The sequence below is a fragment of the Camelina sativa genome, chromosome 20 (genome assembly GCF_030686135.1).
Source record: "Camelina sativa cultivar CO46 ecotype springtype chromosome 20, ASM3068613v1".
In the NCBI taxonomy this organism is placed as follows: domain Eukaryota; kingdom Viridiplantae; phylum Streptophyta; class Magnoliopsida; order Brassicales; family Brassicaceae; genus Camelina; species Camelina sativa.
In genome coordinates, this window is record NC_141899.1 from 33,965,670 (window position 1) to 34,246,644 (window position 280,975).

The 280,975-nt window shown below is 37.1% G+C and overlaps 27 protein-coding genes, 2 long non-coding RNA genes, 3 other non-coding genes and 6 pseudogenes across 76 annotated transcripts; 17 read left to right on the forward strand and 21 right to left on the reverse strand.

The window, feature by feature from the left end:
• Positions 1–8,605: 8,605 nt before the first annotated feature.
• LOC104773146 (protein VARIATION IN COMPOUND TRIGGERED ROOT growth response) lies at positions 8,606–13,047 on the reverse strand. 2 transcript variants are annotated; one of them, XM_087506183.1, is made up of 6 exons: positions 12,277–13,047; positions 11,974–12,158; positions 11,045–11,531; positions 10,577–10,909; positions 10,061–10,462; positions 8,606–9,852 (listed from the first exon to the last, which is right to left on the reverse strand). In XM_087506183.1, exons 2-6 carry the CDS (start codon positions 11,991–11,993, stop codon positions 8,641–8,643), a joined length of 2,454 nt encoding a protein of 817 aa, XP_087362309.1. In that variant the 5' UTR covers positions 11,994–12,158; positions 12,277–13,047; the 3' UTR covers positions 8,606–8,640. The 2 variants fall into 2 exon arrangements, with proteins under 2 accessions (XP_087362309.1, XP_010496021.2); XM_010497719.3 differs by having other exon boundaries at positions 11,045–12,158; positions 12,277–13,043.
• Positions 13,048–13,755: 708 nt separating this feature from the next.
• LOC104773145 (protein VARIATION IN COMPOUND TRIGGERED ROOT growth response) lies at positions 13,756–19,000 on the reverse strand. Of its 4 annotated transcripts, none has more exons than XR_015593753.1 (7): positions 18,367–19,000; positions 17,169–18,288; positions 16,727–17,035; positions 16,191–16,604; positions 14,802–15,965; positions 14,117–14,710; positions 13,756–14,022 (listed from the first exon to the last, which is right to left on the reverse strand). XR_015593753.1 is itself a non-coding variant. In XM_087506184.1 (5 exons), exons 1-5 carry the CDS (start codon positions 18,825–18,827, stop codon positions 14,787–14,789), a joined length of 3,483 nt encoding a protein of 1,160 aa, XP_087362310.1. In that variant the 5' UTR covers positions 18,828–18,994; the 3' UTR covers positions 14,701–14,786. The 4 variants fall into 4 exon arrangements, 1 of the variants encoding a protein (XP_087362310.1); XR_015593754.1 differs by having other exon boundaries at positions 14,802–15,914; positions 18,367–18,994; XR_015593755.1 differs by having other exon boundaries at positions 14,802–15,957; positions 18,367–18,994.
• A 2,809-nt stretch (positions 19,001–21,809) lies between these two features.
• Positions 21,810–21,916, reverse strand: LOC147919821 (small nucleolar RNA R71). Its single transcript, XR_015594299.1, has one exon. It is a non-coding gene; the product is annotated as a small nucleolar RNA R71 (small nucleolar RNA).
• Positions 21,917–28,852: 6,936 nt separating this feature from the next.
• LOC147919822 (protein VARIATION IN COMPOUND TRIGGERED ROOT growth response pseudogene) lies at positions 28,853–29,962 on the reverse strand (annotated as a pseudogene).
• An 11,436-nt stretch (positions 29,963–41,398) lies between these two features.
• Positions 41,399–46,209, reverse strand: LOC147919823 (protein VARIATION IN COMPOUND TRIGGERED ROOT growth response-like). Its single transcript, XM_087506186.1, has 2 exons — positions 45,580–46,209; positions 41,399–45,474 (listed from the first exon to the last, which is right to left on the reverse strand). Exons 1-2 carry the CDS (start codon positions 46,038–46,040, stop codon positions 45,201–45,203), a joined length of 735 nt encoding a protein of 244 aa, XP_087362312.1. The 5' UTR covers positions 46,041–46,209; the 3' UTR covers positions 41,399–45,200.
• Positions 46,210–46,460: 251 nt separating this feature from the next.
• LOC147919824 (uncharacterized) lies at positions 46,461–47,926 on the forward strand. The gene is made up of 3 exons (XM_087506185.1): positions 46,461–46,598; positions 46,744–47,043; positions 47,125–47,926. Exons 1-3 carry the CDS (start codon positions 46,560–46,562, stop codon positions 47,797–47,799), a joined length of 1,014 nt encoding a protein of 337 aa, XP_087362311.1. The 5' UTR covers positions 46,461–46,559; the 3' UTR covers positions 47,800–47,926.
• Positions 47,927–48,016: 90 nt separating this feature from the next.
• On the forward strand, positions 48,017–49,196 carry LOC109125493 (uncharacterized). The gene is made up of 2 exons (XM_087504118.1): positions 48,017–48,567; positions 48,725–49,196. Exons 1-2 carry the CDS (start codon positions 48,017–48,019, stop codon positions 49,194–49,196), a joined length of 1,023 nt encoding a protein of 340 aa, XP_087360244.1.
• A 2,278-nt stretch (positions 49,197–51,474) lies between these two features.
• Positions 51,475–55,523, reverse strand: LOC104771892 (DNA replication licensing factor MCM3). The gene is made up of 15 exons (XM_087506188.1): positions 55,326–55,523; positions 55,114–55,214; positions 54,722–54,930; positions 54,491–54,621; positions 54,161–54,399; positions 53,844–54,080; positions 53,587–53,741; positions 53,256–53,464; positions 53,013–53,172; positions 52,722–52,918; positions 52,576–52,635; positions 52,397–52,486; positions 52,102–52,304; positions 51,792–52,011; positions 51,475–51,699 (listed from the first exon to the last, which is right to left on the reverse strand). Exons 1-15 carry the CDS (start codon positions 55,386–55,388, stop codon positions 51,643–51,645), a joined length of 2,331 nt encoding a protein of 776 aa, XP_087362314.1. The 5' UTR covers positions 55,389–55,523; the 3' UTR covers positions 51,475–51,642.
• A 343-nt stretch (positions 55,524–55,866) lies between these two features.
• On the reverse strand, positions 55,867–58,800 carry LOC104724753 (3-oxoacyl-[acyl-carrier-protein] synthase I, chloroplastic). Its single transcript, XM_019242443.2, has 7 exons — positions 58,056–58,800; positions 57,471–57,902; positions 56,994–57,167; positions 56,763–56,876; positions 56,553–56,654; positions 56,331–56,397; positions 55,867–56,244 (listed from the first exon to the last, which is right to left on the reverse strand). The coding sequence occupies exons 1-7, from the start codon at positions 58,515–58,517 to the stop codon at positions 56,177–56,179; spliced, it is 1,419 nt and encodes a 472-aa protein (XP_019097988.2). The 5' UTR covers positions 58,518–58,800; the 3' UTR covers positions 55,867–56,176.
• Positions 58,801–68,271: 9,471 nt separating this feature from the next.
• On the reverse strand, positions 68,272–68,757 carry LOC104771893 (uncharacterized). The gene has a single exon (XM_010496498.2). It carries the CDS (start codon positions 68,640–68,642, stop codon positions 68,418–68,420), a length of 225 nt encoding a protein of 74 aa, XP_010494800.1. The 5' UTR covers positions 68,643–68,757; the 3' UTR covers positions 68,272–68,417.
• A 2,026-nt stretch (positions 68,758–70,783) lies between these two features.
• Positions 70,784–72,173, forward strand: LOC104771894 (uncharacterized). The gene is made up of 5 exons (XM_010496499.3): positions 70,784–71,164; positions 71,249–71,359; positions 71,465–71,638; positions 71,709–71,817; positions 71,892–72,173. The coding sequence occupies exons 1-4, from the start codon at positions 71,087–71,089 to the stop codon at positions 71,814–71,816; spliced, it is 471 nt and encodes a 156-aa protein (XP_010494801.2). The 5' UTR covers positions 70,784–71,086; the 3' UTR covers position 71,817; positions 71,892–72,173.
• Positions 72,174–78,472: 6,299 nt separating this feature from the next.
• On the forward strand, positions 78,473–78,575 carry LOC147919825 (U6 spliceosomal RNA). The gene has a single exon (XR_015594183.1). It is a non-coding gene; the product is annotated as a U6 spliceosomal RNA (small nuclear RNA).
• A 1,056-nt stretch (positions 78,576–79,631) lies between these two features.
• LOC104771895 (uncharacterized) lies at positions 79,632–80,511 on the reverse strand. The gene is made up of 2 exons (XM_010496500.3): positions 80,172–80,511; positions 79,632–79,969 (listed from the first exon to the last, which is right to left on the reverse strand). The coding sequence occupies exons 1-2, from the start codon at positions 80,355–80,357 to the stop codon at positions 79,769–79,771; spliced, it is 387 nt and encodes a 128-aa protein (XP_010494802.1). The 5' UTR covers positions 80,358–80,511; the 3' UTR covers positions 79,632–79,768.
• Positions 80,512–87,435: 6,924 nt separating this feature from the next.
• Positions 87,436–87,515, forward strand: TRNAL-UAG (transfer RNA leucine (anticodon UAG)). The gene has a single exon. It is a non-coding gene; the product is annotated as a tRNA-Leu (tRNA).
• Positions 87,516–87,761: 246 nt separating this feature from the next.
• On the reverse strand, positions 87,762–90,734 carry LOC147919826 (uncharacterized; annotated as a pseudogene).
• Positions 90,735–90,754: 20 nt separating this feature from the next.
• LOC147919827 (uncharacterized) lies at positions 90,755–91,996 on the reverse strand (annotated as a pseudogene).
• A 6-nt stretch (positions 91,997–92,002) lies between these two features.
• Positions 92,003–93,462, reverse strand: LOC147919828 (uncharacterized). Its single transcript, XM_087504119.1, has 2 exons — positions 92,070–93,462; positions 92,003–92,028 (listed from the first exon to the last, which is right to left on the reverse strand). The coding sequence occupies exons 1-2, from the start codon at positions 93,460–93,462 to the stop codon at positions 92,003–92,005; spliced, it is 1,419 nt and encodes a 472-aa protein (XP_087360245.1).
• A 1,646-nt stretch (positions 93,463–95,108) lies between these two features.
• On the forward strand, positions 95,109–99,093 carry LOC104772899 (LRR receptor-like serine/threonine-protein kinase FLS2). Its single transcript, XM_010497455.2, has 2 exons — positions 95,109–98,434; positions 98,537–99,093. The coding sequence occupies exons 1-2, from the start codon at positions 95,284–95,286 to the stop codon at positions 98,905–98,907; spliced, it is 3,522 nt and encodes a 1,173-aa protein (XP_010495757.2). The 5' UTR covers positions 95,109–95,283; the 3' UTR covers positions 98,908–99,093.
• A 16,786-nt stretch (positions 99,094–115,879) lies between these two features.
• LOC104772900 (protein REDUCED WALL ACETYLATION 1-like) lies at positions 115,880–120,119 on the reverse strand. 3 transcript variants are annotated; one of them, XM_087505057.1, is made up of 17 exons: positions 119,634–119,938; positions 119,446–119,510; positions 118,944–119,035; positions 118,713–118,850; positions 118,558–118,614; positions 118,410–118,482; positions 118,161–118,319; positions 117,905–118,054; positions 117,576–117,831; positions 117,350–117,465; positions 117,175–117,261; positions 116,996–117,084; positions 116,826–116,888; positions 116,678–116,734; positions 116,501–116,597; positions 116,255–116,415; positions 115,880–116,175 (listed from the first exon to the last, which is right to left on the reverse strand). In XM_087505057.1, exons 2-16 carry the CDS (start codon positions 119,476–119,478, stop codon positions 116,260–116,262), a joined length of 1,623 nt encoding a protein of 540 aa, XP_087361183.1. In that variant the 5' UTR covers positions 119,479–119,510; positions 119,634–119,938; the 3' UTR covers positions 115,880–116,175; positions 116,255–116,259. The 3 variants fall into 3 exon arrangements, with proteins under 3 accessions (XP_087361183.1, XP_087361184.1, XP_087361182.1); XM_087505058.1 differs by having other exon boundaries at positions 119,446–119,530; positions 119,634–119,929; XM_087505056.1 differs by having other exon boundaries at positions 119,446–120,119.
• A 1,191-nt stretch (positions 120,120–121,310) lies between these two features.
• LOC147919829 (uncharacterized) lies at positions 121,311–122,054 on the reverse strand. Its single transcript, XM_087504120.1, has 3 exons — positions 122,009–122,054; positions 121,758–121,942; positions 121,311–121,668 (listed from the first exon to the last, which is right to left on the reverse strand). Exons 1-3 carry the CDS (start codon positions 122,052–122,054, stop codon positions 121,504–121,506), a joined length of 396 nt encoding a protein of 131 aa, XP_087360246.1. The 3' UTR covers positions 121,311–121,503.
• A 1,271-nt stretch (positions 122,055–123,325) lies between these two features.
• LOC147919830 (WRKY transcription factor 8) lies at positions 123,326–125,858 on the reverse strand. The gene is made up of 3 exons (XM_087503542.1): positions 125,088–125,858; positions 124,155–124,295; positions 123,326–123,866 (listed from the first exon to the last, which is right to left on the reverse strand). Exons 1-3 carry the CDS (start codon positions 125,552–125,554, stop codon positions 123,491–123,493), a joined length of 984 nt encoding a protein of 327 aa, XP_087359668.1. The 5' UTR covers positions 125,555–125,858; the 3' UTR covers positions 123,326–123,490.
• A 2,405-nt stretch (positions 125,859–128,263) lies between these two features.
• Positions 128,264–130,247, reverse strand: LOC104771898 (two-pore potassium channel 2-like). Its single transcript, XM_010496502.3, has 2 exons — positions 129,183–130,247; positions 128,264–128,793 (listed from the first exon to the last, which is right to left on the reverse strand). Exons 1-2 carry the CDS (start codon positions 130,016–130,018, stop codon positions 128,646–128,648), a joined length of 984 nt encoding a protein of 327 aa, XP_010494804.2. The 5' UTR covers positions 130,019–130,247; the 3' UTR covers positions 128,264–128,645.
• Positions 130,248–147,135: 16,888 nt separating this feature from the next.
• Positions 147,136–149,212, reverse strand: LOC104771899 (two-pore potassium channel 2-like). Its single transcript, XM_010496503.3, has 2 exons — positions 147,874–149,212; positions 147,136–147,657 (listed from the first exon to the last, which is right to left on the reverse strand). The coding sequence occupies exons 1-2, from the start codon at positions 149,013–149,015 to the stop codon at positions 147,483–147,485; spliced, it is 1,317 nt and encodes a 438-aa protein (XP_010494805.2). The 5' UTR covers positions 149,016–149,212; the 3' UTR covers positions 147,136–147,482.
• A 1,713-nt stretch (positions 149,213–150,925) lies between these two features.
• Positions 150,926–155,550, reverse strand: LOC104772903 (uncharacterized). 2 transcript variants are annotated; one of them, XM_087506243.1, is made up of 14 exons: positions 155,169–155,550; positions 154,755–154,798; positions 154,575–154,665; positions 154,409–154,496; positions 153,977–154,275; positions 153,658–153,801; positions 153,347–153,538; positions 153,072–153,261; positions 152,581–152,996; positions 152,411–152,494; positions 152,235–152,332; positions 151,929–152,042; positions 151,500–151,829; positions 150,926–151,414 (listed from the first exon to the last, which is right to left on the reverse strand). In XM_087506243.1, exons 1-14 carry the CDS (start codon positions 155,389–155,391, stop codon positions 151,166–151,168), a joined length of 2,562 nt encoding a protein of 853 aa, XP_087362369.1. In that variant the 5' UTR covers positions 155,392–155,550; the 3' UTR covers positions 150,926–151,165. The 2 variants fall into 2 exon arrangements, with proteins under 2 accessions (XP_087362369.1, XP_087362368.1); XM_087506242.1 differs by having other exon boundaries at positions 152,235–152,494.
• A 234-nt stretch (positions 155,551–155,784) lies between these two features.
• On the reverse strand, positions 155,785–159,541 carry LOC104771900 (uncharacterized; annotated as a pseudogene). Its single transcript, XR_015592343.1, has 10 exons — positions 159,343–159,541; positions 159,014–159,057; positions 158,787–158,919; positions 158,478–158,544; positions 158,278–158,392; positions 158,112–158,193; positions 157,144–157,957; positions 156,848–156,955; positions 156,362–156,763; positions 155,785–156,213 (listed from the first exon to the last, which is right to left on the reverse strand). The product of XR_015592343.1 is annotated as an uncharacterized LOC104771900 (transcript).
• Positions 159,542–159,847: 306 nt separating this feature from the next.
• LOC104771901 (carboxyl-terminal-processing peptidase 1, chloroplastic) lies at positions 159,848–162,759 on the forward strand. Of its 6 annotated transcripts, none has more exons than XR_015593240.1 (12): positions 159,848–160,363; positions 160,445–160,564; positions 160,661–160,798; positions 160,886–160,990; positions 161,083–161,251; positions 161,351–161,427; positions 161,531–161,575; positions 161,719–161,818; positions 161,896–161,938; positions 162,027–162,089; positions 162,189–162,318; positions 162,416–162,759. XR_015593240.1 is itself a non-coding variant. In XM_087505558.1 (12 exons), the coding sequence occupies exons 1-12, from the start codon at positions 159,914–159,916 to the stop codon at positions 162,469–162,471; spliced, it is 1,476 nt and encodes a 491-aa protein (XP_087361684.1). In that variant the 5' UTR covers positions 159,872–159,913; the 3' UTR covers positions 162,472–162,759. The 6 variants fall into 6 exon arrangements, 1 of the variants encoding a protein (XP_087361684.1); XR_015593238.1 differs by having other exon boundaries at positions 159,871–160,363; positions 161,719–161,802; XM_087505558.1 differs by having other exon boundaries at positions 159,872–160,363; positions 161,719–161,802; positions 162,031–162,089.
• Positions 162,760–169,131: 6,372 nt separating this feature from the next.
• On the reverse strand, positions 169,132–169,814 carry LOC147919831 (uncharacterized). The gene is made up of 2 exons (XR_015592504.1): positions 169,532–169,814; positions 169,132–169,327 (listed from the first exon to the last, which is right to left on the reverse strand). It is a non-coding gene; the product is annotated as an uncharacterized LOC147919831 (long non-coding RNA).
• A 6,238-nt stretch (positions 169,815–176,052) lies between these two features.
• LOC147919832 (vesicle-fusing ATPase-like) lies at positions 176,053–179,078 on the forward strand. 7 transcript variants are annotated; one of them, XM_087505672.1, is made up of 10 exons: positions 176,169–176,412; positions 176,489–176,528; positions 176,649–176,973; positions 177,040–177,162; positions 177,313–177,378; positions 177,645–177,777; positions 177,863–177,933; positions 178,155–178,273; positions 178,527–178,592; positions 178,693–179,078. In XM_087505672.1, exons 4-10 carry the CDS (start codon positions 177,102–177,104, stop codon positions 178,831–178,833), a joined length of 657 nt encoding a protein of 218 aa, XP_087361798.1. In that variant the 5' UTR covers positions 176,169–176,412; positions 176,489–176,528; positions 176,649–176,973; positions 177,040–177,101; the 3' UTR covers positions 178,834–179,078. The 7 variants fall into 7 exon arrangements, with proteins under 7 accessions (XP_087361799.1, XP_087361795.1, XP_087361796.1 ...); XM_087505674.1 differs by having other exon boundaries at positions 176,180–176,412; positions 177,040–177,180; XM_087505673.1 differs by having other exon boundaries at positions 176,053–176,528; positions 176,655–176,973; positions 177,040–177,180.
• A 12,438-nt stretch (positions 179,079–191,516) lies between these two features.
• LOC104772905 (mavicyanin pseudogene) lies at positions 191,517–192,165 on the reverse strand (annotated as a pseudogene).
• Positions 192,166–193,973: 1,808 nt separating this feature from the next.
• LOC104771902 (pre-mRNA-processing factor 39-2) lies at positions 193,974–198,684 on the forward strand. 6 transcript variants are annotated; one of them, XM_087504227.1, is made up of 13 exons: positions 193,974–194,079; positions 194,119–194,182; positions 194,289–194,389; positions 194,517–194,763; positions 194,954–195,121; positions 195,239–195,605; positions 195,695–195,838; positions 195,943–196,095; positions 196,179–196,298; positions 196,461–196,541; positions 196,651–196,800; positions 196,912–198,351; positions 198,441–198,684. In XM_087504227.1, the coding sequence occupies exons 6-13, from the start codon at positions 195,318–195,320 to the stop codon at positions 198,504–198,506; spliced, it is 2,442 nt and encodes an 813-aa protein (XP_087360353.1). In that variant the 5' UTR covers positions 193,974–194,079; positions 194,119–194,182; positions 194,289–194,389; positions 194,517–194,763; positions 194,954–195,121; positions 195,239–195,317; the 3' UTR covers positions 198,507–198,684. The 6 variants fall into 6 exon arrangements, with proteins under 6 accessions (XP_087360353.1, XP_087360351.1, XP_010494812.2 ...); XM_087504225.1 differs by having other exon boundaries at positions 194,517–194,746; XM_087504228.1 differs by having other exon boundaries at positions 194,012–194,079; positions 194,517–194,742.
• Positions 198,685–199,093: 409 nt separating this feature from the next.
• On the forward strand, positions 199,094–203,137 carry LOC109124821 (uncharacterized). 18 transcript variants are annotated; one of them, XR_015592358.1, is made up of 11 exons: positions 199,094–199,261; positions 199,887–200,145; positions 200,258–200,379; positions 200,478–200,559; positions 200,651–201,142; positions 201,241–201,578; positions 201,739–201,883; positions 202,010–202,056; positions 202,422–202,494; positions 202,603–202,667; positions 203,062–203,137. XR_015592358.1 is itself a non-coding variant. In XM_087504230.1 (9 exons), exons 2-8 carry the CDS (start codon positions 199,977–199,979, stop codon positions 202,508–202,510), a joined length of 1,437 nt encoding a protein of 478 aa, XP_087360356.1. In that variant the 5' UTR covers positions 199,094–199,261; positions 199,887–199,976; the 3' UTR covers positions 202,511–202,537; positions 202,603–202,904. The 18 variants fall into 18 exon arrangements, 9 of the variants coding, with proteins under 9 accessions (XP_087360356.1, XP_010494818.2, XP_087360357.1 ...); XR_015592350.1 differs by lacking the exon at positions 202,010–202,056 and having other exon boundaries at positions 202,422–202,510; XR_015592355.1 differs by lacking the exon at positions 203,062–203,137 and having other exon boundaries at positions 202,422–202,537; positions 202,603–202,904.
• A 229-nt stretch (positions 203,138–203,366) lies between these two features.
• Positions 203,367–206,633, forward strand: LOC104771905 (uncharacterized). 2 transcript variants are annotated; one of them, XM_010496522.3, is made up of 10 exons: positions 203,367–203,891; positions 204,053–204,192; positions 204,297–204,431; positions 204,522–204,632; positions 204,716–204,976; positions 205,082–205,281; positions 205,361–205,625; positions 205,714–205,824; positions 205,908–206,099; positions 206,219–206,633. In XM_010496522.3, exons 1-10 carry the CDS (start codon positions 203,699–203,701, stop codon positions 206,564–206,566), a joined length of 1,956 nt encoding a protein of 651 aa, XP_010494824.1. In that variant the 5' UTR covers positions 203,367–203,698; the 3' UTR covers positions 206,567–206,633. The 2 variants fall into 2 exon arrangements, 1 of the variants encoding a protein (XP_010494824.1); XR_015592349.1 differs by having other exon boundaries at positions 203,464–203,891; positions 204,716–204,981.
• Positions 206,634–206,821: 188 nt separating this feature from the next.
• Positions 206,822–208,157, forward strand: LOC104771906 (large ribosomal subunit protein eL32z). The gene is made up of 4 exons (XM_010496523.3): positions 206,822–206,959; positions 207,070–207,176; positions 207,630–207,811; positions 207,911–208,157. Exons 2-4 carry the CDS (start codon positions 207,087–207,089, stop codon positions 208,038–208,040), a joined length of 402 nt encoding a protein of 133 aa, XP_010494825.1. The 5' UTR covers positions 206,822–206,959; positions 207,070–207,086; the 3' UTR covers positions 208,041–208,157.
• A 10-nt stretch (positions 208,158–208,167) lies between these two features.
• LOC104771907 (pentatricopeptide repeat-containing protein At5g46460, mitochondrial) lies at positions 208,168–212,451 on the forward strand. 2 transcript variants are annotated; one of them, XM_087505205.1, is made up of 5 exons: positions 208,262–210,665; positions 210,774–210,927; positions 211,336–211,453; positions 211,555–211,881; positions 212,312–212,451. In XM_087505205.1, the coding sequence occupies exon 1, from the start codon at positions 208,364–208,366 to the stop codon at positions 210,470–210,472; it is 2,109 nt and encodes a 702-aa protein (XP_087361331.1). In that variant the 5' UTR covers positions 208,262–208,363; the 3' UTR covers positions 210,473–210,665; positions 210,774–210,927; positions 211,336–211,453; positions 211,555–211,881; positions 212,312–212,451. The 2 variants fall into 2 exon arrangements, with proteins under 2 accessions (XP_010494826.1, XP_087361331.1); XM_010496524.3 differs by lacking the exon at positions 212,312–212,451 and having other exon boundaries at positions 208,168–210,665; positions 211,555–212,048.
• A 7,999-nt stretch (positions 212,452–220,450) lies between these two features.
• LOC147919833 (protein VARIATION IN COMPOUND TRIGGERED ROOT growth response-like) lies at positions 220,451–220,927 on the forward strand. Its single transcript, XM_087504122.1, has one exon. It carries the CDS (start codon positions 220,451–220,453, stop codon positions 220,925–220,927), a length of 477 nt encoding a protein of 158 aa, XP_087360248.1.
• Positions 220,928–222,919: 1,992 nt separating this feature from the next.
• On the forward strand, positions 222,920–224,187 carry LOC147919834 (uncharacterized; annotated as a pseudogene). Its single transcript, XR_015592067.1, has 2 exons — positions 222,920–223,051; positions 223,535–224,187. The product of XR_015592067.1 is annotated as an uncharacterized LOC147919834 (transcript).
• A 14-nt stretch (positions 224,188–224,201) lies between these two features.
• LOC104789301 (altered inheritance of mitochondria protein 32-like) lies at positions 224,202–230,145 on the forward strand. Its single transcript, XM_087503373.1, has 5 exons — positions 224,202–224,342; positions 224,919–225,004; positions 225,106–225,411; positions 225,629–225,718; positions 225,821–230,145. Exons 2-5 carry the CDS (start codon positions 224,991–224,993, stop codon positions 226,080–226,082), a joined length of 672 nt encoding a protein of 223 aa, XP_087359499.1. The 5' UTR covers positions 224,202–224,342; positions 224,919–224,990; the 3' UTR covers positions 226,083–230,145.
• A 48,372-nt stretch (positions 230,146–278,517) lies between these two features.
• Positions 278,518–280,722, forward strand: LOC147919835 (uncharacterized). Its single transcript, XR_015592057.1, has 2 exons — positions 278,518–278,982; positions 279,070–280,722. It is a non-coding gene; the product is annotated as an uncharacterized LOC147919835 (long non-coding RNA).
• The last annotated feature ends 253 nt before the right edge of the window (positions 280,723–280,975 follow it).

The window sequence follows — 280,975 nt, forward strand, 5'->3', positions numbered from 1 at the left end:
TCTGGTGATTTGAACGCTAGGTTACCTAGTGCTTCGATTAAAAAGAGCTATTCTCACCGTCATTAAATGTCGAGTTTCTTTTGGAATGTTCGTGGTCTGAACAAATCTTCAAAACATTCCATTATCCGCAGTTGGGTAAATAACAGTTCTATGCAATTTGGATGTCTTCTGGAGACAAGAGTCCAGGAAAGAAGAGCATCGCCTATTATTTCATCTATTTTTCGTGGTTGGTCGTCTTTAACTAACTATAGTTTCCATCGACTAGGTCGTATCTGGGTGGTTTGGAGGGAGAATGTGCGACTCACCCCTGTTTTCACGAGCAGTCAGATGATAATTTGCTCAGTCTTGTTACCAGGGCATGCGGAGGAGTTTTTTTGCTCATTTGTTTATGCCTTTAATACAATGGAAGAACAACGGGAGTTGTGGGAAGATGTTTGTAGTCACTATGACTCTCCTATGTTTCATGATCGTCCATGGCTGCTTTGTGGAGACTTTAATGAAATTTTGGATGGCTGTGAGCATTCAAATTTTGATAGTACGCATCTTAATTATCAAGGAATGAGGGAGTTTCAGGATGTGGTACAATATTGTTCATTAGCTGATCTTGGTTATCATGGTCCCTGTTTCACTTGGTGTAGTAAACGAGACGATGGTCTTGTCTGTAAGAAGCTTGATCGGGTTCTTGTTAATGACTCTTGGTATCGTGTTTTCCCACGTTCCTACAGTGTTTTTGAGGCCGGAGGTTGTTCTGATCATTCTCATGGTCGGATCAATCTGGAAGCGGCTGATTCAAGAGGGAAGCGGCCATTCAAATTTGTAAATGTGCTTACGTCGCTGCCTCAGTTCTCATCGGTAGTTGCGGAGTATTGGGACACCACAATGCCTCTTTTTTCCTCAACATCAGCTTTGCATCGTTTATCCAAAAAGCTTAAAGGCCTCAAGCCTGCTCTACGACTGGTTAGTAAAGAACGCTTAGGCAATTTGTCTACTCGTACTCGTGAGGCTCATGAGACTCTTTGTACGAAACAAGAAGCCACTCTGTCTGATCCGACTTCCCAAGCGATTGCGGATGAGACACAAGCTTATGCTCTTTGGCAGCATTTATCTGAACTGGAGTCTGGAGGAGGGTTACTTAAAACAAAAGTCAAAGCTCCACTGGCTCACTGTTGGTGACATGAATAATTCCTACTTTCACAGAGCGGTTCAACAACGATATCAGGTTAATACTATTTGGGAGCTCATTGGTCCGACTGGTGAGGTCTTGCGAACTCCATCTGATATCAAAGATGAGGTGGAGCGGTTCTTTAAAGAATTCCTCGGACATAGGCCAGATGATTTTGTAGGTATGTCAAAAGAGGCACTGGCGGAGTTGTTGCAGTTTCGTTGCGCCTCTACTGATCAGACCATGCTCACGAAGGTGGTAACAGAGGAAGAAATCACAAAGGTATTATTTGCTATGCCTGCTAATAAATCGCCTGGTCTCGATGGGTTTACCAGTGAGTTTTTCAAGGCATCTTGGTCTATTGTTGGTAAAGATTTCATTGCCGCAGTTCAATCTTTTTTCCTCAAAGGCTTCCTCCCACGTGGGTTAAATACGACGATCTTGGCTTTAATACCAAAGAAGCAGGATCTGGGAGAGATGAAAGATTACAGGCCTATTTCATGTTGCAATGTTCTGTATAAGGTGATTTCTAAGATCCTTGCTAATCGGCTCAAATGCTTACTTCCACATTTCATTGCTCAGAACCAGTCTGCCTTTGTTAAAGAGAGATTGTTGATGGAAAATGTTCTTTTAGCGACTGAATTGGTCAAAGATTATCATAAAGACTCTGTCTCACCTCGTTGCTCAATGAAGATTGATATTTCGAAGGCCTTTGATTCTGTCCAATGGGATTTCTTGCTCAACACGCTTGCAGCACTTAACTTTCCGGCTCAATTCATCCATTGGATCAAATTGTGTATCACAACAGCCACCTTTTCGGTTCAAGTCAATGGGGAGCTGGCAGGTTTCTTCAATAGTTCTCTCAGTTTGAGGCAGGGATGTGCGCTTTCACCATATCTGTTTGTTATCTGTATGAATGTATTGTCCCACATGATTGAAAAAGCCGCTGTTGATCACCAAATTGGCTATCATCCCAACTGTCAAGAAATTGGTTTAACGCATCTATGTTTCGCTGATGATCTTATGGTTTTTGTTGATGGAGAACGACAGTCTTTGAGGGCATTATTGATCTATTTCAGGCTTTTGCTACTCGTTCGAGACTCCGAATTAGTCTTGAGAAGTCCACCTTATATCTTGCTGGTGTCTCGGATGAGACTCGTACACATCTTGCTACTAGCTTCCCCTTTGCCCTAGGAGCTCTACCGGTTCATTATTTGGGCTTAGCTCTGCTCACCAAACAAATGACAGTTTCAGATTATGGTCCACTGCTTGAGCAAATCCGATCACAGATGAACTCTTGGACCACACAAGCACTATCTTACGCTGGTCGTTTAGCTCTCATCAATTCCGTCATCATGAGTATCTCTAATTTTTGGATCTATGCTTACCGTCTTCCCTCTGGTTGTATCAAAGCCATTGAGAAAATGTGTGCTGCCTTTTTTATGGTCTGGTCCAGATCTTAACCCAAATAAGGCTAAGATTGCTTGGATAGATGTGTGTAAGCCAAAACAGGAAGGAGGTTTGGGTATAAAATCACTCTTGGAATCCAATAAGGTCAGCTGCCTACTGCTCTGGCGGATTGCCTCGCATCAAACATCATTGTGGGTTTCTTGGATATGGCGGTACTTGATTCGAACAGGGTCACTGTGGTCTGTTCGAGAACAGTCCATTGCAGGTTCTTGGATGTGGAAGAAATTGTTAAAGTATCGGACGAAATCGTTGTACAGAGTTGATGTCTGCAATGGTCACTTAACTTCGTTTTGGTATGACACTTGCTCGCCATTGGGACGCCTAATAGATGTCATTGGAGATCGTGGAGTCATAGACTTGGGCATTTCGCTTCAAGCAACAGTGGGAGAGGTCTTGCAGACACATCAGCCACGGCGGCATCGTACTGCTTGCCTTAATGCGCTTGAGGCCGACATTCAGGCACTTCGAGATCGCCCTGAAACAGCGAAAGCAGACATCCCTCTTTGGAGGTCTTTTGGCGACACTTTCTACAAAAAATTCACTACAAAGCACACTTGGCAGAACATTCGCCGGCCACATGTGAGAGTCGCTTGGCACAAGGGAGTCTGGTTCTCCTACTCTACTGAGAAATATTCCTTTATGTTGTGGCTTGCATTACACAACCGCTTGTCCACAAGTGACAGAATCAAGCAATGGAATTCAGGCCAACAAGTGACCTGCAGTTTATGCAACTCTGCAGAGGAGTCATGAAACCATCTTTTCTTCTCGTGTCCATTCGCAGCCGGTGTGTGGAGGAAACTAGTTCAGCCTCTCCTCGTCATGCACTACTCTGCTGATTGGAATAACCTGATCGCTCTGCTCACAAGTCCATCCCTCTCTCGTCTCCAACTTTTCCTGTTCCGCTATCTCTTTCAGTCAGCCTTATGCCATCTCTGGCGAGAATGCAATGCTCGTAGACATGGTGAGTGCCACACTCCGCAAGCTCTACTCGTTAAGTACATTGACAAGAATATCCGTAATCGCCTCACCTCGATCGCACCACAAGGAGATCAAAGCTATGCTGATGGCTTGCGGCTTTGGTTCTCTACTCATCCGCTTCCTCAGGGATAACTCTATCTAATACAAGATAAAACGATTTATTCCAGGCCAAAAGATCTACGTCACAGAAGTCGCCTCAGACAGTGAAGAAGATGACAACGGATAAGATAGACGTCGCCTCTCTTTTGGAGACAGGGGGAATAATTAATAAGTGTGTAAGTTGAATAAGTAATAAGTGTGTGATATATGATAGTGAAGTATATGTTTGTAAAATAAAGTAGAGAGTTGAAAAAATGGAGGGTTGTAAAATAAAGCTTAAGGAATATTCTATGTAATATTCCCTAAGAAGTGTACTATAAATACCAAGGCTTGGTGAAGAGTTTCAAACAAGCTAGAGTGACTGAGTTTGAGTAAGAGTCTTAAGAGTTCTTGTAATCCCTTTGAGTGTTTCAATAATAAAGTTTATCCCCTTGTATAAAGAACTTTCTTATATCCTTACATAATCTTTGTCCATAATACTTCCTAAACACTTAGCATTGATCCTAAAAATCTCCTAAGTGGTTGTACCACTATGTGTGTGTAATTTTGGTATAAGAGCCATGGCAGTCTAAACTCTAGCTCTTCTCTTTTAGAAAGGTAATACACCATGACTTTGTCTTCTACCATGCTAGTATGAAAGTATGCTCTGTGGTTGCCATATTGATGGATCCTCCACATCAGAAATCTAACTATACTTAGAAAAACGGTATGGAGAAGAATTTCTATGAGGTTGTAATGCTCGAAGTACCTTGAGGCTTTTGATGTTACAAAAGTGTTGCCTCGGTTTGCGTAGCTAAGAACCTCTTGATTGATTTCTCTATATTCGTAGTACGTAAAAGAAAACAGGGAGACAACTTATGGATTGTTATTACTTCAATGGCTAGAAGAGAGTTATAGTATTCTGTCTTGGTTTCTGGTTCTATCATATATTATGGAAAGTTCTTCTTCTTTGTCTAAAACTCCCTCTTTTCGACGATCAACTTCTAAAAAGGTTGATTACTTATATGAAGTAGAGTATGTGAGTGATGATAGCAAAGTTCCTATTACCCAACTCCCATTACTTAATCCTTACAAAGCTTTCACCAAACCAAATTCCACTTTTCCAAAAGTCATTCGACAAGTGTCTGTCCCTAACAAACATAATGCAAAGGAGCTTGTTCTAGCCTCTCCGTTAGAACAACATCTCATCCCGGCGACAGAAACAGAACAGATGATTCCTCTCAGAATCAATGAAGGCATGATGATACATCATTGGCGAACCCAAGGATATACCCATCTTCACTATGGAGCGATACGTTTGGCGCTAACACTTCATGGCAGAAAAGGCTTACCAGTTGTAGCACGGGTAGCTCTCCTTGACACCCGATACAAGAAATACCAGCACGCTTGCATTGCAACTATCCAGACAACACTAAACACTGGCACGGTTTTTGTCACCCTCTTCCCAAATTTCAACGTGGCATTAGAAGACCCTCAAATATATCAGAACATGCAAATCCAGCTGCAAATCACAGGCGCTCCACAAATTGGAAACACGTATGCAGCAACACTTCACCATCAAATGGCGTATAGAGTCCAAAATCATGCAATGGACTTAAGTCTCCCCAGAGACACTGAAGATGCACTACTCATACAATTAGAGTCACAACATAGCCCGTCGTGCATCCATTTTCCTAGACAGATTCCTAGAGATGAGCTTGTCAAGTTACTTCCAGAATCATGGGTTACCAATTACGAAAAACTCCATGACCGGAGCACCCCAATACAATCGGTGGACTCTTCTATTCATAGGAGAAAAGATGGAGCACCCCAAGGTGGATAGAAGAGTCCACCGGAGCACCCCAAAGAATGATTTGAGTCTGGAGACCCACAAGTTGGCCTTCTCGGAGAACCAAGTGGCAAGAATTTTGAATACTATGTATTGTATTCTGGTGGCTCAACTCCCACAACACCTGACAGAGAAGAGGTACAACTAAGTTACATGTTCGGACCCCCATCCCAGCAGGATTCACCATTTCCATCCAAGGAGTTTGAAGAAAACAATATAAAGCACTCATGGAAAATCCGGAATCCAAATGTTAAGAATCCAGATGGTTCAGTGAAGCAGATCAATGCCGCAGAAGCAACGTTGAACTGGCAGTCAGAGAACGCCACAACCCAAAACTATCTCTTAAGCCAAATTGACAAAAAGGTAACCATCATGGACCTTTCCATTAAATAACTCACCAAAAAGATAACATCTCTCCACCAAGAACTTCTCCACCTTGCAACTACTGTCTCCATGAACTCTCCCCTCATGTCCCAAAAAGAGTCTGAGCTAAAGTCCCTTAAAGCTCAATTACACTCCTTACAAAACCAACCCAAAAATCAACCACCAACTCCATATGACCTTTTCACACCATATCCCATCTACACACCACCTTACACAGCCCAAACACAACCTTTATCTTTTCCCCAAGACCCAAGTATATTTGGAGCATCCTCCTTCTTACCAACAAAAGTTGCTTATGAACAATAGTCTACCAAAAAGAAAAAGCCAACAGAAAAAAGACGAGGCAAGGAAGCCATACTTGAACCACCCAAACCTTTGAACGAGACATCAAAATCTCAAGACCAACCCGAAGCCAGCAAAATGCAATTCATGGTGGAGCACGCTAATCCAATCACTGTTTTTCTCGAGAAGGTCGCAAAACAAGAAAAAAAGACTTTCTCAAGAAAGTAAGATGAATAAGGCACCAACAACATTAAAAGATGAGAATGATGAGGTCATGATCCCACATTTTATGATGGCTTCACCTGCTGTGGTTGAAGAAGACATAGAGAGTGAAGGTGGAGACGTATATGAAGAAACTCAAGAAACTGGACGATATCAGACAGAAGGAAATCCGCGGTTTAGTGCAGAACCACATAAGGGTTTCTCTTTTGATGATGTTCCCCCTTCAAAATGGCGTGACAAAGTATATGAGATGCATGCATGGCTAACAGAACAACAACTCAACCCAGGAGCTACTTTGCCTACATTGATTGATAAATTGGTGGCCAAATTCCAAGGACGTCTCAGGCAATGGTGGATAAGCCTAGGTCAATATCGACAATTACAAATCCGACAATCTCCAACAATCGATGCTTTGGTGGGACACATCCATAATGAATTTCTCGGGACATGGGATCACTATACTATCCAGGCAAGAGAAGAATATCTTAGCATGAGATGATGTTCCTTCAAGAGGAAGGATCTTGAAAGACATTATGAGCGGATGTCAAAGAGATTTTATGCCCTAAATGGGATAGATGACGTCAACCTCAAACAGGCGTAACTGAATTCACTTCCAGAACCACTTGGAAATGAAACGTCAAGGGTATTGTCTCTCAAGAATATGCCTCTCAACCAAGCTTCACTCGGAGAAATATATCAAATTTCTCTGGCAGCCCTTGAAAAGCTATGCAACCACCAGAAGTTTTTCAAACAGCTTCAAGAACAAGGAAAGCTTCTACGAAAAGCATGTGATCGGCCGGAACTCAGTATCAAATGCAGAGACAAGAAATGCCATTGTTCTACAAGTCATGGAAAAGAAAAGGGCTATAGAAGCAAGTGGTAGAAGAAATATCCAAAGTTATCTTCTAGAAAGAAATGGAAATTCTTCAGGAAGAAAACTCAAAGAGGTTTCAAAAAATCAGACAGATGTTACATCTGCAAGAAGAAGGGACATTATGCGAAACAGTGTCCTAACAAGAAAAAAAGAGACAACCTCCTTGGCTACTTAGCACAAGTTGAAGATATTGACGACTCGGATATTGAATCCATCTTTTCCCTTGATGATGAACCAACTGATGATACAGTTCTTGCGATGGGTATGGAGTTTGAAGATGAATCTTCAGAAGAGGATACTGGAGATGAAAGCGATAAAGACGACCAATTCATGTTGTTTGACCTCTACACATTCGATTTCTGCAAAGTAGAGCAATCACATCAAGAAGAATTGGTGTATCTAACCCAACTATCTCCAAATGCCAAGATCTACATCTTCCCAAACAAGTATGATAAACCAATACCGGTCATTGCCTATTTTGACACTGGAGCTGCCTCATCCATCATCAAACCAGATCTCCTCCCAGCCTCACATTGGAATCCATGTTCAGTCGCTTTCAAAGCAGCCAACGGCCAAATATTCTATATCTCTCTTATCAGCAAGCCAATTTACATCCAACTTTTCCCCGGATACATGATTAAATCCAAAGTATATGGTTCGGAACTCCCTGGAAAGGACTTTATACTTGGATTTGCTATCCTTCATAGTCTTCGGAGAGTTTCGTGGCACCCGAAAGGTCTCAAGCACAAAAATCAGCTGCTACCTTGGACAACGGTGTCTCATCTATACCCTATGGAGATACTTAATCCCCTAAAAGACAAAATTGCAAAGACGTCTTGCGCCACCTCTCATTCGGAGCTTCTCACAAAATGCTCATCTCCTTTGTGGAAGAATCCAGATTTCTTCATATCTTTACTCTTCAAGAAGAATGAAGATATCAACCCAACTAAAGCAAGTCACCCAGGAATGAACCCAGATCACTATAATCTTGCACTCGAAGAGATTGACCAACTCCAGAAAGAAGACCTCATTGAGAAGACCACTTCACCTTGGACATGTGAAGCATTCTACGTCAACAAACGGGCTGAACAGGTGCGAGGAAAACTGCTCTGCAGTGGTCGGACATGCTGTCTTAAAACTCCCGGTCTGGAAAAGTCCATTCTCATCAACAAAGTATTATCTTGAGCATTTTTCATCTTTCATCTTAACAAAGATAAAGCTTTTGTGAACATGTTACTGCAAAACATAGCAAACCTAGCTCATTTGGCATGAACATAATTTTTTGTCTTAATGTACAAGATGAAGCTGCAACAAAACACATTTCACATTTCATTACAATATCTAACTTGACCAATGGTAAGCCCAGCTTATAATATAAACACAAAGAGAATAAAAAAAGAAACTGAACAGCATGGTATGAAACCACCGATTAAAGCGTAACCCACTCTTTAGAAGGTCGAAAGTTCGAAACTGCACAAGTCTTTCTTCAGCTTCAGAAACATGTGGAAGAGTAGTGTCTGGATTACCAAGTCGGTTCTCCGGTGATGAACAATCATCTAACAGCTGTACACCCCAGCCTTTTATACGGATATTTTTACCTTTAGTTTGCCTAATCCGGATAGCCACATGATCGTAGTTCCCTTGAGGTAGAGCATTATCTTCCTTTAAAGGGATACAATAGTCCAATATAGTTAAGTCGTCTACCTTCCTATCCGGGTAATAAACAGGAACTACAAAATCACTTCTGTCACAATCAAGGCTGTTCCCAAATCTGTCTTTGAACTCAGACTTTACCATGATATGTACTCGCTCCCGAATATTAGTTGTCAATACGCCAACTCTAATTCTGATCATGAAGAAGGGTTGGGAGAGAGGGACGTGAAGTAGAGGAATGGTCAGAGAGGAGCTTCCACTAGTACGGTGCTTGAAATATGATGGCACTTCTTGTTCTACCGCTGAAAATCTCATGGAGTTGAAAGTAAATGATTGTTGGTGAAGGACAGTTACTGGATCCAAGATGAAGCAGCCCATTAAATTGAGTTCAACTTTGGGGACACAATTATGAGGAAGAAGACAAGAGGAGGCTTCCATCATCTCCACCATCCCACTTGGATAGCCACTTAAATCAACTCTAGTCAATGCCTCACAATCTGAAAAGTTAGCTTTCTTAAGTTGTTTCATGTTAGAAATGTTCATGGATACAGATTTTAGCATGCTGCAATATCCCATTCTTAGCTCAGTGAGTTTAGTGAATTTCTCGATCCACCAAGAAACCTCTTCAATCCCTGTGTCTACTAGATCGAGCCTTGAGATGTTGGTTGAGATATCAGGAAAGCTCCTCAACCGTGAGCATAAATTGAAACAAAGGTATTCGAGAGATTCGAGGTTGATTCCTGTGGGGAGAGTCTCCAGATCTGTGCAGTTTGTGATGGTCAATCTCTTCAGTTGATTGAGATTCTGAAATGAGCAAGGAAGCTCCACCAAACTTGGGATATCGCTGAGACTCAAATACTTCAAAGTGGGAGACAGCATCGACAGAAAGGGCGTAAGCGGCTGAACCAAATCAACAATTAAGTTTTTAGAGATTGTTATACGTCAAATATATATTTCAGAAATGTTAAAAGAGAAATACCCTAAAATAGCACTAAACCAAGTTTTACGAGACAATTATAGCACACATTTCATAAATTTCCAAAAATAACACTATTTAACACATTAAAATAGCACTATTTAACAAAAATAGAACGACATATGTACATACCTTCACTCCTTCCCATTGTTTCCCATCACTCGATATATTAAGCTCTGAAAGATTCTCGAGATGTAAATTAGAAGGGAACTCTTCAATGTTTGTATCTAACAGAGAGAGAGCTGAGATGTTGGTTGAGAATTCGGGAAAAGTCCTCAACTTTGAGCATCCATCGAAATTGATGTAATCGAGAGATTTAAGGTTGAAGCCGGTTGGAATAATTTCCAGACTAGTGCACGATCTCATGAATAATTCCAACAGTTTATTGAGATTACGTATAGAGGAAGTAAGCTCCACCAAACTCTCGCAATCCTCAAGATTAAGTGTCTCAAGATTTGTAGCCATGGAAAGATCTGGAATTTCTTTCAGGTCTGATGATCCTGACAGATCCATTTCTTTTAGATATGCAAGCGACTGTACGTAACAACAATTAAACACAGAGCTCAGAAGATATTAACAAAAAAACTAAAATAACAAGCATTGTGATCATTCTGATAAATAACAAAAGAAATTACTCTCGAAACTTACCACAACTCCTTCCCACAGCTTATGTAGTTTGCTCTCCTGCATTTTGAGCTTGATAAGGTTTTCGGGACGAAAACTAGAAGGCATGCATCTCATTGGAAAATTGGGCCAGCACAATAGTTTGAGTTTAGGGGGCAAATAGTCGAAACTTTCAGGTAAGTGCAATTCCATCCGCCCATTAATTTCTAAGAAACGGAGATTAGGCATCCCTTTGAAGGCACTCTCATGTACATCCAACTTTTTGTTCTCAGAAAGATGAAACTCACTTGTATCCAGTTGTGATATACCTAAACCATTTTCATCCAGTTGTGATATACCTAAAACCTTTTCAGTACCCTGAAAAATATGCATATGATATTAATGAGAAAGAGACAAACCCATACAATTCATCGTTTATGATCAGATGGCATTCTAGTCTTATTGAGTAATGAAACGAGCACTTTATAAATAAATAAATAAAATAAAACTTACAGTGCCTGCATTGAGTACATGACATATATCTTTTGAATCCACCAAAAATTCTCGTTTCCCAGGCTCGGACTGTATGCGCACAATATTTCTACCCATATCTTGTAGCAAGCGTTGCATCTCCACTTTACCCCTTCTAACATGAACGAGGGACTTCTCAACTAGATGTTTCAGCCCAATATTAACATCTAAGTTACTATCTGCGAGCAACAACTTGATGTCTGTGACGTCCACATCATTGAAAAGACATGTGATATGACGAAATATAGCTTTATCCTTTTCGCTATCTAACCCATCATAGCTGAATCTCAGTGTCTTCTCAATTTTACCATCTAGATTACTTTGAAGCCTTGGCAACATATCCATCCAGTAATCCTTATCCCTCCCTCGCAAATACGAACCCAAAACATTTAGACCCAAAGGAAGTTTACCCGCTTGTCTTGCAACTTTAACTACAAGCTTCCCAAAACCTTCAGGTGGAGAGTCTTTCCTGAAAGCAGATTGACAAAACATCTGATGAGCGTGACCTTCAGATGGGAGATGAACCTCATAAATCTGGTCAATCCGATGGGCCATCAAAAGATGTTTATCATTTGTTGCTACAATGATTCTACTCCCACTTCCAAACCATTCTGTTTTGCCCGCCAAAACATCTAAGACGACGAGATCATCCAAATCATCAATAACTATAAGAACTTTTTTTTGTTTGAGCCTCTCTCCCACTGCACCTAGATGATCTATCTTAACGTCCTTTTTCTCCAAAATTACAGATAGGAAGTTTCTTTGTAAATGCAACTTCATGTTCCAATCATCTGGATTGGCCCTACCATAATTTTCCATACACCTAGACACGAAAGCCCTATCTATGAAAATGCTACCTTGGAACCGACTAGAAATCCGGTTAAACAGAGCTCTTGCGATAGTAGTCTTACCAATCCCGGAGGAACCCCATATACCAACCATCTTCACTTTCATAGATTCTAGTTCCAACAATCCACTCATCTTTTCCATGTGATCTCCAATGCCAACAAGGTCTTCAGAATCCTCCCATGTAGTTGGAAGCAGTTTACCCGAAACATCATTGGCTATTACTTCAATCATTTTTGCTTCGTTATCCCTAATAAGGTGAAAAGTAACCATTTTATTTCAACATGTATCAAATCGTATTTCAACATGTGTCTAATTTAAGCACATTAATGAATTAGCAACGAATCGAATAATCATAAAAATAATACCATCTCGCAGAATCAAATCCAAGCCTACTAGCTACATCAGCCAACGCTTCCTTCCATTGATTTCCCACTTTCTCTGTATGTCTCTTGCAAGTCTTTTTAAAGATCCTTCCAAATTCACCGGTCTGATACCTCACATGGGAAGGATCCAAACCGTAGAAAACTGGTATGACGATTTTATCTTTGCAGTTCACAATCTCCAGCAGCTCGTTAAGACACCAGCTTGAAGAAGCGTAGTTTTTGGAGAAAACTACCACAGCGATCCTCGAATTCTTTATTGCTTGTACAAGCTCTGGCGAGAGAGATTTGCTTCGCTCGATCTCATTGTCTTTAAAAGCAGTGATCAGTTTGCGGTCGAGCTCCTTGAGAAAGTGGCTACGAAAAGTAACGCGGACGTCTTCCCCTCTGAAGCTCAAGAAAACATCATATAACCAATTGCGAGGAGCAGATGAAGATGCCATAGAGAGAGAATGGGAGGAGGAAACTAAGAGCCAAGATTTTGGAGATTGATAATATAAGATCTAAGTAGTGAGACGTTTATATAAGACATTAACATTGCATCTGAGTAGCAATATCACTATTGGTTCTCGGACATTTCTCTTGCTAGCTTGACTTAATCACTGCCACACAAGTCTAATCTTTTACACTAGTACGTCTGCTTTAAAGACTGACGGCCGAAGGTTCTCAGACTTTTCAGACGCAACTTGACTGATGTTTCCAATTTGATGTCTCAGAACAAATGTGTCATAGCCTCTTAAATCTTAAGTCTTATCCTTTCTGGGTCTTTGTTTCCAAAATAACATTTATTGGCTGGTGGAGTCATTCAATCTTCATTCCTTCTTAAGACTTTTCAAAGATTTCTTAAGCTTAGCAACTTGCTCGTGAGTAATTGAGGAATTACTATACAGCAAAGAAAGACACGGTCTCACTTTATAATCGTATTTAAGATTTTTCCATATCGAACAAAGAACATGTTTCCCTTGCTCATGGCCTTAACATTTCTCTGAGAAGCTACAGTCTGAAGCAGAAACATCTATGATCCTAACTACGTAAAATTTATTCAGTAATTCAATTTTTTTGACCATCCTATTGATTCTAGAATCAGGGCTGACAGAGAAACGTGTGCAACAAGCTAACATCACAGATTTTGTTGAATTACTCTGTATACCAAAGCCGATTTCTATCCATCTTTGTGGAATTTTAGCAGATTATAAATTTAACTTTAGAAATCAGATTTTAGAATCCATCATGATTCATGGACAACACAATCACGGTTTGGAAAAAGAAAGTTCCAGAGACCAAAAGGAAAAACATGAATCTTTTAGACTAGAGAGTTCAAGGTCGTGATAAAGCAAACGTAAGGTTAAAACATTGGGAATAAGGGCTTTAGGGATGATCACAAATGTCTTTTTACCATTGGGTTAAGAGGATAGCCAATAAATAACACTGGATAATGGAAGTATTTCATTCTTGGGACATGCCTTGCTAAACTGTTCTGCTGTGTATCATTCCACAATTTTGTAATCAGATGCGTTTCTTAAGCATTCATCATCCCTTCATAAATGCAGAACTTATAACTTGGAATGTATGAATAAAAAAAATGATAGATTGGTTTCCAAGAGTTCTCTTCTCCTACTACACTATTTTAGAACTCTAATATCATAATGATGATGATGATGGATTTCTTCATGATCAAATTATGTGAACTTTGCCATCGCTGATCATCACTTTGTTATCATCTTACAGTTTCTGCATATATAATCCACAATAGAGTACTAAGTTATGAAGAAATTGAATAAAAAGCAAAAGAATGAGAAAGCTTTTTCATTAATTTGTGATTTACCTCTAGGAGAGCCATAATCTCATCTGCAGAGTAACGAGAAGCGCCAACTCCATTGTTGTTGACAAACAGTCTCTATATCTGCAATAGAAATGTCGTCAAGCCTGTGTGTCCTCATGTGCTGCCCAAACACTCGTTCAAATACTTCAATTATTGCTGCAGAGATTGTGACACTGAATTGCTCTACTGGAAATTCATCCTTCCAGTTCAGGTACAGAGTATAATGCAGCAGATTTGAGAATTGCAATCAAATTGATCACAAAAAAAAAAAAATGGTGTGATATATGTTATGTTATATTCAGTTTCAGCCTCATGAAATCACCCACTGAAAACCAACTCTTTATCGGTGGCAAAAATTATTGAAAATATTCCTAATTAAGATGCTCCACCTATGCTATGTGGAACTATAATAAGATACTGAAGAGTGTCTCGCTGCATGTCCTCCTTTGATCTTATTGTTCCATTATAACCGGCGAAGCAAATCATTGTAGCATTCACGATTTGTGTTCAGTTCATTCTAAATGCTTACACGCATTCACTTCCTGCTTCTCAGTAAGTTCTTGAAAAGGCGTATACCCCATATTGTCTTCAATTCGTCTACACAAACATGTAGAGAAGAGTAATCCAGTTGTCAATTATACAAAAAGAATTCAGAGATGAATAGTCCTTATGTTCAATTAATGCTTACCCTCATTCGCTTCGCGCTTCTCTCTGTCTCTACATTGTTATCTCCAGACTCTTCAATGTGTTCAGTCTCATTAACAAGTGCTTGAAGAGGTGTATACTCCATATCGCCTTCTTCGGCTTCAGAAACATGTGGAAGAGTACTATTTAGATTACCAAGTCGGTTCTCCGGTGCTGAACAGTCCTCTAAGAGTCGTATACCCCATTCTTTTAATTCAAACGTAGATCTCCAACCTCCACTACCTATATGAATATTCATAACGACGTGATCGTAGTAGTTCCCTTGAGCTAGAGGAGCATTACCTTCGTTTAGAGGGATACGACAGTCCAATATAATTAACAATTGACTACCCTTTTGAGTTTTCGTGAAAAGTGTATAAATATGGAAATCAGAGCCAACGTGAAAGCTCTTCCCTAATCTGTCTTTGAACTCACACTTCACGTCCATCTTTTTTCCATGCTTAACATTATTTACCACTGCGCCAACTCTAAACCTGAAGAAGGGTTGGGAGAGAGGGACGTGAAGTAGAGGAATGGTCAGAGAGGAGACTCCAGTAGTACGGTGAGTGAAATATGATGGCACTTGTTCTTCCCCTGGGAATAAGATGTAGTTGAAAAGAATTGATTGTTGGTGGTGAAGGACAGTTTCTGGATCCAAGTTGAAGCAGCCCCTGAAATCTACTCTAGGAAGAGAAGAGGAGGCCTCCTCAGAAACTGCATCACTTGGATAGCCACTCAAATCAACTCTAGCCAAGTCCCCACAATCTTTAAATTCAAGTATCTTGAGATGTTTCAGTTTCGAAATGCGTATGGATACACATTTTAGCCTTCTGCAACCTTTCATATTTAGCGTAGTGAGATTAGAGAATTTCTCCATCCACCAAGGAACCTCTTCAATCCCTGTTCTCTCAAGATCGAGACACAAGATGTTGGTTGAGATGTCAGGAAAGCTCTTCAACCGTGAGCATCCATTGAAATTTAGTGTCTCGAGAGATTGGAGGTTGATTCCTGTGGGGAGAGTCTCCAGATTCCTACAGTTTGCGAGGTCCAAGAACTCCAGTTGATTAAGATTCTGAAATGAGGAAGGAAGCTCCACCAAACTTGGGATATTCCTGAGCTGCAAGCACGTCAAAGTGGGAGACAACTTCGCCAGTAAGGCCCTAAGTTGCTTAACCAAATTAACAATTTTGAGATGTTAAACAAAATCACCGATAATACTTTTTACTTTTACATTACTAGTATTATGAACTTTAACAAACAAACAAAAAAACTAGTACATTATGAAGTTTCATATTATTTTTGAGTAATCTTCTCTGCAATCGATTTTAAGTTTTGAACTTTCGATTCACCTAAAGCCTAATCAATAGAGAAAACGTTAAGTTTAGAACTATACCTTCGCTCCTTCCCATTGCTTTCCATCACTATCTTTTTTTGATATGCAAAGATTATCAAGATTCTCGAGATGTATATTATTAGCAGGGAGCTCTTCAATGTTTGTTCCATTCATGTAGAGATCAGAGATGTTGGTTGAGAATTCGGGAAAAGTCCTCAACTCCGAGCAATAGTTAAAGTTGAGGAGGTCGAGAGATTTGAGGTTGAATCCAGTTGGAAGAGTTTTCAGACTTTTGCAGAACTCCATGTTCAGTTTCAACAGTTTATTGAGATTACGTATTGAGGAAGGAAGCTCCACCAAACTCTTGCAAGACATAAGATTAAGTGTCACGAGATTAGTAGCCATGGTAAGGTCTGGAATTTCTTTCAGGTTGACTGATCCATCCAGATCCATTTCCTTTAGATTTGTAAGTGACTGTATTCAACAACAATTAAAAACACAAAGGTCAGTATAAATAACACACGTTGTTGTCATCCAAACGCTATGACCTGCCTCGTTAATAATAACGTAAGAAATATATTATTCTCAAAACTTACCACAGGCACAACTCCTTCCCACAGCTTACATAGCTTGCTATTCGGCATTTTGATCTTGACAAGGTGTTCAGGACGGAAATGAGAAGGCATACATCTCATTGGAAATTCCGACCAGCACAATAGTTTTAGAGTAGGGGGCAAATAGTTAAAACTTTCAGGCAAGTATAGTCTGTCGTCTTCTCTCAAGATATTGGTATCAATTTTTAAGAAACGAAGTTTTCGCAGCCCTTTGAAGGCTCTCTCATGTACAAGCAACTGATCATCAATCTTACTTGTATCCAATGATATACCTAATACATTTCGAGTATCCTGAAAAAGAAAATATTATAATGAGAAAGTGAAACAAAACCATACAATAATTCATAGTTTATCAAATGGCATTCATCTTAACCTCATATACTGAGTTATGAAAGGACCATAAAAAAAGAAAAAAAGAACTTACAATGCCTTCACTGAGTACATCACAAATATCATCTGGATCAACCAGAAATTCTCGTTTTCCAGGCTTGTCAAGAGACTGTGTGCGAACAATTTTTCTGCCCATTTCTTGTAGCAAACGGTGCATCTCCACATGACCCCATCTGACATGAATGATGGACTTATCAATCAGGTTTTTCAGCCCAACAGTAACACCAAATTTACTATCTGCGAGCAACGACTCGATGGTTGTGACTTCCATATGATTGAAAAGACATGCGATATGACGAAATATCGCTTGATCTTCTGCGCTACCTAACCCATCATAGCTGATTCTTAGTATTTTCTCAATCTTATCATCTAAACCATTCTCAAGCCTTGGCAGCATATCCATCCAGTAATCCTTATCCCTCCCCCTCAGATACGAACCCAAAACGTTTAGACCCAAAGGAAGGCTACCGACATGTTTTACAACTTGAACTACAAGCTTCCCAAAACCTTCAGGTGGAGAGGCTTTCCTGAAAGCAGAGTGACATAACATGGCAAGAGCGTGCTCTTCATTTGGGAGACTAACTTCATAAATATGACCAATCCCATGAGCCTTTAATAAAGACCTATTATCTGTAACCACAATGATTCTACTCCCACTTCCAAACCATTGAGTTTGACCCACCAATGTATCTAGTACCATTAGATCATCCAAATCATCAATGATGATAAGAACTTTTTGGTGTTGTAGCCTCTCTCCTAGTACACCTAGATGATCTATCTTTATCTCATGCATCCTCAGAACTTCAGAGAGGAAACTCTTTTGTAAATGTAACTTCATGTTGTGGTCGTCCGGATTGGCTTTACTATAAATTTCTCTACTCTTATATACAAAAGATCTATCTATGTATTTGCTAACTTGGAAATTCCGAGAAAGTTGGTTAAACAGAGCTCTTGCGATAGTAGTCTTACCAATCCCGGAGGAACCCCATATACCAACCATCTTCACTTTCTCAGATTCCAGTTCCAACAATTCACTCATATTTGCAATATGATCCTCGATACCAACAAAATTTTCAAAATCATTGGATGAAGTTAAAAGCAGTTTACGCAAAACATCATTGGCTATTTCTTCAATCATTTTTGCTTCGTCATCCCTAAATATAAGGTGAAAAAAGATAATGTAACAAATATAAAACTATACCAATATATTAATGAATTATAAGAAATCATACCATCTCACAGAATCAAATCCAAGCATATTAGCTACATCAGTCAACGCTTTCTTCCATTGATTTTTCACTTCCTCTGTTTGTCTCTTGCAAGTCTTTTCGAAGATCTTTCCAAAGTCACCGATTTGATGCCTCACTTGGGAAGGATCCAAACAGTAGAAAACTGGTATGATTATTTTATCTTTGCAGTTCACAATCTCCAGCAGTTCGTTAAGACACCAGCTTGAAGAAGCGTAGTTTTTGGAGAAAAAGACCACAGCGATCCTCGAATTCTTGATGGCTTGTAAAAGATCGGGCCAGAGAGAGTGACCTCTCTCGATCTCATTGTCTCTGAAAGCAGTGATCAGTTTCCGATCGAGCTCCTTGAGAAAGTGGCTACGGAAAGTTACTCGGACGTCTTCCCCTCTGAAGCTCAAGAAAACATCATATAGCCAATTATTTCGAGAAGAAGATGAAGATGCCATAGATAGAGTGAGTGAGAGCAGAAAACTAAGAATAAAAGACTTTGGAGTTTGAGACTGTAAGAAGGAAAGCAGAGAAGTAGCAAGGTCGTCTAACTTGGTGAATTAACATAGAGTAGTGAGCAGCTAATTTGACTTAATCACAGCCACACAATTATAAATGATTTTTCTTTTTTCAAAAATCTAGATATTCACCTACACCGCAAGGCAATTTTTTCATAAAAATACAATCTTATTTGTTTTGTAGATTAATTATATTAATAATTAATATTTAATTTGTATTTTTTAAATGTATAACCTTACAAATATATATATATATATATATATTATTTAGTGGAGAAAATATTTTGTTTGAGATTTATTATTTTTATATTATAGGAACTATAACATACAATTAAATAAGTAATAATTTATAGAAGAAAAATATTGTGTGTTTATAGAATTAATTCTTATTGTTTTGTGAAATTGGAAACTTAATATAATAAAATTAATTATAAACTTAATAATTAAATGTTAAAGGGAGTTATTGCTATTGTTTTGAAAATTTTTTTTACGAGGGAAATTTTGTTTTCCAAAATCAAAACTTAATATTAATTAATCAAATGAAAAACAAATTAATAATTAATATCAATGACATGCTTGTAAATAAATTCTAACTTTATGATTTATTTGCTAAATATCTTCAAAAATGTATATATAGATAATTTATCGAAGAAAACACGTTGGGTTATTTTCCATTCGAGGTCTTCGCTTAGTCAGTTTTACTATTAATTGTTTCTCAGAATTTTCAGAGGCAACTTGACGATAGTTTCCAATTTGATGTCTTAATCATCGCTGCACTAGTGAATAGTGATGCTCCAAATCCTGTAACTGTTGTTACTCATGTGTCTTTCTTGTTATGCTCTCTGTCACAAATGAATGTGGCCATCAAACTAAAATAAGATAGTTTACCTGAAAAAGTCTCTCCAGCTGGGGAGAAATTGTAGGCTCTCTGCATGCCCTTGATCAAAGGCCGAGCAAAGCAGAGGTGTCTTAAGAAATGGACCAATTTGGATCGTTTTGGAGCATAAATCTCGAAAAATCAATTTGGACTCGGATCAAAATAAGGGCATCAATCGTCACCACTTAGGAGCATCGGTCGACACCCTCTTCAGACGATGAAGAATCACAAATTTGGAAATTTTACAAAGTTGCCCAAAGTTTTCCATATTTGCAACACAAGTCCCTGACGTGTTTTAGGACATATAAATAGTATTTTTAGGTTTTACAAACCCTTAAGTTTTATTCTAGCAAGTTTTTATTTTCCTGCAACCCTGAGAGATTTTTGAGAGCTATTGGAGAGAGAGATCTGCTTAGTAGAGAAAAATTTCTTGAACTCCCTTTTACTCTTTTAATATTTGTTGCTTATTATTCAGAATTATGTTTTGTTCTTCATTGATCATGTCTGAGTAGATCTCTTGTTAGGTTCAGGGTTTTTCATAGGGTTTTTATGATTTATTAGATCTGTTTATTTAGGATTCATTATCTTTCTAGATCTTCATCATAGGTTGTTCTTCACATTAATTCTTGATTGATCACCTAGAATTAATAACTTAGGAAAATAAATTGATATGAGAATATAATTGATTTTCCTGATAAAAACTTTTGATGAGCAAAATTATTTCTTGCAAACAGATTTGATTTAATAATTTTGTGAACAATCTATAGCTGTTTTCAAAGCTGATTTTAAACCTTGAATTTTACAAAAAGATTTGGATTTTCTGGTTTTAAATCTAGATAATATTTGCAGTGAGAACTGATTTATTTTACAAAAATGTTTAGAGTTCTAGATCTGTTCTTAATTGCCTGAAACCTAATTAATTGACTGATTTAATATTTCATAATTTCCTGAGAAACTCCCTAGGGCTAGCTTTTTGATCTTCTGAATTTACAACAGCTTTTATTTAATATTTTTCATTGTTTATTTTAATTCAATTTAATCTGTTTAGCATAATTGAAAAACTCTATAATTTATTGTGTAGACTTGAGTCCTTGTGGAATTCGAGAGTATCTCTAGGGTAAATTTGAGCATATCAAATTTTGGCGCCGTTGCCGGGGACTCTTTGATCTACCATTAGATTTGAGTTTTTGATTTTGTCTAAATTTTTATTTTTATTTGAAACTTACACGCTTTTGTTTTTCTTTTCTCTTGTATGTTTCAGGTGTATGCCTAATAAGCCTAACACAAGGAGCAACAAGACTGGTCCAATTCTGAAACTTTCAAACCAAGAGTTGGGAAAACTTGAGCGTGAGAACAGAAAAGCAGCCAAATCTTTGAAGATGGTTAACCCAATCATTCTGATGCGTGATGAGGCTGGTGCTTTGAGGGATCAAGAGGGCCACTTGCGCAATGAGCAGGGCCAAAAGCTTGATGCAGAAGGAAACGTGATTGCTGAACCTGTTGTCAACGAGCAGGCTGTCGTTAACCAGCAAGCTGGTGTCGTTGATGATCCAAATCTTGGTGTCGATCGACACCAACCAGGTGGCATCGATCGACACCCACCTGCAGCGGACGTACGTGGAGCTGCCAACCACATCCAGAATCCAGTTCGAAGACAGGATCAAAACCGGGACTTGATCAGGACCATTGCTGACTACAACCGGGCTGATCTTGTGTATGAGAACCGGTCTGCTATTATTCCTCCCCCATTCCAGAGGAATGATTTTGAGTTGAAACCAGCTTACTTTCAACTAGTTGGGCAGAGACCTTTCTCAAACCTGCCCCATGAGAAGCTTTTGGACCACATTGAGCACTTTGAGGATCTTGTGACCAGTATCAAGGCTAATGGAGTGACTGAAGACTTCATCTACTGCAAGCTCTTCCCAAACTCACTTGCAGGAGAAGCATCTCACTGGTTAAAACAGTTAGCAGCTGGATCTTTGACATCTTGGCAACAAATTAAGGTGGCCTTCCTTAACTATTTCTATGATGATGCAATGTCAGATGAGCTGAGAGTCAAGATCTCTTCATTCTAGCAAGGACAAGATGAAGCTTTCAAGGCAGCTTGGGTGAGATTCAAAGCTTATCAAAGGGACTGTCCACACCATGGTTTTTCAAAGGTACAACTGTTGAGTATCTTCTTTAGAGGGTGTGACTGGAAGTATCAGTTAGCTTTGGATGCTGCAAGTCATGGGAACTTCAAGACAAGATTTCCAGAAGATGCTGAAGTTTTGATTGAGAATTTGGCTTCTAGCAATAGCACTAAAAGAGCTGATGCTGAATGAAAGAGACTGCATGGAGAGTTCGATTCAAACCAGCTAGCTTCTGTTAATGCTAAGCTGGATTCAATGCACAATCTTCTTATGGGAAAGAAGTCAGTCCAATTTGCTGCTGAAGTTGAGCCATTTGAGCCAGAGCCAGAGAATACAGAGAAGAATGTCAATTATGTGTATGGAGATGGGTATCAGGGACAGAGATTCGGTAATCAGCAAGGCAACAGACCTTACAATGGTGACCAGAAGCAGCAACAGAACAATGGCTATACAAGAACCTATGGGAACTCATCTTATCAGTCTCTTCCTCCTAAGAATTCTTCAGAGAGTAGAATGGAAGCCATGCTTGAGCAGCTTTTGCAAGGACAGGAGCAATTGACAGTGACATTCAATGGGAAGATTGACAATGTCTACACTGAGCTAAATGGAAAGATTGATGCATTGAATGTTCATGTTAAGAAGCTGGAGATTCAAGTTGCACAGACTGCTAGGTCTGTTAAAAGGCAAGAGGGTTATCTTCCAGCAAGAACTGAGTCAAACCCCAGACATGCTTGCAATGCCATATCAGTGAGAGATGAAGATGATGGTGAAATTGTTTCTGCAGAAAAAGAAGAGAAATCGACAAATCTCTCGGTTTCAGATGATGGTGTCGATCGACACCACCTGGGTGTCGATCGACACTCATATCGGACTGAACCAGAAACTGCAAAATCTTCGATTCCAGCTGCTGAGAGAGTGTACAAACCAAATGTGCCTTTTCCTAAGCCTAGGAGGTCTAAGAAGGAGCTTGAGGAAGCTAGATGCAAGGCTATGATGGACAAGGTGATGATTGAGATGCCATTGATTGATGCAGTGAAGCTTTCACCACCACTTAAGCGCTATGTCAAGAGAATGGTATCAAACGGTTTGAGCCCTGAGGAAGGAGCACTGCTTACTAAGGATGTCAGTGCAATTCTGTTAAACCAGCCTTCACAGAGGAAGAAAGAGAGGAAGCAGGAGGTGGTTGTCTCTAAGGAAGTGAGTGCAATCATTCAATGTAGGACTGAAGAGAAGTTACCTGATCCTGGAAGCTTTGTACTTGATTGCTCTATCTCCACAGGAAGGTTTGCACACTCACTTTGTGACCTTGGTTCTAGTATCAACTTGATGCCACATTTTGTTGCTGTGAGACTTAGGATGACGGAATTCAAGCCAACTCAGATTTCTCTTATCCTAGCTGATCGATCCCGAAGATTTCCTGAAGGTGTTTTAGAGGATATTCCAGTTAAGGTTGGACACTTCATGATTCCCACTGACTTTGTGGTGCTGAAGTATGATACATAGCCTAAAGATCCTCTCATCTTGGGAAGATCTTTCTTGGCTACAGCTGGTGCAGTCATAGATGTGCAGAAGGGACACATAGTACTGAATGTGGATGGTTTGAGTATGAACTTTGAGATGGATAAGCTGAGGAGAGCTCCTACTATTGATGGAAAGACTTCTTCTGTTGAGAAGGTTGCTGCAACACGAGCAACAGGCTCAGTGTCGATCAAAACTACCACTGTGTCGATCGACACCCCTCCACGACCGAGACAGAACAGCTCCAAGACTGATGCTCCAAGTAAGAAAGCTGTTGCAAAACAGAAAATCTCCCACTCCACACTCCAGAGTCCTCAGGTAAGGCAAAGATACACATCTTCTGCACCTAATCCTCCTCAAATCACTAACAAGAACTTCAAAGGTACAAAAACTGTTTTGCAGTTAACCAAGCCACGAGATTATCGTAGAGTGCTTGCTTCTTCTGTTAATGATTTTGCAGGGCTTAAAAGAAACTCTCCCATCCCTAAATCCCACCCTGGTCCTGTTCCTCGCATACTTGGCAAGCCTCATGCACCTAAAGCTTATACACCACCTTGGATGAAGAGGTCATTCACTCAGAGGCATTCACTGCCACGTTCTGATCCACCGTATGCTTGAGCTTCAGCAAAGTCAAGATAATGACTGAAAACAAGCGCTTAGTGGGAGGCAACCCACTCATAGGTTTTTCTTTTCTATCTTGAGTCATTTTATTCTTGCTTTGAGTCAGTTTGAATTAGTTTTGAGTTATGAACTTCTATCTATCATGTTGCGTTTAATCTTGTGTTTGAGTGATTATTAGCAGTGCTAACATCCAAGGATTGAGAGAGACACAAATTTAACTGCAACTAACTATGGATTTCTGGGCAGACTCTCTGCAGACGCAAAGAGTGTCGATCGATGCCACTACTGGTGTCGGTCGACACCACCATCACAGATGAGTAAATCCGATTTTTGTTCATACTTTCAATACTCAATTCATTTTTATTTTATTTTTCTTTTCCCAATCTTAGGCTTGATAACACTGGGGACAATGTTGTTTAAGTCTGGGGGAGGTTATCTACTAACTATGTTTTTGTTTTTGAGTTTCAGTTGTGTCAGTCAAAACCATAAAGTTTGAGTCAAATTTTTCAAAAATTTTCTTTTTGTCTTTGGGAATTATGATCTTGACTAATGATTTCTCTTATTTGGCTAACACTCTAATGATTATTTGTTTATGCTTGATCTCAGAACTGAAGCTTAGAAAGACTATGAGCCTTATCAACAATCCTGAAAGCCCTTATTCAATGGATATCTGATTGATCTAACGTTGTCTCAACCTTTATCAGGATTTTAACCGGACTTAATCTCTTACTTTGGGGTTGGAAATCAGTGGACTAGACTTCTTCTTCGGGTCATACAAGGCAATGCAATTTTTCAAAGTATGTCTCCCCTCTCTCTCTTCCCTTCAGTACTTTAGAAAAAAAAAGTTCAGAAAAAAAAAAAGAGGAGAATAAAAGATGAGATGATTTTGATCAGTTTAGAGAGGTAGGTAAATTACATGTGACCTCATTATTCTACTCTTGAGTCAAATGATCACACAAAGCTTGGAAGCGAGGGATAGGTAAATTACCGATGACCCTGGTATTCACTTACACCTTTGATTTAAAAAAAAAGGAAGAAAAAAATTTGGAAGTAAGAAAAGGGAGAGGAACGTAAGAAGAATGTTTTGGCCTGAAGAGAGTCCATATGCCACTGATCAATACACCCAAGGTAAGAATTCACCTTATTTGTGCTTTAATATTGACTAATGAGATGACAATGGAGATTTCAGAGACTCCAAAGGATTGTGGGATTTGAGTAAGAAATGTTGATGCTTATCATGGTTAAGTATAAGAAGTAAGTTCTTGAGTCAGGTAAATGAAGAGTGCAAATAAGAATCATCATGCAGTTGAGTGAGTTCCCTGTTTTCAAACTTCTTTCACATGTCTAAGCTTATGTTTTGCTTGAGGGCAAGCAAAGACTAAGTCTGGGGGAGTTGATATATCATGGTTTTTGTGGTTTTTAACCATGATATAAGGAGTCTTTTAGAGTCTTTTGATGTGTTTTCTATGATGTTTTGGAGTCTTTGCAGGTTTTCTAGGATTTTAGCATGGATGGAGCGAAATGGAGCAATTTGGATCGTTTTAGAGCATAAATCTTGAAGAATCAATTAGGACTCGGATCAAAACAAGGGCATCGATCGACACCACTTAGGAGCATCGGTCGACACCCTCTTCAGACGATGAAGAATCACAAATTTGGAAATTTTACAAAGTTGCCCAAAGTTTTCTATATTTGCAACACAAGTCCCTGACGTGTTTTAGGACATATAAATAGTATTTTTAGGTTTTACAAACCCTTAAGTTTTATTCTAGCAAGTTTTTATTTTCCTGCAACCCTGAGAGATTTTTGAGAGCTATTGAAGAGAGAGATATGCTTTGTAGAGAAGAATTTCTTGAACTCCCTTTTATTCTTTTAATATCTATTGCTTATTATTCAGAATTATGTTTTGTTCTTCATTGATCATGTTTGAGTAGATCTCTTGTTAGGTACAGGGTTTTTCATAGGGTTTTATGGTTTATTAGATCTGTTTATTTAGGATTCATTATCTTTCTAGATCTTCATCATAGGTTGTTCTTCACATTAATTCTTGATTGATCACCTAGAATTAATAACTTAGGAAAATAAATTGATATGAGAATATAATTGATTTTCCTGATAAAACTTTTTGATGAGCAAAATTATTTCTTGCAGAGAGATTTGATTTAATAATTTTGTGAACAATCTAAACCTGTTTTCAAAACTGATTTTAAACCTTGAATTTTACAAAGAGATTTGGATTTTCTGGTTTTAAATCTAGATAATATTTGCAGTGGGAACTGATTTATTTTACAAAAGTGTTTAAAGTTCTAGATCTGTTCTTAATTGCTTGAATCCTAATTAATTGACTGATTTAATATTTCATAATTTCCTGAGAAATTCCCTAGGTCTAGCTTTTTGATCTTCTGAATTTACAACAGCTTTTATTTAATATTTTGCATTGTTTAATTTAATTCAATTTAATCTGTTTAGCATAATTGAAAAACTCTATAATTTATTATGTTGACTTGAGTCCTTGTGGAATTTGACCCTTAAGTACTGCAGTGACCTCTTAATGTGAGATAGTAGCTCTAGGGTAAATTTGAGCATATCAGTGATCCTTCACGTAATCTGTATAATAAATAAATCATGGATTTTAAAAACTTATATAGTTGAATTTTGATTAGTTAAATTATTTTAAGTGATTTTATATAAATTTCAAGTTGAATAACATAGAATTTTAAAGAATTTTTTAAAATCATCAATTGAATAACAAGTGATTTTAAGAATACTTTAAAATCTTCTGAAATACCAATTTAATACCCCCTGTAACCCCACTACAAAATCAAATTTGACCCCCACAAAATCTATACTATTAATTGGGGAGTATAAAACTGAGATTATAAAAAAATAAAATCATATCATATATCCATGTTACCAAACAGATCCAATTGCTTATATAATTAAAAATAAAAAACACACACAAAATATGGTAAACAATAACTTATTGTCAAATCTAATATTTATGGAAACAATAATTACGAAATTAAATGGTAAACAATAACTGATTGTCAAATCTAATATTTATGGAAACAATAATTACGAAATTAATTATAAAAAAATTATCTGATATTTTTGGAAATGGTAATTATGAAATTAAATGGTAAACAATAACTGATTGTCGAAATCTAATATTTATGAAAACAATAATTACGAAATTAATTATAAATGGTTTAAAATAATTACTATAAAAGCAAAATAATTAAATTTGGAATTGTATATATAACATAAACATATCTATTTTGGTTCTACATTTTGAGATATTTATAGAAATCTAATTTAATATTTGAATATTTGAATATTTTTTAAATGTTAAATAATACTAACTACAAGGATAATTAATCCCTATAATTACTTAAACTATTTAATGCATTTAAATGAAACTATCCAATTACAAACACCTAATTTTAAAAATTCAAATTTATAAAAGGTAAATTTGTAACCATCAAAATCGGGCAATTAAATTTAAACATATATATGTAAACATATTTAATTTAGTTATATATTTTGAGATATTTACGGAAACAATATATTTAGGAAACTCTTGCTAATCTAATCACTATATAAGAGGTATCAAACTCTTCCATTTCATTCATTCACAAAAATGTTTTTCAGCATGAAAATTTTGAGTTTTTGATTCAAAACTTTTATTTTTTACATTGTTTTTAAGTGATTCAGATTTGGAACTCTTCAGAAACATGTGAAACATAAAAGTCAAGATTGTAAAACACTAAAACTTTTAAAATAATAATGCTGGTGAAATGATCAAAATTTCTAATCGATTTTCTCTTATCATTCTTTTTTATTTTATTTTTGTTTTTTATATGTTAGTACACATATACATTAACTATAATAGTGTATTGTTTTTCTGCTCTATGATTATATTGTTACACGTTGTCTATTAAAGTGAATTGAAAGGAAGGATTTTGAAGCATTTCTTACTTTAGAACGGAGTAAACCTATTAGGGAAAAGTCTACAAAGCAATAGACGGAGAAGCTTCACTTATGTGTTTTGCAGGACGGGTTTTCTACGGGTACAAAACCATTACAAAGTAGGCTTAACGAGATAGATTTGTCCAGCTAAATAATCTAGGTCATCCGATTTGAGAAGTTTTAATCCTTTTGGCGGATTTTATCTGGTTTGATAATTCACGAGACGAGATGGGACGGGTTTTTTTTGTTAGTTTTGGTTAAGGACGAGTTTTCTTTTAGTTCTGGCCTGGAACGGATTTTCTGTTAGTTTTGGTATGGACGAGACGAATTGATAGTCCACACGAAGAGAAGGGACGGGTTTAAACTTTAAATATATCACATTTCTCTTACTATTCTTTTAATGTGTCATTAATGATAATAAAAAAACAAATTAGATCATTTTTTCCCTATCCTGAATTAAAAACAAATCGACGAGTTCAGATTATGAATGTTAATAATATTCACAAAAAAATACGTTTACAACATAATCTAACACTTACATAATATATTGTAAACTTGATCGCAAACTTAATTTGAGTAATCAATCTCGTACGTATGTGCGGGTCCGAACCTAGTATTATTTTGAGAGATAACCACATAATTCGACTTTCAAAACTATAATTCCGACTTCACTTAATAGTTTACCACAAAATATATGTCAAATGGTTTCTTTAATTTTTGAATGAAAAACTATGTAACACTGGCCACAAACAAACAATAGTTACACACTTATAAGATATGAATAAGTCTATATAAAAAAACATTTGGATGGTAGCCTACAATGGTTCCCTGTTTTCCTTACAAAATTTCTATGTATTTTCTATAAGAAAAAATTGACCCCTATAAACATTGGTTCTGCCACTGATACCGGTCCGCATATTGCCTTCTTCGGCTTCAGACACATGTGGAAGACTAGTGTTGGGATTACCAAGTCGGTTATCCACTGATGAACAGTCCTCTAAGAGTCGTATACCCCATCCTTTGAATTCGAAATAGCCACTTATATGAATCTTCATATCCACGTGATCGTAGTAGTTACCTTTGTCTAGAGGGATACGACAGTCAAATATTAACAGATCAGTGGTACCCTTCCGAGTATCAAAGAATCTATATGGCTGACCAGAAGAATTAACGCTGTTCCCAAATATGCTTTTGAAGCAACTATCTACCTGGATGGATACTCGTTCTCCATCAAACGCAGTTACCACCGCACAAACCCTAAATCTGAAGAATGGTTGAGAGAGGTGTGTGGGAAGTAGAGGGATATTGGGGAGAGAGGTGGAGGAGGTTCCAGTCGTACGGTGAGTGAAATATGATGGCACTTCCTCCCCAGGCAATACCATGGACTTGAAAATAGTTGATTGTTGGTCAAGGACAGTTTCTGGATCCAAGTTGAAGCAGTCCCAGAAATTGAGATTAACTTTGGGGACACACGTACGAGGAAGAGAAGAGGAGGCCTCCTCCTGGGAGACTGTGCCACTTGGAAAGCCACTCAATTCAACGCTAGTCAACGTCCCACAATCTGAAAAGTTAGCTTCCTCAAGATGTTTCAGTTTAGAAATGGGTAAGGATACACATTTTAGCCTGCTGCAACGATTCATATTAAGCGTAGTGAGTTTAGAGAACTTCTCGATCTGCCAAGGAACCTCTTCAATCCCTGTTTCGTCTAGATGGAGCCTTAAGATGTTGGTTGAGATATCAGGAAAGCTCCTCAACCGTGAGCATCCACTGAATTCAAGGTTATCAAGAGATGCGAGGTTTATTCCAACCGTGGGCAGAGTCTCCAGATTTCTGCAGTTTCGTATGGTCAACATCTTAAGATGATTGAGATTCTTAAATGAGCAAGGAAGCTCCACCAAACTTGGGATATTCCAGAGCCACAACTTCGTCAAAGTGGGAGACAGCATCGCCAGGAAGGGCTTGAACCAAATAAACAATTTTTTAGAGATATGTTCAACAAAATCACCAATTATAGTATTATACTTTTTTACTTTTTACGGCTTAATTTTAGAAAATAGACCCTTAGAATTATAAAAGAATAACTAGATTTTAACCCGCGATATACCGCGGGACAATATTTTTGTAACTAAAAAAAAAAAATTTAAGTTGTATTTGTTTTTTTTGTTTAGTGTTTAACATGTGGTATATCGTAGGACAATTGTATTTTACATAATTGTAACTCAATATCTTATATAATAAGAGAAGGTTTTTCTCAACTTCTGCTTAGAACATGACACATGGCTTATTATATGACTGACACATGTCTTCTCTTAGTTTTAAAGGCCATTGTTTTTAAGTTTTCATATTAGGCTTGATAAAATAAGACCAATTACAAGCCCAACAAATATAATTGACAGTCCTTACACCCATCAGGAGTATACGAACCAAACGATGTCGAATTCACCTGTACTCACCTTCTCACAACCATTGTTCCCAGCAGCTACCACCTCCGATGTACCTTCACAGATCTCATAATCATTAAGTTTCTTTGGTTTAATTCTCCTACTCCACCTCCAAATTCTAAATCATTTCCGGTTTAATGTCTGTGTCAAGATCCCAAACACCTATTTGAAGTTCCAAACAGTATGTAACATTAATCCTGTCCAAAATCGTTTTCAAATTGTTTGGAATCAAATTTAAATTTTTTTAAAAAGGGGTTTAGATCTGCACTACCAATTAGAATCATATTAACCATTATTATGATTACATTATTTGTATTACTTATTACAATCTTTAAGGTAATTAAAGACAGTATGTAACATTAATCTTGTCCAAAATCGTTTTCAAATTGTTTGGAATTGATGTCAAAAAAAAAAAAAATTGTTTGGATAAGAGAAGGTTTTTCTCAACTTCTGCTTAGAACATGACACCTGACTTATTATATGACTGACACATGTCTTCTCTTAGTTTTAAAGGCCATTGTTTTTAAGTTTTCATATTAGGCTTGACAAAATAAGACCAATTACAAGCCCAACAAATATAATTGACAGCCCTTACACCCATCAGGAGTATACGAACCAAACGATGTCGAATTCACCTGTACTCACCTTCTCACAACCATTGTTCCCAGCAGCTACCACCTCCGATGTACCTTCACAGATCTCATAATCATTGAGTTTCTTTGGTTTAATTCTCCTACCTACTCCACCTCCAAATTCTAAATCATTTCCGGTTTAATGTCTGTGTCAAGATCCCGAACACCTATTTGAAGTTCCGAACAGTATGTAACATTAATCCTGTCCAAAATCGTTTTCAAATTGTTTGGAATCAAATTTAAATTTTTTTAAAAAGGGGTTTAGATCTGCACTACCAATTAGAATCATATTAACCATTATTATGATTACATTATTTGTATTACTTATTACAATCTTTAAGGTAATTAAAGACAGTATGTAACATTAATCTTGTCCAAAATCGTTTTTCAAATTGTTTGGAATTGATGTCAAAAAAAAAAATTTGTTTGGAATCAAATTCAAATTTTTTTTAAAAGGGGTTTAGATCTGCACTACCAATTAGAATCATATGAGCCATTATTATGATTACGTTATTAGTATTACTCATTACAATCTTTAAGGTAATTAAAGAATTCCATTGAAGTATATCCTTCATTTTCATCTTTACGTTTACCACCAAATTATAATGTAATGAAACTAATACCAAACACCTATGATTTCATGGTCATTAACATTTCATTCCAATCTCTGATTACTCTCCCTCAACCATTGCATTAAGTTTTCTTTTTAAATAACAACCTTTGACGACACTAACCTTCTCTCTCTTACAGCATGGGTAAAACTAAAACAATACCGCCCTACTCTACCCTTTCTTCAACCTCCAACGAAACACACAACACTGGTATCAATAGGATTGTTGTTCGGGTCATCCATATTTGGGAAGTTCGAGACTTTCGAAGAAACAATATCTTATTTATTGTTCCTGATGAAAATGTCTCCTTCCTGATGAAAATGTATATTATCTCTATTATTGTTCCTCTTGACCCTTGATTTACCTCCATTTTAACATATTCATTTCGCCTTTGTTTTAGGATTGTGCTATACAAGCTTCAGTCCTTCCTAATCGTGTGCCTAAGTTTCAAGATCAATTGGTTAAAGGCCAATTGTACATCATCAACGATTTGATGTTGTCGCATCCTCCAACCGTTATCGTCGCAACAAACATAAGTGGAGAATTGTTTTCACAGAGAAAACGTCTTTGGAGACTGTTAAAAAACAACAATGCTCTATTGGTTTTGATTATTTTAGGTTCTCTACTTTTTCAGACTTGCTTAGACAAGGGTGAGGAGCTTCCAGGTAACAACCTATTTTGCACTGTTCGTATTTCTGGTATCGTAGCTTCCACTTTGTTCTTTAGTATATGATTTATATCTACATTTACCCACTCACCAGATGTTGTTGGCAAAATATCCTCATCTCGAACATCTGAAAACAAAAATCAAAACCACCCTTCGAAGACAACTTTCAATTTAACACTGACTTGCATTTTAGAAAGGTTAGCTTACATTTATATCAAAATATCAGTTTCAATGTTTAGTCACAAATTTATATTCCAATCTCTTATTTCTCTTCATCTAAAATTCTATATTGTCCCATAAATTTTAAACGGCCAAATTCTGGTACTATAATGGCTGACTGGCTGGTTTCTTAATATGTATATTTCATGTGTCTGTATTCTTACTCAAAATATTGTTATGATTCGAGGAAAGTTCTAATGTCTCTAAAGCATTTTTTCTTTACATCACGTAAATGATTTGCTTATTGCACAATTTATTTTTAAATCCCATTATCGCCTTTAAAATCCCAATAAATTAGCTTACATTTATATCAAAAAATCAAATTCAATGTATAGTCATAAATTTATATTCCAATCTCTTATTTCTCTTTATATAAAATTCTAAATTATCCTAATTTTAAACGGCCAAATTCTGCTACTATAATGGTTGACTGGCTGGTTCCTTAATATGTATATTTCATGTGATTTTATTCTATTTCGTACTCAAATTATTGTTATGATTCGAGGAAAGTTCTAATGTCTCTGAAGCATTTTTCCTTTAGATCACGTAAATGATTTTCTCATTGCACAATTCATTTTTAAATGAAAATGGAGGATTTAAGATCTCAGACAAGGAACTGAAGTTTATGCAAAAACGTAAAATAGTAGTCTGGACTGGTGGTTAGGTGGAGGAGAAAACCTTTACGGAATGACCAAACAATCAAATAAAAAATTTAGTTACTCTTATTTTCTCCTTTAAGCTTTTTTCCTATTGCCATATTGAGTAAGCTATAATAACATTTTCTGTTTTATCTCAACGAGTTTAAAAGGTTAATTACGGTATGGAGACATCATGAGCCTACGTGCATGTACACTACGACGTATCCATAAAGTCAAAACAATGTAACTTAGCCTAAGATATATATCACACAACGGTATAATTTTGTTAGAAAATGATTTTTTTGAGTTTAAAATTTAATTATACATTCTTTTATTTATATATTATTCTAACTTGGATATTTGTTAAAATTACTATGGATAGGGAGACCTAAAGCTTAAAATAGATGATCAGATCTCTATTATATATATGTCAAAGGAAGACATTAGAGAAACAATGTTAGACGAGGTGATTTATAATTGATTTTAGTTAACTTGTGATATGGGACTTAAATTTCAACTTTCACTTATGTCTTTACGTAACAACTAAATAAAGATGATGAGGATTTGCCTTAAACAATGTCAAAATGAATAAAATCACCAAAATGTAATCTTTATTTTATTTTGTTTTTGTTTTTGTTTTTGGTTTAATCACCAAAATGTAATCTTTTTTGCAGCTTTCTCCGAGTATGAAAGAAATAGAGAAACTTGAATTTTCATATTTGTTAAGCCCCGGAATACACGAGAAGGTGAGATGTCAGATCAGTCGCAAAACACGCTCTCCTAATCACGTTCTTCACCAGCCACCAAATTCCATTCTTCACGATTCACAAACCCAAGGAAAAACCGTCATCCATAGCCGATCTAACGGCCCCAATAAGTTATGAGGATTTACACCCTTCATGAATGGAATCGAGCAATCCGACGATCCAGAAGCTCCGTCCACTACTCGGCTTTGCCTCCTTAAACCATAAGGAGATCTATGAGGTTCTACAAAAAGAAGAGAAAACTAAAGAAATAACCACCAAAGCTATGATACACTCGCACTTAGGTGAGAAATATAACCAGACTTAGCCGGAGACAAAAAGCCGACGATAAGTTTCGTCGGAAAATGATAACGAAAGGTTTCTCTCTCTGAAAGATTTGAGAGAGAAAAGAGAGAGAAAGCATTCCAAAGAGGGGTGTAGTTTAATTACTTAAGATACATGTAAATCACTTTTATCAATAAAAAAAACCAATTAAGAAAGATGAAAATCTAACAGTAAAAAAAATTGCCAATAGAACAAATATGAAGATAAGCCCGTGCGTAGCACGGGACAATTCCTAGTAATTAATTATATCTAACATTTTGATATTAATGAACTTAACAAAATAATGTGATGATTTACCCGTGTTATATTACCAAGTTAATATATATTTTTAATTATTTAAATATTCACCTAAATCCGTCCCGTTATATCATCTCGTCATGTGATTTTATAAAATTTTAGAACAGAAGTGGAAACTTCCATGGATGTTTCTAAAAAAAAGTATTTTGAAAAGTTATTAAAAGCTTACGATTATATTTTTAAAGTTTGTGATTCCATCTTTAAAGTTTAATGTCACAAATAAATAAAAACATGAAATTATGTATTGATTACTTATATAAAAACTCAAACTAATTTTATAATTTAGAAATTTTGCATACTAATCGTTTTAGTTTTCTAGTTTTTTTTTTTAAAACTATAATCTATATATAATAGCAAACCCACTTTTTTGTGTCAACTTTTAATCTAACGGATGAGATTAGTTCCAGTTTTAATCCAACAGTTTAAAATTATTAATTGTGTCTTTTCGTCGCACCCCCATCTTTCAAAAGTCACACCTCTTAGTCTTTGCATCTCTTTGTTGTACCTCCTGGTTTCAAAAATCACATCCATTAATTTTTACACCTTTTAAATCACACCTCTTAGTCTTTGCATTTCTTTGTTGTACCTCTTGGTTTCAAAAATCACATCCATTAATTTTTACACCTTTTAAATCACACCTCTTAGTCTTTGCATTTCTTTGTTGTACCTATTGGTTTAAAAAATCACATCCATTAATTTTTACACCTTTTAAATCACACCTCCTTAGTCTGTGCATCTCTTTGTTGTACCTCCTGATTTCAAAAATCACATCCATTAATTTTTACACATTTTAATTTCACACCTCTATGTGTTACACCTTTTTGTTGTACCTCTATGTTTCACATCTATTAATTTTTACACCTTTACATTTCACACCTCTATGTCTTACACCTCTTTGTTATTATATATAAACTTTTCTAGACTACATAAACAAGTTTCGAAAAATTGTTTCTGAGTACTAAAGAATTGTACTATTGAAGTATTTTTTAAACTTTCAAGCATCAATCTCTAATTCAAGGTAATTTAATATTTTTGCTGCGAATGACCTGTAGTGTTTCTCGGTTAGATTATTATTACTGTTAGTCGACACTATTAAGTTCATACATTAATCTTAGTTTTGTTAACTTTTAGTCTCTTCATAATTTTTAGCCTTTCCGGTTTTCATGTTTTTGCATGGCTAATGTTATTAAGTACGTGTGCCATATTTTTTGCATGGCTAATGTTTTTGATTCTCAATGTGCAGATTTTATTTTTTGACTTTCTTGAAAAACCAAAACCAAGATACGAGAGGCATGATGATATGCAGTGATGTTAGAGCTACGGATAAGCCAATTTTTTTTAACAAACATGGTATAATTATAATTTTATATATGTTCTTATTTTAACCTATTTATTTTTCTAACAAACATGGTATAAATGTTAATTTTTTTTTCCATTAGATGTTCATGATCCAGGTTAGTTTACATTTTTTGTAAATAAAGTTTTTAAAAATTTTAGTTGAATTATAATTTATTATACTTTCTGGGTATCAAACATTTTGATAATATATAGAAATATTACAAATGAGCATGGAAATAGAGAGTGCCGAAGAAAAAGCCAGACATACTTGTGACAACACAAAATCAAATTCTAGAAAGCGTAAGCACGACCAAATGACAAGTCAAGTTAGAAAGAAAAGATCTACTAAAGGTAACTTATTTAGTCTTTGATGACTTTCTAATCTGTATATACAATTTTTTAAAAACATAATGTATAACAGTCACTTTTAGAGTGATCTGGAATCTGCCAAAAAAAAAGAAAATGCAAGAAATTTATAAAATTAGTGTTTAACCTAAAGAAGAGAACATCAAAAGGTGAGATATTATTATCACCTGTTTCACCACATCGACTTCGTTTTCGCTGTCGTTTATTGAAGATCATGATGGTACCGATTCATAGACATAAGTGGGAAATCAAATAGAGGGGGATGCAGCCTGGATGGAGAGCAGCCGACACGGTGGAATGGGATGGATTGGGAGAGACCAACATAAAATCCTCTGTTCTATATTTTATTAATTTTCTGAACTTTTGTAGTTTAATTGAATTGCTTTGATTGAATAGCTGATGAGTGTACAAGTTTTTGTCTATATACATTCTAGGTCTGTTACGTCTTGATTTTTTTCTTTTCCAAAGAGGAATATGTGATTTGAAGCAAATATTACAAATCCATGTATCAAATGTGTTAGTAGGAAATAAGGTAATCAAGATTAACACATTAAAAGGGAGGAAAGAAGGGGGTCTTTTGAGGGAAAACGTGAGACCAACATGCATGTAACTGTGGAAAGCATTATAGCCAAATATATATCTCTAAAAGTTGTAGTTGAAGAATGTGAGTTACTCTATACTAACCAATTAGGTTTGATTGGTTGGTCATATAAAACTCGGTTTTGTACATATCTAAAAGTGAGAGAAAAAAATATCCACAAGCATAAGTGAAATTTTATATATGGTTAAAAGTAATGTTCATAGTAAATCATTTGTATACAAACTCCACTTGCTTACAGCATCGGAATATTGATTGTGATTTGTGAATCAGTAATCTATGGAAAGAGAAATCGCGTATCAAAGTGAAGGGGAAACGAAACTCAATCCAGCCATCTACTCCGATCCCAATCTTCGACAAGTGGCATTTAGTATTTTCTCGATATAGTAAATAAACCAAGAGAGAAGCAGCCTCGTATGTATTTCGATTGATAATGATCAACAACAAAGACAATTTCTAATAGCGAATTAAGAAAGGATACCAATATATAGCACCATATGGTCGGAGACAAACATAAGTGAAATTTTGTATATGGTTAAAAGTAATGTTCATAGTAAATCAAGCTCTAAAAAAGGCTCACTTTTGTGTGTGACAACATAAAATATAATAACATTGAAATGAATATTTGGTTATTTAATTAGCAGAAAGCAATATCAAGAAGTGAAAATGATCAAATTGATTGAGAAAAGAAAGAATTTAGGATGAATTACAAATGTTAAATTTCAATTTAGGATTTTACCTCCCCGTGCGGCAACGCACGGGTCGCTTTCCTAGTTAGAATAATGACAAAGGCAACACACTAACACTAACTTCAAGCATTCGACCAAATATTAACCATTTTGGAGTTATTGGATTACAAATTTGATTAGTTTAGTTAATTAGCCCGTTAATTAGGATTTATAAATGAAATATGAAAAAGTCCATTGCGTATGTCGGCATTTCTACATCACGAACACGAAGCTTCGTTTCTCGATGGAATCTTTCCATAGCTTTTCTCGTCTTCTTATCTCTCTCTTCAGAAAATAAATTGATAAATTTTCAAGTATTTATTTACTTTGTAATTGCTGTGTTTTCTTACCCGGCTCGATTTTAATTCGTCAGCCTTGTAATCGCTGATACGAAAAAAAAGACAAAGTTGTTGAATTGAATAAACTACCAGGGTGGAGAATATACAGTCGTCTCTTAGAGACTTTAGTTTGGTAATTAGACTCAACTCAAGTAATAATGCTGCCATGTAAGGAAAAATATAAAATTGTAAGAAGAAGAGAAAATAATATTAAATGATCCAAATATAGTGAATTTTCTTTGGTTTATGTTCTTTTAGGTCGATGGTAAAAGGAGTCAATTCAAAGTATAAACAAAAGACTTTGAAGTGTTAAGTATACATTAAAGAGTATAGTTATCTCCTTTTTAGTTGGTAAAGTAAAGATGCTCCATATAAAGGTTATGTGAGCATTGTAAGCATAATCTTAAATACTGCTAAAACAATGTACATGGCATGATTTCATGAATGTTATATTAATAGTTTTTTTTCATTTGGCTTTGTTTGATTTACATATTATCATTGTTTCTGGTTACAAAATTCTAAGTACTAATATAACATAGACGCATAAGATACAAAGAAAGAATAATAACACACGTATCACCGTATGACGACGTCTTGGTTGGCTTGAATTGTCTAATTGCATAAATCAACAGATAATTTCCAATGGGTTTTTATTCTTTTATCCTTCTCGGGTTATCAGCTTTCCAAACGATTAAGATATTCCTATCACTGCAACATCAATCTTTATACCTGTGAAAATATATGTTTTAAAAAGAATAATCATACTATATACTCATCTTACCAAATGGCTATGTTGTCTTGTAGGATAATCACATCTCTAGGAATGCATCATTGCTATATTTGATGAATTAAGGAGAACGGAGGGAATGAGGCGTAAGTGCTTGATGAGGTGAAAAGGTGAGACCGAAAAGAGATATTTATAGAGAAATTAGGTGTCTACGGTTAACGTGGAGTCAATTTGGAAAAATCTTGGGGAGCAAGTGGAATATTAAGATATGAAAACCAAAAATGGATTCTTAGCTCAATCACAATGAATGTGTCAATAGATAAAGGAAAGATTACGATTATTGTGAATTAATAGTAATAAAGATTACAATAAAGTTGTTACCAAAAAAAATGACTACAATAAAGATTATTGTCGATTTACCATATTTAAGTTTTTACTTTTTGTGCAACTTTTTAGGGATTAAAATTGTAAATAAAATTTTAAATAAGCAAAACTATAAGGGTAGAACCCAAAATGTACTTCAAAAATGTATATATAGATATACAACTAATTATTTTGTTAAATTACATGAAATAAGTCATTTAATAGTTAAATTACATGAAAATAGACTCCTTTTTTTTTCTTTGGTAGTTTGCTTATTAGAGTTAGCAACAATGGTTTTTTTACTTACTAATTTATTTTATGAAAGTGTTTAGAACTATGTACATACCTTCGTTCCTCTACATTGTTTCCCATCAGTCTCTTCTTGTGATATACAAAATGTAGCGAGATTCTCAAGATGTGGATCAGAAGGGAATTCTTCAATGTTTGTTCCCTCTAGATCGAGAACTGAGATGTTGGTTGAGAATTCGGGAAAGAAAAGTCCTCAACTCAGAGCAATCTTCGAAGTTGAGGTAGTCGAGAGACTTGAGGTTGAAACCGGTCGGGAGAATTTCCAGACTTTTGCACCATCTCATATCCAATTTCAACAGTTTATTCAGATTCCGTATAGAGGAAGGAAGCTCCACCAAACTCTTGCAATACCCAAGACTAAGTGTTTTGAGATTAGTAGCCATCGAAAGATTTGGAATTTCTTCCAGGTTTGATGATCCCGTCATATCCATTTTCTTTAGAGATGTAAGTGACTGTATACAACAAAAATTAAATACAGAGCTTAGAAGAAATTACACATTACTCAACTGCATGTCTAAAAAATACTGATATAAGTACTGTATTATTTTCATACCTCATTAATAATAACATAAAAAAATTATGATCAAAATACTTACCACAACTCCTTCCCACAGCTTATGTAGCTTGCTATTCGGCATTTCGAGCTTGACAAGGTTATCAGGACGGAAATTAGAAGGCATACATCTCATTGGAAAATTGGGCCAACACAATAGTTTGAGTGTAGGGGGCAAATAGTCGAAACTTTCAGGTAAGTGCACTCTGCCTTTTCGCAATATTTTGCCTTGATTAAGACAGCTCTTCCAAACAATTTCTAAGAAACGGAGATTAGGCATCCCTTTGAAGGCACTCTCATGCACATGCAACTCATCGATCTCACTTATATCCAATGATATACCTAAAACCTTTTGAGTACCCTGGAAAATATAAGAGACAAATCCATACAATTCATCGTTTATGATTAGATGGCATTCCCTTAATTAACCTCATATATATTGAGTTAGGAAAGGAGCACAAATAATAAAAAGAACTTACAGTGCCTGCATTGAGTACATCGCATATATCTTTTGAATCCACCAAAAATTCCCGTTTTCCAGGCTCGTCAATGGATTGGCTCTACTATAATTTTCCATACACTTACAATGCGCGGACAATCCATTGACGAGCCTGGAAAACGGGAATTTATGATAGGAAGTTTCTTTGTAAATGCAACTTCATGTTGCAGTCATCTGGATTGGCTCTACTATAATTTTCCATACACTTAGATACGAAAGCCCTATCTATGAAAATGCTACCTTGGAACCAACGAGAAATTCGGTTAAACAGAGCTCTTGTGATGGTAGTCTTACCAATACCCGAGGAACCCAATATACCAACCATTCTCACTTCTTGAGAGTTTAGTTGCAACAATATCATCATCTCTTTTATATGACCTCCAATGCCAACTGTTCTTTGTTACTGTTTTAACAGCTTCTTGTCTCTTATCTTAAACTTTCTTAACATTCATTATATACCTTACAACATATTTATAGTTAGGTTAAGCTTTTAACCTATAGTTTCATTAGCTAACAACTACCCATTAACATATGGGCTTGACTAACCAAAACAGGCCCAACACCTTAACCCTTCTTACAATCGTGACTTCTCTCCTTCTCTTCTTCTTACAAACACCGCTCTTCTTCTTCAATTTCTCTGTTGATACCAATTTGTGGATTAATCAAAGATTGATCTCCAACACTCCCTCTTAATTCTTTCGATTAATCCTCAAATTCGGCAGTAGGTTTTTTTTTTTTTTCCTTCTTTCTCCTTTTCTGTTTTCCTCTGATTGCTCCCATTGATTTTATGTGCCACAACAATACCCTTTTTCAGAACATCTGCATAGCTCATCGGTTGGTTTCCTTGCTCCCTCGTCGACTGACTCTTCACCATCTTTTCAGGTTTGATCTGACTCTCCACTTTCTCGGATATGGCTCTTGGCTTGACTCCTCTTTTATTCTCATCAATCTTAACTAAAGGTTGATGATTCTCCTTGTTCTGCAGAATCTCTTGCGAGTGATTCAAGCCATCAATCTCCTCCCTCCCAGATAAGTTTTCTTTCTTCCTCATTGTTTCATTTCTCAACTGTACTGCTGTCTCTTTTAATTTCGTCATTTTACTTGTACATGCTCCAGTCTCATCTACCTTTTGTTTTTCTTTGATTTTGATTACCTGAATCTTCTCCTTTGTGTGAAGGTTTGCTTCCTCTTGAGGCTCTTGTGTGTGTTCTCTCTCAAGAGCTCCTCTTTGGCTTGGATTTTGCACTACTCCAAGCTTGGATCAGAGATACTCAAACCGTTTTGTCTCGAGAGGCCTGGTAAGAATGTCTGCCGTCTGTTCTTCCCCACTGCAATGTCTTAAACTGATTATTCCATCTCTGTTTGCTTCTCAAACAACATGGTACTTTATTTGAATGTGTTTGGTTCTCTTGTGGTGTACAGGATTCTTCCCAATGGCAATTGATGATGTGTTATTGCAGTAGATCGGAACTGCTTTGGTGGTGTCGACTCTCATTTCTCCCAGCAGTCTCTTCAACCAAACCGCATGATTTGTGGCCTAACACAACGCCATATACTCTGCTTCTGCTGTAGATTGTGCAATGGTGTCTTGCTTTTGTGTCTGCCAAGTAAACACAGCACTTCCCAAGGTAAAACACAAACCCGTAGTACTGCGCATATCTTCTTTGCAACCTCCCAAATCAGAATCAGAGAATCCAATCAACTCTACTTGACTGGTCTCATGAAAAGTCAATCCATAATCTATAGTGCCTTGAATATATCTTAACACCTGTTTTGCTTCTTGTAGGTTTTGTTCAGTAGGCTGAGACAAACTCGTAGACAGGTAAGATGCAGCAAAAGCAAGATCAGGGCGAGTTGCTGCAAGATACAATAGTCCTCCGATCATGCTTCGATATAGTCTTGCATTTGGAAGAAGCTCACTTTCACCTTGATCCTTTCCATTTGGCTTTAGAGGTGTGCTCACAGGGTTGCAGCTTCTCATTCCAAATTTTTCTAACAACTGTTGAGCATACTTCCGTTGACTTAGAAACACTCCCTCTTCAGTGTAAGTAATCTCAAACCCAAGAAAGTACTTGAGTTTTCCCAGGTCAGTCATTTCAAACGTTTTCTTCAGATTCTCCTTGAACTGTTTGATCATTTTCTCATTGCTCCCTGTAATGATAAGATCATCAACATACAAACTGATGATCATAATTTCACCTTCGCATTCTAGTGTGTACATTGCTGCATCACAGTCACTTCTCTTGCATCCTTGTGACATAAAGTAAGAGTCAATCTTACTATACCATGCTCTAGGTGCCTGTTTTAATCCATATAAGGCCTTCTTTAGCTTGTAAACTATGTTCTCTGCTCCCTCAATCTCAAACCCTAATGGTTGTTCAACATAAACTTCTTCTGTGATTTCCCCATTCAAGAATGCTGACTTTACATCCATTTGGTGCAGGTTCCACTTATGTTGGGCGGCTAAAGCAATTATAGTTCTGATTGTGTCGTGTCTGGATACTGGAGCAAACGTTTCACCATAATCCTCTCCATAGGTTTGTGTAAACCCTCTTGCCACCAGTCTTGCTTTTAGCTTTTGAATCTCGCCACATTCGTTTGTTTTCACCTTATATATCCATTTGACTGAGATCACTTTCTTGCCTTCAGGCTTCCTTACAAGCTCCCATGTCTCATTCTTGTTGATGATGTAGATTTCATCATCCATAGCAATCCTCCATTCCTTGCTATTTATAGCTTCTTCAAATGTAGAAGGTTCCTCCCATGTAAGGTAACATGCTTCCGCAACATGATTCAAGTCTTCCCCTTGTTCCTCTGTATCATGATACACATCATCTAGTCTTCTGACTTTGTGAACGACACGAAAAGAGCTCCCACGCTCAGTTTCTCCTCCACTTAATTGAAAAGGTATGGGACTTATACCTTGTCTTTCATCTCCGATATTCGTTCTAGTTTATGGACTAGTTTCATTTCTTCTTGGTATTTCCACATCCGTTTTCTGAGATGGGCTAGCCTTGTTTGGAGAGTTCTCATTTCTCTCTACTTCTTCTTCTTGAGTTTGCCAATTCCAACTCTTGTGTTCTTCAAACACTACATCTCTTGAAACTTATATCCTTTTTGTACTTAGGACATACACTCTATAACCCTTACTTATGGTGCTATATCCCATAAACACTGCCTTCTCTGATCTGTCATCCAGTTTTCTTTTTCTAGGTGCAGGTATCCACACATGATAAACACAGCCAAAAACCTTAAGATGACCAACAGAGGGTTTGTGACCACTCCAGGCCTCAAGCGGTGTTTTCTGGTTTAAAGCCTTGGTGGGGAGTCTGTTTTGAAGGTAAGTTGCTGTAAATATAGCTTCAGCCCAGAACACATCTGGCATTCCTTTGTCTTTTAACATGCTTCTTGCCATGCCCAACAGAGTCCTGTTTCTTCTTCAGCAACTCCATTTTGTTGTGGTGAGTAGGCCACAGTGAACTGCCTTTCTATGCCATTTGCCTCTAAGTAACTTGAAAATTGCTCTGACTTGAATTCACTTCCTCTATCTGACCTGATTTTCTTTATTCTTTTGCCAGTTTGAGTTTCCACCATACTCTTGAACTTCTTGAAGGTTGCAAATGTATCTGACTTCAGCCTCAGAAAGTACACCCATAACATATGTGAGAAATCATCTGTAAAGGTAAGTATATACACACTTCCATTACAAGATGGAGTTTGCATTGGTCCACATATGTCTGTGTGAATTAAATCTAGCACTTCTCTGCTCTTATTTTCTGAGATCCTAGGAAATTCTTCTCTGCATTGTTTCCCTTTCACACATGCTTCACATACTTCCTAAATTACTTTGAAGTTTGGTAGGCCTTTGACCATCTGATTTGCCTGCAGGTTTTGTAAGTTGTGGAAACCAGAATGTCCGAGTCTTTTATGCCAAAGTTCAGACAAATTCTCCTTAGTGGCCACCCTTACACTCTCCTCAGCTAACTGCATTCGTAACAAGTAAGCATTTTTTATCCTCTCTACTTCTGCAATCTTTTCCCTTCCTTGATTGTATATTGTACATTTGTTGTCTTCAAACACGACTTTATAACCATTTCTTGTCATCTGTGGAACACTTAGAAGATTTTTGTCTATCTCAGGGACAAGTAGAACATCCTTAATAGCTCTTACTCCCTTCTTTGTCATCACTTCTATGTCTCCCTTCCCTGTAGTCATTATTCTTTCTCCATTTCCAATCCTGATAGGAACTTGAACCGCTTTGTCTATTTTTGTAAATAGTCTTTCTTCCTTGGTCATATGGTTTGTGGCACCACTGTCTATTAACCAGATTTCATCACTGTTTGTATGAGCCATCACTTGTGTTGCGCTAAACAAACCAGTCCCCTCTTCTAGTTCTGGTTGTTTTAGCCTTTTTTTTACATTCTCTTACTATGTGACCATATTCTCCGCATGCAAAACAACTCTTCCTTGGTCTAAATTGCTTGTTAAAGAACTGGGATTCATAGTTTTGAGAAAGGTAGCACTCACCTTCATTGTGGTTGTTCTTCTTACAGATCTTGCACTGTCTTCTCACGCTCTTCATTTGCATTGACATTTGTTCCATGAAACTTGCAGGATTACGTTCATCGGAATCAACCGAGCTCTGATACCATGTTCTTTGTTATTGTTTTAACAGCCTCTTGTCTCTTATCTTAAACTTTCTTAACATTCATTATACACCTTACAACATATTTATAGTTAGGTTAAGCTTTTAACCTATAGTTTCATTAGCTAATAACTACCCATTAGCATATGGACTTGACTAACCAAAACAGGCCCAACACCTTAACCCTTCTTCTTCTTCTTCTTCTTCTTACAATCGTGACTTCTCTCCTTCTCTTCTTCTTACAAACACATCGACGCTCTTCTTCTTCAATTTCTCTGTTGATACCAATTTGTGGATTAATCAAAGATTGATCTCCAACACCAACAAGGTCCTCAGAATCCTCCCATGTAGTTGAAAGCAGTTTACGCAAAACATCATTGGCTATTTCTTCAATCATTTTTGCTTCGTCATCCCTAATAAGGTGAAAGATAACAATTTTATTTCAGGATGTATCCAATTATATTTCAATATGTATCTAATTAAGCACATAATAATGAATTATAAAAAAAAAATCATACCATTTCGTAGAATGAAATCCAAGCATACTAGCAACATCAGTCAACGCTTTCTTCCATAGATTTTTCACTTCCTCTGTATGTCTCTCGCAAGTTTTCTCAAAGGCCTCTCCAAATTCACCGATTTGATGCCTCACATGGGAAGGATCCAAACAGTAGAAAACTGGTATGACTATTTTATCTTTGCAGTTCACAATCTCCAACAGCTCGTTAAGACACCAGCTTGAAGAAGCGTAGTTTTTGGAGAAAAGGACCACAGCGATCCTTGAATTATTGATGGCTTGTAAAAGATCGGGCCAGAGAGAGTGACTTCTCTCCATCTCATTGTCTTTGAAAGCAGTGATCAGTTTGCGATCGAGCTCTTTGAGAAAGTGGCTACGGAAAGCAAAGCGGACGTCTTCCCCTCTGAAGCTTAAGAAAACATCATATAGCCAAGTATTACGAGAAGAAGATGAAGAAGCCATAGAGACAGGGAGTAAGAGGAGGAGGAAACTAATAACAAAGACTTTGGAGTTTGAGACTGTAAGAAGGAAATTAGAGGAGAAGTAGTGAGGCGTCACGCTTTTCTTGGTGATTTATATAAAGAGTAAAGATATCGCAGAGTGGTGAATAGCAATTTCACCATTGTTTCTCGGACATTTCTCTTGCCAACATGACTTTTAGGGCTTGACTGGTTCTCCCGCTAGCTCCCGCAAACGCTGCGTTTGCGTTTGCGGGCGGTTGCTAGCGGTTGGGGCCAATCACACAAAACGCTCCCAATTGCTTTCAGTTGCTTCCAATCGCTCCCAACCATTGAATTCCAAAAGCTAGTTCCCGCAAGCGTTTGCGGTTGCGGGCGATTGCGGTTGGAATATTTTTTAATAAAAAAAAAAAAAAAGAAAAAAAAAAAAACCAACGATAAATTTTTTTCTATCTTCTATATATGTTTATCACCTTCTCAACCCTAACCAAGCCGTAACCCTAGTCTCTCAAACCTCCAAGTTATGGCGTCAACCCAAGGTGATGAAAATCAAGATGGAAACGTAAGTATTGAATCTCTTTTATCATTCATTATATGTTATATATGTGTAACTCTTTCTATTTTTTTCATAGCATCATCTTTTTCATTCTATATATTGTTTTGAGTTTGGTGATTGAATATATGTCTCAACTTGTTTTCTCGAATAGAAAATTACCTGGTCAGACGAGATGACTCAATTGTTGTTAGATTTGATAACGCTAGAGAAACAAGCTGGAAATTCCAGAGGCAAAAGTTTGAGTGAGAAAGGAAAAGAAAACGTTCTTACAGAATTTAGAAAGGAATTTCCACTAAACTTGAAATGGAACAAAATTAAGAATAGACTTGATACTTTAAAGAGGCAATATGAACTGTATCGTAAAATCACGTTTGGAGCAACTGGACTCGGAGTTAATCCAAGGACAGGAAGTCTTGATGCCCCTGATCATTGGTGGAAAGATAAAATTAAGGTATGTAACCACATATTTGTGTAATTATTAATTTCTTGTTTTGTATTTTCATTGATTGGAATTTTGTTTTTGGTTTATAAGGCTTATCCTGAAGCTTCGAGACTCCGGTCGCACCCACTGCGGTTTATACCGCTTCTTCATGTGGTCTTCCGAGATGAAACGGTTGTGGTGGAGGAGTCATGGCAACCAAGACGTGGTGTAAATCGTCATGCTCCATTAGTTGACGTAAGTGAGACTGAACGTACAAACGAAGAAGACGAGAGAGAAGATATGATGCGTGAGAACGAACCTCATCATATGGAAACAGAAGACCCAGATTGGATGTCACAAATTCCGAGGGAAAACTCTGCAAATCCAAATTCCGAGGCGGAACCATCATTTGCATCCAAAGAGACATCTTCTACGCACACTCAGGAGAAAAGAAGTCGAAACCGAAAGCGTAAACAAAATCCAGTAGACTCGACGCTCGACCGTATTGCTACTACTATGGAAGACCGAAATGATATTCTGGAGCAAATGACAAATGCAAAGTCAAAATCTCAGTCAACAAATTCAACTGAAGAACGAATGGCTCTTGTTGTGAAACATGTGAGGGCAGTACCGGATCTGGTTCCGATGTCGGAGCTTTATTGGGCATCTCTTGATCTTATTGCAACAAATGATGTTGTGCGCGGTTTATTTCTTGCTCTCCCAGATGACGAGAAACTACCTTTTCTAAAGAGACAAACCAAGGAGTCTCGTAATGATTTTGCTTGATGATTAGCTTTGGTTTTGTTGAGTTAATCTTTCATGGAATTTTTATTTCTTGTTTGCATTTTGTTTACGACATTGAGGATTGTCTTTGGTTTTGATTTGACTTCAGTTTTTGTTGGCCTTTACAATATAATATTTTCTATTCATTTATTATGCATGCGGATGCTTTTTAAGAGTCAAAATGTAACAAGAATTTAATTTGTTACAGGAAGGAAGTGACATGGAGTTGAACACAGTCAGAGAAATAATAGAAGCAGATGACCAAGTTATTGAAGCAGTAATCTGCATTGATCATCTTCGCTCTTTTCAAAGAGAACAGTTGAGAACGGATCCTGAACGTGGACAACGTATAATGCAGCAGCTAATGTATGAAAGTGATACACAATGCCTCCATGTTTTGCGTATGAGACAAAGAGTGTTTTTTAAGCTCTTAGATACGCTAAAAAAGTATGGTCTTAAAGATTCTCATCGGGTAAGATCTGAGGTTGCATTAGGAATGTCGCTGAAGATTTTGGGACATAACCCATCACAAAGGAGCATAGCAGCAGATTTTCAAGTTGCACAATGGACCGTGACAACAAAATTTAATGATGTTGTTAATGCCCTTTGTTGCTTGCATTCAGACATTGTATCATGGAAAAGAGAAGAACTTGTCGATATACCACCACGAATCATGCATGATAGGAGGTATTTTCCATATTTTCAAGATTGTATTGGAGCTATAGACGGTACTCATGTACCTGTTCGTGTTGGTGGCGATAAAAAGATCACGTACTGGAATCATCATAACTACACATCAATGAACATTTTGGCAGTGTGTGATTTCAATATGAGATTTATATACACACGTATTGGAGTCCCGGGACGTGCACACGACTCCAAGATATTGACATATTGTGCACGTCATGATAATTTTCCCATTCCCAAGCTCGGAGAAGTATTTTCTAGTGGATTCTGGCTATCCTAATCGAAGAGGGTTTTTAGCTCCTTATCGAGGTGAAGCGTACCATCCAAATCATTTTGCTGGGCGTAGACCAGGCACTGTACGCGAGACATTTAACAAGAGACATTCTTCGCTTCGATCAGTGATTGAAAGAACATTTGGAGTGTGGAAGGGAAAATGGTCTATTTTAGAAGGTCGTGTTCGTTATGATGTGCAAATGCAGGAGAAGATTGTTGCTGCAACTATGGCATTGCATAATTTTATTCGAGATTCTAATATAGAGGACGACGACTTCAATGCTGCAGAAGAAACGGAGAACTATGATGCTGATCGGGAAGGAGACATGTCTCCATCTCATGATGATAATGTAGTCGATCGAAATTATGATCCAACGGCTGATCAATATATGTCAACAGTAAGAGACGACATAGCACGAGAGATATGGGATGCTCGTTAAAGATGCTCTTCATTGGCAATGAACGCATCATCTAAAGATGTTTCTGAAGTTTTCTGTACTAGCTAGTTATATTTAAAATTTAATAATTGTGAGAGTGTAAGGATTCTCATTTTTGTATGATTTTACTCTCCAGGTTTTTCAAATTTCATTCATTGATCCTGGTTGTTTTTTTTATTGTTAAGTAAAGTCTCTCTAAAGTCGAGATTACGTTGGGTTAATTATCAAATGATTGTGATCTCAACGACATGAAACTTTCTCACATATTATAGCACCAACCATCACTATGGATACAGCGGGAAATATGATTACGGACACGGCGGGAATAATATGATTACCCGCCAAAAAGATATCAAAGAGATAACATTGAGAATAAAATATTCATTTGCTAAATAAATTAGATACAGAATCTTTTCTTTTTACCTAAGAAACTAGTATAAAAGTGCAGTTCATCTCAACCCTAATATATAATATCTTCTTCTTCGTACAAGTCTTCATCGTTAGAGAACACAAGAAAAAGGTCCTTTTCTTTAATTGTTGATTTCTTTTTTTATTATACGGTACGGTAGATGTGGTTATATTTTTTCTATTGATCATATCGATTTAGCTTTGACCATGTTTTTATATATATGTAGGTGATAATCATGGCTTCGCAAGATGATTGTTTGGCTTCGACTCAGAGATTTATGTGGTCGAATGAGGCAACGTGTGCTCTACTTCAACGGGTAATCCTAGAGAAACAAGAAGAAAAAAATCCCACAAAAATATTTCTAAGTGATTTTCAAAAGGAAAATATTCTTAAGAATATTAAGGAGCAATTTGGAGCTGATTTGACTTGGAGCCAAGTCAAAAATCGATTGGATTCATCGAAGATATATTATCATAGTTATAAAAATAATCCAGAAGATCCACGGTATCAAGCACATGTTTTGCCATTTGTCACATTACTTGATGCAATATTTGGTGATAGACCAAATGCATAAAATAATAAACATTTCACAATGAATTTTATTTGTTTTTCTAAATAATTCTTATATTTTTTTTTGATTTTTAATTATTAATCAAGTTAAAATTTTTTTTTGATATTTTAAAACATTTTTATATTATATATCACATTTATTATGTTCTAACCGCTATTGCACCCGCTGGTCAACCAGTCGTAAACCTCTCGCAAACGCACCAATTTTAAAACGCTAAACCAGTCGTTCAAAACGCTTAATAACACTTGAAACCGCAATCGCCCGCTTCCGCAATCTCCCGCAACCGCAGCGTTTGAACCAGTCAAGCCCTTAGTAGCCCTGGGCATTCGGGTTCCCGAACCTGATCGGGTTCGGGTTTTCGGGTTTTCGGGTTTAGACATATAGAACCCGTTCGGGTTTTCTATACTTTCGGGTTCGGGTTCGGGTTCGGGTAATACCTGTTCGGGTTCGGGTTATTCGGGTATACCCGAACTCAATCGAACCATGAAAAAAAAAAAAAAAAAAACTAAATTTTATTTTTTTATAAATTTTAGAAAACTTGTATATATATAAATATTTAACATTTCTTTTTGAGACAGAGAAACTGAAGTGGCAAAATGGTTAATGATGTACCTGTAAATGTTCAAGGTTGTGGGTTCAAATCCCCTAAAATACATATTTTTACATTTAATTCGGATTAGTTCGGGTGGGCTTTCGGGTTCGAATAATACCCGAACCCGATCGGGTATCCGAACCTTAGAGGTATTGAACCCGATCGGGTTTTATACAATACCTGAACCCGATCGGGTTTTATACAATACCTGAACCCGAACCGAACCATCCACTTCGGGTCGGGTTCGGGTTTCGGGTCCGGGTAATATGCCCAGGGCTAACTTTTAGTGATTGACATAAAGTCATTTATATCTTCACTTTATAGCCTAAATTTAAGGACTTAATCACAGACACACAAGTATCACTTTATAGCTTAATTTGGGGATCTAAAATTTTCGAGTGGAGACATACTGAATCAGTTCAGTTCACACAAGTCACAACGATCGAATTCAGGATTATTCAAACGAAGAACATGTTTCCCCTTGATCCTTGCCTAAACATTTCTGAGGAGCTCTGGTCTGAATCAGAGACATGCATACGTAATCATTAATAACAAACATAGTCGTTATAGTCTTGATGTAGATTACATATGTAGAATTTGGCACAAACAGCTAAAGAAATTAAAGGATAGACAATAACATTAGATGATGGAAGTATTTTATTCTTGGGTTGTGCTTTGCTCAACAGTTCTGCTGTGTATCCTTCCACCATTTTGTAATCAGATGATGTGAACTTCATAAATGCAGAACTTATAACTTAAAATGTATGAATACACATTTTTGCAAAATGATAGTTTGGTTTCCAAGAGTTTTCTTCTCCTAATACACTATTTTTGAATTCTAATATCATAATGATAATGATGATGGATTTCTTCATGATCAAATGATGTGAACTTTGCCATCGCTGATCATCACTTTGTTATCATCTTGCAGTTTCTGCATATAATCCACAAAAGAGTATTAAGTTATGAAGATATTGTATAAAAAGCAAAATAACGAGAAAGCTTTTTTATTGATTTGTGATTTACCTCTAGGAGAGCCATAATCTCATCTGCAGAGTAACGAGAAGCGCCAACTCCATTGTTGTTGACAACAGTCTCTATATCTGCAATAGAAATGTCATCAAGCCTGTGTGTCCTCATGTGCTGCCCAAACACTCGTTCAAACACTTCAATCCTTGCTGCAGAGACCGTGCCACTGAACTGCTCTACTGGAGGTTCATCCACTTCCATTGGATCTGCAGTTTCACTAGATGGACCAGCAAAAAGAAATAAAACAATGTATAAGGGTTGAGAAATCTGTGATATGAGTTTCCAGGGAGGAGATCAAATTAGTTACCTGTCGACATTTGCAGCATCATTCTCTGCTCCATCTTCATTATTACTGCGTTGATTGCCTCTACGGCCACTTGGTGTTCTTTCTTGTTCTGTTTGTTCCCTTTGACGTTCTTCTTGCTCGCGTTCATCCATCTCTGTTAATTCTTGATGATATATTGCAAAGTTCATAAGCTTCAAGGCAGCCTCTGCATCAACTTTAGTAACCTTTCAAAATAAAGTGATTACTTTAGAGTGAATCTAAAGAGAACATATTCACGACCAGGGGAATAAACAGAAGATTTGAGTTAGTTTGTTACCTCTCTGCTCAACTTCATTTTGGCATGTGCGGTGGCAAGACGGATTATTGTCTCCAGAGTTCTGGCTGTTATCGGAAGAGTACCTCCAGTCTGCAGAAATGTAGATGGTTGTGTCAAATACAGGTTCCCAAGACAAAGACAAAACACTCAATGTAAGGTAATGTTATGAAATGAATTACCTTGGTATCGGAACCTGCATTTCTGAGATCTGCATATGCTTCTGCAATACGTTCTGATGCCTGCAAATTTAATAACAAATGAGAGATTTTAGTGGAAAAGATAATCAGATACGTAAAAATTTATATATTTGAGTTCAATATCTTACTTCATCAGTGAGCTTTGGCGTAATACGGTGCTTGGCATAATGAATGTACTTCTTCAAGAACTTAATCGTAAGGGTTTTGTCATATGTTTGGCCTCTTTTCCTCTTCCCATGTAGAGTTTGGTTATACTTAACAAATATTTCACTCTCACCATCGTCCTCTCTTGTGTATGGCAAGCTCCCATCTGGCCCTGCCTCACCTATGATCACTCAATAAGACATATATGTTTCAAAACGCGGGTTGTGAAATACTGAAATGTTTGGTAAACGATAGAAGCATGATTTGTAGGCTACCTCTATCGTTTTTGTAACGATGCATACGCAAGACATGTTCTGATATCAGGCGGTCAACACCAGCATCCATTTGATCCAACACAATAAACAGTAGATCAAAACGAGAAAGCAGCGAGTCTGGAAGTCCAATGTTCTTTGTTGGAGTCAGTGATCTGTCGTACTGCAGAGTAAGAGTAGGATATTAGAACAAGGGATACTAGTCAGTAGAGTCAACAGATTAAGACATGTTCTGTGCGGACTTACAGTTCCATATATGGGATTTGCAGCTGCAACCACACTGCATCTAGCATTCAGTGATGCATGGATACCGGCTTTTGCAATGGTTACAGTCTGTTGCTCCATCACTTCGTGTATAGCAACTCGGTCCTGATCGTTCATCTTATCAAACTCGTCAATACATACAATACCTTTATCAGCGAGGACCATTGCACCAGCTTCTAGTCTTCGCTCCCCTGATGAAAATGAGAAGTGAGAAGTTAATTTTTATGAGAAATAGCACTATGAACTTTTCCAAATTTTGATTTTAGTTTTTGAAACAAAAAAAAAGGTCAAAACGCATCTGTGTGCTTTTTACCTGTTTCTTGGTCAGAAGTCACAGCAGCAGTTAACCCAACACCAGAAGAACCACGACCTGTGGTTGATATAGCCAATGGTGCAATATTCATTATCGCTCTCAGAAGCTGAGATTTAGCAACAGATGGATCACCCACCATCATCATATTGATGTCTCTAAAAGCACCAAAAGAAAATTTTAAGTGAAGAAAGAAAAAATCAGTTAGACAAAAGTATCCAATGGACGGAAGCTGAAATCAGTTTTCAAGAAAGACTTACCCTCTCAAGTGGGTTCCATTCTTGAGGTTCTTTTCAACACCGCCAAGCATCAGTAAAACTACTGCTTTCTTTATCCAAGTGTGCCCATAAATAGAAGGTGCTAAGGAACGAGCCAGGAGATCAAATGCATCATCTCTGCCTGCAATCTTTTTAATGTACTGTAGGTCTCGCGGTTGGTATATTGGTGCATTTGCTTCTTTGTTGAGCAGAGCGATATTATTGGCTATGAGGATAGTCCTACACAGCAGAAAGAGCTTGGTCAACGTTATCAAGGTGAAAATAACATTTTAAACTTAGGGATGTGTGAGAAAACGCACCTAAAGACTCCATTTACACTACCCTTGCTTTTCCCTGGAAGAGCTTTGTAAATGCCGAAAATAGCCACTCGATCTCCTGGCTTGCATGAGTCAACAAGGTCATCCTCAGCTATGACATCCACACTTCGTGGGAGCTGACCAGGAGCAGCATTTTCAGGAACTTCTTGAATTGACAAGGTCTGATGATCTTTGTATTTGCACAGCCCATACTCAGTCACCAATAAGTTTCCCTTATCATCCTGAAAACACAAACTCTGTATTCAGTAACAGGCAAATCTTCCAGATATAAAGATAGATTAACACAACAACAAAAAAGAAACATGTAATTACCCTTGTGGGATAGACAGACCCAGTGGGTAAACCCGCATGAGATGTTATGTCTCGATATTCTCGATTGGTAAATTCACCGGTTGATGGACAAAAGTGTACGCTTTTAACAACCTTTGGCCTCACAAGAGAGCCTGAAGAGAAAGAAAAAAACATGTGTCAGAGATTTTTGAACTCGAAGATAAACAAGAAAACAGCATGAAAAAGGCAGAGGAAAAGAGTGAAAATGCATACATTTGGTGACAATGCCCTCAACACAGACTAAAGATCCGATAAACTCAGAGAGAAGCTCTCTAGGAGTGACAACACGAGAGACGAAAACACCTTCAAATCCAACAAGGACTTGCTCTCCTTCCTTCAAGTATTTAGGGTCAATACCTCGTGTAGCTTCAGTAGCTGCCTCACAAAATGACTGCATGTACTCATTTGGATTCCTCAGTATCCTATCCCCAAAAACACACAATCTCCAATTCATAAGACTATATATCTAAAAAAAGCACAAACCTTTAAAAATCCCCAAATTCACAAAACCCTAAAATAAATTGACAAATGTAATTGAAAATTCATAACCTTTCTACAAAAGAACCGATTAAAAAACTATCGCAAATTCAGGAAAGATGACGAACCTAGAGGAGGAATCGCGGAAGTAGTCATGAATGTGAGAGATATCAACAATGAGACGGTGACGCTTCTGCTGTACCAACGCCTTGATTTCTTCAATGTACATCTACACACAATTCAATCAATTTCCCAATTTACATCTATACAAGAACAGAAGAAAGCTCGAGAAAATGTCTGGTGAAGACAGGAGGAAGTGATAAGAGTGAAGTCGACTTACGCTATCGAGGAACTGGATAAAATCTCTCTTGTGGCGAAGCCTCGTCTCCTCTGGTACATCCATTTCTTAACCAAATCTGGGTTCTTCGTTCCGCCCTTCTTCTTCTTCTATGAAAAAAAAAACCTGATTTAGTGAGTTTCGATTTCGAGAAGCATAAAGGGAGCGTCTTTGCTATGGCGGGATATTGTGGGATGACCTGCTCCCTTTTTGGCGGGAAGAGAGTGTTCTTTTGGGCCGATATTAATTGGGCTTTTTTGGTTGGGCCTTCATCGACGCGCTTGGAGATTTTTTGTCGGTGGCGCCAACGCGCTCCTCTTCCGCGTTGTTTTTTTTTTTTACTGAAGGCGATAACACCAAACCGGTACGGTATATCTGGTTTACACGCAGATTCTAAAATCAGACCGTACCAAATCAATTCAACTAGATTCGGTTTACTTTTGCTACTGTGTTTCTTATTTTCAAACCAGTAAACCGGAATATATAAGAAATTGTATAAAATCCAGACTAAACCATTCGTGTCGTATGTAAAAAATTCAAACAGTTGAGAATCCCACTAATTTGATTATTCTGAAACTAACACCATTGCTACAAAAGATTCTCAGTTCTGTTTATAAAATTACTCAAATATGGAACGAACTAAAGATACAAACATTCCGCGGGATAAGAGGGGGGGGGGGGAACAAGCAAAATCTGAAATCTCAGCAACAATAAGAAAACATGGAATGAAAAATGAGATTCGGAAATGGCCAAGAGGAAGAGCTCGAACTTGTGAGCCAAGAAGCTGCAAGTGGTGATAGATGATGATGGTGATGTAACAGATGGGGCAGAGAATTTTTAAAAGGTATGAAAAATCAGGGTTTGAAGGCAGAGAAGGCAACGACGGAGTTGTGTCCACCGAACCCGAACGAGTTTGATATGGCTGCAGCAAAAAACAGAAAGACATTATTAATCAGAGAAATCGTTTTCAGTTTAATCCAATGAGAAGGTGGGCATATCGTCACTTACCAACATCAACCTCGTGCTGCTTCTTCTGGTTTGGGACCGTGTCAAAGTCCACAGCTTGTTCCGGGTTCTACAATGAGAAACAGAGCATAAGCGTCTAAGACAAACAAAGCCCACAGTTTAAACTGAAAGGAGAATCAAAGAAGCCTTTTCTTGACTCCTTTGTTATACTGTGATGTTGAACTTGTAAATGATTTTATGTTAGAAAAGGAAGATTATACGTACAAATTGGTTGATGGAAGGATGCAGCCATCCAGTGTTGATAGCCTTCACGACGGCGATGGCTTCTAGACCTCCAGCTGCACCGAGGCAGTGACCTATCATAGACTGTAACAAAATAAAAAAAACTGTTATCAACAGGAAAATGCAAAGCAAACAAATACACAAAAAGGAGGAGGAGAAGAACATTCAATCGCAGTAGCCTTGGGGACGAACCTTGGTGGCGTTGATTTTGATCCCTGAAGTGCTCTTGAATACCTTTTTAATGGCATTAATCTCAGCAAGATCACCAGCAAGAGTGGAAGTTGCATGTGCGTTGATGTAATTTACCTGAAAAAAAAGTGGAATGAATCTAAGTAGGGAAGTAACATGAATTTTTTGGATACGTTTTTGTTTCAGATAGCCATAATAAAACTTCGGAAGCATGAAAAGTTTGTGTTTATTTACCTCCTCAGGTGATACACCAGCATCTTCAAGACATCTCTCAATACATGAAGACACACCAAGCCCATCTGCTCTTGGATCAGTCATATGGTGAGCATCACAATTAACAGCACCTCCAAGATATTCAGCTACAATAGGAGCACCACGTTTCATTGCATGTTCCAAGCTTTCCATCACCTAATAATAAAGCAGACAGTAATATTACTATTCGGTCTTTCCGAAACAGTTTGTCACATGTATGAGCCAATATCATGATGAAACAAACCAACTTTGTAGAGTTGTAAATTTCAAGTTCAAATATACTTCTCCAGCTAATCATCAACTATGAGAAAGCAAGTTTCATAATTCAGAGGTAGGAACCATTCAGCAAGATAGCAGGGTATCAAATCCATTAGGCCAAAAACAGGCTAATATGTAGCCAGCCAACTATATGTAAATCCATAATTACAAATGTAAAGAGTAAGAATTTCTGAAACATACCAGAACACCAGCTCCTTCACCCATAACAAAGCCGTCTCTTGCTTTATCCCATGGCCTTGAAGCAGTTTGAGGGTCATCATTTCTCTGTGACAACGCCCTACAAGCAACAAAACCTCCCAACCCAATAGGAATAATAGCAGCCTCGGTTCCACCAGCAATCATCATATCCGCTTCACCACGACGAATGTGGTTGGCAGCAGCGTAAAAGCAGTAGTTAGAAGTAGCACAAGCAGTTGAGATCGAGTAGTTTGGACCCATAAGACCAAGATCAATCGCCAACAAAGCAGAACCCATGTTTGTTATAGCATAAGGTATAAAAAATGGACTAATCCTCCTGTGACCCTTCTCAATCAGATTCTGAACTCCTTCTGAAAACACAGTTAATCCTCCCATACCAGTCCCTACTAGTACTCCAGCTTTCCTCTTATCAATCTACAAAACACCCAAACCAGAGATGAGTATGAACCTCAAAATTGGAGTTACTAATTCAAGAAAATGTTCAATCTAATCTGAAATTTAAACTCTTTATGTGCCTAATTCAAATCTAAGACGGAAAAATTGAAACTTTATGATGAAGAAGGTTACCGAGTTAAGGTTATCACCACCAAGATTAGCACTCTCAAGAGCTTTCTTGCCAGCAACAATGCAATACTTCAAACAATCATCAAGCCTACGCTCATTCTTGCCATCAATATAACCTTCAGAGCTAAACCCACGGATCTGACCACCGAATCGAGTCGGGAACTTGGACGCATCGAAACGGTCAATCAAACTGATCCCACTCTCACCAGAGAGAAGTTTCTCGTAGTAAGCGTCAACGTCGTTGCCAAAAACGGAGACGAGACCCATACCAGTAATCACGACTCGTTTCTTCGGATCTGTTTCGCGTTTGGGAGCGGAGACAGTGGCTGATGATGATGCGGAGATGAACGAGCGTTGTCTTCTAATGGGTCTGGCATTTGTAATCTGATGTGATTGTCGATTCGAAGGTAAGCGAAGTGGGTTCGGCGGAGAAGCGCGGAGGGATGAAGATTGAAGAGCTTGCATGGTTGGATCCAAAGAGGGAGAGAGAGAGAGAGAATGAGAGAGAAGGCGATAAGTACGATGTTGTGAAAATGGTGTGTGATGTGTGTTTTGCGAAAGCGCTTCAGCTCGTCAGATTTCGGGACGCACTTTATAAAAACAAAACAAAACAAAACTCAGAAATAGTTTAGAAGTAAAAATTTGATACAATAAAAAAAAAAACAAAAAACAATTATTTTAAAATCCCTGAATGGTTATAGATGTTTTAGTTTGACCCTCGTAGTTTTATAATTCTACTATTTGATCCTCTAAATAATACTAGGGATTGGGTAAATTATATACCAATTTTTTTGTTTTTTCTATCCAATCTAAAATATGATTTGGTTTTTGTTATATTCTCATAACACAAGTAACCAAAACCCAAATCATATTTTAGTTGGGATCCAATCGAATTTTACTAAATAACAATTAAAAAAACTATGAGATATCCCGTGCTTCAATATTTCACAAAAAATATTATAATATAATAATATAAATTATTGTTATATTTTTTTTTAATTTTTTTTGTTTGAGATAATATTTATTTTTAATTATTCTGTAAATCTATTAGTCTATTTGAATACTAATTATTTTAAAATATTATAGTATTTTATTTTTAACGTATTATTACAGTTTTATATTGTTTGTTTGTTGTATTTGCATCATTATTTTGTAAAATGTAATAGTAATTTTAATATTATAATTGTGAGCAAATAAAAATTATTTATTTATCATTTATTTAAATTTATTTTTACCAACCGACCAATATAGAAAATAAAACACACATTTTTCATAGATTGGATGATATATCTTCGTTTTTAAAAATTTAAATCACAAAATATGCAGAAAAAATTCTGCATTTTATTAATCATAAGTATTATATAAAAATTCCAAACTATTTGTAAATAAAATAAAATAAAGATAATAGGAGAATCATAATTTGAAATCTTAACAAAATCTTTGAATTTAGTTATTAAAAATAATTATATTGTATACTTGGATAGAAAATCTTAGTTTTTAAAATTCTGATTGGTTTATATTTTTTAAAAAAAAAATATTTACTAATTTCGTCCATAATTTATTAGAGAGAGAAAATATTTTTATTTTTATTTTTTTAGATTTTTCAATATTTGATCTGTATGAGTGTTTTTTATTTTTTAATTACTTATATTTATTTAAATTAAATAATTAAGCTTAATTAAATTTTTCTAATGGCAATTGAATGTAATTTTTTACACATTTTAAGGTTAATTTCATATTTGTACTTCTCAATTAATATAGTAGGATAATTAGATCGGTTGAAATCAGATTTTTTTGGATTCAGATTTTATGCTCAAACTAACTTATTTGTAGAAAATTAGAATCAAACTAGAATACCATACAGTATATGCTAGCGTAGAAAAATTAATTACTTGGCAAACTTTTTTCTAAAAATTTAATAATCATTGTAATATAAAATTAATAGGAAACCAGTTTTTTTTTTTTTTTAAATGAATTTACATTTCAGTTTAGTTTAGTTTCTAACAAATATAATTTTAAGGTGAACAAGAAAAAAACAAATCTAATATTAATTTGCAAAAAAAAAAAAAAAACTTTTTTTGGTCAAACATTTGTACAATATTTTTTTTTTCACAATAATTTGTACAATAATTTAATTATTATTGAACAAGCCTATGACCCATTTAGTCCACTAAAAAAGAAAAAACAGGAACACTCGTGCTCAAGATAAGAGATGGCAAGCCACTTGCCAAAAGGTTCTTCACTCAAACTTATCTAATATGCTTACAAGTGTTCAATTTTAGCCTCGTAGTTCTTCTGTCCCTCGCAAGATGTAGTAGACTCCGTCAAAATAAGAGACACTTCAAAGTTGAGCACGAACTTTTCAAGAAAATTGTCATCTTTCGATTCAAGGAAAAGATATATCTTCTTAACTTGAAAACATTTACGCAAACTAACCTAAAACGGTAACAAGTGACTGGGATACGAATTACTCGAAATGCAATTAAATGGAAATAGGTAGGGTGGGTGAGCCAGTACTCACGTGGGGGCATTGAACTTTGAATAGCCGAGAGACAAACAATGAAAGTTGCAAGTAGAAAGCTGGTATAAGTTGTTCACCACCCAAGTTCTATTCTCCTTTACCAAATCTAACACTTCTTATAAAGTCTTGTTTAATGTTACTTGTTTGAATGATTATGTACAATTGTCACTATCCACACACAAAAATAGCTTTACAATTCGATTGCGTTTTACATTATTGTCGTACGGTTGTCACTCACAAAATTGAAAAACTACTAATCCGTTTCGTCAAGATTTAGCTTACCGCCAATAACGTGACTCCTCCATCATTCTTTTATAACAAATAAACGCATAAAGATAAAAAAAATTGCTTTCTCAAGTGTATATATCAACCATCAGTTTCTCTAGGCTGTATGGTATTATCATTAAATAGAATCATCTAGGGGAAATATATTTTGACTCTTTATAAAAGAAAACTTGAAAAATTGGATTTTGATTTATACAACTAATGCTTTACTTAATTCTAGAACTTTTTCCCCGTATTATTTGTTTGAATAAGTGTTATTTTTGTTTCAATAGTGATCACGAACAGAACGTACCGTATTATTTGTTTGAATAAGTGTTATTTTTGTTTCAATACTAACACTAATTATTTTCTTTTTTTTTTTTTTTTTTTTTTTTTGACAACAAAAGATCAGCTCAAACGAGCCAATTGGTTGGGAAATCGTTTACAAATAAAACTTGGTGCGGAGATGTACGCGCTTGGCGTGCCAAAGAATCCGCCCTTACATTAGCATTTCTAGAAATTAGAGATAAAGAGAAAGAAGAGAATTCCTCCCTATCAGTCTTGATGTCGTCAAGGTACGCCGAGAACGCTGGCCAGTCGGAAGGGGAAGACACCATCTTCACCAAGTCTGAGCAGTCGGTATAAAAAGCCACCTCTCTGAAGTCATGCCCAATCATGCAGCGCATCGCCCAAAGGAACGCTTCAACTTCAGAATGTAATGGAGATAGACTTCGTCGGAAATTCTTGGCACCCAAAAACGGCAAACCTGTCTGGGCGGAGGTACAACACCATCCAGCACCTGCATACAAATCCCCTGCTTTCCAAGATCCATCTATGAAGCATCGGTATCCCGAAAAAACCGAAGGAAGGGAGGTTGTGGCCACCCTAGCCGGGGTCTCCAAAACTGCTGGAATGGTGGGATATGACACCGGGTCGTCCTCGACCTGAGCCTTCTGCCACGCTGCAGCTTCGCCCTCTGCTAAGCTAACAATATCCTCCGGCCGCTCCACAATATTTTCAAAAACACGTGCATTCCGTGCTTTCCAAATAAACCACATAAGCCACGGAAACGCCGCAACATGGGCCCCAGGATTCTGCTGACCCAAAAAATGATCAACATTTGCATATACTGATTCCGTCGGGAAAGAATTTGGTCCCACTGGTACATGAGCTAGAGCCCAAACCTGACGGGCCGGAGGACACACAAAGATTGCGTGATTGATAGTCTCCACATCCGCGCCACATCGCACGCACCGTAAGTCGCAAGCAATACCCCGTCGTCCCAAATTTGCCGAAACCGAAATACACCCAGTTAAGACCTGCCACATAAAATGTTGGATCTTAGGTGGGCAACGAGCCCTCCACACGCTAGCCAGCAGGGGGGTAATTTCCGGGCCAGAGCCAGTGGCCGCAAAAGTCCGAGACACGTCATGACGTGCAGTGTGATAGCCAGATTTGACTGTATACTTCCCTGTTTTCGTGAAGTGCCAACCAAAAGGATCATCCTTTTGATTACCACCCAAAGGTATAGCCCTTATGAATGCAACATCAAGTGGGTCAAAATGCTCATTAAGCATATCCAAACGCCAAGTATTAGTTTGTCGATCAATTAATTGATTCATTTGAAGAGAAGAGTCCTTTAACGGACCCTTACTTAAAGCTGGTCTCGGGAATTGAGCTGGTACCCAAGGGTCAGACCATATAGAAATGGTGTCCCCAGAGCCAACCCGTTTAATAAGCCCTTTATTAACCAGAGAGCGAGCAGAACATATACTCCTCCACCCATAGGAGGGAGAGTATGACCTAATTGGATCCAAAGGATGCGTATTCCTATAATACCTACTTTTAAACACCCTGGCAAACAGCGACTCTGGAACGTCTATTAGACGCCATAGTTGCTTGGCTAATAATGCCGAATTAAAGTCATCCACATTCCTAAAGCCAAGACCACCCAACTGTTTACTAACACATAATTTCTCCCAGGCAAGCCAATGCATGCCCCCTGTCTGACCACTAGTACTCCACCAAAAATTTGCCACTGCACTGGTAAGCTTGGATGTTATTGTTTTTGGTAAACGAAAACAAGACATCACAAAAGTTGGAACAACAGTAGCCACAGATTTAATCATCACTTCCCTTCCCCCTTTTGATAGTAAATTTGCTGTCCAACCATTCGTCCGACGCTGAATCCGCTCCCTAACAAAGGAGAAAACCTTAGTCTTAGCCCCACCCAAACTCTCAGGTAAGCCCAGATACGATCCCATACCACCCAGGGTTGTGATCCCGAGAACGTCCTGAAGTTCGGTTCTTGTCTGCTCATCAATCTTGTGTCCAAATTGTACCGATGATTTTGTAAAATTAATTTGTTGACCCGAGACAGACTCATACTGTTTTAGAATATCTAAAATAACCCGACATTGTCCTCTATCCGCCTTACAGAAGAACAGACTATCATCGGCAAACAACAAATGCGTAATAGGCGGGCATTTATTTGCCACTTTGATCCCGGTAATAAGTTTATCCCTTTCTGCTTTCCGTATATTAGCAATTAAAGCCTCTGTGCATAGGATAAACAAATAAGGAGACAAAGGATCACCTTGTCGCAACCCCCTCTGTGGAACTATCAAACCATTCGGCTGACCATTAATAAGAACCCTATACTCTACCGAAGTGACACAAAACATTATCCAGGAAACCCATGACTCGGCGAAACCCATCTTCTGTAACAGAGCTGCCACAAAATCCCACTCCACCCTATCATATGCCTTGCTCATGTCTGTTTTGATGGCCATAAATTTTCCTTTACAAGACGGGTTTGTGCGCAAACCATGAAACATCTCTTGAGCTATAAGGATGTTATCTGAGATCAGCCGACCTGGGACGAAAGCCGATTGAGTCTCAGAGATAAGACCTGGTAAAACCCTCTTAAGACGTTGACATAAAATCTTTGATATAATCTTGTATCCAACGTTACACAGACTAATCGGCCGTAATTCTGCCATTCTAGTTGGCTTGGCCACCTTTGGAATAAGGCAAATATGGGTTCGATTTAGGCCCTTGTCAAAAACTCCCTCCCCTAAAAATCTATTAACCAAATCTACAAGATCCGTCTTAACTATACCCCATGCTTTTTGGAAAAACAAAGCTGTCATCCCGTCTGGGCCAGGGGCTTTATCCGGGTGCATCATAAATAAAGCAGACTTGACCTCAGCCTCCGTAGCGGGTGTTGTCAGCCGCTCATTATCCTCAGCTGTAATAACCGTATTGACCTCCCGTAGGACCTCCTCAAAATTCTCCGGGTTTGTTGAAGTAAACAAATCCTCAAAATAAGAGACCGCCGTATTACATATATCCACGTCCTCGGTTGACCATATGTCATCCTTATTAAACAAACCCGTGATCCGATTACGAGCCCGTCTTTGCTTTGTTAAGGCATGAAAATATCTGGAATTTTTATCCCCCAATCTCATCCATTTGCTCCGACTCTTTTGATACCAGTAAATCTCTTCATCCACATACGCCTGGCGTAAGCGATTTTGTAAATCCGAGATTGTATCAGGAGGAATTGAATCATCTGCCAAAACCACCTCCAACTGCCGCTTTAAATCCTCAATAGTTTCCCTACCATATGGGACTTGTGATTTACGCCACTTTGAAATGGCCTTCCAACAACTCACAATTTTATGCACAAAAGCACCTGAATCCTGGTCCCTGTCCCCGGCCCACCCTGACGCAATCGCATCCATCAGCCCCGTCTTTCCAATCCAGCGGCGGTCAAACATAAAATTCCTTTTCCCCCGCGGCCTTTTAGCCCCAATAGTAATCACAAGAGGCTTATGATCAGAGGCTATCATTGGTAAATACTCTGTTACCGTGTCCGGGAACAAATCATGCCAATCCTCATTCCCTAAAGCTCTATCCAGCCGACAACGAATGGGTTTCTTATCCCGCCAACCCCTCCAAGACAAACAATCACCAATATAAGGAAACTCCAAAAAACCACAATCCCGAATCATCCCGTTAAAAGAAAGAAAAGAGGAAGGATGACGTAGCTTCCCTCCCCTTTTTTCATGATTCCCTGTCATCTCATTAAAATCCCCAACCAAAAACCAAGGGGTGGACCGATTAGAACTAATTCTTAAAATCCGTTCCCACACCAGATCCCTATTTTTGGGGACCGGATCCCCATAAACGAAGGTTAAGTGGATTATTCGGCCTTTGAAAACCGCTTCAATGTCGATTAATCTGTTAGATTCAAATAATACCGAGACCTGAAAATCATCCTGATTATAAAACAGAGCCATACCACCACTACAACCAATAGGATCTATTGTTTTTAAATCTTTATACCCAAAATGACCAACAAACTTTTCTAGAATGGGGGTAGGTTGTTTGGTTTCCATGAGAAACAAAAAATCAGGTCGATGTTTGGACCATAAATCCCGAAGATTACCAATTGTGGCCTTATTACCCAGGCCTTGACAATTCCAACTCACAATATTCATGAAAAATAAAAAGATATTATGGGAGTTAAAACACCCAAAAACGCCTCCTTCCACCGTAAAGAAGACATATTAATAAACAAGCCCACCAAAAGTTTGCATAAAGCCCAAAAAAACAAAACCTCCGAAAAAACCTTGGTACCACCAAAAGGGCCTAAAGTCAGATGTACAAAATCCATATCAATAAAACCAGACCACACGAAGACCATGAGGCCTCCAAAGCCCAAAAAAACAAATTCTACCAACAGTGAAGAAGAAACCCGAGAATGAGAAAAAGAAACATGCAAAGGTAGCAACCGGGTGAAACTTAACATTAACCGTAATGCAAGGCTCAGCAGGCCCATTAAAAGCCCGTAATCATGAGTCCACAAATTAACCATGATCACAACCTGAATAAAACCATACCAAACCCAACACAAAAACAAGAAACAGAAGGAGACAAAACACCCAGAAAAAGGCCAGCAAGGAAATATTATTACTCGGGAAGGAGAGATACATCGGGTACAACCCTGAAAAGTACACACCAAAGGTACAATAAAAAACAGAAACGAAAAACAAAAACAACCAAACGGGACTCCCGTTAAACACTTATTCCAGAAACCTAACATATGATAGATCAAAGAAAACAAAGCAAAAAATAAAAATTGCAGCCGGAATAACAACCAAGAGAGAAGACCGGTCTCCACAAACGCTTGCAGGCCTTGACACACTAAACACATTAATCAACCGATGGGGTTGGAGGCTTTCCTCCTTGGTGAGAACTGATTTTCCCAGTCAGTCCAGCACCCTTTGTAACAACCTTCTCGCGTGGAGATGTTAAGGAGCACAAGTTCCGTTTCTTGGTACTAGCCCCCGGGAGAGCACCCTTTTGCTTGACCTGTTTGACCCGCAGAGCCGGTACTGTTCCCCCTGCTTCGTCACTACGTGACTGATCCCCAAGAGCCCTTCGTCACTAATTATTTTCTTTCTTTGGGCCAATTAATGCATATTGGCTTATGGACAACCCACATCTTAGCAGTGTTTTATAACTTTCATAGACAATAGTTAGTTTGAAAAGAATTGATGAACACTTTCGAACATGCATGTTCTTGCTTTTACGTTTTAACAAAAAAAAATCCAAATCAGACGACAAACTAAAACAGAAACAAAATAGAGAAAATATAGATCATCTATATAGGGATGATCATATCACTATGAGTTTATCTCAAGAATCTGGGCATAGTCTATATATAGGAGACGAAAACAAAAAAAAAACTAAGTCCTCAAGAAGAGATGATGTACATATTAAGTTAGACGTTCTAGAGACTCAGAATTGGTTGGAATCACAATGAATCTACTGCTTTGTTGACTGATTCAACATTCGTTTGTTTTAGTAATACAGTTCTGCATTACATTGACTCAAATCTTGTACTTAATTATAAAAAAAATTTGCTGGCAAATAAAACTTTTTGGGTTTTGACCTGGCCCTATCTATCTATGTACCATATAACCAACTTTTTATAATTTGACTTTATTCGGTTGGAATCATCACATGATTACTATAACGTACAGATTACCACCTATATTTAGTTTGAACTTTAATATAAAATTCGATTGGAAAATCTACATGTAAGTTCATATAGTATTTAAAATATACGCACTTACTCTTTCAATTTTCACTAAAGTAAGCTTTTTCAGTTTTTTTTTTTTTTTTTTTCTAATAAAATTGATTGAAATTTATCATCAAGAGTACGAAAATTCTTTTAAAATAGCTAGATCACTGTTGAGTTTACCCAACTCTACTAACTTAGTATAGGATCCTTCAGTTTCTTTTTCAGATTTTTAGTTTATAAATACTGCAGTAAATCCAAACTAAACCTTAGTTAATATATAGATATGATTTGATACAATTTTTTTTTAGTTCAAGTTTTAGTCAACTCTGTAACTTTTAAAAAACTTGAATATTTAGATTGTTTTTACTTCAGTTCAGTTCAAATTTGGATTCACTTTTTTCATTATATCAGTTCACTTCAACTCTGCAAATCTGATAGATTTATTTGGATCGAACACATTTTATAACTCTCATCACGTTTTTAGATATATCTTGCAAAATTATAATCTTTTCTAATTAAATATAAGATTTAATAGCAAATTTTATATACAAACTCTAAAGAAAATTCTCAATAACATTATATGATATACATAGAAAAAAGAACATAGTAAATTATAGAAAAGGCCCTTCAGAAAATAACAAAAAAAAAGCCCAAAAATGAGTCACTAACACGTGTTAGTTTTCTTCAATCTCGTAAGGCCATCTTTATAGGCATAACACCAAGGGTGTTTTTAGTCCAAAAAAATTAAAAAAATAATGAATAGTGGCATAAGAACACCAAGATCAGTTCTTAATGTAGAACTGTTTTTGGCTCAGTTCTAAGCTGATGTGGCAAGCTGTAAATGGATATTATTTTTTGTAAACAATTTTTCATAAATTAAAAGAGGATTTGATTGAGAATATATAGAATAAATTTGGACATTAAACTATATATTAATTAAATAAAATGTTTGTGTGCTTTAATTAAGTAATATGTTTTTTTTTTCTTTTTTTAATGTTTTTTTGTTTCATAAAATTTTGGTATTGTATTCTGAATTTTAGTAAAAGTTTTATAAGTTTGCAATTTAAATGTTATTTTATAAGTTTTTATAATTGTAATATAAATATATTTAACATTATTATATTATTAAATCTTATGATCTTATACATATTCCCCCAATAACTAACTTTTTAACAAAAGATCTTAACTACTGATCTTACATTATTTTCATAATATATATACTCTAAGAACACCCAAAATAGTTCCCCCTATAAAGATGCCCTAAGACCTAATTTTTCAAGTCTTTTTTTCATCATTTCGTTAACACCAAGATGATAAAATTTGCAATTTTGAGTCATTAATGGTAGAAAATTTTCATTCATTTATTGAACTAAAAGAATAAACAAAATCAAATTTACATATAAAACTATACATATAGTACAACAAGTCAACAACAACAAAGAAAAAAAAAACAGAGTTGAAAAAAAAGAAGAAAACTAAACTTTGTTTAGAATCTACAACCGCAACAGAGAAAGAAGAAAGCAAGCTTAGATACCAAAACCATAGCTTCGATGATAGACATGATTTTGTATCTCAAATTTTCCAAAAAGGACATCTTCTTGAAATTCAATCTCTTCCATTTTATCCCTCCAAGTCCCAAAAACTTCAACCTCGTCCTCTCTTTCGTCGTCTTCCACATCGAAATCTTCCCTTTCGTCCCCATCATTTTCATATAAAATATTTGAGCTGCTGCTGCTGCTCCCCAAAACCGAGATGTACAGAGATTAAAAAAAAAAATACAATTAGGGTTATGTTTTTGTTTTGATTTGTTTCTGGTATTGAGTTGGGGTGGTTATGAGTTTTTTATACGCCTTGAAGTAAAGGATAGTTTGGTCATTTTTAAGTCATAGATTCGAAGCGCGTTACAAAACTAATCAACGTAGGTGTTCTGACGTGGGTGCGCTCTGTTTTGTCCAAAGAATTTTCGTGGATATATCTTATTTAATCCTTTATATATCTTCATATATTCACTAAAAATAAAATATATACAGTTGTTGTTTCTAGTGAATACTTTATTCAAATATTTATCCTATTTCTTAGATAAGTTGATTCATATTCTTTTTTTTTAATAGTGAGTTTTATCCGGGGGGATAATGCCAGATTGTTTATTTCATCTAATTTTTTGTTATCAATCTACCTTTTTAAAAAATAGGTTTTGTATTGAAAATTAAGATAGTTATAGGAACAACTGAAGCCCATGAAGGAATGTTTGAGGTCCACAACAATTAAACAATATGTGAAAAAAACTCTTTTGAGTAGATGAAGTAAATATTATCCTTCGATCGAGCCAATCCAAAACCGCATATTATGTACTTTGGTGCTAATTTTTGAAAGTGTCTACAATTTAATTTTATTATAATTTATTAGGATTTTGAAACTTTTCAACAGCATTACTAGTTATGAGTGTTTAAAACAAGAAACTGTGTACTACAGTTTCCTAATTGGTACATTACATATGTGGTATCACTATTGATAAAAAGTTATTAAAAAAAAAAAAACGAAGATGAAAAATAAAACAAAAACACCAAACCAATGACTTTTGACGTAAAACAACATCAATATGAGTAGATAGATATAACTTAATGCTCTTCTCACTTACTTGACACAATACAAATTCATGCATCTATAGACGCAAGACATTATTAACAGAAAGGAAGAAAAAAACTCAAAGAAAAAGTTAGACATTATTACTCTTTTCATTTTGTTTTACTACACGACACAACAAAATTAAGAGAATTAGTGTATTTGATCATCATTAGCAGGAATCATTTATATATGATCAAATACGAAACCATAACATTTTTCTTAAGTATTAATGGTTGAGTAAGTTATATTACTGGTTGATTTACAAAATTGATGATTTTTTCATTCATGATATGAGTAAGCTATGTTATTGGTTGATTTACAAATTTTTACTGACTATCACACATTATGTTACTTTCAAACTATTTATTTATGAGATGTCATGCACTATATGGTATATGAAAAAAGTATTCTAAGTGGCACGCGCTATAACATCTTTATATATATAAGAAAGACATATTGAAATTGAAATTAATGTATGTTATTGCACACAAAGTCGAAAGCAGGAAATTAAGATAAAATCAGTTTTGTCCTAAGTGCTTTTAATGTATCATTTGCAAATCTCTTCTTTACATTTTTTTTTTGAGAATCTTTCTACCGAGTCAAGCTCAAGAAGAGTGACACGGTGACGCATTAAAAGTTCACTAAGTCACTAGTACTACTGAGTACTGACTAGATACTATTCCTCATTTCAACAAAGAGGATTTTCATGGCTATCAAATAATTTTTCCGTTCTCTAACGTCGGCGAGTAGATCCAAAACTTTAGCACTTAGATGGAGAACTTTAAATTAGGTTCGTTGAAAAATTAGTGACAAGTTACTACATTGTGACTTTATAAAAAATTAGTGACAAGTTACTACATTGCGTGTGACTTTATAAAAATAAAAAGTGACTATATTTCGTACTGGAGCTAACTTTCCTAATCGGGACATTTGTGGTATTACTAATTACTAATAACAGAAAAGAAGATGAAGAAGGGTAATTAAAAATCAAAGACCTTTAATTTGTAAAGAAATGGGGTTGAGTTACATTATAATTTTATAAATGTCATAAATATTTTTAGATTTTGATTACAGTTGCAACATAATTTCGTAATATGTCTTAAATATTTTGTTTTATACTATATAATAAAAGCTACTTACATCATTCGAATACTTTAAAGTATTCAAACATAATTACTGAATGTATATTTAAGTCCATCCACTTACGCTATATGTATTCAAACATAGTTATACTAAATGTACCTTTAAGTTACTTTGATTCCATCCACACGTATTTTATGTTGAGATCATTTTTTCACTTCAACTTATGCATTGTCTAGTTAGATGTAATGAAATATATATTTTCATATAATAAATATTTTTTCATATAATAAATTGTGAACTAGTTGAGAAAGTATTGCGTGAGTGTTATAGACACAGCACATCTATAAATAGAGGAGAATTTTGCAGAAAACAAATTTAAAGAGAAACCTAGTGATCGTAACATTTTCCGATCGATCTTGTCCTAATTGTAAGAAGAAATCAAGAAAAATGGATCATGAAGAAACGAAGCTTGCAACCGGATACGAGGATGCGATCCAACAAATGCAAAAAAAAGAAGAGCTGAATGTAAAGCCTTTGTTTCAAAAGATTTTATATATTTCATATTTTTTTGTCTACAAAGTATTAATATTTTCGTTAAAAAAAAATCAGGGTATTGAGACGAGGATGAAAGAGTTTATTGGAGAGAAGAAGCTTATCGATCTAAAGTTGAGAGAACTGATTGAGTTAGACAAAAAGCTCGAAACTTTACTACAGCCTACGGTAAAGTAGTAGCTAGCGTTCAATTTTTAATACTCTTTTAAATTTATTTTTGTTTATGTTTATAAAAATCTTTTTTTTTTCTGTTGGTATAATTGGATTGTGTAGGAGAACATGGAAAACATTTGCGTGAAAGACTTGACAGAAGAAACCAAAGATGTTATGATTGTGAAAGCATTTGTGACGTATCGGCTTGGACAAATGGAGACTAAGATTTACGACCCTCAAGACGAATTTGATGTTATAATGGAATCTATAGAAACAAAGGAAGACAGTGTGAAGGTAAAATGTTGGTCGATTTTTCTTTTCTTTTTGTCCACACAACATTAATTATAATGTCTTTCAAAAAAAGGGTTTGAAGATGAGGATGAAAGTGTTCATTGATGAAAAGGAGTCTGAAGACATACTCTTGGACGAGTTGTATGAGTTCAATAAAGCTTGGAGCTCTTCTTACGTCTAAGGTTGGTAGAGTTTAACACTTTCTTTTGTTATATATTTTTATCAAATTGTTCCCTAAATTTTTTTTTTCTACAAGGGCGTGGAAAATATTCATTTGGAGGACATGAGAGAAGAAGTTAAAGACACAATAATTATGAACGAAATTGTGAAGAAAATGATCGCGAAGAGGGATCCAGAATCGTCTAAACCAACGATCATCAATAATTATTGTATTTAGAAATTAGTAACATATAAATTTGCTATCATGGAGCATATATGATCACTCTATCGCTTGTTTCTCCCTTCAAAATAACTATAGAATAAGTTGGGATTTTCTTATAATGTCAATATGGAAGGAATTCTTTTTTTTTTTGGACAACCATGAATTTGCATTCAAATTAAACTCCGGAAGGAGCTGAGTTCTTACAACATAACTTAAGATAGACATAGAGAGCTAGGGATAGGGGTTTCATGAACTTAACAAAAGAATTTTCATATTGAAAAAATTCTGAGAAGTCTATTGGAACCAAGGCGGATTCGTACTTGAAGTCAGGCTTCACGAAATCCTCGACCAACAGGTGGTCATAAGCGGCTCTAGCGGGTGACGCATTTGAGCTTGTAAAAAGGTGTTCCACGGGGGGAACGCTTGTGGGTTTTTTCGCCAACCTGAGAGGAGTCAAAAACATGGGAGACTTGGAGCTTTTAAGAGCATACCTCGTGGTTGTAGATGAAGCTATAACCGAGGATCGCAGGGAAAGGGTATCAAACCATAACGAAGCAGGTGGGTCATCCCTCACATGGCAATGGAGGTAAATGAATTCCACACAAAGCTTGTAATCAGTTTGGTCCTGAAAAATGTCAACAGACCCAAGCTTTCGATCTAATGGCGGTAGGTGATACAGGGGATCTAAGTGTTTAAGCATAGGGTTCAAGCAGGCTATCGGATTAGATTTATAGCTATGGTTATGCGCAGCAAGCATCCGGACAAAGCTAATAAGCTGACCTCGACAAACATACATATCAAGCAACTCTGAAGACATCAGAACTCTGCTACCGAGGATTCCTCGACTTGACCAAGCAGAGATTAATGATACTAAAGGAAGTGAACTTGACTTGAAGCTTTCAATAAACGATCTAGGTAGAAAAAATCTAACGCTAGACAAGCAATGTCGACAATGGATCAGCAACTTCACAGACTCATAGGGTAATGACCAAACAGATATCGGCGGCAGGAAATCACGATATTTGAACGGATGTATCTCGAGGAGAAACATTCGTGAGAAAAATAAGAACACAGACCTGGGCCTCAAAGGATGAAAGCATGGGTCATTGGTTTTGGTAAAGGGCCGAGAGTTGGCTATTGGGCCTATCAATGGATGACGATCCATTAACGGAAACCCTAGGCACACACCAACTGAGCAGGGGATGGCGATGGACTGGCGGCAAACTTTCGGGTAGCCATTCCGACTGGAGCCATTATATTCCGGTGGGTACAGGAGCAGCGAAGATCTGGAAGACCAGGGTTTCGCGGTGGAGGAGGGTTTGAAGAGTCGTATAGGTAACCTCGTCATCTCAGCTTCTCACGGGCATGAGTTTCTTAGCCGGAAAGCGACATCACCAAGGATCGTCGTTTTAAACACCGGCCAGAGAGATTCAGGCAAGGCGAGGATTTTAGATCTGTGCATTTGGAGAGGCATCAGGTTTTCTAGACTCATCCGGGGGTTTTGGGAGAGGGATTGAGTCTGGCTGAGGGTCAACAGGGAGCTTCCTTGCCGTTTGACTCTGGAAGAGGATCAGGCACTAAGGCTTTCCAACGGGGAAGAGGATGTTTGAGGATGGTTCTGAGCGATGTGGATTGATTGAGACAAGCACCAACAAAGGAAGAAAAGGGAGCAGAACAAGTAGACGGCACCGGAAAAAGAACGAGGGACCCGACACCGGCAAGCCGGAACTTCGCCGGCGTCGGAGCAGAAAACGCGTTGAAGCTTCTCGATACTTGTGCCTGGGAGAGTTTTAGATGTGGGTTGGCATTATGGAAGGAATTCATGTCGGTACGTTATAATTAATCGGATTCTTATAAAATATATATTTTCTAATATCTATTGCATAAATTTTCATACATTGGTTGTCAAAGTTTATGTGTGTACATGACTACTATCACTATGTTGAATTTTAGTTTAATATGAAATTATTGTAATGAAGTTATAAGAAGATATGATATTTCGCCTAAAGGTTACAAATACGCCTAATTTTTACAAATAATAAAACATGGTGTCTGTAAATGCGTCAAACGTTAGTATTTTGCCTTTATAAAAAATTTGAAGATGCGTTTGTATATATCACACATCATAGTGCATTTTTATAAAGTTATTGTTTGAAAATTTGAGTCGCTAATGTAATCCAATATATATAATAAGAATAACAAGCAAATGAGTTTGGTAATAAAAGTAAAGTTGTGGGTTTCAACAAACAAATACTACATAGCAAAGACTTTTGACAAAGAACAACACCAACATGGAAATATATTATTAATGGAAGAAAGGATTAACAAGAACGAAGAATAAAGAAGAAAGAAAAATTAGACATAATAATGAAAATATATAGCCATTTACATTTTGTTTATTGGTTATTGAAAAAAAAAATTTTTTTTCTTTTTTTTTGTTAGTGTCCGTTTTTATTAAAATTCTGATAGGGATTAGGGTATAGCTTTTTAACCCTATAAAATGTATTTAAAATATACACAAATGTACAATTTTCTCCCTAGCAAATGCAGCATCATGAGTTCACTCTGGAGAAGTGGAGAGTGATCTACGCTTGCAACACCAAACGAACTAGTCAAAGTTACACTATAGAAGTATGGTTGTCCAAAAAAAAAAAAAAAAAAAAAAAAAAAAAGTTACACTATAGAAGTAAAAGGTTGTGAGTTGATTTAATTTAACTGTCACTAATAACTAGCTACTTCAGATTGTTAATAATCATTTTTATAACTATAACTTATGTAAGTAATATTCCATCATCATAACAAATTTTGTGTACAGAATTATTTTTTTTGAATCATGAAATTCTTAGGTATCTTAACAAAAAAAAAATTATTGGGTATATGAAAAACTGTTATTATCTCTCACCACTCTTATATGGTATCACATGCCTCCAAATCTATACTAGTATTTTTGCAGCAGTTTTTGCTCAAAAATACTAATAAAGAAAGTTTTAGCAATTAATGCTACTAATGCAATTAATTTTGTCGACCTCTAGCAATTTTATATGGACCTCTTAGTATTTTATGGACCTCTTGATAATTCATAATTTAAGGAACTCCATTTATTTAGGTTGTAGATAAAACGATGTCCAAAATTTCATAGGACCCGCAAAAATATACTCTTTTGCTAATAATCTAGACAAAATTTCCAGAAAATGAATTTATAGACAAAATTTCTGGAAAATTACATTGCAATAACTACGACATTAATGGTATTCTCAATTGTCAAAATGATTCTGAATACAAATGAGTAGACTCTTCATTTATCAGGCATTCAAACTTTAAAAATTTTTATTTGGTTTATTCCGGTTCTTTATTTTAAAAATTTTTAAAAAGTTAAATATGAAAAATATTTAAAACTTTTAAAAGTTAAATATGATAAATATTATACCATAGATACACAATAAATATTAAAATTTAAGATAATATAGTGTGAGTTAAAATATCTCGGGACGGGTTTTATTGATATTTATATAAATTAAAAAATATCAGTAATTCGGTGTTACACGGGTAAAACATCATTTCATTATTTTGTTAACACTGTCAGTATCAGAAAATAGACATATCTAATTAAATTTAAATAAATATTATATAAAAAATAAATTATATTGCGGTATTATATGGTTTATTTAACAATTATTATATAATTATAACATATTTAACCAACAAATACAATTTATAATTTTAATATTTTAATTATATATAATTTTGCCCTGCGGTGTATCGCGGGTCCTAATATAAAAATAAATTAATAATGTATGATTTTATTATACTATATATATATATATATTTTTTTTTTTGTTATAACCTCCACAAAATGATATATGTTTTTTGACTAAAAAAGATGTGTCATTTATAGAGTTATGATGTCAAATACAAATATATATATCTTGTTGCACATTTTGAATAGTGAATACATCAAATTTAGTCATATGAGTAATATTAATAATTCATATGAGTAATATCCATAAATTATTGTTTTTTAGTATTGTGATAATAAAACTAAATCTGTGTAAATACAGATTTTAGCAATTTAACATATGCACAATACTAAAAAAACAACAATAATTTATGGAAAATTTTATTTATTCATGGGTCCAAACCTAAACTAAAAATAACCATAAGAATGTGATGGGAATTAGGTTAATATTAGTACACTTATATATTTTTGCGGGTTGGTTTAAAAACACAAACAAAATATTTTAAAACTTAATTTTATATGAAAAGAGTTAAAACCAACACTAACTCGTTACATCATACTCATATACAAAACTAACTATTTTTTTTTAATAACTTTATTTTTTATCCACGGGTCCAAACCTAGACTAAAAATAATCATAAGTATGTGATGGAAATTAGGTTAATATTAGTACACTTATATATTTTTGCGGGTTGGTCTAAAAACACAAACAAAATATTTTAAAACTTAATTTTATATGAAAGAAGTTAAAAACCAACACTAACCCGCTCCATCATACTCATAGACAAAACTAACTAATTTCAAATTGGTGAATAAATTTAAATAATTTTATACTAACTACAAAGTATTATACATATTAACAGATGTTTACTTTCACAACAACTAATTTTGATTGATTAAATTCCAAAATAAAAGAATTTTGATTAATTAAATTTTAAATAAAAATATTAATTTTTAAATAGATAAAGAAAATAAAATTACAAATATCTCAATATTATTGTAAAAAAATTTAAAACATATATTTGATCCAACATAATGTTTTTTTAGTAAGTTATATAAAATATACAAAAATACATAATCCCACGGTACACCGCGGGTAAAAATCTAGTTTTGATCTAAAATTCAAACTCGTTATGCCATTGAGATTCCCTTTACTTTTTGTTTCTTAATTTGATTTACTGACTTTGTTTTGGTCAATCTCTTAGCAATGTTCTTTCCTTTCTTTTCTTTGAAAACCATTATTAAGAGATCTCCGATAAAACTGATATTTGTGTATATCTTCTTATTGTTAAATATGTAGATTTACCATTATCATATATGTAAATAACTTGTTAATCAAGTTTGAGACTTTATATAAATAAGGCTAATGAATAAATGGAGAGAAACAATTTCACTTCTAAGTTCTAAGATTTCCTCCAATTCTATAAAACATGGTACAGACTGAGTGTTAACGAGATATGTTACTAATCAATGGGGCCATGAGGGTCCAACAAAAGATGTATCAAACCGGAATAAACTGACTATAATTAAATAGATATGTTGGCTTTGATTGGTAACATGAGTTACCACTGACTTAAAGTTGAGTTATTAACTAATAGATTATTCAAAAATGTTACCAATCAACAATAAAACAAATTTTTTTAAAGTAGAGTTTGAGTTACAATGTATTATGGTTGACTTATAATTTTGAGTTATATACTTTGTAAAATTGTTAACTCAAAACATTATTCAACATCATGGAAATTTTCGTTAGTTAAGATGTGGTAAGTTGAGTTATCTATTTTTTTAAATAAAAAAAAAACAAAAATTCAGTTATATAATAGTATAATACAAAAAATTTATTCGTTTTATTTTTATTTAATTTATATATCAATAAAAATAATTTTTACTGTTTTCTTTTATTTAATAATTTTTTTTAATTAGTTATTTTATATTTTTTCCTAAATTATTATTTTTTATTATCATTTGAAATGAAAATAGGCATAGACCTAAATATGATAAGATTGTAAGTATTATGGTATGCATGTAGTTAATTTTTTAATTTACAATGTAACAAAGAAGTTTAGTTAACTTTGTGTATAATAAAATTATTCTATTATTTATATATATATATATTTTATAATTTTGTGAAATATATTCACTAATATTTAATAATTATAATAAAATAATACATACTGCAATATCTACCACAAAAATATCACCAGTCATTAATTTTGATAAGATTAATAAATCATATTTTTACAATGATTTATTACATCAAACTGTTATTTTTACCACATTATTTTTACTGCAAGTAATATCGAATTATAATATTCTCTACAACTCAACTTCGATAGATCACGTTACCAATCAGAGCCGTTATTGTAGTAAATAAGTTACTCCATGTATACTGTACAAGGTTAAACCGTAACGGTTAATGTTAACATAAGACTTCTCTAGCCGTAAGTTTCGTTGCTTAATCCACACTACTGGCCAGTTACTGCAGCGGACAAATGATGCAAACAATTCTATTTACCTAACGCTGTTTTTCTTTGCACCAGCGACGTTGTTTTCTCAATCAGAAATAAGGATTTTACGTAAGGTCAACAATGCTAATGGACCCAAAGAAAGGCCCATTTACGCTGTAAACTAATAAAGTAACAAGTAGAAAAAGTCCCACATCGTTTCACTTAGATAGACGAAGCTGTGATTATATAGCGTTAGAGTCGAGTAAAAGATTGTCCCTTAAGGGACATCCGATAAAATTGGAACGATACAGAGAAGATTAGCATGGCCCCTGCACAAGGATGACATGCACAAATCGAGAAATTGTCCAAATTTTTTTTGTCAACGGATTTACTTGACGAGGATCCGAGCTTTCTTGTCTCAGATTGTGATGTAGCCCTTCCTGTGACTCGGGTAAACTGCTAAAACCCAAAGAGCTTGGTTCGTATGCTTTCACCCCTTCAGTCTTCAAGATCCAAAGAAACTAGCTCCGTTTTATCATTATGATCATTTACATGACCAACTACTACTAGCCTCTTATAGATATGGAGCACTAGAACTCGACTCATGAATCTATTCATGGCCAGACTGAACTGTAAATAAGCATTTAGTTCACCAATGAATCGCGGAGATGAGATATTGAGATGTTTGGTACGTCTAAGTCACAACAACAACAAAGGGGAACTTAAGCGAAAACATTAACAGAGTGACAACCTTAGGATGGAGCTTAACTTGATTTTGCAGCAAATTAAAGACGAGGCTTTTTGTGGTTCCGGTTGGTTTGTGAATTGGCTCTTGCGGAGAAGAACGTTAACGTGCTTGCTTTCAATTGGTGGGGAGTTCAGTTTTCTTTTTTTCTTTTGTAAAATCTTGAATAAGTAAATTGGTTCGTAGAAAAGTTCCGTCTAGTGTACGATGGTGTATATGTTTACTCGATTCTTTGAATTTTTTTTGTACTTAAGAAGTTTGTAGAAAGTTACGTTGTTAATAAATTTGCAAATAAATCATTAGAATTATGCAAATAAGAAAAAAGTTCCGAGCATTTTTGCATACGAGGGTAACAAATTTTATATTCTTACTTTTGAATAAGGGGGTAAATCATTCTGAGTTTTTATATTCTTCCTATTTTAATTTCCTTTTTTTTTAAGTTCTTATATTATTGACAAAATACTTAGGACCAAATAGTTTTAATAATAGATATTTGATCACAACCTGTTTCCAACCTCGTATGAGGTATGACCATATATATTGGTAGGAATAAAATCGCGTGAAAGATTGAATTAGACACGCAGGGAGAAAACCAACGAGGTACAACCAGAGTTCTCGTATCAAAAGCCCACATAATTGCTCTATTCAGTTTGATCAAAAAACAATATTGCATCTATTCCAAATTATTAAGATGAAACTTATTTTTTATTATGAAATATGATTTAAAAGACAAAAAGATGAAAGACACAAGTTCCTTCAACAACAATTAACCAAAATGATTTTATAAGCCAAAATGATTTTAACCAAAATGATTTTCTTATTCTTAATTCTTATTATCATCCCATTTTGAAAGCTCCAATAGGATCAACGAAGCCTCCATCTCAACGCGTTTCCTCTCTACATCTTCTTTGAGATTCTCGAGTTGTTTCTTAAAAACAAGCAAGTCCTCCAACTTTAGATTGGGAATCTCCTTCCTATTGTAGAATCCGGCCATGCGGTGTTTTTCTTGCCTCTTCCTCAAATCCTGGAGTTTACATAAAATCTAGTGTTTGGTAGACATAAAATACAACAAAATAATCTATAGAGGCATTAAATTATTATATTTTATGTAATAGATGACGCTCCAAAATGGATGACGTGATATATTTGGGTTCAAGATCTACTTTTTAGGGGTTGAGTTAAAACAAAAACAAAGTTATAAAGAATATTAAACATGGGACACATACCTCCTCATACGCTTTGTTTAGTTCCACTTCTTCCTCAAGCTGATCAAGTTTGGCTTGATACATGCGAATCCTAGCTTGCCTCGCAAGTGCATCAGCCTTCTTGAAAGTATCAATTTGGCGTTTAGAAAAAGTTATTTTCACTGAGATGTCATTGTCTTTCACATGATCAAGCTTTCTACTACCCATTTTTCTTTAGAAGCAAAAAAAAAAAAAAAAAAGCTTTATGCTTAGAGAGAATTTTGTTATTGTTGTTGCTGTTGTTGTTGTTAGTACTTTACTCCTTTATATAGAGGAATTGGATCAAATTGGTTCAACGCATAAAGAAATGTCTATCTATGTTGGTATTATTCATTCCTCTATATTTGAATTATATTATAATTGTTATTATTTTCTTTGGTAATTAATCGTTTGTGACGATATATATAATGCCAAAATTATGCTAAATTTTTGTAATATTTATTTTTAATTTATTAAGATTAAGAAAAAAATATGACTGTTGTAACTATTGGATATATATCTATCTATTCTAGATTTAATTCTATATAAAAATACTATTTTGAAATGATAGCTCACACGCACGACACGCAACGTCTGATGCATGACATGTGACGCGCCATACTCACAAGAAAAATAAATATTTTTCAAACATTATATCGATGGATTGGATCAATATTTTTCAAACATTATATAGATGGATTGGATCAAACTGGTTCAATGCATAAAGAAATGTCTATCTATGTTGGTATTATTCTTTCCTCAATATTTGAATTATATTATAATTGTTATTATTTTCTTTGGTAATTAATCGTTCGTGACAATATATATATAATGCCAAAAATATGCTAAATTTTGTAATATTTATTTTTAATTTATTAAGATTAAGAAAAGAATATGACTGTTGTAACTATTGGATATATATCTATCTATTCCAGATTTGATTTTATATAAAAATACTATCTTAAAATGATAGCTCACACGCGCGACGTGTGATGCATGACATGTGACGCGCCATACTCACAAGAAAAATAAATATTTTTCAAAAATTATATAGATGGATTGGATCAAATTGGTTCAATGCATAAAGAAATGTCTATCTATGTTGGTATTATTCTTTCCTCTATATTTGAATTATATTATAACTAGATAAGGACCCGTCCGTTGTGCAGGTTTAAAGTTTTGTAAATAAAATAAAATTTAATAAACATATATTAAAATTTATTGTACATTATTTATATAAAAAAATTTGCTATACTGATTATATCCATATACAAATCTTTTATGAATGTTACCATTAAAAACGTATTTTTTACACCTAGGTATATTGTATGTTACAAATTTATTATTTACTACCACCTAAAAAATATCTATATGAACAAATTAAGTCAACTATTATATGTCTTTTTACTTGCACTTTTACATAATTTCTTTAATCACTAAAATTGTTTGCTAAAAACATTTTGAATAAAGAATAAATTACATCACAATATTGTATGACTAACCATAGAGAGAACCTCGGTTCTGCCCTGCTCCCTTATAGAGAGAACCAACTTCCTCCACCATGTAGAAAACATTCGCTCCGCCTTCCTCCCTTGAGGAGGAAACCTTGCGTCCAACCTCTCCCACCTTTCTCCCTTGGGAGATAACCTTGCGTCCAACCTCCTCCACCATAGAGAGAATCTCGGTTCTGCCCTCCTCAGCTATCTTAAAATGGCTTGCTCTAGCAACCAATGAAACTAAATACCTTTTTCCAATGTCACAAAATCTTTTGATAGTAACTAATGTTAATTTTTTCAATGTATTCATGGAAGTTTATTTGACACACCATGATGTAGCCTCTATCTTCAAGCTCCTATGGATCTATCAACAATAATTTATGTTTTTCCAATCTATGTTTGTTGTAAGCTTGTGTTTGATTAGGCTATTTTATCTAACCATTAGGTTGATGACCTTCTCCTCTTTATCTCATTTTGAGATTGAACGAATGGTAACAATTATGTTTACACAAAAAAGGTCTATGACCAACCAATCAAGATTGAGAAGTTAGAAGAAAATTAATTTGACATAATTAATGAAATAATAAAAAAATTATAAATTAAATAAAACAATCTAGAACTATTACAATAAATTTTAAAATACAATATTAGAAAAAGAAGATACATATATTAATCTTTCACTTTTTTTTGGTCAACATATTAATCATACATATTCCAAACTGAAAAAGTAGAAACTATGAGTATATTTTGGTTTTTTGGTTTTAAAAAATAAGGAAAATTTGTCTTCCCATTAAAAATTTTGACCAATAGAACAAAGTTGAAACTAATATTTTTGAATAAATTATGTTGTTAGATGAATAATATGAGACGATCTATGTTTATATAGAAGTAATTATTTACATTTTTTAAAATTAATAATTTTTGTAAATTTTCCTTAATCTTTTTTCTATTTTATGAGAAAATTTATTCCAATGAGCTTATTGTTTTTTTTAAAAAAATTTATTGCTTTCCACTTTCTTGTAAAACGTACTATCGTTCGACGATAAGAACGGTTTCTGTTTATAGTTGATCTAGTGTTATATAATCTCTGTTGTTATCTTAGTTATTATGCATAAGAAACTTTGTTAACACTTCAAAGTCAAAGATTGCATAGTATGTATTATGAAATGAACAATTCTTGGGTTCACTCCTAAGGTGAACCCTTTTGTTCACTTCTCATTATTTTAGCCAATGAGAATCTGACATGTCATAATGAATTTAAAAACCTATTTATTTACCTTCTTATAAAATAAGGAAACAAAATCTGTAAAATTAAAAACTTAAACCGCTTATTTATAAACCCAAACCGATATATAATTTCATTCTAATTGTAAAATCTAAACCATAACCATCTCATTTGTAAGTCCAAACCGACATATAATTTCATTCTAATTGTAAAATATAAACCCTAACCATCTCATTTGTAAACCCAAACCGATATATAATTTCATTCTAATTATAAAATCTAAACCCTAACCATCTCATTTGTAAACCCAAACCGACATATAATTTTGTTTTAATTGTAAAATCTAAACCCTAACCACTTCATTTGTAAACCCAAACCGACATATAATTTCGTTTTAATTGTAAAATCTAAACCTAACCACTTCATTTGTAAACCCAAACCGACATATAATTTTATTTGAATTGTAAAATCTGAACCCTAATCACCTTATTTGTAAACCCAAACCGATATATCAGTTCATTCTAATTCTAAAATATAAACCAAGCCAATATTTAACTTTCTTTAAAAAAATTATACAGAATTTGTTTCCTTAATCTGTTTTGCTTTTTAATTTAATTTTGATTTACTATTTTAAATAAAATAATGTATAGAAGATTCTAATTGGTTGAAAAGGAAGAAGTGAACAAGAAGGATCACTCACTCTAAGTATTTTCCTTATAAATTGGGAAACGAAACAAAATTAAAAGAAACGACGATGAAAACACGTGGTAATATTTAGGAATCTTTTTATATAGTTGTTTCGATTAGACAACCAACAAATTGCCTTCGAGACTTGTTCAAGAACAATGATGTGTCAAACAAAAGGTTAATAAAAAACAAAGAAGAAAATTTTTCCATTGAAAACAAAGCTAGTCGAAATTATTTTGTTTGATGAAAAATATATCATCATCTCTTTGATTATATAGAGGGGTGCATTTACAATCCTTTTCCTTTTAGGATTAACAATTTTCTTTTAATATAATAAGATTACAATTATTTTATGCATCGTTTTACCAAGCTTGAAAACTGTGATTTCTGATCGTTAAAATTGACATGTGTCTGATCTGATGAGTTACTAACTTTGATATGTGATTTCGGATCGTTAAAATTGACACGTTACAATTATTTTATGCATCGTTTTACCAAGCTTGAAAACTGTGATTTATGATCGTTAAAATTGACACGTGTCACGATCTGATGAGTTACTAACTTTGATATATGATTTCGGATCGTTAAAATTGACACGTGTCACGATCTGATGAGTTACTAAATTGGATATTTAATCGTTAAAACTGACACATGTCGCGATCTGGTGAGTTTTTAACTTTGATCTCTGATAATTAAAATTAACATGTGTCACGATCTGGTGAGTTACTAACTTTTGAGAACCAAGCTTTATATAATAAGACTAGATGAGGCCCCGCCCCCAATGTGTGGGTTTAAAATTTTATAAATTAAATTAAATTTGACAAAAATATATTAAAATATGTTGTACGTTATTTACAAATTTTATTTTTGTTATAATACACTAATCTTGTATCCATTTACAAATCTTTTATGTATGTTACTATTAGAAATATATTTTTTACACCTAAATATACTCTATGTTACAAATATATTCTTTATCACCACCTAGAAAATGTCTATATGAACACATTAAGCCAACTATTTTACTTTCACTTCTGCATAGTTTTATTATTACTAAAATTGCTGTCTCAAAAAATATTTTGAATAAAAATATATTACATAATATATTAATCAATGATGTATCATCACAATAATGTATGACCACCATGGAAAAACCTCGGCTCCGCCCTCATCCCTTGTGGAGAGAACCTTATGTCCAATCTCCTCCACCATGGAGAGAATCTTGGCTCCGCCTTCCTCCCTTGGGGAGATAACCTTGCGTCCAACCTCCTCCACCTTCCTCCCTTGGAGAGATAACCTTGTGTCCAAACTTCTCTACCATAGAGAGAACCTCGGCTCTACTCTCTTCCTGTGTGGAGAGAACATGTTCACGTTTTTTTTGCTATCTCAAAATGGCTTGCTCTAACAACCAATGAAAGTAAAAACCTTTTTCTAACGTCACAAAATCTTTTGATAGTAATTGATCTTAAATTTCTCAATGTATATGTGGAAGTGTCTTTGACACACCATGATGTAGCCTTTGTCTCTGTAACGCCTCAACCACCACCTTGCTTAGTGAGCCCATGTCCACTCTCAGTCCATGGGTCCATCTTCCTAAGTGGGCCCCACATCTATTCCCGGCCCGTGGATCCACCCATATTTAACGGTCGGTTTGTTACGTCTGAGAGGCTTTAAAACTTGTCTACCGACCCTACAAATAAAAAAATGATATTTTCCTGTGTTCTGTCCTCACTCACACAGTTTCAACAATCACTTCCAAGAAGGTTACCCATAAAGAAGTTTTCTCAAGACCCTTGAGTGAAAAAATAAGTGCATTTTGGTGACATATGTGGCCAAATAAATTCTTTTAAACCTTTCCGCAAACCAAGGTGTCACAGTCTTTAAGCTCCTATAGATCTATCAACAACGATCTATGTTTTTCCAATCTATCTATCTATGTTTGTTGTAAACTTGTGTTTGATTAGCCTATTTTACCCATCCATTAGGTTGATGAACTTCTACTCGTTATCTCCATTTGAGATTGAATGAATAATGGTAACAATTATGTTTGCAAAAAAGAAGGGTTTATGACCAACCAATCAAAGTTGAGAAATTAGAAGAAAATTAATTTGACATAATTAAAGAAAGCAATAGAAAATTATAAGCACGGTAATATATGAATCCCAAATAATTCAAAGATGAAAACAAATAAATTAAATAAAACAATCTAAAAATACTACATTAAATTTTAAAATATAGTATTAAGAAAAGAAGACGCATATATTAATCATTTTTTTGGATCTTTCTTATTCCCAACTAAAAAAAAGAGAAAGTAGGAGAAAATTTTGGTTTAAAAAACTAAGAAAAATTGAACTTCCCATAAAAAAAAATTTCTGATTAAATAAAGTTGAAAGCAGTGTTTTTGAATAAATTATTTAAATATGAGACGATCTATGTTTATATAGAAGTGAGTATTTACAAAATTTAGAATTAATAATTAACTGTATATTTTCCTTAATATATATTTTTTATTTTGTAGAATTAATAACTTAAAATTAAAAATAAGGAAATAATATTATAATTTCGAATTTTATGAAATATATATATAATTTCCTTATAATTATTTTTAAAAATTTTGTTATTTTTTTATAAATTATGTAATTTTTGATAATTATTTTTTTACATCATTAATTTTTTTTAAATTAAAATAATTTTATTTTTGTTGTAATCAAATTCTTCCAATTAAATATTAAATTTTACACATGTTGAAATCTAAGGTTCATAACTTGACACATGTCAAAATCTTGTTAATGGCTAACTTTCAAAATCCAACTTTATATAATAAGATTGTTATTATTTTCTTTGGTAATTACTCATTTGTGACGATATATATAATACCAAAACAATGTTAAATTTTGTAATACTTATCTTAAATTTATTAGGATTAAGAAAAAAATATGAATGTTGTAATTATTGGATATATATCTATCTATTCTAGATTTCGTTCTATATAAAAATACTATCTTAAAATGATAGGTCACACGCGCGACGCGCGACGTATGATGCATGACATGTGACGCGCCATACTCACAAGAAAAATAAATAGTTTAAACTAAATTAAAATAAAAATCCAGTGAAAGTTACTGTATAAATTTTTCCAAAAATAAAAAATTTAGTCTTTGATTTTTCTCAAAATTAAATGTTCCAAATTATACAAATATTAGTAAAGTCTTAGCTAGATAAACATTGAAGTTTTTTTAAAGCGGACCTCGTAAAACCTACTAACGTTTGTTTTACCACCCAAAAATATTACTTTAATCTTGAACCCTCAATTCAAATAGAAAAAAAAGTATGACATTTTATAGGTGTTATTAACTTTATTAGACATCCAAATTAAATACTATCGCATAAACTACTGTATACTCTAAAATGGAAGCACATAATTCATGCATAGTGTCTAATCGGTGTTTAGGACCGGCGCCTAAGACGCTTTTTATAACAATTTTACCTTTGTGATGTAAAGATATGACATGTATAGTCGTGAAGTAATATTGTGTAATATGTAGTTCAAATCGATCGGTCACAAGTCACAAATCACAATAATGTGCAGTTACTAACTCTTGTGCTTGAATAATTACTAATTAGTTCTCGAGAACACCTTAATCAATCATCCCTTTTTTAAAATTCTATGAGCATCTTAAATCTATTACTTAGCAATGGTACGAATGAATTCTAATAAAAAGAGTTACTTCTTGTCCCAAAACAATAGTCAAACACGTAGAAGACTTAACTCTAAGAAATATGTAGAAAAAAAGAAAAACAATATTTTCTTTTCGAATGAAAGACATTAGTTTAAACACTTACAATGTAGTAACAATGTGACAGTTTGGCCGAGTGGTCTAAGGCGCCAGATTTAGGCTCTGGTCCGAAAGGGCGTGGGTTCAAATCCCACAGCTGTCAATTCCTTTTTTTTTTTTTTAATAATCTTTGACTCCTTTGTTCGTCTTTATTTTACAATCAACCAATCACATTCGTTATTTGTTACATCGGTCAACTTCAAGTAAACATGATTTTTTTTTTTTGTCAACTGATATTATATTTACCCAACCGGTGAGATCCAAAAGTTAGCAAACACATACAGATCAAACACCCTTTACCCCCTGTTAGCCTAATCTAGTACCATTTCCAACTAACCAGTGGCCTATACAAAAAACGAAGCTCCCCCTGGACAAAACCCAGCTCGGGAATATCTAGACTAACATAAACCAAAAAACAGCTCGCAAATCAAACAGAGGGAAAACCTCATTCTTCTTCCAAGAAAACAGCATTCAACCACGCCGGATGTCCCGAAGCAACATAGGACTGAATTCTTAAATCCCCTGTGACACTTTGAGCAATAAGGTTTGCTCCTCTGTTTGCTGCAACTACTTCCAGCTCAAACTTCCACTCCACAAAAGGTTTTAAGAAGCGTTCAAGAGCCACCACCTGGGGTTTAAAAGATGGCCACGCTGCAGGTCTGCAGACCGCTCCAACTAAGGCTTTGTCCTGCAAAGAGAAAATGACTCGATCCATCTTGTGACTTGCCATACTTTCCAAAGCCCAGAGCACATATCTCAGCATAGCATCTCCTTTGCCGGAAATATTCGAGAAAGCTCGTCTACTATGTAGCACGACCACACCCTTCTCATTTCTTAGAACCCAGGACCCACCTACCAATTGTTTCCGTTTAGACCAAGCACATCCAATATTACATTTTAACCAGTTGACCGGAGGTTTCATCCATCCTTTAAACGTTGAACGAGACACAGCCTGGTCACACTCTAAGATCACAGGGACATTCCCTTCTTCATCTCTCTCTGCTGCTTGAGCCTCAAACCACTCATCCACATCTCCTCTGATTTTTTCCACTGTCTCCAAGGCAGAAAACATAACACCCTCAAAGAGAAAGGAGTTGCGATTAGTCCAAATTCTCCAGAGAATCCATGGGAAGCTTTTCCGCAAAGAGGAAGGCCAGAGACTGTTATTTTTGTTTTCCAAGAGGTGGAAAATGTTCGAAAAAATAGACCCATTATGAAACCCATCGCAAGGAGAGGGGAAATCAGAAACCGTCCAGATTTGACGCGCCAAAGTGCAAGTGAAAAGGGTGTGATTTGTCGACTCTTCAGAAACACCACACACCTGACAGACTTCATCAACATCCATACCTCTGCCATTAAGATTCACCGCCACTGGTAGAGCTCCACTTAGAATTTTCTAGAGAAATATCTTTATTTTAGGATCAGTCTGGAGTCTCCACACCTTCTTTTTCAGCTCTAAAGTGGATGGTTGGACGTTTGCTTCTTCCCTTAGGACTTTACTTGCTTCCTGATCATAGAGCCAATACGCCGATTTGACTGAAAAGTCTCCACTTTTATTAAACCTCCAGGCATAATAATCGTCTTGATCCATGATTGGTTTAATCTTCTTTATGTGGGCAATGTCCTCATGAAGGAACAGATCTTCCAAAACATCTCTGTCCCAAAACCCTGTTCTTTCATTTAACATATCACTGACTTTTAAACCTACCACAAAAAATTGATTTTTCCTCCAAGGAGCTCTAAATCCATCCTCATCTTCCAACCACTTGTCTATCCACACATTCAGAGACTCACCATTACCAACCTTTTTTGTGATGCCTTTACAGAGGTGGTCTCGACCATGCAAAATGCTCCGCCACGCGTAAGATGGTCTCTGTCCTATTACTGCCTTGAGGAACAACGAATCATCAAAGTACCTGCTCTTCATGAGTCTCGACAGCAGAAAATTTTGATTTTGCAGAATCCTCCATGCTTGCTTAGCCAACAAAGCTTGATTAAAGGATTGAATCCCTCTGAATCCCAATCCCCCATCATCTTTTGCTAGACATAAACGCTCCCAGCTTTGCCAGTGGATTTTCTTTGAATGTTCGCAAGCATTCCACCAGAAGGATGCCATAGCACTTTCTAAGTTAGCACAGGTGGTTACTGGTAATTTGAAGCATGACATGGCGAAGACAAGCATGGCTAAGGCTACTGATTTTAATAACACCTCTTTGCCACCCTGCGATAAGTATCTTGAGAACCAACCTGATAACTTAGCCTTCAGACCATCTTTGAGATAGTTAAGCATCTCCACTTTTGAACCACTGAAGCACTCTGGCAAACCCAGATACTTTCCTGTACCTCCTTCAGCCTCGATACCTAAGCATAATTTTATGTCCTCTTTGCTCTGAACTTCCACTTTGGCTCCAAAGGTGATTGCTGATTTGTTCAGGTTGATAGTTTGACATGTGGCATCTCCATAAACCTTTAGGATGTGTTGCAGAACCGTAGCCTCTTCCCTTGACGCTTTACACATGAAGAGGCTATCATCCGCAAATAGCAGGTGGTGAACCATTGGTCCATCTTCTGAGAATTGAAAACCTTCGATCTTTCTTTCACCTTGTGCTTTATTCAGGAGATGAGTCAAACCTTCTGTGCATAACACGAACAGGAAAGGAGAGAGACGGTCTCCCTGTCTTAAACCTCTCTGGGGAACTATCATTCCAAACGGACAGTCATTGATCAGAACTGAGAACGTTGCTGAGGAAACACAAATCATTACCCAGTTTACCCATTTTTCATGAAAACCAAGGGCAATGAGAAGAGATCTCAGATAACTCCATTCCACTCTATCGAATGCTTTCGACATGTCTGACTTTACCACCATAAATTCGCTTGACATGCGGGGATGAACCTTTAAACTGTGGATCAACTCATGGGCCACCAATATGTTATCAGTAATGAGTCTCTCTGAAACAAAGGCTGATTGCGTGTCAGACACTATGTCTGGGAGGAAGGGTTGAACTCTCTTCACCATTATCTTAGAGACCACCTTGTAAAGAACTGAGCAAAGGCTAATGGGTCTAAGATTTGCCATCTCCGAGGCTTGCAACGTCTTTGGTATCAAGCAAAGGTGAGTGTAATTCCAATCACTAGGCAAAACTCCATCAGTGAAGAACTTCTTTACCTCTATCGACACCTTTGGTCCTACAATGTACCAATACTGTTGGAAGAATAGGGCCGACATGCCATCCGGACCAGGAGCACTGGCTGGTTTAATGGAAAAGGCCGCCTCCTTGATTTCTAGATCAGATACCTCTTTTAGGAGCCCCACATTCATCGCATCAGTGACTCTAGGGTTCAAGTCGTGAAACCATTCATGGAAACTAGCAGGATTAGACGATTTAAAAAGCTTATGGAAGTATGCACTGGCTACTTCACCTTTTGCAGCTTCAGACCTTTGGTAATTCCCATTAATATCCTTCAGTTTTTCTAACCTTTTCCTTTGGCGATTGGCTTTAACCGAAGCATGGAAGAATCTCGAGTTTCTATTTCCACATCTCAGCCATTTTTGTCGACTTTTCTGTTTCCAGTACGCCTCTTCTTCTCTATAAGCTTTTGCAAGATCTCTTTTCAGATTTCTCACCCTGAACACCGGAGGCCACACTCCTGTTTGCATCTTTTCTAATTCTTGTTCGAGGATCTGGATTTTGTCCTGTGAGTTCAGAGAGTTTTGTCTCTTCCACCCGCTGAGGGATTTCCTACACTCCCGCATTCTCTCAGCTACTGAGACGTTCACACCCAGAAACTCTCTACCCCAGGCCGTAGCTATAGCTTCTTTTACTCCTTTTTTTCTCAGAAACCTTTTGTCAAACTTAAAGTGCCCTTTGTAGCTATGGTGTGAGTTCATTAGGTTTACATGAACCGGTCTGTGATCTGAGCCTCTGAACTCCAAAAAGGATTGGTTTGAGACAGGAAAAAGCTTGAACCAGTCACTGTTACCAAAAGCCCTATCCAACCTACATTGGACCCAATGATCTCCCCTTCTACCTGCCCAGGTGAACCTGTTTCCCTGACTGGGAAGTTCTGCCATATTGCAAGCTTTTATCATATCATTGAAGCTCTTGCACTCACTATCGCTTCTTCTTGGACCACCAATCTTTTCTCCATTGTGTAGGAGATCATTGAAATCACCAAGCATAACCCATCTATCTTTTCTTCCAATACCCAAGGAAATAATCTTATCCCACACTTGAGCTCTCATTTTTTTATCAGGGTCCCCATAGACACAGGAAAGACAGAAGTTGATAGCTCCAAACTGTACTTGAGCATCCATCAGATTCTTATCTACAAACTTCATATTTACTTCAACACTACTCTTCCAAAAAAGCGCTAAACCTCCACATTTACCAACCGGGTCGACACTATATACATGGTCATAACCAACCACACTTGTAAATCCACCAAAACGTTCCTTTTGTGCATTGTTTCCATTAAGAACAACATCTCCGGAAAATGTTTTTTACGCATCTCCTTGAGACGAGGAATTGTCAAATCATGGGACCGTCCCAATCCTTGACAATTCCAGCTGATTATGCTCATTGGACGTTAGGCAATCCCCCCTTTGGGATCACCTCTTGAGGGTTAAGCTTATACAATTTCACAGCGCTTGTACCCCCATCAACTGCTTTCCTTTTCTCTTGTGTTCCTTTTTGAAAACCCAATCTGAGATCCTTTTGATTAAACCCCTTCACTGGTGCTGAATTCTTTGGCTTCCTTTGACTCTTTGGAGGTCTTTTTCTGTTGTTGTTCTTGACTGGTTTCAAACCAATCCCGGTAGGTCCTGCTGCAAAGGAGCAAGAGCCCTCCGTTGGAGTGATCTGAAATGGTTGAGACAATGCCAAAAAATTACTAGAACCAGCACTATCCGAAAAACAGACGTTTTGAGAGTCTACCTGATCCTCCCTGCTTGCCCTTCCCGAAGACTCAGCATAGTAACCTTCTTTTCCGGGGGTCGAAGCTCTAGTCTCTTGAGCTGTTTCAATATCAAAGTTGAAAACCAACCCTTTTTCCTTGTTCAGATCTCTATGGAAGATTGGCAGCGGTTCTAATCTTAAGATCGACTTTTGAGCCAATGGATCCTTTTCCACTTCACGAACAGAAGACTTAACTCTGTCCTCCCTGATGAGTCTTTCCTCCTCCGTTGACACTCTTAGATACTGTCTCATCCCTTCTAACACTACCGGAGAAATACGGGGTCTTCCTGTTGCGGGATCAACTCCCACCTGGTTTTCGTTAAGCACCCCAAACAGAGGATCTGACTCTTTAAGGACTGGGTCCTTCTTTGAATTAACAAAAGGACGCCCCGCTAGTCTAGCATCTGCTATCTCTTGTCTTTTCTTCAGAAAGATAGGACAGGAATCTCTATCATGAGTCATCCTTTGGCATTCGAAACACCTTTTATGAACTCTTTCATATTCAAAGTTTATCGATGTAGTTCCACCCTTAGGAAGATTAACAACCTTCGATCTTCTCAAAGGCCTTGAGACATCAAAGATAACCTTTATTATGATGAAATCTTGTAGTTGAGGCTTATCCGTGTCAAAAGCTACTTCTGTTACCTGACCAATCAACTCACCCAGAGCAGTTAGAGCCTGCTCCGTGTAGAAATTAATTGGGATGTTCCAGAGCTGAATCCACATAGGTGTGAATTGTAAGTAGTTGTCTGGGGGGTCTTCTACCCATCTATCAACGACAATAGTCCAATCGTTGAACGTGTGAATCCCTTTTTCTAAGACTTCAGCCAAATCAAACTCCGACTTGAAGAAGAACTGAAACCGTTCCTTTGATAAGGCAACACCTCTAACTCTACCAACCTTTTGCCATTTACGAGGCATATGACGAATCAGTTGGTCCATTGGCTGACAGACTGGATTTAGCGAACGCCCAACCAGACTCAAGACGTTCCTTTCGCAGGACGAGAATTCAGGAAGATTCGGCATATCGAAAGGAAGGTCCTTTTCCTCCAGAGACATCGCCATCAAAGCTTTGTCCATCGCAGACGACATAGCTGAAAAGACCCGGAACCTGATCTAGATCTGAACCAAATTAACACCCAAACTCTTCAACTTAACCCAGAACCGCAATACTCTGCCTTTGTAACTGGTGGAACTTTTAAGAACTCTTACTTTGAGTGAAGGAAAAATTTCAGGAGCAAGAACACAGCTCAAACCCTAGAGACTGCTGGATAGAATATCTAGAAACCCGATAGAAACACACTAAACATGATAGAATCAGCTAAAGGAGAAAGGTTTACTCCGGTCAATTCTCTATTCTATCCCTAGGAGAAGGCTCTAGATCAGAAAGAGGGTCTTAAGTAAAAGTATCGCTTTTTCAAAGTTCATCTGATTTTTTCACTAAGTAAACATGATCTCAAAAAATGAAAATATTACTATTATTTAATGGGTCAACTTCAAGTTAGAACAGTGCATGTTTTTTTTTAAAAATGATTTTTCTTTTTTCTTTTTAATAATGGACAAATTAAAATATAAATGGGTCAAGATCAACTGATCAAGTAAACATGGATGTAGTCATGTAGTATATTAGTATCCATAAACAGGTTGTCCAAATCAACTAATATCATATATAGCCAGATTCCTCAATAGTCATTAGTCAATACTTTGTGGGAAAAAAAGTCATTAGTCAATACATAATCCTTAATTATTATTTTTAATTTTTAATATAAGTCCTTTCATTCTAAATTGCCTTTTCTTTTTTCCTACCCATTCTTCCAATGCTCCAAGTCCAATGTAAAGCCATAAATCATATATTAAGCATTTGGTAATTGTGATTATAGGATTAATATTTCAGCAGAATTCAAATTTGAAGATAAACAAACTTTTGACAGAAGAATTTGGTTCTCACTCTTTTTTTTTTGGTTTGCTTGGCCAAAAAGACAAATGATAATGTTTGGCAGATTGCATCTATGTTCATAAAAAAACACACACACACAACTTGTTATAAAAAAAAAAAAAAAAATCCCATATCAAGACAGCTAATGAGCTCTTGATTCCTCTAGTCAGAAGTTTGAAGACGTGTTAATGAAATATATATTTGGAAAGAGAAATGATGATACTTGTTTTGTTTATATTTAGTACTCCAATATACTATACATTTAGTACTCTATAGTCAAATACTATGTTGAGTACAATCATTTAAGTTTCAACGATTGCTACTCTTTGACCAAAAACAAAAAAAGGTATTTATTTTTTCATCTGCCAAACTCGATTTCCTTTTCAAACACACCAAAACTATGATTGGTTAACAAAGCAAATATAATGCGATTTTTCATATGTATTGTTCTCATTCTAGTGATATAACTTAATTTGAATGGAACATTATGGAGGCAGAATAAGGCCTTGTGAAAATTACTTAGTGTTATCTATACCGCTCATAACTAAAGTAATATTTTTTTTAACAGTATGCAATATTCAGATTTTAACAAAGAGATAGAGCTAAATAATACACTAGTAAGTAGTAGTAAGTAGTAACTATACATTCTGGTCCCATGATATGGAATGGATATATGCATTGTGAGATTAAGTGAATATGATATATAATACAAACATATATAAGCATGTGTATGAGTAATTGAGTATGAGTGGGAATACATTAATGCCTTTATATGCAACTTGGCCGAATTATCAAATTATGTGACTTCTGAAACTTATATTGCGTCTTTGGCCTTTTCACATCCGTGACATGACATGATACCTCCAATCCAATATCTTCTTGCCCGTATATACTTATATATAAACATTTGACCTCGTGTATTCAGATAATAAAATTCTCTCATATCATTTTCTCTTCAATTTCAACTCATCTAAACCATGAAGTCACTTTCAGAGACCATTTTGATCATCTTCTTCTTTTTCTTCTTCTTCTTTGGCTTTGCACTTGCGAAACAGAGCTTCCAATCAGAGATTGATGCTTTAAGGTCCTTCAAGAATGACATTTCCAGCGACCCTTTAGGAGTATTGTCGGATTGGACCACCACCGGTTCGGTACGACACTGCAACTGGACCGGAATCACCTGCGATAGTACCGGTCACGTTGTCTCGGTTTCCTTGCTGGAGAAGCGACTTGGAGGTGTTCTGTCTCCAGACATAGCAAATCTCACCTATCTCCAGGTTCTTGATCTCACTTCAAATAATTTTACCGGCGAGATACCTGCTAAAATAGGAAAGTTAACCGAGCTTAACCAGCTTATTCTTTACTTCAACTATTTCTCTGGTTTGATTCCTTCTGAGATTTGGGAGCTTAAGAATATTGTGTATCTTGATCTTAGAAACAATTTGTTGTCCGGTGATGTTCCTGAAGCAATCTGCAAAACCAGTTCTTTGGTATTGATAGGTTTTGATAACAACAACTTAACCGGGAAAATACCAGAATGCTTAGGAGATTTGGTTCATCTCCAAATGTTTGTAGCAGCTGGTAACCGGTTAAGTGGTTCTATTCCGGTCTCAATTGGTACTCTGGCTAATCTTACCGATTTAGACCTGAGTGGCAACCAGCTAACCGGAAAAATACCAAGAGATTTTGGAAACCTCTCGAATTTACAGGCTCTCGTTTTAACTGAAAACTTGTTGGTAGGAGAAATACCGGCTGAGATCGGAAACTGCTCGAGCTTGGTCCAACTTGAGCTGTATGATAACCAGTTAACTGGGAAGATACCAGCTGAATTAGGGAATTTGGTTCAGCTGCAAGCACTCCGGATATACAAGAACAAACTAACTTCTTCAATTCCATCCTCATTGTTTCGGTTAACTCAGTTAACCCGATTAGGTTTATCAGAAAACCAGTTGGTTGGACCGATACCGGAAGAAATCGGTTTTCTCAAGTCACTTGAAGTCCTAACGCTTCATTCCAACAACTTTACAGGGGAGTTTCCACAGTCCATCACAAACTTGAGGAACTTGACAGTGATAACGATGGGGTTCAACTCTATTTCCGGTGAGCTCCCGGCGGATCTAGGGCTTCTTACAAACCTTAGGAACCTTTCAGCGCACGACAATCTTCTCACCGGACCAATACCTTCTAGCATAAGTAACTGCACCAATCTTAAACTCCTGGACCTGTCTCACAACATGCTGACTGGCGAGATCCCGCGGGGTTTCGGACGGATGAATCTTACGACAGTTTCTATCGGGCGGAATCGTTTTACCGGTAAGATTCCAGATGATATCTTCAACTGTTCCAACGTTGAAATTCTTAGTGTGGCAGACAACAACTTAACGGGAACTCTCAAGCCGTTGGTTGGGAAGCTTCAGAAACTCAAGATTTTGCAAGTTTCATATAACTCTCTCACTGGACCGATCCCTCAAGAGATAGGGAATCTGAAAGAGTTAAATATCTTGTACCTTCACGCTAATGGATTTACAGGGAGGATTCCAAGAGAGATGTCGAATCTCACTCTCCTCCAGGGGCTAAGGCTGCATACAAATGATCTTGAAGGTCCAATTCCTGAAGAAATGTTTGATATGAAGCAACTCTCAGTTCTTGATCTATCCATGAACAAATTCTCCGGTTCAATTCCTGTCTTGTTCTCGAAGCTCGACTCGCTTACCTACTTAGATCTTCATGGAAACAAGTTCAACGGATCTATCCCTGCAAGTCTTAAGTCGCTTTCGCTTCTAAACACATTCGATATCTCTGACAATCTGCTCACCGGAACCATCCCTGGGGAGCTGTTAGCTTCGATGAAAAACATGCAGCTTTACCTCAACTTCTCAAACAACTTCTTGACTGGAACCATCCCAAACGAGCTTGGGAAGCTTGAAATGGTTCAAGAAATAGACTTTTCCAACAATCTGTTTTCCGGGTCTATTCCAAGATCTTTACATGCCTGCAAAAACGTCTTCTCACTGGATTTTTCACGGAACAATCTCTCAGGTCAGATCCCAGATGAAGTCTTCCAACAAGGAGGTATGGATATGATCATAAGCTTGAACCTTTCAAGGAACAGTTTATCTGGAGAAATCCCTCAGAGCTTCGGGAACATGACGCATTTGGTCTCCTTGGATCTCTCTAGTAACAATCTCACAGGTGAAATTCCAGAGAGTCTTGCAAATCTTTCCACTTTGAAACATCTCAAACTAGCTTCAAACCACCTCAAAGGCCATGTTCCTGAATCCGGTGTGTTCAAAAACATCAACGCGTCTGATTTGATGGGAAACACAGATCTCTGTGGCAGCAAGACACCTCTCAAGACATGTATGATCAAGAAGAAGAAGTCGAGCCATTTTGCAAAGAGAACTGCAATCATCGTGATTGTTCTTGGATCAGCCGCGGCTCTTCTTCTTGTCCTGCTTCTTGTTCTGTTTCTCACCTGTCGCAAGAAAAAGGAAAAAAAGATTGAAAACTCATCAGAGTCTTCATTACCTGATTTGGATTCAGCTCTGAAGCTAAAGAGATTCGATCCGAAAGAGTTGGAACAAGCAACAGATTCATTCAACAGTGCCAACATCATTGGTTCGAGCAGCTTAAGTACAGTGTACAAAGGTCAGCTAGAAGATGGAACTGTGATTGCAGTAAAAGTATTGAATCTGAAGCAATTCTCTGCAGAGTCAGATAAATGGTTCTACACAGAAGCTAAAACACTGAGCCAACTAAAGCATCGGAACCTGGTGAAAATCTTAGGGTTTGCTTGGGAAAGCGGAAAAATTAAAGCTTTAGTGCTTCCCTTTATGGAGAACGGAAGCTTGGAGAACACGATTCACGGCTCTGATGCACCAATTGGGTCTTTATCCGATAGGATCGATCTCTGTGTTCATATCGCGAGCGGAATTGATTATCTTCATTCTGGATATGGTTTTCCAATCGTTCATTGTGATCTAAAACCAGCGAATGTACTCCTCGACAGTGATCTTGTTGCTCACGTAAGCGATTTTGGAACTGCTCGGATTCTAGGGCTACGCGAAGATGGAAGCACCACAGCTTCAACCTCTGCTTTCCAAGGCACAATTGGATACTTAGCTCCAGGTCAAATACTCAAAAAAAAACCCTAATTTTCACATCTAATTTCACTCTCAATTTTCAAAACCCTAACTTAGCAATCGAAATATAATCATTTTTAATGAACAGAGTTTGCTTATATGAGGAAAGTGACAACAAAAGTGGATGTATTCAGCTTCGGAATCATTATGATGGAGCTAATGACGAAACAGAGACCAACTTCGTTGAATGATAAAGAATCACAAGGCATGACTTTGCGTCAATTGGTGGAGAAAGCGATTGAAGATGGAACAGAAGGGATAATTAGGGTTCTTGATTCTGAACTCGGGGACGCTATTGTTACTCGGAAACAGGAAGAGGCTATCGAAGACTTGTTGAAACTTTGTTTGTTCTGTACAAGCTCTAGACCTGAAGATCGACCTGATATGAACGAGATTCTTACACATCTGATGAAGCTTAGAGGCAAAGCGAATTCATTTCAAGAAGATCGACAAGTTTAGTAGAAAAGCTTTCTTCTTTGATGTCAAACTCTGTTTCTAAAGTTGAATAAACGGTTCTGATTTTGTTTTTTTTTTTTTTTAAATTATTATTGGAGATGGACAAAAATGTTCTGAATCGGTGGTAGAAAGAATGTATAAGGTTATGCATTAAGCTACACACGCAGTCTTATTTCAGGCTGATGTCAATCTCTGGTTGCTATCATCTGCCACTTGAGCTGAAACATATATTGACTTTTGGTAATGGTCGTGTAGGTTAAAGCAAGCAGCCTGACCATAGTCAACAAGTGCATTAAAGCTGTTAGAATATTTCAATTTTATGATCAAAAGAAAGAAGAGAGACTTTGGACGAGAGAGAGAAGAGAGTATAAAATCTGAAACTATTTATTTTATTTACTCTGACGTTGTACAGCGAAGTCCTGTTATGCAACAAAAGAAGAAGATGAGTTAGACTCATGTGAAAGGCACGTGAAGAAAGACAAAGAAATAGAAAAAGGAAGTTGTTACTTTCTTTTCCTTTTTTCTTTCTAATAAGTTTTTAAGAAATATGTTCCTTTTTTTTTTTTTTATTAACACATACCTTTCCATTCCATATTAAAGGTGAAATACAACCAGTGCCTCCTATAATGAGTAACACCTACAAAACAAAGATACATACTATAGGAAAATTTGAAACCAAGTGACCAAGAGAGTGTTGCCCGGGAGAACATTCCTTTGCTTGAGTGTTAAGGTACCGAGATGTGACCTGAGTAAGCTTTGAATTTCTGAGATAATATTCGAGGCTGGTCTACCAGTGGAGGTGTGTAGCCGCGAGTTACGTTCCTTCCATATCATATAGACTGAGGCTTGATGCGCAAGACGGATAATCCAGGCAGTATTCTTGTCCCTACACAGATTCTTTAACCATTTGACCCCATCATCAAAGTTAGTTGGAGGCGATACCTGAGCTTTGGTAGTGAAAGCAGACCACACTTCAGCCGCAAACGAGCAGTCAAAGAAGAGGTGTTGGCGGGATTCAGCATGAGTATTGCATAAGAGACAATTTGGAGGAACATTTAAACCCCAAGAAATCAAATGGTCACGGGTGAGAAGCCTATGTCGAGAGTAAAGCCAAGCAATGAAAGCATGCTTGGGGATCCTACCCTTGAACCAACCCGCCTCAAACCATTCCACTTTGTTTCCTTGAGGATGGAGGTGAGCCCATGTTGCAGCTGTTGAGAACTTGTTTGAAGCTGCCGCTTCTCCAATTTTCCAGAGATAAGAGTCCTCATGTGCATCGTCCTGTAGGTTGACAACAGAAGCAAGAGGGAGGCAAGCCTTAAGTAATTGAACAACTGGATTCCGAGTTCGAGTATGAGCAATCCACCATTTTCCATCTCTTATAGCACTGGCAACCACCGAGTCGAGTGGCAAACCCGATACTCTCGGTCCAGCATCACCTGTGATGTTTAAAAAAAGACCCAATGATGTCCAGTTGTCGGTCCAGAACTTACAAGTAGTTCCAGAACTCACTTCACATACAATATAAGGCCTAGCAAGAGCCCTTAGTTTACAAATCCCTCTCCAAATCCAACTGCCCGAAGCTGAAGCATCTAGATCCCAGAAGCACTGCCTTCCAATAAGATTCCTCTGAACCCAAGATACCCATAGAGACCCTCCAGCAACAAATAATAGCCAAATAAGCTTCAGAACAAGGACTTTATTCCAATGGACCATTCTTTTTAAACCCAAGCCTCCATTCTCCTTAGGTGTGCAAACTGAATCCCAACTTACCTTCGCACCCCTTGCAGAATTTGTGGAGCCCTTCCAAAGAAAAGTACTACACAAACTCTCAATCTCCTCCAGACAACTATTTGGCAGGATGAAAATGGATGCCCAAAAAGTAATGGTCGAGTATATGACGGACTGGATCAACTGAAGTCGACCGGCAAAAGAGAGGCGTCTGACAGTCCATGAACTGAACTTCGCTTGGATCTTATCCAAGAGGGGCTGAAAATCCTGCTTACGCATCTTCTTAGTGGACAGAGGCACTCCCAAGTATTTGACTGGAAAGGACCCCGGAACTAGTCCTGCAGTTCTTGCAATTATCTCATTTGCCACAATATTGCCTCCATCAAGAAACAATGCTGTCTTCTCTCTGTTAATCCCCAACCCCGACTCTAGTTTAAACTCCTCCAGAATTGTCAAAATACCATCTAATGAGGCTTGCTGTCCATCAAAGAAGATGAAAATGTCATCCGCAAAACTTAAATGAGTAACCAAAGGATTCGAGCAAAGAGGATGTAAACCAAATATACTATTGGTGGCCCCTCTATCCAGCTTCTTCGACAAAACATCCATGGCCAGAACAAAGAGTAGGGATGAGATAGGGTCGCCCTGCCTAATGCCTTTCTTGCCCGGAAAAAACCCAATAAGTTCTCCATTAAAGGCTATGCTAAATGAAGTAATGGTGAAGCATTCCTTTATCCATCCAATAAACTGATCTGGTAGATCTATAGCATGGAGAACATTGAGAAGGAACTGCCAATTCAAGTTGTCATATGTTTTCGCAAGGTCCACCTGAAGGCACCCTCTGGTGATAGGGCCCGAGGAATGAAAGTTATTGACTAACTCCGAGGCTAACAATACATTCTCGCACAGTTGTCTGCCTTGAACAAAACTAACTTGATTACCTTGGACTGCATCAGAGATGAATAACTTCAACTTCTGCTTGAGAAGACGAGCTATGATCTTGTATATCGTCGAACAACATGAGATTGGTCAAAATTGGGAAATGGTATCTGCTCCTGGAGTCTTAGGTATAAGAGTGATGGGTGTGGCATTGTAACTTCGAGGCAAATGTCCCGAGATAAAGAATTCCTGGACTGCACAAACGACATCTTGACCCACTATATCCCACGCTTCTCTCAGAAACTCCACGGGGAAGCCATCAGGCCCTGGGGCCTTGGATTTTGGCATGGTGACAATTGCACGACGTATCTCTTCTTCTGATGGAATTTGAGTAAGCTGAACTGCCAAAACTGGATCGCATCTAAAAGAGACAAGTTCTTTGACATCCTGAACTGACATGGGCGTCACCCCTTGAGTCTCAGTGCCTAGCAGATTCTGATAGTACGCCAGAAGAGAGTCCTTTATCTGTCCCACATTGTAAATCCTTTCCTCATCAACCCCTCTTAAGTACTTTATACTATTAATACTCTGATGAGCCAGCACATATCTGAAGAAGAAAGCTGTATTAGAATCACCCTCTGCCAACCATCTTACTCGAGATTTCTGTCTGTAAAAGGATTTGAGAGCATCAGCAAAAAACCTCCATTTTTTTCTAGCCACAAACTCCTCTCGAAACAACGAGTCTGAAGGTGCACTCAAAAGAGAAGCTTGGATCACCTCTAAATGAATTAACGCCTCTTTGGTTCTTTGTTGGAGGTTACCAAACCCTTCCCTGTTGAGTTGCTTACAAGCTGACTTAACCCTCTTAAGTCTTTGAGCTACTGAAAACAGCTTAGAGCCCACGAGAATTTCAGATCTCCAAGCTGCTTCAATTACTTCCTTATATCGAGGATGCGTAGACAAGAAAGAAAAGTACTTGAAAGACTTTTTGTTTCTTTCAATGAGGGAAGAGGTGCAGACTAGGATCGGAGAATGGTCTGAATCCCCAAGGGGATCAAAAACTGCAAGAGAGTCCGGGAAGGTTTCACTCCATTTTTTGTTTACCAACACCCTATCAATCTTTCTCAAGACCGGATCATCTGATTGCCTGTTTGTCCAAGTGAAAAAAGCACCGCGACTTGCCATATCTGATACTCATTATCAGTCGTGCAGGACAAGAAGTCTGACATACCAGATAATGGCAGAGTATGAGGAAGAATGGAGAAGTGTTCCTCTGCTAAGATGATTTGATTGAAATCTCCCAAAATCATCAAGGGGGAGTCCCGAGCCGGAGAATTCTGAGCAATACAAGAAATTTCCTCCCACAGGGATCTTCTTTGGGCTTGAGTGTTGTATCCATAAACAAAAGCCACTGCGAAGCTCTCCCTTGTGGCTGGAATGAATACTCCACAAAGCATAATTTGAGCTGACTTATAAAGACATATGACAGAGACGGCTGGATCCCAAACAACCCATATCCGACCATTCTCTACAAACTGATAATTGAACTCGGCCCTCCAACCCGGAAAAGAGGCCTGTAAAATCTGAGTCGCATTCTCCTCTGAGACATGCGTCTCCAAAACACTGCCTATTATAGGCTTATTATTACCAATCCAACTTCTTAGAAACCTCTGTCTAGAGAAGCTGTTTAAACCCCAAATGTTCCAACAAAAAACCTTCGTCATCAAAAACCCAAAAGTGAAGGTAAAGCAAAGCTCTAGGGGGAGAATTAACAGCCTTTAACCGAGGAACTACCTCGGTTAGGCTGAGAACTTACATCAGAGGCTGAGATTTTATACTTCTCCGGACACGGCTTCATATCTTGACGCTGGTCCTTCTCTCTTTGAATACCAAACAACTTCTTCGATTCCATCTTAGCAAGCTTCCTCGCACTCATAACACCCAGGAAGGACGGTTTGACCGATGAGGAAGAATTAGCCCTTCCATACCCGGTAGCATGATTAGACGCTTTTTTTCCTTGAGCCTTTGATCCCACAACTATCCACGGATTCTCCTCCTTGCTGCTATCCGTAATAGTGATAGGGGGTTAGATAATTCCTGTAATGCTTTAAATGCAATACATCCCTTCACTAACTCCTGCGTGTGAACCGACATGTTCTCATCTCTGGGGTGACTAACAACCTTTTCCTATGGAGGAAGACTACGGCTCCTCACTTTCTTCCTTCTAGCAGGACCATCCTTTTGCACTAAACCATTCGTGACCAAGACCTTGTCATTCAAGGCAGGGGCAACTGTCTCTATAATAGAGATATCGGCAGGAGTTTTCTTTACTTCTTCAATGGAACTAGAGGCTCTCGCGGCATAACTCAAAGGAGTTTGAGAAGTCGCTGTGGCTACACAACCCGCCACAAATGCGCCTATGCTATCCGCTCCATCCTTCTTCTTCATTAACAGTTTAGGACAGCGATTAAGCAAGTGTCCAAACCTCCCACAATTGCAGCACTTCGGAGGCAGCCTGGGATAAGAGACTGTCACCTTGACTGAGTTCCTTAGTTCATCTCTCACAATAATTGTGGTCGGAGGCGACTTCTCTAAAGAAGTTTCAATTTTCACCTTGGTTTTGCCCATATAGTATGGGTCGAGCTTAGACTTCCCCGTATGTGGAGGCTCACCAATCGCACTAGCGATAACACTTATCCCAGAGAATGAATACAGCTGTGGAGGAACATTATGTAGAACCGCCCAAGTCGGCACTGTTTTAAGATCCTGCACCTCCAAACTCGCATCAGTCGACCAAGGAATCACATTAAAAGCACAATTACCCGCCTGCCAATATCCCACCTATAGAACCCAATCCCGGGTCTTAACATAGGGAATAAAAATGAGACAAGAAGTATCTGAAATTTGTCGAATGACTATGTTTCCATACTTCCCCCAAACCGGATTGAGATCTTAGAAAATCTTTGAGGAGGGTGGGATTAATCCATGAAATTGAGATACAATGTGCCCTTTCCACTGATCAGCTGATTGTAGTAACACCGAGGCAGGAGCTTGGACTACCGGGACACCATCTTCTATGACCACTCGGTGAGTCGACTTTGGTTAAATTCCTTAGAGAGGCTTTGAACCATTCTGCGTACGAAGGCGCATCAGCAAAAGGAACTGGACGAGGAATCGAGGAAGGTATCGTATCCGATTGAGAGTTTGGAGAGTCAGCGGGTGAAAGGGGATAGGGATTTGGACTCGTCTTGAACGGGAGGAACAGGGGGATCCGGTGGATCTGACATCGGGAATGAGGAGGAGCACTTGGGAAAGAAAGGAATAAGAGGGAGAAAGGGGAATATTTCTCGGCGACCGGCGTGAGGCCGATATCCGGAGGAAGAAAAGGCCGGAAAGGCTAAATCGCACTAAACGCTCTCTGGCCCGCTTTCCTAGGCCGGAAATATGTTAAGTATTCATCGTAGCCCTTAGGTAAGTTTTATTGTAAGTTATGTAAGTTTTATTATAAGTTATGTAAGTTTTATTGTATTGAATTTTTTTTTTTTTACCTTTGTAGCCTAGATAAATTGCATTAGTTTCCAAACTCATCGGAACACTTAAAATTAGTTAGGGATATTACAAAATTCCTTATATGTTTACTCTTTTTTCTACTCTCGATGTCACTTTTTCACATCACATCTATATTAACATTTTTAAGTACATCTTGTGTTATGTTCTTTTAGTTTTGCTTATTTAAATTTTTATTTACAATATTAACCCTTCAAAAAATTTCCAAAAATAACATTGCATAGAAACTCAATTACTAAAACTTCTTAAATTGATCAACATTTGTTACGTTTATTGCCATAAAATCTTACCAACATCTATACATTTCGTGTTTTCCAAAAACAACTCTAACCATTAAAGTAACCCATAAAATCTCCAAAACTATATTTAGAGATGCTATAATCTCTCAAATTTAAATGATACAACCGACTTTCAAAGTATTTATCTGTATCATATATTCATATAACTATTTAAAGCGAACCAATACAAAATAACAGTTATTTTAAGAGCTCACCGATCAAATGTTTAAACGGGTTAGAATTAAAATTAGTCCGACCTATGATTAGTTAAATAGAAATATTAATATCATTTGATACTTCTAATTGTTTAGTTTCACTCAATAAACAACAATAATTTTTTTTACTAAATTATATATATTTTACGTGTTAAATCTAGGACGACCAAAAATTTAATCACATAACTTTAATACTCAATAAAAACCTTTAAAAAATATAACATTGTTATATATATATATAACACCAAAATACCTAATAATATAACTGAAATACTAAATTATATATTATAAAATTTAATATAACTATATATATATATATGTAATTATAATAAACGTCTTAAATATAAATATATTAATCTATAAGTAAATATAGATAGAAATTTTACATTTAAGATTTTTGTAAACTCTATATAATAAACTTCGAGATGTGTATTAATCCATTAATAATTGTTTTGTTTTGATTGATTTGTTTTTGAAAAAGGAATAAATTATGTGTTAGGTTTGTTATACGACTAATTTAGTAAAAGCCCATAAAGCCCTTTAACCTAATGTGTGTTGTCGTCCTCTCCTCTCTCCTCTCGTAAACAAACACTGCCGGATCGCAAAATCCTTAGATTAGATTTCCTGAATTTGGATAAGAATGGAGTTGTTGTCGTCGATCAACGGGAACAGGAAGAGGAGGATGATAACAATGACTAACACAATGCCGGCGGCGAAGAAGAAGAACACAAAGTATCCCTATTTATTAAATGAGGGGACACTGTTGTGTTAAGAGTTAGGAGTTTTTAGTTGATTTCTAGATAAAATGCTATGTTTTACTTATTGTTAGATTACACTCAGAACTGCATATGTAAAACGTTATTTTTCTTTTGAATATAATTTAACATTTTATTAAGAAAAATAAAATAAAAATAAAAAATAAGAGTTAAGACCAAGTGTAAAAAAAAAACGCAAAAATGGATCACAAAGATCATTCTTGAGTAGATAATGATGACTTTGAAATCTAGCAAATTAGCTATGTGTCTTGACTCTTGAAAACTTCTTGATGTTGCACTGTGGGATTTTCTTAACAAGAAAACTTGGTATTTTTATTAATCAAAAAGTGTCTGTTACAAGCTGAGAAAGGAGCTTTATAAAATAGCTCTGCAGCTTAGGGCTTCTCATTGGCAGAAATTACAAAGAATAAAAGCATAATCAAATTAAAAGACTAAATGGAAAATCTTGCAAAATCAGAGAAAGAAACTCGTTAGTGAATTCAAATTCAAATACTCACCTTCTATCGACATGTTTGTAAGCTCCCTTGACTTAGGGTACACGATCTTGGTTTGAGTTCGACTTGATGTCCGCATCAGGAAGCAATCTTGCCAAAAAGTTTTTGAAGGGATTCATCCTCTAGAGCTGATTCTGGATGAATTGTTATTTTTTTATATACTGATTAGGATTAGTGTACCACTTCTCTTAACTCATTTGATATCATACTAAAATATTTTGTGTATTTTAGTAAACTAACCCGTAAAAAAACTAATTATATAATCATATTTATGTAAATTTTCACATGTCCCATAACATGAGTCACAAAATTTTACATATTAACTAGATTTGGACCCGTGCTAGAGCACGGATTGAAATTCCTTTTATCTGTATTATAATTTCAAAATAAATTATAATTTATAAGACGGTTTAGCATTATAAACTAAGAAACGATTGTAATTATTTGTTTTTGTATGAATATGAGAGATGTATTTTGGTGAATGGAGATTTGAATGATTTATATCAATGTTTTTAACCAGGACCGGACCGACCGGTCTGTTCGATCCAACCACAACCCGATAGGTATTCCGGTCCGAGTAACCTCTAAAAACCTAACAAATAAAACCCGTAAAAAACCAGAAAACCCGCTAAAAACCCGTGAACTGGTGGTTGAACTGGCGGGTCGGACCGGGTTGTCGGTCTCAAATTAAAATATTTTATTTTGGTCACTCTTTAAACTCAGACTAAATTAAAAATAAATGTTGTTATTTATAAAAGAATTAGTTAGTTATTTTATCTAATCATTTAAAAGTTTAATTTTAGTTGTTTAGTACTTAACTATGTATGTTTTGTTCATATATTTATAGAAAAGTAGATGTTATATTCATAAAATGTAATCAAACTAATAAACTAATTGACATTTAATTCAATCGGTCCGACTTGTTGATCCAGTGACCCGAAAGACTTTCGGTTTACTTTTCGGTCCGGTTTTAAAGATATTGATTTATATTAAAAGCTTGGAAGGGTGTTAGTCAGATTTTATTTTGAAATCCATAATAAAACCTCGAAAATCACGATTAAGTGTGATTAATTGCCAATAATTTTTTTCTTTTTACGCCTAACAGTATATTTTAATGCCTAACACTATATATGGTGTAACAATATATGAAATAATTAAGATTTTTTTTTTGAAAATTGTATAAATCATTGGAATATTATCTTTAAATAAGATTTTTTGAGATATTCTTAAGTGTATTCGTAATTTCATATAGCCCACGGATTTATCTATAACTTTTTTTTGTAACCAACCTATATTTAATATATTATCTATTTTGTAACCAACTTATAAAAATTATATATTCTACAAAAAAAATTGTGTACTTCCGTTTTATTATACAAAAAAAAAGTTGTGTACTTTTTTTTTATGATTGAGAGTATAATTTTATTCCCTTTAATAACTTGGTTAACTCTGTGTTCTATCAATAAAATCTCAGGAAAATAAATTAGTAATATTGTAATTCTAGATCTTTGGAAACAACGTGATCTTCCGAAAATAAAGTTTGGAAAATCTATGAACTATCAATTTGGAATATCCCGTTTAAGATTTTCGATTACAATTAAGGTTTTATTTGTTACCATAAATATATGAACTATCAAATTGTAACCAATTTATATATGAATTAATTTATAACATATGTATAACCTATTTATAACCATTTATAACTATTTATTAAAATTATAAAGTCTACCAAAACAATGTTGTGTACTTCCCTTTTATTAAAAAGGGGATAGCAAGTTAAAAGTATCAAAAATATTTAAATTATGGATACTTGTAATTTCTTTTAAAATTGTTTTAAATATGTTTTTTATGGATATTATATAACTTCAAGCTTTGATATATACTCAAATAGCAAAAGTTTAATTATGTAAATCTTATATAAAAAACTTCTATTACCAGATGTACTTCTGATTTAATAACAGAGGATTTTTATCCAACGAGACTCTATACTCAATATTTTACCATACTTAATCTCAATCACTAATCTACAACTGTAATGCTAATGAAAATATTTTACTATTAACTTTAAAAGTAACGAACACTGGTTGATGACCTTTGTCGTGTACTTGGTATTTCTATTAACTTGGTATTTTTATTAATCAAAAAGTGTCTGTTACTAGCTGAGATAGGAGCTTTATAAAATAGCTCTGCAGCTTAGGGCTTCTCACTGGCAGAAATTACAAAGAATGAAAGCATAATCAAATTAAAAGATTAAATAGAAATTCCTGCAAAACCAGAAAAAGAACTCGTTAGTGAATTCAAATTCAAATACTCACCTTTCTGTCGACATGTTTGTAAGCTCCCTTGACTTAGGGTACACGATTTTGGTTTGAGTTCGGCTTGATGTCCGCATCAGGAAGCAATTTTGCCAATAAGTCTTTGAAGGGGTTCATCCTCTAGAGCTTCTCGGATTTCACTAGAAGAAGCTGCAAAAAGATTCCAGAATTAAAAACGGCTTATGAAGCTATAGATATGCTAAGCGTTTGTTACTTACTTATTAGAAAAGGTATGAAATTGCCAATTAATCTATATGAGAGTAAGTTTGAAGAACATATATACCTATAGCTCAACTACTTTTGTTGGATTCGTCATCATGTCAATCAGATCTAAGTCCTTTAAATATGAGTAGCTTCCGGTTTTATCACTCTGAAACCCTTGTTCTACCAAAGTCATAGTAATATTGGCATTCAATTGGATTTCTCCACTGAGAAGTCCACCAATCAATGCCTGTATACATCAAGAGTTCAAGACAGTTCAATAATTATGTCAGACCAATTAACTAAAAATTCGAAAATTGAATCAGTGTTTCGTTGCTCTTGAACATAATATATATGGAACAACTTCATATCAGGTTTTTGGTTGCTCTTGAACATAATATGTACAATTTTCGGTTAGATCGTTTAAACCCATACTCATGGTCCAGTCCAGTCGAGATAGTCTTAGGCTGAACAAGAAATCAACGTAAATAGTACATATAATAAGCAAATAACATATTTTAAAGTAATATAATTTTCATAGATTAGCCACATATAAAAAAATTTTAACCACTTCTTGTCAATGTTAATGGCACCTATCATGCAAATTTCTGACAAAAATATACTTTAACCAAACCAGCTGCAATTTTTCTCGTTACGTTTATTAAGCTAGAATAACCAATTTCAATTAATCTCGTTAGCTACGATGACAATGAAACGGGAAAAAAAGATTGATGTTATATGGTGTTTAATGTTTTAAAAGTTAAGATAACAGCAGTGCCAAGTCTAGTTAATGCAAAGGAATCATACTCTTTTGTATGTGAGAAAAAGAATAAAAAGAGCTTGTGAACGAAGAAGGAGATGGTGAAGAGTATTAATGTTGTTTTTCATTAAATTGTGTAAGCAAGGAAATGATTAATCGGGTAAATATATGAAGTCGTTCAATATTTATTTTTCCTATTTTGTACGCAATAAATTTGATATAAGATTTTTTTTTTTTCAACCAATTTTGATATAAGAACTACAGTAAAACCTCTATAAATTAATAATGTTGAGACCAAGATATTTTATTAATTTATAGTGATATTAATTTATCTATAAATTAATAATAATTATTTTATAGTGTAAATTAATAAAAATTAATAATGTTGAGACCAAGATATTTTATTAATTTATAGTGATATTAATTTATCTATAAATTAATAATAATTATTTTATAGTGTAAATTAATAATTATTAATTTATAGATATATTTTTAGTTATTTAATTTTTAAAAAATTATGAACTGAGACAATTTTAGCAAAATAAGATTAGAATTTCGGATGTTGTAAATTTTATGGTATTGAAATTGAATTTGAAATATTTAATAAACATTATTGAAAATAAATTACAAATAATATAGATAAATTCACTTATATACATGACATACATAAATTCAAATTTATGAATACGAATATGAATTATCGTATTTTAATAGCTTATCAAACTATCAAACTGTAAATGATGCATATTTAGAAATTGAAAATTTTAAAACGTTTTAGCTATTTTTATGAAATGTTATAGAATATTTTCTATCATTATAATTTGAAGATACAACATAACAATTGTATTATAAATATAAGGTTTAGGAGAAACATACTTTATTATATTAACATATATATATATATAAATTTACATGATTATTAATTTATGATATTATTGGGACCATATTTTACATAGGAATTTCAAAAAAATTATTATCTTATTATCTTATCGAACTTTATTATTTTTTTCACTGGCCCGACTTGGGACTAGCAAAATTTATTAATTTATAGTGTTTATTAATTTATAGAGTGTTAATTTATAGAGGTTTTACTGTATATGCAAAATAATTAATGTTCCATATTTTTTTGTAATTTGTTTGATTGGAAAACAATTATGAGGAATGAAAATCTATGTGTTTGGCTGGAAATCTATACTAGTATTTTTGCAGCAGTTTTTGCTCAAAAATAATTTTTAGAAAGTTTTTACATTGAATGCTATTTAATACGTATACTCATATTCAAACAAGTTTAGTTAACTTTCTCTACTATACTTATAACCAAACACAATTAAAATATTTTAAATATCTATATATATATATATATATATAATGTTCTATAATTAATATAGATATTTAGAAGATTTATTCCAGATTAAAAAAAATATTCTTCTATCATCTCTTTTTGATTATAAAAATTAAATGTAGTGAATCATCATAAAATACATAAAGTTAATAAAAAGGTGTATTTTTCTGCATATATTACTCAATTAATATAAAGTGTGTTCAACATACATATATAGTAAATTTAATGTATATAGTAAATTATAAAATTTTAAGAAGTTTATAATTTATAACTGATATATCTAAACTTAATAAAAAGTTTAAAATTATAAATATTTAAACATATTAAATTTTCAAAATTACACAAACGAGTTATATTACATGACGGGTTATATAAAATTACATGATTGAATTAATAATACTAAAAAATAAACTATCAGTAATATGATATTTCAATACGGGTTAAATCTTCATTTTAATGTTTTAACAACACCAATATAAAATAGGTCGAATCAAATTGATTTAATTAAGATTGTAGTAAACAAAAATTATTGTGCGGTATACCACAGTTTATATATTAAATTACTAAAATTAACAAAATAGTATAATAGCAAAATTAGTATTAAAATAGTACATTAACAAAAAAAATTTTAAAAAAAATATCTCGCGGTGTACCACGGATCATAATCTAGTTTTTTGTTTTGTTTTTGGAGTTATAAATTTTGATCGGCATTTAATGTGTTTATCATGAATTTATGGTGTAATGTCTAATGAGCTTAAAAATTAAAATTATCATGTGTAGCTATTCCGAAGGCGTCATATTGGGGCATTCAAATTAGATTTAACAATCTTAGACCAAAGTGAAAATTTGTCAAATCTAATTAAACACGTAGAACCAAGTATATCCAATATGGGGTTTAGACTTCACTGTGACCGTGTATACCACATATTTAGCAGCGACCAAGATATGACTTAAATATTTAGTACATCAATGAGTGTGAATTGTTTTAACGGGATGGTTCTCGATTGAATGTTTCAGGAACTCTTTGGCTTCATTGCTTCAACAAAGCTCACAAAATTTTGCTGCAAAGGACGGAACAAGGGGACAAAATTTTGCTTCATTGACGTTTTTCCCCCTATGTATCAACCTCCATTGACTAATATTTGTTTTTTTTTTTTGTTAAAGGGTATTCAATTAATAATATATGCCCAATGGACTATTTCCGGAGTTAGGCCCATACAAAATCCCCTAAGGGCCCGACCCGTTTACATCAAACCAGACTAAACCATTAAGATACAAAACCGACTAGATTTACAAATCGAACCGGAGGACCAAACCGGTCGCTGAAAACCCTAAACTACATAACGAAGAACTCGCTGTAGCCACCACCCAACATCTGCGGATACTTACCGGAACAGGACCTCCGGTAAGCATGGACGTCGTTAGCCGAACGGAGATGGTGATCCAAGATCCGTTTCCATCCCGCCACCGTAGAGCTGTGTTTAGGAGGAGAAAGAGAACCGAGCTCGCCGTCGTCGAGGAGACTTCTTGCTCGGTCGTGAGAGAGAAAGATAGTAGGGAGTAGATGAGGAGACCTTCGACGGTGGCTTAGCTCCGCCGGATCGGAACCTACCTCCCCTATCGAGACCAAACCCGCGAAACCTCCAAGATCTCTGGTCCCCAGATCTAACTATCTTCATCGCTCGTCCCTCGCCGTGAAACTCCTTCTTCCACTCTGCGTCGCTACGCCTCCGGTAGAGCTCTTACCTGAGGAGTCTCGCAGATGCTTCTCCCTTCCACTGCTCCCTTGATCTTGATCCAATGGTGTCGCCGAGAAAGATGCAGAGCCGCGGATGAAGAACCATGGGCCGTAGGGTCCTCATCGTCACCGGAATTGACTGAGGACCCACCAGCGGCGCACGAGGTTGTGCTCAGAAGACTCTCGACTTTGAGAAAGAAATCGCCGCGAGTGAGACTCATGCGACTTCTCTCAGACTTTTGTGATTATATTATCATTGACTAATGTATGTTTTGATATTGTAAGTTGATAATGACTGTTTTGATGCGTTGGGACCATTACTTGGAGAAGGGTGTTGGAATGAGGATGTGAATTCCTGGCACCGGGATCAGAACAAGCATGCGATTTCTAAATTCAAAAGCATATATTTTCAAAGTTTAAACTCGTCGTTGTTTCCATGCTTAACTGTTTTGATTGGAATCAGAAGATCATATACACGAAGTGGGGAGCTTCAGTAAATTTCTTAACGGTTGAACTCTCCTTTATTACTTTGAGTTTCAATAGCTGAATTTGTGGGCAATATAAATTTTAATATTTATACTAGATTTTCATCTTCGGTGTACCGCGAGATAATTTTTTTAATATTATTAAAAAAATTTATGTTGTATTCTTTTATTGTTTTAGTATGTTTTGATTAATACTTAGATTCTATAATTTTGGATGAATTGTTATTTTTTTATATACTGATTAAGATTAGTGTACCACTTCTCCTTAACTCATTTGATATCATACTAAAATATTTTGTGTATTTTAGTAAATTATATAATCATATTTATGTAAATTTTCACATGTCCCATAACATGAGTCACAAAATTTTACATATTAATAGCAAGTTAAAAGTATCAAAAATATTTAAATTATGGATACTTCTAACTTCTTTTAAAATTGTTTTAAATATGTTTTTATGGATATTATATAACTTCAAGCTTTGATATATACTCAAATAGCAAAAATTTAATTATGTAAATCTTATATAAAAAAACTTATATTACCAGACGTACTTCTGATTTAATGACAAGGGATTTTTATCCAACGAGACTCTATACTCATTATTTTACCATTCTTAATCTCAATCACTAATCTACCAACTGTAATGCTATTGAAAATCATTTACTATTAACTTTTAAAAGTAACGAACACTGGTTGATGACCTTTGTCGTGTACTTGGTATTTCTATTAACTTGGTATTTTTATTAATCAAAAAGTCTCTGTTACTAGCTGAGATAGGAGCTTTATAAAATAGTTCTGCAGCTTAGGGCTTCTCATTGGCAGAAATTACAAAGAATGAAAGCATAATCAAATTAAAAGACTAAATGGAAATTCCTGCAAAACCAGAAAAATATACTCATTAGTGAATTCAAATTCAAATACTCACCTTTCTGTCGACATGTTTGTAAGCTCCCTTGACTTAGGGTACACGATCTTGGTTTGAGTTCGTCTTGATGTCCGCATCAGGAAGCAATCTTACCAATAAGTCTTTGAAGGGGTTCATCCTCTAGAGCTTCTCGGATTTCACTAGAAGAAGCTGCAAAAAGATTCCAAATTTAAAAACGGCTTATAAAGTTATAATATGTTAAGCGTTTGTTACTTAAAAGAAAAGGTATTGAAATTGCCAATTAATCTATATGAGAGTAGCAAAGGTGGTCGTCATCATATTTGGGGAACAAAACTCTTGCCATGGCTGATAGCTTTGTGAAAATATATTTGGGGGTTGGAAGCGTCTCTACCACCCTGTGACCACAATCATAACAACGATGAGTACCAATTGAGAAATAAACGAGAACAATCAATTAATAGATCTATCTTGATATATATAAAGTTAATTTTTTTTTCATTTTCTTCCTCCACATCAGCATCCACCTAAGTAATGCTATATTTTTTGCATTAAAAAATACTATTTTAAATATTCATTAATTGAGTATTAAATATTTATTAATTAATAATAGTAACAAATAAAAAACAAATTAAGCAAAATTAATAATAGTAAAAACAATAATATAAATTTATTTTAGTAACAAATAAAAATAAATAACTATATAAAAATGAATTAAGTTACATAAATGAAAATTTTAAAATCATAAAAATAATACTATGAATTTGTTTTAGTAATAACGTTATTACGAAAATTTTGACCAAAAAATGATCATATTCCAAAATTTAGAATGGGTTATTGAGTTTTAGAATGAAAGTAAGATTATAATGCATGGTAAAGTAAACAAATAGTTTATGTAATTGTATTTATAAAATTATAAATATAAATATAACATTGAAGTGAAATATTAGTTTTTAAGAAACCTATACTACAAAGATCTATTACACAACTCAACTTAAAAAGGCTAATTATATAATCATATATATATGTAAATTTTTACTTGCTCCATAACATGATCCGCAAAAAATTACATAATTTTAGCAAGTTTATCAAGAATATTTAAATTATGAATACTTGTAATTTCTTTTAAAATTGTTTTCAATATGTTTTTTTGGATATTACAAATAATAACTTCAACTTTTGATATTTACTCAAATAGCAAAGGTTTAATTATGTAATCTTATATAAAAAAATTTACTTTATCCAACGAAACTCTATACTCATTATTTTACCATTCTATATCACAATCACTAATCTACTACCAACGGTAATTGAAAATCATTTACTATTAACTTTTAAAAGTAACGAACACTGGTTGATTACCTTTGTCGTGTACTACTATTTAAAGAGATATATAATTCGAGTATTCAACCAAAATTTTATACAAAGCAACACATTTCTGAAATATTATATCGAAAACAATCACTTCGATTTCGTATAGCAATAGAGCAAAGTAGTTGAGCGATGGTGGTTTCTGCCTATGTTGAACGGACGTCCTCTCAAGCTGCATGTGCACAAGAAAATGATCCACAAATCTATCACAAAGAAAAACACTTCTTTCTGCCTGTAAATGATAGAATTCAATAGAGTATAAATTAGATTTTTGATGAGTAAATTGCAATGAGAAGGATTTAAGGACTCACGGTTTTTAGCGATGAATCTGAAGAAGAACGAATGAGAAGCAATAGAGAGGAAGAGCGATGGCGATCCCAGCTATGAAGTTAGATAAGAGACGTTTGTTGTCTTTTGTGGGTACAAAAACCGTCTTGAGTGTGTTGGTTAGTTCAAAGAGACGGTGAGATACCTGGAGAACAAGAACACATGGAGACGTTTCAGAATGTTTGGTACTAGAAAAGAAAGGGGAGAGAAAAGAAGTAACGGTTTCTTACGAGGACGTATATCGCAGTTGTGAGCATGAAGTTCAGCATAGGGTATCCCGGAATAATAGAGAGAAGCCATTTTGGTTGCCCATCAGGCATATTTGATCTGCAGATTGGTGTCTTTAATTCAACAAAAGATCTGATAGGCTTCCAGGAAAACAAGATTTCAAGTCGCAGAAAACAAACCTTAGCCATATATGAAACTGGGAAATGTAAGTTTCTAAAGTGATCTTGCCGAGCCATCTGCACCGGGAAATGTAAAGAGTATTATTCCATGGAAATCAGGCAAGCATACCAAACCAGAGAGGCTTTAGCTTAAATATATTTGACTCACGCAAAGAGAGTCAATGAGACACTCCGAAGCTGGTGGGTGAAATTCCGGAGGCATATGTAAACACTAGAAGCCAAAACACCAAACGGTGAGTCATGTTTCAGTTTCGGCAAGTGAAATAAGTGACATATATAAAGATGAAATCAAGAACCGAGAGGATTGTATGCACACACGTGATGGGGATCCAAGATGTGTATGGATGATACATGTTGTAACTGGTCTTGTCCAGCTTGTAGATACATTCATACCACACATAGCCAACCTTAAAATGTAAGCAAATAGGACAAAATCTATCAATTTCTATAAATGAGTGGTGCAATCAACAAACTAAAAGATAACTGAAATGGCTTACAAGCACGGCAGTAGTAACAATAGCGGTTTTTATGGATAGTCTTTTCTTCGTTTCACACTCCTCTAACTTCTCCATCCATCTCTCTACCTAGAGAATGATCCCAAGTTTTGAAGTTTAATTACACTACAAAAAAACAGAAACAAAATTGAATGTGTGCTTCTGTTTAAGAGCTTACAATTGGGTGATAATAGGCATAAATCATTCCGATAATCCATATGTAGCGGTCAAGGCCTGATCTGAAGTGCCATTCATGCAGTCGATGAAGATCGGGCTTTGCAGGATCACTGTAACCTGCAGTTATTCACAAGCAATATCCAAATATTATAACCCTTTCAAATTTCATGATGACTTGTGTCAGTTCATATAGAGAATATCTGATCAGATCCAGAGAAGTTAACTACCTAACAAGAATGTTAATGGACCCCAGAATATTTCAAAAGCTCCAGGAATTTCCCACATCAAAAAGACAACGAGGAAGCATGAAAATATCTTCAAAGCCATCACAGATCCTATATCATTGTACTTGCTGCAGATACCCAGAGCTCCATACACCATTAAAGTGAAGAGAGTGTGCATTGGGCAGATGTAATACAGCATATAGTCATTGTTGAGAACAATACAACAAAATGCTACAAAGAAGTTCAGCCTCCACATCATCTGTAAGAAGACAAGAATTTAGATGAAAGTAAAGCACAATAACAAGAATTTATCGTCGAATGAGTGGTATCACCTGTGCAAAACGTGCAACAGAGAAATCCTTTCTGACAAAGTAGTAGGAGAAGTTTCCAAAACCAGTCATCCAAACATAAGCAGCAATAAAGATACGGATTGCGTTGTATAACTCAGTCGCAGCAAAGTAGTGATACATTAAGAACAAAACCTGACAAAAAAGAAGGACATGAGAACACTATGTCAAAAGCAGCTACAAGAGCTGCAATATAGTAACCTATGGCAAAGAACAGAATGACTTGTCATAGGTTACTTGCCTGCATCCATCCTTTCCACTCTTCAGTTTGGTGGCGATTAAGGTAAAGAATGGATTTCCCAGTTATAGGTGACTTGTCATTGTGCTTTCTGAGAGATGTCATGGCTGATACTATGATGAGAAGAACGTAGAGAAAAAGGAAAAGGTCGCGGTTGTAATTCTGTCAAAGAAAACCCCAAGTCCCATGAGCAAAACAAATATAATACTTGCATGGATTTGAACATACAAAGCTAGTGAAATACAAGGGTACCTTGGTAGAATCTCCAAGCAATTCCGTGCGGTCACAGATATAGAAATAGATTAGAATTGCTCCAAACTCCGACCTAGGTATGATTATGAATGTTAATATAAGATAACGAACAATGAGATGATCACTTCTTGAGGTAGCTTTCACTTACATTGCTCTCAGCGTTGCACGGTGTTCCAGCAAAAACGAATCTTCCATACACAAAAACCTGTGATTCGACAAAATCAAAACACACCTTAGCATGAGAACTCTTAAAGAAGTGTAATTAACAAACTAGAATACTTGAGAGCTGGTAGTAACAACGACCTAATGATGTTTGTTCTGATGGATGAATTATGAAAGCGTAAAGATGTCGATCGGGAAAGACCTCCCTCCAACAAGTCAGCTTTGTCATCGTCCTTCTCTGCTACGTCTCCCAATTCAACCAGATTATTATCTGAGTGACTGCATTACAAGAATGCAACTCTTCTTTCAAGCCTCATTAGGGAAGAAAGAACTCTGCTACATTATTGAGAGTATCACGTTGCAAGAACTTACGGTTTTAAGGGAACCCAAGATTTCCTGTACTCAAGTAGCTCTGAGTATATCCAACCAACAAAAATTGGGATTACTCCAAGCAGAAAAGATACCTACAAAGGTTTCACTGACAAAGTTAAATCTTGTAGATTGTGGTCAGTCTCCAGCCAACTCTAAACAATTCAAAGCTAATCACAAAGAAAGACTCAAATTTTCATGGATTTGCTAGACTTGATCATTTAGTATTCATGATCCATCATTGACAGGATACTTTCAAGGAAGCTGATGAGAGAACAAGGAACCTGTTTCTAAGGTTTCCTCCCACTAAAAAAATGGCTGCTTTCACGAGATCACAGTCACAAATCCTTCAATTCAAAATACCCAACTCTATAAATTCTAGAAAAAATAATGACCCTAAATCCAATAGCACTGAGAATTTTCAATTTTGGAAAGCAATGAATCGAAATTAGTAGCAAATAATTCAGTAGGGAGTGGTTCCAAAGAGTATCTCGAGAAATTGTACCTGGCCCGGCGTGATTGGTCCCGGATCCACCATTTTTAGCAATCTCTCTGTTTAAAGCTTCAGAACTGTAAATGGTTAACAGATACTAAAAACAAAGTAACAAAAATTTCAGAGACAATCTCAAAGATTTGAAATTATCAGAGATTGAGACGCAAGTTGACTGAATAATAATAAAAAAGAAACTCAACGAAGAGAGAAGACGAAGATGGTGGTCATCTGTTATCGAGAGAGATAGTGATCTCTAGCAGACGATCATAATAAATAGTATCACCCCCAGAGAGAGAGAGATGTGAAAGTGTTTGCTTGAAGAAGAGATTAAAAAAAGGGGTTCGGAGAGCCGTCGTTTTCGATCGCCGGCGACTGATTTTTTTTCCGAGCAAGATTGGTCTCTCTCTGGCTTGAGAGATGACAGTGACTGACTCCTCTACAATATTTTTCCTTGTCCACTCAATTAGTAAAGTTTTTTTTATTTTATTTTAATCATAACGGAAAAAAACACTTAAAATATTTACAGAGATGAAGTGTTTTTAAATATTTCAGTTAAACTAGTTTTTTCTTTTTTTGACAAACAGTTAAACTAGTTTATTTAGTGAGCAATCGAAAAAAATAAATAAAAATATTTAGTCTAATTTCGATCGTAGACAACATTATAACTGCTTGTGTTTGACTATGTCAAAATTATTGAAATGCAAATCCTACAAATTTATATCATGTGATCACAACTATATAACAAGTTGGATTTTGAAGTTTCTCTAGACCCAAAAATGATTTAAACTTCTTCAAGTGACAACTATAACAACTTCGAATACATTTTGGGTGTAGAGGAGGAACTTCAGGGCATCATTACTGGAGTAACGGCCCAACGTTTTTCAAAAAAATAAAAGAAATTAGTTTTTTACAAATTATTATTATTTATTTATTTATTAGCTGTCCCAATAAGCAAATAACATCTGCCTTATTTGTTATGAGAACCGATTCTCAAGTCACTATGGGAAAAAACGTTTCCCCCTTTTTTTCTTCTTTTTCTTTTATTGTTTTTTTAATAAAAGTAATGGTAAGAGAATCTACCAGTGTAGATGGTCTGAAAAGAAAAAACAAAAAAACTCTAGATGAAATATACAGTTTGATTTGGTGGATTTGAAATTTTGTGGGAATAATTTGTTATGATGTTAAAACTTAAAAGAGAAGAAAAAGAAAACAAAAAAACACATACAACAAATTTCTCTTCTTCTGACAATATGGAAAATGCCCTGAACACCATCTTCGTATAATTTGATTATACTATTGTGGTTAGTGCCTTAGAGCATGTTTATCGGTGGGTTTGAGTAAGGGGAGTTCATAATTTTTTTATGAATTAATTGTGTACTGTTTGGAATATAAGAACTCATGATCTCTTAGATAAAATTTTCTCATTTATTGGTAGGTTCTTATTTTAGGTCTCTTATTTTTGAAAATATTGTTTTTTAAAATTTAAAAATTTTAAATAGAATAGAAGTGATATAAATGTGTAAACATTTAAGGTTTTCTAAAATTAGAAAATATTCTATTTTAATTAATTTTCAAACATACAAAACATAATAAAAACAATAATACATATTACAACAGAAGTGTAATTTATAAATAGAGAGAATGATTAATTTTAATACTGATTTGCTCCAAATTTTGCCCAAATATTCTCCACCAAATCATCTTGCAAGCGTTTAATTTGCTTTAGATAGTGGCAAAATCAAAAATATTTTGGATCTTGTTTTGGTAAATAAATAGGCGTTGACAAATAAACCAGCTTGTTTGAATCTGTGTAAAGAGGATCAACTGTGTTTGTTGAACAATAGGATTCACTAACGAATCTGCTTCTTTGAATCTTGTATGTAACCTAAAGCCATTGTATTGCATTTGGATCGCACTGAATGCAAATGTTTTCATTTGTAAGGCTTTTTATGTTTTTGGTTGAGGGCTAAATAGATTCAAGAGTCAGTCAAAATGCTTACATAAAGAGAGAGAGAGAGGAAGCAAATAAACCAGCTTCGTTAGAATCTGTGAGGACTGCTCTGTTGAAGGTCAATGACCCGAATGTAAGTCGCGGGTGTTGTAGTACAAGTTTCCTTGTTGATCAGGCGCCAAAACCTTGGCCTTGAAATCGTCCTGTCTTCTCTTGAAATCTTTGTGGATCCAATACGCAAGCATCAAGTAGTCTTTCTCGGCGCCATGAAACCAGAATCCCTCCTACACATAATAAAAATAGACAACCAGTCAGTGTGTCATGAAGAATCTCCAAAACAATATAACAAATCTGGTTGAAGTAACAAACAAACCTTAACAGCAGGGGCACCACCGCCTCCTCCTCCAGCGGATGGAGCAGAAGCCATAGCAACACCACGACCACCAGACGGCACTGAAGCAAGCTTCTCCCTTCCAGCAGCAATTAGCTCAGTTAAGTCTTTTCCTTTCACTTCCTTCAACAAAAGCTCAATCTGAGAGTCCTCTGTATCAGCACTAACTGCAAAAAATCAAACACAACAACAAAACCACATTCAATCAATCAATTAAAACCACCCCCAATTACAATCATCCCTAACTAAATCCCTCTCTGATCCTTTAAAAGCATACATGAACTAACTAAACCACACAACAACAAATGCCTCTTATTCAATTACCTTGTAAGTTTTCACTTAAACAACTTCCACATTTGTAGCAAACATATGCGATTGGTAGTTAAACCAACAACTCTCATTAACTAGAGTAACCATGTATAAACTCGAATTGTCCTCCTACAATTTAAAAAAAAAAAATCGAATGCTTAAAAATTCAAAGTGACTACAAAAGAAATGAACATGATCTAAGAATATCCTTGATATCAGAACTGGTTGGGGGAAGCTTTCCCACTCAAAACGGCGAGCAAAACTCCGATTGATTCAATCTCCTCCGATTGATTAGACTCCGAATTCAATCTCGTCCAAGTTCAATCTCCTTCAGACTCCTCTCATTCCATCTCCAACGATTCCGACCGATTCAATCTCCTCAGATTGAGAGGTTCGCGACAGAGAGCAAGAGAGAGAGGAAGAGAAAGAACACGATCAGGCCAAAAAAAATTTTTGTTCTCAATCTTCACCTTCTCTATTTTACTTTCGTCCAACCAAACATCAACATGTGGCGTTTCTTACACCCAAAGAGAATCTACTATATAAGAAGATCTCTTCGGTTTTTTATTTCTTTCTGATTTATTTTTTCTCCAAAAAATACATAAAACCCCACTAACAACCCCTTATATCCCACCGATAAACATGGTCTTAGTGGATCAAACATGCCCTGAACTCAAGATGGACTTGTCAAGCAACTAATCCGGTCACATCACATTCCTTACATGATACTCCAGGAAGGATAATGTGTCCTTTATATAATAAGATAATTTTTTTGTTTTTTTGCTAAACAAAATATAAAGTATAATATTACATCTATCTAATATACGTACGACCAAACTCGTTAGGTTGCTTCCTTAATTCTCACGCATAATTAATTTGCGGTCGGACGCATGAGACATACCAAGATAAAAATGAATTTCCTACTAAAACCTCAATTATTTGTTGAGATGAGTGAGTGATCATGTGGTACATCAACATATTGCAAAGGTACATCGTGCATTTTAACTATATTTGATCGTACGTATTGGTTGGATCGTACATTTTTGGTGGGGTTGTGATCAAATATAGTTAAGTTCGATCTAACTCTCTAGTCTAAATTTAGTTTCAAATACCCAAAAAAAAGTTTTATTTAAGATATGATGTTATTTCCTTTTCCTCGTTAGTATATAAAGCAAAAAAAGAGGAAAAAGAGAGACCCAAGAAGGATCGTCTATGCTTCTATAGACATGTAACAAAATTACTTCAAGAAAAGAAATTATTTTTATAAGTCGAAAGGGCTCCATATTTATCCTATAGCTAGTTACAAAAACATGTATATACATATACATGCAAAAATAAATAACACTATCACTTATTATTATGCATCCGAATTGTTTCTATATTATACATAATTATTATTTATATCGTCAATGCTCTTGTTTGAAGAAAACCGAAGGAAACATCTCCTTCAAGAGATCGAACTCACTCTCCTGCTGATGAAATCCCTGTTGCTGTTGTTGATGATAAGTAGGGTTCACGTTCACACTAGCGTATGGCACACGGAAGAGATCATCATTTGAGAAGCTTCTTGGAGTATTCATTATGAGGTCGGAGAATACTGGAGACGAAGATGGGTTGTAATCTGATGCGGTGGTTCCAGAGAACATTGCCGTCCGGCGATTGGTCGGGATCGGGTGGTTGTGCTGACTCTCGTAAGTTGTGATCACGACCGTTGGATCTTGGTAGGATCTCTCCACTCTCTTCTTCACGTTACATTTCTGCGTCGTGCATCTATAGTAACTCCTGTTCGCGTAATTGAGAGTATAGTATATTGTTTTAGCATGTGACTTGTAATTATAATGTTAGTTACATTTTTTTTTTTTTTTTTTTTTTAATTTTCTTCGTTGTTAATTAAAATATAGACTGAAAAAACAAAATTGATAAGACTTTTCAAACAATGTCATAAATATTTCTTTATCGATGTGTATTGAATGATAAATAAAAAACTAAAAGTTTTAGAAGGATAATTATATTGAAATAAATCGTTTTATAAAAATAAATATAATAATTATTAAGGACCGATAAAATTACCTCGGATAAGGACTGTTTTTTACTGCTTTTTGGCCGTACTTTCTCCAACGATAGCCGTCTTCGAGATGATCAACTTCAGTCTTAGTCATGAACGAGACTCGTGGCTCTTTTTTCTTCTCCTCTTTCTTCTTTGTTTTAACTCTGAACCATATCATATGTTCAATTAAATTAACGTTTAATTAGGTTGGACCATCTCTAGTTTATGGCAACGTACCGTACATTTGACTTTGATTCATTGAACTATATTTCATAATGTTAAGCATCAAATGATTGTTAGGACTAGCACACAAAGTAATACAAATACTATTTAAAAATTAAAAAATGGGACACGTCGTTTTGTTTAACTGGTTTCTTTAGGGATAAGATTTATACAACAATAATTATAGGTACGAACAATGAATAAACTATCTTTCAAAACGTACCAGAATAGAATCCCAATTAATCAGTAATATTAGGTTACGTATTACAGAAAAATATGGACGAAATAATTTGAGTTGTCATTCTTTCAATTATGAAACTTGAATCCTACCCAAACATGCATATCAGCGTAAAATTAAATATTAACAAGTAAATTTGTATACTACATAGTTTCATCAAAACTAAATCCCAGTGTTCTTAAAGATGTCTTTTTATGGTATGCAAAATCTATATTGTATGTTTCGTATAAAAGAAAAACCTGAAATCAATATCAAAGTGAAATACTTTAGTTCAAGAGAATCATTTTCAAGAAAACGATTCTTGTTTCGGGCCTGAAAGTGAAAAAAAAAAAAAAAAAAAACAAGAAATGTGTTTAGTTTATTTTTCACGTAATTTAAGATTTTTTTGGGTAAATAAAAACAAAAGAAAGTAGTTAAGTTTGATAATGATTCATGTGAAGTCTAAATATGTCTATTTTGCTATATAATTAGGAAAAAGAACTTATATAAAACTTACACTTTCTGAGAACGTTGATCATCTTCTCCTCCATCGCCAGCTTCTCTTTTCTTCAGGATCTTGCCGGAATCTTCACCGGGATGATGATCGGCTTCACTTGAAGAAGGAGAAGCTGAAACTCTTACTTCACTCTTAATGGTTGCACAACCACCACCGACAACTTCATGACTCTTATGGCTACTATTATAATTAAAAGCATTATACAAACCGTTTTCTTGATCGATCGAAGGATTAAAAAAGTCGGAAGAAGATGGAGAAAGCTCGAAGCCCAAATCGAACGCTCCTTGAGGACTCAAGTTCTTCGAGGGTAGATCGAAACCGAGTTGTGATGATGAGATCATGTTTGCATTATAAGTAGATGGACCGGAAACGTAAGGGAGGTTCATCATATTTTGGTTGTTGATATTGTAATGGTTATACGATGAAGTGTAGTGAGAGTTGTTAAGATCTTTGATTTCATTAGACATGACGAAGAACAAAGAGAGGAATCTTAAACCAAAAAGGAAAGACAAAAAAAGAAAAGAAAATGACAAAGAGAGGAGCGTGAAGAAGAAGAAGAACTTTTTACGTTAATGAATTTTTTAGTCGGTCTAAATTTGGTGTTAAGACTTTTGAGTCGTCTCGTATTTATGCCTTTTGAAAATATATATTATCTATTATGTCTTGCTGAATAAATATATAGTAAATGGCGTTTTAGCATATACTTTTTTCTCTTTTGTCTTAGATATATATGTACAAATCTAAGGTTGAATGAAAAGAGTATTGAAGTGTGAATGATTCAAAAAGAGGTTTGAATGACTTTTTATATATTAAAAATAATGATAACTTTTATAAAGTTAAGTTGACGAAAAGCATTTTACCTCTTCCTGAATCGAGAGTTACAAAAGTGGCCTCGAGTGAGGAAACATATACTTCTTCCTTGTCATTTTGTTTCTTAAACAGTGTGAACATGAACACAAAAGAAAAAGCCATTTTACCATAAAGAAACATCTTTCAAGCCTCTCTATTCATTGTCTGACCAAACAAAAAGAAAGAAAATAATCTCCATCTTTTTACAAATTTGTGTTGTTTTTAGTAATGCTACTTTATTTTGGGGGCCTTAAAGTAAGACATGAAAAGTTGATATTAATTTACATATCTTTTTCAGATGTGGGAAACAAAGCTTCTTGTTGTGTAGGAAGGCTCATGAGGCGATGACTAGTGGTTAACCGGTAACCGGAAGTAGACAGTCTCCGGTCATCTTGGTGTGAAGGAGGAAGAGCCAAGTCAAAGAGGATTGTGGGGTTATATGGATGACACGTGTTATTTATTGGCACCGGCGTTTGACCGTAACCGACACATGACCTGGCACGTGGTGGACTATTGGATTGTGTAATTCCCCTAAACCCTAATAAATATCAGACGTTTTAGTTTTATTAAATTTTAATATTTCAAGTCAAAGGTTGCAATTGCGACAACATACATATTACATACGTATCCGTATATGATTTCGACGTAGTTAGAACCAGTTTACATGAAACTTTACATACATAGTTCTTTGTAAACTATAACAAATTATTCGAAAAACAAAATTATCAGTCGGTGCTTACAAAGCGTTTTAATATAAAGTGGTACATACATATGGGAGGACTACTAGAGCGGGACTAAACTTGGTTTTGTAAATAAAAATTAATTAAGGACGTTAAAAGTAAAAATTAAATTAGGAATTGTATGAACCATTTGATCGTAAATGTCCATTTTATGTATAGGTTTTGGATTTATTTGTGTTATTCACGTTAAGGAAAATAAAATAATCGAATATATATGATCTAAATACTGACGATTTACAAACGTCATCACGGTTCACGCTGCAGAATCTCTTTTTTCAGTTTTCACATTAGAAGTTTCCTCATCAAGCATAACAAAAACATTTAAATAACATAAATAATTTAAATATGAAATATGGCCAAATGTATCTATTATAGATATCTTTGTTGATGCTTTTTAATATTTAATACTTTTTGTCAACAAGACAAAATAATTTTATTTCGGGGAAAAAAGTGGAACTGATGGGAAAAAATGAAGGAAATAAGAAAAGAGAGACATATGATTCCTAACGAAAAATGACAATGAGAAGTGAACAGAAATTGACTTTACATATGGTACGGTCAAAATACATTTATTTTCCTTTTATAGATATGTACAAATTTTTAATATTGTACACCTTAAAATATAAACAGCTCATGTGTCTGAATATTTTTGTTCAAATTACGAATTACAGCTTCATGCATGTAGCTTTGATTAATTATACACACAAAAAAAAATATTGAAGCATCATGCATACTTGATCATATCATTCGAAAAAGGAAATATATAATGATGAAAAACGTTTACGTGACAAAACTACAATTGTAGATTGTCGAGTCGAGATGGCCCAAAGAAAGCAACTGATCAGTCATGATCATCAAAGGACCAAAACTTCAATAATTACTTTTTACTTGTACGTTTTTGAATATATGCAGTGCACCGAGCAAAATTAATCAATTCACGTACTAAACCATTTTTATTTTTCGTTTATAGAATTCTTTTTTTTAAAACAATATGGTTCACAGTGTATTTTGTTTTTACTACTGATGATATCACTGCGAGATAAAAATAAAGTATTGTAAAAAGCAGTCAACCTCTCTTTCTGTATATTTTCAGTTCTGTAAACTAAAATCACCAAACTAAGCAGTCAACCTCTCTATCTCTGTAAGAGCTTAAATAGTTATATATACATAAAAATATATGTTTGCAGTTGAAATTTACGACCAATTTCGCGGAATATGTACGGAAGAACCAAACTTCTTGAAGATTTTTTGTTGTTGTAGAGTACGATTATTCATTCATTCACCATCTTTGTTTGAATAGTTGTCATGATTGAGAAAGCATAATATTTAATATTTGTAACTATTAAAGTCTAGTAAATGCTAACATAAATGATTATGATTCTATAAGATATGAGAAATTGAGAAGGAGATTGTTGACCTACACCAGAGTTGAATGGAACAGGCTTCTTGATAGGTATGTGACAACATAGTAAAAGCAAGAAAATCTCTTCTAAATTATGATCCTAGCCATCCTATCAACATTTATATTAAGTGATGAAAGTGAAAGATATATGAGTAAATAAATTCATCGGAAACAAAACCATAAGTAAAATGATTAACAAATATCGAATATTTTTGTCTTGTTAACAACATTTGTCATTTACTCTTTCGGAATTTGTGAACAAAAGTTTTTGCTCAAACCGAAAATACGTACACATGAAAGAAACATGCATCTTTTGATCAGAAAATACATATGAAAGAAACATGTATCTTTTGATCTTAGCCACCAAAGCGAAGTCAACCAAAGGAAACACGAAAATCAAACTTCTAATTCATGATTATCATCATCATGATCTTGGGAGAGAAGGTGACAATTTCTGCCATAAGAAAAGGGTAAGCAAGAAACAAAATTCAAACTGGTTCAACTAAACCGAAAACCGCGGATTTTCCATTGATACATCTTCAATCATGTTGTAATGCGTGTTACGTACTAAACAGAAGTTTCCAAGAGATCTACAAGAGTGATCCTTCCACTATTGGTTCGGTCAAGCTTGTCAAACTGCTTAGAGATCAGTATAATGTCCTTATCGGTCATTTTCTCCATCTGTTTTAGTTTGTATATCACATACTCTGCTTTACTGCAAGAAGAATGAAAACCAAGATGATCAAATGGACCAAAGATCACATGATATTAATCAAAGACATTCAGGGCATTTAGTAGACTATTTAGATACTTAATTAGGGTATACGAATCTACTAAAATCTTGAAGTATTAGAATTAAATCTAACTAGAGAATGCTTCGATATTTTGACTAATCAACTAGTTCAAGATAAACCAGAGAATCTTAGAAACTAATGATTTCAAGAACCTGAACAAGAATGAAGGAAGCTTGAGGACTAACATCAAAGAACACAACTTTTCGTGTGCATGAATCAAACATTTGCAAATCAACGAGAATGGCATTGAAGAAAACGTGCAAAATACACCGCAATTGATAAGAAGAGAAGAAAGGAGCAAAATGAGTACCTTATGCAGCCATTGCAGTCAATATCCGCAGCAAAGAACTGAGAGATAGACATGCTTTGGTCAAGCACTTTCTTGGACCGCTCTCTATTCCTCTTCTCAACCCTTGTTTCAGCCAAATACAAAAACGCTCGAGCAACTGCCAAAGTAGACACAAGCAACCAAATCCCAGCGAGAAGCCTACCGAGCAATGTACTAAAAGCCCGGTCACCATACCCAACTGTAGTAGCCAACATAACCGAGAACCAAAACGAATCGAACCACCCGGTTTTCTCAACAAAACGCATAATCAAAACTCCACACATCGTTACAGCACCAAAGTACAAAGCATCAATACCACGATCAGGCGGATTCACATTGTAGCTATCTCGATTCAGCCAATAGATAAGCACACCTAAAGAGAGATACGCAACAAGCAAAACAACAGCTTGTCTTACAACAACTGTTTTGGAATCAGATTGCTCTGTTCTGTGATCTTTTGGTTGAGATATATCGTTGACTTCAGCCTGGTCATTTGAATGAGATATATCGTTGATTACAACCATAGCAGGAGCTGTTTTAGATCGATGGAGATGGTGGGCCGGTACATTAAGCTCCGGAGGTGGGAGAAGGAGGTCTATGGAATTAGAGGATGAGGTTGTGGAAGAGGATGAAGGAGAAGAGTTTTCAGAGAACGGACCAAAGATTAACCGGTTTTTGAGTTCCGATGGAGTCAATGGCATCGGAATCGTGACGTCGTTGTGTTCCTCCGGTAAAGGAAACAGAGACGGTGGTTGGTTGAGTCTAGGGCTAATCAAGTATTGCTGTAATGGGTCATTGTTGTTATCGTCGTTTGCCATTTGGGGTTTCGCCGGGAAACCGGAAAGATGAGAAATTTCAGAAACCAGGGTGGTTTTCCGATGATAAAGGAACAAGCTTTTATCTGTCTGAACACCAAAGGTTGAACCTTTTGTCGGGATTATGATTTGGCTTTTGCTTATTCAGTGTTATTCTTGACTCTTGAGAATTGTTCATAAAAGTATACTACTGTGATCTTGTATGTAAGATGAGGTCGGTTTTAAATAAGACAGGTTTCTGATAAAACTGATTGACACGATATTAGGATAGTTGGCCCCCTATGGTTTATAGTTGACTTCTATCTATTTGATTAACCCTATGTTGCTGGCAAGTATAACAGTACTAGTTCATGTACTCCACACACCACACTCCACAGAAAGAAAAAAAATATATTACAACAGATTTGTATTTGATAGTACGTAACACAACTATTCTACTGAGAAATCAGCATCGGAGTCCAGGTCAACTATCTTGGAAGCAGCAATCTATGGGTTCCTCCTTCAACGTGGATGCCTTATAGTTAGAAAGGTAGTACTGTTCGATGCTGAGGCATCAAACTGGGGTGCCACGCTCATTTTTCGGTAGATTCACCACTTTGCTGATATTGTTTGAGGATGATTTTTGTATATATAACGTTTATATTGATATATTTTTCACTAATAAACTAATACTAAAAAGTACCACATGTTATGTATGTATGTTTTTTTTTACGTACATGTTTTTTTTCTAAGTTTCAGTTCAATTATATATGAAATATATATACATGCAGTTGTTAATATATATATTGAAAATAATTTTCATAATATTGTGGTTCAACTACAATATTATATAATTTACATATGTTAACGTAGAGGTTACTAGATATTTGTGATTACAATGTATTGTTGAAATTATTTAAACAATGTGTTACTATATAAGTAATAAGACCATTTTTAAGTTACAACAAAGTCAATTAAATTTGGTATTTTTGTTAAGTATTTAAGATAAATAATATTTATTTACATTTTTGTTTTATTTTGAAAAAAAACTGATAAGTAGTCTAGAAAGAAAAGTGTTAGACCTTACTTGATTACTTTGATATATAATTTTATGTTCTAATATATATTAATTTTACTGTCATCATCTAAAAGTAATAATCAACTACAAATAATTTTATACTCTCTCTGTTATCTTTTAGATGATTTTCAAGTTTTTCTTTTGTTCTAAAATATATGATTTTCTCACAAATCTATACAAAATTAATTATGTTTTAATTGGTTTTAACAATTCATTTATACAGATTTTTTTTTTCAATTGTTGAATTGTGTCTAAGGTGTAGATAGTAAATTATTATTATTTTTTGTTTAGAAATTTAACAATTTATACTCCAAAATTTTGACTCACCCTATTAGGGGTTGGGTAGAATTACGACCAAGGAGGGGAAAATATTATTTAATGATGTTGATAGCCATACAAAAGAGTTTTATTGGACCGTGAAGAAGATGAATTAGCACTTGAGTGAGCTTTGAGATCTAGTAGAGCAAACGACAAGAAAAATAGCAACTGGCTTGGTTTAAGAATATTTTTGTCCAAAATTTGCATATGTGAAAGGTACATTGACTTTGACCAAAAAATAATTAAAGAACTTGCCCCATGGCAATCTATGCTTTTCGGTATTTTTTTTTTATTATTTCATCTTTTATCGTTATATGATTCTATTGTTTTGAAACAAATAAATTATCATATTATCCATTAAAAATTAAAAGTATTTTTTTCAGCATATGCCATAATTTTTATTTTTAAAAACGAATATAAATTGTTCAGTCTATGAAGAAAAATTCTAACAATTAAAAATTCAAACTTAAGTAATATAATTCTTACAAATAGAAGTATATTTAACAAAAATTTTGACTGAGTAATGGATCAAAATCTGAACATTCATATTTAATTTCATGTATTTCTTAATTTGAATATTTATATTTAAGTCTTAACAACTTTTGAGAACCTCTCACGAACATATTACGAGAGACCTATATACGACACATATTTCATTATAAATGGTTCATATTTTATATAAAAATACAGTTTTATTCTCTCTTTATTGGTCACTAGCATTTTTTATTTTATTTTATAAAACTATAAAGTATTAATCTACTTGATTCACATTAAAACTCATATGCAACTCCGCGTTCGAATTCATTCGTAACTCTTCCACTAAAATATATTTAATATTTGAAAATTGCATTGACTACAATTAAACTCAATAGTGATCTTAACCAATCAATATTGTGTACCTCCTATTATAAGAGTTTCAAAATTTCAATCTTTAATTCAGTTTTTTTTTTTAAGTTCATAAATGGATTCAAAATCAATTGTGACATATTTATTGATGGTAAGTGTTTGATGGCATACTTACGTTTTAGAGATTCTATTTTATGAAATTTACATTGTTTTTGTATACAGTTTTTTTTTTCTAGCATGTTACAAATTTATTTTTATTTTATGTAGTTTTCAAATAGTTTATTATAATATTTATTTATTTTCCAGATTTATCAACGGAAGTTCAAAAATTAATGGATGTTTGATTATTTTATATATTCATGTATATAAATATATCTATTGATGAAAAGGAATTATGCGATATTTTAACAGTTTTGAAAAAAACTACACATTCTAGACTTTGAAGATTAAATACACATATACACATTCCAAAATGAAGTTTTAAAAAATTTGAAAACCTCTCAAGAACCTGTGATGTGGGACCTATATAAAGCACATGTCTCATATATTATTATGATAAATCAAATCCACAATAATTTGTACATAAAGTTAATTAAATAATTTTATATATCATCATTTACCTATAAATCATAAAAAATCATCTATCTAACAAATTCCTTTATCACTATAAATAAAATGTGGTATTACAACATTTATTTAATATTTTGTATCATATTTAAATGATGCAAAAGTAATTTGTATTTTTTCAAACCGGTGTTAATATTCAAAATATTTCCATAAATTACTATAATCATCTCGATTTTTCTTTTTTCTTTTTTTTTATCTATAACATTAATCATTAGGGCTTTTGTTTACTTGTTTCATTATTCCTTTATACTTGAGATTTTAGATTTTCTCAAGTCGGACTCTATTAACCCTAAATATTGTCATCTGTGATTGTATCCGACTATCCGGAGAATTTCTTTGCTTTTGTCCCTCAATTGGGCTATTGGCTCCAAAAGGATGGTGTTGATGTACAAATGTTTTCCAATCAGTAATTAATTTCTCAAGGCAAGCAATCGAAGTTCTCTTTAATGAACGAGATTAGAAGCAAATTGGCCAAATACAGGATTAGAAGCAAATTGACTCGTCGACGAGCAAAAAACTACAGGATTAGAAGCAAATTGGCTCGTTGACGAGCAAAAAACTACAGGATTAGAAGCAAATTGGCTCATCGACGAGCAGAAAATGTCTTGACGAGGTCGAGATAAAAGAAAGACTAATCAAGCTGGAAGGAGAATGATTGAGTGTACGAATCAATGACGTGTATAGTCTATCACTTTCTGACAGCGCTCTAACTTCTTTTCTACTTTTTGGTAAAATATTCCTGCCCATTTTCAGATGTCGTACCCCATATATATGGGGGAATGTCAGGTCGTTAAATGAACAAAATGCCTTCACCGCTTTGGAATGCGCCGTCTGTTCATTGGGCCTCACTATCAGGTCTTTTGTTGGGCCTAGAAGTGGATCGTAGATGGGCCCTTAATGGGGTTGTGGGCTCACCCCTAACAGTAGCCCCCCCTTCTTTCATTCCGGAGTCTCGATGTTGGCCTATGGTTTATCGTCAAACTTGATGGCCGGGCTACGATCTGATTCTAGGCTCATTTGTTGTATGCCTTTTCCTATTTCCCATATATTTTAATTGTTTGACAGCGAGGCCACATATCTTTCTGGAGGTATAGGAGTTGAAAAAGCGTGAGTTGGGTTGCGTCCAGTCACTTGGAAGGTGGACCGTCGTGAGTGGCGGAGCGTGAGTTGCGAAGAGTTGCACCCTGACATCAGTAATGATGACTTGTCACCCTTTCAATCTTTATAAATACCGCCATTCTTTTACATTCCTCCATTCATTCCTTTAGCTTATCGGGTACTTGCTCTTTCTTCTTCCCTACCCCAACTCATCGTTTTATATTCTCATTCCATTTCCTAGGTTGTCGCCAAACCATCATGTCTTCCCTTGCTCCTATCTCGTCCACCTTTTCTACTTCCGGCCCGTCTTCCTCGTTTAACTCATGCTCGTCTTCGAGCTTTTCCTTGGATGGCTTACCTGGGTCGGCTGGACCTACTTCGCGCTCGCGGCCTTTTGGTTATTTCACCTCCCTATTTGGAAATGAGCCGGATATTGCAAAATTTAGGCACCAGGTTGTTCCTTGCAACCCAGATGAGGTCGGTCTTTGTTTGAGTCGCTTTGAGATTCCCTAGTTGCAAGACGAACTCCTTGATGACCGTGATCTGCATGAGAATTTCCCCAGTCCTTAATCTTCTGAGGCCTCTGAGGTACTCGAGCCTCATTCTGCCAGTATGTCACTATTCAACTTTGTCTTCTTGACGAAATCCATGATTGACACTGCGACTGCGGCAGTTCGAGCTGGACTTCTACGAGGTCAGATTAATATTTGCATTCTTGAAACTTACGAACGACCTCCTGGTTTAACCTGTCTGTTGGAGAAGTATATGATCGCGTGCGGCGTGACTTTTCCCATACCAAGCTTCTTGCTGGAGTATATTTCTAAGGGAGAGATGGCTATCTCACAGTTCGCTCCAACGACCTTTTTAAATGCAGTTGGTCTCGCCATTCTCGCCGAGAGGTGCGGCTTTCATTTGTCCCATTTGCAATTCAAGGAAATCACAAGGCTTTCATTGACGAACCGTCAAGTGAACCCAGGGGTCTTCAATGTCATCATGTCATTGTCTCCCATACTCGTCGATGGGAAGGCGGAAAAACCTACAATAGGGAAAATTATACTTCTGTCTCTAGGTTACTCCTGATGTTGTGGTGGAACCTCGTATAAGAATCTTTTCCGATTGGATTCCTTTGCCGGGTACCCGGCCTTTTTATTTAAAAATCTTTCCTAGATGTTGGCTCGTCTAACCAGGATTTGCTTTTCTTTTGAGCAGTTCTTCGTCTAGTGATCCTTAATCGCTTCCCTCCCGTTTTTAGACAGCAGCTCGAGGCAATTAGAGCTGCTGGTCCCTATATTTGGCCAAGTTCCGAAGAGGCCATTCTGATGCGGCAGCAACGACCCAAGCATCCAGAGGGTAAGTGATTCATTTAGACATTCTTATTTGCTTTTTGGCTGGCTTTCCTGATTCTTTATCCATTTTGCAGCCAAGAAGAAGGGATAACTCAACCTCCATGTTTCCAATACTTCTACTTGTAGTGAGAAATATCCTGTTGTTTTTCCTCCCCCTCGCTTGAGTGGGGATACTCATCTCGAGACTTCCCTCCGCAAGCTGTCTGTTCAGGCTAAGGCTGCACATGGTGTCTCTTAAGGGGCCTTCTTTATCGATTTCCTGCACTCGTCAGTTCCTGCAACAGCCTCCTCTCCTCCGGCAGGTCGGTCTTCTTTCAAAAGAGGGGTCAATGGTGAAGGTGGAAGTTTCAATACAAAGGCTGTGAATTTCCGTTTTGGGATCACAATGGGTCTTGCGCTAAAATGTTCAGCAAGATTTGCTTAGGCTCCTCTGAACTTCCTGGCCTTGATGATCTGAGGGAGAAGGAAACCTATTCTTGTGCAGTCCAGTCCGCCTTCCAATTTCGTACGTCTCACTTTTATTTTTGTATATTTTCTTATTCTGGCGCTAACCTTTCTTTTTTTTAGTTAATTGGGTCAGTCAACCGGAATACTTGAATATACGAGCGTCGTGTTCATGATTTTACGGTCGCCCTGCCATCCCTGGAACTTCGGTCCGTTATTGCTTGCGGGAGGGAAAGGGCTATCTGTGTCGAGCGGTCCCTTAAGATTTCTCAGCAGAGAATAGAGAAACTAACTACTGAAGCTGCCCCGTGAACTCACCTTTGGGAAGATTTGGTCGCGGAAAGGAACGAGTTAAAACATGGGTTGGAGAAACCTTAGGGCGCACGCGTTGAACTCCAGCATAAGCTCGATTCCGAAAGGGCTCGGCTCAGGGATCGCCGAGAGGAGTTTGGAAACCATGTGCATCTTTATGCCGAGAGGAAGTTTCTAATGAATCTTAAGAAATTATTTTAGGTGAGAAAGGCTTCTAGGTCAAAGTTACTTGAATACAACCAAGCGGTGGGGAATATTGCGAAGCTTCAAGAATTGGTCAAGGGGGGCCGAATTTCTTTTCTCGCCGATGGGATTGTCAAAGAATTGGATGCGAAGGTCGAATCCTTGAAGGAGGAACTCCTTGAGTTCGACATTCCCACACTAATGGAGGATGACTTCATCTTCTCTAAATCTATCGACATGCCTCTTCCTCTCCCGCTAGTGATGCCGGGGGAAAAAAGAGTCAAGATGGCCAGTTGTGATGAATGTTCCGAGGTGATTGTTAATATGGACGAGCAAACTACTTTGATTGAGCGTGTAGACGAGGTCGACCAAGGCGATGGAAACGGTCCGACTCTTAAATTTTATTTTGTTTTATGTTTGCCTTGTTGGGAGTCGTCTGTAGTGACCCTCACTACAAGATTATTTTTTCCTAAGGAAATGACCTGGAAAGCTCTTAGAAGAGAAGAGAGGTCGAAGTAAAAAATAAATGCCGAGAAGTGTCCGAAGAAAAATTAATCGGGTGATAGGCAGACCAGATGGCCGCACAGACGGATGTACATACCAGACGTACGAGGAACTGACATACAAGACAGGAAACGGAAATACGTACATGACATACATGGAGGGAAAGTCAGGTCAAACCCAAAAGAAAATACTGGAAATGACCGAAGAGCTGCGGTCGACCACACAGTCGAGCGTACTGTCGATCATGCAGATGGATGGACCACGTACCAGGTACCGTCGAACCAAGCACTGACCGAGTTGGTGCTGCGTTTTAGTGAGAAAGAACCCACTAAAATATAGTATTATTTATATAGAGGTGGCGAAGTGGCGAAAACTTAGTGGAGAATCCACTAAGTTAAAAAAATTATTAAATTAATGGCACTAATGGTGGAAGATTCCAATAAGCATTATTTAAACCGAGAATGGAGTGAGTGGAGAGGAATATTCTTGATGCCATCAAAAATTAGTGAGTGGAGGAGAATATACTTTGATGCCATGAAACTTGGGAGAATGTAGGCGTGACACCTCACCCCCTGAGGTGTCAACACCACACGCCTAAAGCGTAAGAAGGCGACCCCTCACCCGCCTTTCCATGTCATCACTCCTTCGCCCAAGTCTCTATATAAACAACACTTCTCTTCACTTTGGAGAAGAGAGAAAAAGAAGAAGTTGCCCAAAGGCTGCTGAGAGAGAGAGAGAGAGAGAGATAAGAGAGCGAAGCTTTGAAGAATTTTGCTAAGTCTAGGGAGTCTCGCCGATCAGTTGCTGCATCTGCAAAGTAGAGTTGAAGCTACCAATGATTCCAACGGTTTCCACTTGAGTTCTTCGACATTCTGTGAGTTCAGGGAGCATTGATCTGAGCTAGATTGTTGTCAACGATTCAATCTAGTATCAGTTTGCATGTGCATATAGTTGCATTCTTCTTGAATTTCTTGTTAGATTTTCTTGATTTTTGCATGCGCCTTGAGTTGGTTGCTAGGTGTGGGATGTAGTCCATGGTAGATATGGCGAAAGGCATGCTGCCTTTCGCCATACCATTCACCATCTTGCAACCAAGTTTACTATGGCGAAAGGCAGCATGTCTGGGCCCTAGTAAACTTGTTTAAAAATTTACCTTTCTCTTTTATTTAAGTTTGCATGTAGTGGTGGGCATTCGGGTATCGGTTTGGGTTCGGTTCGGGTAATTCGGATTTTGGGTAATTCGAGTTTATAATTTATAGAATCATATAGGTATTATGGAAATTTTGGTTCGGGTTCAGTTCGGGTCTTTTCGGGTTCGGATCGGTTCGAGTATTTTTTAGAATACCTAAATATATCGGATATGTTTTGGGTTCGGTTTGGTATAAGTATTTTTTACCCAGTTAGAACCAAAATAGCCATATATAAACTACAATACCCTATATATAAATTGAATAACTATATCAAATTTCATGAAATTATAACTAAACAATCATACCAAAATAACTAAACCAAAGTTAGAAACTAATGACAAGCAAAACAAGCAAGAGAAAACATAATTCACAAGTCTAATCCAAAACATAAACAAGTAGTAGAGTAATAACATCCAAAATCAAATTCAAAAGTCTTATAAAAGCTAGAAGTAGGTATTGAGAAAATTAAAAGAAACAACAAAAATCAAAGACGAGATTGGTTGCATATGGTGAAGCATTGTAGGCGTCTTCAATGTGGTGAAGCATTGGACGTCTTCACTGTTTCCCTGTTTCAAAAGCAGATCATATTGTTACTAAGTGTAGTAGTGTACTAATAAGTAACAAGCAACAAAAGACCATGAAATTATCTTATATCCGATTATGAATCTAGCTTGAGTTAACTTCACCATCAAACTCTGGAAGATAAACAACATATGTTCGGATATACATGGGTACCAATTGGGTATCGGTTCGGATCGGATAATACCCGATACCCAAAAGTATTTACAATTAAGATCCAACTATTATATTGGGGAGGATCCATACCCGATCCGAACCAGGATTTTTCGGTTCGGTTCTAATACGGATATTTCGGGTCGGGTATTTTACTCAGGCCTATTTGCATGTTTGTTGATTGCTTGTATTTGCTGTTATTTAGATTCTGCATGCTTTCTCTGATTGATTGTTGTGTGATGATTGCTTGTTGCATGATGCTGATTGATTCCTTGTTGACTTTGGGGTTTGGGGTGGGGAATCTGATCTTCTACAGGGACCCATGATACTCACTATGTAATCTTAGATTACTTATGATAATATTTGTCCTGCAGGCAACCAGTAGAGGGGTGTTAGTGGGCGTGTTGGACAATAGGAGCCCGAAAAGTAGTTTTTGTGCCTTTGTGTAAAGAAAAAGTATGTTTATATGTTAAATAAAAATCTGTATAATCTTTTTGGCATTAGGCCTGGCCATAAAACTCTATAAATCTTTTGTTAAACCTTGTGAAATATTTTAATTAATGAAAGAATCGGTTTTATATTCGAATACGAGTATCGGCTCATTGATCCTAGTCCGGGACAGCGCAACACTTGGGCATCACAAGGGTTGAAAAGCCTAAGTAGTGTCTAAAGTGGTAGGAACCTCACCGATGGACTGGCCAGGGCAATAAGTGGGTTTTAGAACCTCGGCCGGATCGTTGGGACTGTTTCCAAAGTGGCATCCCAGGGCCGTTCTGGGTATTGTCCGGCCATAGGACGGTTCGGGGGCGTTACATCGTCTCCCCTCTTTATCTCGAACTCGGTTTGCCGCATTGTCGGCATAGTTATTTTTGCCACTTAGTCGGCTTGACACTTTTGAGGCTGCTTTTTCACCCTCGTTAAATATTTACTCTTCTTAAACTTGTCTTTCCGTGCTGAATTTTAGCTATCTCGTGATTCGATTCGTCGTGCTTAACCTTTTTAGGTGCGAGTGTTGAGCTTGGTTTAAGTGTACGTTTGACTTTAACTTTTAGATGTGAGCATTGATCTCGGTTTCTTTTACGACCGTCGCGAGTGTAATGTTTTCTTGGTGTTTGGTTTGGATGTTAAACTCTGAGTGATTGCGAGTATTGGACTCGGCTTAAGCTTTCACATGTTTCTGATTTGTGAGCGTAGAGCTCAGCTTTTTAGCATTCGTTAGTTGGGGCTTTTTCCCAGCTTATCCTATAAATGCTTAGGTTAATTTTTGACGAGGTTACTCGACTCGACTGTCTCGGTCGGTATGCAAGGGTTAGCTCGAAATTGCGGTGAAAATAGATCTCTAGTATTCTAGTTACCCGGAATGGATTCCAGATACAAACTTAGGTGCCAAGCACGATGATCGGTTTAATATGTCTCAACTTTGGATGTTTTGGATATGCGAGTGTGGGCTCGGCTTGCTATCCAATCTCTAAGAGCCTTGCGAGCATGGGCTCGGCTTTATTGCCTTTAAGTGTAAGTTTTCCCGAAAGCCATTTTACCTGCTTAAGGCCTACTAAAATAAAGGAATATCTTTATAATATAGATAGAGCGATAGATTGGCGCCGGGCCAGGACGTCGATGTGTTTAGCTCAGGATGCTATGCTTTTGTCGTTAAAATTAAACTTTATTAAAAAGGTTACAGCTGCGTCCCGTAAACAGGACTGCCTACGTACCCTCCAATCAGGGGGGATCAAGCCACTCATAGTTCTGATTACATAACACTTGAAATTTAAACGAAATTTTAAAGAGCGTAGGATAGCCTAGCTCGTCTTTTTTCTTTTTGTTTTTTTTAGTAGTAATAACGCTTGAGGTGCTTTGAGTTCCAAGATTGCGGGATGGGCTTTCAATCTATTGTTATACATTCCGGGTTATACTATTTTGAAAATTTGGTATGGTCCCTCCCAATTGGCTCTCATTTTTCCTACATTGAGCTTGATGGTATTTTAAAAGACCTTTTTGAGCACAAGGTCACCTTCATTCAAATGACGATAGTGGACCTTATTGTCGTAATATTTGGCCATTGCAAGCTGGTAATTTTGAATTCGTAGAAGGGCTTTATCTCGTTCTTCTTCGAGCTCGTCGAGGCAATTTGTGAGAATTTGGATGTTGAATTTCTCATTGCTGATCATCACGGAATGTCGTAAACTGGTGCTACCAAATTTCGTGGGGGTCATAGCTTCCATTTTACGGAAGTGGAAAGAGGGTCTGGTTCGTCGCTTGTCTTAGCGTCGTTTGATATGACCACAGGATGCCATCTAGCTCGTCGGCCCATGCGCCTTTCTTCAAGTCTAATCTTTATATTGAGCCCATTAAGGATCGTCTTGTTTGTTTCCTCGGCTTGTCCATTTCCGTGGGGGTACCGTGGGGTTAACTTGTTGAGGCGAATCTTCCATCGTGAGCAGAAATCTTAAAACTTGAGCAAGATGAATTACGAGTCATTATTTGTGATAATCTCGTATGGGAGACCCTGTCGGCAAATAATGAATTTCCACACAAAGTATTGGACATCGTTAGCTTGGATTTTTGCAAAGGAATCGACTTCAACCACTTGGTAAAGTAGTTCTTGAGAATGAGGATGAAGCGCTTCTGTCACAACGCGGGAAATGGCCCGATTATGTCCATCGCCCATGGCATGAAAGGATATGGTGCTACTTTAGCTTGCAAGAGATAGGCCGGTTGATGGATTATGGGTGCATGCTGCTGACATTTTTTGCACTTTGCAATGTCCTCATGCAATCGGATATCATGGTCGTTCAGTAATGATCGTTCTTCTTGATTCATAGGGCGAGAGCTCGTCCACCTGAATGGTTTTCACTTACCGTCGTCTATTTTTGTCATCAGCCGGATTGTTCCTTCTCCGTGTAGACAGGTTAGCAAGACGCCCGACACGCTCCAACGAAGGAGATGGTCTTTTATTAATGTGTACTGAGCCGCTTTAGCTCGAAGTCGTCTTGCTGCCCATTTTTCAGAAGGCTTGTCCCAGTCTTCTAGAAATGATGGTATCTTGGAGCACCATTCTGTGACTGGATCGTCGTTGTCGTCGGTTAGGTGGTAACACTGCAAGACAGATTGTTGTGACTGGGTCGTCGTTTGGCTCATGTGGCGTCTTGACAATGCTAGGATGATCGATACTTTTAACAGGAATTACGCGGCGTAAATCTGTGTCAGAGGGCGATGCCAAGGCTGCTAGTGCATCAGCTGGTGCGTTGTCTCCACGGGGTATCTTTGTAAGCTCGAATTCGACAAACTGTTTAGAGATGGGTCGTATGACATTCAAGTAGGCTTCCAGTTTGTCGTGATTTGTGTCTTATTCTCCACTATATTGGTTAGCAACGAGCGGTGAGTCGCAAAAAGGTTGGATTCGCTTGATTCCCATCCCTTTGGCCAAGCGGAGACCGGCGATTAATGCTTCGTACTCGGCTACGTTGCTGTGAGTTGCATGGTATTGGAAATAAGGTTGGAGCTTTCTTGCTAAAACGACAACGACAAGAGCGATCTTTTCGACTGTCGGATAGTGTGTCTCGGCGTCATCTAGCGACTTATTGACGTCAAAGACAGCTTGGTGTTTTCTACGGTTTTCCTGGACAAGGACTCCACTGACTGTGGTGGCTGATTCTGCTATGTAGAGATACAAAGTTTCACCATGCTTGGGCTTGGCGAGAACCAGCAGGGTGGAAAGATAATCCTTTAGTTGTTTGAACGCAATATGGCACGCCTCGTTCCATTCAAACTTTCTCTTTGTCTTTGGTAGTTGGCAAACACTTGTCGGTTGATCTTGAAATGGACCGATTTAATATTGTTATTCCTCCGGTCAGGCGCTGAACCTCTTTTCTGTTCTTGGTCGCCGGGAGATCGATGATCGCTAGGATTTGCTTTGGGTTGGCCTTGATACCTCGACGGGTAACGAGATAGCCAAGGAAATTACCGGACTTAACAACGAAAGTGCAGTTGGCTGGGTTAAGCTTCATGTTATACTTGTTAAGCACATCAAAAGATTGTCGAAGGTGAGCGATATAGTCGTTGGCTCGAAGCGATTTGACGAGCATATCGTCGATAGACAAAGATCATTGTCCCATTGATACTCTATAAATTTTTATAATTTTCAATTTCTAGATATGCATCATTTTTATTTTTTTATAGTTTTATTGGGGGAAAACGAGCTATTTCTCCATAAGAACTATCATATCTAGCTACATAGAGCCCAAACTTTGACCCCGATCTAGATATCTCCGAAAAAATAGTTCAACTTCTATTTCTCCCCAGAAAAAAAATTCTACACTTATATCTCCCTAAACCTGAGTTATATTGGTTTTGATGGTGAACCCAAGACCAAACCATATATACTCGAAATTAAACCAATTAAAGCCGGACTCAACATTCTTTTAACTATAAACTATTAAAAAAAACATTATCTCATAATATATTTGAAATTAAAAAAACAATTAAAAAGATAAAAAAAAAAAAATAATAATAATGGCTCGTTCGCCTTCATCCATCGCTAGACCTCCATAACTTATCTTATTCATTGAAGTTTAAATGGACAATTAATAGATCTTATTCTCAGACAATTTGGAGTTTCAGAAATTTGATATCCTTTGGCTGAAAATTTGTTGAATCCCATGGGAGTATTTATCTTCTCCACCATCTCTAATTCAAAAATCAGATATGGATTGGTGTTTGACATTATTGATCGATTATCTCTTTTATTATATTTTTCTTCCTCCTTTGAAATGACATTTTATTTGGTGGTGAAGATTATAGTGAGAAAACTAATGTTTGATTTCCAAAATTTGTTGATGAAGAAATTAAAAACCAGATCTCTTCTCCTTTTGCAGTGGGTAGATTTCTTCCGAATAAAAGATTCATTATCAAAAGCAATCTCTCTTTTTTTCACGATTTACTGCTTTATTTCGTCCAAGTCAACTGTGAGGTGCTTATCATATCTTCAATTTACAAAGAAAACCTGATTATTTAACACTAATAATACTGACCATGACGACATCGACGATTTCAACATATACCAAATTACAGCCATGAAAACTTAATAACTTAATAAGCTTTGGATGAAGGTTTCTTTTCAGATCGCCAATCGTGATGATGGGATCTCAACACTCGGTTCCCACTCGGATCCTTCTTCATCATCTCCACCAATCTTCCCACCTTTCCAACTGAGTCAACTCGGTCCTCGTCAATAAGCTTATTAAAAAAAATATATGAATGTGTCAAAAGAATATTGTGAAGGCAATATATGAATAAAATGTCAAAAAAAAAAAAGTCGGTCAGATAGAGATTTGGTTTGGTCTAAATGGGTTGACTGTAGAATTTTTTTCCGTGGGGAAATAGAAATCAAACTATTTTTTTGGAGATATTTAGATCGGAGTCCAAGTTCGGGTTCTATCTAGCTAGATATGATAGCTCTCATGGGAAAATAGCTTGTTTTCCCGTTTTATTGGCTATAAAATATAACAATTGATATTATTATTCATTTATGTATGTCATGTGTAAAAGTGAATTTGTTAATAGTACTTGTAATTTATCGTCAATAATATTTTTTTAATATTTTAAATTCAATTCTTAAGCCATAAAAAAAATTATAACATCTGAAAGTTTAAGCTTATTTGCTAAAATTATCTTAATACATAATTTTTTGAAAATTTAAAAAATTAAAACTTTTATCCGTAAATTATTAATTTATACTATAAAATAATTAATATTAATTTATAAATAAATTAATATCACTATAAATTAATAAAATGTTATGGTCCCAACATTATTAATTTATAAAGTTTTTAATTTATAGTTAAAGGCTAATGAATAAATGAGAGAAGCTATTTCACTTTTAAGTTTTCTTCCAAAATCTATTTTCATCAGAGCCTTAAAACTATATTTTCTATCGATTTCATATCTTCTTTTACTTTGATCTTGTTTCCTTCAGTCGAATCTTCTTAATGTTTTAATTATAAATTTGATTTATTTTGTTTGGAATTTTGATATATTTTTTAGAAAAGAAAAATAAAATAAAAACAAAAATACTACAAAGGAAGATGATATTGATGTGGATTATGAGCATGGACCATTGATGGGTTCATTCAATTCACTTATCTAATCTTTCTCTTTCAGGTTTTTATGTGGTTAATCTAACACTACAAATATGATGTTAAAGAAGAATAGTTTCTTTAATTTATTCATTAGGTTTATATATATACAATGTCATAACTCGTCTAGCAAGTTTTTTACATATATGATAATGGTAAATTTATTGGTTTAGTAATAAGAGAATATTATACAAATGTTAACTTTTCATTAACTCGATCTCGTAATTTTCGAGATTTCCTAACAATTTATTAAACAAGGAAAAAAAATTATATATATATATATATATAAATATTAACACTTAACAAGAAAATATTATCTTACCAAAAAAACAAAGAAACTATATTATACTCAATATTTTATATAGTTGAAAACTTGAAATTCTTTTATATGTTCTAAAAAAAAAAATCTAGATATATTGAGAATGAAAAGTAAATAATCTAAACAAAAATATTTTTGCAAATATTAAATCCAACCATATTACTTTCATACTTTGTCTCTTCAAATATCATTTTACAATCCCAAAATATCACTATTTACATCAACACTTCCACGCTTTCCAAATTTGTGAACAAAAGATTTTGGTCAAACTAGGGTATATCAATCAGAAATTAAGAATATACAGATTTTTTTTTTAAAAACCCCTATAACTCTTGTTCATAGCCATCAAACCAAAGGATACGAAAACCAAACTTCTTCATCTTCATAATCATCTTGGAAGAGAAGGTGACACATTCTATTATAAGAAAAGGGCAAGAAAAGCAAGATGTTAACCGGTTCAACTAAACCGAAAACCGCAGATTTTTAATCATAATCTTCAATCATGCATGTTATGATGTGTGTGTCTAAACAGAAGTTGCAGTGGATAAGTCATCAGTGCTGGTTTCCAAGAGATCTAGAAGAGTAATCCTTCCACTATTGGTTCTGTCAAGCTTGTCAAACTGGTTACGAATCGGGTTAAATGTCCTTATCCGTTATTTTTTCCATCTTCTTTAATTTGTATATCACATACTCTGCTTTACTGCAAACATAAAACAACAAATATTATACTAAGACTTTTAATGATGCTGATATAACCAAGAAGATCATTAATGCACTAAATACCACATGATAGTAGTCAAAGATATCATAAAATTATAAGCTATGTGTTGAACCTAACGAGAAATATGTTTTGATACTACGAATCAACTAGGAAACGAGAAACGATGCAAATGCTAGGAAAGTGAGCTGATATCACAAAATTTATAAAATTAAAAACCTTATAGAGTTGTAACCTTCAAAGAATTCACAGTGAGTTGTAATATTAATAACTTTATAGAGAATCTTATATGGTAAGTTGGATATCAAATCTTATATGTTCATTTTAATTGGTTATTCTTTTCTTTTTTAAAACTAATAATGTATTTTCGTTTTTATAGTTTAAGTAAATTGCTTAAATTAGAATTTGACATTTTTACTTTTAATGACTATTACTAATTTGTTCTTTAAAACCTATATATGTATAATGACATTTGAATGTAATTATATACTCTTATTAAGGTTATTTGTATAATGTACTTCTAAAATATCAAAAATGCGACAAAATTTGATGAAAAACAACATTCATACTCTTCACCATCTCATTCTTTGTCGAGTTGACAAATTAGAAGATACCTATAATGCTGGAGGGGAGTAATCTCAAGGGTGTACTCTAATTTTGGCTGAAGGATATTCTGCTATTAATCTACCTTAATACTGTCTTAAATTTTTTAAATATTAAACATCATATAACATCAAATTTTTATCATTTTTTCCTTTTCATTGGCAATATATTTAACGAGACTGAATTAAGATTGGTTACTCTAGCAGAGCAAACGACAAAGAACAATTGCAATTAGTTTGGTTTAAGAATATTTTTCTCCAAAATTTGCATATATGAAAGGTACATTGACTTTGACCAAAAATAATTAAAGAACTTGCCCCATGTCTAGCAAGTTTTTTTACATATATGATAATGGTAAATCTATTTATTTAGTAATAAGAGAATATTATACAAATGTTAACTTTTCATTAATTTGATCTCGTAATTTCCAAGATCTCCTAACAATTTATTTAACAAGAATATATATATATAAATATTTTAACACTTAAAAAAAAATATTATTATACCAAAAAAAAACAAAGAAACTATATTATACTCAATATTGTATATAGTCGGAAACTTGAAATTCTTTTATATGTTCTTAAAAACAAATAAAAATTCTATATATATTGAGAATGAAAAGTAAATAATCTAAACAAAAATATTTTTGCAAATGTTCCTAAAATCCAACCATATTACTTTCATACTTCGTCTCTTCAAATCTCATTTTACAATCCCAAAATATCATTATTTACATCAACACTTACACGCTTTCCAAATTTGTGAACAAAAGATTTTGATCAAACTAGAGTATATCAATCAGAAATTAAGAATATACAGATTTTTTTTTAAAAAAACCCCTATAACTCTTGATCATAGCCATCAAACCAAAGTATACGAAAACCAAACTTCTTCATCTTCATAATCATCTTGGAAGAGAAGGTGACACATTCTATTATAAGAAATGGGCAAGAAAAGCAAGATGTTAACCGGTTCAACTAAACCGAGAACCGCAGATTTTTCATCATAATCATCAATCATGTTATAATGTGTGTGTCTAAACAGAAGTTGCAGTGGATAAGTCATCAGTGCTGGTTTCCAAGAGATCTAGAAGAGTAATCCTTCCACTATTGGTTCTGTCAAGCTTGTCAAACTGGTTACCAATCGGGTTAATGTCTTTATCCGTTATTTTTTCCATCTTCTTTAATTTGTATATCACATACTCTGCTTTACTGCAAACATAAAACAACAAATATTATACTAAGACTTTAATGATGCTGATATAACCAAGAAGATCATTAATGCACTAAATACCACATGATAGTAGTCAAAGATGTCATAAAATTAAAAGCTATGTGTTGAACCTAACGAGAAATATGTTTTGATACTACGAATCAACTAGGAAACGAGAAACGGTGCAAATGCTAGGAAAGTGAGCAAATGAGTACCTAACACAGCCATTGTGGTCGATATCCGCAGCAAAGAACTGAGAGATAGACATGTTTTCACCAAGCACTTTCTTGGCCCGCTCTCTATTCCTCTTATCAATTCGTGCTTCAGCCAAATACAAAAACGCTCGAGCAACAGCTAAAGTAGACACAAGCAACCAAATGGCAGCAAGAAGCCTACCGGACATTGTATGAAAAACCCGGTCACCATACCCAACTGTAGTAACCGACATAACCGAGAAATAAAACGAATCGAACCACTCGATTTCCTCGACAAAATGCATAATCAAAACCCCAAATCCAACGCATAAAACCACAACACCCAATGCCAACCCAACTTTCAACCTAATCCTCATCCTCCCTTTCTTGATATCGATTATATACGATCTTGCTTTCTCCCTGTCATCCGAGCTATCGTTCCTCGCAGCTTCTAACATATAGTTTTCTTGAAGATCAAGAACGTAAGTAACCATTCCACTAAGCAATATATCTATAAAACCAAACCCAACGAGCACAAACAATATCGAAAACAGCTTTGTCATTACGGTATCGGGCGTGATATCTCCATACCCAATTGTACACATTGTCACAATACAAAAGTACAAAGCATCAACGACAGGATGAGTCTGATGAACAACGTAGCAATCTCGATTCAGCCAATAGAGAAGCACACCTAAAGAGAGATACACAACAAGCAAAACAACAACTTGTCTTACAACCATTTTGGAATCAGGTTGCTCTGTTTTCTGATCAGTTGGGTGAGATATATCGTTGATAGCAGCCATAGCAGGAGCTGTTTTAGAGCGGTGGAAATGTCGAGCCGGTTTAGGTTTCCGCACCGGTAGTACACTAGGCTCCGGAGGTGGGATAAGGAGGTCAAGCGAATCGGAGAACGAAGTTGTGGCAGAGGATGAAGGAGAATAAGGGTTTTGAGAGAGAGCGTCCACGAGAAGAGATGAATCTTTTTTAGAGCCGAAGATTAATCGGTTTTTGAATTGCGATGGAGTCATTGGCATCGGAATCGTGACGTCGTTGTGTTCCTCCGGTAAAGGAAACAGAGACGGTGGTTGGTTGATTCTAGGGATGATCAAGTATTGGCGTAATGGGTCATTGCTGTTACTGCCGTTATCGTCGTTTGCCATCTGGGTTTTCGCCGGGAAACCGGAAAGTTGAGAGATTTCAGGAGAAACCAGGGTGGTTTGATAAAGGAAGAAGCTTTTTTATCTGTCTGAAGTGAAGAAGCCCCACCAAAGAATGAACCTTTTTTGGGTTATGATTTGGCTTTTTGCTTATCCTCAGTGTTATTTATGCTTTGAGAATCGTTCGTAAGTACTGAGGTGATTGATATTGTCGAAAAAGACATGATTTTAAAATAATGGAATAGTTCTAGGAAACAGTAAATTGATTGACACGATACTAGGGATAGTTGTGTCTGTTTTATTTATTTATTGAGATGATTGATATTGTCGAAAAATAAAATATTGAGATGATTGATACATGAAATCGTGAATGGCCTTTTTGGTCTGTAGTTTACTTGTACCTATTTGTTTAACGAACCCTATGTTGCTGGTAAATTTATAAACTGGAACCTTAACATTCCTATCTATCTAAATTTACTCAGAGGTTTTTTTTGTCTATTTCTCCAATGTTTGTAACATTTCATTACGACTTCTTATATTTGTATTTTTTGTGTTAGATAACTTCTTAAAATTCTTGTTATCGATTTCCCATGAGTTAACTCAAAATTTATGAAAGATGCATGATTTTGTATAAATAAGGAACAAAGTCTTTGCAAAATATAATTTATTTTTGAAAATCATGTATTGAGATGATTTCCACCAAATTTTTAAGAAAAAAACAAGAAAATATTTGGTTGATATAGTTAAATGATCTACAATATGACAAAGCCAAACTCCAAATTCATGAACTGAGTCTTACACAGAGTTGTATTTCTATATTGTGTTTTTGCATACAACCAAAAAAAAAAAAATTCAGAAAAAGAAGCAGTCCTTTCTACTTTGTATTTCCACTTTCCAAATTACCTTTTCTTTAGGAGCCATGAGAGATTCCAATTTCATTTATTAAAACCCAAATAATCAAGCAATAAAAAATAAATATTTTTTTTAACATCAAATAAATATTATTCTGCAACTGGAATTACATCATTTTATAATATTCTCAACTAATGCATTGTAACCTGTTTATTTGTGTGCAATAGATACACAAGAAAGTAAAAGTTTCTCACGTTATATTCATATTCAACCGTTGGATGATGTATTGTGCAGGGTGGGAATTGTCATATTGGAAATGAAGGGGTCAAATTCTACAATCTTTTAGAAACACTAACCAATTTGTGCATTAAAATAAAATAATTGGAAGGGGTCAACTGTGTTTGTCAACGGCACGGTGTCTCTTTCTAGCTGTGTATGACAGAAACGGCACGACGTGTCGTTTTCGCCGTAATAGATGACGCGTGGTTTTAGAAAGTTATGTTTTGAGTTTTTTCTTACACCTTTTCTAATTATCTTTAATTTAAATTTGACACCTTCGAATTTTGAGAGACAAAAATAATAAAAAATGAATAGTACGGCTGAAAATTTAACCAAAAATATCGCTACTTCTCACAACCACAACACGTGTAAGGAAAACACATTTATAGGAGTTTTGTAAGTACATATTTTAAGGTTTCATAGTTGCAGTCGAGATCAATCATGTAGAGAGCTCCACATAAAGAAAACATGCTAGATCGAGCTCACGTTATAATCTATTTAGGATGTAGAGGCGCACTTGTCAAGTTGTCATCAATGATCTCTTTTTTGTTGTTGTTGTTGACTTGTTGTAATATGTAGTTTGTAAGCAGCAGAGTGGTATGTTCTAGCCGCGACAAACAATTAGAACCATTATAAGAACACTAAAAACAATCAACACGTTAGCTAATTTGTTTAGATTCAACGTTTTTGTTCATACAATCATACGGTATTCAAATATGTTTATTTTAGTCATCTAAGCACATCACATACTGACATAAGTATTAAGTAATTTTAATGCAAAGTTTACTTAATTACTTTGTATTGTTTATTGATTGTTTCTTAATCAACAAAAAAAAAACGAATGTAGTAAAAGTCAGAAAACGTTATTTGAGCTTTTCTATGGCTAAGGGCCTAAGGCATATTAACAATAATTAACTTATACTAACGAAGAATGGTTAGTAAAAGCAGAAAGCATTATAAGAAGTCGTCAGTGTAAAAACGTATCAGAAGTGTAAGAAGCTTTGATTGGTCGATTCTTATGATTAGTTGTTGTTTCTTGGCGGTTGCTGTTGTTGGGTTTGGTTAGATGGGTCTCCTCTTCTATTGTTTTGTTGGTCCAGAGATGCATAGTAACGTCTGCTTCTTTCAAATCTATAAGGCTCCTCTTGTTCGACTTGTTGTTGGTTATGTCTGAAACTCAATGACTGCTGACCCGGGAATAAGCTGCTGCAATAATTCATTTCTGAGTTGTTGTGTCCTTGAGGAGTCGTCCACATGTTTGAGTTTCCATTCTGAAGGTCAAACCACAAATAAGAAACACAAGTTCTGGTTATAAAATTCTCCAAACCAATTAAACCGAGAGAGATGTGATTCTACCTGATGCTGAAGTGATGACAAGTGGTTGCCAAAACCATAAGCAGAATCGTAAGCCGAACCATTAGTGGAACCGTAAGCAGAACTGCGGGTGGAAGGAACAGCAGTGACAGCTGGTTGACGCAGATCACTGGTTCTGTACAGAGGAACTAAAGAGTGCTGATGGTAGGCGTTGTTGTTACTACCACCGTGTTGCGGAAATGCTGGTGTTGGCATGTCGTAGCTATCATTCTGTGTTGGCAGAGGGCAAGGATAGTTCATCATATGATCATAATGCCCTGAAGGAACATTAGGCTGAGAGTAAAGGTGGTGGTTCATGGTTTGTTGATTCATCTGTGGTTCAATGATAGAAGCGATTAGTAGTGCCTGCCTGGTCAAGAAAAGCCGTTTAAAGATGGAAAAAGATTGGTGCTTTATGAGAAATAGAACTACCTCGGTCCTGGAAACTGATAGCCTACGACCAAGTGAAGATGCATTAGGCATAGACTGAATGAGAGGAGAAGCCGAGTACCACGGATTCAGTTCCCTCGTGTATGCTTGTTGATGCTACAACACATATGGGCAAAAGAAGCACCGATTTAAGCTGAAGAGTATCTAATACTATGACATAAATGGAAGTATAGGTTTGATTCAGAGAAACTAGCTAGGATTCTTATAGAGCACAAGATTTAGCTTGAGAAGTTGTGAATGACTAAGATGCAGTTGAATGAGCAATAAAGTTAGAAGTTATTCTGTTACCATAGCGTTGGGGAAGGTATTAGCATTTTGCATCTGAAGACTTCGTTCTGAAGGAGCCATCACAGGAGTGAACAGATGGCTATTATCAAATGTGAAATCTGTAACAGATGAAGACGTGTACTGATTTTCTTGAGTAGGTTCTGTATGATCACAGTTTGAGGACGAATGGAACTCACCATCTCTGTGAAATTTCAGTAACTCTTTAACAAATGCTGCAGACTCGAGTAAATTGGTCTGAACAGACGCCGATGGATCTTTGGCTGAGATAACAACAAATGAAACATGAGACAGCACAGTATCAGGAAAAGAAAACATAGCAGGTTTCTGAAGAGAGAAAGAACCCCACTTTGATTGTGTTCAAATGAACGTCTTTGCTCTTGGTAAGTCTCATCATTTTTGTCTCCACGGTCGTCAATGTCATCGGGAACGTTCTGGTTGGATATGAAAGCAGACTCTTGAAGTTGATCTCTTATAGCAGTAGACTCACTAAATGAGTTAGAGAGTGGATTAGGAACATCTAGCTTCTTCTCAAGTGCATTTGTTACATTCTCTTGTGATGAAGCTAAACCCATCTGGACAACATCAGCCACTGTTTCCTGGCAATAGGTATCAAAACCCCAAGCAGATTGATACCTAGAAGATGGTACAGGTAGCGAAGTAACTGCTTCACCCGAGCTTATTGGCACGCTCTTAGTTTCATCATTTGAGACATTCTCTTTCTTCTTATCTCCTTTGCTCTTATTACCTTGCTGAAAACTATCTCTGTGAAAAAGTTTATGCGATTATTGAGATCATTAAAACAAATCAAGCTAGTAGAGCAGATTTTAAAAGGCTTACTTTAAGTTCAAGTGTCTGAGGGAAACATCATCTGCAAAATCAGAGATATCTTCTGAGTCGTCATTCAAGAACTTTGATGGGCGACCGCTGGATTTGCCAGATCCATTTATCCCAAAGAAACAACCAAATCTCAAATGCTGTAACTCGTTAATACATTGGTCTGAATTAACAGGCACCGATGGAACTTTGGCTGAAATAGGAACAAATGGAACATGAAACAACAGTATCAGAAAAAGATAACATAGCAGGTTTCAGAAGAGAAAAAAAAATCTCACTTTGCACTTGGTAAGTCTCATCATCATCTTTGTTATTGTAATTGTCACACAACAACTGTGAGCCACCGTCTGAGTCATCATTCAAGAACTGTGATAGGAGACCGCTGGGTTTGCCAGAACCATAACAACCAAATCTCAAATGCTGTAACTCGTTACATTGGTCACTGTTAACAAACGCCGATGGATCTTTAGCTGAAATAAGAACAAATGGAGTATGGAATAACAGTATCAGAAAAAGATAACATAGCAGGTTTCAGAAGAGAAAAACAATCTCACTCTGATTGTGCTCAAAAGAACATCTTTGAACTTACACAACAACTGCGAGCCACTGTCTGAGTCTTCATTCAAGAACTGTGATGGGAGACCGCTGGGTTTACCAGAACCAAAACAACCAAATCTCATATGCTGTAACTCGTTACATTGGTCGGAATTAACAACCGCTGATGGATCTTTGGCTGAAATAGGAACAAATGGACTATGAAATAACAGTAGTGATCTTTGGCTGAAATAGGAACAAATGGAGTATGAAATAACAGTAGTGATCTTTGGCTGAAATAGGAACAAATGGAGTATGAAATAACAGTATCAAAAGATAACAATGCAGGTTTCAGAAGAGAAAAATAATCTCACTTTGATTGTGCTCAAAAGAACATTTTTGCACTTGGCAAGTCTCATCATTTTTGTTATTGTAATTGTCACACAACAAATGTGAACCACCATCGTGCAAGTTTTGGTTAGATGCCGAAGCAGACTCTTGAAGTTGATCTCTTCTAGCAGCAGACTCAATAAATGAGTTAGGAAATGGATTAGGAACAACTGAATTCTCAGGTAAGATAAAACTATCCTTGACAGGAGCTTTAGTTACACTCTCTTTCGATGAACCTAAACCATTCTGGCTAGAGCTACCACATCCCAAAGCAGATATTAACCTAGAAGATGGTACTCTCTAATTAGTTTCAACATTTGATACATCATTGTAATGACAGAGATATTGAAGGTAAAGCTGTCATTAACTTTCATGCCATCAATTGACAAAGTTAAGGCATTTACAAGAGATTAAACCTGTTCAATGGAGGACCAGGACCAAGAATACCAGCTGTAGTAGATGAACCAGCCAAATGATTAGGAATTCTTTGCACATCACTCGTCTCTGAACCAAACCCATTGATAAGTTTAGACATTTTTAAGATATAGAACCAGTAGTAACAAGTTTTATGCATCACATTACCAACTGAGTTAAACTTGTTTCCACCAACATAATCATCACCGCCATTCTGGTTGCTACTACAAAATCTTTGAGAATACGATCTGTCCTTGGTCTGGGAAAAAATAAGTGGAACAGGACTTACAAAGGTTCAAGCTTTAACATTAGGAATCACAGAACAATCTATATATACTACACACAAACCTTTTTCTTCTTGTCTCGTTTACTCTTTACTTCCTGGAAACTATCTGGAAAAGTAATCAAAGTAACATTTTCAGAATTCAATTTAGAGGCAAAGATAACTCAGACGCAGAACTTTTCATGGATGTTGAACACAAACCACACCAATAATGGCAGAAGCTTAGCAAGATAGATGCAGAAGTAACAATTTAGGCTAATTCTCTAATCAAAGCAAAGAGCTTTCAAGGGAGATCGAAGAAACATTACTATTACTAGGAACATGCGTTTTCAAGAGAATCACTAGCACAAGTTCAATTCCCTTAAAACTCAAGAAACGTACCAATCAGAGCTTTGTTCTGTTTTCTTTCAACCAAACAACTTTAAAGCTTATAAAAACCCCAGAAAACAAGAAAAAGGAAGAAACTTTAAGGAAGAAACCTTGAGAAAGAAGACGAGTAATGGCTTCGTCAGCGTCCATATTGCATTCAAGAAGCATTGCGTAAATCTCTTGTTCGCAGCAATTCACGACTTCCTTCATGTTCCTTACAATCTCTCTCGAACTCTTCGGAATTGCATCTGCGTTAACGTTATTACTGTCGTCTTCTTCTGCTTCTTTATTTCTCCGTCCTTTCTTATTTTTGCCGGAAGATGAAGAACCCATTTCTGACTGAACAAGAACCTTCTTCGAGCTTACGATTTCTCTCAACCTTCACTGTCGCTGAATCAAAGAGGAAAGAGGATGATCTTTGTCTTTGTCTTGTAATCAAGAAACCTTTTTTTCTTTCCCTCTGTGTCTCTGTCTCTCTCTCTCTTTCAATTGGTTGGGCTTAATAATGGTTTTGGGGGAAGGAAACAAAATTTTCAAAATTTGGAAATAGAAAATACTACTTCCGAAAATATTATTCGGTAATTTCCATAAAAATACACCAAATTATTTTTCGATTTCATACAATTTTTTTGCATACCAAAAAATACACTTTTTCGTAGCCAAAATGGCTTATTTTCAGAATCAGAATAAAAAATAGATTTTCTAAGAGATTCAACATTTATTCTCATTCGGTAATATTTATCTTTCTTTCTTATGTATACAATACTTTTTGATTATTTACATTGAAAGTAAAAAATGATGGCAAGAAAGAAGCCGAACCTAGCTACTAAAAGCAGAAACGTTCTTTAAGATTTTCTAAGGCTAAGGCAAAAAAGAGTAGCTAATACTATAAAAAGGGGTAGCTAGGATTTAAGAAAAGCAAATCCATTAGCAGTTGTTTCTTCGCCACGGTCTCTTCTATTTGTTTCCTTGGTCCGGAGATGCATAGTAACGACTGCTTTCATCTTCACAAGGCTGCTCTTGTTCTTGCCCTTGTTGCTGTTGGCTATGTCTGAAACTCTCTGACTGCTGCTCCTGAGGACCCGAGAATAAGCTGTAATAATCGTTTCCTGAGTCGTTGAGTCCTTGAGGAGTCCACATATTTGAGGTCCCATTCTGAGATAGAACCACAAGAAAGAAAATACCGGTTCAAATTTCGTATAAAGCTCATCAAATTAAACCGAGAAAAGCTGAACCAAACAAAAATTTCAAATGCTCACACCCCCTAAGACTAAGAGAGATGTGTGATGGGCTTATCTATTACCTGATGATGAAGTGTTGCCATCTGATTGCTAAATTCTGAGCTGAGGACATCTTCATACCCACACATCGAGTTTGCAGCGGTATCACCTGACATTCGAAAACGATAACTCGAACCATTAGTGGAACTATATGCAGAAGTAACAGCGACAGCAGATGGAGAAAGAACACTGTTATTGTAGTGAGCAAGTGGTGCAGTTAAGGATCTAAGATGGTTACTGTTGTTGTTATGACCGCCATTTTTCTGAAATGCTGACATGTTGTAGGTGTCATTCTGTGTTGGCTGAGAGTATGGATAGTTCATCATATCACCATCATTCCCTGAAGGTACCATAGGCTGAGACTGATGGTGGTCCATGGCTTGTTGATTCATCTGTGGTTCATTGATTGAAGCGTTTAATAGCGTCTGCAAAAATGAAAACCATATTATATATATAAATCACATAAGTCAAGAGAAGTTGCTTAAAGATAGAAAATGATAATGAGTTACCTCGGTCATGGAAACTGATAGCCTAGGAACAAGTGAAGATGTCGTAGGCATTGACTGATTGAGAGGAGAAGCCTGAGGATCTGGTTCCTTTGTGTACGCTTGCTGACGCTATGACAGATGACAAACAAACAAAAAAGATGCAGATTTAAGATGAAGAAATTTCTTATCCTATGACAGAAGGGAAGTATCGGTTTCGATTCAGAGAAATTGGGATTCATATAGAGCACAAGATTTAGCTGGTGAAGGTGTGAAAATATGCAACAGAATAAACAATAAAAGTTGACAGTTTTTGTTACCATAGTGGGGATTGTATTAATATTCTGCACCTGAAGACTTAAAGGAGACACCACAGAACCGGATATATCTTCTGAGTCATCATAATTCAAGAACCCTGATGGGAGACTGCTGGGTTGGGCAGATCCATTCATCCCAGAACCAAAACTACCACATTGCACATGTTGTAACTCTTTAACCGATGTTTTCGGCATATCATTCTCTATTGAGAGCTGCTGTAGATTGGTGTCCACAGAGGCTGATGGATCTTTGGCTGAACTGTCATGCAAGTTCTGGTTGGATAGTGAAGAAGACTCTTGAAGTTGATCTTCTCTAGTAGCAGCCTCAATAAATGAGTTAGATAACGGACAAGCAACATCGTCAATGTGGACTTTTAGGATAAAGTCTGGAGTAAACTTGAGAAATTCTTCTTCTCTTTTAGCATCATATGAGGTAGACAATGGATGAGTAACACTGTTATCCCACAAGTTTTGGTTCGATACCAATGCAGACCCTCGAAGTTGATTTCGTCTGGCATCAAACTCAAAAAGTGAGTTAGAGAAATAAGAAAAATTGTCATGCAAGTTCTGGTTGGATACCGAAGCAGACTCATCTCTTGTAGCAGCAGACTCATCTGGCCTCTCAGGTAAATGGCAATCATCCTTGACAGGACCTTTACTCACACTCTCTTTTGATGAAGCTATGCCCATCTTCACAACATCAGCCATTGTTCTATGACCAGAAGCAGATATTAACCTAGAAGCTGGCACAGATAACGAAGGAACTGCTTCACTTGAGCTTGTTGGCGCTCTCTTAATTTCAGCATTTAATACATCACTGCAAAGACACAGATTGCGTGTAACGTTAGAAGCTAGCTAGTTAAGGTAAACTTGTCAATACTTTTATGCCCACTTCATCAATTATCAGATATATCAGTTGACAAAATCAAGGCATTTACAAGAGATTAAAGGAAGGAAGACATGAAGAGAACCTGTTGAATGAAGGACCAAGAATACCGGCTGCAGTAGATGAACCAGCTAAATGATAACGAATTCCTTTCACGTTATTCCTCTCTGAGCCAAACCAATTGGTAACTTTAGACATTTGTTTGAGATACAGAACCACTAGTATCAGAAGAAAATATAAGTTCTCATTACCATCAGATTGAAACTTGTTTCCTCCACCTTGATCAACATAATTATCACCGCCATCACTCAATTCACGATTCTGGTTGCTACTACCAACACTTTGAGAATCCAATGTGTCTTTGGTCTGAGAAGAATAAGTGGAATAGGACATAAAAAGAGTCAAGCTTTACATTAGGATTCACTGAACAATCTATTTAGTACACACAAACCTCTTTCTTCTCATCTTGGTTGCTCTTAACTTGCTGAATACCATCTGGAAAAGTTATCAAAGCAACATTGTCAAAAATCAACTAGAGGGGAAAGAATCATGAGGCAAAGGTAATCCAGAAGCCAACAAAATTCATGGATGTTGAACCAGATTCAAAGAAACATCAAGCCACTTTACCAATCAGAGGAAAAAGAAACAAGCCTTGCTCTGTGAATCTTTCATCTTCGTTTCTTCTTCTCACTTTACTTTCAACTTAAACAACTTCAAAGCTTTAAAATCCAGAAAGAAAGGCAGAAACTTTTCGAAGAAACCTTGAGAAAGAAGACGATTAACGGCTTTGTCAGCATCCTTGTTGCGCTAGTCTCTTGTTCTGAGCACTTCACAATATCTGCATTTACATTACTGTCTTTGCCTCTCTCGCACTTTCTCGACTTTTCCTTGGCCTGGGAAACATAAGAAAAGAAGTGGAACAGGACTTACAAAGGTTCAGGCTTTAACATTAGGAATTACACAACAATCTATATAGTACACACAAACCTCTTTCTTCTGGTCTCGTTTACTCTTCACTTCCTGAAAACTATCTGGAATCATAATCGAAGCAAAATTGTAAGAAATCAACTAGAGTAACTTAACAAGATAGATCAAAGAAAACGTTACAATTTCTAGGAATATACGAAGAGAAAGGGTTTACGAGATTCACTAGCACAAGGTGTAAATTCCCATAAAACTAAAGAAACATACCAATCAGAGGGAATAAAACAAACAAGCCTTGCTCTGGTTTCTTTCATCTTCGTTTCTTCCACTTTCAACCAAACTACTTCAAACTCCAGAAAACAAGAAAAAGGCAGAAACTTTATGGAAGAAACCTTGAGAAAGAAGACGAGTAATGGCTTCGTCAGCGTCCAAATTGCATTCAACAAGCATTGCGTAAATCTCTTGTTCGCAGCAATTCACGACTTCCTTCATGTTCTGTACAATCTCTCTCGAACTCTCCGGAATTGCATTTGCGTTAACGTTACTGTCTTCTTTCTTTCTTTGTCCTTTCCGTTTTTTTGCCGGAACCCATCACTGATTACTCTCAAACTCTTCTTCCAGTGCCGCGAGTCAACACGAAGAAGAACAAACGTAAAGATTGATCTTTGTTTCTCTCTCTGTCTTTGCTTCTGGTTTGTGTATTCAAGAAACCCTTTTTGTTTCTTCCTCCTCTCTTCTCTTTCAATTTTGGGGTTCAATAATGGTTTTGGCTTTTGGGGAAGGTAAAGAGAATTTCAAATTTGGAATTAAAAATGTTAAATTACTTTAATGAGTAGATTTTAAAACTAATGTTCATAAGTACAAGGACTTGTTTGTAAATATTCTTAAATACTATTTGCACCATACAGTGTAACATAAGCACTGTTGGACCTTTTGAATCTTGACCGTTAACAAAGATAAAAGATGAGGCTTTTGCTTCCATTTTCCTCGCCGTTATCCGCCACGTCATCACCGGCGACACCGCAATTTCTCCCGGAACATACGCCTCCGTTTCAATTCGACTTCCCTAATCTAAGTAAAATTCTGAAAAAATCGGTGATCGGAACCCTAACCGGAGCTCTTTCTCTCACTCTCGTTTTCTCCTCGCCCCTCTCCTCCGTTGCTGCTGCTGATGATCCTTATCTCTCTCTCAATCCGCCTTCGTCATCTCAAGATTCTTCTCTGAACCACTTCGATTCGGCTCCGGGAGACTGTCCTAACGAGGAAGAAGCTGATGATGCTGAGATGCAAGATGATGACTTTAATAAGCCTCAGTTAGTAACTAATGAAGGCATTGTTGAAGAAGCTTGGGAGATTGTTAATGACGCCTTTCTAGATACCCGTAGCCGTAGCTGGACTCCTGAAGCTTGGCAGGTATGTGTATTGGGTTGTTAGTGTGGATAAAGGAAGAAGCTTTTTATGTGTAAAGATTGAATTTTTATTGTTACTTTTCAGAAACAGAAGGATGTTATATTAGCTAGTCCAATTAAGAGTAGATCAAAGGCTCATGAAGTGATTAAGAAAATGCTTGCAAGTTTGGGTGATCAATATACTCGGTTCCTATCACCAGATGAGGTTTTTGTTCTTTACATTCAGTGAATTGGATTGATGGAGGAAGGAATCTTAAGTTGTTCTAATTATGCATCTCTTTGTTTGTGTTACTTGTTGAAGTTCTCTAGGATGTCCAAGTATGACATTACTGGTATTGGAATTAACCTTAGAGAAGTTTCTGATGGTGATGGAAATGTGAAGGTGAAGGTTCTTGGTTTTGTATTGGACAGTCCTGCTGACATTGCTGGCGTGAAACAGGTCAGAAACCGGTCTATAGTTTCTTTCTAGTAGTTTTGTTCGCTGTTGCTTTCACTTAAAAGTGTTCAATGTCTCGCTCTTTGCTAGGGAGATGAAATTGTTGCTGTCAATGCAATGGATGTTAGTGGGAAATCATCATTTGAAGTATCATCTTTGTTGCAAGGCCCTAGTAAAACTTTTGTGGTTCTCAAGGTGGTTATTCTTAAGTATAAGATACAAACTACACACATGAATACTTGATTTAAGTTTGTGCTGAAGATTTATGTATCTTATGCATATTGCAGGTGAAGCATGGGAAGTGTGGACCTGTTAAGTCTCTTAAAATCCAGAGACAAGTTAATGCACCGACCCCAATCTCCTATCGGTTGGAAAAAGTTGACAATGGAAAAGTCTCTGTCGGGTACATTCGCCTGAAAGAGTTCAATGCTCTGGCTAGAAAAGATTTGGTGATTGGTAAGCCTAAGCCTTTTAATGTTGTCACATCAAAGCTATCAGTCACATCCTTTTTTATATACTTGTATTTGTGATACACATTTTTTTCACTATGTGCAGCAATGAAACGACTCCAAGACAAGGGTGCATCTTATTTTGTGATGGATCTTAGAGATAACCTTGGTGGACTTGTGCAGGTTCATTCTACAACTGTAACTTAAGACCATATCTTCTCAGTAATGCCTTTACAACCACTTGATTCTTCACGTAGCCTGCGTTTCTTGGTTTTGGTTATCTCAGGCTGGAATAGAAACTGCTAAGCTGTTCCTAGATGAAGGGGATACGGTAAAGCAACAATCATTCAGAATTCTCGAAACTTTTTCAATTAATTTTCAGGAATAAGAAACAGAATAGCTTACTTTAACTTACATGTAGAGTTCCATCACGATTTGGTTGAACTCATGTTATATGTTGCACCTGTGTAACAGGTGATATCTACAGCTGGGAGAGACCCTGAGGCTCAAAAAACTTTTCTTGCAGATAAGAAACCGTTGATCACTGCCCCACTTATTGTATGTGATGGATCATGTAAGCCATAGAATCATTCACACTAATAATTTTTTTTTTGCATGACGCACTGATTAGAATCCTTCTCATTGTTGCAGGTAATGGTAAATAACAGAACAGCAAGTGCTAGTGAAATTATGAGTAGTATTAATAGATTTAACATTTAAGCGCCGGAAGCTCATCTCTTTTTGGATTATTAAGCGGAATGATTTGTCTTATTTTTCTCCAGGTAGCCTCTGCACTGCATGATAACTGTAAAGCAGTTCTTGTTGGCGAAAGAACATACGGAAAGGTTATTCCAAAGTCTTAACTTATTTTATAATGAGTCTATCGATTTAGAAATGTTTTTGATCATCTATTTTCTTGTCAATTGAATTAATGGGGTTTTCAGGGTTTGATTCAATCGGTGTACGAGCTCCGAGATGGTTCAGGAGTTGTTGTGACAATAGGAAAGTATGTAACACCTAACCACATGGACATCAATGGTGGTGGAATTGAACCTGATTTCAGAAATTTACCAGGTTTAGTTAAGCTTTTAACTGAATCTTGAATTTTTGTCTTTTGAATATCTGATGATTCATTAACCTCTAGCTCGTTTGTGATATATACAATATGCAGGTTGGGATGAAGTTAAAGAACGTTTGTCTAAGTGCAATATTCTCCAACAAAGTTGACATGCAGTGAAACTCATCAAGCTGTGTACCCCCTTTTTATTCTTTGCTCAAACGGTATACACGATCGAACCTGGCAAGAAATGATTTGGCTATGTCAAAGATTTGAGTGTAAATTAAGTTGTGGCTAAAGTTAAGACTGTCTATGCACTCATGTGTAGAGTGAAAGCGCTTCTAATTTTTTTATCTAACTTGTATTTCTTGTCCGGTAATATCAAAAACTATTACTGAACGTTTCAAACTCATATTGACTGAATTTACGAAAATAAAATAATTTTCAAATAAAAAAAACTTCTATATAAAGATTAAACTTATATTAATTACGTTTATATTTTGATTAGAAAATGAAATAAAATTAACATATGTTAAATGTATTTCGACACCAGATAATTTTTTATTATAAATGTGTAGATATATTTTATAGTGAATTTAGTGAGAAATACAATTTTTGAAATTAAAGTTATGAGAAATATCACTTTTAGTTTTGGTTTTATTTTTTAGAAATGTCACTTTCTAATTTTATGGCATAAGAGAAAAAAATGTTTATGCACAAGGCTGGAATGCCATAAATTAAAAAAATATTAATCTGGCGTGCCATTTCTTAGTCTGTATGCCATTTAAAAATGCGATTTTCCCAAATTACCCTTAATGAATAGTACAACTAGTACAACTAAATGATAATAGAACAACTGGTACAAATGATATATAACGAGATAATTATAATAAATGGTACAACTTCGATATAATAGGACCAACGGTACAACTGATAAATAATAGGATAACTGGGTACAACCGAGTGAAAATAGCACAACTGGTACAACGGAGTGAAAATAGCACAACTGGTACAACCACTAGATAATATGACAACTAGTACAACTAATAAATAATAGGACAACTGGTACAAAATGGTACACTTGTACAACTTAAAACCCTAGCGCCTCTAGACTCACTAATTCGCCGATTCTTCGCCGTCAACCTTGCAGTACTCCTCCGTCGTCAACCTTCTACTACACCGCTTCCTTCGCCGTCAACCTTCAGTACCTCTCTTCACCGATTTCTCATCTTCTATTTCAAAACTACCTCCCTAGATCTTAACAGATCCGTCGCAAAATCCAACCAACCTTCTTTCACCGGATTTGAAACCAACACAAATCCATCAGCGACTTGGATCTGATCACCTTTCTTCACTCATTTGTTTGATTTCACGTTCATCTCTCTCTCTCTCTCTCTCTCGATTTTATCATCTTCTTCTCTAGTTTAGATCTGATTTTTTGTTAAAAGTCATTAGGTCAAATGAATAAAAGATGGGGTTTTTGGTCTTTTCCGTTTGTTTTTATTTAAAATAAAATATAAAATAAATTAAAAACAAAACGCTCGCATTCTAGCTTTTTCTTTTGCCAATTATGGCTTTCTAGAAATTGTTCCTTCTGCCCTTGACTTAAAGAAATGAGGGATTATAGAAAAAAAGAATTGGACAACTGACATACGTTTTGAAACAGAGACAAATTTTGTGGTACTAAACACACACATGATGAACTTCGAATGGACCAGATCCAATGCCTGCAAGATTAGTCCATCCAAAATTTGTCCTTCAATCTCTTAAGTGGACCAGATCTAATTGGTAGGACTCAACTTGTCTTCCTGCATGTCTACTGACCAGATTTGCCTCCAGTGGACCAGATTTAACATCCGAACAAGTTTTTGTCTACCATATTTATGTCCTTCGGTCTCTTTAGTAGATCATACCTGCTTTGTTGACACACTTGTCCATCCCAATTATGTATTTCACTCTCTTAGTGGACCATATATGATTGGTTGATGATACTTGTCCTTCAATATGAAATCATTTTCTCCACTTGTAGTCCTGCTGACGCATGTACCGATCTTATTGAAAAATATCATACTCAGCTTTCAAGGGAGCATATTTAGTCCACCGGATCTGGTCCATCAGAAAAAAAAATCGGTTCAGAAATTAGATCAAGTCCATTAAAGTTGGATAGAGAAGAAACAAACAGAAGAAACTCAAAATTGAGAAATATCATACTCAACCTTGAGTGGAGCATCTCCAGAACGAATAAAACACTCTGCTCTTCCACGACGGAGACATGCGATTAGATGGAGGTGGTGATTTTGAAAGAATTTCTTTGTTTCGAAGAAAGAGAGAGAGAGAGAGAGAGAGAGAGAGAGAGAGAGAGAGAGAGAGAGAGAGAGAGAGAGATAGAGAGAGAGAGAGAGAGAGAGAGAGAGAGAGAGAGTGAGAGTGAGAGAGAGAGAGAGAGAGAGAGAGAGAGAGAGAGAGGAGAGAGAGAGAGAGAGAGAGAGATGAGAGATGAGAGAAAAAGATAGAGAGATGAAAGGTCAAGAGAAATGAGAATAGAAGAGAGAAAAATGAGAAAGAAATAGGAAAATGACAGTTTTCTTCGTGACGGTCCTTCGGGACAAGTGGTCTTTGTGACGGTCCTTCGGGATGAGTGCTCTTTGTGACGGTCCTTCGGGACAAGTGGTCTTTGTGATGATTCTGTTTAGGACATTTGTTTGGCCTTGATGGCGGTCCTGTTTAGGATATTTGTTGGCCTTGGTGGCGGTCCTGTTTAGGACATTTGTTTGGCCTTTGTGGCGGCCCTTGTGGCATGTAGATGATCCTTGTGTTGGCATGAGGTATTCCAGTGAGGGAATATATGGTTGGTAGGACATTGTGTTGTTTTACGCGAGCCACAGAAGAAAACTTGGTTAGGGATAGGGCTCAGACATGTTTAGAATTGTTTGCTCGCGACTCTTGGGGGACTTTAGTTCTCCTAGTACTGCCATATTCTCAGACTTTGTGGCTTGAGAGTATGGTTGTTATATCGACTTCGGATGATGATCCGGGGACGCGCTGTAGGGTGGCAACCCGAGAGATGAATATTGTACTTCCTTATATATTATGGCATGCGGGCTTAGACCCGATAAGGAGCCAACATTATGGCATGCAGGTTTCGCCTGATGAGGAGCCAATAAAAACTCAAGGTTAAGGCCTATGAGTAAAGGAAAGTCCAAAAGTCGAGAGCAAATAATGCCTCGAACGTGAGTCTATCGCCTAGACGTGACCTTCGTAGATCTGTTGGAGGTAGTGCGGGCCGTGGAGATGGTTGCATGGGAGTCCTTGACTGATAGTTGTTCGAGATTCAAGGACGAATCTATGTTGGTGGGGGAGAATTGTAACATCTGTGAACCGGAATTCCGGTTTGGGATGAGCATCGGTCGATGCAAGGCCGGTTCTGTGCAGTTCGACTTACGTAAAACGCTGCAGTTTAGGGTTAAGGAAAACCCTTCAGTCGAGTTTTGTCGTCATTAGACGAGTTTGGCCGTTTTTGGAGAGAAAAGAAAAGAGGGAAAAGGTTCTTGAGTGTTCTTGAGGATTTTGGGAGATTTGAGGCTGTTCATGTGGAGATATGTACCTGGGATCATTGTAGGAGCTTCCTAGGAGCATTGTTTTGGTTGTTTAAGGTTCAGAATCTTCTTGGCAAAGGTGAGGGCATGACCATGGCTTATCTAAGCTTGTGATTTCTCTGGTATGCGTGTTTATGTGTTGTTTGGCTTGTTAGAACGTTATTTGAGGCTTTGTGAAGCTTTCTTGTGGCTTGGGATCGAGTTTGATGGTTGTAGGAACGAAGATCCAGCGAGAAGTTTTGGGGTAACACGATGCTCGGCAGATGCATCGGTCGATACATTTTGTGTGTTGATCGATGCATTTTGTGTGTCGGTCGATGCAATGCGAGGACGGTGCAATTTGACCTAGGAACATCGGTCGATGCCATGTGGAGGCGTCGGTCGATGCAACTATGGTTTTTCGTGAAATTTCGAGCATTTGTCGGTCGATGCAATGTGAGTATCGGTCAATGCAAGTGAACCTTGCATCGGTCGATGCAAATCAACCGTCGGTCGATGCAATGTGAGTATCAGTCAATGCAAGTGAACCTTGCATCGGTCGATGCAAATCAACCGTCGGTCGATGCAACTCCCTGTTGGTGTCGGTCGATGCAAGGTTGGCGTCGGTCAATGCAGTGTCTGGTTTGTTTGTTGTTTGATGGCTAGAGTATCTTAATTGCTTGTGTGTATAGCCCAGTAGATGGGAGGATTGCCTCACTAAGTGTTTATCAAATACTAATGCATTTCAATTTGTGTTTGTGGTGCAGGTAAAGGCAAATTGTGATCGTGGAATCAAGGCAATGAAGAGAAGGATGTTTTAGTGGCTCGCTTTGTTGTTTTCTGACTTTTGTTAGGTTGCTAGAGTTGAGTCATAGTATGTTGTTTAGGATTGTTGGTTCTCTCGTTTATGTTGATTGGATCTTTAATTTATGAAATTAGAATTATTACGGTTTATTTGATATTGATTATTGGTTTATTGGTTATTTATTGGTATTATTATTTTCGCTGTTTGGTGTGATTGTGGTTAGGTGGGTAGTGAATATAGGACTACTAGCTTAGTTATTTATTATTATATTATATTTCTTATTTATTATTTTAAAAAAATCAGATCGGGTCGTTTCAAAAATTGTCAGTCAACCCTATGCCATATAGGGAGTTTGTGGCATTTTCTGATAGGTTTTGGAGATGTGGTATTGGGAAATTTTTTTTCTTCAAAAAGTGTCAGTTTTGGCAAAATTCCCAAAAAAAAAGGCAGTTCACGTGTTAATACGTTCTCTAAAAAAACGCAAAGTGATTTTTGTTTTTCTCTTTCCGGAAACGCAAATCATTAAATGAATATATGAATGATGACATAAAGCAGTTTAAAAAAAAATCTTTAAATACTCATTTGGATGTGCTGACATTTATAGCCTAAATTCGTAACCTCATAACATCAAATCTTCTGATTAGATAATGTTCCAATCTTTTTTATTGTCGGTTTGTCTTCTTTTTTGTCCCCTGAAATGATTCCCAGTCTCACAGTTCTTGTCTGATTCCATCGAAATTGCTCTGCTTCAGATCACTGGTTTATAATCTCCTGATTGTGAAGGCAATTAGGTAAAATCTGTTCTGCGATACGTGTTTCAGGCTACGATTCATAGTATCTGGAGGGAACGCAATGCTCGACGTCATGGCGAAGCCCCCACCTCAACCTCCAACTTATGCCACTTCATCGATAAGACGAATCGACTACTCACGTTAACAGCCTCCCCCGGTTACGAGAGTGGTCTGCAGTACTGGTTTCATACCCATCCTGTCTAAATAGTTCATCTTTTTGATTTTTTGATTTTCTCAGTTTCTTTTCAATTACAGTTTTAAAGAATTCTGTAGAACGATTTTTTTTGGTGAATATAATTTAACATTCATACAAAAAAAAAAAATCTGTTCAATTGTGCCAGTTTAAAACTTTGCTAATATTACGTTTAGCTATTTTCCATTATCCTATTTTTAATAGTGTTGTAAAACTCGCTTTTGGGTCACTTGGCTCAGTATTGGGTAAGTTCCAATTTGTCTGAATCTAGATGCTTTGTCTTCTGCTAGGTTATATGTGTGAAATTGTTCACAGAATTCTTCTCAACAATCGTTTTAATTAATTTGTTGTGGTTGCTAAATTTTATTTTTAAATTGTTACGAATCATATAATTATTGGGTCGTATGTTTTTGTTTAGATATATATTAGAGACGGCTATTCTGATCATGTTCTAGAGCTTTGTTTATGCGCGGCATAATTACGGTTGAAGTATGTATAAAGAAGAGAAGCGAATATGCCAATCCAACCATCCATTAGTTTTGTATTTTTTGTTTTTTTGTTGCTTTTCTTGAACTAACACATATATTAGTCTATTGATTATATGTTTTTGTTTCTTCTGCTAGGTTATATGTTGTTGCAGTTTTTTTCACTTAATGATTCGCATGACCAGAGTTTTAAAAATCTCTAGACAATTTTAGTCTATGTAAGTTCTGATCTATTTAAGTTTTGTTTCCTTTTTAATATACGAACGAAATGAATAGTTTAAGTATGATTATCTATATGAACAGATTCATACTTAACATTGTCATTATTAACTATGCCTTTGAACTGTGAACAATGGTGCAGCAGGGTAGAAGATTTGTCTTCAAAGATAAGATTATATTCTGCTATCTTAGTAACACTTACCAATGGTTTTTTTCATGTTTTCTAAAACTGATTTGTCGTGTATGTGTTGGGTAGGTTCAGAGCCGGCCAGGAGTACAAGCAGGACAAGCAGGACAAGAAGGTGCTTGCGGCCGTCAGAAAATATAAGAATTAATCGGTCTGTTTTATTGAAAAATTCTCTTGGTCTGATGGTAAAAACAGCAGGTTTTTAGTGGACAGCACCAGGGCTCGATGCCCAGCCTCTCTATACCTTTGTTACTCAACCATTCCTTTTTAGGAATTTTTTTTTAACAACATTTATTGTATTTGGACTTGCGGCCCACAAAAAGTCAGCGACGGCTCTGGGTAGGTTATCTTCGAACTGAACATGCTTGTCGGTAAAGCATCATCCACGAGACAAGTTTCTCTACACAAATTATAATCATGATTCTTCAATAATCGTAAGTTGTTATTACCCTTTCTGTGTTATTTTCATTTTTTGGTATTATTAAATTATATAAATAGTTGGCCACGTTACTTTTTACTGACATATATCTGAAAATAGAAAACAGAACAATGAAAGGCAATTTAACAAAGAAAGTAAAACAGGCACAAATGTTACAATCTATGGTGAAACATAAAACCACAAACATACATTTTAATGAAATTAACGACGGATAAAGACACAGGTGGATGTCGCCATCTGTTGGTTAGAAGTTTTGGTCTACAGTTTCTTCTTCATCCCGTTTTTCGTATTTTAGTGTTTCTCTAGTTGTTATACACCATATCTTTTCTTTCCTACATTTTTTATAAAACAAATAGTCGTTATAAGGAGCATGGAACATTTTCTTCATATACAATAATATGAATACCCACAAATAACTCCATAAACATCTACACCGAAATCATAATATTTAAGTTAGGTTATATATAAATAAACAATAATATTTAAGAAGTGTTTATAATTTTTAGTTATGAAAATTAACAAAAATTACAACTTACCAAATGGAATTTCTCCCTCCGCTCTTCCTGTCAATATATTTGGAAAATCTTGAACTGCAAAATAACATTTTTCTGATAACGCTGCAATGAAGTCAATTTTGTTGTGCACAACAAAAGTTTGAGTTTGTAGCGATACTTGGTGGTGCTTCCCAAAAATCATGATCATCGCTGAAATCTGCTGGTAATTGCGAGCAAACTGACCTTAAAGATTGAAAGATGGCAGAAAAAAAAATTAACTAACTCAACATAAGTAGAAAAATAAATCGATAGTTCAAAAAATTGATCTTAGAGATAAATCAACATTGAATAAAATAAGTTTAAAAGTTTGAAAAATATATATGTATAATTTAAATTATATAGTCTTGAATTACCTTTTTCAATAGATTAGAATCTAAATAATATAAAAAAGTAATTTTAATATTTTTATTTTTATTTTATTCAAAATATTAAATATATACTATTATTTTAAATACAGTAAATATATAATCTTAATAATTTTTAATTATAAAATAATTAATTACGAATTACAGTTAATTTTTAGGTTTTAAAATTATTATTTTTAGTTAATTATTTAAATAATTTGTAATAAAGAAAATGTTATTTTTGTTCTTTTCTGTTTTATAAAGTGTAGTCTTTAAATAAATATAGTATTGACTGTTATTTTCAAATGTCTTATATAGTTTGGTAGATTCTTAGAAATGAAAAATTGCATATAACTATCACCTGCTATTATTATTTTTAAATGTAACGACTCAATAACTAAAAAAATATATAGTTGTCTCCTCTAATAAAAACCCTAAAAGCAATATGAGATTCGACCCAAAAATAATAATAATAATAATAATAATAATTAGAGAAGTGTGCCTAGGTCAGGCACAAATACTCAAGTTCGATACTCTATGAGAAGCAATCTGAGTAACTCTCTGAGAATCAATAGTCGCACAAGAACAACTGGGAATTAATATTCGCACGAGTAAATGGAACACCAGTAAGTATCTTTTTCGCCTTGATTGCTTGTGGGTTTGATGTGTACAACAATAAATAGCTATTCGAGAAATTAGGCCAAGAGAAGTTGGAAAATCTGTTGAATGTTTTCATGTTGAATGCTAATTGGAGTGAATTTAGTAGTGAAGTTGTGAAGTTAAGGCGGTTCTGTTTCAAATTTATTAGCTTTGCTTCTGTTGTTTTTTGCTTTTTGTACGACTAGTTAGCTGTTGTTGCTAAGTTAATGGATTATCACTTTTGGTTAATAGTTCACATTTGGTATGCAGAGCTTGGAAACAAATATCAACCTTTTCAAAAGAATTGGTTTTGTTTGCTGTTGGTTTCTAATTTTAGTTTGTATTTGGATTTGATTAGTTCGCAAGATTCAGTTCAGCCAGTTCCTCTGATTTCACCATATACACCTTGGTTATTCTTAGATCAAACTAATTAAATACATAAATTTAAACTTGGTTCGAGGTGCTATATTGGCGGGATGGTTACTTTCTTAATGAAATTTTTTTTAACATCTAAGCTTAGCTGGTTTTTAGATCACCCCCAATTTAGACACTTCTTCCATATGCATCGGGACAAGAAACATGTATACGGGGGTATGTGGACTTTACTTCTTCGAACAGCTGATATTATAAGGAATAATGAATGTTGGTTCATCGTGAATGGTGTTCTAATTCGTTATTCTATTAGGGAGCATGCCTTGTTTATCGGATTACACTGCCATGAACACCAAATAGGTCACAAAAATAAATTTTGGCAGTTTAGAGTTTGTTGAAAGGACACTTTGCTAACACTAAGTAAATAAATATAACTGCTGTTACAAAAACTAGAATAAATGAACAATGGAGATAATGACGACCGTTTGAAGATGACAGTGTTTTACTTCTTAGGGACTGTCATTAAAAGAAAGAAGACACAGAAACAGAGATTTCTGGAGGAATTCTTGGTTAAAGTAATGGAGAATCTGCAATTTTATAAAAGCTTTCTATGGGGAATATACACGTTCAATGATTGCATACACAATGTTTATCATCTCTTGGGACGCTTCGATGGCAATGAGACTGGCTCATGGACTTTCTTTGGTTTATTAACCGGATTGGAGGTAAATTTTTGCTTCTCTTGTTGAACAATCGTAACTGTGTATATGATGCTTGTGATATTGCTAGTTAAACTTTTTTTGCTTGACTTGCTCAAAAAGCTTAGATTGTCTATTCCAATATGTCTTTACTTTCCCTATTGTAAAGAATACAGTTTTAAACATTGTTTGTTACATTGACCTTCTTATAACTTCAGCTACTTCCAACTCTATGTGAAGATTTTAGCTTTTGAAACTATCTCAAACCTGAAGAGGGAGTTTCAAGAAGATATAGAAGATGCAAACAAAGCATGTCCAAGGATGTGCAAGACGAAATTTAAAAAATCAGCTTGTACGTGGATTTCGTTGGTAAAGGTTCATAAATCTCTTTGAACTAAGAAGGTTAAAACTCACCTAAATTTGAAATTACTTATCTTAACCGTTATTCAACCTAAGTTTTTGTGTACTTTATATTTCTTTATAGGATATACATAGTATATTGGTACTTGAGTTGGATGAGAAACTTCTCATTGCTCACATCATAGAAAACATGACATATGTTGACCCAATTGTTAGCAGTTGGATCCAGATTTTAACAATAGAATTTTTTTTGATATGCTAGGAAGATCTTTACGAGAAAGATCAGTTAAATAGATTATTGGAAAAGAGAGCCGAACTTGCTACACATTCTTCCAGAAGAAAAAGAACACATACCATAAACCCAACTCATGTGCAGACTCAAGTTGCTGTGCAGCCTTAAGAAGATGAAGCTATATTTAGTGGCAGGTTGCATGATCAAGATTACATGGGTTATAATGATAGTGTTGATGAAGATGGTAGCAATGAGCCCCAAAAAGTGACCAAAGAAGAAGGGCTTGTATACAATGCTTGTGACCCGAAGCATGTGCAGACTGAAGATGGTGACCCGAATCTAGATGAATATGGTGAAAGGACCCAAGATTGTTCCCCGGATGATGATGACTTTATTGATTTCAGGAGTCCAACTCATGAGGATGAGCTGACTCATGATGGAAACCCGACTCATGTGCAGAATCAAGAAGATGAATCTATATTTAGTGGCAGGTTGCAAAATTATAACTCATGTAATTTTGATCGTGCAACCTGCCACTACATATAGCTTCCTCTTCTTGAGTCTGCACATGAGTCGGGTTACCATAATGAGTCAGCTCATCCTCATGAGTTGAACTCCTGAAACAATAAAGTCATCATCATCCGGGGAACAATCTTGGGTCCTTCCACCATACTCATCTAGATTCAGGTCACCATCTTCAGTCTGCACAGGCTTCGGGTCACAAGCATTGTATACGAGCTCTTCTTCTTTGGTAACTTTTTGGGACCCATTGCTACCATCATCATCAACACTGTCATTATAACCCATGTAATCTTGATCATGCAACCTGCTACTAAATATAGCTTTATCTTCTTGAGGCTGCACAACAACTTGAGTCTGCACATGAGTCGGGTTTGTGGTACGTTTTTTTTTCTTCTGGCAGGATGTGTAGCAAGTTTGGCTCTCTTTTCCACTAATATGTATAACAAATCTTTCTCGTAAAGATCTTCCCAGTATATCAACTTTTTCTATTGTTAAAATCTGGATCCAACCTGCTAACAATTGGGTAAACATATGTTGTGTCTTCTACGATGTGAGCAAGGAGAGGTTTCTCATCCAACTCAAGTACCAATATACTATGTATATCCTATAAAGAAATATAAAGTACCCAAAAGCTTAGGTTGAATAGCGATTAAGATAAGTAATTTCAAATTTAGGTAAGTTCTAACATTCTTTGTTCCTAGAGATTTATGAACCTTTTCCAACGGAATCCCTGTACAAGCTGATTTTTTAAATCTTGTCTTGCACATCCTTGGACATGCACTGTTTGCATCTTCTATATCTTCTTGAAACTCCCTCTTCAGGTTTGAGATTGTTTCAAAAGCTAAAATCTACACATAGAGTTGGAAGTAGCGGAAGTTATAATGAGTTCAATGTAACAAACAATGTTTAAAACCGTATTTTTACAATATGAAAAGTAAAAACATTTTGGAATAAACAATAGCCAAGCAAAAAAAGTTTGGCTAGCAATATCACAAGCATCATATATATAGTTAAAAAAAAGTCAAAAAATAAAATGATTGCACAGCCCACTTCGCTACACTGCTCAACAAAAGAAGCAATAACTTACCTCCAATCCGGTTAATAAACAAGGGAAAGTCCATGATCCGGTCGCATTGTCGTTGAAGCGTCCCAATAGATGATAAACATTGTGTATGCAAGCATTGAAAGGTTTTACACAATTGCAGATTGTCCACTACTCTGACCAAGAATTCCTCCAGAAATCCCTGTTTCCATGTCTTATTTCCTTTAATGACAGTCCCTAAGAAGTACAACACTGCCATCTTTAAATGGTCATCATTATCTCCATTGTTCATTGATTCTAGTTTTTGTAACACATCTGTTATATTTATTTTCTTTGTGTGAGCAAAGTGTCTTTCAACAAACTCTAAACTGCCAGAATTTGTTTTTTAACCTGATGGGAGTTCATGGTAGCATAATCCCGTAAGCAAGGCATGCTCCCTAATATAATAACGGATAAGAACACCATTCACGATGAACCAACATTCATTATTCTTTATAATATCAGCTGTTCGAAGAAGTAAAGTCCACATACCCCTGTATACATGTTTCTTATCCCAATGCATATGGAAGAAGTGTCTAAATTGGGGGTGATCTAAAAACCAGCTAAGCTCAGATGCTGAAAATTTTTCATTAAGTAACCTTCCCGCCAATATAGCACCTCGAACCAAGTTTACATTTCTGTATATAATTGGTTTGATATAAGAATAACCGAGGTGTATATGTTGAAACTGGAGGAACTGACTGAACTGAATCTTGCGAACTAATCAAATCCAAATACAAACCAAAATTAGAAACCAACAGCAAACAAAACCAATTCTTTCACAAAGGTTGATATTTGTTTCCAAGCTCTGATACCAAATGTGAACTATTAGCCAAAAGTGATAATCCATTAACTTAGCAACGACGGCTAACTAGTCCTACAGAAAGCAAAAAACAACAGAAGCAAAGCTAATAAATCGGAAACAGAACCGACTTGACTTCAAGACTCCACAACTAAATTCACTCCAATTAGTATTCAACATGAAAACATTCAACAAATTTTACAACTTATCTTGGCCTAATTTCTCGAAATAGCTAATAATTGATGTACACATCAAACCCACATGCAAATCAAGGCGAAAGAGAGATTTACTGGTGTTCCATTTACTCGTGCGAATATTGATTCCCAGTCGCACTTGTGCGATTATTGATTCTCAGATTGTTAGTCAGATTGCTTCTCACAGAGAATCGAACTCGAGTACTTGTGCCTGACCTAGGTACGCTTCTCAGCTTTTTTTTTTTTAATTAAAGAGGACATCTATATTTTTTTTAATTATTGCATTCTTACATTTTAAAAATAATAATAATACATGATAGTTATACGCAATTTTTCATTTCTAAGAATCTACCAATTATATAAGACATTTGAAAATAACACTCAATATTATATTTATTTGAAACTACACTTTTTAAAACAGAAAATAACAAAAATAACATTTTCAAAAATTATTGAAATAATTAACTAAAAGTAATAAAAAATTTAAAACTTAAAAATGACCTGAAATTCGTAATTAATTATTTTATAGTTAAAAATTAATAATATTATATATTTACTGTATTTAAAACAATAGTATATATTTAATATTTTGAATAAAAAATATTAAAATATATATTGTTTAGATTCAATTCTATTAGAAAAAGGTAATTCAAGACTATATAATTTAAAGAAAACGTATATATCTCTCAAACTTTTAGACTAAATTCATTCAATGTTGATTTATCTGGAAGATCAATTTTTTGAACTATCTCACTACTCTCTTGTGTGCTCTTTTTTTTTCTTTTTTGGTCAAGTGTGCTCTGTTTATATTCTCTCTTTTTAACAGAAGCACATCACACTCTTACTCTCGTTGTTGGTTCCTTTAAGAAAGAGAGAAGAGAGAAATTTTGAACTACATTTCATTAACGGTTCCAAGGATGCTTTAACATTATTTGTTGTAATAATATTGGTGGTCCTAAGCTAAAAAAAATTGTGACCCTTTTTCATTATTTGTTGTAATAATATACAATATGTATATATTCTTAAAAACTAGAATTTTAATTCATTTTAAAAACAAATGACAGAAAAAATAACACAAAAATATACTACTTACCATTTCTTTTTGCCACTTACCATTTCTTTTCGAGACAAGACAAGAGTGGGATCTGTGGGAGTAGATAAAGACAGAAGAGAAGTTTTTACGATAAGTAAAATTTTTTTTTAGAGATATGCAAAGACGTATCTATCTATATATATAAAGTTAGATTTTTCTCTTTTCTGGCGAAGCCACATCAGCAATCCTTTTCAAATATTTTGGGTTTTTCGGATTGGACTTAGCCCAAATATTTGCAGAGATAATTCAGGCCCAGTCGTTTTTCTATCTATTTGATTAAACATATGAATGTCTCTTCTCGGCGTTGTCGACGACGCTCCATCTGCACCGGTTGCTCTTCTCCTTAACTCACGCTCCATGCCGTTTCACCATCTTATGCGAATTGAAGTCTTCCAGTCCTCTACACTTTCACTTATCCTTCCATGTTTTCCATCACAATTGCTACGGTTTCGTTTGTAACTGTTAAATATGTTCTTCCATCTTCTCTGATTTAATGGACAGTCCACTACTTCTTCCTTAAATTGTCGTAAGTTCTTCTGTTATATAAACCAATCTCTTGCCAGATTCCGACTTAGGGTTTCCTCCATGTTGATTTATATCAGTTCCACCATCGTCACGAAGAGGATTTCTAAGTCTTTCTCGGTAATCTCATCATCTTCTGCTTATCTCAGATTTTAGGGGTTTTTGCAACATTTGTGTTGATTCACTTCTCTTCTCGCTGTATGAATCTGTAATGATATGGGTTTTGTTTGTTAATTCAAGTATTAGGTGATTCGATTTAAACAAGTTTTGGAATAAGCAACGGATCTTGTTCCAGGAGCAGCTCTCTAAGAAATGAGCTTGAGAATGGTGTTGATGAAGCAGAGCATACTCTGCAATGGGGTGGGATCCACAGATTTCCCACTTTTAAACGGCTGCGGTTTTCTCTGGTGGAAAACCATGGCGAGGCTGCAGAGAAAGGGAAAAAGGTTGTTGATGTCACCAAGCTTAAAGCCATGGAACGTCATCTGATGATTGAGAAGCTCATCAAACACATTGAGAATGATAATCTCAAGCTGCTCAACAAAATCAGAAGAAGGATGGACAGGTAATATGTATATGATTGTGAATCTGCTTCTTGAAAGTATGAGACTTGAGCTTAAAAAACCTGCAGGGTCGGTGTGGAGTTCCTGAGCACAGAGGTGAGGTATGAGCATTTAGGCGTGGAAGCAGAATATGAGGTCGTTGAAGGGAAGGCACTTCGTCTTTATGGAACTCTTTGAAGCATGTTTTCTTAGTGAGTATACTGAAGAATGTAATGTGGAGTTTAACTTTTGTAGTGGCTGGGGTTGAATTAAATTCTAATTTTTTTTCTTCAGGATTTGATTAGCTACTTAATTATGTTTTGTATGGAATCTTCATATCCTCGGGCTTGATATTTGTGCAGAAACATTGGTTGGAAATGCAACGAGAAGAGGCATATCCGGCGGGCAAGAGAAGTGTCTTACCACAGGTTAGTTAGTTCATAGCCAAGAGTTCTCTATCTGATTCACCTTGTTCTTAGGATATGAATGAACTCAGTTTTTTGGGTGACTGGAGTTTGTATGTATAGATCTTTTACCAATCTGACTTAATTTTAGTTTCCCACGAATTTGTGATCTCTATTTAGTTTATTGCAGGTTTCTCAGTCCTGGTAAAGCTTCACCTTCTTTGATTCTGTTCCAAGTTGTTCTCTTTCATTACCACTTCTTATCCATTGGTCTGTTTATTATTTTTCAGCTTTGTTAGTTGAGAGTGGAAAGTTCCTTCTATCTGTAAAACGCATAAGAAGAACTACTTACACCGAGTATGTGATCTCTATGCACACAAATACCATTTCGAGATCAAGCAATACCTACATTGGCAAAATCAGGTAAAACACTTTGCCAGAGTTATAAAACGTTTTTATTAGTGAAAAGTTTCCAACTTATGCATAAGTATCACTTTCTCTGTTTCAGGTCTAATTTTCTTGGAACGAAATTCATAATTTACGATACGAGTTATGGTTACGGCACCATCACCGTAACATGTGAGTGATTTCTGACTTCTATTTTTTGTTACTTGAGTTTTGATAATTGAATAAAAATTGTTCACTTCAAAGGTTTGATACGTATATGCATTGATATTTGATACTGTGGACAAAGTTATTTTCCTTCAGTATCCATTTTCTTTTATGTTTGATCACCGTAAGTTAATTTCTTACAGTGGAACATCTCTAATATGGTAAAAACTACTCGTCATTTCTAACAGGGGAAGAAACCGTCTTTGGGACAACAAGTGAACTAACCTTCTTAGATTATGTTGGTATCTGTGATTCCTTCTCTGTCACTTACTCTGTTCCGACATTGAAAACAGAGGACGCAAAGAAGGTAAATGCTCTTTAGCAACACGATTCTTTCATCATATATGGACTTTTGAATTGGTTTTTCCAGTTTCACGCTTTGTAAAGTCCACTATCCGCTCTCTCTTTTTTCCTTTTCATTGTTTGTAGGTGGCGACATGATTAGAATTTGCTCAACCATGATAAAATACTCTCGAGTCATTTCTAACTGCACATAAATCTCGATTCTTTAGCTGGTTAAATTCTCAGTTGTTTTTCTTCCTTTTGTTTCTGTGCTTCAGGTGCTACAACAGCTTAACCTCTTCTCAGAGGATGATGTCGATGCAGCTGCAGAGGCTCTCAATGACGTAAGTTTTCTCCTTCTCCACACGGAAATAAAACAGACTAAAACCCGTTAAACTATTTTGTGTTTGTTTACCTTAACAATGGTTATACTTTCGCACGCAGATGCCAATCAAGAAGCTTTACATGCTATTAGAGATGGCTGCGCAAGGAGAACACGGGGATCTGCAGAAGCTATCTATGCTGGGAGAGAAGATCAAAATCACTCATTTCTTTGATTGCCTACAAGACATCATTCGGTTCTAAAAACTTCAAACATATACGTCTTTATCTCGTGCTCCATTGGCGTGACCTTTTCAAGACTTCCTTTGGAGCATCTTTTAATCGATTTTGGTTTTGTTTTTGAAACAAATTTGACCCTTGGATTTATGTTTTTTGGTGGAGGAATTGTACTGAGAAGGGGCTATAATGCTGTATTTTCGTTTTCTTTATTTTGCGGATGAAACACAACATGTCTTTTGATTTTAGTTATTAATTCGTGGTTGGTTTGACTCCTGAATTCCACTCAATATAGTGATGGTCCATCTGCCTCTTTGGTGGTATTTCCTTGTGAATCTTAAGGGCCCCTAAGTGCTTTGTTCGTTTCCCTTTTGGACTCGTCATGCGCCTTATAGATTTGGGACAGCTAGAAACATAGACTCGCAATTTTTCACACTTTTCATGATCTGCATTGTCGACAATTGCCTTGCCTATTCGTCCTCTCACTTGTGATCTCCACGATTGAGATCTCCTTTTGAAGATGCAAACCTTGCTAAAAAAATGACCGGAACTTATAGTTTACTAGCAACTGGTATTTTTATGAAATAATATATATATATATATTGTTTGATCAAATTTAATTTATATAAAAATATCTTAAATAAAAACGTATCAGCTTTAATTATAATGTAAATATTGTGTTACAATAATATATATTATAGCAACAATATATAGCTACTATTAATTATAATATGACAAATAAAAAATGCTAATAATAATATTAATATAACAATAATATGATGCTATTATAGAGAGACAATTAATAGCATAGAGAAAAAACTCTATTGTATGTGTCCCCTCTAAGATAGCACCGGCAAAGACATCGTTTACGAAATCGCTATCGAAACGATATAATAGCGTTTTTCGTGTGCTAAGAATACGCATATTTCTTGTAGTGACACTTACCCACTAACACTTGGCCCATATCAAACCCAAATTTGTTAGCTGCCCTAACAACAACTGTATCTCCTACCCGCCGTCTTCGTATGTGCGACTTTCAAGGCATCCGTTTCCTGCTTCGTTTTATGTTCCTCGCGTTTCACATTCTCACGTTGCAATGGTTAGAAATGAATTAAATATTATTTCCCACTCCTCGACACTCTTAGTCTGCCCTCTCTTCAATTTCCATTGTAACGAGTATGTGTCAAACGGTCATTCAAAGCTCACTCATCTAATGCTTAGCCCACTACTCATTTCTTCAATTGAGTTAAGTCGCAGTTTTATATAAAGCTACCATTTGCAACTTCATGATGCTCAGATTATACTTTGTCTTCTACTTTTTTCTTGACTAATATGAATCCTCTGTTGTTTCATTCGCTGAGGCCACTAGCTATGAATCCACTAGCAGCAATTACCAAATACAAAGACCTCATGGAGAAATGCATAGCAAGTGGAAACGTGGAGGCACACTACATCAAAGGAATACAAGAGTACTTTCACAAGAACAACACAAAAGCAGGCTTGGAACATTTGAAAAAGGCAGCAGAAGGTAATTACAAAGATGGTATCTACCTTTATGGAATTGTAAAATTATGCATGGAGGATATAGTGGAAGGAAATATGTGGTTGGATAAGCTAGGCTGGAAGGAAAACAAAGCAAAGGGTGATCAATGCTGGAAAAATATCAAGAGGGAATTACACAGAGTCAAAGTACAAAAGCTACAAAGATACTACGCTACATTGCCACATTTCAAACAACAATCAACTGTAGCATCAATGACATGGAAAATAGATGTGACCTGCTACCACTACAAACAAATGATCAAATTCATCTTGTTCGTTTAGACTATAAGGTTTACCAATGTTATCATGAGCAAATCATTTCCAACAATTCGAATAAATGCATTTCTATTTCTTTTTCATATTGATTACCAATACATATAAACAAATATATACAAAACCAAACAAACATAAATAAAAGTATTAAAAGAAAACTTAAATTCAAACAAAATAATAGGTCTGCTCGCTATAAAACCATTACTGGCAAATAATAGATAGAAGGACCTCAACGACATAAACCTCAGAGTCAGATATGTGGAACACAACATCAAAGTGATTGCAAAAAATTTACAAACAAACAACTCAAGTACCAAATTCATACAATTACGAACAGCAGGGGACATATATTTCGAAAAAAATATTTACTTTAATGGAATTATAATGTTAGGGACGGGCAATAACATGAAAGACAATCTCTGGATGGATAAGTTGGGCTATAAACAAAGAAAAACAGAGCCCGATCAAAGTTGTTTAAAACAAAAAAAAAAAATTTGGTTATGCAAAACAGATTAAGGATAAGATAGCTAAAACACTAAGAAAAAAAAAAGCCTGATCTAAGCTGGAAAAAAATCACTTACAATTTACTTCGGCACTACACAAAAAAGAGAATCAACTCACAATTATCTTTGGCAACTCACAATTAACACATCAAATAACATACATCGCCCGGAAAAATAATTAGACCAGCACTTCCAGCAACGAATTGGAATCGGGGACATAAACAGCCGATCAAACAGGCAACAATCAGGAAATCGCAACGATACAATTGGTGATATAAAAAGAAGAAGAAACTTCGAAATCAGAGTTCCAAAATGGATTATGTTCTTTACTCGGAAATAAAAATGGATTATAAAACTGGATTTACTCTAAATTGGGTCGCTGTCATCCGTAGCCAGCAAGATCTAAGATGCAGCAGACACCAATGTTAACCCACGTGCGACTCCCCCTCACGTTAACTACTTTACCAATTTTTAAAAAATTTTAAAAATAGCCCATTAGACCCCAACGTTGTAAAGGCATCATTAGTGGAGGTTGCTCAGGAAGAGAATTGCTTAGAAAATAATATATAATAATAAGAGAGAAGAAAAAAATAAGAGAATCGGTGCTTGAGTTACTTGCTGAAGAAATGTTCCTCTTAACAAATATCATATTTCTAATGATTGCCATAAATAAAAAAAAAATATATATAAATATATATATATATGTGATTAAAATAATAATTTTTTAAAAAGCAATGATCTAATCGTTACTGCACTGATGATGGTCTAAGGCTATCTTACAAAAACCCACTAGATAAGAAACATCCAAAACAACCCAATTCTAACTCATCTAAAAAATAAAAAAACTAATCATAACTCATACACCCCACTTTGAATTATTCAAATAAATATACCTGCAACAAATCTTTTAAAAAAGCATTAACTAATCACTACAAATACAAAAACATTGACAAAAAACTACTCAAACAAATTACTAACAAAATAATAAAATAAATGAAAAGATTATCTACAACCATATATAATAAAACCAAATAACAATCTAATGACAAAATGAAAAATAATTTTAATTACGCACAACTAACGACTAAAGCAAGACAACGACTATTACTATACAAACTTAACTTCTAATTTTATATGTTTTGAAAACAAAAATAATCATGATGATTTAAAATAAATAAAAATTCTAAAATTGACTACATTATACTATCTGAAAAAATATATAGAAAAAAAATAAACCAACAAAAGAGCAAAGAAAAACATACGAACAACATAACCAGATGAAAAGAGGAACAATACATAACCAACAAACAAAGTAACAAAACAACTGCAAAAAAATCCTCATCTAACTTTCGCGCGTAGCGCAGGTCAATTGCTAGTATATATATAGAGATATTAAAAGGTCTTGTGAATGAGTAGTGAGTATACTGTGTACATATACGAAAGAAGTAAACGTTTGAGATAAAAGAGGATGTAAGTAACGTGTGCACGTTGGAACTATTAAAATCCCTAATCCAGTCCATAATTGCACCTCTTTAGCACATAGTTGAAGCTAAAAAGTTTCTCTTAAACCCTTTATTATATGTGTGTTTATCAATATTTGGCTGCCTTTAATTGGCTGAATTTTCCTATGGGGACGTTTGATAAATTTTGAGGTAGTATGCTTGAAAGCTATAACGAAAGACTTAGCTGGCAGAGGGGAAGCTCGTAGATACATCTTTAGTTCATCTGCGTGAATGTTTCATATATATATATATACATCCTTTGTTTCAATAATTCATTGAAAATTCAAATTTGGATGTGTATGTATCGATACTGGTGAATTAGTGGTGATACTATCCCAAATTTTCTTTATTAAAAAAAGTATCGCATTAATGAATAAACTAAATATTACAAGGAAGCAAAACCTAACAGTAATGCAAAGAAAAAAAAACAAAAAGGAATCTGTTACTTAAAAAACAAAGATGTAATAATAAAAGACAAGACTAGAATGCTAAGATCAAGACCAAGAAGCTTGTAACATCCGCGAACCGGATTATGCGGTTTTGGTAGGAGTGTCAATCGACACTCTTGTAGCATCGATCGACACCATTAATTCTGGGTTTGTCGGGTTTGTTTTAATTCGCGATTTTGGTTTGGGTTGGTTTGGTTTAGTGATTTAAACCGAGTATTTAAGTGGGGAAGAGACAAATTAAGGGTTTTAGAGTGTTTTGTCGCTGTTTATCGGAGAAAAAAGGGAGAAAAGGAGAGAAAACGTTTCTGTGAGAGTCTGGGCTTGTTCTTGGTGTTTTGGAGAGATTTGTGACTGTAGAAGGGATAGCTGTTGCTGGGAACGAAGGAGAAGCTCCTGGAGGTGTTGATTCCATCGATTTCTCAACCCAATCTTCCTGTTTTTGAGGTGAGTGTTTGACCATGGTTGATCTAAGCATGAGATCTCTTTTGTTTGGGTGTTTTCTTTGTTGCTTGTGGTGTTTGTTTGCTTGGGTTCGTTGTTTTCATGTTTACCATAGGATTTCGAGGTGTGTGGGTGAGTTTGAGACGGTTTCGAGATGAATTGAGACGGAGGATCGACGTTCGTGTTCGTGCAGTTCGTGTCTGCAGAAGAAGCATCGATCGGCACCTTGTAGCATCGGTCGACACCATGTCGTGAGGCATCGATCGGCACCAATGTAGCATCGGTCGACACTAGCCCTATCCGAGACTTGTTTTCCTGGTTTGATGTATTGTTGTGTGTTTGTTTGTTTGCTTGAACTTGAGAGTCTCAAATGCTTGTGTGTATAACCTAGTAGATGGGAGGACGACCTCACTAAGTATTTATGATAATACTTACGCATCTCAATTGTTGTTTGTGGTGTGCAGGTAAAGGCAAAGTGTGATCGTGGAATCAAAGGCGATGAGGAGGAGGATGTTCTAGAGGCTTGATTGATGGTGGTCTAGCTATTGTTAGGTTACTAGTGTTGAGTTGATAGAACATTGTAGGATGTTGGAACTTTGATATTTCATTGTTGGTTTGGATTATTGCATTGTTGGTTATTGGAATGTTATTGTTGGATTCTTATTGATTTAATGGAATTGTTTTGTTATCCGCTGTTGTTGATTGTTGCTAGGATGTTAGTGGGTATTGGACCACTAGTGTGTTATATAAAAAAAAAAAAAAACAGTAAGGGTTGTTTCATTTTGGTATCAGAGCCCTTACGGTTCTAGGTCTAGGGTTCACTGTGCTTTTGCTGTTGATGTTTAGGATTTCATGCTAGAGTTGATTGTGTGAGTTAGTCAATTGTGTGTGGCATGAGGTCCTAGAACATCCTCTTCGAGCCTGTTTTGTGATTCCACGGTAAGTTGTGTTCTTGTGTTATTAGAATTATTGTTTACTTAGCCTCCTGTTCATGGGTGATACAGATGGTTAGAGGTGAGGGTGCTGTTGGTCGCGGGCGTGGTCGTGTTCGGGGTCGTGGTCGGGGACGAGGTCAGGTTCCTGAGGCCAGTGAGAGTGTGACCCAGAGCATGGGCAGTGAGGAGGTAGCGGAGTCACAGGTTCATCCAAGTGTGTCTGGACCAGGCTGGTTTGGGTGACGGCAGGGCGGATGGGCCCGGTGTTGGTCACGCTGTTGCCCCGGGTGTGGAGGTTGCAGCAGGGGGGTGCTCCAGGCAGGGAGGATGTCTTGATGGGCTTGCTAGCTCAGGTTTTGGAGCGACTTCCAGCAGCAGTGCCGCCAGGAGTTGGAGGGCAGGTTCCAGTGGTGCCGCCAGTGGTTGGTGGGCAGGTTCCAGTAGTGCCGCCAGTGGTTGGTGGGCAGGTTCCAGTAGTGCCGCCAGTGGTTGGTGGGCAGGTTCCAGCGGTGCAGCCTCTGGCGGGTTTGCAGGCAGGTGTGCAGCTGGGGGCCGAGGTATGTGCAGATGATGGTGCAGCTGCAGCGAGTGGGAGCGGGGTATTTCTCAGGAGGTACAGATCCGAGTGTAGCGAATGAGTGGAGAGAGCGGATGGAGGATCTTTTCCTTTCGCTTCGGTGTCCCGACCAGTTCAGAGTGGATTTGGCAGTGTACTACTTGTTAGGTGATGCACGTGTGTGGTGGAGGTCGGTGACAGCACGGAGGATGCAGTGGGATATGACTTGGGGAGATTTTGTGAGGGAGTTTAACTCAAAGTATTTTCCTCAGGAGGCTCTTTATCGTATGGAGGCACGGTTATTGGGGTTGACTCAGGGGGACCATATAGTGCGGGAGCTGGATGCAGAGTTCAGTTGGCTTGTGGGGTATGCAGGCCGGGCATGGGAGCCAGAGTCGGCTCAGGTGCGGAGGTTCTTGTTGGCTCTGCGGGATGATCTGAGGACTCGGTGCAGAGTGCGGAGCTATGCTACGAGAGCGGAGCTGGTTGAGGTTGCTGCTGGGATAGAGGATGACTTGAGGTCACAGGTGGTTGTGGTCAGTTCTTCGCCGCAGCCACAGCGGTCTCAACCGCATTCTGTTCTTAGCAAGGGCGGCAAGCCTGCACATGGGCAGAAGAGGAAGTTTGATGATATGCAGAGATCAAGGTACGGTGGTGCGAGATGCTTTGGGTGTGGTAGCAGGGACCACAAGGTGACCAACTGTCCACAGAGAGGTGAGCAGCGGGCAGTGACAGAGCAGCGGGCGGTGGCGGAGCCGCGGACAGATACTCGTGTGTATTACTACTGCAGAGAGACAGGGCATATCAAGCCTCGTTGTCCCAAGTTGTATCAGATGGCAGTAGCAGTGGTGCAGGCTGGTGGTAAGCCATGAGTGCAGCAGGGTGTGCAGCCGGTGGGTTGGATCGAGCCGACGTCGCGGGTGTACTCGACTGTGGAGACCGGTGGCACTAGTGCAAGAGCGATCACAGGTATAACTTCTGAGATTCAAACTTGGTCAATTCAATTCAACACATGAGATTTGTGTAGGGACCTTGTTGGTGGGGGGGGGGGGGGTTTAAGTCCCATGTTATGTTTGATTCTGGAGCTTCTCATAGCTTCATTTCTCCAGAGTGTGCAGAGAGTGCGGGAATCAGATGGGACTCCGGGGAGCGTACAAGAGTTGTCAGGGTTGCGGGAAGCAAGTTTCTGCGAGTTATTGGACGAGCTAGAGGAGTTGATATTCAGATCGTGGAGGAGTCATGGCCAACGGATTTGCTTATCAGTCCCGTGGAGTTGTATGATGTTATTCTCGGGAAGGATTGGTTGCATCGGCATAAGGTGCATTTGGATTGCTATCAGGGTAGAGTGGAGTTTGAGCGTCCAGGAGGGAAGTTGGTTTTTCAAGGTATTAGATCGACTTCGGGGAGTATCATGATCTCGGCCATTCAGGCTGGGAAGATGATCGAGAAGGGCCGTGAGGCTTATCTGGTTATTATATCTATGCCAGAGTCAGTGGGGAAGTCTACGGTTAGCGGTATTCTGGTAGTGGAGGACTTTGAGGATGTGTTTCAGTCATTGCAGGGATTACCACCATCTTGGTCGGATCCTTTTACTATTGTACTGGAACCGAGGACAATGCCGTTATCCAAGGCTCCTTACAGGATTGCTCCAGCAGAGATGGCAGAGCTGAAGAAGCAGCTGGAGGACTTGTTGAGTAAGAGTTTTATCTGTCCTAGTTGTTCACCGTGGGGAGCACCGGTGCTGTTTGTTAAGAAGAAGGACGGGAGTTTTCGGTTGTGTATCGACTATCGGGGTTTGAACCGAGTCACTGTGAAGAACAAGTACTCTCTCCCGAGAATTGACGAGTTGTTGGACCAGTTGAGGGTGCTACTTGGTTCTCCAAGATTGACTTAGCGTCGGGTTATCATCAAATTCCAATACATGAGGCAGATGTGAGGAAGACTGCTTTTAGGACGAGATACGGGCATTATGAGTTTGCGGTGATGCCGTTCAGTTTGACAAACGCGCCAGCTGCGTTTATGAGATTGATGAACAGCGTGTTCCAGGAGTTTCTGGACGTGTCAGTCATCATTTTCATCGACGACATCCTGGTATATTCCAAGAGTTCTGCGGAGCATGCAGTACATCTGAGAGCAGTTCTAGAGAAGCTGCGGGGGCAGAAGTTGTTTGCTAAGCTGAGTAAGTGCAGTTTCTGCCAGCGTGAGATGGGGTTCTTAGGTCACATTGTTTCTGCAGAGGGAGTTTTGGTGGATCCCAAGAAGATTCAGTCCATCCGGGAGTGGCCGAGGCCGCAGAGCGCCACTGAGATTCGAAGTTTTCTGGGGTTAGCAGGTTACTACAGGAGGTTTGTTCGGGGTTTTGCGAGTATGGCACAGCCGATGACTAAGCTTACAGGGAAGAAGGTTCCATTTGTGTGGTCACCGGAGTGTGAGACGAGGTTTGCAAGCCTCAAGCAGATGTTGACTACCACGCCGGTGTTAGCACTGCCTGAGCAGAACGAGCCTTATGTTGTGTATACAGATGCTTCTGGAGTGGGGTTGGGTTGTGTTCTTATGCAGCAGGGGAAGGTTATAGCCTACGCTTCGCGGCAGTTGCGGAAGCACGAGGCTAATTATCCTACTCATGACTTAGAGATGGCAGTAGTGATTTTTGCTCTGAAGATTTGGAGATCTTATCTGTATGGTGGGAAGGTACAGGTATTTACAGATCACAAGAGTCTGAAGTACATTTTTATTCAGCCTGAGCTGAATTTGAGGCAGAGGCGTTAGATGGAGTTAGTAGCGGATTATGATCTGGACATAGCTTATCATCCTGGTAAAGCTAACCTAGGTGCAGATGCCTTGAGTCGGAAGCGGGCGGCTTCGGCTCAGAAGCAGGATATGGAGGCGTTGGTAGGTGAGATTAGTGCATTGAGATTGTGTGCTATCTCACAGGAACCTTAGGATTTGGAGGCAGCTGATAGAGCAGATTTGTTGATCAGAGTACGGTTAGCTCAGGAGAGCGATGAGGGGCTGGTGAATGCCTCTAAGGCTGCGGGATCAGAGTATCAGGTTTCTGCTAATGGTACTATCCTTGTGCATGGTCGGGTTTGTGTGCCCAAGGGTGAGGATTTGAGGCAGGAGATACTGAGAGAGGCTCATTCGAGCAAGTTCTCTATTCATCTAGGGGCAACCAAGATGTACCGTGACCTCAAGCGGTATTATCACTGGGTCGGGATGAAAAAGGACGTAGCCGACTGGGCGGCAAAGTGTGATACTTGCCAGCTAGTGAAAGCGGAGCATCAGGTTCCTGGTGGATTATTATAGAGTTTGCCCATTCCAGAGTGGAAGTGGGATTTGATCACGATGGACTTCGTGGTGGGTTTGCCTGTGTCGAGGACGTTCAATACGATTTGGGTCATTGTGGACCGTTTGACTAAGTCTGCACATTTTCAGGCCATCAAGAAAACTGATGGAGCAGCGGTTTTGGCCCAGAAGTACGTGAGGGAGATAGTCAGATTGCATGGTGTGCCTGCTAGTATTGTGTCTGATAGAGATTCCAAGTTCACCTTGGTGTTCTGGAAGGCGCTTCAGGCAGAGATGGGCACGAAGGTGCATATGAGTACAGCCTACCATCCTCAGACGGACGGTCAGTCAGAGAGGACGATCCAGATTTTGGAGGATTTACTGAGGATGTGCGTGTTGGATTGGGGTGGTAATTGGCAAATCATTTGAGCTTGGTGGAGTTTGCTTACAACAACAGCTACAAAGCGAGTATTGGGATGGCTCCTTATGAGGCATTGTATGGGAGGCCGTGTCGTACACCGTTATGTTGGACTCAGGTGGGGGAGAGGAGCATATATGGTGTGGATTTTGTTCATGAGACCTCGGAGAAGATTCGGGTTCTGAGGCTGAACATGAAGGAGGCTCAGGATCAGCAAAAGAGCTATGCTGATAAGAGAAGGAAGGATCTTGAGTTTCAGGTTGGTGATAGAGTGTACCTCAAGATGGCCATGTTGCGGGGTCCAAACAGGTCATTGACAGAGACTAAGTTGAGTCCGAGGTACATGGGTCCGTTCAGAGTGGTTAGGCAGGTGGGACCAATGGCATACTGGCTGGAGTTGCCTGAGGTTATGCGTGCGTTCCACAAGGTATTTCATGTGTCGATGCTGAGGAAGTGTCTTCACGAGGGTGATCGGTTGTTGCCTAAGATTCCGGAGGATCTTCAGCCCAACATGACTTTGGAGGCGAGACCGTTGAGGGTACTCGGGAGGAGAGTCAAGGAACTTCGGAAGAAGAAGATTCCTTTGATGAGAGTCTTGTGGGACTGTGATGGGGTAGAGGAGCAGACTTGGGATCCCGAGGCGAGGATGAAGGCAAGGTTTAAGAAGTGGTTTGAGAAGCAGGCCACGACTTGAGCTTGTCTAGCCGGGTCCAAGTGGTAGTCCGTGGCTGGAGCGGGTACGGAGTATTCCAGCCCATCTCTCTTGATACTTGGTGGTTGGTTGTGCGACTAAGTACCAAGATGAGTTGGTGCTCGGGATGCGGGTGGATGGCTTGGATTGTTGTATCTTATTTTTCTATTGTATTCTCGTTGAGGTTGTAACGATTATGACATTTTTGAGATTAATAAAATGAGTATTTTTCTTTATGTTTGACTGTTGTTGTCATGGGAAGAAGAGAAATAGCTCGGGTTTCTATTTTTAAAAGTTTCCATAAATAGAAAGTTTCCACAAAAAGGAGGTTTCCAGATTTAGAAAGTTTCTAAAAGGGGAATTTTTGTGGGAAGTGTTGAGGTAGATTTAGCCGGGAGATACTCGTTGGCATCAGATTTGTTTTTGCTAAAGGCCGTGTTGGCCCAACTCATGTGATACCGATAGCTCGATGGACTTTGTGGCCAGAGAGTGGGAGTGGTATGATGCTTCGGATGACGATCCGAGAGCGCGCTCGAGGGTGACGATCCAAGAGCGGGATATTTGAGACTCACTGGATACCGTAGCTGTGAGCCACGGCTCGGCAGTGAGCCGGTATGTCTCGAGGGTTGCGACCCGAGAGCGGGGGGAGTGTGTGTGAGTGACTTCCTGGATGTCGTAGCTTAAGGCAGTTGGCCTGATAGTGAGGCGGTTGGTTGCGACCACGGACGGGGGAAGCACTGAGTTGTGAGCAAATAGTATTTATGATGCGAGTATATTGGCTAGAGAGAGACTTCGTGGGTCAGTCGGAGGTGTGCGGGCTGTTGTGACAGTTGCACGGGAAACCTTGGCTGACAGTGTTCAATCCGGTCTGAGGACGTGCGGGCCATGTTGACGGTGGCACGGAGGTCCTTGATGGATGGACGGTACTGCGGGATTCGAGGACGAATCCTTATTGGTGGGGGAGAATTGTAACATCCGCGAACTGGACTATGCGGTTTTGGTAGGAGTGTCGATCGACACTCTTGTAGCATCGATCGACACCACTAATCCTGGGTTCGTTGGGTTTGTTTTAATTCGCGATTTTGGTTTGGGTTGGTTTGGCTTAGTGACCTAAATCGAGTATTTAAGTGGGGAAGCGACAAATTAAGGGTTTTAGAGTGTTTTGTCGCCGTTTATCAGAGGAAAGAGGGAGAAAAGGAGAGAAAAACGTTTCTGTGAGTTTTTGGGCTTGTTCTTGGCGTTTTGGAGAGATCTGTGACTGTAGAAGGGATAGCTGTTGCTGGGAACGAAGGAGAAGCTCCTGGAGGTGTTGATTCCATCGATTTCTCAACCCAATCTTCCTGTTTTTGAGGTGAGTGCTTGACCATGGTTGATCTAAGCATGAGATCTCTTTTGTTTGGGTGTTTTCTTTGTTGCTTGTGGTGTTTGCTTGCTTGTGTTCGTTGTTTTCATGTTTACCATAGAATTCCGAGGTGTTTGGGTGAGTTTGAGACGGTTTCGAGATGAATTGAGACGGAGGATCGACGTTCGTGTTCGTGCAGTTCGTGTCTGCAGAAGAAGCATCGATCGGCACCTTGTAGCATCGGTCGACACCATGTCGTGAGGCATCGATGGGCACCATGTCGTGAGGCATCGATCGGCACCGATGTAGCATCGGTCGACACTAGCCCTATCCTAGACTTGTTTTCCTGGTTTGATGTATTGTTGTGTGTTTGTTTGTTTGCTTGAACTTGAGAGTCTCAAATGCTTGTGTGTATAACCTAGTAGATGGGAGGACGGCCTCACTAAGTAATTATGATAATACTTACGCATCTCAATTGTTGTTTGTGGTGTGCAGGTAAAGGCAAAGTGTGATCGTGGAATCAAAGGCGATGAGGAGGAGGATGTTCTAGAGGCTTGATTGATTGTGGTATAGCTATTGTTAGGTTGCTAGTGTTGAGTTGATAGAACATTGTAGGATGTTGGAACTTTGATATTTCATTGTTGGTTTGGATTATTGCATTGTTGGTTATTGGAATGTTATTGTTGGACTCTTATTGATTTAATGGAATTGTTTTGTTATCCGTTGTTGTTGATTGTTGCTAGGATGTTAGTGGGTATGGGACCACTAGTGTGTTATATAAAAAAAACAGAAAGGGTTGTTTCAAAGCTAAAGCCGATCCAAGAAGCTGACTTCGAGGCACCGCTTTGAAGAGGTGATGGAGCCATCTGATGCTGATATTGTGGAGCATTGGCTGGTGAAAGAGACGAGGAAGAGCTCGGTGATCGGACTGGTCTAGGAAACAGAGCAGTCACGGGACCCAACGAGGTCGGTAAAACGTGAATTTGAAGTTTCTATCCCGACTTGCAGTGTCCAGGAACTCCACATATGAACTGTTGGAGTCCCGATTTAGTTAAACTGATTGAGTCGGATCCACTTGTGTATTTCATAAGCGGTTTAGACGATTCACATCTCTCGAAATCATTGTGAGTGACTTCAGTGACGTCGTGGAAATTGTTGTTGTATGCGAACACCAAAGAATCTCCAACTTGAAAAGTTCTTGAAGAAGCCCACGCCTCGTAATCTCCCATCATAGTCCACCCATTCGAATCGCCAACCTTGTGAATGGTTCCTCCAACCGCAACTCCAAAAAGAGCTACAAGAATCAACAATGAAGTGAAAAGCATGTTGTTTTTGATCAAAGCCATGATCGTGTTTCTGGTTCTTAACTTCGGAATGAGAGAATCAAGTTTTTTTGAAGAGAGATATGGAAATATGTAAATATGTGATGAATTTCTTTGGTGAGAAGTTGAGAAGGGGCTAAGAGTTTTTATATAGAGCAGAGAGGTCGGTTCAAATAATCCTTTCTCTTTTGGGATTTGAAGCTTTGGATTATTTCTTAGGTATGATAGTTGATACCATGACATTTTCTAACTTGGATTTCTTTGTTATTCCAACAAATTTTTTTTTTTTTTTGATTTTTGTATAATTGATGGTTCGATTTATATATATAAATAATTATATGACAAACACTTGCTATATCTTTTTTGTTTATGATAGTTGTTAGAATGATAAAAGAGAATTTAAAAACAAAAGAAGAAATAAATGAATAAAAAATAACGAAGCATATTACTTCTTTTTGTTCCTAAAAATAATTAGGTTTTTGTGTTTTTTTTCATGCTCCACAAAGAGTAGGATGCATAAACAAACTCTGCCTGAATTTTTAATTACTTTGCAAATTCAAAGACGAGCGGGTACAGTTTTTTTTAAAAAAAAAAGTTTAGTCTTTATAATTTTTTATTATTAATGCAAACAGTTGAATATAATTTTAATTATGCAACATTAAAATATAAATTTATATATATATCAAATTTATTTTATTAAGCTGTATACATTGATCATCTCTTGCATTTACTATCTTTTCATGTTCTATTAACTTACTTATAATATATTTATTGATTATGAAAATATATCATAACTATTTTTCATCTTTTTCATTTTCGAAAATACTCTTTTTTTTTTATCGGTTTGAGTGATCATTACTTACTAACGTAGACGTAAAAAAATCTTAGAAAGACCCACTCTTTGTAGCGAAGTTTCTTTGACAGTGTTGTACAACATGTAAATTTTGCTTCCTAGTAATGAATCTCATAGGTGGACCCGTTTCTATCCATAAACATTATATTATAACATCAAATATTACATTTTATCTTAACTGTTTGACTAAAAAAATTACGTTCACATATATAATTTTCTTACTTTAAAATATGTATAGTCATATAATGTGTTTTTTTCCCTAAATTTATAAACTCATAAGATTACTCTAACTTTTAAATATGTGTATTTATCCACAAATAGATTTCTTTTTTAATTATAATTTTAATTATTTTATTACAAATAACTTTCTCAAATAGTATTTTCACTATTCTTTTTTTTGGGTGTGTGTGATGTTTAGAATAAGTTTTCTTTAATATGTTTTATTCCAAGTAAACTTTTACATTTCTTTTATATATATATATATATTATTTTAATTTTTGAGCACTTGATTAATATTTTCTTATTTTTTTTAGATATGCTTTTGTTTAACATATTTCAATATATTTCAATTTTGAAAACAATAAATAACATAGTCACTCAAACTATTTTAACACCAAGAATTGAATAACCTCTGGATTTTAAAAACCTGTAAATTTTTGTGTTTGTTTTCTTAAAGAACTCTTATTTTCTTTATCCTAATAATTGTAGCTTTTGAAAGTAATATTTGTTCTATTAAATATGTGATAACTTTATTTGTCCCCAATTTCTAGTATTTTACAAATATTTACAGAATGATATAAATATCTAATTTTATATTTATGTAATCTCTATTTGTATTTTATTTTTGATATCTTTTTTAGTTGTACTTTTTTCATTTCGTTTTTAAATTATATTTTAATTTTAATTATTGTATATTATTTGTTTTTCTCTCTTCTCTTTTCTCTACCTCGTCACTTTTTACTCGCAATTTTAACAAATTAATCCACATCAAAATCTAAAGTTAATACAATAATTAATTCAATGTATTTATATAATTTTTAATTAAAATATTATTCAGACCAGTTTGAAGTTTGAACTTTGAACCGAAGATCTTAAAAAAGTAAGAAATTTCCTTAAAAAGAATAAAATTCAAAGTCTTGTCCAACCATGGTGACGACGGAGGTTAGGACCGCCGTCTCCGATAAAATGGTGACGACGGAGGTTAGGACCGCCGTCTCCGATAAGGAACCATTGCCACCGTCTCCAGAATTAGACGGATCTACTGGTAAACCCTAACTCTCTTTCTCTCTCTGTGCATCAGTTTCCGCCATTACTCAAAGAAGGAAGTAGAATCTTAAGTCATCACCTCATTGGGTTGATTTCGTTTGCAGATTTCCTCGACAACGACAGATTACAAGAAACTTTTTCCAGTGGAGCACTTGATTTTGATGAATGGGTTTTGTTAATCTCCGAAATCGAGTCTTCGTTCCCCGTAAGCCACCACTCATTGTAGTTGCATGTCTGATTTGGTGATCTAAAATTAGGGTTCTTTGATTTATATTTCAAAACTTTTTGTTTCTCAGGAACTAAAAAAATCGTTGAACTTGTTGCTATTGTAGGATGATATTACGAAGTTGTGTTTAGTTTACGATGCTTTCTTGTTGGAGTTTCCGTTGTGCCATGGCTACTGGAGGAAATATGCTTACCATAAGATAAAGTTATGCACTTTGGAAGATGCTGTTGAAGTTTTCGAACGAGCAGTAAAAGCAGCTACTTATTCTGTAGCTGTATGGCTCGACTATTGCTCATTCGGTGTTGCTGCTTATGAAGATCCTCATGATGTTAGTAGGTATTTCTGCATTTTGGGTAGGCCTTTGTGTTTTATTCTTTGAGTAACCAGTTATCTGAAACTTTTCAATTGTAATTTGGAACTCAACAGCATCTTACTCATCATTAGAATTGTTCTAGTCACTAGAGTTGGCTCAAATTGTTTAAGTTGTTCAGCATATTCAATTGATGCTAGATTTTGTGGAGCTGATTACTTCACTTCTAACAGATTATTTGAAAGGGGACTTTCATTTGTTGGAAAAGATTACTCTTGCTGCACTCTTTGGGACAAATATATAGAATATCTTCTGGGAGAAAAGCAATGGAGTTCACTGGCTCATGTATATCTCCGGACCCTGAAAAATCCGTCCAAAAAGTTGGATCTCTATTACAAAAAGTATGTCCTTTTACATATGTTCTAAAATGACTACTATAATTTTCCAGTACTTCGAGTTCCTGTAGCTTAAGTTTTTCTTTCTCCATTACATTATAACTTGTCATGCACTGTCTTCAGCTTCAGGAAGATTGCGGCTTCTTTGAAAGAGAAGATTAAATGTGGAATAGATGTTAACGGAGACCTTTCTCCAGACCCTATGGAAGAAGATTTGGTCCCTACACGTCACACTGATGAGGAGATCTCTGTTGTTGTGAGAGACTTGATGGGTCCTTCCTCTAGCTCAGCTTTATCAAAAGCACTGCATGTATATTTGTCAATTGGGGAACAGTTCTATCAAGATTCACAGAAGTTGATGGAGAAGATAAGCTGCTTTGAGTCAAATATCCGCAGGCCTTATTTTCATGTAAATCCGTTGGACACTAATCAGCTTGACAATTGGCATGCATATTTGAGCTTCGCCGAATCATATGAAGACTTTGACTGGGTAAGAGGTATTCCTTTGTTTTTGATTCAGTTTGGCTCTTGTCCCGTTCTTGTTTATATATAAAACTTGTTTCTTTTTCTTTATTGCAGGCTATTAAGCTTTATGAGAGATGCTTAATACCCTGCGCTAATTACACCGAGTTCTGGTTCCGCTATGTGGATTTTGTAGAAAACAAGGGTGGAAGAGAGCTAGCAAACTTTGCATTGGCTCGAGCGTCACAGACTTTTCTCAAGGTAAATTGGGTTATCTTTGCTTTAGTGTATCTAAAAAAATCAGATACAAGCTAGATGAATAACTAGGTTCATACATTGCATGACACCTTGTATGTTCATCGTAGAATGTATCTGTTATTCATCTATTCAATGCAAGATTCAAGGAACACGTTGGGGATGCATCTGCTGCTTCAGTTGCTCTGTCTCGATGTAGTGAGGAACTGGGTTTTGGTTTTGTTGAATCTGTGACTAAGAAGGCTAACATGGAAAAGCGCCTGGTAAGAATGATACACTATTCGGTACCATCTGGTTTTGACGTCTCAGTGGTCAAGAATATCTGATTATACAGTGTTCCATGCAGGGTAATTTTGAAGCTGCTGTTACTATATACAGAGAAGCTCTGGAGAAAACACTCATTGGAAAAGAAAATTTGGAAACCACCGGACTGCTGTATGTTCGATTATCTCGCCTCAAGTACATGGTAAGTAATGTGTCTGCCTAGGAAAGGTTTGTATTTCAGTTATCTGTTAATAACATGTCAAGATTGAGAGCTATGGGAACTGTTTGGGTCACTATCTCGCCTTCAATGCATCACATATTTTAGAATTTGTTCACTATCTTATGGTTGTCTTCCTTTTTGTAGATTACAGATAGTGCTGATGATGCAGCTCAGATTCTGATAGACGGCAATGAGAAAATTCCTCACTGCAAATTACTTCTTGAGGTGAGTTAATCGGCTGTCAGTTCAAACTTAATCATAATTCCTCACATGGAAATCATAATTGTCCACTGATTGCTCTAAACGTCTGTTACCATGTTTTTTGCGGTTATAGGAACTTATAAGACTCTTAATGATGCATGGAGGGTCGCGACAAGTGGATTTGTTAGATCCTATCATAGATAAGGAAATATCTCACCAGGCAGATTCCTCCGATGGTCTGAGCGCAGAGGACAAAGAGGAGATATCAAATTTATACATGGAGGTAAGCTTTTTATTTCAGATAGGAGCTTCTGTCGTCTATTTCATTATTTCCCTATTTGTTGATTCCAAAGAATGTTTTGGGTACTTAGTAATTGCTCTTGGATTTGAGCAGTTTATTGATCTCTCTGGAACCATCCATGATGTGAGGAAGGCTTTGGGTCGACACATCAAATTATTCCCACATTCTGCTAGAGCCAAGTTACATGAATCCCGTCCTTTAGGAAGATCATTTAGAGAGTTAATTCAGAGAAGAGAGAAGGCTCGTGAGTGCTCGAATCAGGACCTAATAACAAACAGAGGCATTAGCAACACAGTCGATTCGCCACCAAAAGAAAAGAAAGAGTCATCTCTAGACTCTGATGGTGCTCAATCTAAAGATGCTGTTCGGGTGGACTATGTAAACACTGAGCTTAATCGGGGGTGTCTGGCTTCAGGAAATTTAGTTCAAGGAAACGATAATGTTGCTGAGAGGGAGAATTTGTGTGAGTCACAGAGTGATCCGTCCATGGGATTAACAGCGGATGAAGGTGGTGAACGCTCTCGTGAAGTTAGCCTACCGATCCAAGCCACACGAAACCATGGTTTTGTCACGAAACAAGCTCACTTTTCGTCCAATTCAGTAGATACTGTGAAATCAGATGCTATAGTGATCCAACCTAGTGGCTCAAGGAGTCCCCAAATTTACCAAAGTCAAGAGTCTCTTAGGCACACTGGTCGGAACAGGTACCACAGAAGAGATTTTAACCAGACTCACAAAGATTCGAAACCTCGTTCTCAAGAGAGACCTCCTCAGATGTCTTATTCAGTCGGAACTCTCGGTCAGCAAATGCGTGTTGCTCCTCGAGACAATGGGGTAGCGGTACAAAGCTCAATCTCACAGAATCCGCAACACCAATTTCAGAACTCTGCACTTCAGATGCATCCTGTGGTTCAAACATCTAATGCCTATCCTCAAACTCAGATACTTGGTCAGCACATGGTTGCACACCCTCCAGACTCACAGAATCCGCAGAACCAATATCAAAACTCTACATCTCAGGTTCAAACATCCTTTGCTTATCCCCAAACTCAGATTCCTCAGAATCCAGTGCAAAGTAACTACCAACAAGAAGGTCAGATGCAGAGTCATGAAGCTTATAACCAGATGTGGCAACAGTATTATTATAACTATTATTACTACCAGCAGCAACAGCAACAGCTTATGTCTGAACAGCCACAACCAAATCAGAACGCTCAGCCACAACCTGATCAGAATCTTCTGCAACTTCTCTCCAAACAGTACCAATCTCAAGCCAAAACCCAGTATCAACAAGTGGAACAGCTCAATACACAGCAACAGAGCCAAGAACCAGAAAATCAGCAGCAAATTCAGTTCCAGCAGCAACAACAACAACAACAACAAGAGTGGTTCCAACAGCAACAACAATGGCAACAACAACAATATGCTCTCTATCTTCAGCAACAGCGGTTGCAAGGAGAAGCAAAATGCGAGGAACAAAGACCCTCTATACCACAGCCACAGGTCTCCACAACAAACAGTGATATTCAAAAGGTTTGCTAAAAAAATTGAACATGATTGCTTGGATTTTGATTATTTTATATCTTCTTAGTCTGTTTACTAAGAATATATGTTCTTTGTAGAGTCAAGAATCTGGAGCAGTCAATGAAGCGAATCTATCTTCTGACACTTCCATCAGTTCTATATGAATCTCATGAAAGCCGATGAAACACGTAACTGATGCTGTTATTTAAAAGCCTTTAGACAAAAGAATAACGTAACGAAAAAACCGTTTACCAAACTTCGAATTACGAATTAATAAAACCATTAAAAAATCCAATTGTAAATTTTCGGTATAATGAAATTTCAATTTGGTTCGGTGTGGTATTTAATCCAATTGGAGTATCCGGTCAATTTGGCTTTAGTTCACTTCAGTTTGGTTTGTGTGCAGTGCACTTAATCAGTTTTGGTTATCACGATGTAAACAAATTTCAATTCGATTTTGGTTTCGTTCGGTTTGGTTTTTCCGGTTATTAATGGACGAAAGAGGAACAATTAAAATATTTAGTACATTTTCGTAATATGTTTTAAACAAAGGAATCTTAAAAGTTGTTAAAAAAAATTCAAAAATAAAAAAAAGCGAGGGGCTTCAACACGCGTCAAATTATGTGGGTGAGTCGTCCAGCTGGTCTACTGTAACACGTGTTGGATTGGTATTGGAGTAGAAGCGCCCACCAAAGGAACAAATCGTAGCCGTTGATTAGATGAAATAAAGAGCCGTCATAAGGCTCATATCATTCTCTATTGACCGTTCGTGGAAGTTATGTGAGAGAAACCCAGAGAGAAGAAGAGAGAGAGACAAGACCCACAAACACAAACACAAAGTAGACGAAGACGACGACGACGACGACGATACAGCTCCTCTCTTCTCTTCTCTTATCCTCTCCTCTCCTTTCTCTCTCAGGTCTGTCTTCGTTTTCTTCCCTCAAATTCGATCTTCTTCGTCTTCTCCTGTAAATTTCGTTTTTTTTCTTCTGTGTTGTTTGACTTTCGATTTCTGATTCTGTAGTTGTTTTTGCTTTGATTTTGTTGGATTTATTGGAAAAAAAACTTTCATTTTCATCTGGGTTAAAAAAAAAAGTTTTCCTTTTTTTTGTTTTGTCTTGAATTGTGCTGGATTTGTGAATTTTGTTATGTTTAAATTGAGTTATGATTCTGCCTAGATTTCGTTTTTTACTTTGTTTAATCGCTCTCGAATTCGGCTTAAAGATGACTTGATTCTATGTTAGTGTATCTTTGATTTGAAGTTGGAATTTTACTTTTAAGTAGAGCATGTAATTTTTTGATTTTGTTTCTCCGTCTCGAGTGAATTAAGAATAGAGAGACCATAGTTAGGTTTTTTTTTTTGGTTTCCTTCTGTGTTAAGATTCTGGGTTTTGCTATTTCTGTTAGGTTGACTTTTGGTTTGTTTGTCTTCTCGATTTCGTCTCCATGATCCGAGATTCCATGTCCCCTGCTGTGTAGATTCTGTTTGGATTTTTGTGTTTTATTATTCAATTGATTGATTGTGGTGCGCTCTGTTTTTGTAGCATCTTCCGCTGGTTTGGTCTTTCAATAAGGTCTCGTTGCACCTATACGTGCTTGGTCCAAAGGTCTTTATAATTCGATATACAGAGCCAATGCCATATATAGAAATGAAGAGCAAGATAAGCAAGGTTCTTGGTGTCTGTAAGAAACATAAAGCAACTATAAGAAGCTCGTCCTCTTTGTCCAAATTATCAGGGGACTTGGAAAGCATGACCACAGCTACTACTCCTACGTGCCACGAGGATGAGAAACAGCATCTTGGTAAAGATATTTCCTTATTATGATCAAATTGTTGATGTAGATTATCTGAGTTTCTTGTGTCATCAATTGTTTTTTGGTTTCTTCTCTCTGATGATTGTGTCAGTTTCTTCAGATTTGGATACTTTTGCTCGGGATAGTGAAACCAATGAGTCCGCTGAAATGCTTGTTGAAGACACTTCTCAGTCTCAGGCGTTTGCATCTTCAGTTGATGGTTCTGAATCTGTCGAAAAAACGGTACGATTTGATATTTGTGTAGTTGACTTTCGAAAATCCTTCTTTCACAGATACTAGATGAGCAAATTTTAAATTGTGGTTTCAACATTTCTGTGCAGGAAATTGCTTGCAATTACATGTCAAACTCAGATACAATATTTTCACCTGTTCTGAATGATGAACTGGATGGAAATGATCGAGGTATATATATATATATATGTTCCTGTTGCAGTTTTGGTATAAGTTTGCCTTTGTTTGACATATAATAAGCTAATAGATTTCTTTCCGTTAGTATTTACCGCAGGAAACTCCGTGCACTGGGAAACCCCCAGGTGGGGAGCTGACGAGAGCAGCAACAAGATTTGCTTTGACAACCAAACGTGCAACGTTTCTGATTTCTATATTTCTGACGTTCTCATTGCGAGCTTGCCTTTTGATGAAAGTGCAAATGATGCTTTCACTGAAATTAGTCCCTTGCCTCATTACATCTTTCCTGAGCAGTACATGGTACTACCTTACTTAGAAGATGGATCAGCCAACACAGATGATATTAAGTCAGATGTTGACAAGATTAATCTCGATAACCATGACTTGTTTCTGGCGTTCAACCGGACAAGATCCTACAACGTTGAACCAGAGGATCATGCTGAAGCTGAACTAGCTGAAGACTTTGACCCGCAGCTTTTTATAAAAAATCAGCCGGAATTATCAGATGTTGTATCCAATTACTGGCCTCGGGATACCCTAAGAAAGAAGTCTGTGACCCTTGTCCTTGATTTGGATGGTATGGTATCCTCGTTTAATTTATCTGTTTATTTACCTTCAAGGTAAATGAGCTACTGAACTTACCAAATATCTTTTTACTTTCTTTCTTACATGCAGAAACTTTGGTCCATTCGACTTTGGAATCGTGTAATGCTGCAGATTTTTCCTTCAGGGTCTTCTTCAACATGCAAGAAAACACGGTCTATGTGAAACAAAGGCCACACCTTTACAGGTTCTTGGAGAGGGTGGTAGAACTGTTTCATGTCGTCATCTTCACAGCAAGCCACAGCATCTATGCCTCACAACTTCTAGATATATTGGACCCAGATGGAAAGTTCATATCACAGCGCTTTTATCGCGATTCGTGCATTCTTTTGGATGGAATTTACACCAAGGATTTAAATGTTCTGGGTCTTGATCTGGCCAAAGTGGCTATAATTGACAACTGTCCGCAGGTACATTATTCAAGTCTGACGTTTCATTATGTTTTATGAAAGGTCTCAACCATCAATTTCAGTGTGAAGAATATCTGTCGCATTATAGTTTTTGAACTTTCTTGGTGTATACATGGACCCATCTTGATCATCCAAATCGTTTCTTTGTTAATTGTTTCAGGTATACAGATTGCAAATAAATAATGGGATCCCTATCAAAAGTTGGTACGATGATCCAACTGATGATGGTTTGATTTCGATACTTCCCTTCTTAGAGACATTGGCTGTTGCTGATGATGTTCGGCCTATCATTGGCAGGAGATTTGGTAACAAGGAATAAGAGCTTCCTTCTCTTTTTTTATCTCTATACATCGAGTGCAGATTCTGATTTCTTTCCTTTCGAATTTTAGTCATAAATTGGCTCTTAATTAGTTTCTCATATCTCTTTTTAGGTCGTTAATTAGGTAACCAAAGAATAAGCTCGTTGAGTCTAGTGAGAGTAAGTTTCCTTGCTTGCTCGTTTTTTTTTAATAGAAGACCTAGTTGTGGGCTTAAATCTTATGATGTTGCTAGTTCTTCTCTGCCAAGATAGATCCTAGAAAATCTTGCAGTTTGTCACAAATGTACAGTTGGTTAAGCTGATATAATGGATGTGTACAAATGAGTTCTTATTGCGTGAAATCTTTTTGCAAGTTAACACCAGCTGCGTTCATGTCTCTCTCTCTCTGGACTCATTGGTGAATCCAGAACGTATTAAATGTGTCTTCGCCAGTCATAGAAATACAGAAATATATTCAAATAATGCAGAAGTTGTTGAGTCATGAATCTTGAATCTTCTGTCAGCTTCTCTTGTTTATTTTAAAGGTTCTGAGCAAAGTTATCCCACGTTTTCCATCTCTTGGCTTTGCAACATTCAGATGAGATTTCATACCTCGAGGTTGGAGGAATTCTGAGTATGCGATGATCGAGTCAAGCTCATGGTATATATATATATAGTCTATAATGCTCATTAAAGGTTTTATGATTTTGCATGCCTTATGTGCAGATATCATCCAATGAAGTAACGAAACTTAACTATATTTATACGCTTAATGGAAATGACAAGAGTAGGTAAGTTTTAAATCCATTTTTTACTTAGTCCTTTCTTTGGTCTAACAAACTTCTTGTGCTTCTGGTTTCTTATTCCCTTCCTCTCCAACCTTGTAATTGTTTTTTATACTGAAAGCTGTTTCACAATCATGTTACTTAACTCGGTCCAAAATCTGTTTATGTCCCTCTCTTTCTCCCCCTTGTTTCATGTAGAGGGAAGAAGGTTCTTGTCTTAATATCATACACGTTTTAGTCACAGATGATTGTTTAAATTGTATCTCAGTTTCAGTAATGCTGTGTTTCAGTTTCTGAGCTTGGTTTGTTTCCTCCTAGTCCTAGGTTTTAACATTTATGTGCTGTGACTGGTTTAAATTAGTATGTTTATCTTTGATGTTATCCTGATTGCATTTTCCAGGACCCAGAGCTCTGCTAAAAATTAGTCACAGGCTCTTTCATTGCTATGAAAGTATTATTTTGCTCAGTTCACAAAACCCTTATAGAATGCATGAATGATTTATAGAAACCTTTAAAAGTTCTTTGATAGTCTTAGGAACGTTTCTTTTATCTATGAAGGTTACATCAAAACAGATTTCTTCCTTCTCCATTGAAAATGAAACAAAACTACGCCTCCGTTTATCTTACTCGATAGTTAAAAATGGTGAGCTATCAACAAAACAGAAAATAATAACAAAACAAGCTGAGTGTGTCATGTCGTGTTAGGTTGAACTGCAGTTCATGCCTTGTTGTTGGTGATGTCATAAACCTATCCGTTTTGTAACAAATAATGTTATCAGCCCACCAAATCTCTTCTACTTCTGCTTCCAAGGCTGATAAAATCCTAAGGTACGCACGAGCGAGCCACTAGAAAATACAATCTGAACCTACCAAACTTAAGTGCTCACACGTGAGACATGGACACATGATGACACGAACATGAGAACCCTCCGGACTATACAGAGTCTTTAAACAGGTTCGGTAAAGCTGGGATCTGTTTGTTGTTGTTGCGACATTCGTCGTATCTCTATTGCTTAGAGAGAGAGAGAGAAGAGATAATGCTGAGAGCTTCGCTTCTCTGTTCTTCGACCTCAATTACTTTCACACCAATTCAACTATTCAATCCCAATAATTCCCATCGTTTCCAAAACTTCGAACTATCTCGTCCCGTCTCGGCTCTGTCTCGTACCAAATGTCACTTCAGTCTCGTGAGAGCTCGTGGGAAATCCAGCTTCCTCGTTCGTAGCACCGGTAACTAATTTTGTTTATTGGGTTTATACTTGCTTTGCTTTTCTGGGTTCTTTTTTACAAGCTGTGGAAACTTAAGGAAATTTAGGTTTTGAGACGCTGTTATCATTGAATTGATTATAATTTTGGTTTTGATTGGCTCTCTTTTTTCTTTTGATCTTAAGCTACTCAAGAAGCAGTTGAAACCAGTAGTGACAGTGGCTTAGATTTGGTTGAGGTTGGGTTCTTGTCTGGTGTTCATGGCCTACAAGGGGAGATTTGCATTAAACCAAACACTGATTTCCCTGATTTACGTTTCTCTAAGGTATTATATTGAGAGAATTTTGTGTGTCCTTCTTTCTGGAAAAAAAAAATGCTCACTTTATAGTATTTGACATTGTTTTACCATTGGCGTGATTGCATCATTAGCCTGGTAGAAGATGGTTAAAACAACAATTGATGGGACAAGATAAGATTGATGAGGTTGAGTTAGTTGAAGGAAGACCTCATCCTGCGCAGAAGAGTTGGATTCTCAAGTTTCAAGGATTGGACGATGTTGATCAGGTAGTTTAGTGATCCATGAGAGATTTAGTAGAGACAATTTGAACATTATTTGTTAAAATTAAATTTTTTTGTGGGTTTTGTTTCCTTCAGGTGAGACAACTCGTTGGTGCAACTCTGCTTGCTGAGGAAGATGATCGTCCTGAGCTTGACGAAGGAGAGTTTTACACTCGTGATCTTGTAGGCATGAGAGTTCTTCTCAAGGTATATGTGGGTTTTTGCCTCTTATATAATAATATCGAAAATATGAAAAATGTCTATGCTCTAAATCAGTTATCTATGTACAGGAGACCGGTCAACTTGTTGGAACTGTTGCTAATATTTTCGACAATGGAGGAAATGATCTTCTACACGTTTTGCTTGACTCATCCATGGAAGTCTGCAACGGGAGTGCAAAGACTAATCAGCTTGTGTGGATACCTTTTGTAGACGCAATTGTTCCTGATGTTGATTTAGAAAGAAAGGAGATGTATATAACTCCCCCGAAGGGACTCCTCGAGGTGAATATGCGAGCAGATGAGCGGTCCAAGAAAGAAAGGCGGCAGCTTGTGAGGCATATTCTTCTTCACTCTTGAGATTGACCAGTCTTTATGGACTTTCCAGTTGTGATCTTTCTTGATCTTTTTATACTCTTGTGTTCTGTGTCATTTCAGGAATGGAAAGAAAGAAAAAAGCAGCAGAAGCGTCTTATTGCTGCTAAAAAGAAGTTATGTGAATTGGAGCAAAATCATGTGTTTGATGGATTAAGGTTTGGAGAAAAGTCTCAAAGGAATTTACTTGCTGATCATATCCTTGATGTAAACTCCACACTGCTTCAGAAAGCTTTGCAAAGCATTGGCACCTCATCAAAGAGGTAAATTAACTTAATAAAATTTCCCAACCATTGCGAGAAGCGTGTTTTCTCAGTTTTCATTTGAATCTTGATGAAATAGATTGGATGTAATTGAGGAAATCAATACTCTGAGAGCTAGAGCATCAGAATGTACTCTGAATGTGTCACGAGAATGCCTTAGTTTTGATGCAAGCAAAGAGAAAATGGGTGATAACTTCAGTTACCTTCAACAAGGGCAAAGTCTACTCTCTGAGGGTAAAGTTTCTATTTGTTTGGTTCTCAATGATCACGAGAAACCAGAAGATGTGAATGGTGTAATCTCGTACCTTCACACACTACTTGATGAGGAGCAGAGGTTCATAAAGGTTAGCTGATGCATAATTTACTACCTATAAGATGTTCATGTCATTTTAGTTATGATTTTACATGATAACTGTCGGGTTATATGTGCAGGAAGAAGATCGCTCTTGCGTGCCACTTGTCATACTTTCCCCTGAACATAACATTGAAGCTCTGCAGAAGCTATTTCAGGACAATGATCATTTTGGATTCGAGTCAGAAAAGGTTAAGGCTTGAACTCCTCTGAGAATAGTTTTGCATTTCGGCTATCAGATTCTCACAAGATACATGCTTTTACTAATATATAGATCTGGTTTCTCAAAGAAGAAACGCTTCCAGTAGTTAGCAGCTCACCAGAGGAACCAAAAAAGCACAAGATTTTGATGAAATCTCCATGGGAGATACTTAAGTCCCCGGTTGGCTCTGGTGGAGTCTTGAGCATCCTTGCTTCACATGGAATTACAGACTCTCTTTCCACCCTGGGAATCGATTATCTTCAGGTACATCATCGATTTTCTCTATTTCATCTGACTAATATCCAGAAAAGTCTCGTCCTTTCTAATTTTCTTCTTCAAATTGGTTAAAGGCATTAAACTTTAAGATGTTGACAATCTCATAGGTGCACAGCATTGAAACAAAACCAGAACCTTCACAATATCACATCAATCCGATGCTGGTTGGATTTGCTAGGGCAAAAGGTGCTGAGATTGGGATCCAGGTGACCGAAGAATCTGAAGTCAAGAACCTCGAAATGACTTTCTCAATGAAACTTCTGAAGAGATTAAAGGGAAAAATCGAGTTTGAAGCTGTAATGAAGATGAATTCTCATGTTCAGAAGGTTGAAAAGGAGTGGGTTGAGTCTGTACCGTCAGAACCAAACTCGTTTGAGTTTCGTTCTGATATTTACCGAGTCTTGAGTGAATGTTCTTCATCAGCTAAGATCTGTTTGATGAACATCACAGCTTAGAACATGTATATTGTTGTGCTACTTAGTTTATTGTCCTCACATCTTAAAGCTTAAAAGATTATGGAAAGATAAAGACATACAAAGAACACATTACTCAACAAGAGAGAAAAAAAAAAGGTTAATTTTTAAAAAAAATTTATTAGTTTTGTGCAAAAAAGTTGTAATCCCTCTATTGAAAAACATAAGAACTAAGATCCAACCGTTGATTGTGCGTTTAGAGTAACTTAAAGATCTAGCCGTTGATTCTGTCGACCCAGTCTCTGATCTTTTACAAAATTACATTTTTGACCCCCTACATCACACAGAGAAACCCTAGTTTATATATTTATAAGAAAACTTCAGTCTACCAAAAGACATCTTTTCACATTAGCGGCGGCGGAAGCTCTCATCACCGTAAGCTCTCTTTCTCTCTCACGCTCTCTGAATCACATCCTTGTGCTAGTTTATGTGTATTGCAATCGATGGTTCTTCTCACGCTTCTGTGCCTTTTGATGATTCTATAGAGAAGGAGGAGTAAAAAATGGCGGTTCCGTTGCTTAGGAAGAAGGTCGTGAAGAAGAGGTCTGCCAAGTTCATCAGACCCCAGAGTGATCGCAGAATCACCGTCAAGGTAAACCACCTTTTTTGATTACAGGTTTAGAGATTCAGCTTTATCTCATAGGTTGTTCGTTCGTACTCTCTGGAGTTTAGACTTTGATAGTGAGAAAAAAATGATTTCTTCTACTCTATAGTGAGACAATGTTATAGTCGAAAAAAACCGAGGCTTTATAGATTGTTTCAGTATGATGCATTAGGCTATGAGATTTTGCATCTATATAAATGCCCTGTGGTATCTGGTAGCCAGAATTCTAAAATCTGTTTCTGGTTACTTCGTTTTTTTACGGGCAAAAAGTGAAACTACTACAGGTCTTGCGACACAGTTTGCTTTTGATTTGATAAGCTTACTGTTACTTTAACCCTGTTGACATTTCTCATTCTATATCATTCGTCAGTAAGCTTGATTTGATTCTCTAATGTTTCATTCTCTGATTGTTTTGTTGTCTTGCAATTTCTTATTGTTCAGGAAAGCTGGAGGAGGCCTAAGGGTATTGACTCCCGGGTGAGGAGAAAGTTCAAGGGTGTCACCTTGATGCCCAATGTTGGTTACGGATCTGACAAGAAGACCCGTCACTACCTCCCCAATGGATTCAAGAAATTCGTTGTTCACAACATCTCTGAGCTCGAGCTACTCATGATGCACAACAGGTAACTCTATTATGATTTAGTTAGTTTTAAACCAGAGGAATGTGGTAGAGATTCTTGAGCAAATTCTCATGATTGTGTTTTGCTTTGACTTCTTCTCAGGACTTACTGTGCAGAGATTGCTCACAATGTCTCAACAAAGAAGAGAAAGGCCATAGTTGAGAGAGCTTCTCAGCTAGACGTTGTTGTTTCCAACAGGCTTGCTAGGTTGCGTAGCCAGGAAGACGAGTGAAAAAGCCCTATAGGGTTTTACTTTTTATCTGTCGTTAGACTATTTCGGATAATCTTTTTGTCTTTTGAAGATTTTATAACTTTGGTTCTCGTTTTATGATATGATTAATTCAGAATCTACACAACGTAAAGTAAGAATTGAATCTTCAATCTACTACAAATTTTGTCATACCCTCGAAATGAAACAAAGCAAAGCCAATTTGATTGAAACTAAGTTTTATTGTTCAAGCGTAACGAAATTAGTAGACAGTGATACAATCACATGATAGTTTCAAACCGTTGCTGATTTGTGAGAAAGCGACGTTGTTTGTGGCCGTTACAAGTATGAGTAGCGCCGCCATCTTTCAGCGATTCAAGTTTCGAGCTTTCTCCATTTCGAGATTCTCAATTTCTCATGTTGTCCATGAGAAATGGTACAGAAGCTTCTCGGTTGCTAAGGAGTTTCAGAATCGTGAAGTTTCGATATGCAATCACTTGTTGAACCGAAGACTCGACCAAGCACGAGAGATTTTCAATCAGGTTCCATCTCCTCATGTGAGTCTTTACACTAAGATGATCTCGGGATACACGAGAAACAATAGATTGGTTGATGCGTTGAATCTGTTCGACGAAATGCCTGTGAGGGATGTTGTCTCATGGAACTCGATGATCAGTGGTTGTGTAGAGTGTGGTGATATGGATACTGCAGTGAAGCTGTTCGATGAAATGCCTGAGAGAAGCGTTGTTTCATGGACTGTGATGGTGAATGGGTGTTTTCGTTTCGGTAAGGTTGATCAAGCGGAGAGATGGTTTTATCAAATGCCTGTGAAAGATACTGCAGCGTGGAACGCGATGGTTCATGGGTATTTACTGTTTGGTAAAGTAGACGATGCCTTGAATTTGTTTAAGCAAATGCCTCGGAGGAATGTGATTTCGTGGACGACAATGATCTGTGGGTTAGACCAGAATGAGAGGAGTGGAGAAGCTCTCGATTTGTTCAAGAACATGTTGCGTTGTTGCATAAAATCTACTTCAAGAACGTTCACTTGTGTAATCACCGCTTGTGCAAATGCTCCAGCGTTTCATATGGGTATACAAGTTCATGGCTTCATCATCAAGTCTGGGTTTTTATATGAAGAGTATGTATCTGCTTCGCTCATAACATTTTATGCAAACTGCAAAAGAACAGAGGATTCTCGGAAGGTGTTTGACGAGAAGGTTCATGAACAAGTTGCTGTGTGGACTGCTCTACTGTCAGGTTATAGTCTGAATAAAAAGCACGAAGATGCGTTGAGTATATTCTCTGGGATGTTAAGAAACAGTATCTTACCAAATCAATCGACATTTGCTAGTGGATTAAACTCTTGCTCTGCTTTGGGAACATTGGATTGGGGTAAGGAGATGCATGGAGTTGCTGTGAAGCTTGGTTTAGGAACTGATGCCTTTGTGGGTAATTCTTTGGTTGTGATGTACAGCGATTGTGGAAATGTGAACGATGCCGTTTCAGTGTTCATTGAAATCTTCAAGAAGAGCATTGTGTCATGGAATTCCATTATTGTAGGCTGCGCGCAGCATGGACGAGGAAAGTGGGCGTTTGTCATATTCGGTCAAATGATTCGCCTAAACAAAGAGCCAGATGAGATCACTTTCACTGGCTTGCTCTCTGCTTGTAGCCATTGTGGGTTCCTACAGAAAGGAAGAAAGCTGTTCGATTACATGTCAAGCGGAGTAAGTCATATCGAGAGAAAGATTCAACACTACACTTGTATGGTTGATATATTGGGAAGATGCGGGGAACTAAAAGAAGCAGAAGAACTTATCGAGAGCATGGTTGTGAAACCTAATGAAATGGTTTGGCTGGCTTTGCTTAGTGCTTGTAGGATGCATTCTGATGTAGACAGAGGCGAGAAAGCTGCTGCTGCTATTTTTGATCTGGACTTGAAATCAAGCGCTGTTTATGTCTTGTTGTCAAATATATATGCTTCTGCTGGTAGATGGTCGAATGTATCGAAATTGAGAGTTAAGATGAAGCAGAAGGGGATCATGAAGAAACCTGGGAGCAGTTGGGTTGTGCTTAAAGGGGAAAAGCATGATTTCTTTTCCGGTGATCGACCACATTGCGTGAGACTATATGAGAAGTTAGAGTTTCTGAAAGAGAAGTTGAAGGAACTTGGCTATGTTCCTGATTTTAGATCTGCTTTGCATGATGTAGAAGATGAACAGAAAGAAGAGATGTTGTGGTATCACAGTGAAAGGCTTGCTATTGCATTTGGGTTGATTAATACAGTTGAAGGAAGTACAATCACGGTGATGAAAAATCTACGGGTTTGTGAAGATTGCCACTCAGTGATTAAGTTAATCTCAAGAGTTGTGGGACGTGAGATTGTTTTAAGGGATTCAAGTCGGTTTCATCATTTTAAGGATGGAACGTGTTCTTGTGGGGATTATTGGTAGAAAAGTGACTTGGGAATTTTGACTTGTGACGCGAGAAGGTCGGATTAAACATCTGATCTTAGTGTAAGAATAGAGGCTATAAACATGGTTTTGACTTTTGTGGTGATGATTAAGTCAAGATCTAGTCTAAAAGAGGTTCTTAAGTGGAGATAGGGCTGTAAAGAGAAAGAGTAGCAGGACGAAACTGCCGGTGGTAAGCATTTGTGATAAACTACATAGACTACTGTTGATGTCCAATGATTCTTTGTCTGGACAAACGGAAACTATTAGACAAAATAGTTGACTAGATTATTTTCTGCAGATGAAGATGGGAGGACTACTCAAGAAACTACTGAGTTGATGATATGCACCCAGTCTGCAAGATACATTGGACTATAGGAGAGTGCGTCCTATTAGGATCATGTGGGAATTCCCCTTGCAACATTCCTTCTTCAAGAAACTTCAATGTTATTTAGGTAACCATCTATTATGTAAGCTCCACATTGATCGTGTCATTGACTAAGGAACTGGTCCAATTGGTAATTCTAAACAAACCTCCTCTCCAGTTTCAAAGCAGTTATGAAACAGAAACTATGAATCGATTCTTCAGCTCTATTATGTCTGTGGACTGTAGTTAAAATTTAAATCAGTTGTGGTTCTTGAAGTCCACCCATTGTTCTCGCTATCTTATCTTGCTATGTTAAGATAGCGAGAACAATGTTAGATCTAATTAAGAATCTAGGAAATGAGACATTCGAGAGACCATAGAATATGAACAAGCTCTGTTTTATGGGTTAGAATATGATAATGACAAATTACTATTTCGCTACATCGCTTGTCTCTTCAATTTCGAGAAAAAGATGACATTGAGCTGCTCCTTGCAGATTATTGTGGTGGGACGGATATCCAATGAAAAGTATGCCTTCTAATTTTCGACCTGAAAAACTCGTCAAGCTGAAAATGGAGAATAGCAAGCTCGAAAAGTTGTGGGAAGGAACTCGGGTAAGTTTTGAGAATAACTGTTATATCGTTCGTTGCGTGATGACAATCATGTTACGTGATGTGTAACTTCTACCTTGCACTGTGTTTTTTGTTGAGTACAGAGGCCTAGATGTCTCAGGGAGATTAACTTGTGGGGATCTGAAAATCTAAAAGAAATCCCAGATCTTTCAATGGCCACCAGTCTAGAGAAACTTTATCTTGGGAATTGCTTGAGTTGGGTGGCGGTTCCTTCCTCTATTCGGAAGTTCAATGAACTGACAGAGTTGGGAATGTTAGAATGCAGAAATCTGGAAGCTCTTCCAATCGGCATGAACTTCGAATCTCCCAAATGTCTCCATCTCAAGGAATGCTCACGTTTCACTCTTGAGAATCTTATTGACTTTCGTGTGGAAAAGATAAGGGGTGAGAAGCTAGGGCAGGGAATGCAGGTATTGTATGTAGTTCAAAAACTAACGTTTCCTAAACCTCCTTTACTAACGATTTTTGAGAAATCATTATTGTTTTAAGTTGAGTTTGATGAGTGATGTGTTTAAGTTTGTTTAGGAGCTAAACTATTGTTCAATACCATTATAGTTAATTATTAACATATTCTCAATGTTTTTATATAGTATGGCGAGAGAAATCTTGCATTGGATGTTAGCTAGCAATATTTTCAAATCGTACAGATTAATCCAGTCCAATGTCAATAGTTTTTAAATTTACTACTTTTCAAACTTCAACAGCATAATTTTAAATTGTGAATAATGTAATAGAATTATCTGCTAAACAGAGGAAGTAGATTTTATTGGTTTAATTTGATGGGGACTTCATTTGATGTCATTTTGTTTAACATCTAATTTTTTTTTTTTTTTGGTTCAGCGGCTTATACGCATGGTGACGACGCTTCCCGATTCTTTGGCTGTGCTGTTTCTCTCGGATATCCCGAGCATGGTTGAGCTTCCCTTCTCTATTCAGAATCTAAATAAATTGACGGATTTGATAATTACGCGATGCGCAAATCTGGTGACTCTTCCAACTGGAATCAATCTTGAATCTCTCGAACGCCTCAATCTCAATGGATGCTCACGGTTGAGGACCTTTCCTGATATTTCAAGAAACATCTCATCTATCGGTCAATCTAGAAGAAACAGCAATAGAAGAGGTTCCTCGGTGGATTGAGAATTTGTAACGCCCGCGTCTCGCAATCCTAAAGGGGGGCAATTTGTTTTAAGAAAAATGATAGCTAAATGAGCTTAAGTAGCTAAGCTACTAGCTCAATCAGCTGGAATAGGAGCTAAACGAGCTGAACAAGCTCGATGAACTAGTTAGCTCAGCTGAGCTGAGCTACACCAGCTGGTACACTATCTAGGTCAGCTGGCCATCAGCTCAACTCACCTCGGTGAACTGGTCCGGTGATGACCCAGCTGAGTAGTCCGGTCAGCTTACACTCGAGCTGGAGGAGTGTGGTAGCTCGGTAGCGTGAGCGGTCACCACCGGAAGGGTGCGACTCTTCAAAGAGACGCGACCCATCGAAAAGGGGCGAGGAATGGGCGTGTCCTTTCATGGAACATACCCATTGGCGTCCTATATAAGGGATGGACGCCCAGCCTCTCATACACCATCATCCTTTCTTCGTCCATCGAAGCCTAAGAAAAAAAGGGGGTGCGGCTCGGCGAGTATTCTCGTCCGAACTGATGCGCACGCTACCTCTCTATCGAAGGTACGATGAGACGAGCGACGGGTCGGCAATCGGGCCGAGCCGATCGTGGGATAAGCGGTGTTTCGTCCGAAGAGTCAAACTGACCGCAGGATAATCGACGGTTCGATCATAGTGTCGGACCGATCGAATGGTAATTGACGATCTGCGTCCACGGACGGATCGATCAAGCGTCGACCGGTGATTCGATCGCTAGTCGGATCGGGCGATCTAAGGATCGACGATAGGAGCCGTAGGTCGGATGGATCGGTCGGATGGTCGACGAGTCAGTCGGAAGTATCGGCTTGGTCCGTGGATTGGCGATTCGATTATGAGGTCGGATCGTTTGATCGGACCTGGCTCTGATACCAAGACCGACGAGTCGACCGGGGGTACCAAGATATGACCGATAGGTCAACGGACGGTACGTCCGGTAAGCTTCGGACACGAGTGGTACGGGAAGCCGATAGCGCAACCGATCCCTGTGAACCGAAGGGACTATAAGTCCCCATCCCTAAACTGTGCAAGCCTGTGGGGTTGGTTGGTTGTATGGCTAAGCACAAAGGGATGGGTTAAGGTTAAAAAGTTATATTCCGCTGCGTATAAAGGTCCACAAAGCAAGGCCGTGAGCCAAAGCTAAGTGGACGAGTTAAAGGATATTCGGCCAAGGATAGGGCCGAATGGAAGCCGTGACCGCGGACGCTGGGACGCCCGGGTCGGGGTCTTTCAAGTTGGTATCAGAGCATGCGCGATCCTGTGGGGACGTATGCAAGTATGCTATGTGTTCAGACGAAATGGAAATCTCTGATAAGACCGAAAGCATGCTTGGGAACGGGAATGTGTTCGCCAAGATGCACCCGTAAATCAAGCGATGGTTCAAAACGTCGAACACATAGCATATCGACCAGACGGTCGGGAATTATTGACTAAAGGTCGGAAATTATGACCGCGTCCTGGAAGGACCAAGGTCGGGAATTATGACCGCGTCCGGGAAGGACAAAGGTCGGGAAGTTCTACACCCAACGAATTCGAGGACGAATTCATTTTAAGGGGGGTAGACTTGTAACGCCCGCGTCTCGCAATCCTAAAGGGGGGCAATTTGTTTTAAGAAAAATGATAGCTAAATGAGCTTAAGTAGCTAAGCTACTAGCTCAATCAGCTGGAATAGGAGCTGAACAAGCTCGATGAACTAGTTAGCTCAGCTGAGCTGAGCTACACCAGCTGGTACACTATCTAGGTCAGCTGGCCATCAGCTCAACTCACCTCGGTGAACTGGTCCGGTGCTGACCCAGCTGAGTAGTCCGGTCAGCTTACACTCGAGCTGGAGGAGTGTGGTAGCTCGGTAGCGTGAGCGGTCACCACCGGAAGGGTGCGACTCTTCAAAGAGACGCGACCCATCGAAAAGGGGCGAGGAATGGGCGTGTCCTTTCATGGAACATACCCATTGGCGTCCTATATAAGGGATGGACGCCCAGCCTCTCATACACCATCATCCTTCCTTCGTCCATCGAAGCCTAAGAAAAAAAGGGGGTGCGGTTCGGCGAGTATTCTCGTCCGAACTGATGCGCACGCTACCTCTCTATCGAAGGTACGATGAGACGAGCGACGGGTCGGCAATCGGGCCGAGCCGATCGTGGGATAAGCGGTGTTTCGTCCGAAGAGTCAAACTGACCGCAGGATAATCGACGGTTCGATCATAGTGTCGGACCGATCGAATGGTAATTGACGATCTGCGTCCACGGACGGATCGATCAAGCGTCGACCGGTGATTCGATCGCTAGTCGGATCGGGCGATCTAAGGATCGACGATAGGAGCCGTAGGTCGGATGGATCGGTCGGATGGTCGACGAGTCAGTCGGAAGTATCGGCTTGGTCCGTGGATTGGCGATTCGATTATGAGGTCGGATCGTTTGATCGGACCTGGCTCTGATACCAAGACCGACGAGTCGACCGGGGTACCAAGATATGACCGATAGGTCAACGGACGGTACGTCCGGTAAGCTTCGGACACGAGTGGTACGGGAAGCCGATAGCGCAACCGATCCCTGTGAACCGAAGGGACTATAAGTCCCCATCCCTAAACTGTGCAAGCCTGTGGGGTTGGTTGGTTGTATGGCTAAGCACAAAGGGATGGGTTAAGGTTAAAAAGTTATATTCCGCTGCGTATAAAGGTCCACAAAGCAAGGCCGTGAGCCAAAGCTAAGTGGACGAGTTAAAGGATATTCGGCCAAGGATAGGGCCGAATGGAAGCCGTGACCGCGGACGCTGGGACGCCCGGGTCGGGGTCTTTCAAGTTGGTATCAGAGCATGCGCGATCCTGTGGGGACGTATGCAAGTATGCTATGTGTTCAGACGAAATGGAAATCTCTGATAAGACCGAAAGCATGCTTGGGAACGGGAATGTGTTCGCCAAGATGCACCCGTAAATCAAGCGATGGTTCAAAACGTCGAACACATAGCATATCGACCAGACGGTCGGGAATTATTGACTAAAGGTCGGAAATTATGACCGCGTCCTGGAAGGACCAAGGTCGGGAATTATGACCGCGTCCGGGAAGGACAAAGGTCGGGAAGTTCTACACCCAACGAATTCGAGGACGAATTCATTTTAAGGGGGGTAGACTTGTAACGCCCGCGTCTCGCAATCCTAAAGGGGGGCAATTTGTTTTAAGAAAAATGATAGCTAAATGAGCTTAAGTAGCTAAGCTACTAGCTCAATCAGCTGGAATAGGAGCTGAACAAGCTCGATGAACTAGTTAGCTCAGCTGAGCTGAGCTACACCAGCTGGTACACTATCTAGGTCAGCTGGCCATCAGCTCAACTCACCTCGGTGAACTGGTCCGGTGCTGACCCAGCTGAGTAGTCCGGTCAGCTTACACTCGAGCTGGAGGAGTGTGGTAGCTCGGTAGCGTGAGCGGTCACCACCGGAAGGGTGCGACTCTTCAAAGAGACGCGACCCATCGAAAAGGGGCGAGGAATGGGCGTGTCCTTTCATGGAACATACCCATTGGCGTCCTATATAAGGGATGGACGCCCAGCCTCTCATACACCATCATCCTTCCTTCGTCCATCGAAGCCTAAGAAAAAAAGGGGGTGCGGTTCGGCGAGTATTCTCGTCCGAACTGATGCGCACGCTACCTCTCTATCGAAGGTACGATGAGACGAGCGACGGGTCGGCAATCGGGCCGAGCCGATCGTGGGATAAGCGGTGTTTCGTCCGAAGAGTCAAACTGACCGCAGGATAATCGACGGTTCGATCATAGTGTCGGACCGATCGAATGGTAATTGACGATCTGCGTCCACGGACGGATCGATCAAGCGTCGACCGGTGATTCGATCGCTAGTCGGATCGGGCGATCTAAGGATCGACGATAGGAGCCGTAGGTCGGATGGATCGGTCGGATGGTCGACGAGTCAGTCGGAAGTATCGGCTTGGTCCGTGGATTGGCGATTCGATTATGAGGTCGGATCGTTTGATCGGACCTGGCTCTGATACCAAGACCGACGAGTCGACCGGGGTACCAAGATATGACCGATAGGTCAACGGACGGTACGTCCGGTAAGCTTCGGACACGAGTGGTACGGGAAGCCGATAGCGCAACCGATCCCTGTGAACCGAAGGGACTATAAGTCCCCATCCCTAAACTGTGCAAGCCTGTGGGGTTGGTTGGTTGTATGGCTAAGCACAAAGGGATGGGTTAAGGTTAAAAAGTTATATTCCGCTGCGTATAAAGGTCCACAAAGCAAGGCCGTGAGCCAAAGCTAAGTGGACGAGTTAAAGGATATTCGGCCAAGGATAGGGCCGAATGGAAGCCGTGACCGCGGACGCTGGGACGCCCGGGTCGGGGTCTTTCAAGTTGGTATCAGAGCATGCGCGATCCTGTGGGGACGTATGCAAGTATGCTATGTGTTCAGACAAAATGGAAATCTCTGATAAGACCGAAAGCATGCTTGGGAACGGGAATGTGTTCGCCAAGATGCACCCGTAAATCAAGCGATGGTTCAAAACGTCGAACACATAGCATATCGACCAGACGGTCGGGAATTATTGACTAAAGGTCGGAAATTATGACCGCGTCCTGGAAGGACCAAGGTCGGGAATTATGACCGCGTCCGGGAAGGACAAAGGTCGGGAAGTTCTACACCCAACGAATTCGAGGACGAATTCATTTTAAGGGGGGTAGACTTGTAACGCCCGCGTCTCGCAATCCTAAAGGGGGGCAATTTGTTTTAAGAAAAATGATAGCTAAATGAGCTTAAGTAGCTAAGCTACTAGCTCAATCAGCTGGAATAGGAGCTAAACGAGCTGAACAAGCTCGATGAACTAGTTAGCTCAGCTGAGCTGAGCTACACCAGCTGGTACACTATCTAGGTCAGCTGGCCATCAGCTCAACTCACCTCGGTGAACTGGTCCGGTGCTGACCCAGCTGAGTAGTCCGGTCAGCTTACACTCGAGTTGGAGGAGTGTGGTAGCTCGGTAGCGTGAGCGGTCACCACCGGAAGGGTGCGACTCTTCAAAGAGACGCGACCCATCGAAAAGGGGCGAGGAATGGGCGTGTCCTTTCATGGAACATACCCATTGGCGTCCTATATAAGGGATGGACGCCCAGCCTCTCATACACCATCATCCTTCCTTCGTCCATCGAAGCCTAAGAAAAAAAGGGGGTGCGGTTCGGCGAGTATTCTCGTCCGAACTGATGCGCACGCTACCTCTCTATCGAAGGTACGATGAGACGAGCGACGGGTCGGCAATCGGGCCGAGCCGATCGTGGGATAAGCGGTGTTTCGTCCGAAGAGTCAAACTGACCGCAGGATAATCGACGGTTCGATCATAGTGTCGGACCGATCGAATGGTAATTGACGATCTGCGTCCACGGACGGATCGATCAAGCGTCGACCGGTGATTCGATCGCTAGTCGGATCGGGCGATCTAAGGATCGACGATAGGAGCCGTAGGTCGGATGGATCGGTCGGATGGTCGACGAGTCAGTCGGAAGTATCGGCTTGGTCCGTGGATTGGCGATTCGATTATGAGGTCGGATCGTTTGATCGGACCTGGCTCTGATACCAAGACCGACGAGTCGACCGGGGTACCAAGATATGACCGATAGGTCAACGGACGGTACGTCCGGTAAGCTTCGGACACGAGTGGTACGGGAAGCCGATAGCGCAACCGATCCCTGTGAACCGAAGGGACTATAAGTCCCCATCCCTAAACTGTGCAAGCCTGTGGGGTTGGTTGGTTGTATGGCTAAGCACAAAGGGATGGGTTAAGGTTAAAAAGTTATATTCCGCTGCGTATAAAGGTCCACAAAGCAAGGCCGTGAGCCAAAGCTAAGTGGACGAGTTAAAGGATATTCGGCCAAGGATAGGGCCGAATGGAAGCCGTGACCGCGGACGCTGGGACGCCCGGGTCGGGGTCTTTCAAGTTGGTATCAGAGCATGCGCGATCCTGTGGGGACGTATGCAAGTATGCTATGTGTTCAGACGAAATGGAAATCTCTGATAAGACCGAAAGCATGCTTGGGAACGGGAATGTGTTCGCCAAGATGCACCCGTAAATCAAGCGATGGTTCAAAACGTCGAACACATAGCATATCGACCAGACGGTCGGGAATTATTGACTAAAGGTCGGAAATTATGACCGCGTCCTGGAAGGACCAAGGTCGGGAATTATGACCGCGTCCGGGAAGGACAAAGGTCGGGAAGTTCTACACCCAACGAATTCGAGGACGAATTCATTTTAAGGGGGGTAGACTTGTAACGCCCGCGTCTCGCAATCCTAAAGGGGGGCAATTTGTTTTAAGAAAAATGATAGCTAAATGAGCTTAAGTAGCTAAGCTACTAGCTCAATCAGCTGGAATAGGAGCTAAACGAGCTGAACAAGCTCGATGAACTAGTTAGCTCAGCTGAGCTGAGCTACACCAGCTGGTACACTATCTAGGTCAGCTGGCCATCAGCTCAACTCACCTCGGTGAACTGGTCCGGTGCTGACCCAGCTGAGTAGTCCGGTCAGCTTACACTCGAGCTGGAGGAGTGTGGTAGCTCGGTAGCGTGAGCGGTCACCACCGGAAGGGTGCGACTCTTCAAAGAGACGCGACCCATCGAAAAGGGGCGAGGAATGGGCGTGTCCTTTCATGGAACATACCCATTGGCGTCCTATATAAGGGATGGACGCCCAGCCTCTCATACACCATCATCCTTCCTTCGTCCATCGAAGCCTAAGAAGAAAAGGGGGTGCGGTTCGGCGAGTATTCTCGTCCGAACTGATGCGCACGCTACCTCTCTATCGAAGGTACGATGAGACGAGCGACGGGTCGGCAATCGGGCCGAGCCGATCGTGGGATAAGCGGTGTTTCGTCCGAAGAGTCAAACTGACCGCAGGATGATCGACGGTTTGATCATAGTGTCGGACCGATCGAATGGTAATTGACGATCTGCGTCCACGGACGGATCGATCAAGCGTCGACCGGTGATTCGATCGCTAGTCGGATCAGGCGATCTAAGGATCGACGATAGGAGCCGTAGGTCGGATGGATCGGTCGGGTGGTCGACGAGTCAGTCGGAAGTATCGGCTTGGTCCGTGGATTGGCGATTCGATTATGGGGTCGGATCGTTTGATCGGACCTGGCTCTGATACCAAGACCGACGAGTCGACCGGGGTACCAAGATATGACCGATAGGTCAACGGACGGTACGTCCGGTAAGCTTCGGACACGAGTGGTACGGGAAGCCGATAACGCAACCGATCCCTGTGAACCGAAGGGACTATAAGTCCCCATCCCTAAACTGTGCAAGCCTGTGGGGTTGGTTGGTTGTATGGCTAAGCACAAAGGAATGGGTTAAGGTTAAAAAGTTATATTCCGCTGCGTATAAAGGTCCACAAAGCAAGGCCGTGAGCCAAAGCTAAGTGGACGAGTTAAAGGATATTCGGCCAGGGATAGGGCCGAATGGAAGCCGTGACCGCGGACGCTGGGACGCCCGGGTCGGGGTCTTTCAGAATTTCTCTAAGCTCAAATACCTAGTGATGCAAAGATGCAGTAAGTTAGAATAAGTATACCTAAACACTTCTAAACTGAAACATCTCGAGTTGGAATATTGTGGGGCACTAACTGGAGCTGATTTGACTGTCTATCCAAGTGGTTTGGCAATCGAAGCAGACAATATCGAGACAAAGTTACCAGTCCCCGAGGAGGCTTCCTCTTCAGTTCCGGTTAATGCTGTCCCGAAAGTCGATTTCAGTTTCATCGACTGCTTCAACTTGATTAAAGAATCTCTTTCAACAACTCTCTGTCGAGAAACTCATATTGTCTGGTGAAGAAATGCCTTCATACTTCACTTACGTTACTACTGGAGCGACTTTGGCTATCTCTCTACTTGAAGCCCCGCTCTCTCCACCTTTCTTCAGATTTAGGGCTTGTGCTGTGGTTGTTTTCAACTCTAAACCCACCTTTGGTGCCATTGGGGTATCTATGAAGGTAAACTGTCGGTTCAAAGACAGACTCGGGAACCACTTTGATTTCCCTCATCAACAAGAGTACTTCTCGGTATATCAGAAGGGTAGTCTTCTTTTTTTATTAGACTGTTGCATCTCTTTAAAGAAAGAAAATGCTTCTCCAGCTGAAGTGAACTATGATCACGTGGATATACAGTGTCATATGAGTAGTGGTAACTCTAAGTTTGAATTAAAAGAATGGGGTATACGACTCTCTGAGGAATGTTCATCACTGGAAAACCGACTTTGTAACCCAGTCACTCTTCCACGTCGTTGTGAAGCCGATGAAGACAATAGGGGTTAATGATTGAGTGAAGGATCTGGAGGAAGCTATGTAGTGGCAGAGAGAAGCAGGAAGCGAATGCATGTAAGCATTAAGCTTGAACTGAACATAAATGTCTAAATCTCACATTTCCTTTTGAAAATCATTCGGTAACTTTTGTATTGTTCTAATGAGTACTTTTGCTGGTTTTAATGAATACAAGGAGATACGGAAGAGATTCTTCACTGTTTCCCTAGCTTGACAGACATGTTCAAGTAACCCAAAAGTCTCATAAACCAAAGACTTATTTTATTTTCAGATCAAATATAGAAGCATCTAATTAAGAACCTATCAATAGTTTCTGCCAACAACCAGGTTTGAGTGGTGATTTCATATGGTGCCCATTGGTTTCTATTTTGATTCACTTTGTGTTTATAAAGTTTCTCAGTTCCTTCTACACCATTATTGAAACCTATTTATTAATAGCTTTGGACAACACAATTGATTATACACAGCAAGCCTGAACGAACTTATGGATGTCTCTGTTTCAGATAAAATCTTAGTTGAGTTACTTCCAAGATTGTGTGAAATTTTTCCTTCGTTTATTGCTAGAGAATCTTTTCGAACTAAATTTGTGGAGTTTGAACCATGCTTTTTTTTTTTTTTTTTTTTTTTTTTGTTGTGTTTATCAATCTTCGATAGTAATAACAATATCCTATATACTAGGATATTATCTGCGCTACACTGGCTTAATTTTTGTTGCTTTTTTATTATTATTTTGTTGTGGTTTATTGTTTTTGTTAATTTTTTTGTTTTTTTTTTTAATTTGGTTGTGCAGTATTTTTTGTTATATTGTTTTGTTTTTGTGGTTATTTTTGTGTTTTTGTTTTTGTAGGATTTTTTTTGTATTTTGTTGGTCATTTTGGTTTTTATTTATTTTTTTATTGATATTTATTGTTCTTATTTGTTTTGGTTTTTATTACACCGCATGTATTTTTTATTTTTGTTATTTCATACAAATACAATTTATAAACTTGTAATTGATCTCTTTATTACATGGAACTTTATGGTTGATTATATGGTCGTTTTTATTGGCACAACCAACCAAAGCTAAATATCTTTTAAAACATTATATACTATAACTGCTCATATAAATAGTTTATCACTTTCACAACCATTCAATATTTATTAATAAATTAAAATTTTTATTATGCAACCATCGACTACATAAAATTTTGGTTACTATGATCTCTACTATGAAAATAGAAATAACACATGCCAATTATGAAGTTACTTATATCTTATTTTATACCTCACCAAATTAATTACATTTCGTTTAGTCGATATTTCTTATTTTTCTACCAAAAAAACAAAAACCTATATATCATACTTATGCATTGATTACCTTATATATATATGATATATATTTTTGAAAACTACCCTATCCTTTTTTTTTTGTCTTCTAAACTATATCTTTTTCTTTTTTTTTTTTGTGAAAATTTTTTAAAATTTTTCTAAAACAATTTTTCAAATAAAATAAAAGTAAAAATTATTTGAAACATATAAATTATTAAAAACAAAACAATAATCTAAAAAAACTAAAACATAGTTGTTTTTTTATATTTAAATAAACGTGTTTACCAAATTATCATCTTAGTTCTTTTTTTATGTACATGATAACAAACACCTGAATGTGATTTCACAAACACAAAAAAAAAAAAAAAAAAGTATGAAAGAATGGAGGATATTTTGGGGGCTTGAGGCAAAATGCCTTTTTCCCCATGGTTCCAACAAGTTGATAATCTGAGGTTAAAAAAAACTTTGATCTTTTATATTTTTTTGTAATAATGTAGTTTAATGGATTCAACTAATGACCATAATCATCATATCCGGGACAAGAAGGTGGAGTTATTAAACAAGGATCAAAAAAACATTTCGAATACATAAACAGAGGATATAAAGGCGTTAAATGCCCAATAAGCAAAATTGGGATCAAGATAGCACTTTTATCTTGTAACTAAGCCCATACATTTCCGAACCAGCGTCTCTCAGTTTCTTCTTTCTCGTCTTCGTAGCTGCGACGACGGAGTTTTTTTCTTACTAGCGAAGAGAGAGAGAGAGAGTCGCCGTTCACCGTTCCTTTCTCCGATCTTCTTCTCCTTCCAGGTATATTGATTCTCTTTACTATCTTCATCTCCAATTATATGTGAATTTTGGTTTCCTCGCTTCGAATTTTTGATCCTTGATGTAAGATTCTAGGGTTTTTTTTTTTTTTTTTTTCGAATCCTTGCTCTGTAGAAATTTTTATCCAGAATCGTTCTAAATCGATTTCGATGAATCACTCGTTCGAATTCGTATGGATCGATTTGGTTTGTATCGTATCTACGACGATGAGAATATCTTCGAATCTGGATTTAAGTCTTCATAAACATTATTGTGTATTTTGTAGCAATGTTGGACTCATACTTTAGCTTATAGGCACGCTTGTATTGCTTAAGCTTTAAATAATCTAGAACTTGTACAGAAAGAGTCAACTTATGTTGCTGTGGTAGTTAGCTAGAGTTTAGTCGAATTGAAGATCTTGGCAAAATTATAAGCAAGCTTTGTTGTGAAATTGATGTGTTTCTTGATATGGATTTCATCTTCCAGGTTTTTGCAAACTTGGTAGAGTATGGGTGACTTTTCGATTCAGATCAGTTCAAAGCTGATCAGTCAGCTAGCTGAAGGCAACGATCAACCAAAGAGGAAGGCGAAGAAAACCAAACCCAAAGTGTCACCACAGAGGAAGGTGGAACAAGAAGCGAAAACACACCACCACGATGCAGAGAAGCCGAATCCAATGTCAGAGTTACCAATGCAGCCACCGTTTTTCTTTCCCAATACCGCAACAAGCAGCAGCAAGCGCGGAGTTGGAGTTGATAAAGTCTGTTTCGAAAGAGAGTGAGAAGGTTCTTGAGAAGCTGGAGAAAGTAGAGAAGAACCTTGTTCATGAAGTGACAGAGAAAGCCAAGGAGTTGAGGGAGAAAGAGTTCAAGATCCCTGAACCGAAACCAATGCCTTGTTCTGAAGATCACGAAGCGTGGATGAAATGCTACAAAGAGAACATTGATAACCCGCTGAAATGTAGCAGTTTGGTTATGAGTTACCAGGAGTGTGTACCCGGTGCAGACAGCAAGTTAATCCTGAAGAAAAGTAGAGATAATAAGATTTTTGATTTAGGGAATACATTCTTATGTAAATTGTTGTACCATACGCCCATCTGTTATTAATGTTTGTATATGTTATAGGGAAGAGAAAAGAAATGCCATGAGAGAGAATGCTAAGGAGAAGCCAAAGCACAGAGGATAAGATTTAGGTTCGGAAACTTGGATAACAAACTCAAAGAGGGAGAATCTTTCGGTGTTATGGTCATGGTGAAGGTGAAGGACACAATAAAGGGAAGGCTTCATTGGCTGAGGTGAGGTTTCCTAATCTCCGATTTTTTTTATTCCATCTTCATCGGATTGATTCAGCTGTTGACTTGAATCAAGTTTATTGCTTGATTCTCAATTTCATAGATTTAGGTCTGATTAAGTTTGTTCCATGTCTTTGTGATTCCAACTTATTTTTCTTCTTTTGAAAGTTATGTCCTCCCAAATGAGCAAAAAGCACTTGCTCTCTGTTGTTTTGGCTTTAATTAATACATGTTTAAGATCTTAGTGAGTCATAGGTTTTATGTTTGGGTCAGATAAGATAAAGTGTATTCTAGCAAGATTCTATAGATAACATCATAACTTTTTGCCTTCAAGATGGGATCATAGGGCACGCAGCTACGTTTTTTTGAGCTTTATTGTGCAGTTTCTTTACTCTTATTTCATGTGCTATGTCAGTTTTGAATTTAAGTGGAGATGTTGTCTTTACTGGATGTTTTGATTGTTTATCATCGGATAGTCTTATGATGAGGCCTTACAGGTCTAGCATTTTATGATATTTTAAGCGTATATTTTAAGCGTCGTGGCTCATGTTTTTTTCCTTTTCGTCCATTGTTATCTAGACTCGACTCACAATATGTGAGGGACATGATGGAACCGAGACCTCCAATGGTGATGTACTTATCTTTCCTGATATGATAAGATACAGGTAAGGGTTAAAGTCATGCTGTGCTAGTTGGAGATTTCTTTGCTCTCACTTTTCAACAGTGTGGACTTGTTTTTGACAGATTCAATTAAACTAAAATGCAGAAGGTTGACTCATTTTGATGTGGAAACGTTTGTGGTAGAGGTGCTTGTGAAGGATGGTGAATGGCTGCCTGGAAATCCTAAATTGCTAAAAGGCTCATATGTCTTTGTATGTTCCCATGGATCCCGAGACCGGCGATGTGGGGTTTGTGGGCCGTCGCTGGTTAGTAGATTCAGAGAAGAACTTGAGTTTCATGGTCTTCAAGGTAAAGTGTCAGTTAGCCCATGTTCTCACATTGGTGGTCACAAATACGCTGGCAATGTTATCATCTATAGATCAAACATCAACAGGGAAGTCACAAGACACTGGTGCGTAACGAAAGATATATATTTTATTGACTGGTTTGAGGCGACATACTTCTTTCTTTCATGTGGTTTTATAATAATTTTCCAAAGTAAATCAAGAATTCATTTTGAGTGTTCTATTTAAAAATTAAGATGTTGATTGAACTTTGACGTTCTCTGTAATGTCCAAATCAATCATACCCTGATTTTGACTTGATGATAGAATCATTCTTGTGTCTAGGTATGGGTATGGGTATGTGACGCCAGAAGATGTACCTATTATCTTGGAGCAGCACATGAACAAAGGAGAGATTGTAGAACGGCTATGGAGGTAAGTACAGAGTTTCTTGGCCTGCTCGTTTTCTCGCGGTTTCCATATTACTTGGTGACAGATAGGTAGAGAGTAATACATTACCGTTGTCTGAATTTTTAGGGGTGAAATGGGTCTATCAGAAGAAGATCAGAAGAAAACACAAGAAGGGCGATTTCAGCTAAATGGTGCAGTCCATACGATACAGAGCAATGAAGAAGTGTCTCAGGAATCATCAAGTCACAGCGCCGATGTTTCCTGTTGCCAGTGGCGAGTTGCAGAACCTAACGCCGTCCCATCACCCTCCCTCAAGTGGAAGGGCAAAACCGCAGAGGAGTTAACGGAATCTGTCCCGTTTTTCCGAGAAATCGTCACAGGTACTTAATTCTTACCATAAGGAATCAATATTCGAATCTGTCTCTGTCTAAAGATATCACAAAATAATCTGGTTACCAATGACTTAAAGAAATCTCTGAGATTAGGGAAAAATCACAAAGAAACCCTGAACCCTGAACCCTGAACCCTGAACCCTGAACCCTGAACCCTGAACCCTGAACCCTGAACTCTGAACCCTGAACCCTGAACCCTGAACCCTGAACCCTGAACCCTGAACCTTGAACCCTGAACCCTGAACCCTGAACCCTGAACCCTGAACCCTGAACCCTGAACCCTGAACCCTGAACCCTGAACCCTGAACCCTGAACCCTGAACCCTGAAACCTGAACCCTGAACCCTGAACCCTGAACCCTGAACCCTGAACCCTGAACCCTGAACCCTGAACCCTGAACCGTGAACCCTGAACGCTGAACCCTGAACCCTGAACCCTGAACCCTGAACCCTGAACCCTGAACCCTGAACCCTGAACCCTGAACCCTGAACCCTGAACCCTGAACCCTGAACCCTGAACCCTGAACCCTGAACCCTGAACCCTGAACCCTGAACCCTGAACCCTGAACCCTGAACCCTGAACCCTGAACCCTGAACCCTGAACCCTGAACCCTGAACCCTGAACCCTGAACCCTGAACCCTGAACCCTGAACCCTGAACCCTGAACCCTGAACCCTGAACCCTGAACCCTGAACCCTGAACCCTGAACCCTGAACCCTGAACCCTGAACCCTGAACCCTGAACCCTGAACCCTGAACCCTGAACCCTGAACCCTGAACCCTGAACCCTGAACCCTGAACCCTGAACCCTGAACCCTGAACCCTGAACCCTGAACCCTGAACCCTGAACCCTGAACCCTGAACCCTGAACCCTGAACCCTGAACCCTGAACCCTGAACCCTGAACTCTGAACCCTGAACCCTAGAAATCTCAGTTTTTGTGACTGAAATTAGGGACAAATCCCTAAACCCTAGAAATCTTAGTTTTTGTGACTGAGATTAGGGACAAATCACAAAGAAATCTCAGTCTTTATGACTGAGATTACAAACAAATCACAAAGAAATCTTATTATGACTGAGATTACCTTGAACCCTGAACCCTGAGCCCTTAACCCTGAACCCTGAACCCCGAACCCCGAACCCTAGAAATCTCAGTTTTTGTGACTGAGATTAGGGACAAATCACAAAGAAATTTCAGTCTTTGTGACTGAGATTAGGGATAAATCACAAAGAAATTTCAGTCTTTGTGACTGAGATTAGGAATAAATCACAAAGAATTCTCAGTCTTTGTGACTGAGACTAGGGACAAATCACAAAGAATTCTCAGTCTTTGTGACTGAGATTAGAGACATATCACAAAGAAATTCCAGTCTTTGTGATTGAGACTAGGGACAAATCACAAAGAAATTTCAGTCTTTGTGACTGAGATTAGGGACAAATCACAAAGAAATCTCAGTTTTTGTGACTGAGATTAGGGACAAATCACAAAGAAACCCTGAACCTTGAACCATGAATCCTGAACCCTGAACCCTGAACCCTGAACTCTGAACCCCGAACTCCGATCCCCAACTCACGAACCCCGAACCCCTAACCCCGAACCCCGAACCCCGAACCCAGAAATCACAAAAAAATTTCAGTCTTTGTGACTGAGATTAGGGACAAATCACAAAGAAATCTCAGTCTTTGTGACTGAGATTAGGGACAAATCACAAAAAAATCTCAGTCTTTGTGACTGAGATTAGGAACAAATCACAAAAAAATCTTAGTCATTGTGACTGAGATTAGCGACAAATCACAAATCACTAAGAAATCTTAGTCTTTGTGACTGAGTTTAGGGACAAGTCACAAATCACAAATCACTAAGAAATCTCAGTCTTTGTGACTGAGATTAGGGATAAATCACAAAGAAATCTCAGTCTTTGTTACTGAGACTAGGGACAAATCACAAAGAAATCTCAGTTTTTGTGACTGAGACTAGGGACAAATCACAAAAAAATTTCAGTCTTTGTGACTGAGATTAGGGACAAATGACAAAGAAATCTCAGTCTTTGTGACTGAGATTAGGGACAAATCATAAAGAAATCTCAGTCTTTGTGACTGAGACTAGGGACAAATCACAAAAAAATCTCAGTCTTTGTGACTGAGACTAGGGACAAATCACAATTAAACTCAGTCTTTGTGACTGAGACTATGGACACATCACAAAGAAGTCTCAGTCTTTGTGACTGAGACTAGGGACAAATCACAAAAAAATCTCAGTCTTTGTGACTGAGATTGAGGAGAAATCACACAGAAGTCTCAGTCTTTGTGACTAAGACTAGGGACAAATCACAAAGAAATCTCAGTCTTTATGACTGAGATTAGGGACAAATCACAAAGAAATCTCAGTCTTTGTGACTGAGATTAGGGACAAATCACAAAGAAGTCTCAGTCTTTGTGACTGAGATTAGGGACAAATCACAAAGAAGTCTCAGTCTTTGTGACTGAGACTAGGGATAAATCACAAAAAATCTCAGTCTTTGTGACTGAGATTAGGGACAAATCACAAAGAAACCTTGAACCCTGAATCCTGAACCCTGAACCCTGAATCCTGAACCTTGAACCCTGAATCCTGAACCATGAACCCTGAACCCTGAACCCTGAACCCTGAACCCTGAACCGTGAATCCTGAACCCTGAACCCTGAACCCTGAACCCTGAACCCTGAACCCTGAACCCCGAACTCCGATCCCAACCCACAAACCCTGAACCCCTAACCCAGAAATCACAATGAAATCTCAGTCTTTGTGACTGAGACTAGGGACAAATCACAAAGAAGTCTCAGTCTTCGTGACTGAGACTATGGACAAATCACAAAGAAATCTCGGTCTTTGTGACTGAGATTAGGGACAAATCACAGAGAAATCTCGGTCTTTGTGACTGAGACTAGGGACAAATCACAGAGAAATCTCGGTCTTTGTGACTGAGACTAGAGACAAATCACAAAGAAATCTCAGTCTTTGTGACTGATATTAGAGACAAATCACAAAGAAATCTCAGTCTTTGTGACTGAGATTAGGGACAAATCACAAAAAAAATTTCAGTCTTTGTGACTGAGATTAGAGACAAACCACAAAGAAGTCTTAGTCTTTGTGACTGAGACTAGGGACAAATCACAAAAAAATTTCAGTCTTTGTGACTGAGATTGAGGACAAATGACAAAGAAATCTCAGTCTTTGTGACTGAGATTTGGGACAAATCACAAAGAAATCTCAGTCTTTGTGATTGAGACTAGGGACAAATCACAAAAAATTTCAGTCTTTGTGACTGAGACTAGGGACAAATGACAAAGAAATCTTAGTCTTTGTGACTGAGATTAGGGACAAATCACAAAGAAATCTCAGTCTTTGTGACTGAGACTAGGGACAAATCACAAAGAAATCTCGGTCTTTGTGACTGAGATTAGGGACAAATCACAGAGAAATCTCGGTCTTTGTGACTCAGACTAGAGACAAATCACAGAGAAATCTCAGTCTTTGTGACTGAGACTAGAGACAAATCACAAAGAAATCTCAGTCTTTGTGACTGAGATTAGAGACAAATCACAAAGAAATCTCAGTCTTTGTGACTGAGACTAGGGACAAATCACAAAAAAAATCTCAGTCTTTGTGACTGAGATTAGAGACAAACCACAAAGAAGTCTCAGTCTTTGTGACTGAGACTAGGGACAAATCACAAAAAAATTTCAGTCTTTGTGAATGAGATTTGGGACAAATGACAAAGAAATCTCAGTCTTTGTGACTGAGATTAGGGACAAATCACAAAGAAATCTCAGTCTTTATGACTGAGATTGGGCACAAATCACAAAGAAATCTCAGTCTTTGTGACTGAGACTGGGGACAAATCACAAAGAAGTCTCAGTCTTTGTGACTGAGACTAGGAACAAATCACAAAGAAATCTCAGTCTTTGTAACTGAGACTAGGGACAAATCACAAAAAAACTCAGTCTTTGTGACTGAGACTATGGACAAATCACAAAAAACTCTCTGTCTTTGTGACTGAGACTAGGGACAAATAAAAAAAAATCTCAGTCTTTGTGACTGAGAATAGAGACAAATCACAAAGAAATCTCAGTCTTTGTGACTGAGACTAGGGACAAATGACAAAGAAATCTCAGTCTTTGTGACTGAGATTAGGGACAAATCACAAAGAAATCTCAGTCTTTGTGACTGAGACTAGGGACAAATCACAAAAAAACTCAGTCTTTGTGACTGAGACTATGGACAAATCACAAAGAAGTCTCAGTCTTTGTGACTGAGACTAGGGACAAATCACAAAGAAACCCTGAACCCTAAATCCTGAACCCTGAACCCTGAACCTTGAACCCTGAATCCTGAACCATGAACCCTGAACCCTGAACCCTGAACCCTGAACCCTGAACCCTGAACCCTGAACCCCTAACCCAGAAATCACAATGAAATCTCAGTCTTTGTGACTGAGACTAGGGACAAATCACAAAGAAATCTCAGTCTTTGTGACTGAGACTAGGGATAAATCACAAAAAATCTCAGTCTTTGTGACTGAGATTAGGGACAAATCACAAAGAAATCTCAGTCTTTGTGACTGAGATTAGGGACAAATCACAAAGAAGTCTCAGTCTTTGTGACTGAGACTAGGGATAAATACAAAAAAATCTCAGTCTTTGTGACTGAGATTAATGACAAATCACAAAGAAATCTCAGTCTTTGTGACTGTGATTAGGGACAAATCACAAAGAAACCCTGAACCCTGAACCCTGAATCTTGAACCTTGAACCCTGAACCCTGAACCCTGAACCCTGAACCCTGAACCCTGAACCCTGAACCCCGAACTCTGATCCTAACCCACAAACCCTGAACCCCTAACCCAGAAATCACAATGAAATCTCAGTCTTTGTGACTGAGACTAGGGACAAATCACAAAGAAGTCTCAGTCTTTGTGACTGAGACTAGGGACAAATCACAAAGAAATCTCGGTCTTTGTGACTGAGATTAGGGACAAATCACACAGAAATCTCGGTCTTTGTGACTGAGACTAGGGACAAATCACAGAAAAATCTCGGTCTTTGTGACTGAGACTAGAGACAAATCACAAAGAAATCTCAGTCTTTGTGACTGAGATTAGAGACAAATCACAAAGAAATCTCAGTCTTTGTGACTGAGACTAGGGACAAATCACAAAAAAAATTTCAGTCTTTGTGATTGAGATTAGAGACAAACCACAAAGAAGTCTCAGTCTTTGTGACTGAGACTAGGGACAAATCACAAAAAAATTTCAGTCTTTGTGACTGAGATTGGGGACAAATGACAAAGAAATCTCAGTCTTTATGACTGAGATTTGGGACAAATCACAAAGAAATCTCAGTCTTTGTGATTGAGACTAGGGACAAATCACAAAAAAATTTCAGTCTTTGTGACTGAGACTAGGGACAAATGACAAAGAAATCTCAGTCTTTGTGACTGAGATTAGGGACAAATCACAAAGAAATCTCAGTCTTTGTGACTGAGACTAGGGACAAATCACAAAAAAATCTCAGTCTTTGTGACTGAGACTAGGGACAAATCACAAAAAAACTCAGTCACAAAGACTGAGACTAGGGACAAATCACAAAGAAATCTCAGTCTTTGTGACTGAGATTAGGGACAAATCACAAAGAAATCTCAGTCTTTGTGACTGAGATTAGGGACAAATTACAAAGAAGTCTCAGTCTTTGTGACTGAGACTAGGGATAAATCACAAAAAATCTCAGTCTTTGTGACTGAGACTAGGGACAAATCACAAAGAAGTCTCAGTCTTTGTGACTGAGACTAGGGACAAATCACAAAGAAATCTCAGTCTTTGTGACTGAGACTAGGGACAAATCACAAAAAAACTCAGTCTTTGTGACTGAGACTATGGACAAATCACAAAGAAGTCTCAGTCTTTAGGACTGAGACTAGGGACAAATCACAAAGAAATCTCAGTCTTTGTGACTGAGACTAGGGACAAATCACAAAGAAATCTCAGTCTTTGTGACTGAGATTAGGGACAAATCACAAAGAAATCTCAGTCTTTGTGACTGAGATTAGGGACAAATCACAAAGAAATCTCAGTCTTTGTGACTGAGATTAGGGACAAATCACAAAGAAGTCTCAGTCTTTGTGACTGAGACTAGGGATAAATACAAAAAAATCTCAGTCTTTGTGACTGAGATTAATGACAAATCACAAAGAAATCTCAGTCTTTGTGACTGTGATTAGGGACAAATCACAAAGAAACCCTGAACCCTGAACCCTGAATCTTGAACCTTGAACCCTGAACCCTGAACCCTGAACCCTGAACCCTGAACCCTGAACCCTGAACCCTGAACCCTGAACCCCGAACTCCGATCCCAACCCACAAACTCTGAACCCCTAACCCAGAAATCACAATGAAATCTCAGTCTTTGTGACTGAGACTAGGAACAAATCACAAAGAAGTCTCAGTCTTTGTGACTGAGACTAGGGACAAATCACAAAGAAATCTCAGTCTTTGTGACTGAGATTAGGGACAAATCACAGAGAAATCTCGGTCTTTGTGACTGAGACTAGGGACAAATCACAGAGAAATCTTGGTCTTTGTGACTGAGACTAGAGACAAATCACAAAGAAATCTCAGTCTTTGTGACTGAGATTAGGGACAAATCACAAAGAAATCTCAGTCTTTGTGACTGAGATTAGAGACAAATCACAAAGAAATCTCAGTCTTTGTGACTGAGACTAGGGACAAATCACTAAAAAAATCTCAGTCTTTGTGACTGAGATTAGAGACAAACCACAAAGAAGTCTCAGTCTTTGTGACTGAGACTAGGGACAAATCACAAAAAAATTTCAGTCTTTGTGAATGAGATTTGGGACAAATGACAAAGAAATCTCAGTCTTTGTGACTGAGATTAGGGACAAATCACAAAGAAATCTCAGTCTTTATGACTGAGATTGGGCACAAATCACAAAGAAATCTCAGTCTTTGTGACTGAGACTGGGGACAAATCACAAAGAAGTCTCAGTCTTTGTGACTGAGACTAGGAACAAATCACAAAGAAATCTCAGTCTTTGTAACTGAGACTAGGGACAAATCACAAAAAAACTCAGTCTTTGTGACTGAGACTATGGACAAATCACAAAAAACTCTCAGTCTTTGTGACTGAGACTAGGGACAAATAAAAAAAAATCTCAGTCTTTGTGACTGAGAATAGAGACAAATCACAAAGAAATCTCAGTCTTTGTGACTGAGACTAGGGACAAATGACAAAGAAATCTCAGTCTTTGTGACTGAGATTAGGGACAAATCACAAAGAAATCTCAGTCTTTGTGACTGAGACTAGGGACAAATCACAAAAAAACTCAGTCTTTGTGACTGAGACTATGGACAAATCACAAAGAAGTCTCAGTCTTTGTGACTGAGACTAGGGACAAATCACAAAGAAACCCTGAACCCTAAATCCTGAACCCTGAACCCTGAACCTTGAACCCTGAATCCTGAACCATGAACCCTGAACCCTGAACCCTGAACCCTGAACCCTGAACCCCTAACCCAGAAATCACAATGAAATCTCAGTCTTTGTGACTGAGACTAGGGACAAATCACAAAGAAATCTCAGTCTTTGTGACTGAGATTAGGGACAAATCACAAAGAAATCTCAGTCTTTGTGACTGAGATTAGGGACAAATCACAAAGAAATCTCAGTCTTTGTGACTGAGATTAGGGACAAATCACAAAGAAGTCTCAGTCTTTGTGACTGAGACTAGGGATAAATACAAAAAAATCTCAGTCTTTGTGACTGAGATTAATGACAAATCACAAAGAAATCTCAGTCTTTGTGACTGTGATTAGGGACAAATCACAAAGAAACCCTGAACCCTGAACCCTGAATCTTGAACCTTGAACCCTGAACCCTGAACCCTGAACCCTGAACCCTGAACCCTGAACCCTGAACCCTGAACCCTGAACCCCGAACTCCGATCCCAACCCACAAACTCTGAACCCCTAACCCAGAAATCACAATGAAATCTCAGTCTTTGTGACTGAGACTAGGGACAAATCACAAAGAAGTCTCAGTCTTTGTGACTGAGACTAGGGACAAATCACAAAGAAATCTCAGTCTTTGTGACTGAGATTAGGGACAAATCACAGAGAAATCTCGGTCTTTGTGACTGAGACTAGGGACAAATCACAGAGAAATCTTGGTCTTTGTGACTGAGACTAGAGACAAATCACAAAGAAATCTCAGTCTTTGTGACAGAGATTAGGGACAAATCACAAAGAAATCTCAGTCTTTGTGACTGAGATTAGAGACAAATCACAAAGAAATCTCAGTCTTTGTGACTGAGACTAGGGACAAATCACTAAAAAAATCTCAGTCTTTGTGACTGAGATTAGAGACAAATCACAAAGAAATCTCAGTTTTTGTGACTGAGACTAGGGATAAATCACAAAAAATCTCAGTCTTTGTGACTGAGATTAAGGACAAATCACAAAGAAATCTCAGTCTTTGTGACTGTGATTAGGGACAAATCACAAAGAAACCCTGAACCTTGAATCCTGAACCCTGAATCCTGAACCTTGAACCCTGAACCCTGAACCCTGAACCCTGAACCCTGAACCCTGAACCCTGAACCCTGAACCCTGAACCCTGAACCCTGAACCCTGAACCCTGAACCCTGAACCCTGAACCCCGAACTCCGATCCCAACCCACAAACCCTGAACCCCTAACCCAGAAATCACAATGAAATCTCAGTCTTTGTGACTGAGACTAGGGACAAATCATAAAGAAGTCTCAGTCTTTGTGACTGAGACTAGGGACAAATCACAAAGAAATCTCAGTCTTTGTGACTGAGATTAGGGACAAATCACAGAGAAATCTCGGTCTTTGTGACTGAGACTAGGGACACATCACAGAGAAATCTCGGTCTTTGTGACTCAGACTAGAGACAAATCACAAAGAAATCTCAGTCTTTGTGACTGAGATTAGGGACAAATCACAAAGAAATCTCAGTCTTTGTGACTGAGATTAGAGAAAAATCACAAAGAAATCTCAGTCTTTGTGACTGAGACTAGGGACAAATCACAAAAAAAATCTCAGTCTTTGTGACTGAGATTAGAGACAAACCACAAAGAAGTCTCAGTCTTTGTGACTGAGACTAGGGACAAATCACAAAAAAATTTCAGTCTTTGTGAATGAGATTTGGGACAAATGACAAAGAAATCTCAGTCTTTGTGACTGAGATTAGGGACAAATCACAAAGAAATCTCAGTCTTTATGACTGAGATTGGGCACAAATCACAAAGAAATCTCAGTCTTTGTGACTGAGACTGGGGACAAATCACAAAGAAGTCTCAGTCTTTGTGACTGAGACTAGGAACAAATCACAAAGAAATCTCAGTCTTTGTAACTGAGACTAGGGACAAATCACAAAAAAACTCAGTCTTTGTGACTGAGACTATGGACAAATCACAAAAAACTCTCAGTCTTTGTGACTGAGACTAGGGACAAATAAAAAAAAATCTCAGTCTTTGTGACTGAGAATAGAGACAAATCACAAAGAAATCTCAGTCTTTGTGACTGAGACTAGGGACAAATGACAAAGAAATCTCAGTCTTTGTGACTGAGATTAGGGACAAATCACAAAGAAATCTCAGTCTTTGTGACTGAGACTAGGGACAAATCACAAAAAAACTCAGTCTTTGTGACTGATACTATGGACAAATCACAAAGAAGTCTCAGTCTTTGTGACTGAGACTAGGGACAAATCACAAAGAAACCCTGAACCCTAAATCCTGAACCCTGAACCCTGAACCTTGAACCCTGAATCCTGAACCATGAACCCTGAACCCTGAACCCTGAACCCTGAACCCTGAACCCTGAACCCCTAACCCAGAAATCACAATGAAATCTCAGTCTTTGTGACTGAGACTAGGGACAAATCACAAAGAAATCTCAGTCTTTGTGACTGAGATTAGGGACAAATCACAAAGAAATCTCAGTCTTTGTGACTGAGATTAGGGACAAATCACAAAGAAATCTCAGTCTTTGTGACTGAGATTAGGGACAAATCACAAAGAAGTCTCAGTCTTTGTGACTGAGACTAGGGATAAATACAAAAAAATCTCAGTCTTTGTGACTGAGATTAATGACAAATCACAAAGAAATCTCAGTCTTTGTGACTGTGATTAGGGACAAATCACAAAGAAACCCTGAACCCTGAACCCTGAATCTTGAACCTTGAACCCTGAACCCTGAACCCTGAACCCTGAACCCTGAACCCTGAACCCTGAACCCTGAACCCTGAACCCCGAACTCCGATCCCAACCCACAAACTCTGAACCCCTAACCCAGAAATCACAATGAAATCTCAGTCTTTGTGACTGAGACTAGGGACAAATCACAAAGAAGTCTCAGTCTTTGTGACTGAGACTAGGGACAAATCACAAAGAAATCTCAGTCTTTGTGACTGAGATTAGGGACAAATCACAGAGAAATCTCGGTCTTTGTGACTGAGACTAGGGACAAATCACAGAGAAATCTTGGTCTTTGTGACTGAGACTAGAGACAAATCACAAAGAAATCTCAGTCTTTGTGACTGAGATTAGGGACAAATCACAAAGAAATCTCAGTCTTTGTGACTGAGATTAGAGACAAATCACAAAGAAATCTCAGTCTTTGTGACTGAGACTAGGGACAAATCACTAAAAAAATCTCAGTCTTTGTGACTGAGATTAGAGACAAATCACAAAGAAATCTCAGTTTTTGTGACTGAGACTAGGGATAAATCACAAAAAATCTCAGTCTTTGTGACTGAGATTAAGGACAAATCACAAAGAAATCTCAGTCTTTGTGACTGTGATTAGGGACAAATCACAAAGAAACCCTGAACCTTGAATCCTGAACCTTGAATCCTGAACCTTGAACCCTGAACCCTGAACCCTGAACCCTGAACCCTGAACCCTGAACCCTGAACCCTGAACCCTGAACCCTGAACCCTGAACCCTGAACCCTGAACCCCGAACTCCGATCCCAACCCACAAACCCTGAACCCCTAACCCAGAAATCACAATGAAATCTCAGTCTTTGTGACTGAGACTAGGGACAAATCATAAAGAAGTCTCAGTCTTTGTGACTGAGACTAGGGACAAATCACAAAGAAATCTCAGTCTTTGTGACTGAGATTAGGGACAAATCACAGAGAAATCTCGGTCTTTGTGACTGAGACTAGGGACAAATCACAGAGAAATCTCGGTCTTTGTGACTCAGACTAGAGACAAATCACAAAGAAATCTCAGTCTTTGTGACTGAGATTAGGGACAAATCACAAAGAAATCTCAGTCTTTGTGACTGAGATTAGAGAAAAATCACAAAGAAATCTCAGTCTTTGTGACTGAGACTAGGGACAAATCACAAAAAAAATCTCAGTCTTTGCGACTGAGATTAGAGACAAACCACAAAGAAGTCTCAGTCTTTGTGACTGAGACTAGGGACAAATCACAAAAAAATTTCAGTCTTTGTGAATGAGATTTGGGACAAATGACAAAGAAATCTCAGTCTTTGTGACTGAGATTAGGGACAAATCACAAAGAAATCTCAGTCTTTATGACTGAGATTGGGCACAAATCACAAAGAAATCTCAGTCTTTGTGACTGAGACTGGGGACAAATCACAAAGAAGTCTCAGTCTTTGTGACTGAGACTAGGAACAAATCACAAAGAAATCTCAGTCTTTGTAACTGAGACTAGGGACAAATCACAAAAAAACTCAGTCTTTGTGACTGAGACTATGGACAAATCACAAAAAACTCTCAGTCTTTGTGACTGAGACTAGGGACAAATAAAAAAAAATCTCAGTCTTTGTGACTGAGAATAGAGACAAATCACAAAGAAATCTCAGTCTTTGTGACTGAGACTAGGGACAAATGACAAAGAAATCTCAGTCTTTGTGACTGAGATTAGGGACAAATCACAAAGAAATCTCAGTCTTTGTGACTGAGACTAGGGACAAATCACAAAAAAACTCAGTCTTTGTGACTGAGACTATGGACAAATCACAAAGAAGTCTCAGTCTTTGTGACTGAGACTAGGGACAAATCACAAAGAAACCCTGAACCCTAAATCCTGAACCCTGAACCCTGAACCTTGAACCCTGAATCCTGAACCATGAACCCTGAACCCTGAACCCTGAACCCTGAACCCTGAACCCTGAACCCCTAACCCAGAAATCACAATGAAATCTCAGTCTTTGTGACTGAGACTAGGGACAAATCACAAAGAAATTTCAGTCTTTGTGACTGAGATTAGGGACAAATAACAAAGAAATCTCAGTCTTTGTGACTGAGATTAGGGACAAATCACAAAGAAATCTCAGTCTTTGTGACTGAGATTAGGGACAAATCACAAAGAAGTCTCAGTCTTTGTGACTGAGACTAGGGATAAATACAAAAAAATCTCAGTCTTTGTGACTGAGATTAATGACAAATCACAAAGAAATCTCAGTCTTTGTGACTGTGATTAGGGACAAATCACAAAGAAACCCTGAACCCTGAACCCTGAATCTTGAACCTTGAACCCTGAACCCTGAACCCTGAACCCTGAACCCTGAACCCTGAACCCTGAACCCTGAACCCTGAACCCCGAACTCCGATCCCAACCCACAAACTCTGAACCCCTAACCCAGAAATCACAATGAAATCTCAGTCTTTGTGACTGAGTCTAGGGACAAATCACAAAGAAGTCTCAGTCTTTGTGACTGAGACTAGGGACAAATCACAAAGAAATCTCAGTCTTTGTGACTGAGATTAGGGACAAATCACAGAGAAATCTCGGTCTTTGTGACTGAGACTAGGGACAAATCACAGAGAAATCTTGGTCTTTGTGACTGAGACTAGAGACAAATCACAAAGAAATCTCAGTCTTTGTGACTGAGATTAGGGACAAATCACAAAGAAATCTCAGTCTTTGTGACTGAGATTAGAGACAAATCACAAAGAAATCTCAGTCTTTGTGACTGAGACTAGGGACAAATCACTAAAAAAATCTCAGTCTTTGTGACTGAGATTAGAGACAAACCACAAAGAAGTCTCAGTCTTTGTGACTGAGATTGGGCACAAATCACAAAGAAATCTCAGTCTTTGTGACTGAGACTGGGGACAAATCACAAAGAAGTCTCAGTCTTTGTGACTGAGACTAGGGACAAATCACAAAGAAATCTCAGTCTTTGTGACTGAGACTAGGGACAAATCACAAAAAAACTCAGTGTTTGTGACTGAGACTATGGACAAATCACAAAAAGTCTCAGTCTTTGTGACTGAGACTAGGGACAAATAAAAAAAAATCTCAGTCTTTGTGACTGAGAATAGGGACAAATCACAAAAAAATCTCAGTCTTTGTGACTGAGATTGAGGAGAAACCACACAGAAGTCTCTGTATTTGTGACTGAGACTAGGACAAATCACAAAGAAATCTCAGTCTTTGTGACTGAGATTAGGGACAAATCACAAAGAAATCTTAGTCTTTGTGACTGAGATTAGGGATAAATCACAAAGAAAATCACAAAAAATCTCAGTCTTTGTGACTGAGATTAAGGACAAATCACAAAGAAATCTCAGTCTTTGTGACTGAGATTAGGGACAAATCACAAAGAAACCCTGAACCCTGAATCCTGAACCCTGAACCCTGAACCTTGAACCCTGAATCCTGAACCCTGAACCCTGAACCCTGAACCCTGAACCCTGAACCTTGAATCCTGAACCCTGAACCCTGAATCCTGAACCCCAAACTCCGATCCCAACCCACAAACCCTGAACCCCTAACCCAGAAATCACAATGAAATCTCAGTCTTTGTGACTGAGACTAGGGACAAATCACAAAGAAATTTCAGTCTTTGTGACTGCGATTAGGGACAAATCACAAAAAAATCTCAGTCTTTGTGACTGAGACTAGGGACAAATCACAAAGAAATCTCAGTCTTTGTGACTGAGACTAGGGACAAATCACAAAAAAACTCAGTCTTTGTGACTGAGACTATGGACAAATCACAAAGAAGTCTCAGTCTTTGTGACTGAGACGAGGGACAAATCAAAAAAAATCTCAGTCACACGAGAAATCACACAGATGTCTCAGTCTTTGTGACTGAGACTAGGGACAAATCACAAAGAAATCTCAGTTTTTGTGACTGAGATTAGGGACAAATCACAAAGAAATCTCAGTCTTTGTGACTGAGATTAGGGACAAATCACAAAGAAGTCTCAGTCTTTGTGACTGAAACTAGGGATAAATCACAAAAAATCTCAGTCTTTGTGACTGAGATTAAGGACAAATCACAAAGAAATCTCAGTCTTTGTGACTGAGATTAGGGACAAATCACAAAGAAACCCTGAACCCCGAATCCTGAACCTTGAACCCTGAATCCTGAACCATGAACCATGAACCCTGAACCCTGAACCCTGAACCCTGAACCCTGAACCCTGAACCCTGAACCCTGAACCCTGAACCCTGAACCCTGAACCCTGAAGCCTGAACCCTGACCCCTGAACCCTGAACCCTGAACCCTGAACCCTGAACCCTGAACCCTGAACCCTGAACCCTGAACCCTGAACCCACAAACCCTGAACCCCTAACCCATAAATCACAATGAAATCTCAGTCTTTGTGACTGAGACTAGGGACAAATCATAAAGAACTCTCAGTCTTTGTGACTGAGATTAGGGACAAATCACAAAGAAATCCCAGTCTTTGAGACTGAGATTAGGGACAAATCACAAAGAAGTCTCGGTCTTTGTGACTGAGACTAGGGACAAATCACAGAGAAATCTCGGTCTTTGTGACTGAGACTAGGGACAAATCACAAAGAAATCTCAGTCTTTATGACTGAGACTATGGACAAATCACAAAGAAATCTCAGTCTATGTGAGTGAGACTAGGGACAAATCACAGAGAAATCTCGGTCTTTGTGACTGAGACTAGGGACAAATCACAAAGAAATCTCAGTCTTTATGACTGAGACTATGGACAAATCACAAAGAAGTCTCAGTCTTTGTGACTGAGACTAGGGACAAATCACAAAGAAATCTCAGTCTTTGTGACTGAGACTAGGGACAAATCACAAAAAAACTCAGTCTTTGTGACTGAGACTATGGACAAATCACAAAGAAGTCTCAGTCTTTGTAACTGAGACGAGGGACAAATCAAAAAAAATCTTAGTCACACGAGAAATCACACAGATGTCTCAGTCTTTGTGACTGAGACTAGGGACAAATCACAAAGAAATCTCAGTTTTTGTGACTGAGATTAGGGACAAATCACAAAGAAATCTCAGTCTTTGTGACTGAGATTAGGGACAAATCACAAAGAAGTCTCAGTCTTTGTGACTGAGACTAGGGATAAATCACAAAAAATCTCAGTCTTTGTGACTGAGATTAAGGACAAATCACAAAGAAATCTCAGTCTTTGTGACTGAGATTAGGGACAAATCACAAAGAAATCTTAGCCTTTGTGACTGAGATTAGGGATAAATCACAAAGAAAATCACAAAAAATCTCAGTCTTTGTGACTGAGATTAAGGACAAATCACAAAGAAATCTCAGTCTTTGTGACTGAGATTAGGGACAAATCACAAAGAAACCCTGAACCCTGAATCCTGAACCCTGAACCCTGAACCTTGAACCCTGAATCCTGAACCCTGAACCCTGAACCCTGAACCCTGAACCTTGAATCCTGAACCCTGAACCCTGAATCCTGAACCCCAAACTCCGATCCCAACCCACAAACCCTGAACCCCTAACCCAGAAATCACAATGAAATCTCAGTCTTTGTGACTGAGACTAGGGACAAATCACAAAGAAATTTCAGTCTTTGTGACTGCGATTAGGGACAAATCACAAAAAAATCTCAGTCTTTGTGACTGAGACTAGGGACAAATCACAAGGAAATCTCAGTCTTTGTGACTGAGACTAGGGACAAATCACAAAAAAACTCAGTCTTTGTGACTGAGACTATGGACAAATCACAAAGAAGTCTCAGTCTTTGTGACTGAGACGAGGGACAAATCAAAAAAAATCTCAGTCACACGAGAAATCACACAGATGTCTCAGTCTTTGTGACTGAGACTAGGGACAAATCACAAAGAAATCTCAGTTTTTGTGACTGAGATTAGGGACAAATCACAAAGAAATCTCAGTCTTTGTGACTGAGATTAGGGACAAATCACAAAGAAGTCTCAGTCTTTGTGACTGAAACTAGGGATAAATCACAAAAAATCTCAGTCTTTGTGACTGAGATTAAGGACAAATCACAAAGAAATCTCAGTCTTTGTGACTGAGATTAGGGACAAATCACAAAGAAACCCTGAACCCCGAATCCTGAACCTTGAACCCTGAATCCTGAACCATGAACCATGAACCCTGAACCCTGAACCCTGAACCCTGAACCCTGAACCCTGAACCCTGAACCCTGAACCCTGAACCCTAAACCCTGAACCCTGAACCCTGAACCCTGAACCCTGAACCCTGAACCCTGAACCCTGAACCCTGAACCCTGAACCCTGAACCCCGAACTCTGATCCCAACCCACAAACCCTGAACCCCTAACCCATAAATCACAATGAAATCTCAGTCTTTGTGACTGAGACTAGGGACAAATCATAAAGAACTCTCAGTCTTTGTGACTGAGATTAGGGACAAATCACAAAGAAATCCCAGTCTTTGTGACTGAGATTAGGGACAAATCACAAAGAAGTCTCGGTCTTTGTGACTGAGACTAGGGACAAATCACAGAGAAATCTCGGTCTTTGTGACTGAGACTAGGGACAAATCACAAAGAAATCTCAGTCTTTATGACTGAGACTATGGACAAATCACAAAGAAATCTCAGTCTATGTGACTGAGACTAGGGACAAATCACAGAGAAATCTCGGTCTTTGTGACTGAGACTAGGGACAAATCACAAAGAAATCTCAGTCTTTATGACTGAGACTATGGACAAATCACAAAGAAGTCTCAGTCTTTGTGACTGAGACTAGGGACAAATCACAAAGAAATCTCAGTCTTTGTGACTGAGACTAGGGACAAATCACAAAAAAACTCAGTCTTTGTGACTGAGACTATGGACAAATCACAAAGAAGTCTCAGTCTTTGTAACTGAGACGAGGGACATATCAAAAAAAATCTTAGTCACACGAGAAATCACACAGATGTCTCAGTCTTTGTGACTGAGACTAGGGACAAATCACAAAGAAATCTCAGTTTTTGTCACTGAGATTAGGGACAAATCACAAAGAAATCTCAGTCTTTGTGACTGAGATTAGGGACAAATCACAAAGAAGTCTCAGTCTTTGTGACTGAGACTAGGGATAAATCACAAAAAATCTCAGTCTTTGTGACTGAGATTAAGGACAAATCACAAAGAAATCTCAGTCTTTGTGACTGAGATTAGGGACAAATCACAAAGAAATCTTAGTCTTTGTGACTGAGATTAGGGATAAATCACAAAGAAAATCACAAAAAATCTCAGTCTTTGTGACTGAGATTAAGGACAAATCACAAAGAAATCTCAGTCTTTGTGACTGAGATTAGGGACAAATCACAAAGAAACCCTGAACCCTGAATCCTGAACCCTGAACCCTGAACCTTGAACCCTGAATCCTGAACCCTGAACCCTGAACCCTGAACCCTGAACCCTGAACCTTGAATCCTGAACCCTGAACCCTGAATCCTGAACCCCAAACTCCGATCCCAACCCACAAACCCTGAACCCCTAACCCAGAAATCACAATGAAATCTCAGTCTTTGTGACTGAGACTAGGGACAAATCACAAAGAAATTTCAGTCTTTGTGACTGCGATTAGGGACAAATCACAAAAAAATCTCAGTCTTTGTGACTGAGACTAGGGACAAATCACAAAGAAATCTCAGTCTTTGTGACTGAGACTAGGGACAAATCACAAAAAAACTCAGTCTTTGTGACTGAGACTATGGACAAATCACAAAGAAGTCTCAGTCTTTGTGACTGAGACGAGGGACAAATCAAAAAAAATCTCAGTCACACGAGAAATCACACAGATGTCTCAGTCTTTGTGACTGAGACTAGGGACAAATCACAAAGAAATCTCAGTTTTTGTGACTGAGATTAGGGACAAATCACAAAGAAATCTCAGTCTTTGTGACTGAGATTAGGGACAAATCACAAAGAAGTCTCAGTCTTTGTGACTGAAACTAGGGATAAATCACAAAAAATCTCAGTCTTTGTGACTGAGATTAAGGACAAATCACAAAGAAATCTCAGTCTTTGTGACTGAGATTAGGGACAAATCACAAAGAAACCCTGAACCCCGAATCCTGAACCTTGAACCCTGAATCCTGAACCATGAACCATGAACCCTGAACCCTGAACCCTGAACCCTGAACCCTGAACCCCGAATCCTGAACCTTGAACCCTGAATCCTGAACCATGAACCATGAACCCTGAACCCTGAACCCTGAACCCTGAACCCTGAACCCTGAACCCTGAACCCTGAACCCTGAACCCTGACCCTGAACCCTGAACCCTGAACCCTGAACCCTGAACCCTGAACCCCGAACTCCGATCCCAACCCACAAACCCTGAACCCCTAACCCAGAAATCACAATGAAATCTCAGTCTTTGTGACTGAGACTAGGGACAAATCATAAAGAAGTCTCAGTCTTTGTGATTGAGATTAGGGACAAATCACAAAGAAATCTCAGTCTTTGTGACTGAGATTAGGGACAAATCACAAAGAAGTCTCGGTCTTTGTGACTGAGACTAGGGACAAATCACAGAGAAATCTCGGTCTTTGTGACTGAGACTAGGGACAAATCACAAAGAAATCTCAGTCTTTATGACTGAGACTATGGACAAATCACAAAGAAATCTCAGTCTATGTGACTGAGACTAGGGACAAATCACAAAGAAATCTCAGTCTTTGTGACTGAGACTAGGGAGAAATCACAAAAAAAATCTCAGTCTTTGTGACTGAGATTAGAGACAAACCACAAAGAAGTCTCAGTCTTTGTGACTGAGACTAGGGACAAATCACAAAGAAATCTCAGTCTTTGTGACTGAGACTAGGGAGAAATCACAAAAAAAATCTCAGTCTTTGTGACTGAGATTAGAGACAAACCACAAAGAAGTCTCAGTCTTTGTGACTGAGATTTGGGACAAATGACAAAGAAATCTCAGTCTTTGTGACTGAGACAAGGGACAAATCACAAAGAAATCTCAGTCTTTGTGACTGAGATTGGGGACAAATCACAAAGAAATCTCAGTCTTTGTGACTGAGACTAGGGACAAATCACAAAGAAGTCTCAATCTTTGTGACTGAGACTAGGGACAAATCACAAAGAAATCTCAGTCTTTATGACTGAAATTAGGGACAAATCACAAAAACACTCAGTCTTTGTGACTGAGATTAGGGACAAATCACAAAGAAGTCTCAGTCTTTGTGAGTGAGACTAGGGATAAATCACAAAAAATCTCAGTCTTTGTGACTGAGATTAAGGACAAATCACAAAAAAATCTCAGTCTTTGTGACTGAGATTGACGAGAAATCACACAGAAGTCTCAGTCAGAGACTAGGGACAAATCAAAAAGAAATCTCAGTCTTTGTGACTGAGATTAGAAACAAATCACGAAGAAATTTCAGTCTTTGTGACTGAGATTAGGGATAAATCACAAAGAAATCTCAGTCTTTGTGACTGAGATTAGGGACAAATCACAAAGAAATCTCAATCTTTGTGACAGAGACTAGGGACAAATGACAGAGAAATCTCAGTCTTTGTGACTGAAACTAGAGACAAATCACAAAAAAATCACAGTTTTTGTGACTGAGATTAGGGACAAAAGACAAAGAAATCTCCGTCTCTGTGACTGAGACTAGGGACAAATCACCAAGAAATCTCAGTCTTTGTGACTGAGATTAGGGACAAATCACAAAGAAATCTTAGTTTTTGTGACTACGATTAGGGACAAATCACCAAGAAATCTCAGTCTTTGTGACTACGATTAGGGATAAATCACAAAGAAATCTTAGTTTTTGTGACTGAGATTAGGGACTAATCACAAAGAAATCTCTGTCTTTGTGACTGAGATTAGGACAAATCACAAAAAAATCTTAGTCTTTTTGATGACTGAGACTATGGACAAATCACAAAGACATCTCAGTCTTTGTGACTGAGACTAGGGACAAATCACAAATCATAAAGAAATCTCAATCTTTGTGACTGAGATTAGGGACAAATCACAAAGAAATCTCAGTCTTTGTGACTTTGATTAGGGACAAATCACAAAGAAATCTCAGTCTTTGTGATTGAGATTAGGGACAAATCACAAAGAAATCTCAGTCTTTGTGACTGAGATTAGGAATAAACCACAAAGAAATTTAAGTCTTTGTGACTGGGTTTAGGGACAAATCACAAAGAATTCTCAGTCTTTGTGACTGAGATTAGGGAAAAATCACAGAGAAATCTTAGTCTTTGTGACTGAGATTAGGGACAAATCACAAATAAATCTCAGTCTTTGTGACTAGGATTAGGGGAAATCACAAAAAAATCTCAGTCTTTGTGACTGGGTTTTGGGTCAAATCACAAAGATAGGGACAAATCACAAAAAAATTTCAGTCTTTGTGACTGAGATTAGGGACAAATTACAAAGAAACCTTGATCCCTGAACCCTGAACCCTGAACACTGAACCCTGAACCCTGAACCCTGAACCCCGAACCCCGAACCCCGATCCCCAACCCACGAACCCCGAACCCCGAACCCCGAACCCAGAAATCGTAAAGAAATTTCAGTCTCTGTGACTGAGACTAGGGACAAATCACAAAAAAATCTCAGTCTTTGTAACTGAGATTAGGGACAAATCACAAAGAAATCTCAGTCTTTGTGACCGAGATTAGGGACAAATCACAAAGAAATCTCATTCTTTGTGACTGAGATTAGGGACAAATCACAAATCACAAAGAAATCTCAGTCTTTGTGACTGAGATTAGGGACAAATCACAAGAAATCTCAATCTTTGTGACAGAGACTAGGGACAAATGACAAAGAAATCTCAGTCTTTGTGACTGAAACTAGGGACAAATCACAAAAAAATCACAGTTTTTGTGACTGAGATTAGGGACAAATCACAAAGAAATCTCAGTCTTTGTGACTGAGACTAGGGACAAATCACAAAGAAATCTCAGTCTTTGTGACTGAGATTAGGGACAAATCACAAAGAAATTTCCGTCTTTTTGACTACGATTAGGGACAAATCAAAAAGAAATCTTAGTTTTTGTGACTAAGATTAGGGACTAATCACAAAGAAATCTCTGTCTTTGTGACTGAGATTAGGACAAATCACAAAGAAATCTTAGTCTTTTTGATGACTGAGACTATGGACAAATCACAAAGAAATCTCAGTCTTTGTGACTGAGACTAGGGACAAATCATAAATCATAAAGAAATCTCAGTCTTTGTGACTAAGATTAGGGACAAATCACAAAGAAATCTCAGTCTTTGTGACTTTGATTAGGGACAAATCACAAAGAAATTTCAGTCTTTGTGACTGAGATTAGGGACAAATCACAAAGAAATCTCAGTCTTTGTGACTGAGATTAGGAATAAATCACAAAGAAATTTCAGTCTTTGTGACTGAGTTTAGGGACAAATCCCAAAGAATTCTCAGTCTTTGTGACTGAGATTAGGGAAAAATCACAAAAAAATCTTAGTATTTGTGACTGAGACTAGGAACAAATCACAAAGAAATTTCAGTCTTTGTGACTGAGATTAGGGATAAATCACAAAGAAATCCCAGTCTTTGTGACTGAGACTAGGGACAAATCACAAAGAAGTTTCAGTCTTAGTGACTGAGACTAGGGACAAATCACAAAAAAATCTCAGTCTTTGTGACTGAGATTAGGGACAAATCACAAAGAAGTCTCAGTCTTTGTGACTGAGATTAGGGACAAATTACAAAGAAGTCTCAGTCTTTGTGACTGAGACTAGGGACAAATCACAAAGAAGTCTCAGTCTTTGTGACTGAGACTAGGGACAAATCACAAAAAAAATCTCAGTCTTTGTGACTGAGACTAGGAACAAATCACAAAGAAATTTCAGTCTTTGTGACTGAGATTAGGGATAAATCACAAAGAAATCCCAGTCTTTGTGACTGAGACTAGGGACAAATCACAAAGAAGTTTCAGTCTTAGTGACAGAGACTAGGGACAAATCACAAAAAAATCTCAGTCTTTGTGACTGAGACTAGGAACAAATCACAAAGAAATCTCAGTCTTTGTGACTGAGACTAGAGACAAATCACAAAGAAATCTCAGTCTTTGTGACTGAAACTAGGGACAAATCACAAAGAAATCTCAGTCTTTGTGACTTAGATTAGGGACAAATCACAAAGAAATCTCAGTCTTTGTGACTGAGTTTAGGGACAAATCACAAATAAATCTTAGTCTTTGTGACTGAGACTAGGGACAAATCACAAAAAAAATCTCAGTCTTTGTGACTGAGATTAGGGACAAATCACAAAGAAATCTCAGTCTTTGTGACTGAGAAAAGGGACAAATCACAAAGAAATCTCAGTCTTTGTAACTGAGATTAGGGACAAATCACAAAGAAATCTCAGTCTTTGTGACTGAGATTAGGGACAAATCACAAAGAAACCCTGAATCCTAAACCCTGAACCCTGAACCCTGAACCCTGAACCCTGAACCCTGAACCCTGAACTCCGAACCCCGAACCCCGAACCCCGAACCCCGAACCTCGAACCCTGAACCCTGAACCCCGTACCCCGATCCCTAACCCCCGAACCCCGAACCCCGAACCCCGAACCTAGAAATCATAAAGAAATCTCAGTCTTTTTGACTGAGACTAGAGACAAATCACAAATCACAAAGAAATCTCAGTCAAAGATAGAGATTAGGGGCAAATCACAAAAAAATCTCAGTCTTTGTGACTGAGATTAGGGACAAATCACAAAGAAATCTCTGTCTTTGTGACTGAGACTAGGGACAAATCATAGAGAAATCTCAGTCTTTGTGACTGAGATTAAGGACAAATCATAGAGAAATCTCAGTCTTTGTGACCGAGACTAGGGACAAATCACAAAAAAATCTCAGTCTTTGTGACAGGGATTAGGGACAAATCACAAAGAAACCCTGAACCTTGAACTCTAAACCCTCAACCCTGAACCCCGAACCCCGAACCCCGAACCCCGAACCCCGAACCCCGAACCCCAAACCCCGAACCCCGAACCCCGAACCCAGAAATCATAAAGAAATCTCAGTCTTTGTGACTGAGACTAGGGACAAATCACAAATCACAAATCACAAAGAAATCTCAGTCAAAGATAGAGATTAGGGATAAATCACAAAGAAATCTCAGTCTTTGTGACTAAGATTAGGGACAAATCACAAAGAAATCTCAGTCTTTGTGACTGAGACTAGGCACAAATCACAGAGAAATCTCAGTCTGTGACTGAGACTAGAGACAAATCACAAAAAATCTCAGTCTTTGTGACTGGGATTAAGGACAAATCACAAATCACAAAGAAATCTCAGTCTTTATGACTGAGACTAGGGACAAATCACAAAGAAATCTCAGGTTTTGTGACTGAGATTAGGGATAAATCACAAATCACAAAGAAATCTCAGTCTTTGTGACTGAGATTAGGGACAAATCACAAAGAAATCTCAATCTTTGTGACAGAGACTAGGGACAAATGACAGAGAAATCTCAGTCTTTGTGACTGAAACTAGAGACAAATCACAAAAAAATCACAGTTTTTGTGACTGAGATTAGGGACAAATGACAAAGAAATCTCAGTCTCTGTGACTGAGACTAGGGACAAATCACCAAGAAATCTCAGTCTTTGTGACTGAGATTAGGGACAAATCACAAATAAATCTCAGTCTTTGTGACTACGATTAGGGACAAATCACAAAGAAATCTTAGGGGGTGTATTCAACTTGACATTTTAAGTGATTTGTGTGAAACTTACAAATCATATGTTATTCAATCATGTATTTTAAAAAGTCTATTAAAATCCACTGTTATTGAACTGATGATTTAAAAATCTACTTTAAAATCCACTGTTATTCAAAATAGTTTGTGGATTTGAATTTTAATGATTTTTGAGATTCTGGAGGATTTAGGTGGGATTTGTTTAGTTAAAAATAGAGAAATCCAAATCTCATGGTTTTATATGTGATTTGAAAGAGTTTTAAAATAAATCATATCAACTTCCCTAAAATCTTTCAAAATTCCAAATTTTCTAAATCCCATCAAATCTTCCAAAATCATGGTTTCAATACACCCTCCTTAGTTTTTGTGACTGAGATTAGGGACTAATCACAAAGAAATCTCTGTCTTTGTGACTGAGATTAGGACAAATCACAAAGATATCTTAGTCTTTTTGATGACTAAGACTATGGACAAATCACAAAGAAATCTCAGTCTTTGTGACTGAGACTAGGGACAAATCACAAATCATAAAGAAATCTCAATCTTTGTGACTGAGATTAGGGACAAATCACAAAGAAATTTCAGTCTTTGTGACTTTGATTAGGGACAAATCACAAAGAAATCTCAGTCTTTGTGATTGAGATTAGGGACAAATCACAAAGAAATCTCAGTCTTTGTCACTGAGATTAGGAATAAATCACAAAGAAATTTTAGTCTTTGTGACTGAGTTTAGGGACAAATCACAAAGAATTCTCAGTCTTTGTGACTGAGATTAGGGAAAAATCACAAAGAAATCTTAGTCTTTGTGACTGAGATTAGGGACAAATCACAAAGAAATCTCAGTCTTTGTAACTGAGATTAGGGACAAATCACAAAGAAATCTCAGTCTTTGTGACTGAGATTAGGGACAAATCACAAAGAAACCCTGAATCCTAAACCCTGAACCCTGAACCCTGAACCCTGAACCCTGAACCCTGAACCCTGAACTCCGAACCCCGAACCCCGAACCCCGAACCCCGAACCTCGAACCCTGAACCCTGAACCCCGTACCCCGATCCCTAACCCCCGAACCCCGAACCCCGAACCCCGAACCTAGAAATCATAAAGAAATCTCAGTCTTTGTGACTGAGACTAGAGACAAATCACAAATCACAAAGAAATCTCAGTCAAAGATAGAGATTAGGGGCAAATCACAAAAAAATCTCAGTCTTTGTGACTGAGATTAGGGACAAATCACAAAGAAATCTCTGTCTTTGTGACTGAGACTAGGGACAAATCATAGAGAAATCTCAGTCTTTGTGACTGAGATTAAGGACAAATCATAGAGAAATCTCAGTCTTTGTGACCGAGACTAGGGACAAATCACAAAAAAATCTCAGTCTTTGTGACAGGGATTAGGGACAAATCACAAAGAAACCCTGAACCTTGAACTCTAAACCCTGAACCCTGAACCCCGAACCCCGAACCCCGAACCCCGAACCCCAAACCCCGAACCCCGAACCCCGAACCCAGAAATCATAAAGAAATCTCAGTCTTTGTGACTGAGACTAGGGACAAATCACAAATCACAAATCACAAAGAAATCTCAGTCAAAGATAGAGATTAGGGATAAATCACAAAGAAATCTCAGTCTTTGTGACTAAGATTAGGGACAAATCACAAAGAAATCTCAGTCTTTGTGACTGAGACTAGGCACAAATCACAGAGAAATCTCAGTCTGTGACTGAGACTAGAGACAAATCACAAAAAATCTCAGTCTTTGTGACTGGGATTAAGGACAAATCACAAATCACAAAGAAATCTCAGTCTTTATGACTGAGACTAGGGACAAATCACAAAGAAATCTCAGGTTTTGTGACTGAGATTAGGGATAAATCACAAATCACAAAGAAATCTCAGTCTTTGTGACTGAGATTAGGGACAAATCACAAAGAAATCTCAATCTTTGTGACAGAGACTAGGGACAAATGACAGAGAAATCTCAGTCTTTGTGACTGAAACTAGAGACAAATCACAAAAAAATCACAGTTTTTGTGACTGAGATTAGGGACAAATGACAAAGAAATCTCAGTCTCTGTGACTGAGACTAGGGACAAATCACCAAGAAATCTCAGTCTTTGTGACTGAGATTAGGGACAAATCACAAATAAATCTCAGTCTTTGTGACTACGATTAGGGACAAATCACAAAGAAATCTTAGGGGGTGTATTCAACTTGACATTTTAAGTGATTTGTGTGAAACTTACAAATCATATGTTATTCAATCATGTATTTTAAAAAGTCTATTAAAATCCACTGTTATTGAACTGATGATTTAAAAATCTACTTTAAAATCCACTGTTATTCAAAATAGTTTGTGGATTTGAATTTTAATGATTTTTGAGATTCTGGAGGATTTAGGTGGGATTTGTTTAGTTAAAAATAGAGAAATCCAAATCTCATGGTTTTATATGTGATTTGAAAGAGTTTTACAATAAATCATATCAACTTCCCTAAAATCTTTCAAAATTCCAAATTTTCTAAATCCCATCAAATCTTCCAAAATCATGGTTTCAATACACCCTCCTTAGTTTTTGTGACTGAGATTAGGGACTAATCACAAAGAAATCTCTGTCTTTGTGACTGAGATTAGGACAAATCACAAAGATATCTTAGTCTTTTTGATGACTAAGACTATGGACAAATCACAAAGAAATCTCAGTCTTTGTGACTGAGACTAGGGACAAATCACAAATCATAAAGAAATCTCAATCTTTGTGACTGAGATTAGGGACAAATCACAAAGAAATTTCAGTCTTTGTGACTTTGATTAGGGATAAATCACAAAGAAATCTCAGTCTTTGTGATTGAAATTAGGGACAAATCACAAAGAAATCTCAGTCTTTGTCACTGAGATTAGGAATAAATCACAAAGAAATTTTAGTCTTTGTGACTGAGTTTAGGGACAAATCACAAAGAATTCTCAGTCTTTGTGACTGAGATTAGGGAAAAATCACAAAGAAATCTTAGTCTTTGTGACTGAGATTAGGGACAAATCACAAAGAAATCTCAGTCTTTGTGACTAGGATTAGGGGAAATCACAAAAAAATCTCAGTCTTTGTGACTGGGTTTTGGGTCAAATCACAAAGATAGAGACAAATCACAAAGAAATTTCAGTCTTTGTGACTGAGATTAGGGACAAATTACAAAGAAACCTTGATCCCTGAACCCTGAACCCTGAACACTGAACCCTGAACCCTGAACCCTGAACCCCGAACCCCAAACCCCGATCCCCAACCCACGAACCCCAAACCCCGAACCCCGAACCCCGAACCCCAAACCCAGAAATCGTAAAGAAATCTCAGTCTTTGTGACTGAGACTAGGGACAAATCACATAAAAATCTCAGTCTTTGTAACTGAGATTAGGGACAAATCACAAAGAAATCTCAGTCTTTGTGACTGAGATTAGGGACAAATCACAAAGAAATATCAGTCTTTGTGACTGAGATTAGGGACAAATCACAAATCACAAAGAAATCTCAGTCTTTGTGACTGAGATTAGGGACAAATCACAAAGAAATCTCAATCTTTGTGACAGAGACTAGGGACAAATGACAAAGAAATCTCAGTCTTTGTGACTGAAACTAGGGACAAATCACAAAAAAACCACAGTTTTTGTGACTGAGATTAGGGACAAATCACAAAGAAATCTCAGTCTTTGTGACTGAGACTAGGGACAAATCACAAAGAAATCTCAGTCTTTGTGACTGAGATTAGGGACAAATCACAAAGAAATTTCAGTATTTTTTACTACGATTAGGGACAAATCAAAAAGAAATCTTCGTTTTTGTGACTGAGATTAGGGACTAATCACAAAGAAATCTCTCTCTTTGTGACTGAGATTAGGACAAATCACAAAGAAATCTTAGTCTTTTTGATGACCGAGACTATGGACAAATCACAAAGAAATCTCAGTCTTTGTGACTGAGACTTGGGACAAATCATAAATCATAAAGAAATCTCAGTCTTTGTGACTGAGACTAGGGACAAATCACAAAGAAATCTCAGTCTTTGTGACTTTGATTAGGGACAAATCACAAAGAAATTTCAGTCTTTGTGACTGAGATTAGGGACAAATCACAAAGAAATCTCAGTCTTTGTGACTGAGATTAGGAATAAATCACAAAGAAATTTCAGTCTTTGTGACTGAGTTTAGGGACAAATCCCAAAGAATTCTCAGTCTTTGTGACTGAGATTAGGGAAAAATCACAAAAAATCTTAGTATTTGTGACTGAGATTAGGGAAAAATCACAAAAAAATCTTAGTATTTGTGACTGAGATTAGGGACAAATCACAAAGAAATCTCAGTCTTTGTGCCTGATATTAGTGACAAATAACAAATAAATCTCAGTCTTTGTGACTAGGATTAGGGACAAATCACAAAAAATCTCAGTCTTTGTGACTGAGATTAGGGACAAATCACGAAGATAGGGACAAATCACAAAGAAATCTCAGTCTTTGTGACTGAGATTAGGGACAAATTACAAAGAAACCTTGATCCCTGAACCCTGAACCCTGAACACTAAACCCTGTACCCTGAACCCCGAACCCCAAACCCCGATCCCCAACCCACGAACCCCGAACCCCGAACGCCGAACCCAGGAATCGTAAAGAAATCTCAGTCTTTGTGACTGAGACTAGGGACAAATCACAAAAAAATCTCAGTCTTTGTGACTGAGATTAGGGATAAATCACAAAGAAAATTCAGTCTTTGTGACTGAGATTAGGGACAAATCACAAAGAAATCTCAGTCTTTGTGACTGAGATTAGGGACAAATCACAAAGAATTCTCAGTCTTTGTGACTGAGATTAGGGACAATCACAAAGAAACCCTGAACCCTGAACCCTGAACCCTGAACCCTGAACCCTGAACCCTGAACCCTGAACCCTGAACCCTGAACCCCGAACCCCGAACCCCAAACCCTGAACCCTGAACCCTGAACCCCGAACCCCGATCCCCAACCCACAAACCCTGAACCCCGAACCCCGAACCCTGAACCCCGAACCCCGAACCCCGAACCCAGAAATCATAAAGAAATCTCAGTCTTTGTGACTGAGACTAGGGAAAAATCACAAATCATAAAGAAATCTCAGTCAAAGATAGAGATTAGGGACAAATCACAAAGAAATCTCAGTCTTTGTGACTGAGATTAGGGACAAATCACAAAGAAATCTCAGTCTTTGTGACTGAGACTAGGGACAAATCACAGAGAAATCTCAGTCTGTTTGACTGAGAGTAGGGACAAATCACAGAGAAATCTCAGTCTTTATGACTGAGATTAGGGACAAATCACAGAGAAAATCTCAGTCTTTGTGATTGAGACTAGGGACAAATCACAAAAAAATCTCAGTCTTTGTGACTGGGATTAGGGACAAATCACAAAAAAATCTCAGTTTTTGTGACTGAGATTAGGGACAAATCACAAAGAAATCTTAGTCTTTGTGACTAAGATTAGTGACAAATCACAAAGAAATCTCAGTCTTTGTGACTGAGATTATGGACAAATCACAAAGAAATCTCAGTCTTTGTAACTGAGATTAGGGACAAATCACAAAGAAACCCTGAACTCTGGACCCTGAACCCTGAACCCTGAAACCTGAACCCTGAACCCTGAACCCTGAACACTGGACCCTGAACCCTGAACCCTGAACCCTGAACCTCGAATCCCCAACCCATGAACCCGAACCACGAACCTCGAACCCAAAAATCGTAAAAAAATCTCAGTCTTTGTGACTTAGATTAGGGACAAATCACAAAGAAATCTCAGTTTTTATGACTGAGATTAGTGACAAATCACAATGAAATCTCAGTCTTTGTGACTGAGATTAGGGGCAAATCACAAAGACATCTCAGTCTTTGTGACTGAGATTAGGGACAAATAACAAAGAAACCCTGAACCCTAAACCCTGAACCCTGAACCCTGAACCCTGAATCCTGAATCCTGAACTCTGAAGCCCGAACCCTAAACCCCGAACCCCGAACCCTGAACCCTGAACCTTGAACCCCGAACCCCGATCCCCAACCCACGAACCTCGAACCCCGAACCCCGAACCTAGAAATCATAAAGAAATCTCAGTCTTTGTGACTGAGACTAGGGGCAAATCACAAATCACAAAGATATCTCAGTCAAAGATAGAGATTAGGGACAAATCACAGAGAAATCTCAGTCTTTGTGACTGAGACTAGGGACAAATCACAGAGAAATCTCAGTCTTTGTGACTGAGATTAGAGACAAATCACAGAGAAATCTCAGTCTTTGTGACTGAGATTAGGGACAAATCATAGAGAAATCTTAGTCTTTGTGACTGAGACTAGGGACAAATCACAAAAAAATCTCAGTCTTTGTGACTGGGATTAGGGACAAATCACAAATCACAAAGAAATCTTAGTCTTTGTGACTGAGACTAGGGACAAATCACAAAGAAATCTCTGTCTTTGTGACTGAGATTAGGGACAAATCACAAATCACAAAGAAATCTCAGTCTTTGTGACTGAGATTAGGGGCAAATCATAAAGAAATCTCAGTCTTTGTGACTGAGACTAGGGAGAAATGACAAAGAAATCTCAGTCTTTGTGACTGAGATTAGGGGCAAATCACATAGAAATCTCAGTCTTTGTGACTGAGACTAGGGACAAATGACAAAGAAATCTCAGTCTTTGTGACTGAAACTAGGGACAAATCACAAAAAAATCTTAGTTTTTGTGACTAAGATTAGGGACAAATCACAGAGAAATCTCAGTCTTTGTGACAAAGACTAGGGACAAATCACAAAAAATCTCAGTCTTTGTGACTGAGATTAGGGACAAATCACGAAGATAGGAACAAATCACAAAGAAATCTTAGTCTTTGTGACTGAGATTAGGGACAAATTACAAAGAAACCTTGATCCCTGAACCCTGAACCCTGAACACTAAACCTTGAACCCTGAACCCTGAACCACGAACCCCGAACCCCGAACCCCGATCCCCAACCCACGAACCCCGAACCCTGAACCCCGAACCCTGAACCCCGAACCCCGAACCCCGAACCCCGAACCCCGAACCCAGGAATCGTAAAGAAATCTCAGTCTATGTGACTGAGAATAGGGACAAATCACAAAAAAATCTCAGTCTTTGTGACTGAGATTAGGGACAAATCACAAAGAAATCTCAGTCTTTGTGAGTGAGATTAGGGACAAATCACAAAGAAACCCTGAACCCTGAACCCTGAACCCTAAACCCTGAACCCTGAACCCTGAACCCCGAACCCCGAACTCCAAACCCTGAACCCTGAACCCTGAACCCCGATCCCCAACCCACGAACCCCGAACCCCGAACCCCAAACCCTGAACCCCGAACCCTGAACCCCGAACCCAGAAATCATAAAGAAATCTCAGTCTTTGTGACTGAGACTAGGGAAAAATCACAAATCACAAGGAAATCTCAGTCAAAGATAGAGATTACGGACAAATCACATAGAAATCTCAGTCTTTTGACTGAGATTAGGGACAAATCACAAAGAAATCTCAGTCTTTGTGACTGAGACTAGGGACAAATCATAGAGAAATCTCAGTCTTTGTGACTGAGAGTAGGGACAAATCACAGAGAAATCTCAGTCTTTGTGACTGAGATTAGGGACAAATCACAGAGAAATCTCAGTCTTTGTGACTGAGACTAGGGACAAATCACAACAAAATCTCAGTCTTTGTGACTGGTATTAGGGACAAATCACAAAAAAATCTCAGTCTTTGTGACTGAGATTAGGGACAAATCACAAAGAAATCTCAGTCTTTGTGACTGAGATTAGGGACAAATCACAAAGAAATCTCAGTCTTTGTGACTGAGACTAGGGACACATCACAGAGAAATCTCAGTCTATGTGACTGAGAGTAGGGACAAATCACAGAAAAATCTAAGTCTTTGTGACTGAGACTAGGGACAAATCACAAAAAAATCTCAGTCTTTGTGACTGGGATTAGGGACAAATCACAAAAAAAATCTCAGTGTTTGTGACTGAGATTAAGGACAAATCACTAAGAAATCTCAGTCTTTGTGACTAAGATTAGTGACAAATCACAAAGAAATCTCAGTCTTTGTCACTGAGATTAGGGACAAATCACAAAGAAATCTCAGTCTTTGTGACTGAGATTATGGACAAATCACAAAGAAATCTCAGTCTTTGTGACTGAGATTAGGGACAAATCACAAAGAAACCCTGAACACTGGACCCTGAACCCTGAACCCTGAACCCTGAACCCTGAACCCTGAACACTGGACCCTGAACCCTGAACCCTGAACCCCGAATCCCCAACCCACGAACCCCAAACCCCGAACCCCGAACCCAAAAATCATAAAAAAACCTCAGTTTTTGTGACTTAAATTATGGACAAATCACAAAGAAATCTCAGTCTTTGTGACTAAGATTAGTGACAAATCACAAGGAAATCTCAGTCATTGTGACTGAGATTAGGGGCAAATCACAAAGAAATCTCAGTCTTTGTGACTGAGATTAGGGACAAATAACAAAGAAACCCTGAACCCTGAACCCTGAACGCTGAACACTGAACCCTGAACCCTGAACCCTGAACTCTGAACCCCGAACCCCAAACCCCGAACCCCGAACCCTGAACCCTGTACCCTGAACCCCGAACCCCGATCCCCAACCCACGAACCTCGAACCCCGAACCCCGAACCTAGAAATCATAAGTCTTTGTGACTGAGACTAGGGACAAATCACAAATCACAAAGATATCTTAGTCAAAGATAGAGATTAGGGACAAATCACAAAGAAATCTCAGTCTTTGTGACTGAGACTAGGGACAAATCACAGAGAAATCTCAGTCTTTGTGACTGAGATTAGGGATAAATCACAGAGAAATCTCAGTCTTTGTGACTGAGACTAGGGACAAATCACAAAAAATCTCAGTCTTTGTGACTGGGATTAGGGACAAATCACAAATCACAAATCACAAAGAAATCTCAGTCTTAGTGACTGAGACTAGGGACAAATCACAAAGAAATCTCAGTCTTTGTGACTGAGATTAGGGACAAATCACAAATCACAAAGAAATCTCAGTCTTTGTGACTGAGATTAGGGACAAATCACAAAGAAATCTCAGTCTTTGTGACTGAGACTAGGGACAAATGACAAAGAAATCTCAGTCTTTGTGACTGAAATTAGGGACAAATCACAAAAAAATCTCAGTTTTTGTGACTGAGATTAGGGACAAATCACAGAGAAATCTCAGTCTTTGTGACTGAGAATAGGGACAAATCACAAAGAAATCTCAGTCTTTGTGACTGAGATTAAGGACAAATCACAAAGAAATCTCAGTCTTTGTGACTACGATTAGGGACAAATCACAAAGAAATCTTAGTTTTTGTGACTGAGATTAGGGACTAATCACAAAGAAATCTCATTCTTTGTGACTGAGATTAGGGACAAATCACAAAGAAATCTTAGTCTTTTTGATGACTGAGACTATCGACAAATCACAAAGAAATCGCAGTCTTTGTGAGTGAGAATAGGGAGAAATCACAAATCATAAAGAAATCTCAGTCTTTGTGACTGAGATTAGGGACAAATCACAAAGAAATCTCAGTCTTTGTGACTTTGATTAGGGACAGATCACAAAGAAATCTCAGTCTTTGTAACTGAGATTAGGGACAAATCACAAAGAAATCTCAGTTTTTGTGACTAAGATTAGGGACAAATCACAAAGAAATCTCAGTCTTTGTGACTGAGATTAGGGACAAATCACAAAGAAATCCCAGTCTTTGTGACTGAGATTAGGGACAAATCACAAAAAAATCTCAGTCTTTGTGACTTTGATTAGAGACAAATCACAAAGAAATCTCAGTTTTTGTGACTAAGATTAGGGATAAACCACAAAGAAATCTCAGTCTTTGTGACTGAGATTAGGGACAATCACAACGTAATCTCAGTCTTTGTGACTGAGATTAGAGACAAATCACAAAGAAATCTCAGTCTTTGTGACTGAGATTAGGTACAAATCACAAAGAGATCTCAGTCTTTGTGACTGAGATTAGGGACAAATCACAAAGAAATTTCAGTCTTTGTGACTATGATTAGAGACAAATCACAAAGAAATCTCAGTTTTTGTGACTGAGACTAGGGACAAATCAAAAAAAAATCTTAGTCTTTGTGACTGAGATTAGGGACAAATCACAAAGAAATCTCAGTCTTTGTTACTAAGATTAGGGACAAATTACAAAGAAATCTCAGTCTTTGTGGCTGAGATTAGGGACAAATCACAAAGAAATCTCAGTCTTTGTGACTGAGATTAGGGACAAATCACAAACAAATTTTAGTCTTTTTGATGACTGAGACTATGGACAAATCACAAAGAAATCTAAGTCTTTGTGACTGAGACTTAGGACAAATCACAAATCATAAAGAAATCTCAGTCTTTGTGACCGAGATTAGGGACAAATCACAAAGAAATCTCAGTCTTTGTGACTGAGATTAGGGACAAATCACAAAGAAATCTCAGTTTTTGTGACTGAGACTAGGGACAAATCACAAAGACATCTCAGTCTTTGTGACTGAGATTAGGGACAAATCACCAAGAAATCTCAGTCTTTGTGACTGAGATTAGGGACAAATCACAACGAAATCTCAGTCTTTGTGACTGAGATTAGGGACAAATCACAAAGAATTCTCAGTCTTTGTGACTGAGATTAAGGACAAATCACAAAGAAATCTCAGTTTTTATGACTGAGATTAAGGACAAATCACAAAAAAATCTCAGTCTTTGTGACTGAGATTAGGGACAAATCACAAAGAAATTTCAGTCTTTGTGACTGAGATTCAGGACAAATCACAAAGAAACCTCAGTCTTTGTGACTGAGATTAGGGACAAATCACAAAGAAATTACAGTCTTTGTGACTGAGATTAGGGACAAATCACAATGAAATCTCAGTCTTTGTGACAGAGATTAGCGACAAATCTCAAAGAAATCTCAGTCTTTGTTACAGAGATTAGGGACAAATGACAAAGAAGCCGTGAACCCTGAACCGTGAACCCTGAACCCTGAACCGTTAACCGTGAACCCTGAACCCTGAACCCTGAACCCCGAACCCCGATCCCCAACCCACGAATCCCGGACCCCGAACCCAGAAATCTTAAAGAAAACTCAGTCTTTGTGACTGAGACTAGGGACAAATCACAAAGAAATCTAAGTCTTTGTGACTGAGATTAGGGACAAATCACAAAGAAATCTTAGTCGTTGTGACGGAGATTAGGGATAAATCACAAAGAAATCTCAGTTTTTGTGACAGAGATTAGGGACAAATCACAAAGAAATCTCAGTCTTTGTGACTGAGATTAGGGACAAATAACAAAGAAATCTTAGTCTTTTTGATGACTGAGACTATGGACAAATCACAAAGAAATCTCAGTCTTTGTGACTGAGACTTACGAAAAATCACAAATCATAAGGAAATCTCAGTGTTTGTGACAGAGATTAGGGACAAATCACAAAGAAATCTCAGTCTTTGTGACTGAGATTAGGGACAAATCACAAAGAAATCTCAGTTTTTGTGAATGAGATTAGGGACAAATCACAAAGAAATTTCAGTCTTTGTGACTAAAATTAGAGACAAATCATAACGAAATCTTAGTCTTTGTGACTGAGATTAGGGACAAATCACAAAGAAATCTCAGTTTTTGTGACTGAGATTAGGGACAAATCACAAAGAAATCTCAGTCTTTGTGACTGAGATTAGGGACAAATCACAAAGAAATCTTAGTCTTTTGGATGACTGAGACTATGGACAAATCACAAAGAAATCTCAGTCTTTGTGACTGAGACTAGGGACAAATCACAAATCATAAACAAATCTCAGTTTTTGTGACTGAGATTAGGGACAAATCACAAAGAAATCTCAGTCTTTGTGACTGAGATTAGGGACAAATAACAAAGAAATCTCAGTTTTTATGACTGAGATTATGGACAAATCACAAAAAAATCTCAGTCTTTGTGACTGAGATTAGGGACAAATGACAAAGAAATCTCAGTCTTTGTGACTGAGATTAGGGAAAAATCACAAAGAAATCTCAGTCTTTGTGACTGAGACTAGGGACAAATGGCAAAGGAATCTCAGTCTTTGTGACTGAGACTAGGGACAAATCACAAAGAAATTCTCAGTCTTTGTGACTGAGATTAGAGACAAATCACAAAGAAATCTCTGTCTTTTTGATGACTGAGACTATGGACAAATCATAAAGAAATCTCAGTCTTTGTGACTGAGATTAGGGACAAATCACAAATCATAAAGAAATCTCAGTCTTTGTGACTTAGATTATGGACAAATCACAAAGAAATCTTAGTCTTTGTGACTGAGATTAGGAACAAATCACAAAGAAATCTCAGTTTTTGTGACTGAGATTAGGGACAAATCACAAAGAAATTTCAGTCTTTGTGACTAAGACTAGGGACAAATCACAAAAAAATCTAAGTCTTTGTGACTGAAACTAGGGACAAATCACAAGGAAATCTCTGTCTTTGTGACTGAGATTAGGGACAAATCACAAAGAAATCTCAGTCTTTGTGACTGAGATTAGGGGCAAATCACAAAGAATTCTCAGTCTTTGTGACTGAGATTAAGGACAAATCACAAAGAAATCGCAGTCTTTGTGACTGAGATTAGCGACAAATCACAAAGAAATCTCAGTTTTTGTGACAGAGATTAGGGACAAATCACAGAGAAATCTCAGTCTTTGTGACTGAGAATAGGGACAAATCACAAAGAAATCTCAGTCTTTGTGACTGAGATTAAGGACAAATCACAAAGAAATCTCAGTCTTTGTTTCTGAGACTAGGGACAAATCACAAAGAAATCTCAGTCTTTTTGATGACTGAGACTATGGACAAATCACAAAGAAATCTCAGTCTTTGTGACTGAGACTTATTACAAATCACAAATCATAAAGAAATCTCAGTCTTTGTGACTGAGATTAGGGACAAATCACAAAGAAATCTCAGTTTTTGTGACTGAGACTAGGGACAAATCACAAAGACATCTCAGTCTTTGTGACTGAGATTAGGGACAAATCACCAAGAAATCTCAGTCTTTGTGACTGAGATTAGGGACAAATCACAACGAAATCTCAGTCTTTGTGACTGAGATTAGGGACAAATCACAAAGAATTCTCAGTCTTTGTGACTGAGATTAAGGACAAATCACAAAGAAATCTCAGTTTTTATGACTGAGATTAAGGACAAATCACAAAAAAATCTCAGTCTTTGTGACTGAGATTTGGGACAAATCACAAAGAAATTTCAGTCTTTGTGACTGAGATTCAGGACAAATCACAAAGAAACCTCAGTCTTTGTGACTGAGATTAGGGACAAATCACAAAGAAATTACAGTCTTTGTGACTGAGATTAGGGACAAATCACAATCAAATCTCAGTCTTTGTGACAGAGATTAGCGACAAATCTCAAAGAAATCTCAGTCTTTGTTACAGAGATTAGGGACAAATGACAAAGAAGCCGTGAACCCTGAACCGTGAACCCTGAACCCTGAACCGTTAACCGTGAACCCTGAACCCTGAACCCTGAACCCCGAACCCCGATCCCCAACCCACGAATCCCGGACCCCGAACCCAGAAATCTTAAAGAAAACTCAGTCTTTGTGACTGAGACTAGGGACAAATCACAAAGAAATCTAAGTCTTTGTGACTGAGATTAGGGACAAATCACAAAGAAATCTTAGTCGTTGTGACGGAGATTAGGGATAAATCACAAAGAAATCTCAGTTTTTGTGACAGAGATTAGGGACAAATCACAAAGAAATCTCAGTCTTTGTGACTGAGATTAGGGACAAATAACAAAGAAATCTTAGTCTTTTTGATGACTGAGACTATGGACAAATCACAAAGAAATCTCAGTCTTTGTGACTGAGACTTACGAAAAATCACAAATCATAAGGAAATCTCAGTGTTTGTGACAGAGATTAGGGACAAATCACAAAGAAATCTCAGTCTTTGTGACTGAGATTAGGGACAAATCACAAAGAAATCTCAGTTTTTGTGAATGAGATTAGGGACAAATCACAAAGAAATTTCAGTCTTTGTGACTAAAATTAGAGACAAATCATAACGAAATCTCAGTCTTTGTGACTGAGATTAGGGACAAATCACAAAGAAATCTCAGTTTTTGTGACTGAGATTAGGGACAAATCACAAAGAAATGTCAGTCTTTGTGACTGAGATTAGGGACAAATCACAAAGAAATCTTAGTCTTTTGGATGACTGAGACTATGGACAAATCACAAAGAAATCTCAGTCTTTGTGACTGAGACTAGGGACAAATCACAAATCATAAACAAATCTCAGTTTTTGTGACTGAGATTAGGGACAAATCACAAAGAAATCTCAGTCTTTGTGACTGAGATTAGGGACAAATCACAAAGAAATCTCAGTTTTTATGACTGAGATTATGGACAAATCACAAAAAAATCTCAGTCTTTGTGACTGAGATTAGGGACAAATGACAAAGAAATCTCAGTCTTTGTGACTGAGATTAGGGAAAAATCACAAAGAAATCTCAGTCTTTGTGACTGAGACTAGGGACAAATGGCAAAGAAATCTCAGTCTTTGTGACTGAGACTAGGGACAAATCACAAAGAAATTCTCAGTCTTTGTGACTGAGATTAGAGACAAATCACAAAGAAATCTCTGTCTTTTTGATGACTGAGACTATGGACAAATCATAAAGAAATCTCAGTCTTTGTGACTGAGATTAGGGACAAATCACAAATCATAAAGAAATCTCAGTCTTTGTGACTTAGATTATGGACAAATCACAAAGAAATCTTAGTCTTTGTGACTGAGATTAGGAACAAATCACAAAGAAATCTCAGTTTTTGTGACTGAGATTAGGGACAAATCACAAAGAAATTTCAGTCTTTGTGACTGAGACTAGGGACAAATCACAAAAAAATCTAAGTCTTTGTGACTGAAACTAGGGACAAATCACAAGGAAATCTCTGTCTTTGTGACTGAGATTAGGGACAAATCACAAAGAAATCTCAGTCTTTGTGACTGAGATTAGGGGCAAATCACAAAGAATTCTCAGTCTTTGTGACTGAGATTAAGGACAAATCACAAAGAAATCGCAGTCTTTGTGACTGAGATTAGCGACAAATCACAAAGAAATCTCAGTTTTTGTGACAGAGATTAGGGACAAATCACAGAGAAATCTCAGTCTTTGTGACTGAGAATAGGGACAAATCACAAAGAAATCTCAGTCTTTGTGACTGAGATTAAGGACAAATCACAAAAAAATCTCAGTCTTTGTTTCTGAGAGTAGGGACAAATCACAAAGAAATCTCAGTCTTTTTGATGACTGAGACTATGGACAAATCATAAAGAAATCTCAGTCTTTGTGACTTTGATTATGGATAAATCACAAAGAAATCTTAGTCTTTGTGACTGAGATTAGGGACAAATCACAAAGAAATCTAAGTTTTTGTGACTGAGATTAGCGACAAATCATAAAGAAATCTCAGTTTTTTTGACTGAGATTAGGGACAAATCACAAAGAAATCTCAGTCTTAGTGACTGAGATTAGGGACAAATCACAAAGAAATTTCAGTCGTTGTGATTGAGATTAAGGACAAATCACAAAGAAATCTCAGTTTTTGTGACTGAGATTAGGGACAAATCACAAAGAAATCTCAGTCTTTTTGATGACGGAGACTATGGACAAATCATAAAGAAATCTCAGTCTTTGTGACTGAGATTAGGGACAAATCACAAATCATAAAGAAATCTCAGTCTTTGTGACTGAGATTAGGGACAAATCACAAAGAAATTTCAGTCTTTGTGACTAAAATTAGAGACAAATCATAACGAAATCTCAGTCTTTGTGACTGAGATTAGGGACAAATCACAAAGAAATCTCAGTTTTTGTGACTGAGATTAGGGACAAATCACAAAGAAATTTCAGTCTTTGTGACTGAGACTAGGGACAAATCACAAAAACATCTAAGTGTTTGTGACTGAGACTAGGGACAAATCACAAAGAAATCTCAGTCTTTGTGACTGAGATTAGGGACAAATCATAAAGAAATCTCAGTCTTTGTGACTGAGATTAGGGGCAAATCACAAAGAATTCTCAGTCTTTGTGACTGAGATTAAGGACAAATCACAAAGAAATCTTAGTCTTTGTGACTGAGATTAGCGACAAATCACAAAGAAATCTCAGTTTTTGTGACAGAGATTAGGGACAAATCACAAAGAAATCTCAGTTTTTATGACTGAGATTATGGACAAATCACAAAGAAATCTCAGTCTTTGTGACTGAGATTAGGGACAAATGACAAAGAAATCTCAGTCTTTGTGATTGAGATTAGGGACAAATCACAAAGAAATCTCAGTCTTTGTGACTGAGACTAGGGACAAATCGCAAAGAAATCTCAGTCTTTGTGCCTGAGACTAGGGACAAATCACAAAGAAATTCTCAGTATTTGTGACTGAGATTAGGGACAAATCACAAAGAAATCTCAGTCTTTTTGATGACTGGGACTATGGACAAATCATAAAGAAAGCTCAGTCTTTGTGACTTTGATTATTGACAAATCACAAAGAAATCTTAGTCTTTGTGACTGAGATTAGGGACAAATCACAAAGAAATCTCAGTTTTTGTGACTGAGATTAGGGACAAATCACAAAGAAATTTCAGTCTTTGTGACTGAGACTAGGGACAAATCACAAAAAAATCTAAGTGTTTGTGACTGAGACTAGGGACAAATCACAAAGAAATCTCAGTCTTTGTGACTGAGATTAGGGACAAATCATAAAGAAATCTCAGTCTTTGTGACTGAGATTAGGGACAAATCACAAAGAAATTTCAGTCTTTGTGACTAAAATTAGAGACAAATCATAACGAAATCTCAGTCTTTGTGACTGAGATTAGGGACAAATCACAAAGAAATCTCAGTTTTTGTGACTGAGATTAGGGACAAATCACAAAGAAATTTCAGTCTTTGTGACTGAGACTAGGGACAAATCACAAAAAAATCTAAGTGTTTGTGACTGAGACTAGGGACAAATCACAAAGAAATCTCAGTCTTTGTGACTGAGATTAGGGACAAATCATAAAGAAATCTCAGTCTTTGTGACTGAGATTAGGGGCAAATCACAAAGAATTCTCAGTCTTTGTGACTGAGATTAAGGACAAATCACAAAGAAATCTTAGTCTTTGTGACTGAGATTAGCGACAAATCACGAAGAAATCTCAGTTTTTGTGACAGAGATTAGGGACAAATCACAAAGAAATCTCAGTTTTTATGACTGAGATTATGGACAAATCACAAAGAAATCTCAGTCTTTGTGACTGAGATTAGGGACAAATGACAAAGAAATCTCAGTCTTTGTGACTGAGATTAGGGACAAATCACAAAGAAATCTCAGTCTTTGTGACTGAGACTAGAGACAAATCGCAAAGAAATCTCAGTCTTTGTGACTGAGACTAGGGACAAATCACAAAGAAATTCTCAGTATTTGTGACTGAGATTAGGGACAAATCACAAAGAAATCTCAGTCTTTTTGATGACTGAGACTATGGACAAATCATAAAGAAATCTCAGTCTTTGTGACTATGATTATGGACAAATCACAAATAAATCTTAGTCTTTGTGACTGAGATTAGGGACAAATCACAAAGAAATCTCAGTTTTTGTGACTGAGATTAGGGACAAATCACAAAGAAATTTCAGTCTTTGTGACTGAGACTAGGGACAAATCACAAAAAAATCTAAGTGTTTGTGACTGAGACTAGGGACAAATCACAAAGAAATCTCAGTCTTTGTGACTGAGATTAGGGACAAATCATAAAGAAATCTCAGTCTTTGTGACTGAGATTAGGGACAAATCACAAAGAAATTTCAGTCTTTGTGACTAAAATTAGAGACAAATCATTACGAAATCTCAGTCTTTGTGACTGAGATTAGGGACAAATCACAAAGAAATCTCAGTTTTTGTGACTGAGATTAGGGACAAATCACAAAGAAATTTCAGTCTTTGTGACTGAGACTAGGGACAAATCACAAAAAAATCTAAGTGTTTGTGACTGAGACTAGGGACAAATCACAAAGAAATCTCAGTCTTTGTGACTGAGATTAGGGACAAATCATAAAGAAATCTCAGTCTTTGTGACTGAGATTAGGGGCAAATCACAAAGAATTCTCAGTCTTTGTGACTGAGATTAAGGACAAATCACAAAGAAATCTTAGTCTTTGTGACTGAGATTAGCGACAAATCACAAAGAAATCTCAGTTTTTGTGACAGAGATTAGGGACAAATCACAAAGAAATCTCAGTTTTTATGACTGAGATTATGGACAAATCACAAAGAAATCTCAGTCTTTGTGACTGAGATTAGGGACAAATGACAAAGAAATCTCAGTCTTTGTGACTGAGATTAGGGACAAATCACAAAGAAATCTCAGTCTTTGTGACTGAGACTAGGGACAAATCGCAAAGAAATCTCAGTCTTTGTGACTGAGACTAGGGACAAATCACAAAGAAATTCTCAGTATTTGTGACTGAGATTAGGGACAAATCACAAAGAAATCTCAGTCTTTTTGATGACTGAGACTATGGACAAATCATAAAGAAATCTCAGTCTTTGTGACTTTGATTATGGACAAATCACAAAGAAATCTTAGTCTTTGTGACTGAGATTAGGGACAAATCACAAAGAAATCTCAGTTTTTGTGACTGAGATTAGGGACAAATTACAAAGAAATTTCAGTCTTTGTGACTGAGACTAAGGACCAATCACAAAAAAATCTCAGTCTTTGTGACTGAGACTAGGGACAAATCACAAGGAAATCTCAGTCTTTGTGACTGAGATTAGGGAGAAATCACAAAGAAATCTCATTCTTTGTGACTGAGATTAGGGGCAAATCATAAAGAATTCTCAGTCTTTATGACTGAGATTAAGGACAAATCACAAAGAAATCTCAGTCTTTGTGAATGAGATTAGCGACAAATCATAACGAAATCTCAGTCTTAGTGACTGAGATTAGGGACAAATCACAAAGAAATTCCAGTCTTTGTGATTGAGATTAAGGACAAATCAAAAAGAAATCTCAGTCTTTGTGACTGAGATTAGGGACAAATCACAAAGAAATCTCAGTCTTTTTGATGACTGAGACTATGGACAAATCATAAAGAAATCTCAGTCTTTGTGACTGAGATTAGGGACAAATCACAAATCATAAAGAAATCTCAGTCTTTGTGACTTTGATTATGGACAAATCAAAAAGAAATCTTAGTCTTTGTGACTGAGATTAGGGACAAATCACAAAGAAATTTCAGTCTTTGTGACTGAGACTAGGGACAAATCACAAAAAAATCTAAGTGTTTGTGACTGAGACTAGGGACAAATCACAAGGAAATCTCATTCTTTGTGACTGAGATTAGGGACAAATCATAAAGAAATCTCAGTCTTTGTGACTGAGATTAGGGGCAAATCACAAAGAATTCTCAGTCTTTGTGACTGAGATTAAGGACAAATCACAAAGAAATCTCAGTCTTTCTGACTGAGATTAGCTACAAATCACAAAGAAATCTCAGTTTTTGTGACAGAGATTAGGGACAAATCACAAAGAAATCTCAGTCATAGTGACTGAGATTAGGGACAAATCACAAAGAAATCTCAGTTTTTATGACTGAGATTATGGACAAATCACAAAGAAATCTCAGTCTTTGTGACTGAGATTAGGGACAAATGACAAAGAAATCTCAGTCTTTGTGACTGAGATTAGGGACAAATCACAAAGAAATCTCAGTCTTTGTGATTGAGACTAGGGACAAATCGCAAAGAAATCTCAGTCTTTGTGACTGAGACTAGGGACAAATCACAAAGAAATTCTCAGTCTTTGTTACTGAGATTAGGGACAATATCACAAAGAAATCTCAGTCTTTTTGATGACTGGGACTATGGACAAATCATAAAGAAATCTCAGTCTTTGTGACTGAGATTAGGGACAAATCACAAATCATAAAGAAATCTCAGTCTTTGTGACTTTGATTATGGACAAATCACAAAGAAATCTCAGTCTGTGTGACTGAGATTAGGGGCAAATCACAAAGAAATCTCAGTCTTTGTGACTGAGATTAAGGACAAATCACAAAGAAATCTCAGTCTTTTTGATGACTGAGACTATGGACAAATCATAAAGAAATCTCAGTCTTTGTGACTTTGATTATGGACAAATCACAAAGAAATCTTAGTCTTTGTGACTGAGATTAGGGACAAATCACAAAGAAATCTCAGTTTTTGTGACTGAGATTAGGGACAAATTACAAAGAAATTTCAGTCTTTGTGACTGAGACTAAGGACCAATCACAAAAAAATCTCAGTCTTTGTGACTGAGACTAGGGACAAATCACAAGGAAATCTCAGTCTTTGTGACTGAGATTAGGGAGAAATCACAAAGAAATCTCATTCTTTGTGACTGAGATTAGGGGCAAATCATAAAGAATTCTCAGTCTTTATGACTGAGATTAAGGACAAATCACAAAGAAATCTCAGTCTTTGTGAATGAGATTAGCGACAAATCATAACGAAATCTCAGTTTTTTTACTGAGATTAGGGACAAATCACAAAGAAATCTCAATCTTAGTGACTGAGATTAGGGACAAATCACAAAGAAATTCCAGTCTTTGTGATTGAGATTAAGGACAAATCAAAAAGAAATCTCAGTCTTTGTGACTGAGATTAGGGACAAATCACAAAGAAATCTCAGTCTTTTTGATGACTGAGACTATGGACAAATCATAAAGAAATCTCAGTCTTTGTGACTGAGATTAGGGACAAATCACAAATCATAAAGAAATCTCAGTCTTTGTGACTTTGATTATGGACAAATCACAAAGAAATCTTAGTCTTTGTGACTGAGATTAGGGACAAATCACAAAGAAATTTCAGTCTTTGTGACTGAGACTAGGGACAAATCACAAAAAAATCTAAGTGTTTGTGACTGAGACTAGGGACAAATCACAAGGAAATCTCATTCTTTGTGACTGAGATTAAGGACAAATCATAAAGAAATCTCAGTCTTTGTGACTGAGACTAGGGACAAATCGCAAAGAAATCTCAGTCTTTGTGACTGGGACTAGGGACAAATCACAAAGAAATTCTCAGTCTTTGTTACTGAGATTAGGGACAATATCACAAAGAAATCTCAGTCTTTTTGATGACTGGGACTATGGACAAATCATAAAGAAATCTTAGTCTTTGTGACTGAGATTAGGGACAAATCACAAATCATAAAGAAATCTCAGTCTTTGTGACTTTGATTATGGACAAATCACAAAGAAATCTTAGTCTTTGTGACTGAGATTAGGAACAAATCACAAAGAAATCTCAGTTTTTGTGACTGAGATTTGGGACAAATCACAAAGAAATTTCAGTCTTTGTGACTGAGACTAGGGACAAATCACAATAAAATCTAAGTCTTTGTGACTGAGACTAGGGACATATCACAAGGAAATCTCAGTCTTTGTGACTGAGATTAGGGACAAATCACAAAGAAATCTCAGTCTGTGTGACTGAGATTAGGGGCAAATCACAAAGAATTCTCAGTCTTTGTGACTGAGATTAAGGACAAATCACAAAGAAATCTCAGTCTTTTTGATGACTGAGACTATGGACAAATCATAAAGAAATCTCAGTCTTTGTGACTTTGATTATGGACAAATCACAAAGAAATCTTAGTCTTTGTGACTGAGATTAGGGACAAATCACAAAGAAATCTCAGTTTTTGTGACTGAGATTAGGGACAAATTACAAAGAAATTTCAGTCTTTGTGACTGAGACTAAGGACCAATCACAAAAAAATCTCAGTCTTTGTGACTGAGACTAGGGACAAATCACAAGGAAATCTCAGTCTTTGTGACTGAGATTAGGGAGAAATCACAAAGAAATCTCATTCTTTGTGACTGAGATTAGGGGCAAATCATAAAGAATTCTCAGTCTTTATGACTGAGATTAAGGACAAATCACAAAGAAATCTCAGTCTTTGTGAATGAGATTAGCGACAAATCATAACGAAATCTCAGTTTTTTTTACTGAGATTAGGGACAAATCACAAAGAAATCTCAGTCTTAGTGACTGAGATTAGGGACAAATCACAAAGAAATTCCAGTCTTTGTGATTGAGATTAAGGACAAATCAAAAAGAAATCTCAGTCTTTGTGACTGAGATTAGGGACAAATCACAAAGAAATCTCAGTCTTTTTGATGACTGAGACTATGGACAAATCATAAAGAAATCTCAGTCTTTGTGACTGAGATTAGGGACAAATCACAAATCATAAAGAAATCTCAGTCTTTGTGACTTTGATTATGGACAAATCACAAAGAAATCTTAGTCTTTGTGACTGAGATTAGGGACAAATCACAAAGAAATTTCAGTCTTTGTGACTGAGACTAGGGACAAATCACAAAAAAATCTAAGTGTTTGTGACTGAGACTAGGGACAAATCACAAGGAAATCTCATTCTTTGTGACTGAGATTAGGGACAAATCATAAAGAAATCTCAGTCTTTGTGACTGAGATTAGGGGCAAATCACAAAGAATTCTCAGTCTTTGTGACTGAGATTAAGGACAAATCACAAAGAAATCTCAGTCTTTGTGACTGAGATTAGCTACAAATCACAAAGAAATCTCAGTTTTTGTGACAGAGATTAGGGACAAATCAAAAAGAAATCTCAGTCATAGTGACTGAGATTAGGGACAAATCACAAAGAAATCTCAGTTTTTATGACTGAGATTATGGACAAATCACAAAGAAATCTCAGTCTTTGAGACTGAGATTAGGGACAAATGACAAAGAAATCTCAGTCTTTGTGACTGAGATTAGGGACAAATCACAAAGAAATCTCAGTCTTTGTGACTGAGACTAGGGACAAATCGCAAAGAAATCTCAGTCTTTGTGACTGAGACTAGGGACAAATCACAAAGAAATTCTCAGTCTTTGTTACTGAGATTAGGGACAATATCACAAAGAAATCTCAGTCTTTTTGATGACTGGGACTATGGACAAATCATAAAGAAATCTCAGTCTTTGTGACTGAGATTAGGGACAAATCACAAATCATAAAGAAATCTCAGTCTTTGTGACTTTGATTATGGACAAATCACAAAGAAATCTTAGTCTTTGTGACTGAGATTAGGAACAAATCACAAAGAAATCTCAGTTTTTGTGACTGAGATTTGGGACAAATCACAAAGAAATTTCAGTCTTTGTGACTGAGACTAGGGACAAATCACAATAAAATCTAAGTCTTTGTGACTGAGACTAGGGACATATCACAAGGAAATCTCAGTCTTTGTGACTGAGATTAGGGACAAATCACAAAGAAATCTCAGTCTGTGTGACTGAGATTAGGGGCAAATCACAAAGAATTCTCAGTCTTTGTGACTGAGATTAAGGACAAATCACAAAGAAATCTCAGTCTTTGTGACTGAGATTAGCGACAAATCACAAAGAAATCTCAGTTTTTGTGACAGAGATTAGGCACAAATCACAAAGAAATCTCAGTCATAGTGACTGAGATTAGGGACAAATCACAAAGAAATTTCAGTATTTGTGACTGAGATTAAGGACAAATCACAAAGAAATCTCAGTCTTTGTGACTGAGATTAGGGACAAATCACAAAGAAATCACAGTCTTTGTGACTGAGATTAAGGACAAATCACAAAGAAATCTCAGTTTTTGTGACTGAGATTAGGGACAAATCACAACAAAATCCCAGTCTTTGTGACTGAGATTAGGGACAAATCACAAAGAAATCTCAGTTTTTGTGACTGAGACTAGGGAAAAATCACAAAAAAAATTTTAGTTTTTGTGATTAAGATTAGGGACAAATCACAAAGAAATCTCAGTCTTTGTGACTGAGATTAGGGACAAATCACAAAGAAATCTCAGTCTTTATGACTGAGATTAGGGATAAATCACAAAGAAATCTTAGTCTTTGTGACTGAGATTAGTGACAAATCACAAAGAAATCTAAGTCTTTCTGACTGAGATTATGGATAAATCACAAAGAAATCTTAGTCTTTATGACTGAGATTAGGGATAAACCACAAAGAAATCTCAGTCTTTGTGACTGAGATTAGTGACAAATCACAAAGAAATATCAGTCTATGTGACTGAGATTAGGGACAAATCACAAAGAAATCTCAGTCTTTGTGACTGAGATTAGGGACAAATCACAAAGAAATCTCAGTTTTTGTGACTGAGACTAGGGACAAATCACAAAGACATCTCAGTCTTTGTGACTGAGATTAGGGACAAATCATCAAGAAATCTCAGTCTTTGTGACTGAGATTAGGGATAAATCACAACGAAATCTCAGTCTTTGTGACTGAGAATAGGGACAAATCACAAAGAAATCTCAGTTTTTGTGACTTAGATTAGGGACAAATCACAAGGAAATCTCAGTCTTTGTGACTGAGATTAGGGACAAATCATAAAGAAATCTCAGTCTTTGTGACTGAGATTAGGGACAAATGACAAAGAGTTCTCAGTCTTTGTGACTGAGATTAAGGACAAATCACAAAGAAATCTCAGTCTTTGTGACTGAGATTAGGGAAAAATCACAAAGAAATATCAGTTTTTGTGACTGAGATTACGGACAAATCACAAAGAAATATCAGTCTTTGTGACTGAGATTAGGGACAAATCACAAAGAAATCTCAGTCTTTGTGACTGAGATTAAGGACAAAGCACAAAGAAATCTCAGTCTTTGTGACTGAGATTAAGGACAAATCACAAAGAAATCTCTGTCTGTGTGACTGAGATTAGGGACAAATCACAAAGAAATCTCAGTTTTTGTGACTGAGACTTGAGACAAATCACAAAAAAACTTAGTTTTTGTGACTGAGATTAGTGACAAATCACAAAGAAATCTCAGTCTTTGTGACAGAGATTAGCGACAAATCACAAAGAAATCTCAGTCCTTGTTACAGAGATTAGGGACAAATCACAAGGAAGCACTGAACCCTGAACCCTGAACCCTGAACCCTGAACCATGAACCATGAACCCTGAACCCTGAACCCTGAACCCTAAACCTCGAACCCCGATCCCCAACCCACGAATCCAGAACCCCGAACCCCAAACCCCGAACCCAGAAATCATAAAGAAATCTCATTCTTTGTGACTGAGACTAGGGACAAATCACAAAGAAATCTCAGTCTTTGTGACTGAGATTAGGGACAAATCACAAAGAAATCTCAGTCTTTGTGACTGAGATTAGGGACAAATCACAAAGAAATCTCAGTCTTTATGACTGAGATTAGGGACAAATCACAAAAAAATCTCAGTTTTTGTGACAGAGATTAGGGACAAATCACAAAGAAATCTCAGTCTTTGTGACTGAGATTAGTGACAAATCACAAAGAAATCTCAGTCTCTGTGAGTGAGATTAGAGACAAATCACAAAGAAATCTTAGTCTTTTGATGACTGAGACTATGGACAAATCACAAAGAAATCTCAGTCTTTGTGACTGAGACTTAGGACAAATCACAAATCATAAAGAAATCTCAGTCTTTGTGACTGAGATTAGGGACAAATCACAAAGAAATCTCTGTCTGTGTGACTAAGATTAGGGACAAATCACAAAGAAAACTCAGTCTTTGTGACTGAGATTAGGGACAAATCACAAAGAAATCTCAGTTTTTGTGACTGAGATTAGGGACAAATCACAAAGAAATCTCAGTCTTTGTAACTGAGATTAGGGACAAATCACAAAGAAATCTCAGTCTTTGTGACTGAGATTAGGGACAAATCACAAAGAAATCTCAGTCTTTGTGACTGAGATTAGGGACAAATCACAACGAAATCTCAGTCTTTGTGACTGAGACTAGGGACAAATCACAAAGAAATCTCAGTTTTTGTGACTGAGATTCGGGACAAATCACAAGGAAATCTCACTCTTTGTGACTGAGATTAGGGACAAATCACAAAGAAATCTCAGTCTTTGTGACTGAGATTAAGGACAAATCACAAAGAAATATCAGTTTTTGTGACTGTGATTACGGACAAATCACAAAGAAATCTCAGTCTTTGTGACTGAGATTAGGGACAAATCACAAAGAAATCTCAGTCTTTGTGACTGAGATTAGGGACAAATCACAAAGAAATCACAGTCTTTGTGACTGAGATTAGGGACAAATCACAACGAAATCTCAGTCTTTGTGACTGAGACTAGGGACAAATCACAACGAAATCTCAGTTTTTGTGACTGAGATTCGGGACAAATCACAAGGAAATCTCAGTCTTTGTGACTGAGATTAGGGACAAATCACAAAGAAATCTCAGTCATTAGGGACAAATCACAAAGAAATCTCAGTCTTTATGACTGAGATTAGGGACAAATCACAAAGAAATCTTAGTCTTTTTGATGACTGAGACTATGGACAAATCACAAAGAAATCTCAGTCTTTGTGACTGAGACTAGGGACAAATCACAAATCATAAAAAAATCTCAGTCTTTGTGACTGAGATTAGGGACAAATAGATAAAACAATGTTTTTAGACTAATTGATTTAATTTAAACTAATCTTAAGTCTAAAAATGAAATGAGAAAACTATATAAAAAGTGGTAAATAATAAAAAAGTGTAATTCTGGTGAAAAATTATAGGGAAAAATGATTGTCTAGGGTTTTCAAAATATCATGTTAAGATTGTTGAGTCACATATATTTAAATAGCCATTATAATTTTTAATTAGGAAAAAAATTTTGTTTTTCAAAAGTTTAAATTGGTGAATAGATTTAAAATTGTTTGTGAAATGTTATTTATTATAAAGATTATATTGTGGTAATTGATTTTTAATATATTTAAATAATTATCGGATTGTTTTAAATCGGAGAATAAGCTTTGCATTTCAACTCTCTGGTTCTCTTGGAAGAGGTTGCAACCTGGCCATATATTGGTTGTTTATGTCAGTATTGTTTGTCAATGTGATAATCATAGATGGTATATATATTTTAGATACACATTGGTTTCAAATCAACATGTGAGATAGTGCCTAGCTACAAGGCTACAACAAAGAATTACAACTCGATTTTACAACATTAAATTATATTTATTGTTCTGACATACATGAGGGAAGCAGATCCGCTGCAGAGGATGATCCTCCTTATATTTAAAGTCATGAAACAGAGGTTCCAGAAAACAAGTTGGTATGGAGGAGATCTGAGTATGTGTAATTCAAGTTGCTCTCTTAATCTACTTTTGTGAATGTGTAGGTGTATAGGTAATGTGTATAGAACATAATTTGACTTAAATAAATATATTAATTGACATCAAAAGTAACATTAATTGGACTGCACATCAATATTGAAGTATACTAAAATTATCTAAAATAAATAGAAAACATTGTGTTCGATTGTAAAAAAGAAATGATCTCCATCATTATACGTACTCTCGTTTATATTTCTATCATCATTAATATCATATTTTACAAATATTTTGTATGATGATTAGTATCACATTAGTTTTAAAGCAAAAAATAGCCTAAAGTTATGTACCCAAGCATCATGAATTCTATGTGTTCAAGAGGGTATGTAAATGAGAAACAAATCAAAGAACTAAGGGTTTGAAATCTCTAAACTTATTTTTTAAGGTAACAAAATTATAAATTTATTCACAAATTAAATTTATGAAATCAAAAACTCAAGTATCTTACGATGATGTAAATTATAATTAAAAAAAAACAAAACTACTATTAAAAATATCAAGAACTTATGAAACTTGATTTCCAACAACATATATTATATTATGAAATCAGAAAAAAAAACACAAAAAATATAATTAAAACAAAATAAACAAATAATTCCGCGGCGTAGCGCGGATACTATCATACTTGTTTATTAATAACTAAAGTTATTTGCGGATAACTTCATAAATTGTGTGTCATAGAAAAAGTATTTTCGTCTCTATACGTATATGTTGTGGCAGACGAAATTATTTCTAGAAAAAAATATTGTTCATGACATTTTCTTTAATAAATTATATATAGAAAGGAGATGGGTGAGAGTTTGAGTCCAGTCGGTGACATAATTTAAAAGAATATAATTTTGGTTCGACCAAAACCACCTCGTTTTAGAAGATGTGGTGCGATGTCAGCCATTCGAGTAAGCATAGTAAACAGCTGACTAATCTCCTTCAAGGTCAATTTGGATTTTGATATCTTTAGTGAAGTTGATGTATGTTATTTGAATTTTCTGGTTGTTCGGATTGAAATAAATTATGTATTTTTTTAGTGTAGGCATTTTTTCGTGGAAGCTCAATTAGTCCAATGGTTGACCAATTGTTAATTAATGCTTCTATACCAAGTTTGAGATTTGAGTTCCAGATAATAATAGGACTGATTAACAATTATGCAGATTAATGAAGATAAATTTACATAAGATTGCTAGCGATGCATAATTAGAACAGTTTGTCGTGATTCCACGTCTAATTGAAAATGTAATCATGAGAATGGAGAAAGAAATATTATCGATCATGAATCCAACAGTTTTTAGGAAGCAAAAAAAGAAAAAGATCTTTAGTTTTAATCAGTTTAGTTTGGAAAATGGTATATTTTTTTTTGGTAATGATTGGAAAATGGTATATGATATAGTTGTTTCTGCATTTATTTACATTGTGATTTGGTCAAATTGTGATTCCCATTTTCTACAATTTGGATTTTGGAACCTATCCATGTGAGGAGACAGATGGGAGAGTTTGGAGAGATATTTGAAGAGACTTGCCAGAACAAAACAGAGGAACTGAAAAATGAATGGCAGAAAGCATTGACTGATGTAGCTAACCTCGAAGGGTTTCCATGTGCGTTCTGGTAAAACCGTCTTGACAATTGACCATCCATACTTATTGTTCTTGTTTTTGTTTTTTTCTTCTGTATTGATCTTTCTCTTATTGCTAGAGACAATGAAGCTAACATGATTGAAGTAATTGCTAAGGAACTGGAAACTCTATCTCAGGATTTTGATGATTTTGTCGGGATGGAAGATCATATTGCAAAGATGAGTTCAATGTTGGACCTGGATTCTAAGGAAGTGAGGACGGTTGGGATATGGGGCCTCCCAGGAATGGGCAAGACTACCATTGCAAGAGCTCTATTTAGTCGAATCTCTCCCTCCTTCTGACTAAGGTTTTATGTAGACAAGGATTTTGTATCTAAGAGCATGGAAATTTATAGTGGCGCCAATCTGGACGACTACGAGATGAAGTTACATCTACAAGAATATTTCCTATCTGAAATTGTGGGGCAGGACATCAAGATAAAACATTTAGGTGCATTGGGAGAGAGGCTATGTGACATTAGAGTTCTTATCATTATTGATGATGATGATCCTATGGTGCTAGATGCCTTGGTTGGTCAAACTAATTGGTTTGGAAGTGGGAGCAGAATAATTATGGTTTCGACAAGTAAACAGCTTTTAATGAGCCGTGAGATGGATTGTATTTACGAGGTTGGTCCATCTGAGGAACTTTCTCTTAAGATTATATGTCGATATGCTTTCAAGAATGATTCTCCACCTGATGGTTTGATGAATCTTGCTTCTGAAGTTGCATTCCTTGCCGGTAATCTTCCTTTGGGTCTCAAAGTTTTGGGTTCATATTTACGGGGTAGGGAGAAAGAGGACTGTATTGATTTGTTGCCTAGGCTCCGAAATGGTTTGGATGGAAAAATTGGGAAAACATTGAGAGTCAGCTACAATAGGTTAAATAACAAAAGGGATGAAGCAATATTTCGTCACATTGCATGGCTCTTCAATAATAGTGCAGAAATCAATGATATCGAACAGCTGTTAGCCGATAAAATGGACGACTCGGGCCCGTTTCGGCCCTGCCCGTTTAGACCTTGCCCCTTTAATTAAATGTCCATTTAAACCTGTTTAAATTTGATACCCGTTTGTCTAAAACCCATTTAAATTATTTAGGCTCGTGTACGTCCGTTAGGCCCGTTTAAGTTATGTATGGTTTTTTTTTTGACAAAAAAGTATTAAACAAAATAAAGTATCTTTCTCCTCCACCACGGGATTGTATTAAAAACAAAGTATTGCATGACTCTACTTTATTTTCAGCCACACGGGATGTAACCGATGAAGTATGAGACACCACTTAATGAAGAAGAGTCTGGGAGAAAACAGTGATGATGAAGGCTATGAGTGGTTGTCACAGGAAAGCGCAGTTGAAGTTGGTGGATCTAAGTTTTTCGACTGAGTTGATTGACCTTTCAGCATTTTCGAAGGCGTTATATCTCCAAAGGTTGAATCTTGAAGGCTGCACAAATCTGAGTATGCTACCAAGAGTGGCAAGAGAAATGGAAACATGAAGAGCCTTGGTTTCTTGAACCTGAGAGGATGTTTCATGCTTTCGTCTCAACCAGCATAACTGCATTTAACTCTCTGAATAATCTTATCCTCAGGGGATACTCGAAACTCGAGAAGTTTGTATTAAATCCGGTTAATCAGAAAATATGTGAACGATGGAGGAGAGAAAAGAGAGAGATATCGGTTTTATTAATCCGAACAAAAGTTTGTTACAAGTTGTTAAACCCATCCTAATTACATTGGTTAGCTTATATACTTGATCAGATATTAACCCAACATAACCGGATTAAATCAATCTACATAACCGAAGTAAACCAGCATATCTAATACACCCCCCTCAAATCTGTATCTCTGAAGAAGGTGGAAGATAAAGATTTGACAAAGACATTTTCTGAAGCAAACCGTGAAAGGGACCTGGATGTAGAGGCTTAGTAAGAATGTTAGCATGTTGTTCTTCGGTAGGAACATGAAGAGCCTTGAAATTACCAGCTT

Excerpts from the sequence above, each read along its gene's own strand:
- LOC104773146 (XM_010497719.3), bottom strand. The coding sequence starts at position 12,734 with ATGGCATCTTCATCTGCTCCTCGCAATTGGTTATATGATGTTTTCTTG. Across the intron at positions 10,910-11,044 it reads ATGTACTCAATGCAGGCACT|GGTACTGAAAAGGTTTTAGG; the intron begins GTAAGTTTTATT and ends CATATTTTTCAG. Across the intron at positions 9,853-10,060 it reads AACAATGGGAAGGAGTGAAG|CCGCTTACGCCCTTTCTGTC; the intron begins GTATGTACATAT and ends GATTTGGTTCAG.
- LOC104773145 (XM_087506184.1), bottom strand. The coding sequence starts at position 18,827 with ATGGCATCTTCATCTTCTTCTCGAAATAATTGGCTATATGATGTTTTC. Across the intron at positions 18,289-18,366 it reads GGATTTGATTCTGTGAGATG|GGATGACGAAGCAAAAATGA; the intron begins GTATGATTTCTT and ends CCTTATATTTAG. Across the intron at positions 15,966-16,190 it reads AGCAATGGGAAGGAGCGAAG|CAACTTAGGGCCTTACTGGC; the intron begins GTATAGTTCTAA and ends AATTTGGTTAAG.
- LOC147919823 (XM_087506186.1), bottom strand. The coding sequence starts at position 46,040 with ATGGCTTCTTCATCTTCTTCTCGTAATACTTGGCTATATGATGTTTTC. Across the intron at positions 45,475-45,579 it reads GGATTTCATTCTACGAAATG|GGATGACGAAGCAAAAATGA; the intron begins GTATGATTTTTT and ends TCACCTTATTAG.
- LOC147919824 (XM_087506185.1), top strand. The coding sequence starts at position 46,560 with ATGGCGTCAACCCAAGGTGATGAAAATCAAGATGGAAAC. Across the intron at positions 46,599-46,743 it reads ATGAAAATCAAGATGGAAAC|AAAATTACCTGGTCAGACGA; the intron begins GTAAGTATTGAA and ends TTTCTCGAATAG. Across the intron at positions 47,044-47,124 it reads GGTGGAAAGATAAAATTAAG|GCTTATCCTGAAGCTTCGAG; the intron begins GTATGTAACCAC and ends TTGGTTTATAAG.
- LOC109125493 (XM_087504118.1), top strand. The coding sequence starts at position 48,017 with ATGGAGTTGAACACAGTCAGAGAAATAATAGAAGCAGATGACCAAGTT. Across the intron at positions 48,568-48,724 it reads GGTGGCGATAAAAAGATCAC|CTCGGAGAAGTATTTTCTAG; the intron begins GTACTGGAATCA and ends CCCATTCCCAAG.
- LOC104771892 (XM_087506188.1), bottom strand. The coding sequence starts at position 55,388 with ATGGATGTACCAGAGGAGACGAGGCTTCGCCACAAGAGAGATTTTATC. Across the intron at positions 52,919-53,012 it reads TCGTTACAAAAACGATAGAG|GTGAGGCAGGGCCAGATGGG; the intron begins GTAGCCTACAAA and ends GAGTGATCATAG. Across the intron at positions 52,487-52,575 it reads ATGCAGGTTCCGATACCAAG|ACTGGAGGTACTCTTCCGAT; the intron begins GTAATTCATTTC and ends ACATTTCTGCAG.
- LOC104724753 (XM_019242443.2), bottom strand. The coding sequence starts at position 58,517 with ATGCAAGCTCTTCAATCTTCATCCCTCCGCGCTTCTCCGCCGAACCCA. Across the intron at positions 57,903-58,055 it reads GTGGTGATAACCTTAACTCG|ATTGATAAGAGGAAAGCTGG; the intron begins GTAACCTTCTTC and ends GGTGTTTTGTAG. Across the intron at positions 57,168-57,470 it reads GTGAAGGAGCTGGTGTTCTG|GTGATGGAAAGCTTGGAACA; the intron begins GTATGTTTCAGA and ends CTTTATTATTAG.
- LOC104771893 (XM_010496498.2), bottom strand. The coding sequence starts at position 68,642 with ATGAAAATGATGGGGACGAAAGGGAAGATTTCGATGTGGAAGACGACG.
- LOC104771894 (XM_010496499.3), top strand. The coding sequence starts at position 71,087 with ATGGATCATGAAGAAACGAAGCTTGCAACCGGATACGAGGATGCGATC. Across the intron at positions 71,165-71,248 it reads AAAAAAAAGAAGAGCTGAAT|GGTATTGAGACGAGGATGAA; the intron begins GTAAAGCCTTTG and ends AAAAAAAATCAG. Across the intron at positions 71,360-71,464 it reads AAACTTTACTACAGCCTACG|GAGAACATGGAAAACATTTG; the intron begins GTAAAGTAGTAG and ends TGGATTGTGTAG.
- LOC104771895 (XM_010496500.3), bottom strand. The coding sequence starts at position 80,357 with ATGGGTAGTAGAAAGCTTGATCATGTGAAAGACAATGACATCTCAGTG. Across the intron at positions 79,970-80,171 it reads TAAACAAAGCGTATGAGGAG|GATTTGAGGAAGAGGCAAGA; the intron begins GTATGTGTCCCA and ends TGTAAACTCCAG.
- LOC147919828 (XM_087504119.1), bottom strand. The coding sequence starts at position 93,462 with ATGTCGTCTGCGATGGACAAAGCTTTGATGGCGATGTCTCTGGAGGAA. Across the intron at positions 92,029-92,069 it reads AAGGAAAGCAGTTGATGGGG|GTGATCCCAAAGGGGGGATT; the intron begins GTACAAGCGCTG and ends AACCCTCAAGAG.
- LOC104772899 (XM_010497455.2), top strand. The coding sequence starts at position 95,284 with ATGAAGTCACTTTCAGAGACCATTTTGATCATCTTCTTCTTTTTCTTC. Across the intron at positions 98,435-98,536 it reads AATTGGATACTTAGCTCCAG|AGTTTGCTTATATGAGGAAA; the intron begins GTCAAATACTCA and ends TTTAATGAACAG.
- LOC104772900 (XM_087505056.1), bottom strand. The coding sequence starts at position 119,478 with ATGGTGGATCCGGGACCAATCACGCCGGGCCAG. Across the intron at positions 117,832-117,904 it reads CTGTTGCACGTTTTGCACAG|ATGATGTGGAGGCTGAACTT; the intron begins GTGATACCACTC and ends GTCTTCTTACAG. Across the intron at positions 117,262-117,349 it reads ATGCCTATTATCACCCAATT|GTAGAGAGATGGATGGAGAA; the intron begins GTAAGCTCTTAA and ends ATCATTCTCTAG.
- LOC147919829 (XM_087504120.1), bottom strand. The coding sequence starts at position 122,054 with ATGTATGCTTTTAAAGGATCAGAGAGGGATTTAGTTAGGGATGATT. Across the intron at positions 121,943-122,008 it reads GGATTTAGTTAGGGATGATT|TTAGTGCTGATACAGAGGAC; the intron begins GTAATTGGGGGT and ends GATTTTTTGCAG. Across the intron at positions 121,669-121,757 it reads GTGGTGCCCCTGCTGTTAAG|GAGGGATTCTGGTTTCATGG; the intron begins GTTTGTTTGTTA and ends TATTATGTGTAG.
- LOC147919830 (XM_087503542.1), bottom strand. The coding sequence starts at position 125,554 with ATGTCTAATGAAATCAAAGATCTTAACAACTCTCACTACACTTCATCG. Across the intron at positions 124,296-125,087 it reads GATCAACGTTCTCAGAAAGT|AGTTAAAACAAAGAAGAAAG; the intron begins GTAAGTTTTATA and ends GATATGGTTCAG. Across the intron at positions 123,867-124,154 it reads AAAAACAGTCCTTATCCGAG|GAGTTACTATAGATGCACGA; the intron begins GTAATTTTATCG and ends TTACGCGAACAG.
- LOC104771898 (XM_010496502.3), bottom strand. The coding sequence starts at position 130,018 with ATGGCAAACGACGATAACAACAATGACCCATTACAGCAATACTTGATT. Across the intron at positions 128,794-129,182 it reads GACTGCAATGGCTGCATAAG|TAAAGCAGAGTATGTGATAT; the intron begins GTACTCATTTTG and ends TTCTTCTTGCAG.
- LOC104771899 (XM_010496503.3), bottom strand. The coding sequence starts at position 149,015 with ATGGCAAACGACGATAACGGCAGTAACAGCAATGACCCATTACGCCAA. Across the intron at positions 147,658-147,873 it reads GACCACAATGGCTGTGTTAG|TAAAGCAGAGTATGTGATAT; the intron begins GTACTCATTTGC and ends TTATGTTTGCAG.
- LOC104772903 (XM_087506242.1), bottom strand. The coding sequence starts at position 155,391 with ATGGGTTCTTCATCTTCCGGCAAAAATAAGAAAGGACGGAGAAATAAA. Across the intron at positions 154,497-154,574 it reads AAACAAGTTTAACTCAGTTG|AGACGAGTGATGTGCAAAGA; the intron begins GTAATGTGATGC and ends GGTTTGGTTCAG. Across the intron at positions 152,997-153,071 it reads CTCAGACACTTGAACTTAAA|AGATAGTTTTCAGCAAGGTA; the intron begins GTAAGCCTTTTA and ends ACTTTTTCACAG.
- LOC104771901 (XM_087505558.1), top strand. The coding sequence starts at position 159,914 with ATGAGGCTTTTGCTTCCATTTTCCTCGCCGTTATCCGCCACGTCATCA. Across the intron at positions 160,799-160,885 it reads ACATTGCTGGCGTGAAACAG|GGAGATGAAATTGTTGCTGT; the intron begins GTCAGAAACCGG and ends GCTCTTTGCTAG. Across the intron at positions 162,090-162,188 it reads GCGAAAGAACATACGGAAAG|GGTTTGATTCAATCGGTGTA; the intron begins GTTATTCCAAAG and ends TGGGGTTTTCAG.
- LOC147919832 (XM_087505669.1), top strand. The coding sequence starts at position 177,102 with ATGAGGTCGTTGAAGGGAAGGCACTTCGTCTTTATGGAACTCTTTGAA. Across the intron at positions 177,778-177,862 it reads ACCTACATTGGCAAAATCAG|GTCTAATTTTCTTGGAACGA; the intron begins GTAAAACACTTT and ends TCTCTGTTTCAG. Across the intron at positions 178,593-178,692 it reads CTGCAGAGGCTCTCAATGAC|ATGCCAATCAAGAAGCTTTA; the intron begins GTAAGTTTTCTC and ends TTTCGCACGCAG.
- LOC104771902 (XM_010496510.3), top strand. The coding sequence starts at position 194,065 with ATGGTGACGACGGAGGTTAGGACCGCCGTCTCCGATAAAATGGTGACG. Across the intron at positions 194,747-194,953 it reads GATCCTCATGATGTTAGTAG|ATTATTTGAAAGGGGACTTT; the intron begins GTATTTCTGCAT and ends CACTTCTAACAG. Across the intron at positions 195,839-195,942 it reads CGTCACAGACTTTTCTCAAG|AATGTATCTGTTATTCATCT; the intron begins GTAAATTGGGTT and ends TGTTCATCGTAG.
- LOC109124821 (XM_010496513.2), top strand. The coding sequence starts at position 199,977 with ATGCCATATATAGAAATGAAGAGCAAGATAAGCAAGGTTCTTGGTGTC. Across the intron at positions 200,146-200,248 it reads GGATGAGAAACAGCATCTTG|TTTCTTCAGATTTGGATACT; the intron begins GTAAAGATATTT and ends TGATTGTGTCAG. Across the intron at positions 200,380-200,477 it reads CTGAATCTGTCGAAAAAACG|GAAATTGCTTGCAATTACAT; the intron begins GTACGATTTGAT and ends ATTTCTGTGCAG.
- LOC104771905 (XM_010496522.3), top strand. The coding sequence starts at position 203,699 with ATGCTGAGAGCTTCGCTTCTCTGTTCTTCGACCTCAATTACTTTCACA. Across the intron at positions 204,193-204,296 it reads CTGATTTACGTTTCTCTAAG|CCTGGTAGAAGATGGTTAAA; the intron begins GTATTATATTGA and ends TTGCATCATTAG. Across the intron at positions 206,100-206,218 it reads TGGGAATCGATTATCTTCAG|GTGCACAGCATTGAAACAAA; the intron begins GTACATCATCGA and ends ACAATCTCATAG.
- LOC104771906 (XM_010496523.3), top strand. The coding sequence starts at position 207,087 with ATGGCGGTTCCGTTGCTTAGGAAGAAGGTCGTGAAGAAGAGGTCTGCC. Across the intron at positions 207,177-207,629 it reads ATCGCAGAATCACCGTCAAG|GAAAGCTGGAGGAGGCCTAA; the intron begins GTAAACCACCTT and ends CTTATTGTTCAG. Across the intron at positions 207,812-207,910 it reads CTACTCATGATGCACAACAG|GACTTACTGTGCAGAGATTG; the intron begins GTAACTCTATTA and ends ACTTCTTCTCAG.
- LOC104771907 (XM_010496524.3), top strand. The coding sequence starts at position 208,364 with ATGAGTAGCGCCGCCATCTTTCAGCGATTCAAGTTTCGAGCTTTCTCC.
- LOC147919833 (XM_087504122.1), top strand. The coding sequence starts at position 220,451 with ATGCCTTCATACTTCACTTACGTTACTACTGGAGCGACTTTGGCTATC.
- LOC104789301 (XM_087503373.1), top strand. Across the intron at positions 225,412-225,628 it reads AGGGAAGTCACAAGACACTG|GTATGGGTATGGGTATGTGA; the intron begins GTGCGTAACGAA and ends TCTTGTGTCTAG. Across the intron at positions 225,719-225,820 it reads ATTGTAGAACGGCTATGGAG|GGGTGAAATGGGTCTATCAG; the intron begins GTAAGTACAGAG and ends CTGAATTTTTAG.